Below are 288,358 nucleotides of genomic sequence, written 5' to 3' on the forward strand. Positions count from 1 at the left end.
CATCTGGACAAGAGGAATACCTATGTGAGAATGCTGTTCATCGACTACAGCTCAGCATTTAACACCATAGTACCCTCCAAACTCGTCATCAAGCTCGAGACCAAGCATTTCGCTACACTCGCATTAACATCTGCTAACCATGTGTATGTGACAAATAAGATTTTATTTTATTTGATTTGAGTGTGGTGGGACTGTCTGAAAACATTACTAGCTGTAAAATCCTTGCTTCATCCCTCAATTCCTTGCCTCCCTCTCAAAGCTCATTGGAGGAGGTCTGAGGGAGGAACCTTGGCTGCCCTCGGATAAGATTTGAGGAATTTATTTACTGAACAACTGTATGTTTTTAGATACAGCCAGGATCTGGTAAAATGACATTTGACCCGTGAGATGAGCCACTAATGGAGGAGAGACACCCAGGCTCTTAATGACTGACCCTGAACTGACCCCTGGGATGGGAACACTGATAGGTTAGACTGCTGAAACAATGTTAACTGCCAGATAATTAATACAGGTCACTTTAGGTTGAAAAAGGATGACAAGGGTTTCTTCAAGACACTTTACTGTTATATGTCTCCTCAGTATGGGGTGGAATCTGTCACATTTACAGTGACTTTATAGCACTGATTAGATCCTGATCTAGTCGCTGTATTATTGAGATTGTAGTCTATAACTTTGGTGATAACTTATTACTTGGATTTCCTAGTAGGACATATTAGGCTTAGGACACATTGAAATGAAAAGAGTTCTAAACAGCAGATTGCCTATCATTGTTCTGGGTGTATACATTTTACGACAGTGGGTGTTAGTAACCTCCACTTGCTGTGCTCAGAGTTGAATACTTTGTGCACAATGCACATTTTATGAAACACACTACATTAAGCAGCAACGGTTCACTTCAGGCACAGACACATTTTCTGCTCTTATGAGTCCACCACTTCCATGACTGCACAGAACCCTCTTGAGTGACAGTAGTATTCTTCTTCACTTACAATATTCTTTCGGAATCTCCACAGGGCCTCTTGGCAAAGTCAAATCAAAATCAAATCAAATCAAATGTATTTATATAGCCCTTCGTACATCAGCTGACATCTCAAAGTGCTGTACAGAAACACAGCCTAAAACCCCAAACAGCAAGCAATGCGTGTAGAAGCACGGTGGCTAGGAAAAACTCCCTAGAAAGGCCTAAACCTAGGAAGAAACCTAGAGAGGAACCAGGTTATGTGGGGTGGCCAGTCCTCTTCTGGCTGTGCCGGGTGGAGATTGTAACAGAACATGGCGAAGATGTTCAAATGTTCATAAATGACCAGCATGGTCAAATAATAATAATCACAGGCAGAACAGTTGAAACTGGAGCAGCAGCACAGCCAGGTGGACTGGGGACAGCAAGGAGTCATTATGCCAGGTAGTCCTGAGGCATGGTCCTAGGGCTCAGGTCCTCCGAGGGAGAGAAAGAAAGAGGGAATTAGAGAGAGCATACTTAAATTCACACAGGACACCGGATAGGTAGTGCCGTGGTGGAGATCTTTGTGGGCTATACTCGGCCTTGTCTCCGGATGGTAAGTTGGTGGTTGAAGATATCCCTCTAGTGGTGTGGGGGCTGTGCTTTGGCAAAGTGGGTGGGGTTATATGCTTCCTGTTTGGCCCTGTCCAGGGGTATCATCGGATGGGGCCACAGTGTCTCCTGACCCCTCCTGTCTCAGCCTCCAGTATTTATGCTGCAGTAGTTTATGTGTCTGGGGGCTAGGGTCAGTTTGTTATATCTGGAGTACTTCTCCTGTCCTATTCGGTGTCCGGTGTGAATTTAAGTATGCTCTCTCTAATTCTCTCTTTCTCTCTTTCTTTCTCTCCCTCGGAGGACCTGAGCCCTAGGACCATGCCTCAGGACTACCTGACATGATGACTCCTTGCTGTCCCCAGTACACCTGGCCGTGCTGCTGCTCCAGTTTCAACTGTTCTGCCTATTTTGGTCCCTTTCTAGGGAGTTTTTCCTAGTCACTTTACTTCTACACCTGCATTGCTTGCTGTTTGGGGTTTTAGGCTGGGTTTCTGTACAGCACTTTGAGATATCAGCTGATGTACGAAGGGCTATATAAATACATTTGATTTGATTTGAAGATCCACAACATTTATTCCATGGGACAAAACTAGGTCCAGAGTATGACTGTGACAGTGAGTAGGTCCAGAGACATGTTGGACAAAACCCATTGAGTCGATGATGGCTCCGAAAGCCTTTTGGAGTGGGTCTGTGGACTTTTCCATGTGAATATTAAAGTCACCAACGATTAGAATATTATCTGCTATGACTACAAGGTCCGATAGGAATTCAGGGAACTCAATGAGGAACGCTGTATATGGCCCAGGAGGCCTGTAAACAGTAGCTGTAAAAAGTGATTGAGTAGGCTACATAGATTTCATGACTAGAAGCTCAAAAGACGAAAACGTCATTTTTTTTTTTGTAAATTGAAATTTGCTATTGTAAATGTTAGCAACACCTCCGCCTTTGCGGGATGCACGGGGGATATGGTCACTAGTGTAGCCAGGAGGTGAGGCCTCCTTTAACACAGTAAATTCATCAGGCTTTAAGCCATGTTTCAGTCAGGCCAATCACATCAATATTATGACCATTGATTAGTTCATTGACTATAATTGCCTTTGAAGTAAGGGATCTAACATTAAGTAGCCCTATTTTGAGATGTGAGGTATCATGATCTCTTTCAATAATGACAGGAATGGAGGAGGTCTTTATCCTAGTGAGATTGCTAAGGCGAACACCGCCATGTTTAGTTTTGCCCAACCTAGGTCGAGGCACAGACACAGTCTCAATGGGGATAGCTGAGCTGACTACACTGACTGTGCTAGTGGCAGACTCCACTAAGCTGGCAGGCTGGCTAACAGCATTCCTACAGCATTTCCCTCCAGAAGCCATGAGAAAGTTGTCCGGCTGCGGGGACCGTGCGATGGGATTTATACTAACGTTACTATCTGTACTTACTGGTGGCACAGACGCTATTTCATTCTTTCCTACACTGAAATTTTGCCCTTGCCTAACGATTGTGTCTGAAGCTGGGCTTGTAGCACAGCTATCCTCGCCGTAAGGCGATTGTTCTCCTGTGTATTATGAGTACAGCGACTCCAATTAGAAGGCATCATGTTAATGTTACTTCTTAGCGTCGGCTGTTGGAGGTCCTGACGAACCATGTCCAGATAAAGCGTCCGGAGTGAAAAAATTGAATGAAAAAAAAGTTGAGGGAAAAACCTCAAATATAAACGGTAATTAAAAAGTAAAACCGTAAAGTTGTCAGGTAGCAAAGTAAACATAATAATAATAATAATATGCCTCAGTAGTTTTGGGATAAAATACTTAAATCAACTGGATTACATTTTAAACTCCCTTCTGTATTAGTGTTTCATGACTCGACTGTTTGAAGATGGTCCATAATAAGTTAGACAAATATTACATTTGATAATACTAGTGGATTTTGTGTAATGTCAGCATTCGCTGTCATTGCTCCAAAGCACAACGGAATGTGGTGTTGTCTTGTGGGAATGGCTATTTTATCATCTATTATCACATTATAAGCTCCTGGCATCCTATAGGTTTAGGCTATGTATGAGTCCCCTACTTCTCTGGACACAGTCTTTATCATACACGTGTTTTTATCAGTGTATGTAGTTGATTTCCTGATATTTATTTTGTCAGGTTATTGAAGTGGTTACAAAGCATGGCATTTCACTGTGCTGCTTCTACATGGTCAACTAGCATCAAGCTGCCCTCTGCTGGGAAAAGCATACACTGACAGAATATGCTTAAAGTGGAAACTTTTACCATGACAAATACACACAGCATACTGAGCAGTACCAGTACACATGATAGTCCACACCACAGAACACTCAGCAGTAAACAGAGCCAAGGAGACAGTGATCTAAATAGGATTTCACATAATCTATATAAATAATGTGGGTTTTCACATATTCCAGCCCCTTTATAGTCCCAATCAGTGTTAGATAGAATGTTACGGTCCTACCCGCCTGTGGGGAAAACAAGCTTTGGTTACCTAGGTTACCACATTGGCTCATAGAAAAAAAAACAATTCACAATTCTCTTGTTGTCTGCTTGTTTTAGTCAATTCAAAATAACATTAAAGAAAAGCTCAACATGTCTAAAGAGTCATTGTCAACATCGCCTGCTCCTGAGTGTTCACACTAAGCAACATTAAATGTGCTACAAGTAGGATATTTATTTTATTTTCGAACTGTAATTTCAGAAAATGTCCATAATACTTTTTAAAAAATGTGTACATTTTTTATTTTACTAGGCAAGTCAGTTAAGAACCAATTCTTATTTACAATGACGGCCTACCCCGGCCAAACCCGTACGACGCTGGGCTGTGATACAGCCTGTATCAGGAATCAAGGTAAGACCCAGATGCAGACTCTAGAGTGTGCGGCTCTCCTTTATTTTCAAGCAGACTGTCGAAGTAACAATGTTTATTGTAGCAACAGGGACAGGCAAGACAGGTCACAGCAGGCAGGGGTCGAAGATCCAGGGTAAGGTAAAGGTACAGGGTGGCAGGCGGACTCAGGGTTAGGCAGAGTTCAGTTATCCAGAGGTGGAGCAAAGGTACAGGACGGCAGGCAGGCTCAGCCAGAAAGGTCAGACAGGCGGGTACAGGGTCAGGACATGCAAAGGTCAAGAACCAGGAGGACTATGAAAGAGAGGCTGGGAAACGATGGGCGCTGACAGGAAAAATGCTAGTAAGCTTGAACGAACAAGACGAACTGGCAACAAACAGACAGAGAACACAGGTATAAATACACAGGGGATGATAGGGAAAATGGGCGACACCTGGCGGGGGGTGGAGACAAGCACAAAGACAGGTGAAACAGATTAGGGCATGACAGCCTGGACATATCAAATCCAAATCAAATTGTATTTGTCACATGCACCGAATACAACAGGTGTTGACCTTACAGTGAAATGTTTACTTACAAGCCCTTAACCAACAACGCAATTTTAAGAAAATACCTAAAAAAAGTTAGAGATAAGAATAACATATAATTAAAGAGCAGCAGTCTTCATGACTGTTACTTTGATGTGGATGTGGAGGACAAGGAACTTGAAGCTCTCAACCTGCTCAGCTACAGCCCTGTCGATGAGAATGGGGGCGTGCTCGGTCCTCCTTTTCCTGTAGTCCACAATCATCTCCTTTGTCTTGATCATGTTGAGAGAGAGGTTGTTGTCCTTGCACCACATGGTCATGTCTCTGACCTCCTCCCTATAGCCTGCCTCATCATTGTCGGTGATCACTTTTGTGTCAATGATGGTGTTGGAGTCGTGCCTGGCCGCGCAGTTATGAGTGAACAGGGAGAACAGGAGGGGACTGAGCATGCACCCCTGAGGGGCCTCCGTGTTTAAAATGAGCGTGGCTTATGTGTTGTTACCTACCCTTACCACCTGAAGTCAGGAAGTCCAGGATCCAGTTACAGAGGGAGGTGTTTAGTCCCAGGGTCCTTAGCTTAGTGATGAGCTTTGAGGGCACTATGGTGTTGAACGTGGGCTGTAGTCAATGAATAGCATTCTCACATAGGTGTTCCTTTTGTCCATGTGTGAATGGGCACTGTGGAGTGCAATAGAGATTGAATCATATGTGGATCTGTTTGGGCTGTATGCAAATTGGAGTGGATAATAACATATCTGTCGCTAATAGTGGAACAATAGTTTTTCACAGTATTACTTCCCTGCCTGTGTTGTGATTGGCTGTGATTTTCACCTATTGATTTCTCCCGCTGGAGCAACATCTGTTGTCAAAATGGGAAAGCTGTTTTGACATTTTGGCTGTGTTATCTAGTGGAAATCCCTCTGTCATTTCCTGGTTGATAAAATTCAACACTGTTCGCTCAATTTCAGTTTATGTGAGAAAACAAGAATAGTGAATAGTGTAGGGATTCATTGTACCATCTAAAAAATATATTGTTTTTATAGCTGTTTGAAGCTGGTGGACCAAAACCCGAAAGTAAAAGACTAAATTAGCACTTGAGCCTTTCACTTTCCGTTTTGGTCCAATCAATAGGCGAATATTACAGTCAATCACAACACTGGCAGTTAAGTAATACTGTGAAAAACTATAATTCCACTATTACTGCAGGTATATACTGAGTATACCAAAAATGAGGAACACTAGCCTAATGTTGAGTTGAACCCCTCCATTTTGCCCTCAGAACAGCCTAAATTCATCTGGGCATGGCCTCTACAAGGTGACAAAAGTGTTCCACAGGGACTCTGGCCCATGTTGACTCCCCATGCTTCCCACAGTTGTGTCAAGTTGAATGGATGTCCTTTGGGTGGTGGACCATTCTTGATACACAGGAAACTGCTGAGCGTGAAAAACCCAGCAGCGTAGCAGTTCATTACACAAACTTGTACGCCTGGCACCTACTACCATACCCTGTTCAACAACCTGGCACCAGAGCATTTTATATTATTCTGTGATGTAAATCCAAGACACTCCATTTAGTATGATATGTTACGTTTCGTATTGGTATATTAATTTGTGAATATCCATCACCCATTTCATATGATATGTTAAGAATTACAATTTGTATTATATGTTCCGAATTTGCAAAATGTACTATATGTTATGAATTAGCAAATCGTGTTATATATTGCAAGTTTGCAAATGTCCAATATGTTACGAATTTGCAAAACATACTATACGTTACAAATTTTCAAAGGTATGATATGTTACGAATTCTAGCTAGGTGCTAACGTTAGCTAGCTTGCTAACTTTAGCTATGGTAGGGGTTAGGGTTAGGGTTAAGTTTAGGAGTTAGGTTAGGGTTAAGGTTAAGGTTAGGGGTAGGGTTAGAGGAAGGGTTAGCTAACATGCTAAGTAGTTGCAAAATAGATAAAAAGTAGTAAGTTGTTGAAAAGTTGCAAACACAATCATCCATCCGACCAACCACCCTACTTTTGATTTTGCCTTATGTAACCATACCAAACGTAACATATGATACGAAATGGAATGTCTTAGATTCACATACAGAATAATACGAAATGTTATGAGACAAGGTAGTGATGGGGAGCGTTGCTGCAAAGCTATTTTCAGGTCTCTCCAGAGATGTTCGATCGGGTTCAAGTCTGGGCTCTGGCTGGGCCAGACTCATCCCGAAGCCACTCCTGTGTTGTCTTGGCTGTGCTTAGGGTTGTTGTCCTGTTGGAAGGTGAACCTTCACCCCAGTCTGAGGTACTGAGTGCTCTGGAGCAGGTTTTAATCAAGGATCTCTGTTCTTTGCTCCGCTCATCTTTGTCTCCCAGTCCCTGCAGCTGAAAAACATCACCACAGCATGATGCTGCCATCACTATGCTTCACGGTAGGGATGGTGCCAGGTTTCCTCCAGGTGTGACTCTTGGCATTCAGAACAATCTTGGTTTCATCAGACCAGAGCATCTTGTTTCTCATGGTCTGAGAGTCTTTAGGTGTCTTTTGGCAAACTCCAAGCTGGCTGTCATGTGCCTTTTACTGAGGAGTGTCTCTTTTTTGTATCTTTTGTCCACAGAGGAACAACAGCAGCTTTTCCTTGTGTTTTTTTCTTTCTGTATAACAAAACATCTACAATGAAGTTGTTTTCCCCCAATTTGTGGACGTGGTCAAAGGGAAATCCTTCATGTGATGTATCGACTCGGAGTATACATACGTAGGATCTTAGTTAGAGACAGTTTGCTACAAACGGATATTCAACATTAACATTAATATTCAACATTAAAATGAGTAACACATCCATAGCCACATGTTGAGGTAACAATAACTTTATATGTCTTCTTATGCAATCATATAAAGCATGCATGTTCAAGATAGCATGCATAGGACAACGTAGGTCTGTTGACATCTTCACAAATGCTGTGATAATCTGCACATAATCTCAAATGTTTTGGAACACTTGCACCATGTACTTTTAATGTATTCTCATCTGCAATCAAGTTCATTTGGTTCTGCTATTAGGAAGCACAGGGATAACACTTCAATCTGTTGAATAAATAAGCAAAATATCTGATATTGGATTCCCATTTGAACTTTCACCCATTTTTAAATGAACATTCAGTGGTGAGATTCCTGTGTTTCTCCTCATTATTGCATACTCAAAACAGCACAAGTTCTGCTTTGTGTGGGTTCAATGTCAGCTTAATCATCAAGCATGTGTGGAAAAATAAACTGCCATTTGCCAAACTGTCACACAATATTCACAACCATTCTCAAGGCAGTGTGAATCCTTGCTGCAAAGATGTGTTGCTGAACATGATGTTTGTGAAAAAGTAGACAGCAGATTAGAGAGAGGCATGTCTTTACAAGAGCTCTAGAAGTAGAAGAGGAGGAGTCCCTTTATATAGGTTCTCTCATTGTAATGGAATGTTCTTACTCTGATGGTTGAGAGAGACAGGATAAGTCAACAGAGGAGAGATGATTCAGATTAGGTACTTTTCTGTTCAGGAGCAACTGCCAAGTACCAATAATAATTATAGGACTAAATGGGATTTTAGAACAAAGTATGACCTTTTTTTCACACACAACAGTAAGGAGATGTTTAAGACAATTCACTTTTCTGTTAGGAACATCTGCAGAGAATGACCAAAGCCCTCTTATATATATGTTTGAATCATTCTTGAGCAATACTTATGGAGGATTTTCATTTCAGTTCCCTTGTTGTCATGCAGACAACATGTTGGTAGAGCTCCACTGACAGAGATAAACTAAGATGACACACACCTGTCACCAACCCCGCCCACCTCCACCCCACGCCTCTGTTCTACTGTAGGGCTGCCACTTGACTATAAAGCCCACATCTCCAGAGGAACACATAACACTGTCAATCTCTTTTTTAACAGGGAAAATGTTATGGACTATACTTTTAATGGTCAGTGGTCTGCTCGCTCTCATCATGCTTTACTCTTCCCGCACAAGGTAATTGTTCTTCATATTTCTTGAACATTTGGATTGCAAAACAAAACATTGTAAATAATTTAGGTGTAATTTGTCAGTGTAACATGATACAGTTGAAGTCGGACGTTTACATACACCTTAGCCAAATACATTTAAACTCAGTTTTTCACTATTCCTGACATCTAATCCTAGTAAAAATTCCCTGTCTTAGGACAGTTAGGATCACCACTTTATTTTAAGAATGTGAAATGTCAGAATAATAGTAAAGAGAATGGTTTATTTCAGCTTTTATTTCTTTCATCACATTCCCAGTGGGTCAGAAGTTTACATACACTCAATTAGTATTTGGTAGCATTGCCTATAAATTGGGGCAAACGTTTTGGGTAGCCTTCCACAAGCTTCTTACAATAAGTTGGATGAATTGTGGCCCATTCCTCCTGACAGAGCTGGTGTAACTGAGTCAGGTTTGTAGGCCTCGTTGCTCGCACACGCTTTTTCAGTTTCAGAGGTCAGGGCTTTGTGATGGCCACTCCAATACCTTGACTTTGTTGTCCTTAAGCCATTTTGCCACAACTTTGGAAGTATGCTTGGGGACATTGTACATTTGGAAGACTCATTTGCGACCAAGCTTTAACTTCCTGACTGATGTCTTGAGATGTTGCTTCAATATATCCACATAATTTCAATCCCTCATGATGCCATCTATTTTGTGAAGTGCACCAGTCCCTCCTGCATCAAAACACCACCACAACATGATGCTGCCAACCCTGTGCTTCACATTTGGGATGGTGTTCTTCGGCTTGCAAGCCTCCCCCTTCTTCCTCCAAACATAACGATGGTCATTATGGCCAAACAGTTTTATTTTTGTTTCATCAGACCAGAGGACATTTCTCCAAACAGTGCAATCTTCGTCCCCATGTGCAGTTGCAAACAGTAGTCTGGCTTTTTTACGGTGGTTTTGGAGCAGGGGCTTCTTCCTTGCTGAGTGGTCTTTCAGTTTATGTCGATATTGGACTCGTTTTACTGTGGACATAGATAATTTTGTACCTGTTTCCTCCAGCATCTTCATAAGGTCCTTTGCTGTTGTTATGGGATTGATTTGCACTATTCGCACCAAAGTACGTTCATGTCTAGGAGACAGAACGTGTCTCCTTCCTGAGAGGTATGACAGCTGCGTACTGTTGTTTGTACAGATGAACGTGATATATTCAGGCGTTTGGAAATTGCTCCCAAGGATGAATCAGACTTGTGGAGGTCTACAATTCTTTTTCTGAGGTCTTGGCTGATTTATTTTGATTTTCCCATGATGTCAAGCAAAGAGACACTGAGTTTGAAGGTAGTCCTTGAAATACATCAACAGGTACACCTCAAATTAACTCGAATGATGTCAATTATTCTATCAGAAGCTTCTAAAACCATGACATAATTTTCTGGAATTTCCCAAGCTGTTTAAAGGCACAGTCAACTTAGTGTATGTAAACTTCTGACCCACTGGAATTGTGATACAGTGAATTATAAGTGAAATAATCTGTCTGATAACAATTGTTGGAAAAGTGACTTGTGTCATGCACAAAGTAGATGTCCTAGCCGACTTGTGAAAACGATAGTTTGTTATCAAGAAATTTGTGGAGTAGTTGAAAAACGAGTTTTAATGACTCCAACCTAAGTGTATGTCAACTTCCGACTTCAACTGTATATTTAAGTTATATTGTAAACGTGTTCTCTTCCTAATATTGAACATTGCTGTGAAAACCATTACAAATGTCTTGCTTCCTCAGTTACAGTTCCCCAGTTAGGGGGCGGTAGGGTAGCCTAGTGGTTAGAGCGTTGGACTAGTAACCGGCAGGTTGCAAGTTCAAATCCCCGAGCTGACAAGGTACAACTCTGTTGTTCTGCCCCTGAACAGGTAGTCAACCCACTGTTCCTAGGCCATCATTGAAAATAAGAATTTGTTCTTAACTGACTTGCCTGGTTAAATAAAAATAAATAAACAAAGAGATTGACTTTCTACACAGAAATCAATTAATGAAAAGAATGTCAGGGTTATAAATGTCTCACTGATGATACACCATTCTTGAACATGAAGCTTAGACCATGATTATATGGTTAGTCAAAACCCATTGTTAACCATATGTCTACACTGCAGTACTATTGTTTGGTATTTATTAGGATCTCTATAATGCAGTAGCTCTTCCTGGAGACCACACAAAACATAAAACATGACATGATACAGGATATTAATAGACAAGAACAGCTCAAGGAGAGCCCACACACTCAACTACTTTAGGGCATCTCCCTAACTGTAGCTCTGAAACCAGTTGGTTTTGTGTGGGAGGTGAAGTGTTAATCTTGGTTGGCAACTGTATGTCTGTTTCTCCCAGAAAGAAAAATGAGCCACCATTAGTCAAAGGCTTTATTCCATGGCTGGGTCATGCCCTGGAGTTTGGAAAAGATGCTGCAAAGTTCCTAACACGGATGAAACAAAAACATGGTGACATTTTTACGGTAAGATTCTCTATACATTTTTGTGACCAGGTACCTGTGTACCTTGTCAATCTTTAACACTTTCTTTATGTCTTTGTTAGTGACATAGAAAGTGTTGCTGTGAACCTGTAGAAGTTATTTTACTTTCAAACGCTTCTTTCATCTTTATGGCATCTAGTGCTATGTGCATCTCCAATTCACATTGCTTTTGCTTTCACAAACAATACTATTGTAATGTGTAATGTGACTCTGACAGTCGTGCATAGACAATGCCATGACTTTAACGTTTGAAATAATGTCTTCCAGGTGCGTGTTTGTGGTCATTACATCACCGTACTGCTGGACCCTAACTCCTATGACGCAGTCCTCGATGACACAGCCTCTCTGGACTTCAGTCGCTATGCCCAGGTCCTGAAGCAGAGGATCTTCAACCTGAGACTACCCAATCACAACCCAGACACAGAGAGGGCCTGGATGGAACAGTAGGTGTTCTAGACCTGTATGCACATGACCTCACACCTGAACTCACACCTATCCACACACACATGACCTCACACCTGAACTCACACCTATCCACACACACATGACCTCACACTTGACCTCACACCTATCCACACACACATGACCTCACACATGACCTCACACCTATCCACACATACATGACCTCACACTTGACCTCACACCTGAACTCACACCTATCCACACACACACATGACCTCACACCTGACCTCACACCTATCCACACACACATGACCTCACACCTGACCTTACACCTATCCACACATACATGACCTCACACTTGACCTCACACCTATCCACAAACATCCATGACCTCACACCTGACCTATCCACACACACATGATCTCACACTTGACCTCACACCTGACCTCACACCTATCAAATCAAATCAAATCAAATCAAATCAAATTTTATTTGTCACATACACATGGTTAGCAGATGTTAATGCGAGTGTAGCGAAATGCTTGTGCTTCTAGTTCCAACAATGCAGTAATAACGAGCAAGTAATCTAACTAACAATTCCAAAAAAAACTACTGTCATACACAGTGTAAGGGGATAAAGAATATGTACATAAGGATATATGAATGAGTGATGGTACAGAGCAGCATAGGCAAGATACAGTAGATGATATCGAGTACAGTATATACATATGAGATAAGTATGTAAACCAAGTGGCATAGTTAAAGTGGCTAGTGATACATGTATTACATAAGGATGCAGTCGATGATATAGAGTACAGTATCAACGTATGCATATGAGATGAACAATGTAGGGTAAGTAACATTATATAAGGTAGCATTGTTTAAAGTGGCTAGTGATATATTTACATCATTTCCCATCAATTCCCATGATTAAAGTGGCTGGAGTAGAGTCAGTGTCATTGACAGTGTGTTGGCAGTAGCCACTCAATGTTAGTGGTGGCTGTTTAACAGTCTGATGGCCTTGAGATAGAAGCTGTTTTTCAGTCTCTCGGTCCCAGCTTTGATGCACCTGTACTGACCTCGCCTTCTGGATGGCAGCGGGGTGAACAGGCAGTGGCTCGGGTGGTTGATGTCCTTGATGATCTTTATGGCCTTCCTGTAGCATCGGGTGGTGTAGGTGTCCTGGAGGGCAGGTAGTTTGCCCCCGGTGATGCGTTGTGCAGACCTCACTACCCTCTGGAGAGCCTTACGGTTGAGGGCGGTGCAGTTGCCATACCAGGCGGTGATACAGCCCGCCAGGATGCTCTCGATTGTGCATCTGTAGAAGTTTGTGAGTGCTTTTGGTGACAAGCCGAATTTCTTCAGCCTCCTGAGGTTGAAGAGGCGCTGCTGCGCCTTCCTCACGATGCTGTCTGTGTGAGTGGACCAATTCAGTTTGTCTGTGATGTGTATGCCGAGGAACTTAAAACTTGCTACCCTCTCCACTACTGTTCCATCGATGTGGATGGGGGTGTTCCCTCTGCTGTTTCCTGAAGTCCACAATCATCTCCTTAGTTTTGTTGACGTTGAGTGTGAGGTTATTTTCCTGACACCACACTCCGAGGGCCCTCACCTCCTCCCTGTAGGCCGTCTCGTCGTTGTTGGTAATCAAGCCTACCACTGTTGTGTCGTCCGCAAACTTGATGATTGAGTTGGAGGCGTGCATGGCCACGCAGTCGTGGGTGAACAGGGAGTACAGGAGAGGGCTCAGAACGCACCCTTGTGGGGCCCCAGTGTTGAGGATCAGCGGGGAGGAGATGTTGTTGCCTACCCTCACCACCTGGGGGCGGCCCGTCAGGAAGTCCAGTACCCAGTTGCACAGGGCGGGGTCGAGACCCAGGGTCTCGAGCTTGATGACGAGCTTGGAGGGTACTATGGTGTTGAATGCCGAGCTGTAGTCGATGAACAGCATTCTCACATAGGTATTCCTCTTGTCCAGATGGGTTAGGGCAGTGTGCAGTGTGGTTGAGATTGCATCGTCTGTGGACCTATTTGGGCGGTAAGCAAATTGGAGTGGGTCAAGGGTGTCAGGTAGGGTGGAGGTGATATGGTCCTTGACTAGTCTCTCAAAGCACTTCATGATGACGGATGTGAGTGCTACGGGGTGGTAGTCGTTTAGCTCAGTTACCTTAGCTTTCTTGGGAACAGGAACAATGGTGGCCCTCTTGAAGCATGTGGGAACAGCAGACTGGTATAGGGATTGATTGAATATGTCCGTAAACACACCGGCCAGCTGGTCTGCGCATGCTCTGAGGGCGCGGCTGGGGATGCCGTCTGGGCCTGCAGCCTTGCGAGGGTTAACACGTTTAAATGTCTTACTCACTTCGGCTGCAGTGAAGGAGAGACCGCATGTTTCCGTTGCAGGCCGTGTCAGTGGCACTGTATTGTCCTCAAAGCGGGCAAAAAGTTATTTAGTCTGCCTGGGAGCAAGACATCCTGGTCCGTGACTGGGCTGGGTTTCTTCCTGTAGTCCGTGATTGACTGTAGACCCTGCCACATACCTCTTGTGTCTGAGCCGTTGAATTGAGATTCTACTTTGTCTCTGTACTGGCGCTTAGCTTGTTTGATAGCCTTGCGGAGGGAATAGCTGCACTGTTTGTATTCAGTCATGTTACCAGACACCTTGCCCTGATTAAAAGCAGTGGTTCGTGCCTTCAGTTTCACACGAATGCTGCCATCAATCCACGGTTTCTGGTTAGGGAATGTTTTAATCGTTGCTATGGGAACGACATCTTCAACGCACGTTCTAATGAACTCGCACACCGTATCAGCGTATTCGTCAATGTTGTTGTCTGATGCAATACGAAACATCTCCCAGTCCACGTGATGGAAGCAGTCTTGGAGTGTGGAGTCAGCTTGGTCGGACCAGCGTTGGACAGACCTCAGCGTGGGAGCTTCTTGTTTTAGTTTCTGTCTGTAGGCAGGGATCAACAAAATGGAGTCGTGGTCAGCTTTTCCGAAAGGGGGCGGGGCAGGGCCTTATATGCGTCGCGGAAGTTAGAGTAACAATGATCCAGGGTCTTTCCACCCCTGGTTGCGCAATCGATATGCTGATAAAATTTAGGGAGTCTTGTTTTCAGATTAGCCTTGTTAAAATCCCCAGCTACAATGAATGCAGCCTCCGGATAAATCGTTTCCAGTTTGCAGAGAGTTAAATAAAGTTCGTTCAGAGCCATCGATGTGTCTGCTTGGGGGGGATATATACGGCTGTGATTATAATCGAAGAGAATTCTCTTGGTAGATAATGCGGTCTACATTTGATTGTGAGGAATTCTAAATCAGGTGAACAGAAGGATTTGAGTTCCTGTATGTTTCTTTCATCACACCATGTCACGTTGGCCATAAGACATACGCCCCCGCCCGTCTTCTTACCAGAAAGATGTTTGTTTCTGTCGGCGCGATGCGTGGAGAAACCCGCTGGCTGCACCGCTTCGGATTGCGTCTCTCCAGTTAGCCATGTTTCCGTGAAGCAAAGAACGTTACAGTCTCTGATGTCCCTCTGGAATGCTACCCTTGCTCGGATTTCATCAACCTTGTTGTCAAGAGACTGGACATTGGCAAGAAGAATGCTAGGGAGTGGTGCACGATGTGCCCGTCTCCGGAGTCTGACCAGAAGACCGCTTCGTTTCCCTCTTTTTCTGAGTCGTTTTTTTTTTTGGTCGCTGCATGTGATCCACTCGGTTACACTGGTTGTAAGGCAGAACACAGGATCCGCATCGCGAAAAACATATTCTTGGTCGTACTGATGGTGAGTTGACGCTGATCTTATATTCAGTAGTTCTTCTCGGCTGTATGTAAAGAAACCTAAGATGACCTGGGGTACTAGTGTAAGAAATAACACGTAAAAAAACAAAAAACTGCATAGTATCCTAGGAACGCGAAGCGAGGCGGCCATCTCTGTCGGCGCCGGAAGTACGCCCACCTATCCACACCCACCTGACCTCACACCTGATCTCACACCTATCCAAACACACCTGACCTCACACCTGACCTCACACCGTAATGTACAGTTCCCTGTCAAGGACAATAGTTTATTTTCTATTTTCTTATATTCTAACTAATAAGAAATTCATCTCCACCAGAAGACTGCATGCACATTCATCTAATTCCATCTGTGTTAACATGTTGTAGCAATAATCTGTCCTCTCCATCATATCCCTGTCCAGGCACTTCCAGGGCCCCAGCCTGGCCAGACTGAGCAGCAGCATGCACCTCCACCTCCAGACCCTGCTAAGGGAAGAGGAGAGGAGCTGTAGCCCAGCAGAGTGGAGGCAGGATGGACTTTTCAGCCTCTGTTACAGCCTGCTCTTCAGGTAAAAACCAGAACTAAATGATGTCTGTGCTGGCCAGCTACTGTACATGTGTTAATAGTCATCCTGCTCTTCAGGTAACATCAGAAATGTTTCAGGGTCACTGGCCTGGGGGTTAATTTAGGGTCAAATTAGAGTATCATGCCTGGACCAAATTGCATAACTCTAACACACAAGAGTTAATACCTACTCTTACACAAGAGTTATACTTATTTCTGTCCTTATAGGGCTGGGTATCTCACACTCTTTGGTACAGAGAAAAGCAACAACGTCACTGAACTCGCTGCTGTCTACAAAGAGTTCCGCAAGTTCGATGGTCTTCTCACAAAACTGGCCCGTTCAACCCTTAAGCAAGGTACATAATATAGAGCTTAATCTAATGTACAATATGTAGTCATACATTACTCATATGTATACCGTATTTATCTATTCATAAACACCAGTTGTTTCTCTGTACCTGTCTCTCTGTCTGCCTGTCTTTCTATGTAGCTGTCTCTGTTTTCCTGTCTCTCTGTCTGCCTGTCATCTCTGTGTACCTGTCTCTGTTTGCCTGTCTCTCTGCCTGTCTGTCTTTTTGTGTACCTGTCTGTTTACCTTTTTCTCTGTGCACCTGTCTCTGTTTACCTGTCTTTCTGTCTGCCTGTCTCTCTGTGTACCTGTCTCTGTTTACATCTCTCTGCCTGCCTGTCTCTCTGTATACATATCTCTGTTTATCTTTCTCTGTCTGCCTGTTTATCTGTCTGCCTGTCTCTCTGTGTGTGATCTGGCCTCTCTAACCTGTGTCTCTCTCTCTCTATGTCGATAGAGGAGAAGAGGACAGCAAGCCTGTCCCAGGAGCGACTGTGGGAGCTGCTGTCCCCAGCCTGGCTGAGCAGAGGAAAGGGGTCAGAGAGCATAGATCATGGGTCAGACAGCAGCTCCTGGCAGCAGAGTTACCTCAGGCATCTACAGAGGGAAGGAGTGGACACAGAGATGCAGAGACGAGCCATGCTGCTTCAACTCTGGGCCACCCAGGTGACAGAAGACAGAACAGACTAATCCTTTCACACAATGTTCTGCCACACCCCGATGACCAAATACACCTTCTCTTCCTGTGCCTTCTTTGCTACTAGTGGCCCTGGCATGAATGAGTTCACAGGATTCTTCTCTCCCAATGACTCATAACGTCCATGTCAGCACAGTTGACTCATGATGCCATTATGTGAGAAGTAATGAATGTGAAAAAGGTTTCCGTTAAAGTGTTTCCATGGCACCTGTTTGGAGTTATGTGTTGTCTTAGACAATGGGTCCACACATTCCAGAACAGCACAGATCACAGCCCTCTGTGGAAAAAAGAAGAGTTGGCAGGACACCCAAACCAACCTGTCTAATTTCAAACAGAAATGGACAAATGTGTCAGAATACATCTGAGGCATCAGAATATGTTCTCAAAATGAGATCAAGAAATTAGTCCTAGTGTGCAAATTTAAGGACAATTTAGAAGTATCATCTGTAAATGTTGATGTCAAAAGCCAATATAGATCACAGCAATGAAGTTGTCTCCAACTCTATATTCATGAGCTCCAGAGGTGGTTTAATAACAGGTTCCTTGTGGCTTCCTTCCTCAAACCAGTCCCAACAAGTTGTGATGAATGAGCTGTTGTTGCACTGTGTGGCCAGATGGGAGAGCTAGTGTGCTGTCTGTCTGTCTGTCTGGCACTTGTCTCACCATAAGTTTCAGAGCAACAAAGACGCACAGGTGCCATTTGTACCCGGCCCTCTCTGCTCCCTTTGGCACTTTTGATGCTCTGTTCCCTCTCTGCCTGGAGCACTGGAGCCCTAGTCGGCCTACTCAGACCAGGGGAGTGCTAGAGAGTCCTTAGCCAAGATGGTACCTCTGTCTCTGGGGACCTTGAATCCCTTGCCAGGCTGGGATAGGAGAGGGCAGCTTGTCTCTTAGCATCAGTGTATCCTGCTTATTGATGTTTGTTGTGCTGGGAATCTGGCCCAGTCACAGTTAGACAGTGCCAGGAAGAGGAGAACCACTGAAAAATATTAGAACTGAGGGTGAGGAGAAGGTAGTGTGTTGTAGTTTCTGTCATGACCAGTCACACAGAGAAGAGGTAGGCTTCCTCAGTGTAAAATACAATACTGACTGAATTTCAGTCTCTTCCATCGCAGATGCTTCGTCACATGCTTTACACCCAACATGCTCTCATGTTGATACAAAATATAAAAATGTATTGCAACATAGTTATGAGAGCTTTATGTTTATGGCTCTGTATGTGTTGTTGGGGATTGGGGTGGAGGCAGTTCCACAGCCCAGTGAATCTCTGAGCTAGTGTCATATTCAGTCCATCACACACTCGGCTGCTCCCCTGCTGTCAACACAACTACACCAGTACACAAATACACACTCAGAAGAGTTGAGGAGGAAACAAAGTGTCTTACTGTGTACACCAGTGAATTTTCAATTGGAATTCCAAGTTTTTGAATCTTAATTTATTCTTGATTTGCAGGAAAACACTAAAATGCCAGTAAAAACATGCAGCATATTCATTGACTATTTATACTGTAAGACTCCTACTGTTCCCCCTAAAGTAAACTGAGATGAAGCCTTCCAGTTTGTGGAGCCTAGTGTTCATCATATGGGATCTGTGATGGGACTCAGAGAGCCACTGGACCTCGTCTTTGCCTTGCATTAGCCCTGGCTGTTATTGGATCAGTGAAGACCTGACCTGTGAGAGGAAATGGTGAAGAGAGAGGCTCCCTGAACCGACAGCAATTATCATCTGACTGTTCAGACAGACTTCTCAGCCCTCTGTAGACTTTGACCACCCAGTCTACACAGACCTGACAGCTCTAAAGGCCGCAGTACCATGATGTAAGGAAGGACTAAAAGAGAGAATAAAAGACAGAGAAAAGGGGGGGAAAGAGAACATCCATGTGTAGATTTCTCCAAACACACTTCCATTTTCTCCTTGAGGCTTCTGTCAGTGTGTTCAAAGAGTACAGCATATGTACTCTGATTTGTCTGCTTTGTCTAACCTTGCAGTATAACTGCAACATCATGCTTGGTAATGGGTTCACTGTCTTTGATGGGCTCAGAGTAAGTGCTGTGTTGCATTTGTCTAACCTTAAAGTTCTGCTCTGTAATACACCTCCTGTTTCTGAACTGACTGAGTCTGTGTTGTGTTTTATTCCAGGGTAACGCTGGGCCTGCTGCCTTCTGGCTGCTGGGCTTCCTGCTCACCAACCCTGAGGCCATGAGAGCAGTGAAGGAGGAGCTCGGAGGCCTGGCTCTGCAGGAGGACGGCTCCCTACAGCACCACCTTCTGGACACACTGGAGCACCACAGCACACCTGTTTTTGGTAAGAGCCCCAGGCAACCTCTATTATTCACTCGCTGTCTCTTCCACCTCAGAGCTCTCAGGGCTCTCTGCCTAGCTCTGCCAGCCAGCCAAAGACATGCTGTAAAATATTGAACTGAAGCTCTGAACTGGGGGGGAAAACCAGTGAAAAAATGAAAGAGATTCAGAGAGCTGAATAAGTAAAGATGGATAAATATAATGTTTTTAACAGTGGTTTAATGAAGTTATGATGTGATATTATCCTCTTCTTATGTATCCACAGCTTTCAAGAAGGAAATACCTCTAGTGTTATGATTATGTAGCCTGGTGCCAGGTCTGTTTGTGCTATAGCTAACTCCTATGGTCATTGTCTACCACTGGAGTTGACTTTACATTATAAACCAATCTGGGCCAAAGGTAATGATTATGAGCTCCTTCACTCCCACACACTCCCAACCCTCTCTCATCATGTGTATGATACCTTTCCCCAATCAAAGACAGTGTTCTGAGCGAGACCCTGCGTCTGACTGCTGCTGCCCTCATCAACAGAGAGGTGATCCAGAACACGACCCTTCGTCTGGCCAGTGGACAGGAGTACCACCTCAGACAGGGGGACAGGGTGTGTCTGTTCCCCTTCCTCAGCCCGCAGATGGACCCTCAGATACACCACGACCCACAGGTAATACAGCACAATACGGTTACCTGACAAACACCCAGTTGGTGTTGAAATAATGTCATAATAATCTAAGCACTGGAAGCATACCAGTATACAGATGTATTTGACATTACTATTCAGTCTAATCCACCACCTGTTAATACAATGAATCTAAATGTTGTGTCTTTACTATCATTAACTGAAGACTGATAGTTTTAATCAAAGATTCTCTGTAATTAGTTACTACGCGATCATCTGATTAATCACGTAACTAATTAACTAGGAAGTCGGGGCAAAAAGGAAAAATATTCAGATTACAAAGTTATCATTTCCTAAAATAACTTTTCAGATATTTTATCTGATCAATTAGTCTTCGAATGAATTAATCATTTACTTTACCTCAATTTAGTCTCATTCCAAAAGTTGTAAATAGTTGGTTATCTGCACGAACCCAGTCTTCACTATGAGTCATCCATACATCAATTGTCTTAAATTATTTATTTATTACTAACTAAGTATTTCACAGAAATACATTAACAAACAAACAAACAAGGTAAATGTAATGATAGGAGAATTTGCCCTAGTGGGCTAAACCAGCATGGCGGCTTGTTAGACAAAAGGGGAAGCGGGGGTCGACTAAGAAGTCACTACAGAGTGATAATTATAACAATTTAAATGCTAATCCTTTACACATGAACGCTCACTCATTCGGGAACAATTGCAATCAATATATATATTTACGCTCAGTGTGTCGTCTTGATCGCTGGTGAAAAGTTTGTGTCTTTCGTAGAATTGTCCGTCTCCCCTCCTTCTCTCTCTCTGTCTTGGTTAGAGGGGATAGTTCAAAGTGACATTCGTTATAGAATGGGTGTTTCAGCGGTTGTCGTTCTTTGCATTCAATGATACCGAATTCCTAGCTGCAGACTAGTAATTAGTATCAAAGTCTTGTTCTTATTCCGTCGGTATCGATAGTCTAAGAGTTTAACCACGTGGTATGGTTAAAAGATTCAGCAATGGTTTACAACCTTTGTCCTCCTAATAGAGAAAAACATGGTCTGCAACCTTTAGCCATCTCGTAATTGAGGTAAGCTTGGTCTGCTGATAATTTCTCAAAGTTGGGTTTTTTTCGGAATGGCAGAAAAGGGGCTGTCCCAGGAGGCCTGACCCTAACTGGGCTCAGGGGCGGTCCTCTGATTTAGTTCAAATCAAAAGGGAATTGTATTTTTCTTCATTAAACAGTCTAAAATCATATTACACAATTATACAAACAGTATCATACTCACTCATTCATCGTATACAACAATTAGATGTAAACCTCATATCTGAGGCTATTATATAAACAGCGTTATGGTAATGTAGCCACACCATCTCCCATGAGCTTTCCCAAGTTGTGACAAACGGACCAGTTCGCAGCTGGATTCTTCACCGATCTTTTATACTTTCTCCGGAACATGAAATTTGTTCGTACCTCAAGTTCTGTGAGGTGGAAGGATTTCCTTTGTCCTCTATGAAAGTTTACTCTCTCTCTACTATGTGTCCATGAGGAGATCCTCTCAGGAATTTACGACCTCTGACCACAGCCTAGTTGAAGGAGGCAAGGGGGAGGCAGGGAGAGGGGGATGGGGTTGCTATACCCAAAGAGGCCAACGTCATGACATAATACAATGACTGCGTGACAGTGTCTTTAACCTTAACCTCCACATTACTTAGTTATTCTGGTCTATTGACTACTAGGTGGATCCGAGATTCCTTCATTTCAAAATACCTTTGAATTATTCCCTAGTATGATGGCAGTAGACAGCTGAGCGTGTCTATACAGTGTGTGTGTGTGTGTGTGCGTACGTGCGCATGTGAGTGCGTGTGTATATGAGTGTGTGTGTGTGTGTGTGTGCGTGCGTACTTGTGGGGTGAGGATGATGCAGCATCACTCTACCACTCACTGTTCTGTAGCACCTCTGTGTCATCACAGCACTGTCCTGTAGCACATCTGTGTCATCACATCACTGTTCTGTCGCACCTCTGTGTCATCACAGCACTGTTCTGTAGCACCTCTGTGTCATCACATCACTGTTATGTAGCACCTCTGTGTCATCACAGCACTGTTCTGTAGCACCTCTGTGTCATCACAGCACTGTTCTGTAGCACCTCTGTGTCATCACAGCACTGTCCTGTAGCACCTCTGTGTCATCACAGCACTGTTCTGTAGCACCTCTGTGTCCTCATCAAATTAACTTGTCTTTTCTTCTTCTCTGCTTTACAGACATTTCAATATGACCGCTTCCTAAATGCAGACGGGACAGAGAAGAAGAAGTTCTATAAGGATGGGGAGAGACTGAAATATTACACCATGCCATGGGGTGCAGACAAGAACATGTGTGTTGGGAGACACTTTGCAGTCAGTGGCATCAAACAGTGAGTTTAATATGACATTCTCCACCTGTTGTTATTGACAATGACCATAGGAGTTGGCAAGACAGCACAATCAGATCCGGAGGCAGGTTACCTCACACTAAGCTTAGTACATCCAAACCACTCCATGTTTGTTATGTTATTGCATAACATTTTTTTGGATGGATGTTTCCCTTATGAATGAGTTCATTAGTAAGGTATTAATGATTAATGAGGCATTTACAACCACATCAAGATCGCTACCTTAGGCTATGTATCTGTAGTGTGTAGTGCTGTATAAAACAACTAAGCAAATCCACTTCTCAGGATCAGTTCTTTATTTATATTAATCATTCTGTCTGCTTAGCTGTCAAATGTTTGGTACAGTGTCACGCCTTGACCATAGAGAGCCCTTGGGGTTCTCTATAGTGCAATAGGTCAGAGCGTGACTGGGGCTGTTCTAGTCTAGAATTTCTATGTTGGTGTGAGTATGGTTCCCAATTGGAGACAGCTGATGATCGTTGCCTCTAATTGGGGATCATACTTAGTGTGGTCCTTTCCCCACCTGCGTTTGTGGGATATTGTTTTGGTTTAGTGTTATGTGCGCTATGAATTTAATGTTCGTTTAGTGTTTTGCTTTTTGAGGGTTCACTTTAATAAATATGTGGAACTCTACTCACGCGGCACCTTGGTCAGCTCATTATGTATACGACGAACGTGACATACAGATGTAGGATCTTAATTTGATCACTCTGTTGCAGGAAATTTTTCCAGCAATGCAGGATTTTTTTACTTGTAGTGTTTTTGAGGTTTAAAAAGGATTCTGAAGTTTGTCATTTCCACTTTGCAATTTCAGACTTGTTTCTCCCTTGAGAAACAAATGATCAATCCATACAAATATGTGCATTAATTATAATCAACATAATAATTGTTGTCCTGTTGCTGTAGGATTATTTTCCTGTAGCAAACTGACTCAAATTAAGTTCCTACACCTGTATCTCTATAGAGTTTAAATTTGTCGTAATTTATTGAAATGCAGTATACAGTATGGGGTCGCAATCTCTAGGCTTTACCATATGTGAGATATGCAAATATTGTATTACATGGCAGACTGCATTCAGATTACATTCTATCTACAACTGTGTACTCAAAAATACATTCTGATTTTTTTTCTCAACTCATGCTCCTCTCCCCTCTCTGTGACTGTCAGGTTTGCGTTCATGGTCCTCTCCCGGCTGGACCTGAAGTTGTGTGACCCGACTGCCACCGTTCCTCCGGTCAACCCAAGTCGATATGGTTTCGGGATGCTCCAGCCTGACGGAGACCTGGAGGTCCACTACAGACTCAAGACTCTGCACTAGGTCATGACCCCTGACCCCATGCACCATCCTGATTTTAGATTTAAAAGACTCCAAAAAACGGTCAATCATTTCAGGTCCAGGGCCGCGGGTGTAAAAGATTCAGCAGACTGCTGGCATTACACATCTGGATAAAAGACTACTGTAGCTCTGCTGGAGTCACTTATATTGATAACTTTGACACCTTCTGGAAACAGAAGATACTCTACATGAATGACGGAAACCATCCAAATCATCTTGGCTCATGGACTCTGTCCACGCATTTCAAGGCTGTGTTGAAACAATGACTTTTCCTACCGTTGTGACAATGAGTCGTCATAATGCAGCATCAAATGGACATGATCCTAGGGGCATTGGCAAACACAATGTAAGTAATTTAATTGATGTACCCCTAATTGCACCGAATACTTCTGTTTATCCTATAGCTGTTGCATGCAGTAATCATGTGCCTACGAACCAGTTACACTGTTATCACTGAGGTGGTGTCCCCTAGAAGGAAGACCACTTTGTGCAGCTCACCCTGCACCATCAGCTACAATGTAAATAACATGAGTAAGTCTACTTCTGATAAGCTTCTCAATAAAGCATTACAAACAATCAAGCGACCCAGAAAATTGCTAAAAATAGCCCATATTAACATATGTAGCCTAAGAAACAAGGTCCATGAAGTGATCTTGCTTGTAACAGATGACATTCATATTCTGACTATCTCTGAAACTCACTTAGACCTTTGATGATACAGTGGTAGCAATACATGGTTATAACATCTACCAAAAAGACAGAAATGCCAACGGAGGCAGTGTTGCAGTGTCTATATTCAGAACCACATTCCTGTAAAGCTTAGACATGATCTAATGTTAAATACTGTTGAAGTAATATGGCTACAGGTTCATCTCCCTCACCTAAATCCCATTCTTGTGGGAAGCTGCTATAGACCACCAAGTGCTAACTGTCAGTATCTGGTTAATATGTGTGAAATGCTTGATAATGTATGTGATATGAATAGGGAGGTATATTTTCTGGGTGATTTAAATATTGAATGGCTATCATCAAGCTGCTCACTCAAGAAAAAACTTCAAACTGTAACCAATGCCTGCAACCTGGTTCAGATTGTCAGTCAACCTACCAGGGTAGTTACAAACAGCACAGGAATTAAATCATCAACATGTATTGATCACATCTTTACTAATGCTACAGAAATGTGCTTGAAAGCAGTATCCAAATCCATAGGATGTAGTGATCACAATATAATAGCCATATCTAGGAAAACCAAAGTTCCAAAAGCTGGGCCTAATATTGTGTATGAGAGGTCATGCAATATGTGTTGTAGTGATTCATATGTTGATGATGTAAATAATATTTTCTGGTCTGTGGTGTGTAATGATGAGCAACCAGAAGCTGCACTTGAAACATTTATGAAATTGCTTATTCCAGTTACTAATAAGCCCGCAGCCATTTAAGAAAATGACTGTAAATACTGTTAAATCCACTTGGATTGATGAGTAATTGAAAAATTGTATGGTTGAGAGGGATGAGGCAAAAGGTATGGCAAATAAGTCAGGCAGCCCAACTGATTGGCAAATGTACTGCAAATTAAGAAATTGTCACACCGTGATCTGTTTCACCTGTCTTTGTGATTGTCTCCAGGTGTCGCCCATCTTCCCCATAATCCCCTGTGTATTTATACCTGTGTTCTCTGTTTGTCAGTTAGTTTTGTTCGTAGAACCTACCAGCATTTGTTTCCCTGCTCCTGCCTGTTTCCTGTTTTCTATTCCTTCCCAGTTTTGACCAGTCTGCCCACCCTGTGACTGCCTGTCGTTTTGTACCTTACCCCACCGTTCTGGATTACTGACCCCTGCCTGCCTTGACCTGTCTTTCGCCTGTGCCTGTGATTGTAATAAACTCGTCACTTCTACACTGTCTGCATCTGGGTCTTACCTAAACGTGATAGAAGTCATGACTAAACTAAATAAAAATAAAGATACATTATACTATGAAACAAAGATCAATTATTTAAAGATGTATAGTATTACGCTTTGGAGCACCTTAAATTACATTTTGGGGAAAAAGGCCAACTCGGCTCCATCATTCATTGAATCAGATGGCTCATTCATCACAAAGCCCACTGATATTACCAACTGATTTATAAATTTTTCATTGGCAAGATAAGCAAACTTAGGGTTGACATGCCAGCAACAAATGCTGACACCACACATCCAAGTATATCGGACCAAATTATGAAAGACAAGAATTGAACTTTTGAATTCCGTATAGTAACTGCGGAAGAGGTGAAACTATTATTGTTGTCTATCAACATCCACCGGGGTCTGTCAATCTGGATGGAAAATTACTGAGGATAATAGCAGATGATATTGCCACTCCTATTTGCCACACCTTCAATTCAAGCCTACTAGAAAATGTGTGTGCCCTCAGGCATGGAGGGAAGCTAAAGTCATTCCGCTACCCAAGAATAGTAAAGCCAGATGTGTTTGACCAGATACAATGCTATTTCACAGTAAACAAATTGATAACAGACTTTCAGCACACTTACAGGGAAGGACACTCAACAAGTACAGCACTTACACAAATGACTGATGGTTGGCTGAGAGAAATTGATGATAAAATGATTATGGGGGCTGTCTTGTTAGACTTCAGTGCACCTTTGACATTATCGATCATAGTCTGCTCCTGGATAAACTTGTAATGGCTTTACACCCCCTGCTATAATGTGGAGAAAGAGTTACTTGTCTAACAGAACACAGAGGGTGTTCTTTAATTGAAGCCTCTCAAAGAAGAATCAGGAATTCCACAGCTACCCCTTTCTTTAAAAAAATGTTCATAACGACATGCCACTGACTTTGAGTAAAGCCAGAGTGTCTATGTATGGGGATGACTCAACACTATACACGTCAGCTACTACAGCGATGGCCACGGAAAAGGATAATACAGTGACACAAATGCGGCCTGCTAACAAGGACTGCAGGCCTCCCCCCCTCTTTTTCTGTGGCCGATGTGAGTAAGACATTTAAACTTGTTAATCCTTGCAAGGCTGCTGGCCCAGATAGCATCCCTAGCCATGTCCTCAGAGCATGCACAAACCAGCTGGCTGGTGTGTTTACGGACATATTCAATCGTCCCCCGTCCCAGTCTGCTGTCCCCACATACTTCAAGATGGCCACCATTGTTTCTGTACCCAAGAAGGCAAAGGTAACTGAACTAAATTACTATTGCCCCATAGCACTCACTTCTGTCATCATGAAGTGCTTTGAGAGACTAGTCAAGGATCATATCACCCCACCTTACCTGCCACCCTAGACCCACTTCAATTTGCATACCGCCCCAACAGGTCCACAGACGATGCAATTGTCACCACACTGCACAGTGCCCTATCCCATCTGGACAAGAGGAATACCTACGTAAGAATGCTGTTTTACAACTACAGCTCAGCATGCAACACCATAGTACCCTCCAAGCTCATCATTAAGTTGGAGGCCTTGGGATTCAACCCCGCCCTGTGCAATTGGGTCTTGGATTTTCTGACAGGCCGCCCCCAGGTGGCGAAGGTAGGAAACAACATCTCCACTTCGCTGACCCTCAACACTGAGGCCTCATATGGGTATGTTCTCAGCCCCCTCCTGTTCTCCCTGTTCACCCATGACTGCGTGACCATGCACGCCTCCAACTCAATCATCAAGTTTGCAGACGACACAACAGTAGTAGGCTTGATTACCAACAACGCCCTCGGAGTATGGTGTCAGGAAAATAACCTCTCACTCAACGTCAACAAAACAAAGGAGATGATTGTGGACTTCAGGAAACAGCAGAGGCCAAAAATATAATCAAGGACAACAACCAACTGAGCCACTGCCTGTTCACCCCGCTACCATCCAGAAGGTGAGGTCAGTACAGGTGCATCAAAGCTGGGACCGAGAGACTGAAAAACAGCTTCAATCTCAAGGCTGCTGAACAGCAATCACTAACGCAGAGAGACTGCTGCCTACATAGAGACTCACTAGTCCCTTTAAACAATGCCACTTTAATAATGTTTACATATCTTACATTACTCATCTCAAATGTATATACTGCATCTTATAAAATCTATTGCATCTTGCCAATTACGCTCAGCCATCACTCATCCATATATCTATATATACATATACATATTCTTATTCCATCCGTTTAGATTTGTGTGTATTAGGTAGAAGTTGGGGAATTGTTAAATTACTTGTTAGATATTAATCTACTGTCGGAACTAGAAGCACAAGCATTTCGCTACACTGCCATTAACATCTGCCAACCATGGGAATGTGACCAATAAAATTGTATTTGATTTGACTGAAATGACTGCAACACTTAATAAAGAGCTGCAGTCAGTTTCAGAATGGGTGGCAAGGAATAAGTTAGCCCTAAATATTTCTAAAACTAAAAGCGTTGTATTTGGGTCAAAACATTCATTAAACACTAAACCTCAACGAAATCTTGTAATAAATAATGTGGAAATTGAGCAGAGAGCCATGACTACATGGAACTCTATTCCACATCAAGTAACTGACACAAGCAGTAAGATTTGATTTAAAAAACAGATGAAAAAAAAACACCTTTTGGAACAGCAGGGACTGTGAAGCAACACAAACATACTGTAGGCACACACACACACACACACACACACACACACACACACTGATTTAGTACTGTAGATATGTGGTAGTGGTGGATTTAGTACTGTAGATATGTGGTAGTGGTGGAGTAGGGGCATGAGGGCAAACGTTGTGTGAGGGCACACAACGTGTGCCCTCACACGTTGTGTGGTCTGTCATCTAATATAATAGAGACAGTAGATCTAGCTTGTCTGTCATAATATAATAGAGACAGTAGATCTAGCTGGTCTATCATATTACAATAGAAAGGGTAGAACTAGCTGGTCTTTCATAATATAACAGAGACAGTAGATCTAGCTGGTCTGTCATAATATAATTTAGACAGTTGATCTAGCTGGTCTGTCATAATATAATAGTAGATCTAGCTTGTCTGTGCTACGGTTTTCTTCCGTCGAAGTAGAGTCGGACCAAAATGCAGCGTGGTAAGTTAGATACATGTTTAATAACGTAGAAAAAATGAACAATACAAAACAACAAACGGAACGTGAAAACCTATACAGCCTATCTGGTGACAACTAACACAAAGACAGGAACAATCACCCACGAAACACTCAAAGAATATGGCTGCCTAAATATGGTTCCCAATCAGAGACAACGAGAATCACCTGCCTCTGATTGAGAACCGCCTCAGGCAACCATAGACTTTGCTAGAACACCCCACTAAGCCACAATCCCAAAACCTACGAAAAAACCCCATACATAAACACAACACAAAATAAACCCATGTCACACCCTGGCCTGACCAAATAAATATAGAAAACACAAAATACTAAGACCAGGGCGTGACAGAACCCCCCAAGGTGCGGACTCCCGGCCACACACCAAAACCCTTAGGGGAGGGTCCGGGTGGGCGTCTGTCCACGGTGGTGGCTCCGGCTCGGGACGTGGACCCCACTCCAACCAAGTCTTAGTCCCCCTGTAACGCGTCCTTTGATTGGCGACCCTCGCCGCCGACCTAGGCCTAATAACCCTCACCAAGGACCCCACTGGACTGAGGGGCAGCTCGGGACTGAGGTAGAAGCTCGGGACTGAGGGGAAGCTCGGGACTGAGGGGAAGCTCGGGACTGAGGGGAAGCTCGGGACTGAGGGGAAGCTCGGGACTGAGGGGAAGCTCAGCACTGAGAGGATGCCTAGTACCGAGAGGAAGCCCAGTACTGAGAGGAAGCCCAGTACTGAGAGGAAGCTCAGGCAGGTAGTTGGCTCTGGCAGATCCTGGCTAGCTGGTGGTTCTGGCAGCTCCATGCAGACTGGCAGCTCTGGCTGCTCCATGCAGACTGGCAGCTCTGGCTGCTCCATGCAGACTGGCAACTCCGGCTGCTCCATGCAGACTGGCAGCTCCGGATGCTCCATGCAGACTGGCAGCTCCGGCTGCTCCATGCAGACTGGCATCTCCGGCTGCTCCATGCAGACTGACAGCTCCGGCTGATCCATGCAGACTGACAGCTCCGGCTGCTCCATGCAGACTGTCAGCTCCGGCTGCTCCATGCAGACTGTCAGCTCCGGGTGCTCCATGCAGACTGGCAGCTCCGGGTGCTCCATGCAGACTGGCAGCTCCGGGTGCTCCATGCAGACTGGTATCTCCGGCTGCTCCATGCAGACTGACTTCTCTGGCTGCTCCATGCATACTGGCAGCTCGGGCTGCTCCATGCAGACTGGCAGCTCTGGCTGCTCCATGCAGACTGGCAGCTCTGGCTGCTCCATGCAGACTGGCAGCTCCATGCAGACTGGCAGCTCTGGCTGCTCCATGCAGACTGGCAGCTCTGGCTGCTCCATGCAGACTGGCAGCTCTGGCTGCTCCATGCAGACTGGCAGCTCTGGCTGCTCCATGCAGACTGGCAGCTCTGGCTTCTCCATGCAGATTGGCAGCTCTGGCTGCGTTGAACAGGCAGGAGACTCCGGCAGCGCTGGAGAGGAGGAAGGCTCTGGCAGCGCTAAACAAGCGGGAGACTCCGGCAGCGCTGGAGAGGAGGAAGGCTCTGATAGTGCTAGACAGGCGGGAGACTCCGGCAGCGCTGGAGAGGAGGAAGGCTCTGGCAGCGCTGAACAGGCGAGACGCACTGAAGGCCTGGTGCGTGGTGCTGGCACTGGTGGTACTGGGCCGAGGACACGCACAGGAAGCCTGGTGCGGGGAGCTGCCACCGGAGGAATGGTGTGTGAAGTTGGCACAGGATGGACCGGACCGTGAAGGCGTACTGGAGAGCCTGAGAGCAGGACTGGCACAGGACGTGCAAGGCTAGGGAGGTGCACAGGAGGCCTGGTGCGTGAGGCTGGCACAATCTTCACCAGCCGACTAACACGCACCTCAGGACGAGTATGGAGCGCTGACCCAGGTGCCATCAAATCCCCGACACGCTCCGTCGGACGAATATCTTGCATACTACGCCAAATCAACTGCTCTCTCTCTTCACTCTCCTCCAATTCTATTAACACCTCCTCGAGTGTCTCCTCATCTCCCATCCGTGCACTCTCCTCCATTCTGTCCAATAATTCCTCGACCCTCTCAGACTCAGCCCTCAGCTTCGCCGATAGCTCCGATAACATCCATGGCTCCTTACGGTAAACAGGGGAGTTGGCTCAGGTCTGAACCCTGACTCTGCCACACTCTGCCTGAGCCCCCCAAGGCATTTTTGGGGCTGACTCTCGGGCTTCCTTCTGCGCCGCCGTGCTTTTCTCTTCAACTCCATTCTCCTATAGCCCTCATCGCACTGCTCCAGCGAATCCCAGGCGGGCTCCGGCACTCTCTCTGGATCGACCGCCCACCTGTCTATTTCCTCCCAAGTAGTATAGTCCATACTCCTGCTGTCCATAACGTCCGTCGAAGGAGAGTCGGACCAAAATGCAGCGTGGTAAGTTAGATACATGTTTAATAACGAAGAAAAAATGAACAATACAAAACAACAAACGGAACGTGAAAACCTATACAGCCTATCTGGTGACAACTAACACAAAGACAGGAACAATCACCCACGAAACACTCAAAGAATATGGCTGCCTAAATATGGTTCCCAATCAGAGACAACGAGAATCATCTGCCTCTGATTGAGAACCGCCTCAGGCAACCATAGACTTTGCTAGAACACCCCACTAAGCCACAATCCCAAAACCTATGAAAAACCCCCATACATAAACACAACACAAAATAAACCCATGTCACACCCTGGCCTGACCAAATAAATATAGAAAACACAAAATACTAAGACCAGGGCGTGACAGTCTGTCATAATATAATAGAGACAGTAGATCTAGCTGGTCTGTCATAATGTAATGGAGACAGCAGATCTAGCTGGTCTGTCATAATATGATAGAGACAGTAGATCTAGCTGGTATGTCATAATATAATAGAGACAGTAGAACTAGCCGGTCTGTCATAATATAATAGAGGCAGTAGATCTAGCTGGTCTGTCATAATATAATAGAGAAATTAGATCTAGCTGGTCTGTCATAATATAATAGAGAAATTAGATCTAGCTGGTCTTTCATATTATATTAGAGACTGTAGATCTAGCTTGTCTGTCATAATATAATACAGACAGTAGATCTAGCTGGTCTGTCATAATATAATTGAGACAGTTGATCTAGCTGGTCTGTCATAATATAATAGAGACATAAGATCTAGCTGGTCTGTCATAATATAATTTAGACTGTAGATCTAGCTTGTCTGTCATAATATAATACAGACAGTAGATCTAGCTGGTCTGTCATAATATAATTGAGACAGTTGATCTAGCTGGTCTGTCATAATATAATAGAGACATAAGATCTAGCTGGTCTGTCATAATATAATTTAGACAGTAGATCTAGCTGGTCTGTCATAATATAATAGAGACATTAGATCTAGCTGGTCTGTCATAATATATTAGAGACTGTAGATCTAGCTTGTCTGTCATAATATAATACAGACAGTAGATCTAGCTGGTCTGTCATAATATAATTGAGACAGTTGATCTAGCTGGTCTGTCATAATATAATAGAGACATAAGATCTAGCTGGTCTGTCATAATATAATTTAGACAGTAGATCTAGCTGGTCTGTCATAATATAATAGAGACATTAGATCTAGCTGGTCTGTCATAATATATTAGAGACTGTAGATCTAGCTGGTCTGTCATAATATAATTGAGAGAGTAGATCTAGCTGGTCTGTCATAATATAATTGAGACAGTAGATATTGATGGTCTGTCATAATATAATAAAGACAATAGATCTAGCTGGTCTGTCATAATATAATAGAGACAGTAGATCTACCTGGTCTGTCATAATATAATTGAGAGAGTAGATCTAGCTGGTCTGTCATAATATAATTGAGATAGTTGATCTAGCTGGTCTGTCATAATATAATTGAGATAGTTGATCTAGCTGGTCTATCATAATATAATAGAGAGGGTAGATCTAGCTGGTCTATCATTTTACAATAGAGAGGGTAGATCTAGCTGGTCTGTCATAATATAATAGAGACAGTAGATCTAGCTCGTCTGTCATAATATAATTGAGACAGTAGATCAAGCTTGTCTATCACATTACAATAGAGACAGTAGATCTAGCTGGTCTGTCATAATATAATAGAGACAGTAGATCTAGCTGGTCTATCATAATATAATTTAGACAGTAGATCTAGCTGGTCTGTCATAATATAGTAGAGACAGTAGATCTAGCTCATATGTCTTAATATAATAGAGACAGTAGATCTAGCTGGTCTGTCATAAATAATAGAGACAGTAGATCTAGCTGGTCTGTCAAATTACAATAGAGTGGGTAGATCTAGCTGGTCTGCCATAATATAGACAATAGATCTAGCTTGTCTGTCATAAGTAATAGACACAGTAGATCTAGCTGGTCTGTCATAATATGATAGAGACAGTAGATCTAGCTGGTATGTCATAATATAATAGAGACAGTAGAACTAGCTGGTCTGTCATAATATAATAGAGGCAGTAGATCTAGCTGGTCTGTCATAATATAATAGAGACAGTAGATCTAGCTGGTCTGTCATAATATAATAGAGACAGTAGATCTAGCTGGTCTGTCATAATATAATAGAGACAGTAGATCTAGCTGGTCTGTCATAATATAATAGAGGCAGTAGATCTAGCTGGTCTGTCATAATATAATAGAGAGGGTAGATCTAGCTGGTCTGTCATAATATAATAGAGAGGGTAGATCTAGCTGGTCTGTCATAATATAATAGAGACAGTAGATCTAGCTGGTCTGTCATAATATAATAGAGGCAGTAGATCTAGCTGGTCTGTCATAATATAATAGAGAGGGTAGATCTAGCTGGTCTGTCATAATATAATAGAGAGGGTAGATCTAGCTGGTCTGTCATAATATAATAGAGACAGTAGATCTAGCTGGTCTGTCATAATATAATAGAGACAGTAGAACTAGCTGGTCTGTCATAATATAATAGAGACAGTAGATCTAGCTGGTCTGTCATAATATAATAGAGAGGGTAGATCTAGCTGGTCTGTCATAATATAATAGAGACAGTAGATCTAGCTGGTCTGTCATAATATAATAGAGAGGGTAGATCTAGCTGGTCTGTCATAATATAATAGAGACAGTAGATCTAGCTGGTCTGTCATAATATAATAGAGACGGTAGATCTAGCTGGTCTGTCATAATATAATAGAGACAGTAGATCTAGCTGGTCTGTCATAATATAATAGAGACAGTAGATCTAGCTGGTCTGTCATAATATAATAGAGGCAGTAGATCTAGCTGGTCTGTCATAATATAATTGAGGCAGTAGATCTAGCTGGTCTGTCATAATATAATAGAGACAGTAGATCTAGCTGGTCTGTCATAATATAATTGAGGCAGTAGATCTAGCTGGTCTATCATAATATAATTGAGGCAGTAGATCTAGCTGGTCTGTCATAATATAATAGAGACAGTAGATCTAGCTGGTCTATCATAATATAATAGAGACAGTAGATCTAGCTGGTCTATCATAATATAATTGAGACAGTAGATCTAGCTGGTCTGTCATAATATAATAGAGACAGTAGATCTAGCTGGTCTGTCATAATATAATAGAGACAGTAGATCTAGCTGGTCTATCATAATATAATAGAGACAGTAGATCTAGCTGGTCTGTCATAATATAATAGAGACAGTAGATCTAGCTGGTCTGTCATAATATAATAGAGACAGTAGATCTAGCTGGTCTGTCATAATATAATAGAGAGGGTAGATCTAGCTTGTCTATCATAATATAATTGAGACAGTAGATCTAGCTGGTCTGTCATAATATAATAGAGAGGGTAGATCTAGCTTGTCTATCATAATATAATTGAGACAGTAGATCTAGCTGGTCTATCATAATATAATTGAGACAGTAGATCTAGCTGGTCTGTCATAATATAATAGAGACAGTAGATCTAGCTGGTCTGTCATAATATAATAGAGACAGTAGAACTAGCTGGTCTATCATAATATAATAGAGACAGTAGATCTAGCTGGTCTGTCATAATATAATTGAGACAGTAGATCTAGCTTGTCTATCATAATATAATTGAGACAGTAGATCTAGCTGGTCTGTCATAATATAATAGAGAGGGTAGATCTAGCTTGTCTATCATAATATAATTGAGACAGTAGATCTAGCTGGTCTATCATAATATAATTGAGGCAGTAGAACTAGCTGGTCTGTCATATTATAATAGAGACAGTAGATCTAGCTGGTCTGTCATAATATAATAGAGACAGTAGATCTAGCTGGTCTATCATAATATAATAGAGACAGTAGATCTAGCTGGTCTGTCATAATATAATTGAGACAGTAGATCTAGCTGGTCTGTCATAATATAATTGAGACAGTAGATCTAGCTGGTCTGTCATAATATAATAGAGACAGTAGATCTAGCTGGTCTGTCATAATATAATTGAGACAGTAGATCTAGCTGGTCTGTCATAATATAATTGAGACAGTAGATCTAGCTGGTCTGTCATAATATAATTGAGACAGTAGATCTAGCTGGTCTGTCATAATATAATAGAGACAGTAGATCTAGCTGGTCTGTCATAATATAATAGAGACAGTAGAATGTACTGCATTGTGAAATATGTGAATGTACTGTAAAGTGATTGAAATTGTATTAGCTGCCTTAATTTTACTGGACCCCAGAAAGAGTAGCTGCTGCCTTGGCACCAGCTAATGGGGATCCATAATAAATATAAATACAAATTGCTGCAATAGAACTAGGACATGGCTAGCCTGGTCCCAGATCTCTTTGTGCTGTATTCCCATGTTTGGCATTTTTATTGATTTATTTTATTTAACCTTTACTTGATTTGTATTTATTTATTTATTTCACCTTGCGACCAGGCTATGACATGACTTCATCATGTATCCTCTTCCTGAAACTGACTGCACTCTATACAAATCAGTTTCATGTTTTTTATTTATATTGTAAATATTGTTTTTACATTAGATCTATATCCCATGTATATCTCTGAATAATAAATGGGTTGCATATGTAGGGCCAATATATCTGAATTAATTGTTTGTGTTGCTTGTGTCTCTCAAGACTAAATGCCTTGAATGAAGTGCACATCATAATAGTCATAGTCATGGCAAATTAATTAAACACATTGCATCTAATAGGCTTTGAAGCACGACGACATTCAGGGGGGTTTAGGTGACAGAATTCATTGCAATATTTCAACAAATGGTAGGCCTACATCTGTCTGGATGTATAGGAGGGCATTAATACTCCCTCTCTAGGGTTGGTTGTGTTCGTATGGATTGGAAAGCGATTCTTGAATATAGTGCACCACATAATCTCTTGCCTTGGAATCATTGATTGGTCGTTTTCCACCAGCCTGTGGTGGCGTTTTGTACCAAACAACATGCTATATTGTGAATAATACGATTGCAGCTCCTTGGTTCTGTATGTAAGGGTTAAACGCATCAACGTGAAGTTGGGCAGTGAAGCTGCATGCCGCGCTGCGTTTCGACCTTTTGCGCTAGAGTAGCATACCAGTCGCGCCGCCCTACTCCAAGACAGGAGATGGGGAAGACCCTGGTGTGGAAAACCGTGTCGATTCACAACATACTTGTTGATCTTCTCTATTAAAATAGAAGGGCGTCATCCTAATCGGACTAAATCAGTGTATAGGAGGATTCTTATCTAACCAAAAGACGGAGGAGATCCAGAGTGCTACGGAGGCAACACCGTTTGAAACGGAATGGATCACAAACCGTGCCGAGAGTATGCTAATTAACCTAAAGCCGTTTCCTCATTTTTCCTCGGATATTTAATGTTTTCAACTCTGCCTCTCCATACGGTCTGATGAGCAAACCTAAAGTTAAGGTACGCGGCACTGAGGCTTCTTCCATATATTCAAATAACAGGTTGTATTTGTTGTTCTCCTTTATAAACAAGTATTGATAAATGGTTATTTGCTATTGTTATCAACGTAATATCATTATTTTTCATACGGAAATATTGTCCTGCTATATATGAATAGCATGTTAGGCTACACCAAGAATGACATTAATGGGCAACAAACACCTATTGAATGGGCAAAACGCAAAATGCAAATCAACATTGAGGAATTGTCCTTCAGAGCAGGGGAAATCGCAGGGGAATTGGTACAGCATTAAAATCCTGTATTTTTGAAGATGCATATTAGGACGTTGTGTAGCCTATACAACTCTCACATAGTCAGATCAATAGACAATTACAGATACATTTGGTTATTTCGGGTTTCCAACCATGGTTGATGAATCCACAATATTGACATCCTGGGAAAAACAGGCCAGGTAGAAGACGATATTTTATGTATTTTATTTGATTTCTATTTAACCTTTATTTAACTAGGTAAGTCAGTTAAGAACAAATTCTTATTTACAATGATGGCCTTCCAATAGGCAAAAGTCCCCATGGGGGCCTGGGATTAAAAATACAATATAAATATGGGACAAAACACACATCACAACAAGAGACAACACAACACTACATAAACAGAGACCTAAGGCAGCTACACTATGTGTATTAAAGTAGTCAAAAGTTTGGGATTTGGTCCCATATTCCTAGCATGCAATGATTACATCACAGCCAAGTCACCCGTGACACAAGTCAGTATTAGACTGAGGACTTTGGGAGATGACATGGAAACCTGCCACTAGGGGACCCCTGATTCCAATGGTTGCAAGTTCAAATCCAGCCTCTGATTCCAAAGGTAGCAAGTTTGAATCCTTGATAGAAAGTAATTATTTGTATTTTTGTTTTATGCCTATCCAAAAATGTAACCCTTACCTTAGCCATTCAGAGTTAATGCCTAACCTTAACAATTTGGAGTTAATGCCTGTACTTAACCATAAACATTTTGAGTTCATGCCTAAAGTTAACCTTAAATACTTCAACATTTGTCGCTTGGAACAACTTTGAAATTTTACATTTGAGAAACGTGAATGAACGTCTAATTCCGACGTGAGAATGTCTAATTCCGTCGTGGTAGTACATCAACCTTGTGACTCTACAAACTTGTTGGATGCATTTGCTGTTTGTTTTGGTTGTGTTTCAGATTATCTTGTGTTCAATTGAAATTATTGGTAAATATTGTATTGTGTCATTTTGGAGTCACTTTTATTGTAAATAAGAATCTAATATGTTTCTAAACACTTCTAAATGAATGCGAAGCTACCATGATTACAGATAGTCCTGAATGAATCGCGAATAATGATGAGTGAGAAAGTTACAGAAGCACAAATATCATACCCCCAAGACATGCCAACCTCTCACCATTTAAAAAACAGGGAAGTTAGCATTTCTTTTGGGGCGGGGGGGGGGTTGATATTTATACCTCTGTAACTTTCTCACTCATCATTATTCACAATTATTTCAGAATTATCCGTAATCATTGTATCAGGATTATCCGTAATCATGGTAGCAGTATTATCTCAAAACCGAAGTGCTGGACTACAGAGTCAAAACAACTATAAATGTGTCACTGTCCTAATACTTTTGGAGCTCACTGTACATATTGCAGAGAGCAAATAAATTGTGTAACTTATTTGACACAACAGTATTGATGTAGGACTTGATTGTCTGGAACGGAAAATACAGTAGTCCAGCACATTTTTTGTATCTTCAAGACAGAAAGGATAGGCCTACATCCTATCCATGCAGGTACTGTGCATGTTAATGTTTTCTGTTCAGTTGTTGAACATTGCTGCTTTGATTTTGAACCATAATTTGAATACAAATGCATGCAAATGGTTGATTAGTGAGGGAGGGACAGAGCATGCCGAAACATCCATATTCAACCGACATTGTGGATCCTTCCCCTGGTACTGTATGGCTCTGTGATCATCCAAAGCATTCCATATACAACAGAGCAGGCTACTGAAAGACAGGGTGGGAAGTGATGGTTTGTTTTGATTTGGGAAGTCGTTATAAACGGTTAGAGAAAACGTCTTGTCTGAGTTGTAGAGGGACACCATTAAAACACCAGATTTAGGAAAGTCCTGCCATAGTAGCTTTCAATTCTGTCATAAGCCTACCTTATACAGTAGTTTTGGGTATTATGGCTCTATCACTTATGAACTGCTTTTGTAGGTGTTATAGACAGGTTGGTTGTTCAGCAACAGAACCAACGGGTGTCCAACTATGGGGAAAAACAGACGGGTTGGCTTAGAATGCTGACAACATGTAAACTATATTTAGTCTCCAATGTTACATTTGCACAATGAGCACTTGTTGTCTCTCAAATACATCATTACAGTTGATGGTTAGATAGCTAGCGAATTTTATCCATATTAGCATAAACATAACATCAGTCAAAACAAGACATGGTATCAAGAACAAGATAAATCTAGCTGAAAGAGCCACCTACAATTTCCTATATGGCAGCTCTTTGTCATTGTTGCTAGCTATCTGGCCATCCAGAATGCATCATTTTGCGTGCATAATTTTCGTGACATTGTCAACTAACCCGTCTGTACAGCCAGGGGTGTAAAGTACTTAAGTAAAAATACTTTAAAGTACTACTTATGTCGTTTTTTTGTGGTATCTGTCTTGTCTTAATTTATTTAATTCACTATTTATATTTTTTCCAACTGATGTCTTAGTGTTGGAGTGTACCCCTGACTATCTGTAGATAAAAAAAACAAGAACATTGTGTCATTTGGTTTGCTTAATATAAGCAATTTGAAGTGATTTATACTTTTACTTTTGAAACTTAAGTATATTTAAAACCAAATACTTTTAGACTTTTACACAAGTAGTATCTTACCGGGTGAATTTCACTTTTATAGTCATTTTCTATTAAGGTATCTTTACTTTTACTCTAGTATGACAATTGGGTATTTTTTCCACAACTCTACAGCAACATGAACAGTGTACCATTAAATATTTAGAAGCATGCTTATTTTCCCCAAGTGAACTCGCCCTGGTTCCTCTCACGCAGTCGAGTGAACAGCGCACGCTGTCGTTTCAGCACCAGTGCAGAGTGGACATCGCTCACTTGAGCCGCTGCCACGTCCCCACTCACTATTCAGAAAAAGCGTGTGGACAGGACAGCACTCTCAGTCTGAGTGTATTACCATCATCTTTCTATTCACTCTTTTAGCATGGAGAACTGTTCTGACTATAGGTCACTGTGACTGCCTGGGCTAACGGCTCTATTTTAAAATCTTGTCATTGACATTTTTCATATTCTTATTCTCCTCTCTTTTTTTCCCTCCTTCTTCCCCCAGATTCAAGGATGAAAGAAAACAAGCACAAATGTAGACTGTAACTTTTCCCCATCCGGATCTTGCCTGTTGGACAAATTGGAACTCGGTGGAACTCTCGTTAGTTCAAAATGGAGAAATCCTCAACGGGATTGAATAAGAATGGCTCGCGATCGACCGCATCACTACCCCCGGAACCGGCATACATAATCCACAGCAAGTCATGCTACCGCCGGGTAAGGCTCAACGTTGGGGGTCTTCCACATGAGGTCCTCTGGCGAACGTTGGATAGGTTACCACGCACCCGGTTAGGGAAACTACGAGACTGCAACACCCACGACTCACTCATGGAGGTATGTGACGACTACAACTTGGATGAGAACGAGTACTTTTTCGACCGGCACCCAGGGGCGTTCACGTCCATTTTGAACTTCTACCGGACCGGTAAGCTCCACATGATGGAGGAGATGTGCGCCCTGTCGTTCAGTCAGGAGCTGGACTACTGGGGCATAGATGAGATCTACCTGGAGTCCTGTTGCCAGGCCAGGTACCACCAGAAGAAAGAACAGATGAACGAGGAGCTCAAAAGAGAGCAAGACACCTTGAACGACAGAGAGGGAGAAGAGTTCGACAACACATGTTGTGCTGAGAAACGAAAGAAACTCTGGGACCTTCTGGAAAAGCCCAGTTCATCTGTCGCAGCTAAGGTAACCTTTTATTCTACATATCATATGTGGACAGTATGCATTTAACTTGTTTATCATGACTTATTTTTATTGATAAAAATGCTCCACGTTATAGCAGTGGTAGAGAGAGAGAGAGAGATACAGAGGGAGAGAGAGAGACAGAGAGAGAACTGATTAATTAAACATGTGTGACTATTGACTAAATTAATCAGAATTAGGAAAGTCAATCAGAAAACAGTCATAGCTTCTGTGCGGACATGATGGGTTTATTTATATTAGGGCCTTATCGGGCCTGCTGAAATACAATCACTATTCCTTTGCTGTGTTACATCAACATAATACCAACCATGAGCCCCAGTAGTGACGTGATCAGGTGTAAACTGGAATGGATGAGCTCAGCCAGCATTGCTCATTACTTCTTCCTCTAAGGCCATGTCAGGAGGGCTCAGCTAGAGCTAGCTTTCTTCACGCTGCTCAGAGAGTGAGAGAGCGAGAGAGAGAGTTTTAAATAATCTTTATTGGGTCTGGGGGCCCACCACACAATAAATACTCATACAAAACCACAGTTACACATCAATTAAAAACACAACTCCAATTCCTCCTCCACAGTAACTAAACACAATAGCCTCTGAATACCCCATATACTCAAAAACAGATCAATGTTGTTGACAAGTTTATAATAGGCAAACTCAACCCTTAGTCTTGCTGCCAACATTCCCACCACATCCACAGACCCCTGTCCCTGAATACTGTTCTTTCGGGTCTTCCACATCGCTAATTTTGCTGCCCCTAACACAAAATTAAGCAACACAACTACACCCTTTTGACTGAACCTGTACATTGGCCCAAATATATACAGTTGGGAAGAGAAAACCTCTCCCAACGTTGAGAACCAATCAGTGATCAATGTGTTCAATCATCCCGACCAACCTGGGACACAGTAAAAACAGATGTGCCAGAGATTCAGACTCAGCACAGAATGGACACCCCTCCCCAACAGTAGGGTCCAGGTGTACCAGATGCATGTTGGTGGCTATAGCTCCATGTATTATCCTCCATTGGAGGTCAGCTGTCCTCTTATCAATAGGCAGTTTGTATAATGATCGCCAACAGCCTTTTGGAGAGGCACCTGGACCAAGCACACCCGCCCACCTCATCGATTTTACCCCTTCCAGGGAAGAGGCATGGGACACCTTTACACATATTCTGTACCTGGCCTTCTTTCCCACCTCCTTGAACTCCCCCAGCTCCAGGGTATCGAAGGAAAGCAGCATCCCCACATCCTCCTCGAATGCCCCCATCGCAGCACTAACAATCAGTGCAGGGAACACATAATTCAGACCCTCCTTCCACCGATCAGAATTGGAAGTGTCAGTCACATACTGCAGATGAAGCACTGGCAAGGAGTCGCAGACCTCAGTGACGACCTTCCTCAGTAGGCGAGATGATCGGATCCCCGCTCTTTCTCCCAGCTCCTCCAACGATCTGCTCCTGCTCCGCATCAGATGACCCAGCTTGGTACACCCCACGCCTAACAGGCATGAACGTAGGCTAGCTGAACCCAAAACACGGGACTGGATGGCAGTATTGTGAAAAAGAGGCTCTTCAAAAAGCCACATCCCTGGTGGCGTGCCAGCCTTACGGGACTTGACAAGGACTCTCCAAGTCTGCATAACAGACTCATAAAATGGAGTCAGGCCAGACAAATCACCCCCCTCCAGCTTTAAGAGGAAAAGGTGCTTGTCTAAGCCCAAACAGCCCACTCTCCTCATCAATACGTAGGCTGTTTCGACCCAGCTAGAACCGTCTCTGTACAACAATCTCTGGGCTGCTTGAAGCCGGAAAGCCATGATTCTAGAGGAAATGTCCACCAGGCCTTGCCCACCCTCGTGCAGTGGCAGGTGCAAGGCTGCAGCTTTAATCCAGTGTTGTCTAGACCAGAAGAAATTGACAAGGGTCCTCTGAAGGCTGCAAAATCATTAGTCTGTGCCACAGGGTAGAGGCAGCAAGATTATTAGCTACCAGGACCCTTCCCCTATAAGACAGATGGGGCAGCACCCATTTGCATCTTGACAGTCTGGCACACACTTTCTCAAATACACCCTCCCAGTTCTTTTTCTGAAAGACATCGGAGCCTAGAAAACCCCCCAAAGTCTTCATCCCATCTCTGCCCCACTGAAGCCCCCCTGGTAATTGTGGAGCGGACCCCGTTTGAAGCTAACCTGCCCACAGCACTTCACTCTTTCCCCAATTGACTCTAGCTGAGGAGGCCCCCTCATACACCTTTAAAGCGTTTGAGAGAACCTTAACATCCTCACCCCCTGTAATAAAAACAATCACATCATCTGCATACGCAGACAGTGCTATCGTGGATCCTTCATTACACCTGGCACAGAGAAGCAGTAAGCTTCGCTCTTAAAAAACAAAGCATTGGTTCAATTGCCAGACTATATAACTGCCCTGAAATTGGGCATCCCTGCCTGATGCCTCTTTGGACAGGGATAGGGCAACTCAAACCACCCCCCAACTTCACCATACACGAGGCCCCAGCATACAGTAAATTCATCCAAGACAAAAAAACATCCCCAAACCCAAAGGCTTTCATCGTTTTAAACAAGTACTGGTGGTCCACACGATCAAAAGCCTTCTCCTGATCCAAAGAAAGTAAACCCACATTTACATCAGACAGTTTACAAATGTCTAAAACATCTCTTATCAGAAACAAGTTGTCAACAATAGAGCGTTCAGGTACACAGTAGGACTGGTCCTTGTGGATCAATAATCCCAGATACTCTTTCAACCTGTTTGAGAGACATTTAGAAACAATTTTGTATTCAGCGCACAGCAAAGCAACAGGTCTCCAATTTTTTATGAGAGCCAAATCCCCCCTTTTTGGCAAAAGTGAAAGCACCGCACGTTGACAGGATACAGGAAGAGAACCCTCATGAAAAGATAAAAATCCCCCCCAATAGACCCCCAAAAGTGCTTATAAAACTCAGATGGTAAACCATCGATGCCAGGGGCTCAGCCTGTTGAGAGCTGCATAACTGCTGTGGACAGCTCTTGCAGTGTAATTTCAGAGTCCAATGCGACTCTCTGCTCAGGTCCCAATTGAGGAAGACCGTGCAACAACTGTTCAGTACACAGAGAGTCACAAGCCTTATAGAGGGCCGAGTAGAAATCCAAGGCATGTTGACGCATTTCAATGTCATCCGTGGTCACCTTCCCATCAGGGAGACGAAGGCAGACCATCTGTTTACGTTGAAATGTCAACTGTCCTAGGTTTTTTTTTAAGCGCTAGGAGCATCCATATCCTTGAGGGAAGCGAAACGAGATCTAAACAAGGCACCCTTCACTCTTTCATGCAGAAACGACCTCAGTTCATGTCTCTTGTCCTGTAAATTCATGACTAGTCCAGGGTCATTCTGAGTGAGCAGCTTCAATTCAATAGACTTGATGTCCTGTTCAAGGGCCTTGATAGTCTCTTTAAATTCAGTTTGAGACAGAGCAGTATAATGTTGACAAAATACTTGTATTTGGGCCTTCCCAACCTCCCACCATTGTCTCAAGGACTCAAAATTCCCTTTTGTAACCCTCCATTTTTAACAAAACAGCAAAAACCTGTCACAAAACATGACATCATGTAACAATTTAACATTAAAATACCAGTAAGGTATTACTGGTAAGGTTACTGAATATCAACAGTAACAATATGATGATCAGAGAAACCCATAGGAGTAATGGCACACTTTCCAACCCTACTACAGTATTGCTCAGATACATACAACCTGTCTAACCTTAATGCACTGACACGACCTCTTGACTTTTGCATTCCTTACTCTCCACACATCAGAAAGCTCAAACTCAGTTAATAGGCCAGACATGCAAGTGGCTGACCGCAGGTGAGGTTCTTCAGCGGTGCGATCAACAGTAAAATCCACTGTACAGTTCCAGTCACCCCCTAAAACCATACACCCCTCTTGATCACACTGTCTTGAGGTTTCCTTTATTTGATCAAATATAGCAATTTGCTCTCTACCCTCATTAGGAGCGTAAACATAAAAAAATAACTATAAAAAAACATAACATCCACCTTGACCAATAAAACCCGACCCTTGACAATCTCTGTTGTAGATACCACAGTCCCCCCTAAACCTGAGGAAAACAAGATTGCCACCCCAGCACTGAAATTAGTACCATGACTGAGTACATGCTGCCCCTCCCACCACATACCCCAGTCAACCTCATTTTCCTCATCACTATGTGTCTCCTGTAGGAAAACTACCTTAAGCCTTTTCTGTTTTATTACTTCTAATACCCAAGACCTCTTATTCCTGTCCCTTCCCCCATTAATATTGAGAGAACCTACCGTTAGTACCTCCATATAGAAAAGAGAAAAGAAAAGCAGAAGAAACCACAGAGAAACCAAGGAGAAAAAAGACACCCTATGAAGCATGATCCTCATCATTGTTTTAATCTTCTCTTATTAACCTGACCACGTCTCCCACCACCTTTTGCTGCTGCAACAGCAGTAATACATTTCCTCAAGCGAAACCGCTTCTTCTCACTCAATTGGTCTAACCCCACCGTCTTCTGTAACATCACAGATGACCTCACAAACTTATCAACATCAGAATAATCTGCCAATTTGACAGATTTCCCAAAAGTCTGATCCTCATTACTCGTAGTGGGCATCTCCTTCACTACCTGGGAGCCTAGCTCCACATGAACCCCAGCACTCGTAGTGGGCATCTCCTCCACTACCTGGGAGCCTAGCTCCACATGAAAACCCTCCTGTACCTCATTACTCGTAGTGGGCATCTCCTCCACTCCCTGGGAGCCTAGCTCCACATGAACCCCCTCCTTTACCCCAGCACTCGTACTGGGCACCTCCTCCACTACATGGGAGCCTAGCTCCACATGAACCCCCTCCTTTACCCCAGCACTCGTACTGGGCACCTGCTCACCAGTCTGAGGAACTGGCTCTTAAGATACATCCTTACTTTCTACAACAATACTTTTCTGCTGCATAACATTTCCCTCTAATGCAAGTTGCAACTCCGTGCCCTCAACACGGATAACTTGTTCCTCAACAACAGGTGCTTGTGGCTGCTCTACCGCTGTCGGTCCACCTCTCCCTACATCAGTGGGCCCAGTCGTTACGATGACCACCTGCGCCCCTCCCTCTGCCTTCTCCCTTTTCGGGCAAGCATGTCGCTTATGACCAACATCCCCACACTCAAAACAGTTGACTACCCGTACTAGCATAAGCCATATACATTCTATTGTCATACTTGATTTTAAACGATAACTCTAAAGTCTGCTCTGGTGAGTCCAAAAACATAAACACCTGTCGCCGAAATGACAACCTGTTTCAACGCCGGGTGTTTACAACCCAACGGGACAACCTTAATTGAACTGGCGAACTTCCCAAAGCGCAATAACTCGCGCTCCAATGGCTCATTTGGAATAAACAGAGGTACATTTGAAATCGTTACCCTTGTTGACGGAGAAAAAATGCGGCGTAACTTGAATAAACATTCCTTTAAGAAGTACGCCATGCTCAACCATCCGATCAACAAGACACTCTTCTTTAAGAAGTACACCATGCTCAACCATCCGATCAACAAGACACTCTTCTTTAAGAAGTACACCATGCTCAACCATCCGATCAACCAGACACTCTTCTTTAAGAAGTACACCATGCTCAACCATCCGATCAACAAGACACTCTTCTTTAAGAAATACACCATGCTCAACCATCTGATCAACAAGACACTCTTCTTTAAGAAATACCACCACCGCTTTATTCATCCGGGATGCATAAGCAACATTCTCATAGCCTACCTTCTCTCCTACGGCGACCAGAAACTCCTGCACCGTGACAGTAGCTTCAGTAACACACCTAAAGTCATGCCGAAGTGACAGGGACGGTATCCCCATTCGGGCTGCCTTCCCCGCCAAAATCAGGGTAATTTTGATACGAAAAACAAATACTTAATTCTACCACAACAAAAATAATAACCTTAATCATGCACAGAAGAAAACCAAAAAAAGACACCAAGAAATAGAAAACCGAAAGAAAGTTGTGAATATCTAACTCTCCACAACACACGCACTCCTTCGCTCATACAATTCGCAGCATGCACCAAACACTCCCAGCATGCAGAGAGAGAGAGAGAGAGAGAGAGAGAGAGAGAGAGAGAGAGAGAGAGAGAGAGAGAGAGAGAGAGAGAAGCGGAGAGGTACAGAGATGGAGAGACAGAGACAAACAGTAGGTATAGGTATTGAGTACACACAGCAGAACACTGAATATTTCCTGGAGAAGCGACCTGGGGGAACAGAGCAAAGAAGTGTGTCTCTCACTCCCACCTGGTTCTTAGCTGGACTGGAGGGATCAAACATAATCCTCCCTCCTGCTAATGACATTTAAAGGGTTAGTAGTATGCACTGCCTTGTTTGCAGACTTGGGTTCAAATTATATTTGAAATCTTTCAAGTACTTAAGCTGTGCTTGATTAAATGTGCCTGGCACAATGGAATAGGCCCGAAAGTGCAAACCCCGTCCCATTTGGCAGGTTCAAGCTAATTAAAAGTATTTGAAAGATTCTCCCTCCACCACCCCTTATCATGATGTGAAAAGGAGCACACACTTGTAAAGGGGTTACCATGAATTTGACAGTAGCTTACAGGCAGCTCGGTGGGAAGTAAAATTCTGTATTTCATATTAGAGTACTTCTAATGTACAGTAATATAAATGCAGTATCAAAGCAAGTACTGTGTAATGGCACACAGTACAAAACCATACAATTGGCTGTATTATACTGTAAAAAATGTAATAAAAATTTAAATACTATCATAATTGGAATGAATGAATGAATGAAATCCATTGGGGGGGAGGGGTTAGGATTTCACAGTATTTTCCTGTATTTACAAGAGGTTGTTGCAAGCAGGTTGGCTGTTAGGTAAAGTGTTTACACATTACACTATGTTACAGTACATACAGTACCAGTCAAAAGTTTGGACACACCTACTCATTCCAAGGTTTTCCTTTATTTAGACTATTTTCTGCATTGTAGAATAATAGTGAAGACATCAAAACTATGAAATAACGCATGAGGAATAATGTAGTAACCAAAATATAACCAAAATATATTATATATTTGAGATTCTTCAAAGTAGCCACCCTTTGCCTTGATGACAGCTTTGCACACTCTTGGCATTCTCTCAACCAGATTCACCTGGAATGCTTTTCCAACAGTCTTGAAGGAGTTCCCAAATATGCTGAGCACTTGTTGGCTGCTTTTCCTTCACTCTGCGGTCCAACTCGATGCAACATATATAGCCTCGTACAAGGCATGCCTCAAAATATGTTATTGAGCCAGAAACAACAATACCATACACCCACTAGTGGTCAAAAGTTTTTTTACGCGCCAAAGTTATGGTACGGTACTGTATTATGTGCGGTGGAATTACAGTACCATTCGAAATACAGCAATGTTTTGCTCCGTCCACATCATTTTCCCACAATGCTTTAGAATTTACAGTTTGCTGCAGTAAAACGTTTCAGAGTATTTTACTGTTGATAATACCCTAAATTAGCACACACTGCTTTATTGTGCGGCCTGTAGCTGTTCTTGCCTTGTTTCGGAAATAGAATTAGAGCAGGAGTCGATGTCAGCTGCTGAAGCTTTATAGGAGGTAGCTACGCTACTGTATATGTGAGGGCTGTCAGTACTTTACAAACAGACCGTGGAGTAGATGAGATCAGTGAGTATAGTGTATCAGCGTAATGACTCGTTCACATAGGCATCAAGGAGATGCAAAATCAATGTTTATCAGGTTAACTTGAGGTTATGTTGTAGTGCTACTATAAGATTGTGAGTAGGTTGATCTTATACCGTTCTGTCTTAGTTATTCTGACATTGGCAATTGACCTCTCTTCAATCACCTCTTCAATTAATAAGTCAATGGAGAAACTTCAGGCTGGTCAAATTCCCTACCTAATTAGACATTATTGATATCTTGTAAGCTATTGATATTAGAAGTATTGAAATCTCTATCATGAGGACTAGATTTTTTTACACCAGTACTTCCTTCGAGGGCAGGCTGACTGTGTAGTTAACAACCCATTGACGTAATTTCTTGATGTAATGCCTGGCTGCAGCGCTTTCAGTCAGATAGCCGTTTGGCCATACTGTAAATGTATGTCTCTCCTCGGAGTCTCTGGAGATTGTAATGTGTGTGCCAGGAAAAATGGCAGCCTCTACACAATATGTGGGAGTGTTTATCGATTCCTAATTAGTTTAAAAGGACAAATTAAAACCACAAACCGACACTACTAAAAGCATTAATACAGCTGATGCATTTCTCCTACCAACCTTGTTTCAGTTGGCAAACTGTGTACACTGTGGGCATGTTGAGTTGAGTCTCACCAGCACCTTAAGCCCCAAGCCCTTCTGCTTGACTTCACCTGTGTCCCTGTGAACGTACCACTCTCCTTGGCTAATGGTGTGATCATCGAACACACACACACACATTCGCACACACACACAGTCTTGTACAGCTAACCTTGTGGGGACACACAATTCAGTCCCATTTAAAATCCTATTTTCCCTAACCCCTAAACCTAACCCTATCCCATACTCTTACCCTAACCTTAACCCTAACCTTAACTGAAAAACCTAACCCTAAACCTAACCCTAGTTCCTAATCCTAACCTTAAAACTAACCTTAGCTCCTAACCCTAACCCCTTAATGTAATTCTAACCCTAACACTAATTAGAACATTAACCCTAAACACCCTAGAAATAGCATTTGACCTTGTGGGTACTAACAAAATGTTCCCAGTTGGTCAAATTTTTGTTTGTTTACAATTCTTGTGGGGGCTTACAAGAATAGTTAAACACGTCCACACACACACAATAACCCATCAACAGATGGTCACCTGGCAACAATAATATTATTTTATTATCTTTATAAAAGGGTTAGTCACAGAACGACAGTTTGTGTGTGTGCGTTTGTGTGCATGTGTGCGGGTGTACTGTATCTATGTGTGTGTGTGTGTGTGTGTGTGTGTGTGTGTGTGTGTGTGTGTGTGTGTGAGAGACAGAGAGACAGAGAGAGATTGAGAGAGAGCGTCACACTTCATTCTGACTCTTGCATAACTTAGTTAGCCAATGCCAGTGGCTGCATGCCAAGCACTAAGATGTGTAATTACATTTTTAATCGAGTTTTAAACATTAATGCAGAAGAGGTGCAGTGACCTTCAGTACTCTTCACTTACTGTAAGCACGTGTCCCCAGTCAGTACACAAGAGAGACATTTAAAACATTGATGCTATTTATGTCTGTGCCTGACTTACCTTGTCTCTCCTTTAGCATCTCTCCCTTCTTATTTTCTCTTCCTATCACTCTCTCGCTCTTTCTTTCTCTTTGACTCTCTCTCTCTCTCTCTCTCTCTCTCTGAGTCAATGACTTTGGCATGAAGTGAACATTTATTCGGTATGAAAAACCATAGAGTGAATATGTACTCTCTCTCTCTCTCTCTCTCTTTCAATCTCTCTCCTGGCCACAAGCAAGTCTGCCTCAGTCTCAAATCAGATTTGGGTCTATGGCCATACTACACAATGAGATTGTGCTTGACCGCAGGCGTATCATTGTGTCTGCTCCCAGCCTAGACCTGGCTTTTTTTCACATTCACTTCTATTAACCTAACAAACCTTACCATGGCCCGGCAATGTCAATAAACCATATAATTTAGTGGGATAGAGTAATGCATTCAGTGGAACAGAGCAATACATGTGATGGTTTGGTTAAAATTGCTGTAAGCCTTAGAGCCTTAGAGAGTTATGTTCCATGCTGTGACTACACAGATCTCTGGAGGACTGATATGTAGTCTGACTCATAGCTGTTATCTGATAATGACATGTAGTTGTGGTTGGCTGTGTGTGCTGCTGAGATGTGACTTGTCTGATTGGTCACAAGATCATTTGTGCCTCCATCCTAGGAGGGGGACGTAGAGCCCCTGACTGTTTCTGTCACTGACTCTCTCAATCCAATACAGTACTGCCCTATCCCCAACTTGATTGTGTAAGTTTAAGGTATCATAATAGTCATTAACTTTCTCAATACTCATTAACCTTATTGTTTGCTTTTGGCTTTTTTTTAGCTAACTGTAGGGCAATGATGAAATGAACTGTCTCTGAAAGCTACCCTCTGACACACTAAACTGATGTTAAGTTGAGAAATGGAATGAAATACCTAGATGAGTTTGGCTCCAGGGAAGTGTTCAGAGCAAACATAACAAACAAACATAGAAGGAATAAAAGTGCCACATTTGCTTGGTTTTGTCCCTGTCCAACTGAGCAGTGGGGAATTACAGCACTGTCAACTGTCATTGTGCAGCAGACGTCCAGGCAACAAATTCCAATTATGCCTTTCTCATGTCATACTTTAGATGGCAAATTAAAGCTGTTTGTCTTCATTCCCACTCATAAATCCGACGGACATCTGGCCTGACACCAAGCTGTGCGTCGGCTGTGTGTGTTTCACTGTGTGTGTGTGTGTTTCACTGTGTGTGTGTGTGTTTCGCTGTGTGTTTCGCTGTGTGCGTGTGCGTTTCGCTGTGTGTATCACTATGTGTATCGCTGTGTGTGTGTGTGTGTGTGTGTGTGTGTGTGTGTGTGTGTGTGTGTGTGTGTGTGTGTGTGTGTGTGTGTGTGTGTGTGTGAATATATGGCTGCTGGACAGTGGCTGGAAAGGGAAGTATGAATAATCACTTATCACGGTGCTCCCAGCCTGATCTCCTGCCTCTCTGCCTTCCAAGGGGTTAGTGCAGTCCACAGATACAGGCCCCTAACATTTGTGCAGGGAGAAGATTGAGTGCCCAAGCGATTGCTGCTGCTTTCGTGGCAGACGCGCGATCTTGGCGGTCTCTCCTCTCATGGCGTTTTTCCATCAACAGCAGAGCAAGTGGTCTGTAAGGGCGATGTCCCCTTGAATCAGAGTTAGAATCATAGGCTTCATCCCAAATGGCAGCCTATTCCTTATTTATCAAGATATAGTGAATAAGGTGCCATGTGGGAGGAAGCCAGAGGCAGAGCGAGTGCATCCCAACTCCTGAAAGTCAATAGGGACTGGTCAGATCCAAAGACTTGAACCGTTCCTAGACCTTATTTTAAAAGCCATATCACCCTTTTCCTTTAAGTAACTCTTAGGGTATCATGTGCAGACCTTTTACCAAGTCTTATAGGGTATCATGTACAGACCTTTTACCAAGTCTTATAGGGTATCATGTACAGACCTTTTACCGTCTTATAGAGTATCATGCATAGACCTTTTACCGTCTTATAGGGTATCATGCATAGACCTTTTACCGTCTTATAGGGTATCATGCATAGACCTTTTACCGTCTTATAGGGTATCATGCACAGACCTTTTACCAAGTCTTATAGGGTATCATGCACAGACCTTTTACCAAGTCTTATAGGGAATCATGCACAGACCTTTTACCAAGTCTTATTTTAGGGAATCATGTACAGACCTTTTACCAAGTCTTATATTAGGGAATCATGTACAGACCTTTTACCAAGTCTTATATTAGGGAATCATGTACAGACCTTTTACCAAGTCTTATATTAGGGAATCATGTACAGACCTTTTACCAAGTCTTATATTAGGGTATCATGTAATGAGTACATAGTATAGAGTTTATATTACATCATAGATTCCTGTAAGCTATTGATTGCTTGGTGCTGAATCAAACCTGAATAACGAGTTGTACATTTTGTACACAGTACATTTTGCCTCGCCAACGTTCTTCTCATCTTTGTCCACTATAATATTAAAACTTGTCCCTGAGGACAGTCCCCTTGTCAGCTTAACTTTAGTCTTTCTTCTTTAACTTTTGTTTTAAACACATTTCAAGGTAAGACCCAGATGCAGACAATGTCGAATTAGCAACAGTTTATTTATCCAACAGGGGCAAGCAAAAGACAGGTCAAGGGCAGGCAGGGGTCAGTAATCCAGATAGGTGGGACAAAGGTACATGACAGCAGGCAGGCTCAGGGTCAGGGCAGGCAGAAGATATCAAAACAGGATTAACTATAAAACAGGAACAATCGAGAGACAGGAACAGAGGTCAAAACGCTGGTAGGCTTGACTACATAAAACAAACTGGCAGACAAACAGAGAGCGCAGGTATAAATACACAGGGGATAATGGGGAAGATGGGAGACACCTGGAGGAGGGTGGAGACCATCACAAAGCCAGGTGAAACAGATCAGGGTGTGACAGTTCTACTTAAATGAAAAATAACTACATCTTCGCAATCAACGTTAGCCTAGGCCAAGGCTCCTTTTACTCTCTCTCTTCAGCAGCAGATGCAAATGAGGTGAGCAGCTAGAACCAGTTTCAGCTGGACATAAGCTATACGGTTTTATGGAGTTGCAATTGGCTGACATGGATAAAAAGCTGGAGCAGTTCTCATCACACAAACAGTAAATTAACAGAGGACAGGACCAATCGGGTCCAGTCAGTAAATCAACTTGAATTGCACATACCCGATACCTGTGGCAATTATATCAGACCCGATCTTGATCCAGGACAAAAGTCAGAATTTAGGACCCCGACCCAGAATTTTGGATCTGTTGGACCCATGAAGACCTCTAAGAGAGAGTAGAGAGTAAAGGGAGTAGATAGTAGAGGGAATAGAGAGTAGATAGTAGAGGGAATAGAGAGTAGAGGGAGTAGGGATAAGAGAGTAGAGGGAGTAGAGAGTAGAGGAAGTAGGGATACGCGAGTAGAGGGAGTAGAGAGAAGAGAGAAGAGAGGGAGTTGATGGAGTAGGGAGAGTAGAGAGAGTAAAGGGAATAGAGAGTAGGGAGAGTAGAGGGAGTAGGGAGAGTAGAGAGAGTAAAGGGAATAGAGAGTAGGGAGAGTAGAGGGAGTAGAGGAAGTAGAGGGAGTAGGGATAAGCGAGTAGAGGGAGTAGGGAGTAGAGAGAGTAGTAGAGAGTCCCTCTAGTAGAGAGTCCCTCTACCCCCTCTACTCTCTACTTACCTCTACTAGGTAGAGTAGAGTGAGTAGAGAAGGTGGAGAGGGTAGAGGGAGTAGAGAGGGAGTAGAGAGACTAGAGAGTAGAGGGAGTAGTGCGAGTAGAGGGTAGAGGAAGTAGAGGGAGGAGAGAGTAGAGGAAGTAGAGGTAGTAGAGGAAGTAGAGGTAGTAGAGGGAGTAAAGGGAGTAGAGGGAGTAAAGGGAGTAGAGGAAGTAGAGAGAGTAGAGGGAGTAGAGAGTAGAGGGAGTAGAGAGTGTAGAGAAGGTGGAGAGGGTAGAGGGAGTAGAGAGGGAGTAGCGAGTAGAGGGAATAGAGTAGAGAGTAGAGGGTAGAGGGTGTAGAGGAAGTAGAGGGAGTAAAGAGAGTAGAGTAGTGCGAGTAGATGAGGTAGAGGGAGTAAAGAGAGTAGAGGGTAGAGGGAGTTGAAGGAGTAGAGAGTGTAGAGGGTGTAGAGAGGGTAGAAAGTAGAGGGAGTAGAGGGGGTAAAGGGAGTAGAGAGAGTAGAGGGGTAAAGGGAGTAGAGAGAGTAGAGAGAGTAGAGGGAGTAGTGAGAATAGAGGGAGTAGAGAGAGTTGTGGGAGTAGAGGGAGTAGAGGGTAGACGGAGTTGAGAGAGTAGAGAGAGTAGTGGGAGTAGAGAGAGTAGAGGGAATAGAGAGTATTGAGTAGAGAGTAGAGAGAGTAGAGAGACCAGAGTGTAGAAGGTGTAGAGAGAGTATTGAGTATAGAGAGTAGAGGGAATAGAGAGTGGGGTAAGGAGAGGGTGGTGACTATGGACTTATTAGCCACATCCTGTCCATTATTCAGAGTGGATCTGTCGTGTTGTGCAGTGAGAGATGAGCAACCAGGCATCACCAATAGCACAACTGCCTGAGAGAGAACAGGGAGCCCAGCCTGGATAAGCGAGAGAGAGAGAGAGACTGAGAAAGACTGAGCTGCACTTCCTGCCAAATGTACAGGAAGACCACATTACAAATACATATTTCCCACAGACTCACAACAAATTTGAAAACAAAGCAAACATTGATAAACTCTCATATCTGTTAGGCGAAATACCTCAATGTGACATCACAGCAGCAATATTTGTGGCCCATAGCCATGAGAAGAGGGCAACCAGTGGAGCACAAACAACATTGTAAATACCACCAATATGTATATTTTTTATTTATCTTCCCCTACTTTTCTTACCATAACTATTTGTACTAAATCACTGTACATGGCTGATAATATAGTATAACACTTTAAATGTCTATCATTTTGAAATGTGAGATGTTTACTGTTCATTTCTAATAGTGTTTTTGTTGATGTTGTTTTGTGTCTTGCCACTTTAGTTTATAGTTTATTTCACTTGCTTTGGCAATATAAAAACATCAAATCAAATGTTATTTGTCACATGCGCCAAATATGACAGCTGTAGACCTCATAGTGAAATGCTTACTTACCAGTAGAGATGCACCGATATGGCATTTTTGGCCGATACCAATATCCAATATTTTCCTTGCCAAAAATAAAACAATACCGATAACGATATTTTTTTAATTTGCGGCCTTTTAAGCATTCTGGTACAGTTAAATAGTTTAAACACACGCGCACACACACTGACCAAAAGGTTATTTAGTTGACATTTACGTATGTATATTTTACCAGTAAAACATCATCAAAACCTATTTCTTTCACTTACTTGCTGTGCTGTTTCGTTGTTCATTTGTTCAGTCTCAACCAGGTCTTCATCATACATGTCAAGCAGTGACGTTTCAGCTCGGTCTGTCCGTGGCCTCTCTTCCTCGGTGCGCACTGTCACTGTGTCCGTTTCTATCTTGTACAGCTGTGTCTGTCACATTTCACGTAAACCGTGTTTCTTGTCTGCATCGAAGTAGCGGTTCTTGTACCTAGCGTTGAGCATGGTGGCGACACAGTAGAGGCTCAGAGAGAACTCTAGTAGAGTACCTTTCCAAGTTAACCCGACGGTCTGTGTCAGCAGTTTTGTTGAGCAGGCATCTCAATGTCACGTTTGCTGCAGACGCAGTTGAGCTTATTTCTCGAGTCAGCTGCTTGAATGGAGCTAGGAGTGTTCATGTTTCCAAGATTCAAACATGTTCTCTAATGCCATTGAAATGGCAGCAGCGGTATGAGAGCCAGTACATTCTTGAGCATGCAATACGCCTTTCCTCAGTACAAAATCCTCGTCGACCCACTGTGTTGTCAGACTCATAATGCTCATGGGGTTGACATCGCTGGTCCAAATGTCAGTCATGAAGCTAATAGCAGTGACGCTCATGGATTTGAGTTTCAAGAATGCTGTGTAACTTCGGTAGGGCAACATCCGAAAAATAACGCCTACTGGGTAGTGTGTACCGGTGCTCGACAAGTCAACATCATCCACAACAGAACGGTTGATTGTCAAGGGCAATGAATTCCATTATCTTAGAGTTAATGGATTTCGCCTTTGAGTTGTCTCGCTAAAATGTTTACTCTTTCAAATGGCTGCTCGACTTGTTGATTGCTAGCTCCACACAGCAGACATTGTGGGCTAGGTTTGGAATGCTGTGTTGCACGTGTATCGCTATATTTTTCGTGGCATCATTATGTCATCTACCTATGTTATATAGGTATGCTTTGACATGGGTTTTGCACAACGCCGTTAAACTAGACATCGGGCCAATGCCGATGTTGAATTTTTAGCACATTTTGGCCGATTCCGATATGCTTACTGATATATTGTGTATCCCTACTTATAAGCCCTTAACCAACAATGCAGTTCAAGAAATAGAGTCAATGTAGATAGCCCGGGTGGCCATTTGATTAGTTGTTCATCAGGCTTATGTCTTGGGGGTAGAAGCTCTTAAGGAGCCTTTTGGTCCTAGACTTGGCGTGTGGTAGCAGAGAGAACAGTCTATAACTTGGGTGACTTATATTTTTGGGCGCCTTCCTCTGACACCGCCTAGTATATAAGTCCTGGATGTCAGGAACCAAGTGATGTAATGGGCTACTCACTACCCTCTACAGCGCCTTGCGATCAGATGCCGAGCAGTTGCAATACCAGGCGGTGACGCAACCGGTCAGGATGCTCTCGATGGTGCAGTTGTAGAACTTTTTGAGGATCATGCCAAATCTTTTCAGTCTCCTGAGGGGAAAAGGGTGTTGTTGTGCCCTCTTCACAACTGTTTTGGTGTATTTGGACCATGATAGTTTGTTGGTGATGTGGACTCCAAGGAACTTGAAACTCTCGACTCGCTCCACTTCAGTCCAGTAGATGTTAATAGGAGCCTGTTCGGCCCCGGGCCACTAGGAGTGCCGCTTCTGGATGAGCATTTTCTTGTTTGCTTATGGCCTTATACAGCTCATTGAGTGTGGTCTTAGTGCCAGCCTCAGTTTGTGGTGGTATATAGACAGCTACAAACAATATAGATGAGAAGTCTCTTCACAGAGACATGGCTAGCTGGGGACATCCTGTCTGAGTCCAGACAGCCAATGGGATTTTCAGTGCATCGCACCGACATGAACAAACATCTCGGGTAAGAAGAAGGGCAGGGGTGTATTTTTCATAATTAACCACTCATTGTGTAATGGTAGCAACATACAAGAACTCAAGTCCTTTTGTTCACCTGACCTTAGAATTCCTCACAATCAAATGCAGACCTTATTTTCTCCCAAGAGAACTCTCCTTGGTTATCGTCACAGCCGTGTATATCCCCCTGGGATATGTTCCGGGTAGACTCAGACAGTAACATTGACGTATACGCTGACTCGGTGAGCGAGTTTATACGGATGTGTATTGGAGATGTTGTACCCACTGTGACTATTAAAACCTTCCCTAACCAGAAACTGTGGACTGATGGCAGCATTTGCGCAACAATGAAAGCACGTACCACCACATTTAATCATGGCAATGCGACTGGAAACATGACAGAATACAAACAGTGTAGTTATTCCATCCATAAGGCAATCAAACAAGCAAGTGTCAGTATAAAGACAGAGGAGTTGCAGTTTAACGGCTCAAACACGAGACGTATGTGGCAGGGTCTACAGACAATCACGGATTACAAAAAGGAAACCGGTCATCAACGTCTTGCTCCCAGACAAATTAAACAACTTCTTTGCGCGCTTTGAGGACAATATAGTGCCACCGACACGACCCGCTACCAAAGACTGTGGGCTCTCCTTCTCCGTGGCCAACGTGAGTAAAACATTTAAACTTGCTAACCCTCGCAAGGCTGACAGCCCAGATGGCATCCCTAGCTGCGTCCTCAGAGCCTGCGCAGACCAGCTGGCTGGTGTGTTTACGAACATATTCAATAAATCCCTATCCCAATCTGATGTCCCCACATGCTTCAAGATGGCCACCATTGTTCCTGTTCCTAAGAAACCTATTGTAACTGAACTAAATGACTATCTCCCCTTAGCACTCACTTCTGTCATCATGAAGTGCTTTGAGAGACAAGTCAAGGATCATATCACCTCCACCCTACGTGTTACCCTAGACACAGTCCAATTTGCTTACCGCGCCAATAGGTCCAAAGACGATGCAATCACCATCACCCTGCACACTGCCCTATCCCATCTGGTCAAGAGGAATATCTATGTTAGAATGCTGTTCAGTGACTACAGCTCAGCATTCAACACCATGGTACCATCCAAACTCATCATCAAGCTTGAGACCCTGGGTCTTGACCCCACCCTGTGCAACTGGGTCCTGGACTTCCTGACAGGCCACCCCCAGGTGTTGAGAGTAGGAAACAACATCTCCACTTCGCTGACCCCAAACACTGGGGCCCCACAAGGGGGCGTGCTCAGCCCCCTCCTGTACTCCCTGTCCACCCACGACTGCATGGACATGCATGCCTCCAACTCAGTCATCAAGTTTGCAGACAACACTACAGTGGTAGGCTTGATTACCAGCAATGATGAGACAGCCTACAGGGAGGTTGTGAGGGCCCTCGGAGTGTGGTGTCAGGAAAACAACCTCTCACTCAATGTTAGAAAAACAAAGGAGATGATCGTGGACTTCAGGAAACAGCAAAAGGACAATCCCCCGATCCCCATGATGGGACAGCAGTGGAGAAGGTGAAACGTTTGAAATTCCTCGGTGTACAAATCACAGACAAACTGAAATGGTCCACCCACACAGACAGTGTGGTAAAGAAGACGCAACAGCGCCTCTTCAACCCTCACTAACTTTTACAGATGCACAATTGAGTTTATCCTGTCGGCCCGTATTGCCTTGTACAGCAACTGCACTGCCCATAACTGCAGGGCTCTCCAGAGGGTGGAGCAGTACACCTACAACACCCAATGTCACAGAAAGCCAAAAAAGATCATCAAGGACAATAACCACCCAAGCCACTGCCTGTTCACCCCGCTTCCATACAGATGGCGATGTCAGTACAGGTGCATCAAAGCTGGGACAGAGCGATTGAAGCGGTTTTTCAATCGCAAGGCCATCAGATTGTTCAACAGCCACCACTAAAACATAGAGGTGGCTGCCTACCAACAGACTTGATTTTATTGGCCACTTTAATAAATTGGACACTAGTCACTTTAATAATGTTTACATACAGTGCCTTGCGAAAGTATTCGGCCCCCTTGAACTTTGCGACCTTTTGCCACATTTCAGGCTTCAAACAGAGATATAAAACTGTATTTTTTTGTGAAGAATCAACAACAAGTGGGACACAATCATGAAGTGGAACGACATTTATTGGATATTTCAAACTTTTTTAACAAATCAAAAACTGAAAAATTGGGCGTGCAAAATTATTCAGCCCCCTTAAGTTAATACTTTGTAGCGCCACCTTTTGCTGCGATTACAGCTGTAAGTCGCTTGGGGTATGTCTCTATCAGTTTTGCACATCGAGACTGAAATTTTTTCCCATTCCTCCTTGCAATACAGCTCGAGCTCATGATTGTGTCCCACTTGTTGTTGATTGTTCTAATGTTCTAATTACGTTGGTAACCAGTTTATAATTGAGATAAGGCACCTCTGGGTTTTGTAGTATATGGCCAATATACCACAGCTAAAGGCTGTTTTTAAACACGATGCAACGCGAAATACCTGGATTATAATTGGACTTTAGTTTTAGGTTGTTGTTTTGATGAAAGGTGCGTTTGTCTCCATGGGTCTATTTGAAAGCAGAACTGAACCAGGTTTTCCTCTAGGATTTTGCCTGTGCTTAGATCTATTCTGTTTTTTTTTATCCTAAAAAACTCCATGGTCCTTGCCGATGACGAGCATACCCATAACACGATGCAGCCACCACCATGCTTGAAAATACGTTCTACTCTGATGTGTTGTGTTGGATTTTCCCCAAACATAATGCTTTTTTTTTTCAGGACAAAAAGTTAATTTATTTAACAATTTTGCAGAATGTGTGTTGCAAACAGGATGCATGTTTTGGAATATTTGTATTCTGTTCAGACTAATTTAGGGTAGTATTGAAGAATAACTACAATATTGTTGATCCATCCTCTGTTTTCTTCTCTGACAGTTACAGAGTTTAATAATGACTGTTTTCAAATCACCATTGGCCTCATGGTGAAATCCCTGAGTGGTTTACTTCCTCTCCGGCAACTGAGTTGAGATTCAATGTTGGATTTTTAAAGGTTTACCCATCTACCAATACGTGCCCTTATTTGCGAGTCATTATAAAACCTCCCTGGTCTTTGTGGTTGAATCTGTGCTTGAAATTCACTTAAACTGAGGGACCTTACAGATTATTGTATGTGTGCGGTACAGAGATGGGGTATTCATTCATAGTTCATGTTTACCACTATTATTGCACATAGAGTCCATGCAACTTATTATGTGACTTGTTAAGATACTTATTACTTCTGAACGTATTTAGGCTTGCCATAACAAAGGGGTTGAATACTTACTTATTGACTCAAGACATTTCAGCTTTACATTTTATATTCAATTTTAAAAAATTATACAAACATTTTAAAAATCCACTTTAACATTGTGGGGTATTTTGTGTAGATCAGTGGCACAAAATCAACATTTAATAAATGTTATATTCAGGCTGTAACAACAAAATGTGGAAAACTTCAGGGTGTGTGAATAGTTTCTGAAGGCACTGTATGTGGTCATGTGTGGCTCAGTTGGTAAGAGCGTTCGCTAGCAATGCCAAGGTTGATGTCACATACACTTACTAAAAATATATTGTAAGTCAAGTTGAATAAAAGTATCTACAAGGGCCATATGATGATCCATGCAGTATGGTCTGCAGAGTGAGTAGAGCTGGTAGGATGTACTGTCAGTGTGAAATTTGTTTAAATGACCCTGGTCTGAATTAACATGCTCTCTAAGTATGTGAGATCTGAAAAAACATGACTTAATTCTCCCTATGCTGAGATAAGTGAGATGCCTAATCTGAAGGTCAGTGTGGTTTGTGGTTTTGTGGTTGTGCCGCTTGTGGTTTCACAGAGGAACAATGTCTCGTTTATGATTGAAGTCCCCTTCCAAGCCTTGAATATGGATTTCTCTGTTTTCTGATAACTAGCGATAGTTAGTGTGTGTGGGGGGGCACTAATGTGTGTGTGTGTGCGGTCATGTCTAACAAACTATTCCCTTTGCAATGTATTGTTGATTGAATGTGTTTGATTGGTGAAGGTTGGTTGCCTTTACAATGAAGGCTTCTTGGTTACTTTGAACCTTGAAAGTGCTGATACAAAAATACCACACAGCTTCAACTGAATTATAGCATGAAAAACAATACAACAGGGGGAATACGCTTTAGAGCAATCCCTATACATAACAAACCAATCTTTTCACTATAGCAACTAGACCTGACATGTATAGTACCACACATTCATTCAATACTTCAATTCAATCTGTATTGTCCAGAATGGAAATAAATTCTGCAGCCATGCTCTAATATGCATAATTAATTCAGCAATCTATAAGCAGCTAATTTTTATTGCTTGAAGAAAGTGGTATAAATGATCAAGTGTATCTGACATCGTCTGCACACCTTGTCCTTTCAGCCCCTGTGTATATTTGTGTGTGTGTTTGTGTGTTTGTGTGTGTGCGCGTACATGTGCGTATTCATCGCTGGCTGGCAGGGTGGCCCTGAGTCGGCCTATTAGAGCCAAGGCCGAGGGACATGTCACCATTACAAATCAATCAATTTCAATCAAATGTATTTATAAAGCCCTTACATCAGCTGATGTCACAAAGTGCTGTACAGAAACCCAGCCTAAAACCCCAAACAACAAGCAATGCAGGTGTAGAGGCACGGTGATGAGGGGCCTCTAACATGGATAGAGTGGTCAACACATTCAACAGACAAACAATACAGAGCCCGACATAAACAATAAACCAAACCAGAGACCTGTATAAACCAAACCAGAGATCAGTATAAACCAATCCAGAGACCTGTATAAACCAAACCAGAGACCTGTATAAACCAAACCAGAGACCTGTATAAACCAAACCAGAGACCTGTATAAACCAAACCAGAGACCTGTATAAACCAAACCAGAGACCTGTATAAACCAAACCAGAGACCTGTATAAACCAAACCAGAGACCTGTATAAACCAAACCAGAGACCTGTATAAACCAAACCAGAGACCTGTATAAACCAAACCAGAGACCTGTATAAACCAAACCAGAGACCTGTATAAACCAAACCAGAGACCTGTATAAACCAAACCAGAGACCTGTATAAACCAAACCAGTGACCTGTATAAACCAAACCAGTGACCTGTATAAACCAAACCAGTATAAACCAAACCAGAGACCTGTATAAACCAGACCAGGGGCCAGTATAAACCAGACCAGAATAAACCAGACCAGAGACCAGTATAAACCAGACGCCTTACACTCCACGAGATGACCTGGGATGCGTCCCAAATGTCAACCTATTCCTTATATAGGCCAGGGCCCAATGGTCAGAAATAGTGCATTGTATAGGGAATAGGATGGCATTTTTTATTTTTTTAAATATATATATATTATGTTATTTAATTAACGAGTCAAGTCAGTTAAGAACAAATTATTTGCAATGATGGCCTAACAAATGGCAAAAATCCTCCTGCAGGGACGAGGGCAGTGATAAAAATAAAAAATAAAGAAACTTTTTTTTCCAGGACCCTGTCTTTCAAAGATAATTCGTAAAAATCCAAATAAGTTCATAGATCTTCATTGTAAAGGGTTTAAACACTGTTTCCCACGCTTGTTCAATGAACCATAAACAATTAATGAACATGCACCTGTGGGACACTAACAGCTGACAGTAGGCAATTAAGGTCACAGTTATGAAAACTTAGGACACCAAAGAGGCCTTTCTACTGACTCTGAGCACCAAAAGAAAGATGCCCAGGGTCCCTGCTAGTCTGTGTGAACGTACCTTAGGCCTGCTGCAAGGAGGCATGTGTCACGGCTTTCTTCCTGGGAAGGAGAGGCGGACCAAAATGCAGCGTGGTTTTAGTTCATGGTTCTTTTAATAAGAAAATCTCAACATGAACACAACTACAAAACAAGAACAGTGAAAACCCGAAACAGTCCCGTGTGGCACAAACATTGACACAGGAAACAATCACCCACAAAATACCCAAAGAATATGGCTGCCTAAATATGGTTCCCAATCAGAGACAACGATAAACACCTGCCTCTGATTGAGAACCACACTAGGCAACCATAGACTTACCGAGACAACTAAACTGAACACAACCCCATTAATATAATAAACCCCTAGACAAGACGAAACACAATAAATCACCCATGTCACACCCTGGCCTAACCAAAATAATAAAGAAAACAAAAATAACTAAGGCCAGGGCATGACAGCATGAGGACTGCAGATGTGGCCAGGGCAATAAATTGCAATGTCCGTACTGTGAGACGCCTAAGACAGTGCTACAGGGAGACAGGATGGACAACTGATCGTCCTGGCAGTGGCAGACCACATGTAAGATCACCTGCCGGACAGGTACAGGATGGCAACAACAACTGCCAGAGTAACATCAGGAACGCACAATCCCTCCATCAGTGCTCACACTGTCTGCAATAGGCTGAGAGAGGCTGAACTGAGGGCTTGTAGGCCTGTTGTAGTAAGGCAGGACCTCACAAGACATCACCGGCAACAACGTCGCCTATGGGCACAAACCCACTGTTGCTGGACCAGACAGGACTGGCAAAAAGTGCTCTTCACTGACGAGTCGCGGTTTTGTCTCACCAGGGGTGATGGTCGGATTCGCGTTTATCGTCGAAGGAATGAGCGTTACACTGAGACAATATTCCTCCGCTATGTTGGAGTCAACAGAAATACAAAATTACAACATAAATATTCCCTTACCTTTGATGGTCTTCGATCAGAATGTAGTGCAAGGAGTCCTAGTTCAACAATAAATCGTTTTGTTTCATAATGTTCAATTCTAGTGTCCATGTAGCAGCATTTGCTACCACTTTCAGCTCAAATGCCTGAAAAAATGACTTCTGGTCAAGGATAATTTTGCATCAAAACTTCCAAATTACATATTACAGGTTGACAGATCATACAGATCGAATAGCATTCCAACCGGGCCATCCTAGTTAATCTGGGGCTGATTGGAACAGACAAATCACTCCAACGCATACGCGCCTTCAAGCACATAAATCTTTTGCGACACTCTAGCACTTTTCTTCCCATTAGGTCAAAGTTCACAGCAAATGCTCCATTACACTTTCTACTGAATGAGGACATCTATTGGAAGACATAGGAAGTGTTTCCAGATCCATAACTTGTTGGGAAGGGAGGGGGCGATGACGTCAAAGTTGCCCCAACTTTCAGGATTTCAAAACTAGTTTGCAAGATTGCCTGCCCTGTGAGTTCTGTTATACTCACAGACATAATTCAAACGGTTTTAGAAACTTCAGAGTGTTTCAATTATAATATGCATATATTAGCAATTATATTAGCAATTTAGGACAGATTTTGATGCAGTTCACTATGGGCACGCAATTCATCCAAAGGGGAAATACTGCCCCGTATCCTTATTAAGTTTGCTGAAAATAAACTCTGTTGACAGTGAGAGGACGTTTATTTTTTTTGCATCACGACAAGAGCGACACCATAACACTACATAAAGAGAGACCTAAGACAACAACATAGCATGGCAGCAACACATGAAAACACAGCATGGTAGCAACACCACATGGCAGCAACACAACATGGTAGCAGCACAAAACATGGTACAAACATTATTGGGCACAGACAACAGCACAAATGGAAGAAAGGTAGAGACAATAATACATCACGCTAAGCAGCCACAACTGTCAGTAAGTGTCCATGATTGAGTCTTTGAATGAAGAGATGGAGATATGACCGTCCAGTTTGAGTGTTTGTTGCAGATCGTTCCAGTCGCTAGCTGCAGCGAACTGAAAAGAGGAGCGACCCAGGGATGTGTGTGACTGGCAGAACCGGTGTTGTATGTGGAGGATGAGGGCTGCAGTAGGTATCTCAGATAGGGTGGAGTGAGGCCTAAGAGGGTTATATAAATAAGCATCAACCAGTTGGTATTGCGACGGGTATACAGAGATGGCCAATTTACAGAGTAGTATAGAGTGCAGTGATGTGTCCTATAAGGAGCATTGGTGGCAAATCTGATGGTTGAATGGTAAAGCACATTTAGCCGCTCGATAGCACCCTTACCTGTGAACTATAAATTACGTCTCCGTAATCTAGCATGGGTAGGATGGACATTAGGAATTGAATCTTCAAATATACAGAATAATACCCAATATACATTTGTAGGCTATTCTTCTAGTAATGGACAGTTTTTGGCCTACAGTAATTTGGCTCTACCACGGTGTCCACATGGACCTGGAATAGGCTACTGTGGGTATGTTCAGAACATTTGGGAACACAACCCAGCTTTTCTTGATTTCATGGCCACCCTCATTGGTGGAATTTTCTCGGTAGCAGCTGTTCTAAAGACGTGATTGGAGATAACATTCATCAAGACAGCCAACGGACGTCTGATTGGAGAGAAACTGAGATGCACTGCATTATACCGTTTCGCCACTCAGGAGCCAAAACCGTTAGAGCTCTTTCACTTTGTCAAAACGCTACTCAGACTGGCTGGCACACAGGCATGCAGGCACACAGACACACACACACACACACACACACACACACACACACACACACACACACACACACACACACACAGTGACTAGTAAAGTCAGCGTTGATACACTAGTAACGCCAGTGTTGATACTAGTAAAGTCAGTGTTGATACACTAGTAAAGTCAGTATTAACACACTAGTAAAGCCAGTGTTAATACACTAGTAAAGCCAGTGTTAATATACTAGTAAAGCCAGTGTTAATACACTAGTAAAGCCAGTGTTAATACACTAGTAAAGCCAGTGTTAATACACTAGTAAAGCCAGTGTTAATACACTAGTAAAGCCAGTGTTAATACACTAGTAAAGAATGTATGGGGGCGAAGTTGCAATCTTCTGCAGAGATAGCCTGCAGAGTTCTGTCATACTATCCAGGTCTGTGCCCAAACAATTCGAGCTTCTACTTTTAAAAATCCACCTTTCCAGAAACAAGTCTCTCACCGTTGCAGCTTGTTATAGACCCCACTCAGCCCCCAGCTGTACCCTGGACACTATATGTGAATTGATTGCCCCCCATCTATCTTCAGAGTTTGTACTGTTAGGTGACCTAAACTGGGATATGCTTAATACCCCTGCAGTCCTAAAATCTAAGATAGATTCCCTCAATCTCACACAAATTATCAAGGAACCTACCAGGTTCAACCCTAAATCTGTAACCATGGGCACCCTCTTAGATCTCATCCTGACCAACTTGCCCTCCAACTTACACCTCTGCTTTCTTCAACCAGGACCTCAGCGATCACTGCCTCATTGCCTGCGTCTGTAATGGTTCCGCGGTCAAACGACCACCCCTCATCACTGTCAAACGCTCCCTAAAACACTTCAGCGCGCAGGCCTTTCTAATCGACCTGGCTCGGGTATCCTGGAATGATATTGACCTCATCCCATCAGTAAAGGATGCCTGGTTATTCTTTGAAAGTGCCTTCCTCACCATTTTAAATAAGCATGCCCTATTAAAAAAATGTAGAACCAGGAACAGATATAGCCCTTGGTTCACTCTAGACCTGACTGCCCTTGACCAGAACAAAAACATCCTGTGGCATACTGCATTAGCATCAAATTGCCCCTGTGATATGCAACATTTCAGGGAAGGTAGGAACCAATATACACACGCAGTTAGGAAAGCTTTTCAAACAGAAATAAGCTTCCTGTAGTACAAACTCAAAAAAAGCGAACAGGCCTTTCAAATCAACCTGGCCCGGGTATCCTGGAAGAATATTGACCTCATCCCGTCAGTAGAGGATGCCTGGGTGCTCTTTAAAAATGCTTTCTTAAGCATCTTAAATAAGCATGCCCCATTCAAAAAATGTAGAACTAAGAACATATATAGCCCTTGGTTCACCCCAGACTTGACTGCCCTTGACTAGCACAAAAACATCCTGTGGCGTACTGCATTAGCATCTTATCGCCCCCGCGATATGCAACTTTTCAGGGAGGTCAGGAACCAATATACACAGTCAGCTAAGGCTAGCTTTCTCAAACTGAAATTTGCATCCTGTAGCACTAATTCCCCAAAGTTCTGGGACACTGTAAAGTCCATGGAGAATAAGAGCACCTCCTCCCAGCTGCTCACTGCACTGAGGCTAGGAAACACTGTCACCACCGACAAATCTACAATAATCTATCATTTCAATAAGCATTTTTCTATGGCTGGCCATGCTTGCCACCTGGGTGGCAAACAGCTCTACACCTCCAGCAGTAACTTTCCCAAGCCGCCCCCCCTTTCACCCAAATCCAGACAGCTGATGTTCTGAAAGAGCTGCAAAATCTGGACAACTACAAATCAGCTGGGCTAGACAAACTGGACCCTCTCTTTCTAAAATTATCCACCGGAATTGGTATCGTCTGAGATCCCCAAAGATTGGAAAGCTGCCGCGGTCATCCCACTCTTCAAAGGGGGAGACACTAGACCCAGACTGTTATAGACCTATATCCATCCTGCCCTGCCTTTCTAAAATCTTCGAAAGCTAAGTTAACAAACAGATCATCGACCAATCCCAACGTACCTTCTCCGCTATGCAATCTGGATTCCAAGCTGGTCATGGGTGCACCTCAGCCACGCTCAAGGACCTAAACGATAGCATAACTGCCATCGATAAGAGACAATACTGTGCAGCTGTATTCATCGACCTAGCCACGGCTTTCGACTGTCAATCACCGCATTCTTATCGGCAGACTCAATAGCCTTAGTTTCTCAAATGACTGCCTCACCTGGTTCACCAACAACTTCTCAGATAGAGTTCAGTGTGTCAAATCGGAGGGCCTGTTGTGCGGACCTCTGGCAGTCTCTATGGGGGTGCCACAGGGTTAATTTCTTGGGCCGACTCTTTTCTCTGTATGTCAATGATGTCGCTCTTGCTGCTGGTGATTCTCTGATCCACCTCTACGCATGTATACATCTGGCCCTTCTTTGGACACTGTGTTAACAAACCTCCAAACGAGCTTCAATGCCATACAACTCTCCTTCCGTGGCCTCCAACTGCTTTTAAATGCTAGTAAAACGAAATTGCATGCTTTTCAACTGATTTCTGCCTGCACCCGCCCGCCCGACCTACTCTGGACGGTTCTGACTTAGAATATGTGGAAATCTACAAATAATTAGGTGTCTGGTTAGACTGTAAACTCTCATTCCAGACTCACATTAAGCATCTCCAATCCAAAATTAAATCTAGAATCGGCTTTCTATTTCACAACATAGCCTCCTTCACTCATGCTGCCAAACAAACCCTCGTAAAACTGACTATCCTACCGATCCTTGACTTTGGCGATGTCATTTACAAATTAGCCTCCAACACTCTAATCAGCAAACTGGATGTAGTCTATCACAGTGCCATCCGTTTTGTCACCAAAGCCCCATATACCACCCACCACTGCGACCTGTATACTCTCGTTGGCTGGCCCTCGCTACATATTCGTCGCCAAACCCACTGCTCCAGTTCATCTATAAGTCTTTGCTACGTAAAAGCCCCGCCTTATCTCAGCTCACTGGTCACCATAGCAACACCCACCTGTAGCATGCGCTCCAGCAGGTATATTTCACTGGTCATTCCCAAAGCCAACACTTCCTTTGGCTGTCTTTCCTTCCAGTTTTCTGCTGCCAATGACTGGAACGAATTGCAAAAATCACTGAAGCTGGAGACTCATCTCCCTCTCTAACTTTAAGCATCAGCTGTCAGAGCAGCTTACGGATCACTGTAGCTGTACACAGCCAATCTGTAATTAGCACACCCATCTACCTCATCCCCATATTGTTATTTATCTTTTTGCTCCTTTGCACCCCAGTATGTCTACTTGCACATAATAATCTGCACATCTATCACTCCAGTGTTAATGCTACATTGTAATTATTTTGCCTCTATGGCCTATTTATTGCCTTACCTCCCTAATCTTCTACCTTTGCACACACTGTACATAGATTTTTCTATTGTGTTATTGACTGTGCATTTGTTTATGTGTAACTCTGTGTTGTTGTTTTTGTCGCACTGCTTTGTTTTATCTTGGCAAGGTCGCAAATGAGAGCCCTGTTCTCAACTGGCCTACCTGGTTAAATAAAGGTGAAATAAAGGTGAAATAAAAGTAAAATAAATAGAAATATGTTAATACACAAGCAAAGTCTGTGTTAATACACTAGTAAAGCCAGTGTTAATACACTAGTAAAGCCAGTGTTAATACAACAGTAAAGACAGTGTTAATACAATAGTAAAGCCAGTGTTAATACACTAGTAAAGCCAGTGTTAATTCACTCGTAAAGACAGTGTTAATAACACAGTCAGTCAGTGCCGTCCGTATCTAGGACTCAGGGTGAGGATTCAATGACAAAACACTAAAAGCCAGGCAGCAGTTTGAGTCATGACCATTTTAACACAGACATAGAAGCTCCTCACTGAACATCCCCTGCTTAACGTCTATCCAACATTACAACATCATGGAGGATTTGCCAGCTAATCTGAACAGTTTTAGTGTTCCTTACAGTCTCAATGTGATTAGGAAAATCTGCCAGGGAATCAGGGAACACCCTGTGATATAGGGCTTCCCCTTACTACAGACCCGGGTTCGATCCCAGGCTGTGCTGCTGCCGTCTGCTACTGGGAGACCCATGAGGCGTTGCACAATTGGCCCAGCGATGTCCGGATAAGTGGAGGTTTTGGTCGGCAGGGATTTCATTTTCCCATCGTGCTCTAGCGACTCCTTGTGGCGGACCGGGGACAGATACACGCTGGCAGTTAAAACACATACACAAACGTCAGTCTCCTCCGGCTTGGCTGGGTCATGTTTTGCAGGACGCATAGCTCTCGACCTTCGCCTCTCCCGAGTTCGTACAGAAGTTTGCAGTGATGGGACAAGACTGACTCAACTCCAGCCACTTTAATAATGGGAATTGATGGGAAATGATGTAAAATATATCACTAGCCACTTTAAACAATGCTACCTAATATAATGTTTACATACCCTACATTATTCATCTCATATGTATATGTATATACTGTACTCTATATCATCTACTGCATCTTTATGTAATACATGTATCACTAGCCACTTTAACTATGCCACTTTGTTTACATACTCATCTCATCTCATATGTATATACTGCACTCAATACCATCTACTGTATCTTACCTATGCCGCTCTGTACCATCACTCACTCATATATCTTTATGTACATATTCTTTATCCCCTTACACTTGTGTCTATAAGGTAGTAGTTTTGGAATTGTTAGCTAGATTACTTGTTGGTTATTACTGCATTGTCGGAACTAGAAGCACAAGCATTTCGCTACACTCGCATTAACATCTGCTAACCATGTGTATGTGACCAATAAAATTTGATTTGATTTGAGACTGTAACTACCAATTGGATATCACGAAAAAGGGGTGAAAAGCACTCTCAGCTCCATCTTTATTTTGTGAAGGCATATTCAGCATTGTTCAAATGAGATCAACATAAGTGCACTTGTGTGTGCTTAAGCATATACATTATGCTGTGTTTGTTCCCTGTCAGTGAATCAAGATAATAACCATCTCTGTTTTATCAGCCATAGTGGTGGTTGTCTCCTCTTTTGTTTTTGTGGTTTTGTGAATGTGAATGTCTCCATCTTTTCTGTGTCATCTCTGCATTGCTAAAAAGCCTACCACCACTGTCACCATAGCAACTGTCTGTCACTCTGCCATGCTTGAAAACACAGCTGTCTACTCTGAGGAACGTGTGCGTGTGTGCGTGCGTGTGTGTGTGTGCGTGTGCGTCTGTCTGTCTGAAGGTCTAGGTATGTGTCTGTCTATGTGTCTGTCAGTCCTCTCTTTTTGTCTATATCATTGAAGAGGAGTATGGGTGGCTCTGGTTATCTTTGTTCCAGTTTAGATTCTGCCAGGAACATGTCTTAGATGTCTATCTCTAGCAGTCACATTGATTCTGTAAAACTCATGATCTGTTTCTCAAAATCTGTTTTGAGGTGACAGACATGTGCCAACATCACACTCACACACTCCTTGCAGGTGATGATCAGACCTTCACAGAGAACTGACTGACTGATGAGATAGGAGGATGATAACATGGACCCAGATCTGTTTCTGCTGCCTTGCCAAATCCAATACAAATAGATATCAGGCTAGAGAGATTTTCCATTTTAGCCTGTTAGGAGCCAGTGCTGTTTTGGCCGTGGAGTCTGGCAGGTGTAAACCTTAGCTGGCCAAACACGAGGACCATCACGTTTGTTCATCCATTTTCGGTCTCTAAGTACCCAAGCTGAACTGTATGATTCTGTAGGAGGATCAAATCAAATCAATGGTAGATTTGGTAGATTTGGAGTGTTTGTAGCCAGTGTGGGTTTGGCTGTGATGGACAGAGTTAGACAGAGCAGAAGAGCTCAGTAGGTGGCCTGGCAGTTAAAACCATCACTGTTGGTCACCCATTTTTGGTCTAAAAGCAAATGTTGGCACATCTGCTCAGCATCAACACTCATCCATTTCCCAGTGTTTCAGCCCTGGACAGCTCCACTGTATATGTCATGCATGGTGAGTGAATTCACAGACATTTTTGGCCCATGCCAAGAAGGAGATGATATCACTCCTGATATCAGTTGTGCATCACATAAAAACTAGTTTTAGCTCATACTTCAGATCAGCCTTGGAGCAGAAGCATGGCTGCCTGTCACTCTTCCTGTTCCCTCCGGGCTTTCATCCATCCTGTCTCTGGCCACTGGAGGAGGAGCTGGATGTACACACACACACAAGGTTCTAACTATGTCCTCCTCATGTCAGTCTCCTCCAGATCCTCTGTGGAGGGAGTGACGACCAGAGGACTAGACCCTCAATAGAGGGAGTGACCAACAGAGGACCAGACCCTCAGTGGAGGGAGTGACGACCAGAGGACCAGACCCTCAGCGGAGGGAGTGACGACCAGAGGACCAGACCCTCAGCGGAGGGGGTGATGACCAGAGGACCAGACCCTCAATGGAGGGAGTGACCACCAGAGGGCCAGACCCTCAGTTGAGGGAGTGACCAACAGAGGACCAGACCCTCAGTGGAGGGAGTGACCACCAGAGGACCAGACCCTCAGTGGAGGGAGTGACCACCAGAGGACAGGACCAGACAGGCCGGCAGTTTGTGAATTATATAAATATAGACCTCTGGAATCTCCTCATCTCGCCAGGCATGAATAATTGAAGAGAAAGGAGATGAGGTGGGATGGGATTGGTTCAGGAGATGGAGGTGAATGGTTCATGCAGTGTCTTTCTGTCCAGTTGAACGCACTGATTAGTGACATACTGACTGACTGATACTGTGGTGGGGTTTATCAGAGACGGAGAAGGAGAGGGAGGGGGAGAGAGATTGAGGGAAGGAGAGAAGAGAGAGATTTTTTTATTTGATTTATTAGGATCCCCATTAGCCGACGCCAGTGGTGACAGCTAGTCTTACTGGGATCCGACACATAACGAAAAAGACATTACAGACAAAACACTTCACAATTAACATACATTTAAAAACATTAACATGTAGTGTGTGTGTGCATCTATCAGTTACACATACATGTCAGTACATACACACAAGTAGGTCACATGGTGAATAGGCGTTGTGCCGTGAGGTGTTGCTTTATTTGTTTTTTGAAACCAGGTTTGCTGTTCACTTGAGCTATATAAGATGGAAGAGAGTTCCATGCACTCGTGGCTCTGTATAATACTGTACGTTTCCGTGAATTTGTTCTGGACCTGGGTACTGTGAAAAGACCCCAGGAGAGAGAAGAGAAAGGGAGGTAGTGGGAGAGTGAGAACGAGAGACTGGAGGGTGTATGTGTGTGAGAGAGTCCTACACAGATTATTTGATGATCACAGCTGTGTTCTATCTCTGTAGGCTTCGGGGCGATTTGGCCACAGCTGTATCAACAATGCCCCAGTCTTGGCTCGTATTTGGTCTTCGTGGCTGGTTTGTGTGTTTGTGCGTTCATGCCTGTGTTTATGAACTTGTGTGTGTTTGTGTGTGCGTGCATGTGTGTGTGTGTGTGCGTGCCTGTGTTTATGCATTTGTGTGTGTTTGTGTGTGCATGTGTGTGCGTGTGTGTATATTCATGTGTGTGTTTAGAAGTGTATTTGTATTTATTATGGATCCCCATTAATTCCTGCCAAGGCAGCAGCTACTCTTCCTGAGGTCCAGCAAAATTAAGGCAGTTTATACAATTTTACAACCATTACAATACATTCACAGACTGTGTGCCCTCAGGCCCCTACTCCACAACTACCACATATATACAGTACAAACAAAATCCATGTGTACGTGTGTGTATATTACGTATGCTATCGTGTGTGTGTGTGTGTCTGTGAGTGTGTGTGTGTCTGTGCCTATGTTTTTGTCGCTTTGTGTGTTGTTTCAGCCATCACACTGTGGGAAATGTGGAAGACAAGTTCTCCTCCCATCTCCATGGTAACCCCATCTCTTTCAGAAAGGCAGGGAGGGAGGGAGGGGGAGAGAGAGAGGGAGAGAGGGAGGAGAGAGATATGTCGGAAATGCTACATTCACAATCAGCAGGCTGTATTACATCACATTATCTTCCACTCAACAGTGTTACACAGTATCACTCTGATGTCACCAATCGCATGCCTTCTAGCAAACCTGGATGACAAATCAAAATGTTATGCCATTTGCAATGAATCATTATATCCCCATGCATATGCTAGGATTTTACAATGAGACGTTCAAACACAGAGGAGTTTGCAAAAATGTTGAGTCGTGCTGCTGGCAGTTTTCTGTACAGTGAGCTCTCAGAAGGGTTGTTGTCTGGTGAAGAACATAGATGTATAGTTCCTCTAGCTAAAGCCAGTGCTACATATCACTATCACGGTCAATTCAGCTGTTTGGGTTGGACATGCAGCCATAGACCAGCACAGCTTGACTGCCTTCAGAACCTTCTAAGGTTTCTAAACAATACAACTAACAATAAAATATCTCTAGTTTATGTCAGCTGATAAAAGAAAAGAAAGGGAAGAGAAGAGAAGAGAGAGGACATAATGAGAGGTGGAAAGAGACAGTTCAAAGAAGCACAGCGAGAGAAAGAGAGAGAGAATGCTTGCACGTGCACATTCATGTGTGTGTGTGAGAGAGAGAGACTGTCAAACTTACTTTTCACAAATAGCTCCACATAGCTACCTCCTGTCGAGCATCAAGGTGGTTGTCATGGTATCCCAGCGTTTGAGAGCGTGGCATGAGGTACCTGTGGCAGACATAACTGTCCCTGCCTCAGGGAAGGAGTAAAAGTGGAGGTCAGGGGAAAAATACCTTTAGATGTCAAACTTTGTATCTTGTATTTTATTCTACCCTTTAGTCGGCCTCATTTACTCTTTTTTTGTAGGCTCCATTTTGAGAGAGAGAGAGAGACCCTCTGCCTGATGCTTCTATTTATAGGACTGCCCTGGGCATGGGCCTGCCGTGTGTGTGTGTGTGTGTGTGTGTGTGTGTGTGTGTGTGTGTGTGTGTGTGTGTGTGTGTGTGTGTGTGTGTGTGTGTGTGTGTGTGTGTGACAGGCATGCAGTCAGTGAATGATATGAATATAGACCTCTGCTGAGTCTGGAATCTCCTCATCTCGCCAGGCATGAATTATTGAGGAGAAAGGAGATGAGGTGGGATGGGATTGGTTCAGGCAGTGTCTTTCTGTCCAGTTGAGCACACTTATTAGTGACATACTGACTGACTGACTGACTGACTGACTGACTGACTGACTGACTGACTGACTGATACTGTGCTGGGTCTGTCAGAGAGGGAGAAGGAAAGGGTGGCGGAGATAGATGGAGGAAAAGAGAAGGAGGGAGAAAGACTGAGGGAAAGAGAGAAGAGAGAGATGTTTGATTGTGTTTGATTTATTAGGACCCCCATTAGCCGACGCCAGTGGTGACAGCTAGTCTCACTGGGATCCGACACATAACGAAAAAGGCATTACAGACAAAATACTTTAGTAATACTTTAGTGTGTGTGCATTTAACAGTTATACATGCATGTCATATAGTGAGTAAGTGAGATAGTGAAAGTGAGGGAGAGAGTGAGTAAGTGAGATAGTGAAAGTGAGGGAGAGAGTGAGTAAGTGAGATAGTGAAAGTGAGGGAGAGAGTGAGTAAGTGAGATAGTGAAAGTGAGGGAGAGAGTGAGTAAGTGAGATAGTGAAAGTGAGGGAGAGAGTGAGTAAGTGAGATAGTGAAAGTGAGGGAGAGAGTGAGTAAGTGAGATAGTGAAAGTGAGGGAGAGAGTGAGTAAATGAGATAGTGAAAGTGAGGGAGAGAGAGTCAGTAAATGAGATAGTGAAAGTGAGGGAGAGAGAGTCAGTAAATGAGATAGTGAAAGTGAGGGAGAGAGTGAGTAAGTGAGATAGTGAGAGTGAGGGAGAGAGTGAGTAAGTGAGATAGTGAAAGTGAGGGAGAGAGTGAGTAAGTGAGATAGTGAAAGTGAGGGAGAGGAGAGTGAGTAAATGAGATAGTGAAAGTGAGGGAGAGAGAGTCAGTAAATGAGATAGTGAAAGTGAGGGAGAGAGAGTGAGTAAGTGAGATAGTGAAAGTGAGGGAGAGAGAGTGAGTAAATGAGATAGTGAAAGTGAGGGAGAGAGAGTGAGTAAATGAGATAGTGAAAGTGAGGGAGAGAGAGTGAGTAAATGAGATAGTGAAAGTGAGGGAGAGAGTGAGTAAGTGAGATAGTGAAAGTGAGGGAGAGAGAGTGAGTAAGTGAGATAGTGAAAGTGAGGGAGAGAGAGTCAGTAAATGAGATAGTGAAAGTGAGGGAGAGAGAGTCAGTAAATGAGATAGTGAAAGTGAGGGAGAGAGAGTGAGTAAATTAGATAGTGAAAGTGAGGAGAGAGAGTCAGTAAATGAGATAGTGAAAGTGAGGGTAAAGAGAGAGTGAGTAAATGAGATAGTGAAAGTGAGAGGGTGAGAGAGTGAGTAAGTGAGATAGTGAAAGTGAGGGAGAGAGAGTGAGTAAATGAGATAGTGAAAGTGAGGGGGAGAGAGAGTCAGTAAATGAGATAGTGAAAGTGAGGGAGAGAGTGAGTAAATGAGATAGTGAAAGTGAGGGAGAGAGAGTGAGTAAATGAGATAGTGAAAGTGAGGGAGAGAGAGTGAGTAAATGAGATAGTGAAAGTGAGGGAGAGAGAGTAAATGAGAGTGAAAGTGAGATAGTGAGATAGTGAAAGGGAGAGAGAGTGAGTAAATGAGATAGTGAAAGTGAGGGGAGAGAGAGTGAGTAAATGAGATAGTGAAAGTGAGGGAGAGAGAGTGAGTAAATGAGATAGTGAAAGTGAGGGAGAGAGTGAGTAAGTGAGATAGTGAAAGTGAGGGAGAGAGAGTGAGTAAATGAGATAGTGAAAGTGAGGGAGAGTAAAGAGTCAGTAAATGAGATAGTGAAAGTGAGGGAGAGAGAGTCAGTAAATGAGATAGTGAAAGTGAGGGAGAGAGAGTGAGTAAATTAGATAGTGAAAGTGAGGGAGAGAGAGTCAGTAAATGAGATAGTGAAAGTGAGGGAGAGAGAGTGAGTAAATGAGATAGTGAAAGTGAGGGTGAGAGAGTGAGTAAGTGAGATAGTGAAAGTGAGGGAGAGAGAGTGAGTAAATGAGATAGTGAAAGTGAGGGAGAGAGAGTCAGTAAATGAGATAGTGAAAGTGAGGGAGAGAGTGAGTAAGTGAGATAGTGAAAGTGAGGGAGAGAGAGTGAGTAAATGAGATAGTGAAAGTGAGGGAGAGAGAGTGAGTAAATGAGATAGTGAAAGTGAGGGAGAGAGAGGAGTAAGAGAGTGAGTAAGTGAGATGAGATAGTGAAAGTGAGGGAGAGAGAGTGAGTAAATGAGATAGTGAAAGTGAGGGAGAGAGAGTGAGTAAATGAGATAGTGAAAGTGAGGGAGAGAGAGTCAGTAAATGAGATAGTGAAAGTGAGGGAGAGAGTGAGTAAATGAGATAGTGAAAGTGAGGGGAGAGAGTAAATGAGAGTAAATGAGATAGTGAAAGTGAGGGAGAGAGTGAGTAAGTGAGATAGTGAAAGTGAGGGAGAGAGTGAGTAAATGAGATAGTGAGAGAGAGTGAGTAAATGAGATAGTGAAAGTGAGGGAGAGAGAGTCAGTAAATGAGATAGTGAAAGTGAGGGAGAGAGAGTGAGTAAATGAGATAGTGAAAGTGAGGGAGAGAGAGTGAGTAAATGAGATAGTGAAAGTGAGGGACAGAGAGTGAGTAAATGAGATAGTGAAAGTGAGGGAGAGAGAGTCAGTAAATGAGATAGTGAAAGTGAGGGAGAGAGAGTGAGTAAATGAGATAGTGAAAGTGAGGGAGAGAGAGTGAGTAAATGAGATAGTGAAAGTGAGGGACAGAGAGTGAGTAAATGAGATAGTGAAAGTGAGGGAGAGAGAGTGAGTAAGTGAGATAGTGAAAGTGAGGGCAAGGCGGTGAGTAAGTGAGATAGTTAAAGTGAGGGAGATAGAATGAGGAAGAGAGATGGACACAATATGAGCTATATCCCTGTGGAGTGTCATGGCTTCCTGAGGGCCTACCAGGTACTGAGTTCAATAACAATGGTGGAGGAGGAATTCTCTGGAACAGTCTGGTTCGGGCACAGCACACACACACACGCACACACGCACACACACACACAGCACTCAGTTGGGCCTGGTAATGAGATGGATGCCAGCTTCGAGGTCTTCAAGTTCCTTCTTGTTGCCCTGCCCTCTGGGATGACAAAGCACTTTCCAGGATGTGCACTCCGCTGCGTAAGACCCCTGCCCTGATCAGAGCTGTAGCTTACTAACACACAGTGGAGCGAAGGATTCATAGTTACTGGGACTCAGCTCTATGTAGGGTATCTCCTTAGAGGATAGTATACAGTCTGTAGGACATAAACAGAGAGGATGGTATACAGTCTGTAGGAGATACCCAGAAGGATGGTATACAGTCTGTAGGAGATACCCAGAAGGATGGTATACAGTCTGTAGGAGATAAACCGAGAGGATAGTATACAGTCTGTATGATATAAACAGAGAGGAGAGTAAACAGTCTTTAGGTGATAAACAGAGAGGATAGTACTATATAGTCTGTAGGAGATAAACAGAGAGGATAGTATACAGTGTATGATATAAACAGAGAGGAGAGTAAACAGTCTTTAGGTGATAAACAGAGAGGATAGTACTATACAGTCTGTATGATATAAACAGAGAGGAGAGTAAACAGTCTGTAGGTGATAAACAGAGAGGACAGTATACAGTCTGTAGGTGATAAACAGAGAGGACAGTATACAGTCTGTAGGACATAAACAGAGAGGATGGTATACAGTCTGTATGATATAAACAGAGAGGAGAGTAAACAGTCTGTAGGTGATAAACAGAGAGGACAGTATACAGTCTGTATGATATAAACAGAGAGGATGGTATACAGTCTGTAGGACATAAACAGAGAGGATGGTATACAGTCTGTAGCAGATAAACAGAGAGGATAGTATACTGTCTGTATGATATAAACAGAGAGGAGAGTAAACAGTCTGTAGGTGATAAACAGAGAGGACAGTATACAGTCTGTAGGAGAGAAACAGAGAGGATAGTATACAGTCTGTAGGACATAAACAGAGAGGATGGTATACAGTCTGTAGCAGATAAACAGAGAGGATAGTATACAGTCTGTAGGACATAAACAGAGAGGATGGTATACAGTCTGTAGCAGATAAACAGAGAGGATAGTATACAGTCTGTAGGTGATAAACAGAGAGGACAGTATACAGTCTGTAGCAGATAAACAGAGAGGATAGTATACAGTCTGTATGATATAAACAGAGAGGAGAGTAAACAGTCTGTAGGTGATAAACAGAGAGGACAGTATACAGTCTGTAGGAGAGAAACAGAGAGGATAGTATACAGTCTGTAGGACATAAACAGAGAGGATGGTATACAGTCTGTAGGAGAGAAACAGAGAGGATAGTATACAGTCTGTAGGACATAAACAGAGAGGATGGTATACAGTCTGTAGGAGAGAAACAGAGAGGATAGTATACAGTCTGTAGGACATAAACAGAGAGGATGGTATACAGTCTGTAGGAGAGAAACAGAGAGGATAGTATACAGTCTGTAGGACATAAACAGAGAGGATGGTATACAGTCTGTAGGAGAGAAACAGAGAGGATAGTATACAGTCTGTAGGACATAAACAGAGAGGATGGTATACAGTCTGTAGGAGAGAAACAGAGAGGATAGTATACAGTCTGTAGGAGAGAAACAGAGAGGATAGTATACAGTCTGTAGGACATAAACAGAGAGGATGGTATACAGTCTGTAGGAGAGAAACAGAGAGGATAGTATACAGTCTGTAGGACATAAACAGAGAGGATGGTATACAGTCTGTATGATATAAACAGAGAGGATAGTATACAGTCTGTAGGAGAGAAACAGAGAGGATAGTATACAGTCTGTAGGACATAAACAGAGAGGATGGTATACAGTCTGTAGGAGAGAAACAGAGAGGATAGTATACAGTCTGTAGGAGAGAAACAGAGAGGATAGTATACAGTCTGTAGGACATAAACAGAGAGGATAGTATACAGTCTGTAGGAGAGAAACAGAGAGGATAGTATACAGTCTGTAGGACATAAACAGAGAGGATGGTATACAGTCTGTAGGAGAGAAACAGAGAGGATAGTATACAGTCTGTAGCAGATAAACAGAGAGGATAGTATACAGTCTGTAGGACATAAACAGAGAGGATAGTATACAGTCTGTAGGACATAAACAGAGAGGATAGTATACAGTCTGTAGGAGAGAAACAGAGAGGATGGTATACAGTCTGTAGGACATAAACAGAGAGGATGGTATACAGTCTGTAGCAGATAAACAGAGAGGATAGTATACAGTCTGTAGGACATAAACAGAGAGGATGGTATACAGTCTGTAGGAGAGAAACAGAGAGGATAGTATACAGTCTGTATGACATAAACAGAGAGGATAGTATACAGTCTGTAGGAGAGAAACAGAGAGGATAGTATACAGTCTGTAGGACATAAACAGAGAGGATGGTATACAGTCTGTAGCAGATAAACAGAGAGGATAGTATACAGTCTGTAGGACATAAACAGAGAGGATGGTATACAGTCTGTAGGAGAGAAACAGAGAGGATAGTATACAGTCTGTAGGACATAAACAGAGAGGATGGTATACAGTCTGTAGCAGATAAACAGAGAGGATAGTATACAGTCTGTAGGAGAGAAACAGAGAGGATAGTATACCGTCTGTAGGAGATAAACAGGGAAGATAGTATACAGTCTGTAGGAGAGAAACAGAGAGGATAGTATACAGTCTGTAGGAGAGAAACAGAGAGGATAGTATACAGTCTGTAGGAGAGAAACAGAGAGGATAGTATACAGTCTGTAGGAGAGAAACAGAGAGGATAGTATACAGTCTGTAGGTGATAAACAGAGAGGATAGTATACAGTCTGTAGGTGATAAACAGAGAGGATAGTATACAGTCTGTAGGTGATAAACAGAGAGGATAGTGTACAGTCTGTAGGAGATAAACAGAGAAGCAACTGAATACCAAACTGTTTTTGCCAACTCAAGCAGTGAACTAACAGGAATAAATGAGCTCATTTTGAAAAGGTTTGGGTGCTAATTAGGCTATACGTTTCCTTGTAATGCAGAAGCTTATTGAAGTAGTTGTATTAAATTGATGCTCCAAAGGTTTTGTATAATTTGAGCCAGGGATTTTGAAAGTAGTGCTCATGAGCCAAAACGGGTACCTGGAAATTGTGCACAATTGTGTACTACGTCAGCCATTTTGTATGATACAGTATGTTACGAATTGAAAAAGTAATAAACTAATAATATGTATTTTTTGTCCAATTCGTACAATATGTTACACATTTTTAAGTGCTTAAGATTCAAGATTGCAACATTAAGTGGCACACCTCCTGTAATAATACACTGTACAACCATTATACTGTGAAACCTTTCATAGAGGATCCTTTACATGAAAACTCTGCCTTCCTAATGGCACCCTGTTTCCTATGTAGTGCACTACTTTTGACTAGGCCTCATAGAGCTCTGGTCAAAAGCAGTGCACTATGTCGGGAATAGGGTGCCATTATGGACGTGGCCCTGTGAATTGTATCATCATATAAGATCGTCATAATTTCATGAATAATGCCTTTGTCTGGAATTAACATGATCTTCAATGTTATGACATTTCCTTTGATTTAGGTCATCATTGTTTCAAGGAAACATCACTCCAGTGCACATCTTGTCAATGACACAATAAAACATAGTATATTACATTACTTCAGTACACCAGTACCTTATTACAGTGGCTATCAGTGGCTATGTTGGCAGACTGCCTATTCCTTTAGAGCTGTTTAGTGTTGTGTTGTCTGCTTATCTGGACGCCCACCAACAATGTCTGGGGAATCTTCGGAAATAGCTTGGTGGAGGTTGGGACGACCTGGTCTAACACAATGTCTAGGCGCTATCTGCAGTACTGTGAGAGAGCTGTGGCATGCCCGGTGCGGTGGAAACGTGCCAGTAGATGAAAGAAGGCTCCGGGAGTGTGTCGTTTCTGAGTGGCAGGTGCTGTTAATCTGGTGTGGCCCAACCAGCCACATCAGCCCCTCTGGCACTTTCTCTCTCTCTCTCTGTCTCTCGTTCTCTGTCTGTGACTCTCTCTCTGTCTCTCTCTCTCTCTCTCTCTTTCTCTCTCTCTCTCTCTCTCTCCGTCTCTGTCTGTGTCTAACTCTGTCTGTGACTCGCTCTCTGTCTGTCTCTCTGTGTCTGGCTCTCTCTTTCTCTCTCTCTGTCTGTGTCTCTCTCTTTCTCTTTCTCTTTCTCTCTCTCTCTCTCTCTCTCCGTCTCTGTCTGTGTGTCTCTGTCTCTCTCTATCTCTGTTTGTCTCTCTCTCTCTCGCTCTCTATCTCTGTCTGTCTCTCTGTCTGTCTCTCTCTGTCTCTCTCTCTGTCTCTCTCTCTCTCTCTGTCTGTCTGTCTCTCTCTCTCTGTCTGTGTCTCTCTCCCTCTGTCTGTCTGTCTGTCTCTCTCTCTCTGTCTGTGTCTCTCTCCCTCTGTCTGTCTGTCTGTCTGTCTGTCTCTCTCTCTCTCTCCTCCTGGAGATGTTTCTACAACTTGATTGCAGTCCACCTGTGGTAAATTCAATTGATTGGACATTATTTGGAGAGGCACACACCTGTCTATATCAGTGCATGTCAGAGCAAAAACCAAGTCTCGAGCTCAGACACAGGATTGTGTCGAGGCACAGATCTGGGGAAGGGTACCAAAAAATGTCTACAGTATTGAAGGTCCCCAAGAACACAGTGTTTTCCATCATTCTTAAATGGAAGAAGTTTGGAAGCACCAAGATTCTTTCTAGAGCTGGAAGCTCGGCCAAACTGAGCAATCCAGGTTGCATCACATCCAGCCGGGATTGCGAGTCCCGTAGGGCGGTGCACAATTGGACCAGCATCGTCTGGGTTTGGCCGGGGTAGGCCGTCATTGTAAATAATAATTTGTTCTTAACTGACTTGCCGAGTTAAATAAAGGTTAAATAAATAAAAAAGGGGAAGGGCCTTCTTAGTCAGGGAGGTGACCAAGAACCCAATGGTCACCCTGACAGAGCTTTAGGGTTCCTCTGTGGAGATGGGAGAATCTTCCAAAAGGACAACCATCTCTGCAGCACTCCACCAATCTGGCCTTTATGGTACAGTGGCCAGACGGAAGCCACTCCTCAGTTAAAGGCACATGACAGCCCACTTTGAGTTTGCCAAAAGGCACCTAAAGACTCTCAGACCATGAGAAACAAGATTCTCTGGTCTGATGAAACCAAGATTGAAGTATTTGGCCTGAATGCCAAACATCACGTCTGGAGGAAAAGTGGCACCATCCCTTTGGTGAAGCATGGTGGTGGCAACATCATGCTGTGGGGATGTTTTTCAGCGGCAGGGACTGGGAGACTAGTCAGGATCGAGGCAAAGATGAACTGAGCAATGTACAGAGAGATCCTTGATGAAAACCTGCTCCAGAGCACTAAATATCTCAGACTAGGACAACATCCCTAAGCACACAGCCAAGACAACACAGAAGTGGCTTCGGGACATGTCTCTAAATGTCCTTGAGTGGCACAGCCAGAGCCCAGACTTGAACCTGATTGAACATCTCTGGGGATACCTTAAAATTGTTGTGCAGCAACACTCCCCATCCAACCTGACAGAGCTTGAGAGGATCTGTGGAGAAGAATGGGAGAAACTCCCCAAAACAGGTGTGCCAAGCTTGTAGCTTCATACCAAAGTAGACTCAAGGCTGCCAAAGGTGCTTCAACAAAATACTGAGTAAAGGTCTGAATACTTATGTAAATGGCATATTTCAGGTTTTTATTTGTAATAAATTAGCAACAAATTGTTAAAACTTGTTTTTGCTGTGTCATTATGGGGTATTGTGTGTAGATTGATGAGGGGAAAAAGCTATTTAAGGCTGTAAAGTAACGAAATGTGGAAAAACTTCAGAATGCACTGTAGATAATAAACAAAAGTGAAATAATAAATATATATTAAAGAAATACCAGTAAACATTACATTACACACATTTCAAATGTCATATTATGTGCAAATAGTTAAAGTACAAAAGGGAAAATACAAATATGGGTTGTGTGAGGATCGATGCTGGAACAGTGTTTGGAGAGGGGAAATATAACTACATCAATGCTGGCACAGGGAACAAAGTGAGGAGCAGACAGAAATAGTAGGGAAGTCAATCAACAAAGTGAAGGAGTCCAGGTAAGGCCAGTGAGCGCTGATACGCGTAATGATGGTGACAGGTGTAATAAAGGGCAGCCTGGTGCCCTCGAGCCCACTAGTGGTGGTGTCCCACCTGGGCGAGCCTGACGGGCCGGCCGAGGCATGGTCACTGGACAAGCCAGCTGGGGGCGTAGAAGCCCAATGAGACAGACAAGCCCAATGAGCCGGAAGCGGCGTGGGAGGCTGCCGTTCCCGGTGAGGCATGGGAGCTTGGTGAGCTGGCTGAGGCGTGGGAGCCCCGTGAACTGGCTGAGACATGACGTGGGATGGGCGCCTGATGAGCCGGCTGAGGCGTAGTAGCCGACAAGCCGGCTGAGGCATGACATTGGATGGGAGCCTGCCGACCCAACCGGGGCAAGCAAACCTCTCAAGCCAGCTAAGGCGTGAAAGCCCGACGAGCCAGCTGGGGCGTGAAAGCCCGACAAGCCAGCCGAGGCACCCCCATCGGCATCAGCTGGACCCGACGTCACCAAAAAAAAAAAAATCCCTGATGCTTAGTACAGTGGTGTCAGAATTCTGTGAGAATTGACGCTGGTAGACGAGAAGCAGGTACAGAGAGAACATTTAATGAACAACGGACATGAAACAGAACACATAGCCTGTCTTCTCTCTTCTCTAGCCAGGTCTGCCTATGGCGGCCTTTCTCAATAGCAAGGCTATGCTCACCGAGTCTATACATAGTCAAAGCTTTCCTTAAGTTTGGGTCAGTCACAGTGGTCAGGTATTCTGCACTCTGAGGTTAGGGCCAAATTATATTTTTGGTTTCTCATGTTTTGGTTGGTTCTAATTGTGTTGCTGTCCTGCAGCTCTGTGGGGTCTGTTTGTGTTTGTGAACAGAGCCCCAGGACCAGCTTGCTTAGGGGACTCTTCTCCAGGTTCATCTCTCTGTAGGTGATGGCTTTGTTTATGGAAGGTTTGGGAATCGCTTCCTTTTAGGTGGTTGTAGAATTTAATGTCTCTTTTCTGGATTTTGATAATTAGTGGGTATCGGTCTAATTCTGCTCTGCAGGCATTATTTGGTGTTTTACATTGTACAATGAGGATAGTTTTGCAGAATTCAGCATGCAGTCACAATTTGGTGTTTGTCCCATTTTGTGAATTATTGGTTGATGAGAGTACTCTCTCTCACATAGCCCATTGACACACAGACAGCAAAATATATATAAAACAACAACAGCCTACATTGGTGTGCTCGGCTCACGCTTACTCATATTAGACAGATTACCTGGGGCTACATGATCACTATTTTTAGACAGACAGACAGTTTCATCATTCATGTTGCCACAGGGTCCAGAGTCAGTGTATATCACCAGACTGCCCTGGTATTTACTGTCTGCTGTCACAAACAGTAGTACCACCAACAACTCTCTGTGGAAATATGTGTGCATGTGTGTGTGCATGTGTGCATGTGTGTATGTGTGCATGCGTGTGTGTTTGTGTCGCCCCTTAAAGCAGTTGTTTACTTCCCGATCTCTCTATTACAGTGGGATGGATTACTAACAACCTACTGCCCTCACTTAGAGAGAGAGAGAGAGAGAGAGAGAGAGAGAGAGAGAGAGAGAAGGGGGGGGAACCTGGGCCCTGGCAGTAAACCCCAAAAAGACTCAAATTATGATCTTACAGAGAAGATGCAGATCTCAGGGAATTAGACCAACATTCTTAATTGGTGCAAAATATAGAGAGTACTGCACACACTACAATTACTTGGGTTTAAAAATAAGCTCAACTGGACACCTTAATGAGGCAGTGAATGAACTGAGAGCGAAAGCACGCAGGGCATTCTACGCCATTAAAAAACACATTCAAATCGAAATACCTATTAAAAGTTGGCTAAAACTAATTGAATGTGTCATTGAACCAATTGCACTTTATGGCAGCGAGGTGCGGGGTCCACTTGCAAAACAAGATTTCATGAAATGGGACAAACACCCCATTGAAACCATGCATGCAGAGTTCTGTAAGATTCTCCTACATGTCCAGAGGAAAACTACAAACAATGCATGCAGGGCACAATTAGGCCAATATCCACTAATAATAACAACTCAAAAAAGAGCATTTAAGTTTTGGAAACATCTAAAATACAGTGACCCCATCTCATATCATTACCAAGCCCTGCAGTGCCAAGAGCTGAGCAAAGAAAATTGTCCCCTCATCCAGCGGGTCCTGGGGCTGAGTTCACAAACCTGTTCTACCAACACACTGAAGCCTCAGGACCAGAACATCCAATCAATCAGAATAAACCAAATTACAACACAGTCAAAACTAAACTTCATTGCTTATTGGGAAATACAAGCACAAAGCAAAATGCAGTGCTATCAGGCCCTAAATCAACAGTACACCATTGAAAACTATTTGACCATCGTTTCTGATCAAAACCTTAGAAAAACCTTGACAAAGTACAGGCTCAGTGAGCACAGCCTTGCCATTGAGAAGGGTAGACACAGGAAAACCTGGCTCCCTGTAGAGGAAAGGCTGTGCAACCACTGCACAAGAGCAGAACCTGAGACAGAGCTGCATTTCCTGACAAAATGTAAAAAATATAAAACAATTAGAGACTGTCATTTCCCCAAATTTGACAGACAGAGATCAGAGAGATGACAGACAGACAGACAGACGGACGGACGGACGGACGGACGGACGGACGGACGGACAGACAGAGAATAGAGAGAAGACAGACAGACAGACAGACAGACAGACAGACAGACAGACAGACAGACAGACAGACAGACAGACAGACAGACAGACAGACAGACAGACAGACAGACAGACAGACAGACAGACAGACAGACAGACAGACAGACAGACAGACAGACAGACAGAGAATAGAGAGAAGACAGAAGAGGGACAGAGAGACGAAGAGAGAAGACTGAGAAAAGGGACAGAGAGAGATGGGGAGAAGACTGAGAAAAGGGACAGAGGGAGACGATCAGAAGATGAGAGAAGATGCCAGAAGATGAGGAACACTGTCTGACAGAACAACCAACCTGCACATGTCCTCTTGGCCATTGTTATTGTTATTGCTCAATGTATGGTTATTGTTGTTACTGTTGTCCTGTTGACAATATTGATTATTATTATAATCAACCACTGGGCATTCACAACTGGACTACCGACGTTATCTGCCCGAGGGAGTTATCCAGCTGGCTCCTCCGTCGCGACGTTACCTGAACGCCCATCTGCGGTCCGCTAATCGTTAGCTGTCTTATCGGCTGCTATCTGAATAGACCTATCCAACAATTTTTTCTATTTTTCTTGGCCTCTATAACTATATCTATTTATTTTTTTTGCGAATTGGATTGAGCCCCTCTACCACACGGAACCCCACTAATCCTACCGACGGAAACGCACGAGGTGGCTAAAAACAGACCTCCATCCTATGCTAGCTGGCTACCGATGGCCCGGCTAGCTGTCTGAATAGCCGTGACCCCAAGCAACCTCACTACTCACTGGACCCTTTTGATCACTCGACTAAGCATGCCTCTCCTTAATGTCAATATGCCTTGTCCATTGCTGTTCTGGTTAGTTTTCATTGGCTTATTTCACTGTAGAGCCTCTAGTCCTGCTCACTATACCTTATCCAACCTATTAGTTCCACCACCCACACATGCGATGACATCTCCTGGTTTCAATGATGTTTCTAGAGACAATATCTATCTCATCATCACTCAATACCTAGGTTTACCTCCACTGTATTCACATCCTACCATACCTTTGTCTGTACATTATACCTTGAAGCTATTTTATCGCCCCCAGAAACCTCCTTTTACTCTCTGTTCCAGACGTTCTAGAAGACCAATTCTCATTGCTTTTAGCCGTACCCTTATCCTACTCCTCCTCTTTTCCTCTAGTGATGTAGAGGTGAATCCAGGCCCTGCAGTGCCTAGCTCCACTGCTATTCCCCAGGTGCTCTCTTTTGATGACTTCTGTAACCGTAATAGCCTTGGTTTCATGCATGTTAACATTAGAAGCCTCCTCCCTAAGTTTGTTTTATTTACTGCTTTAGCACACTCTGCCAACCCAGATGTTCTAGCGGTATCTGAATCCTGGCTTAGGGAGACCACCAAAAATTCTGAAATTTTCATACCAAACTACAACATTTTCAGACAAGATAGAACTGCTAAAGGGGACGGTGTTGCAATCTACTGCAAAGATAGCCTGCAGAGTTCTGTACTATTATCCAGATCTGTACCCAAACAATTTGAACTTCTACTTTTAAAATCCACCTCTCTAAAAACAAGTCTCTCACAGTTGCCGCCTGCTATAGACCACCCTCTGCCCCCAGCTGTGCTCTGGACACCCACCATATGTGAACTGATTGCCCCCCATCTATCTTCAGAGCTCGTGCTGCTAGGCGACATAAACTGGAACATGCTTAACACCCCAGCCATCCTACAATCTCAGCTTGATGCCCTCAATCTCACACAAATTATCAATGAACCTACCAGGTACCTCCCCAAAGCCGTAAACACGGGCACCCTCATAGATATCATCCTAACCAACCTGCCCTCTAAATACACCTTTGCTGTCTTCAACCAAGATCTCAGTGTTCACTGCCTCATTGCCTGCATCCGTAATGGGTCAGCGGTCAAACGACCTCCACTCATCACTGTCAAATGCTCCCTGAAACACTTCAGCGAGCAGGCCTTTCTAATCGACCTGGCCGGGGTATCCTGGAAGGATATTGATCTCATCTCGTCAGTAGGGGATGCCTGGTTATTTTTTTTAAATGCCTTCCTCACCATCTTAAATAAGCATGCCCATTCAAGAAATTTAGATCCAGGAACAGATATAGCCCTTGGTTCTCCCCAGTCCTGACTGCCCTTAACCAACACAAAAACAGCCTATGGTGTTGTGCATTAGCATCGAACAGCCCCCGTGATATGCAGCTTTTCAGGGAAGCTAGAAACCATTACACACAGGCAGTTAGAAAAGCCAAGGCTAGCTTTTTCAAGCAGAAATTTGCTTCCTGCAACACCAACTCAAAAAAGTTATGGGACACTGTAAAGTCCATGGAGAATAAGAACACCTCCTCCCAGCTGCCCACTGCACTGAAGATAGGAAACACTGTCACCACTGATAAATCCACTATAATTGAGAATTTCAATAAGCATTTTTCTACGGCTGGCCATGCTTTCCACCTGGCTACCCCTACCCCGGTCAACAGCACTGCACCTCCCACAGCAACTCGCCCAAGCCTTCCCCATTTCTCCTTCTCCCAAATCCAGAGAGCTGATGTTCTGAAAGAGCTGCAAAATCTGGACCCCTACAAATCAGCCGGGCTAGACAATCTCAGCTCGCTGGTCACCATAGCATCACCCACCTGTAGCACGCGTACCAGCAGGTATTTCTCTCTGGTCACCCCCAAAAGCAATTCTTTCTTTGGCCGCCTCTCCTTCCAGTTCTCTGCTGCCAATGACTAGAACGAACTACAAAAATCTCTGAAACTGGAAACACTTATCTCCCTCACTAGCTTTAAGCACCAGCTGTCAGAGCAGCTCACAGATTACTGCACCTGTACATAGCCCACCTATAATTTAGCCCAAACAACTACCTCTTTCCCTACTGAATTTATTTAATTTAATTAATTAATTTATTTATTTTGCTCCTTTGCACCCCATTATTTTTATTTCTACTTTGCACATTATTCCACTGCAAATCTACCATTCCAGTGTTTTACTTGCTATATTGTATTTACTTTGCCACCATGGCCTTTTTTTGCCTTTACCTCCCTTATCTCACCTCATTTGCTCACATCGTATATAGACTTGTTTATACTGTATTATTGACTGTATGTTTGTTTTACTCCATGTGTAACTCTGTGTCGTTGTATGTGTCGAACTGCTTTGCTTTATCTTGGCCAGGTCGCAATTGTAAATGAGAACTTGTTCTCAACTTGCCTACCTGGTTCAATAAAGGTGAAATAAAATAAATAAATACAATTTGAATTATGTTAATATTGTAAATCTCCAAAGTAAATTTGGCCACATGTACACTGTTGCATCATGCCAATAAAGCAAATAGACAAAAAGAGAGAGTGTCATGTGTAGAGGGAATTCCCATTAGATGGCAACAAGGACAGAAGGTACCAGAAGGAACACAACACACTACAGGCTTTCCTCCTGTAGTGGAACATAGTGCAGCAGCAGCAGAGGCAGTAATGTGCCATTATTAAACTCCCTGTCTTAGCAACCTTTTTATAGTAGCCTTCCAATCCTATCATCTCTATCGTTTCCTGTCCTACATAGGCACCTCTTCCCCACGGGCCCCACTCTTGGGGACCCTCTCATACACACTTACACACAGAAAACACACACACACACACACAGGCACGCTCCCGGGGACCCACACACACAGCAGGGTTTAAAAGCAGGAACCAGGTTACCAAGATGTACCACCCACACCCACACCTGTGTTCTGAGATAAATAACTGCGAGAAACCAGTAAATTATAATGAATCATTTATATTAACACCGTGAAGTGAAATGGAACTGTTATAGGATATGCAAGGTCTGATTTTGCCTTCTCTACTGTATTCTGTGCTCCGCTATATGTATGATTACTCATGAACGCTCAGTATGTCCCAAGGATGGTGCCGCTTCTAGTCCTTAGCATACTGTGCAGTATTAGTTTTTTTAATGTATTATTTCTTACATTGTTAGCCCAGAAAACCTTAAGTGTTATTACATACAGCCGGGAAGAACTATTGGATATCAGAGAGACTTCAACTTCAACCAGCATTACGACCGGGAATATGACTTTCCCAAATTGGATCCTTTGTCTGTGCCTCCCAGGGCATTTGAACTGATTCCAGAGCCCGACCCAAAACAACGGCACCGGAGGAGAGGGTGCTGGAGCGGTCTTCTAGTGAGGCTTTGGATGCGCACACACCACCCACCGCTTCCGAGTATATTACTCGCTGATGTCTAGTCCCTAGTTAACAAATTCGATGAAATCAGGGCTAGAGTTGCTTTCCAAAGAGACATCCGGGATTGTAACATACTCTGTTTCACAAAAACATGGATAGCTTGGGACATGATGTCGGAGTCAATAACGGGATTTTCAGTGCGTCGCGCCGACAGGAATAAACATCTCTACAGTACGAAGAAGGGCAGGGGTGTACAGTGGAAGTCGGAAGAATACACCTAAGCCAAATACATTTAAACTCAGTTTTTCACTATTCCTGACATTTAATGCTTACTTATGAGCCCCTAACCAACAGTGCATTTAAAAATAATATGGATAAGAATAAGAGATAAAAGTAACAAGTAATTAAAGAGCAGCAGTAAAAAAATAACAATATATACAGGGGGGTGTCGGTACAGAGTCAATGTCCAGGGGCACCGATTAGCTGAGGTAGTATGTACATGTAGGTTGAGTTATTAAAGTGACTATGCATAGATGACAACAGAGAGTGACAGTGGTGTGGCGAGGGGGGAGGGGCAATGCAAATAGTCTGGGTAGCCATCTGACTAGATGTTCAGTAGTCTATTTGGCTTGGGGGTTGAAGCTGTTTAGAAGACTCTTGGACCTAGACTTGGCGCTCCTGTAGCGCTTTGCTGTGCGGTAGCAGAGAGAACAGTCTATGACTATGGTGGCTAGAATCTTTGACAATTTTTAGGGCTTTCCTCTGACATCGCCTGGTACAGAGGTCTTGGATGGCAGGAAGCTTGGCCCCAGTGATGTACTGGGCCATTCGTACTACCCTCTGTAGTGCCTTGCGGTCAGAGGCCAAGCAGTTGCCATACCAAGCAGTGATGCAACCAGCTCTCGATGGGTGCAGCTGTAGAACCTTTTGAGGATCTGAGGACCCATGCCAAATATTTTCGGTCTCCTGAGGGGGAATAGGTTTTGTCGTGCCCGCTTCACGACTGTCATGGTGTGCTTGGACCATGTTAGTTTGTTGGTGATGTGAACACCAAGGAACTTGAAGCTCTCAACCTGCTCCACTGCAGCCCCGTTGATGAGAATGGGGGCGTGCTCGGTCCTCTTTTTCCTGTAGTCCACAATCATCTCCTTTGTCTTAATCACGTTGAGGGAGAGGTTGTTGGCCTGGCAACACATGGCCAGGTCTCTGACCTCCTCCCTATAGGCTGTCTCATTGTTGTCGGTGATCAGGCCTACCACTGTTGTGTCAACGGCAAATTTAATGATGGTGTTGGGCTCCTTTCTGGTCGTGCAGTCATGAGTGAACAGGGAGTACAGGAGGGAGTTGAGTCATTCCGCTACCCAAGAATAGTAAGCCCCCTTTACTGGCTCAAATAGCCGACCAATCAGCCTGTTACCAACCCTTAGTAAACTTCTGGAGAAAATTGTGTTTGACCAGATACAATGATATTTCACAGTAAACAAATTGACAACAGAATTTCAGCATGCTTATAGGGAAGGACACTCAACAAGCACAGCACTTACACAAATGACTGATGATTGGCTGAGAGAAATTGATGATAAAATTATTGTGGGGGCTGTCTTGTTAGACTTCAGTGCAGCTTTTGACATTATCGATCATACTCTGCTGCTGGAAAAACGTATGTGTTATGGCTTTACACCCCTTGCTATAATATGGATAAAGAGTTATTTGTCTAACAGAACACAGAGGGTGTTCTTTAATGGAAGCCTCTCAAATATAATCCAGTTAGAATCAGGAATTCCCCAGGGTAGCTGTTTAGGCCCCTTGACTAACGACATGCCACTGACTTTGGGTAAAGCCAGAGTGTCTATGTATGCGGATGACTCAACACTATACACGTCAGCTACTACAGCGACTGAAATGACTGCAACACTCAACAAAAAGCTGCAGTTAGTTTCAGAGTGGGTGGCAAGGAATAAGTTAGCCCTAAATATTTCTAAAACTAAAAACATTGTATTTGGAACAAAACTCTCACTAAACCCTAAACATCAGCTAAATATTGTAATAAATAATGTGGAAATAGAGCAAGTCGAGGTGACTAAACTGCTTGGAGTAACCCTAGATTGTAAACTGTCATGGTCAAAACATATTGATGCAGTAGTAGCTAAGATGGGGAGAAGTCTGGCTATAATAAAGCGATGCTTTGCCTTTTTAACAACACTATCAACAAGGCAGGTCCTACAGACCCTAGTTTTGTTGCACCGTGACTTGTGTTCAGTCGTGTGGTCAGGTGCCACAAAAAACGACTTAGGAAAATTGCAATTGGCTCAGAACAGGGCAGCACGGCTGGCCCTTCGATGTACACAGAGAGCTAATATTAATAATATGCATGTCAATCTCTCCTGGGTCAAAGTGGAGGAGAGATTGACTTCATCGCTACTTGTATTTATGAGAGGTACTGACATGTTGAATGCACCGAGCTGTCTGTTAAAACTACTGTCACACAGCTCGGACACGCATGCATACCCCACAATACATGCCACAAGAGGTCTCTTCACAGTCCCCAAGTCCAGAAGAGACTATGGGAGGCACACAGTACTACATAGAGCCATGGCTACATGGAACTCTATTCCACATCAAGTAACTGACACAAGCAGTAAAATTTGATTTTAAAAAACAGATGAAAAAAAAACACCTCATGGAACAGCAGGGACTGTGAAGCAACACAGATATTGGCAGAGACACATGCACACACACACACACACACACCCATGCACGCACGCACGCATGCACACACACACACACACACACACACACACACACACACACACACACACACACATGCATGCACGCACGCACGCACACACACACACGCACGATACATATACACGGCTTTAGTACTGTAGATTAGATATGTGGTAGTGGTGGAGTAGGGGCCTGAGGGCACACAGTGGGTTGTGAAATCTGTGAATGTATTGTAATGGTTTTAAAATTGTATAAACTGCCTTAATTTTGCTGGACCCCAGGAAGAGTAATAAATACTAATCCAAAATACAATTTCATCTTGAGCTCTTTCCCGAACACTTCCTTTATGTACCCTACCGCTGTAGCTTGTCATCATTGACCCCTGACTTACTCGCGAAAGATATTGTCACCATAGTTATTTGTAAAGACGGAGAAATCAGTTCAGAGTCGTACAGTCTGCGACTCACTGCCTGTTTTATTAGGATTGTACATTTCCATTCCCTGCGGCCCTTCCATCACCCCTTCTGGTCCTTCCTGCCCAGCATATACACACACACACACACACACACACACACACACACACACACACACACACACAAACAGATGTAGAGCTTGATGTTAAAAAACTTCTCTGCTCCGGGAGCATTTAATCCAAACACCAGATTTCAAGCTGAAAGAAGTAGAGAATGGAGAGAAGGAGGAGAAGATAAACAGATGAAGATAAACAGATAGGGTCATTATTCACATCTGCCGTGACACTATGGCAACAGTGTGCTCTGTCTCTTATTGGTCATAGATAAGGCGGCCTGGCTGGCCATCATTTCTCCTCCTGGGAGACTGAGCCGGGCAAAATGATTATGAGACCGTTGTCAAGGCCTTCACTGTCAATCACTTCCTAACAACCACTCCTATTGCGATGTTTTGGCTCTTATCTCCTCGCTAGTTTTTTAACATCAAGCTCTACATCTGTTTGTGTGTGTGTGTGTGTGTGTGTGTGTGTGTGTGTGTGTGTGTGTGTGTGTGTGTGTGTGTGTGAGAGAGAGAGAGAGAGACAGAGAGAGAGAAAGAGAGAGAGAGAGGAAGAGATGGCTGGGTTGCCCATTTGTTAACTAGTCCTTTTGTAAGACTGCATGTGATACAGGTGGGTAATATTACAGATAAATTGGCAAATTGTGAGGGTGAGTTAAGTTGTTGTTTAGTAGCCTAATATACTGATGAGTTGTAGGCCATAGAGTAGCACTGTATCCTAATATACTGATGATTTGTAGGCAGGGCCGGCCCTGGACCCTCTGCCACCCTAGGCGAGATGAACCCCCCCCCCACCCCCCCAAAAAAGATCGAATTTTCAGGGAATAATGGACAGGAAAATAGGCATTCTTACCATATTTCCTAGTGTCCTACCAGAGTTTCTTGTTTGCAACACTGTTTGCAAATAATTACATCTTAGACATCCTTATGAATCTAAGCATGGCACTTTCAAAAGTTACCTTTTCACCCAGACAGAGCAGAAAAATGTAAGCTTCAACTGCTGGCTACTCGTCCATTGCATAACCCAACAACAGAAGTGTTTCCCTAAAGGCTGCCTGGGTTTAAACAAACATCTTCTCTTTTCAGAAATTGAAATGCTCAATTGATAGGGACAGAATAGCAAAGTATTTTTTTTTCTCCTCGAATATTATAGGCTGCAGCTCAGCTTCAGAATGTCATAGAGAGGAATCAATCTATCAAACCAATCTATCCCCATATGCATCGGAGTCATGTCTTTCTCGGGCACTTTAGAGCTTGTTTTTACCATTAGGCATCAACGAGTTAAGCATTGTTATAGAATGCTTGATATAATCTGGATGCGTTTCATGTATTTATTTCAAAATATAAAGCAAACAATAGATATCCTTTATGCCCTTTTCTTTAACAAAGGGTATGTGATACCATCACTAAATTCAATCCCTGGTTTTAACCAAACACACCAATCCCTTCCCAGATACAGAGGTATTTAATCAGTGCATGCAACAGTATTGTATTTGGCTATACCGAAATCTATGAATAGCATAATTGTGTCTGTCAAACAGGTAAGCTTTCCACTTATTTTTTGAGTAGGAAGAAATAGGCTCCAATTATATATGTAATTCTATGATTATGCCCATAGAAAATGTTGGTGCACATGTGGACATATAGGAGGTCCCTTACCAGGCAGAAGGGAATATTAGACTTTAACTCCTGCATTGGAGAGTTACAATGTTGCTATCACTATGCAGCAAAACTGCCTATAGTAGGAAACCGAGTGTCTTATTCATAATATGCCTCCTGTTATCACACATGGCACGATCCCATAATTGTTACAATAAAGATAACAATTTTATATAACATTTTTAACACATATTTTTGTATTCCCGTAGAACTGTAAAAAATAGTAAGATAATTTGAGCTTCAGGAAGAAGTGCTTTCATAAATGCGTGGCAGGCCTCGTTTGTCTGGAGCAGTGTAAAAGAAGCTTTATTTCAATGACCCACCCTTAACACATTTTGTTTATTTACATATTGAATTTGATTGTCCAACATCAGTTTCAGCATTTATTTATTTAGTCTCTGCCTAAAGCCGCTTTCCTCTTCTGTGGTGCTGCATTGCAGTCAGTGATGTTTTCTCTCGGTAGCTGCCCATGGTCCTGAAATCAAATCATCTGATAGAGACAAAGAGAGATAGAGGGGAGAGAGAGATTGGGATGTAGTCTATTTAAATTTAAAAAATACAATGTAAACAGGTGATAGATAATTGAATAATCTCTCATTATTGAGTACTCGTTCATGATTCCATCAAAGATTCCCAAGATTTCCACAAACTTCAGAAAGTTCCCATTATTTGGCTCATTCAGCCTGTCGGTGGTCCCACATAACGCAATGTTCTGGGTGGCCATTACGCGTATCAGGGCTATGAGCCTCTGCAGCACCTGCTGCCAGTTGAGAGTCTCTCCGTCAATAGCCCGTTAGGCTTGGGACAAGAGAGTTTGCTTGGACACAAGCCTGATCTCCAGCACCTCTGGAAACTAACTTGGTGGTCATGCGAATTCTCATGTGAGCTGAGGAGGTGGCACAGATTCTTCCAGTCCCTGCTTCCATCCCTGACCAGCGCAGATTTGCAATACTGTTAAAAAAGTTTGCAGCAAAAACAGAAGACTGCATTGATAGGAAAGACAAGCAATGGTCTCTCCACTGTCTCCCTGTTCGCCATCCTCCTATTGTAACTTTCGATGCCCCTCATCTCTTGGGAAATTCCCGTCTTTATCCTGATGTGGCCCAGCATGCACTAACATATCCTGTAAAGATCCATTCATATATTGTGGCCACTCACCGGGATCTCTTTTTTTTGTTGTTGTCTGGAAGTCGGATTTAGCAGCAGCACCACCACTGTCAACGGGAACGAGGGGTGACGAATCTGAGCCCGGGTCCAAGATAGTAGGGTCTTTGCCGGCATTGTTTGGAAGTGTGGCTAGGCCTACTAGTGCAACCACTTGTCCTTTTCCAGCCAGAGAGGTGTCATCATCGGTGGAAGTGCATGGCTCGGACTCCTCCGGTTTGCCCTCTTTGCTGCTAGAATCAGCGAACGGGGAGGTCATTGTTCTCGCACGAATTAATGGCCTGTCCTCGGAGGCTTGTCATTCTCCACACCGGCTGATGGACATTGCTGCACGCTGATACATTTCAGCAGCGAATTTCTTTGATTTAGAGATTGTGTCTCTTTTCTCATTCGTTTTAAAAAAATATTTGTTTCCTGATAGTTTTTGTCTTTTAGATATGGTAGCAAATTGTTTCAAATCTCTATTGCTTACTTTTAGCAAAGATTATATCCATTATCAGTAACTAGCTAACGTTAACAGGCTAGGTTAAGCTACTGCCTTAATCACTAATCGTCTTTGTCACTGTCACTCCTGCTCCCGCTCTTCCCCCCTGGTGCTTGAGGGTGCCAGGCTCCCCAGCATTACACACTCCTGCCACCATCATTACGCACGCCTGCCTTCCCCCCGTCACGCGCATCAGCGATTATTGGACTCACCTGGACTCAATCACCTCTGTCATTATCTCCCCTATATATGTCTGGTTCCTTGCTCTGTTCCATGCTTTAGCGTGAATTGTCACACAGGAAGTATGGCGAAGCCAGGTAGGAGACCTGAGCCAACTTCCTGTGCTTACCGTAGGGCAAGAGAGACCGGGCAGGCACCGTGTTATGCTGTGGAGCGCACGGTGTCCCCAGTGCGGGTGCATAGCCCGGTGGGGTACATACCAGCTCCTCGTATCGGCCGGGCTAGAGTGGGCATCGAGCCAAGTGCCATGAAGCTGGCTCTACGCATCTGGTCTCCAGTGCGTCTCCTTGGGCCGGCGTACATGGCACCAGCCTTGCGCATGGTGTCCCCGGTTCGCCTGCACAGCCCAGTGCGGGCTATTCCACCTCGCCGCACTGGCAGGGCGACCAGGAGCATTCAACCAGGTAAGGTTGGGCAGGCTCGGTGCTCAAGAGCACGCAAAAGCACTCACAAACTTCTACAGATGCACAATCGAGAGCGTCCTGGCGGGCTGTATCACCGCCTGGTACGGCAACTGCTCCGCCCACAACCGTAAGGCTCTCCAGAGGGTAGTGAGGTCTGCACAACGCATCACCAGGGGCAAACTACCTGCCCTCCAGGACACCTACACCACCCGATGTTACAGGAAGGCCATAAAGATCATCAAGGACAACAACCACCCGAGCCACTGCCTGTTCACCCCGCTATCATCCAGAAGGCGAGGTCAGTACAGGTACATCAAAGCTGGGACCGAGAGACTGAAAAACAGCTTCTATCTCAAGGCCATCCGACTGTTAAACAGCCACCACTAACATTGAGTGGCTGCTGCCAACACACTGACTCAACTCCAGCCACTTTAATAATGGTAATTGATGGGAAATGATGTAAAATATATCACTAGCCACTTTAAACAATGCTACCTAATATAATGTTTACATACCCTACATTATTCATCTCATATGTATACGTATATACTGTACTCTATATCATCTAGTGCATCTTTATGTAATACATGTATCACTAGCCACTTTAACTATGCCACTTTGTTTACATACTTATCTCATATGTATATACTGTACTCGATACCATCTACTGTATCTTGCCTATGCCGCTCTGTACCATCACTCATTCATATATCTTGATGTACATATTCTTTATCCCCCTACACTTGTGTGTATAAGACAGTAGTTTTGGAATTGTTAGTTAGATTACTTGTTGGTTATTATTGCATTATCGGAACTAGAAGCACAAGCATTTCGCTACTCTCGCATTAACATCTGCTAACCATGTGTATGTAACAAATAACATTTGATTTGATTTGATTTGAGAGCTCCAGTGCGCCTGCACGATCCGGTCTATCCAGTACCACCTCCACACATCAGCCCTCTGGTGGCAGCTCCCCGCACTCACCCTGAGGTGCGTGTCCTCGGCCCAGTACCACCGGTGCCGGAACCACGCACCAGGCCTACAGTGCGCCTCGTCTGTCCAGCGCTGCCAGAGCCTTCCTCCTCTCCAGCGCTGTCGGAGTCTCCCGCCTGTCCAGCGCTGCCGGAGTCTCCCGCCTGTCCGGCGCTGCCAGAGCTTCTGCCCTTCAGTCCAGAGGCGCCAGAGCTCCTCCGTCCAGCGCTGCCAGAGCTTTCCTCCTCTCCAGCGCTGCCGGAGTCTCCAGCCAGTCAGCCGGGATCCGTCAGAGCCGCCAGTCAGCCAGGATCTGCCAGAGCCGCCAGTCAGCCAGGATCTGCCAGAGCCGCCAGTTAGCCAGGATCTGCCAGAGTCGTCAGCCAGTACGGAGCTACCCCTCTGTCCCGAGCTGCGTCCTCTGTCCCGAGCTGCCCCTCAGTCCAGTGGGGTCATATATAGTGCCTTGCAAAAGTATTCGGCCCCCTTGAACTTTGCGACCTTTTGCCACAATTCAGGCTTCAAACATAAAGATATAAAACTGTATTTTTTTGTTAAGAATCAACAACAAGTGGGACACAATCATGAAGTGGAACGACATTTATTGGATATTTCAAACTTTTTTAACAAATCAAAAACTGAAAAATTGGGCGTGCAAAATTATTCAGCCCCTTTACTTTCAGTGCAGCAAACTCTCTCCAGAAGTTCAGTGAGGATCTCTGAATGATCCAATGTTGACCTAAATGACTAATGATGATAAATACAATCCACCTGTGTGTAATCAAGTCTCCGTATAAATGCACCTGCACTGTGACAGTCTCAGAGGTCCGGTAAAAGCGCACAGAGCATCATGAAGAACAAGGAACACACCAGGTAGGTCCGATATAATGTTGTGAAGAAGTTTAAAGCCGGATTTGGATACAAAAAGATTTCCCAAGCTTTAAACATCCCAAGGAGCACTGTGCAAGCGATAATATTGAAATGGAAGGAGTATCAGACCACTGCAAATCTACCAAGACCTGGCCGTCCCTCTAAACTTTCAGCTCATACAAGGAGAAGACTGATCAGAGATGCAGCCAAGAGGCGCATGATCACTCTGGATGAACTGCAGAGATCTACAGCTGAGGTGGGAGACTCTGTCCATAGGACAACAATTTAATTTTTTATTTTAACCTTTATTTAACTTGGCAAGTCAATTAAGAACAAATTCTTATTTACAGTGACGGCCTACACAGGCCAAACCCGGACGACTCTGGACCAGTTGGGACTCCCAATCACAGCCGGTTGTGATGCAGCCTGGATTCGAACCAGCGTGTCTGTAGTGATGCTTAAAGTATTGAGATGCTGTGCCTTAGACTGCTGCGCCACTCGGGAGCCAATTGAATTTGGAAATAGGATTTTCCTGCGACTTTTCAGGCTCTCAAAGATATTTCCATCCATTGTTTGACTTTTTTATATTTTGGTTGAAATGTCAGAATGCTTAGCCAGCAGAATGGCAACAACAATATCTCTCACTCTAACGCTCATTCATAGCGAGGAGGCAATTGTAGTCAGATAAGTGGGTCATGAATTAATAACTGTTCCAAGTCAGTCCCTCTTCATTATGGCTAAACTCCTACCCAAACACAAAACAACTTGTGTAAGCTTTTTTATTGTGGGGTGGTTGATTGGAACCAGGAACCTTGTCTTCAAGACTACGCATTTTTATAATGCATTCAGAGTTTTTCTTTAATACTACTTTTCTCAATTTGTCCTCAATAAATTTGAATCTAGGTATGTGTCAGATGTGCAGATCTGTTCAGAATATCACACGACAGCAAAAAACGAATGTGCAAATCACACTAGACAAAGTTGTATGTTTGTTTTCCCATTCCTCTTCTCCTCTTCTCCTCTTCTTGTATTTTAATGTTTAAGGACTCTTGGAAGATTAGTCCAAATGGGGACTAAAAGAAATCCAAATCAAATCTCCTGACATCTCCACTGATACTTGCTCACATATTGTACTTTACAGTCACTTTGTATGAAGGTGTCTGCTAAATAGCGTATATCATTGACACTGATAATGTCTTTGATAATGACCCTGAGTCTCAAATGGCACCCTATGATCCCTTGTAAAAAGTAGTGCACTATATAGGGTTTCATTTGGGACGCATTCATTCTCTTTGTCGCAAATCGTCCACAATGATAACCTCTCTTTCTCTCTCTCTCTCTCTCTCTCTCTCTCCTCCAGATCCTAGCCATCATCTCCATCCTTTTCATTGTCCTCTCCACCATCGCCCTGTCCCTCAACACCCTGCCTGAGCTGCAGGACACAGATGAGTTTGGCCATGCCTCAGACAACCCCCAGCTGGCCCACGTAGAGGCCATCTGTATAGCCTGGTTCACTATGGAGTACCTCCTCCGCTTCCTCTCATCCCCCACCAAATGGAAGTTCATCAAAGGTGAACACTTCTGTTTTTAATGTACATTTAAGATGTGCTACCTTTAGTGTCTGTCTGTGTGTTCACTGTTGTGTATTTATTGGTGTTTTATATTTTAGCTGGTGCAAACAAATTTCCCTGAGGATGAATAAAGTACTATCTTATCTTTAAGGTCCCCTGAACGTGATTGACCTGCTGGCCATCCTTCCTTATTACATCACAATCTTTCTGACAGAGTCCAACAAAAGTGTTCTACAGTTCCAGAACGTCCGGAGGGTGGTTCAGATCTTCCGGATAATGCGCATCCTGAGAATTCTGAAGCTGGCACGTCACTCCACGGGGCTACAGTCTCTAGGTTTCACCCTGAAGAGGAGTTACAACGAGCTGGGTCTACTCATCCTCTTCCTGGCCATGGGCATCATGATCTTCTCCAGCCTAGTCTTCTTTGCCGAGAAGGACGAGGATGACACCAAGTTCAAAAGTATCCCTGCCTCCTTCTGGTGGGCCACCATTACTATGACCACGGTGGGCTACGGGGACATTTACCCTAAGACTTTGCTTGGGAAGATTGTGGGGGGTCTCTGTTGCATTGCAGGGGTGCTGGTGATAGCCTTGCCCATCCCCATCATCGTCAACAACTTCTCTGAGTTCTACAAGGAGCAGAAACGTCAAGAGAAAGCTGTGAAGCGTCGGGAGGCACTGGAGAGGGCGAAACGCAATGGGAGCATTGTCTCCATGAACATGAAGGAGGCATTTGCCCGCAGCGCCGAGCTGATGAACGTGGTGGTGGAGAAGAGCGAGAGGCTGCTGACGCAAGACAACCACCTCTCACCCAGCCACTGGAAGTGGACTCCAAAGCGGGCTGCCAACGCCTCAGAGACCAGCTCGGCCCACTCCTTCAACCCTGTGGAGTCCCAGATGGGTTCCCCCAGCAAGGCCAGGGCCTCCAGTCCTCAGGGGCTCAACGCTCAGAAGCTGGAGGAGATGTATTACCAGATGGCCAAGACCCAGTCACAGCCCAACCTCAACGCCAAAGACAACAGCTCCAGGGCTGGCAGACAGAGGGATGAGATTGAGCTGGGGGCCATCCCTGGAGGTCCAGGGGACCCTATGCTAGGGGGTCAAGAGGGCGTGGGGGACATGAAGAGCCTGTCTAGTATTGACAGCTACATCAGCTGTGCTGCAGACTTCCAGGAGAATCCACGTGGTGTCTACCCCCTAAGTCCAGCCTCCGGCCTGGCCCTCCTTGCCCAGGAGACCAGCCGCTTCTCCCGTATCAGCCCAGCTACGGCCCTCTCTGGGTGGGTCAGCACCAACCCTGGCCTCCAGACCACCCTGGAGCATGAGTTTTTTTCTGCTGCAAAAAACATAGTCTCGGACAACACTCACAACTTCAACAAACCTTTGAAAGGTGGCAGCCACTCCTACAAGGTGAAGTACCAGAGCAGTGGAGGGGAGTCGGGGCCAGGACCAGGTCGGTTGCCCAGCAACGGTGATCCTCTCTCAGGCATCTCCATCCTGTCTGACCGCTCCCTGCTCAGCCCAGAGACGTCCATCTACACCACGGCCAGTAGCAGGACCCCACCCAAGTCTCCGGACAGCTCCACCCTGACCACGGCCCCGACCTCCACCCCGGCTGTCTTCACCTTCCATGACTCCTCCATCAGTAAGTACATTGACGCCGATACAGATGACGACGAGCACCTGAGGGACATGTCGGATGCCACAAGCCCCTCAGAGTGCCTGCTGGCCGGCTCCAGTGCCCCCAAATGCAGCCGGAACATCAACAGTGGCTACAACCATAGAGGCATCAACCACCTGGCATCAAGCACCACCCAGCGAATGCTGGGTCAGAACTGCCTGTTCCCCAGCCTGGATGGGGGGACGCGGGGGAGCGGGGGCCACATGGAGAACAATGTGGTGCCGGAGCTGCCCCGCAGGCCCAAAGGGGACAGAGGAAAGTCTAGTACCATTGACCAGAGCCTCTGAGCTGCAGAGGGACATCCAGGGACATCCAGAGAGACACGGACTAGCCGTGTGAGGAAGGCGGAGAAAGAGAAAGTGATAGAGAGATAGAAAGAGAGAGAAAGAAAGAAAGGGAAGGAAAGAGAGACACACTGTGCCAAGTCCCTTTACAAACTTACAGAAAGGGTCAGGAAATGAGAGAGATTCAGGGCAGAGTTTGGGCTGTGGTGTGGTGTTGAATACTCTGGGAAAAGACTTGTAGAATAGATCGAGAACACCACTCTCCCTCCCTATTAGCCACAGTACACTAGCTACCACAAAACTGGGCAGAGCACTCCCAGGGACCCATCTGAGCAGGGGCCCCACAGGGAGATGTAGGAGTAGGTCAAAGGTCAAAGCAGAGCATGCTGGGATGGGAAATGGTCTGTTGGTTGGGGCTGTGGTGGTTCAGGTCAATTCATTGGCTCTGGGGTAGGGGGAAAGAGGTGAGGCAGAATGGATGAAGGGGGGAACTGGGAGGCGGGGAAGAGCAAGGAGAGATTCATGTTGTGAGCATAGGGATAGAAAGACAATCATCCCCTATATTCTCCTACAGTTCTACCTATCTCAGGTGACCACTGTCCCATTCATGCCTGAGCCCCAGCCCAGCTCACACTGTAGTAGGGATTCCAGAAGAGGAGTTACGGTAGACTACAATAAGCTACTTACTAGTGCCCCCCCAGCCCCAAACCTGGCCTTAGTCATATGTGTGTGTGTGTGTGTGTGTGTGTGTGTGTGCGTGTGTGTGCATGCGTGTATGTTTAAAGGATAATTTATGTATCCACATTTTGAGATTGTCTTACCTGATTAATTTATTTTTATATAGATAAAGGAGGTTACCTATATGAGTCTTGGATTTACTAGTCTGTTGTGTCATGACCATATCTGTTTGAGTATTTCTGTATGGGATATTTCTTCTTGTCAGACAGTTATTGGAGATACAATCCAGACTTGTTTTAGGGGAAACCAGTCTGTGAGTCTTGTTCTTCTTGGTACAGTTTGTTTATCTCGTGGTGAGAGTAGAGTACCACATCTGATCTTCCATTTCTGTCTGTGAATATGTCTTGATTGTCTGTTGTTTTGTGTTACACTGAGTTTGAGTCAGAGGGGAATGGTTAAAAGAATCTGTACATTTTGGTATGAAAGTGAGGAATCATAATCATCCCTGAAGATTTGTGCACCAAGCACACATTTAGGAGAGCTCTGCTCCAAGGCATTCATGTACCGAACAGCCTGCCGCTTCCTCCTAGTCATACCACCAAGACACAAGGGTTCAAAAGAATCGCTTCAGATGAAATGCTGAGATGTGCAAAATAAAAATAACCTGTTTATTTTTGTGGTATTTTATAAAGAATGTGGTGAATGGATTTATGAATTTATATTTCCAAATCCAAGCAAACATTTAGGATATATGCTCATATTAAAACAGTGTGAAACATTGATATACAGCTGCCAGAACATGCAGCATCATCAATTTCCTTTATGAACAACATAAAAAGACTGAGTGTTGAGAGAGAGGGTGGAGGGGACTGAGTGTTGAGAGAGAGGGTGGAGGGGACTGAGTGTTGAGAGAGAGGGTAGAGGTGACTGAGTGTTGAGAGAGAGGGTGGAAGGGACTGAGTGTTGAGAGAAAGGGTGGAGGGGACTGAGTGTTGAGAGAGAGGGTGGAGGGGACTGAGTGTTGAGAGAAAGGGTGGAGAGGACTGAGTGTTGAGAGAGAGGGTGGAGGGGACTGAGTGTTGAGAGAGAGGGTGGAGGGGACTGAGTGTTGAGAGAGAGGGTGGAGGGGACTGAGTGTTGAGAGAAAGGGTGGAGGGGACTGAGTGTTGAGAGAGAGGGTGGAGGGGACTGAGTGTTGAGAGAAAGGGTGGAGGGGACTGAGTGTTGAGAGAGAGGGTGGAGGGGACTGAGTGTTGAGAGAGAGGGTGGAGGGGACTGAGTGTTGAGAGAGGGTGGAGGGGACTGAGTGTTGAGAGAGAGGGTGGGGGGACTGAGTGTTGAGAGAGAGGGTGGAGGGGACTGAGTGTTGAGAGAAAGGGTGGAGGGGACTGAGTGTTGAGAGAGAGGGTGGAGGGGACTGAGTGTTGAGAGAGAGGGTGGAGGGGACTGAGTGTTGAGAGAGGGTGGAGGGGACTGGGTGTTGAGAGAAAGGGTGGAGGGGACTGAGTGTTGAGAGAGAGGGTGGAGGGGACTGAGTGTTGAGAGAAAGGGTGGAGGGGACTGAGTGTTGAGAGAGGGTGGAGGGGACTGAGTGTTGAGAGAAAGGGTGGAGGGGACTGAGTGTTGAGAAAGAGGGTGGAGGGGACTGAGTGTTGAGAGAAAAGGTGGAGGGGACTGAGTGTTGAGAGAGAGGGTGGAGGGGACTGAGTGTTGAGAGAGAGGGTGGAGGGGACTGAGTGTTGAGAGAAAGGGTGGAGGGGACTGAGTGTTGAGAGAGGGTGGAGGGGACTGAGTGTTGAGAGAAAGGGTGGAGGGGACTGAGTGTTGAGAGAGAGGGTGGAGGGGACTGAGTGTTGAGAGAAAAGGTGGAGGGGACTGAGTGTTGAGAGAGAGGGTGGAGGGGACTGAGTGTTGAGAGAGAGGGTGGAGGGGACTGAGTGTTGAGAGAAAGGGTGGAGGGGACTGAGTGTTGAGAGAGAGGGTGGAGGGGACTGAGTGTTGAGAGAGAGGGTGGAGGGGACTGAGTGTTGAGAGAGAGGGTGGAGGGGACTGAGTGTTGAGAGAAAGGGTGGAGGGGACTGAGTGTTGAGAGAGAGGGTGGAGGGGACTGAGTGTTGAGAGAGAGGGTGGAGGGGACTGAGTGTTGAGAGAGAGGGTAGAGGTGACTGAGTGTTGAGAGAGAGGGTGGAAGGGACTGAGTGTTGAGAGAAAGGGTGGAGGGGACTGAGTGTTGAGAGAGAGGGTGGAGGGGACTGAGTGTTGAGAGAAAGGGTGGAGGGGACTGAGTGTTGAGAGAGGGTGGAGGGGACTGAGTGTTGAGAGAGAGGGTGGGGGGGACTGAGTGTTGAGAGAGAGGGTGGGAGGACTGAGTGTTGAGAGGGGCGGAGACTGAGAGCGAGATCCTACATGCGGTACTCCTTGGGTACAAGCCATAAATTCATCCAGAATCCTATCTGAACAGCATATTAATTCATAAAGGGAAGAGCTTACGTAACCAAACCTGGTTATAGGTTTGGATTGAATAGCAAGTCTAGAGTTATTTGAGTGCGTCTGCATTCATTCACACAGACATTCATACATTGAAGGCCAGCTGATACACAGGTCTTATATGGCAGACATCTTCACGATAGCTCCAGCCCAGTTTCCATAGTAACAGGCTCTCTCCTGGCAAGGCTGATACCAGGGCTGCGTAGCTCTGCTAATTTGGGTGGGTAGTCTGATTGTATCAAAATGCATGCATTCTCATCCGTTTATACAGTTTGAAAACTCTCAAACATACTGTAGTTAGTACACAGGTATGTACATAGATAAATATCCCTCATGAAGCCACAGCTCCCCTGCATTGTTCTGTAATTCAGATACAGGCATAATGCAATCCTAGTTTTGAATATATCCATGATAATCATATCTGAATAATAGACATCACAGTGCATACTGTAGATATCGTATAAAATCATAGACAGATCCACAACACTGTCCACTTACACGTCCATGTGCTTGTCCTTTGCTCTCTTTTGCTCTGAGAAAAGGCGAGAATTCTGCATCCCCAGAGTCACATGTATCACTCCTGTCCCTGTCTGAGCTGGATCCGAGCAAGTGGAGCTGAGGTGTGAAAGGAATAGCAATGACTGCGGAAGGGGCAGAACCTCTGAAAAAGTGTGTGTGTTGATCATTTCTAAAGGGAATGCTGCTCAGCCAAGCAGAGAGCTAGTGATTAGAGCTGTGGTTACTGCTTAGTGGAGGAAGTTGAGCTGCTTCCAGTGTGTGTGTGTGTGCATATGTTCGTATTGGACGAGATAGTTATGATCTAGAGGGTGTATGTCGTTTTCAGCCCTACAGACTGCACCTGTTATCATCAACAGTGATTAGTGTTACAGTAATATCTGGGGAACACCATTTGCCTATATACTGAGCACTGCTTTTTCACTGGCTACAGTTTTTCTCTCTGCCTGTAGAGCTCTTCAAGGCAATCTCTACCTTCACATAACACTCTAGTTCATAGTCTATTTAATGACAGTAGTTCACGGACTATTTAATGTTTAGGCCTGAACAGTCACAGTGGTGTGCATGCGTGTGTATGTATATGTTAGTGAGAGAGAGAGAGAGAGAGAGAGAGAGAGAGAGAGAGAGAGAGAGAGAGAGAGAGAGAGAGGAGATATATAACTAGACTTCAACTTTGTTTGACAATGTTAACATGAATGACTTTAGCTGTAGGGTGGACATACAGTACAATGTCACAGGTTTATTTTCATTGTGTTCATAATGCATTTCAAATCCTCCTTCAAATCCTTCCTTTGACTGCCCCGGTGGTCGAATTAGCTGTCATCTGTAGAGCGCTGGTTTCTCGTGCTCGGTTCTGGTTTTGAGCATTGAGATATGTGTTCCTGTCCCCTATGTTTTACATTACCATACATCAATTTATGCTTTCACTGTAAGAATATATTGTGAGGGTCAGGGACCGCTTTTTCATGGAAACTCTCTCTTTAAAGAATGATGACAATCAAATCCTCATGAATAGACATTAAATAAATTGTAGCATTGTGAAGAGAAGATCCAAAGGAGAGTCATAGGATGGACAGAATGACTGGATCCTGTCATGGACAGACATTCAGACACATACAGGTCAAGCATCTACTTATAGCCTTTATATATTTCTGTTTTGTTAGGAGGGATGACTGGAAAATATTCTGACAAGGTCAAATTTCTTTACTAGTATACTGTGACCGCTGACTGGTATGTTTTAAAAAACGATTTTCTACATCAGTCCTCTCTTCCATCTCCAAGTCACCCAACATCCAAATGTCCTGTAGTACAGTGTTTCCCAACCCTGGCACTCCTTTAGCTTCTACTGTGTTCCTGTACAAGAAGATTTCTGGTGTCAACGGATTTGTAAATGTTATGGTAAAATGAGAAAGCATCATCAAGTGGCTTCTTTTATTTCTCTCTTTTTTTTTTAGAAGCTATGAAAAATGTACAATTAGGAATTAGCCAAATGCAATTGAAATGTGTTAGATTTCAGGGTTGGGGTCCATTTGAAATGCTTTGGTAAATTAGAATTAAATTAAATAATTTAATTTGAAATTTGCAGAGAATATGATGGAATAAGATGGAATTGATTCCAACCTTGCCGAATCCACCAGTCATTGTAACATACACAAATTCCAGGGAAATTGTGTATGTTACACCTCTTCTTCTACTGTTTGTAGGTCTCTAGGTTACTGTTTGTAGGTCTCTAGGCTACTGTTTGTAGGTCTCTAGGTTACTGTTTGTAGGTCTCTAGGCTACTGTTTGTAGGTCTCTAGGCTACTGTTTGTAGGTCTCTAGGCTACTGTTTGTAGGTCTCTAGGCTACTGTTTGTAGGTCTCTAGGCTACTGTTTGTAGGTCTCTAGGCTACTGTTTGTAGGTCTCTAGGTTACTGTTTGTAGGTCTCTAGGCTACTGTTTGTAGGTCTCTAGGCTACTGTTTGTAGGTCTCTAGGCTACTGTTTGTAGGTCTCTAGGCTACTGTTTGTAGGTCTCTAGGCTACTGTTTGTAGGTCTCTAGGCTACTGTTTGTAGGTCTCTAGGCTACTGTTTGTAGGTCTCTAGGCTACTGTTTGTAGGTCTCTAGGCTACTGTTTGTAGGTCTCTAGGCTACTGTTTGTAGGTCTCTAGGCTACTGTTTGTAGGTCTCTAGGCTACTGTTTGTAGGTCTCTAGGCTACTGTTTGTAGGTCTCTAGGCTACTGTTTGTAGGTCTCTAGGTTACTGTTTGTAGGTCTCTAGGCTACTGTTTGTAGGTCTCTAGGCTACTGTTAGTTTTGTAATGTTTCTACCTGTTGTCTTTCCTATGCTGTAAGTTGTTTCTGTATAAATGTTCTGTTGTTCTATCAATGCATGTTGTAACTTTGTAGCCGTGACTGGCTGTGAAACACACACACAACTCCGGTTTACCTGTCCTGTAAAAAGTGTCTCAATGTCCCAAGATCTTTCTTTACATTCCGCTTAGATGACTTACAGTTAAATAAAATCAAATTCATTAATGGTTTTGTATTCCAGACATGTATTCCAGGCATTATTGAAGGCTTTCAGTGATACAAAGAAAAATTGAACTGACAGTTACATACTCTTAGGAAAGAAGCAGATCTACAATAGCATGTTTCAGAAGGAAGATTCTGTCCAACCAGAGAACAAAATTACCCAAAACACCCATATAAACAAGACTTATATGTTGGCAGAGGTTTCATACCAATTTTTAATGGGAGATACTGGTACAGTCTGGTCCATATGCATGTACACACTGTCTGAGCGGCATTCTGATTATGCCTGATCCCTGTGCTGTCCTGTGTCTGTATGTCCATGAAGAGGAGGTAGACAGTAACCCAGGGTTATATAAAGAGGAATCTGTCCAGGGTTATATAAAAAGGAATCTACCCAGGGCTAAATAAATAGGAAGCTGTCCAGGATTATCTGAAGAGGAGGTTGTCCAGGATTTTCTGAAGAGGAAGCTGTCCGGGATTATATGAAGAGGAAACTGTCCAGGATTATATGAAGAGGAAGCTGTCCAGGATGGTCATCCTGTCTGGGTTGGCACCCCCCTTGGGTTGTGCCGTGGCGGAGATCTTTGTGGGCTATACTCAGCCTTGTCTCAGGATGGTAAGTTGATGGTTGAAGATATCCCTCTAGTGGTGTGGGGGCTGTGCTTTGGCAAAGTGGGTGGGGTTATATCCTTCCTGTTTGGCCCTGTCCGGGGGTGTCCTCGGATGGGGCCACAGTGTCTCCTGACCCCTCCTGTCTCAGCCTCCAGTATTTATGCTGCAGTAGTTTATGTGTCTGGGGGCTAGGGTTAGTTTGTTATATCTGGAGTACCTCTCCTGTCCTATTCGGTGTCCTGTGTGAATCTAAGTGTGCGTTCTCTAATTCTCTCTTTCTCTCTCTCTCGGAGGAGGACCTGAGCCCTAGGACCATGCCCCAGGACTACCTGACATGATGACTCCTTGCTGTCCCCAGTCCACCTGGCCGTGCTGCTGCTCCAGTTTCAACTGACCTGAGCCCTAGGACCATGCCCCAGGACTACCTGACAAGGTGACTCGTTGCTGTCCCCAGTCCACCTGACCATGCTGCTGCTCCAGTTTCAACTGACCTGGGCCCTGGGACCATGCCCCGGGACTGCCTGACATGATGACTCCTTGCTGTCCCCAGTCCACCTGACCGTGCTGCTGCTCCAGTTTCAACTGTTCTGCCTTATTATTATATGACCATGCTGGTCATTTATGAACATTTGAACATCTTGGCCATGTTCTGTTATAATCTCCACCCGGCACAGCCAGAAGAGGACTGGCCACCCCACATAGCCTGGTTCCTCTCTAGGTTTCTTCCTAGGTTTTGGCCTTTCTAGGGAGTTTTTCCTAGCCACCGTGCTTCTACACCTGCATTGCTTGCTGTTTGGGGTTTTAGGCTGGGTTTCTGTACAGCACTTTGAGATATCAGCTGATGTACAAAGGGCTATATAAATACATTTGATTTGATTTGATGATTATATGAAGAGGAAGCTGTCCAGGATTATCTGAAGAGGGAGCTGTCCAGGATTATCTGAATAGGAGGTTGTCCAGGATTATCTGAAGAGGAAGCTGTCCAGGATTATATGAAGAGGAAGCTGTCCAGGATTATCTGAAGAGGAAGCTGTCCAGGATTATATGAAGAGGAAGCTGTCCAGGATTATATGAAGAGGAAGCTCTCCAGGGTTATATGAAGAGGAAGCTGTCCAGGGTTAAATAAATAGGAAGCTGTCCAGGGTTAAATAAATAGGAAGCTGTCCAGGGTTAAATAAATAGGAAGCTGTCCAGGGTTATATGAAGAGGAGGTTGTCCAAGGTTATATGAAGAGGAAGTCCAGGATTATCTGAAGAGGAAGGTGTCCATGATTATCTGAAGAGGAAACTGTCCAGGGTTATATGAAGAGGAAGCTGTCCAGGGTTATATGAAGAGGAAGCTGTCCAGGATTATATGAAGATGAAGCTGTCCAGGGTTATATGAAGAGGAAGCTGTCCAGGGTTATATGAAGAGGAAGCTGTCCAGGGTTATATGAAGAGGAAGCTGTCCAGGGTTATATGAAGAGGAAGCTGTCCAGGGTTATATGAAGAGGAAGCTGTCCAGGGTTATATGAAGAGGAAGCTGTGGACGGTGGGACAGGAGCAGGAGTCTAGTCTCCCAACACGTCTCCACACAACACGACACCTGGGGTTCCCCACTGCCTGCCACTGCAGAGACTGCCTGCCACTGAGAGAGGGGGGAGGGAGAGAGAGATCAAATCTGAGAGAGAGAGAAGGGGGGTGGGGGGTTGGAGAGAGAGCGAGAGAAACAACTGCTGTTTACTAGACAGTTTTTATCAGGCACTCGTCTAGACTAAGCCTGCCACCTAGTGGCTGAAATCTAACTCTCCAAACAAGAAACACAATATTGGGTTAGTATGTAAACATTATTTAAATATTTACTACATATCTATAGACTCTCCTCTCCTTGTGTGCCCAGCCTGTCTTACCTCTCCTCCTCCTCACCGTCTCCAGTGCAGTGTCTCTGCCCGGCAGCGAGGGCAGGAGGCTGGCATTCCACACACACCTGGTGGCCCTCCTTCAGGTACTGCATCCAGCGGGTGTGTGGCCCCACACTACGCTGGCACCAAGGGGTCAGGGAGGTCAGCTGGAACTGCACACAGTGCCTGGATATGCATACACACACACAAACACACAGGCATGCACAAACAAAAGCATATATAGACGTCACATTCACATTTTTAATTGAACCTTTATTTAGCTAGGCAAGTCAGTTAAGAACACATTCTTATTTACAATGACGGCCTAGGAACAGTGGGTTATTAACTGCCTTGTTCAGGGGCAGAACGACAGGTTTTTAACTTGTCAGCTCAGGGATTTGATCTGGCAACCTTTCGGCTACTGGCCCAATGCTCTAACCACTAGGCTGGCTGCCCACACATAAACAAAATCAAATCAAATCAAATTTTATTTGTCACATACACATGGTTAGCAGATGTTAATGCGAGTGTAGCGAAATGCTTGTGCTTCTAGTTCTAGACAATGCAGTAATAACGAACAAGTAATCTAACTAACAATTCCAAAAAAACTACTGTCTTATACACAGTGTAAGGGGATAAGGAATATGTACATAAGGATATATGAATGAGTGATGGTACAGAGCAGCATAGGCAAGATACAGTAGATGATATCGAGTACAGTATATACATATGAGATGAGTATGTAAACCAAGTGGCATAGTTAAAGTGGCTAGTGATACATGTATTACATAAGGATGCAGTCGATGATATAGAGTACAGTATCTACGTATGCATATGAGATGAATAATGTAGGGTAAGTAACATTATATAAGGTAGCATTGTTTAAAGTGGCTAGTGATATATTTACATCATTTCCCATCAATTCCCATTATTAAAGTAGCTGGAGTAGAGTCAGTGTCATTGACAGTGTGTGGCAGTAGCCACTCAATGTTAGTGGTGGCTGTTTAACAGTCTGATGGCCTTGAGATAGAAGCTGTTTTTCAGTCTCTCGGTCCCAGCTTTGATGCACCTGTACTGACCTCGCCTTCTGGATGACAGCGGGGTGAACAGGCAGTGGCTCGGGTGGTTGATGTCCTTGATGATCTTTATGGCCTTCCTGTAGCATCGGGTGGTGTAGGTGTCCTGGAGGGCAGGTAGTTTGCCCCCGGTGATGCGTTGTGCAGACCTCACTACCCTCTGGAGAGCCTTACGGTTGTGGGCGGAGCAGTTGCCGTACCAGGCGGTGATGCAGCCCGCCAGGATGCTCTCGATTGTGCATCTGTAGAAGTTTGTGAGTGCTTTTGGTGACAAGCCGAATTTCTTCAGCCTCCTGAGGTTGAAGAGGCGCTGCTGCGCCTTCTTCACGATGCTGTCTGTGTGTGGACCAATTAATTTTGTCTGTGATGTGTATGCCGAGGAACTTAAAACTTGCTACCCTCTCCACTACTGTTCCATCGATGTGGATAGGGGGGTGTTCCCTCTGCTGTTTCCTGAAGTCCACAATCATCTCCTTAGTTTTGTTGAGGTTGAGTGTGCAGCAGCACAGGGCTTCCACTCGGATACACATTTCCCAGCTACTTACTGACTGACTGAGTGTGTATGTGTGTGGGGGGGCATATTCCCAAGCATTGACCTGACTGCAGTACCTCTCTCTCCACACACATACCTACAGTGTGAGGGGCCCTGTCCTGGTGTACAATGGGAATTCTGAAGAACCTATTCATTTACCACTCTAATAAACCCCTAGTCAGCTCCAACTGTCGCAGACAGTCCAAAGACACAGACCATATTCACAGTGCAATCAAATGTTACTTTGGTAGTTTCCCCAGGTCATCAGATAAGCGTCACATATGGTAAACTCATTCAATGATTCAGAATTATCAGTTCATAATTGTAGTCTATCTGTTGAAATATTTGTGTTATATATTAACTTCTCTCTGAGTGGCATATTATACATAGCAGCAATAACCCTGCCTCGTTCTCTCTCAAACTCCTTCTGTTCCTCTCTTTTTGTCTCTGTATCAAGCAGGGCGAGGACAAACTCAATACACTTCAAAATGACTAAAACCAGATCGAAACTGTGTAGGAATGTTAATGGACCTTCTTCATTCATACATGTGTCCCGCTTGCTAATAAAAAATAGAAGCTAGACAGTCAGGGAGCACAACAAATTACAGAAACGTTGGATAGGGGATCATTTATTGCAAATTGACAGCGAAGAAATATTTCCAAAAATTGGTGCGGCCCTCCGTATCTCGTTGAAGACCAAATGCGTCTCTAGGGGTAAAATGAGTTTGACACCCCTGGTCTACATCATAAATAAAACAATACATCACACAAGACATTCTGCACTTTACAAATGGCTACTGCTTCACTATTACAAATTGTAAATATAAAATGTACAAAATTTCAACAATACAATATTACAATGTGTGGGTGTGTGTGGAGTTTGTATGTTAGAGTGTGTGTGTCTCTCTTCACAGTCCACGTTGTGCTGTGAGGTGTAATTTCCATGTAATTTTAACCTGATTTTACAGCTAGCTTGAGTTACCTGATGTGGAAGAGAGTTTTATGTAGTCGTGGCTCCATGTAGTACTGTACATTCCCAGAGTCTGTTCTGAACTTAGGGACTGTGAAGAGACCCCTGGTGGTATGTGTTGTGGGGTATGTATGGGTGACTGGGCTGTGTGTTAGCTGTTTGAACAGACAGTTTGGTGCTTTGAACACATCAATACTTTTCACAAATACAAGTAGTGATGCAGTCAAGCTCTCCTCTACATTGAGCCAGGAGAGATTGATGTGTACATTTAAGGGCCAGCCATGCTGCTCTATTCTGGGCCAACAGTAATTTGCCTATGTCGTTCTTTGCAGAGCTTGAGCATATAACTGGGCAGTAGTCCAGGTGTGATAAAACTAAGGCATGTAGGACATGTTTGGGTGATCGTGATGTCAAGAAAGCAGAGCATTTCCCCATTTTAGCAACCATTGCATCAATACATTTTGACCATGTCAGTTTACAATCTAGGTTTAGACCAAGCAATTTAGTCTCCTCGACTTGTCAAAAGTTTAATTGACAATGGTGCTGGCTCCACCAAGTCTTCATGCATTGGGCAACTGAGAAATATTGTTATGCTTCTATTATTGATCTCTGGTAATGTGCAACCAAACACTGGGCCGGTAGATACCATGCAATCTCTACCGACTCCCTATGATTTTAAAAACAGAGCAGGCTTGCTAGCTAATTTGTCCTATTTAGCTAGCTTGCTGTTGCTAGCTAATTTGTCCTGGGATATAAACATTGAGTTGTTATTTTACCTGAAATGCACAAGGTCCTCTACTCCGACAATTAATCCACACATAAAACGGCCAACCGAATCGTTTCTAGTCATCTCTCCTCCTTCAAGGCTTTTTCATCTTTGAACTTATATGGTGATTGTAATCTACACTTCCATAGTATTACCACGACAACCGGCAAAACATTTCATCTTTCAATCACCCACGTGGGTATAACCAATGAGGAGATGGCACATGGGTACCTGCTTCTATAAACCAATGAGGAGATGGGAGAGGCAGGACTTGCAGCGCGATCTGCGTCAGAAATAGAGCAGGAGCAGTGTGTGTGCACGAGCAGTGTGTGTGCAATAATTTAATAACATGGATTTGTAAAATGTATTTTGCAACGCTCGCGCACGCGACGTGTCCAGTCTGGTCAACATGTAAGAAACAAATGTACAGGATTGATCAGGAAGTCCAAATCAGATGACTATTTAAATGCAGTCACAGAGAACCTAAACAACCCTACCAAGTTCTGGAAGCTAATCAAATCAGTTTCAGGTTCTAATGTATCCTCTGGCCTAACTGACCATTTAATGATGGATTCTAATGAAGTGAAGGATAAAGCCAATATTGTAGGGTTTTTTAACAAGCACTTCATATCTGCTGGTTCAGTTTAGATAATGGTGGGGCCAAGGCCTCTAATGTAAACTCTGTTACAGATAACTATGACACAGGCCCTTGTTAACCATTTTAACATTAAGCCTGTTTCTTATACTGAGGTCTATACTGTAGCCAACGTCGTCTATACTGTAGCCAACGTGAGTAAAACATTTAAACGTGTTAACCCTCGCAAGGCTGCATCCCCAGCCGCATAATCAGAGCATGTGCAGACCAGCTGGCTGGTGTGTTTACAGACATATTCAATCAATCCTTATCCCAGTCTGCTGTTCCCACATGCTTCAAGAGGGCCACCATTGTTCCTGTTCCCAAGAAAGCTAAGGTATCTGAGCTAAATGACTGCCGCCCTGTAGCACTCACTTCTGTCATCATGAAGTGCTTTGAGAGACTAGTCAAGGACCATATCACCTCCACCCTACCTGACACCCTAGACCCACTCCAATTTGCTTACCGCCCCAATAGGTCCACAGACGACGCAATTGCCATCACACTGCACACTGCCCTAACCCATCTGGACAAGAGGAATACCTATGTAAGAATGCTGGTCATCGATTACAGCTCAGCATTTAACACCATAGTACCCTCCAAACTCGTCATCAAGCTCGAGACCCTGGGTCTCGACCCTGCCCTGTGCAACTGGGTCCTGGACTTCCTGACACAGTTGGCGGTGAGGGTAGGTAACAACATCTCCATCACGCTGATCCTCAACACTGGGTCCCCAAAAGGGTGCGTTCTCAGCCCTCTCCTGTACTCCCTGTTCACCCACGACTGCGTGGCCATGCACGTCTCCAACTCAATCATCAAGTTTGCAGACGACACCACAGTGGTAGGCTTGATTACCAACAACGACGAGACGGCCTACAGGAGGAGGTGAGGGCCCTCGGAGTGTCGTGTCAGGATAATAACCTCACACTCAATGTCAACAAAACAAAAGAGATGATCGTGGACTTCAGGAAACAGCAGATGGAGCAGCCCCCTATCTACACTGATGGGACAAGTTTGGTTGGATGACAAGTTGTCCTTTAAAGTTCATGTGGATAATCTTGTGACAAAGCTTAAATTGAAATTGAAATGTTATTTTCGTAATAAGGTTTGCTTCCCGCTTATGGCTAGAAAGAAGCTTGTTCAGGCCACTTTTCTCTCTGATTATTCTCTCTGATTATGGTGACTTGTTGTATATGCATGCAACCTCTTCCGTCTTACAGGAACTGGACTCTGTTTATCATGCATCCTTCCGCTTCATTACAAATGCCAAGTCACTCACCACCATTGCACATTGTACCAAATGGACCTCACTTTATATGCACAGAAAGATACATTTGTTTGCGTTCATCTACAAAGCCCTTTTGGGTAAACTCCCTCTTTACCTCTGTAGTCTGGTCTCCTTCACCACTAGCAGTTACCATACCTGGTCTGCTAGGTGGTTTCTACTTAAAGTCCCCAAGACATTCACAGTATTAGGCAAGGCTGCCTTCTCTTCTTGTGCACCAGACACATTGAATAATCTACCATCCATGCTTTACTAGATATGTTAGTGCCACTGAATTAATTTCAAATATTGATGTTAGACTCTGTTACAGAGGAGTGTAAATGCTTTTTTTTAGGCTGGATTGCGCTGTTGTATGTTTTAATTATGTAATGTATTTATTGTTGCTGCCTTCTTTACCAGGTCTCCCTTGAAAAATTGACTCTGGGTCTCAGTGGGCTTTTCCTGGTTAAATAAAAGGTTAAATAAATACAATTTGTTGCAAGATTTAAATGAGGTTAAGGGTTTAGAGAGTGATTTGTACCAAATTCAAAGCTTTTAGTGTTTATATATTTAGGATTATCATATTGCTAGACACCCATTCTGAAACTGACTGCAGCTCTTTGTTAAGGGTTGCAGTGATTTCACTTGCTGTGGTAGATGATGTGTATAATGTTGAGTCATCAGCATACATAGACACACAGGCTTTACTCAAAGCTAATGGTAGGTCATCAGTAAAAATAGGAAACAGTAAAGGACCAAGATAGCTACCTTGAGTTATACCACACTCGACCTGAGAGACTTCCATTAAAACCAGTTATGCATTAGGGGGCGCTATTAACATTTTTGGATGAAAAACGTTCCCGTTTTAAACAAGATATTTTGTCACGAAAAGATGCTTGACTATGCATATAATTGACAGCTTTGGAAAGAAAACACTCTGACGTTTCCAAAACTGCAAAGATATTGTCTGTGAGTGCCACAGAACTGATGTTACAGGCGAAACCCAGATAAAAATCCAACCAGGAAGTCCTGCATATTTTAAAACCGCCTCATGCCAATGACTCCTTATATGGCTGTGAATGAGCTACGAATGAGCTTACGTTTTCCACGTATTCCCCAAGGTGTCTACAGCATTGTGACGTCTTTTTACGCATTTCCATTGAAGAATAGCCGTAACGGACCATATATAGCAAGTTGTCACATGGTGTCTCCCCCAGAAAATCTTGAGTAAAATACTGAGGTAGCCATTTTTCCCAATCGCTTCTTATGAGAAACCAATTGCCTCGACGGATATATTAATCGAATATATATGTTAAAAACACCTTGAGGATGGATCCTAAACAACATTTGCCGTGTTTGTCGATATTATGGAGCAAATTTTGAAAAAAGTTTGCCGTTATAGTGGTAGCATTTTCTGGTCGATTTCTCAGCCAAGCATGATGAACAAACGGGAGCTATTTCGCCTACAAAAATAATATTTTTGGAAAAAAGGAACATTTGCTATCTAACTGGGAGTCTCCTGAGTGAAAGCATCTGAAGTTCTTCAAAGGTAAATGATTTAATTTGGTTGCTTTTCTTATTTTCATGAAAATGTTGCCTGCTGCCAGCAGAGCCTAGCATAGCATTATGCCATGATAAACTTACACAAATGCTTGTCTAGCGTTGGCTGTAACGCATATTTTGAAAATCTGAGATGACAGTGTTGTTAACAAAAGGCTAAGCTTGTGTTTGAATATATTTATTTCATGTCATTTGCGATTTTCATGAATAGGAAAAGTTTAGAGGGGTATTTAGGTCCGCTGTGTTATGCTAATTCGTTTGAGGCTATGATTACGATCCCGGATCCGGGATTGCTCGTCGCAAGAGGTTTTAGCAGGGTTAATGTTCTGTTGGAGAGGTAGCTCTCAATCCGCGATATGCCAGAGGATGTAAAGCCATGACACATATGTTTTTTCAAAAGCAGACTACTGAAGCACTAAAGTCTAACAAAACAGCTCCCACAATCTAATCAATTTCTTTCAGCCAATCATCAATCATGTGTGTGTCAGTGCCGTACATGTTGGGTGCCCTTCGTTATAAGCATGCTGAAAGTCTGTTGTTAATCTGTTTACTGTGAAATAGCATTGTATCTGTTAAAAAAATGTTTTACCTAACTTTTACTAAATGGTCAGTAGTAACCAGATTGGCTGGCTGTTTGAACCAGAATATAGTGCTTTGCTATTCTTGGTTAATGGAATGACTTGTGCTTCCCTCCAGGCCTGAGAGCACACACTTTCATGTAGGCTTAGATTAAAGAGATGGCAAATAGGAGTGGCAATATAGTCCGCTACCATCCTCAGTCATTTTCTATCCAAGTTGTCAGTATCAGGTGGTTTGTCATTATTGATAGACAGCAATAATCAGAGTAGGACTTCTGATCCAGCTTTGCCTGTGGGCCAGATGTATACTGTAAGTTTGTCAGCAGTCCTTTAAGGGCACATCTCACCTCATTTAAAGACGGACAAGTACTGTACATGTATATTGACTAGCCTTTTTGGTAATATACTAAACACACACTCTCATATTTACATTTTGCGTTATAGTGTGATCATAGGTTTTAATGTTGTGAGTCAGGATAAGAACTATCAACATCAAACCAAAATCAAGAAAACTGTTATAAGGGAAACATAGGACTGCTAGCTAACGGTGTGATTGGATTATCCCCACAGGCAGCAATACTGTAATGATCAAACGCTAACTCAGGCTTTTGTTCAGTATAGTTCAGTTACCTTCACTTTCTTGGGTCCAGGAACGATTTTATACATCTTGAAGCCAGTTGGGCCAACAGACTTGTAATGGGTAGTGAGAGTTTGAATATGTCCGTAAACACTCCAGCCTGCTGGTCTGCGCATCCTTTTATCAACCAACAGAGATTTTTTATGTAAAATGAAACAATATTTTAAACAAATGTTATTTTGTCAAGTTCCTCCAACCTCATTTGACAATAAGTTTTGTGATATCATTTTTAAAAAACTATCCTCGACACAAAAAAAAAAATCTTGTGAAGGCCTAATTTCATGACAAACTATGGTTGGCAATTGATTATTTTCAGATGGGGAAAACCCCTGGTCTCAATGAAATTCCACGAGATACAGTGCATTCGGAATGTATTCAGACCCGTTGACTTTTTCCACATTCTGTTATGCTACAGCCTTAATCTAAAAGGGATAGAAAAGTTTTTTCCCACTCATGAATCTACACACAATACCCCATAATGACAAAGCAAAATTTGGCAAATTTATCAAATTAAATTAAAACTCAAATATCACCTTTACATAAGTATTCAGACCCTTTAATCAGTACTTTGTTGAAACACCTTTGGCAGCGATTACAGCCTAGAGACTTCTTGGGTATGACGCTAAAAGCTTGACACACCTGCATTTGGGGAGTTTCTCCCATTCTTCTCCACAGATCCTCTCAAGCTTTGTCAGATTGGATGGGGAGTGTCGTTGCACAGCTATTTTCAGCTCTCCAGAGATGTTCAGAGACTTGTCCAGAAGCCACTCCTGTGTTGTCTTGGCTGTGTCCTTAGGGTTGTTTTCCTGTTGGAACCTTCACCCCAGTATGAGGTCCTGAGCGCTCTGGAGCAGGTTTTCATCAAGGATCTCTCTGTACTTTGCTCCTTTCATCTTTCCCTCGATACTGACTAGTCTCCCAGTTCCTGCCGCTGACAAACATCACCACAGCATGATGCTGCCACCACCACGCTTCACCGAAGGGATGGTGCCAGGTTCACTCCAGACGTAACACTTGGAATTCAGGTCAAATAATTACATTTTGTTTTCATCAGACCAGAGAATCTTGTTGCTCCTGGTCAGAATCCCTAGGTGTCTTTTGGCAAACTCCAAGCAGGCTGCCATGTGACTTTTACTGAGGAGCACCTTCCGTCTGGCCACTACCATAAAGGCCTGATTGGTGGAGTGGTGCAGAGATGGTTATCTTTCTAGAAGGTTCTCCCATTTCCACAGAGGAACTCTGGAGCTCTGTCAGAGTGACCATCGGGTTCTTGGTCACCTCCCTGACCAACGCCCTTCTCCCCCGATTCCTCAGTTTGGCCGGGCTATGAAGAGTCTTGGTGGTGCCAAACTTCTTCCATTTAAGACTGATGGAAGGTGTATCATTGGAAGCAGTGTATACTCTGCGCATCAATGTTTTTCTTGCTGAGACGGCCGCAGTGCTTGCGGAAGTGTCCGAAGGGCAAGATAAGTTCATCTCAACTACCGTATTGCACAACTGCAAGGAGGAGGGAAGTTGCTCATTCACAGAGACAGCTGGCTCGAAATCATAACAAGAATGGTCAATCAGATTGGCTGATGGAATGTGTCGAGATATCGTAATATCTCCTTGGATCGGATTCTGCCCCAAGAGGTTTCTAAACGTCTTTTTCCCAAGGGGTGATTTTTACAGATACCCCTCGTGAATGACTGCGTTGCAGCTAGCGTTAGGTGACGACAGTGTGGTCGGTGGAGAAGGCACTGTAGCTTGTGTCCATACCTGGTTGGTTTTCTAATCCATCAATGGGAGTAACCGATCCATCAAATCTGCTCCAAGTAGCAGGGGTACAGTTTCGAGGCTGGTAACATACACAGAGTGGACGAGCGATACGTCCTTGAAGTGTAGTTTCAGCATGACTCTCAATGTGGGAGGCGAGGTAGTCTGAGTGACCCCTCGAAGTGTAGTGTTGCATCGTTCCACTTTTAACCAACGCTTAGTTGGCTTGAAAGCGCTTTTTAGATCATCAAACAATGTTTGAGATATGAGTGATATTGTCGCACCAGAATCAATTAGCGCATGACAAGTTAAGCAGTCCTCCAGGACTGTTTCTAGGTATGGTCGTTTTGATGTATGTTTAATGGACATATTCCCCACAAAGTGGAGTGGTCGTTCGCAACAACGTGATGTGTCAATTCTGTTCAAGGTGGAAGCAGATCGACTTTTCTGATTTTGAGTGGGCTTGGCTTTAATGAAGCCTTTGACCTTTTTCTTCGCAACCTTTGTATCAGAGTCTATAGGCAAAGCCCGTGGGCTTGTTTCTTGACCAAGTGGGCCCTGGATAGGGTCTCGAGTGAGAGCGGGAGATAATTGAATTTTAATGTCCTTGTTATGGGTGTTAATTCCTGCGGACCTGGTGTCCGGTAATTCCCTGTCTAGTCCTTGTGACTTATCTTTTACCATTTTATCAAATGTTTCTTTGTTTAGTTCTTCACGTAGCGGAACTTCTGGAGAACATTGGTCTACGTTTTGATCATCCTTCAACCCTTTGTTACCCTTGTGCTCTGACACTTTGTGTGGGTTGGGTGCAGGAACGTAGTGAACAGGTCGATTGTAGCGGTAGTCGTTTTGATGGCGACGTACTTTACAGTTATTTAGACAGCGGAGGTTATTAGAATCATGGTTTCGCGGTAGAAACTGTTGCTGTGCGTCATGTCTTAACGCTCCAATACCTGATAATGCACGCTCCAACTGGAGTGCTCCTGGTCAAACTTCAAAACCGAGTGGTCAGGGCTCTTAGTGTTGCGAGCTTTTGATGCCTCAAAAGCTGTGCTTGCATGCTCTCTGAGTTGTAAGATAGGCAAGCCAAGGTGGGCGGCAGGGCCCAAGTAGGTAATGAAGGTAGGATACATGTTCGACAGGAACATTTGTTTAAATGATAACAGGTCTTCCATGGCTGTTTCCGTGAGTAGGCCAAAGTGAGCTGAACGAAGCTTATGATAGTAAGCTTGTGGGTGTTCGTTCCGAGCTTGTTTGACCGTGTTAGCCAGTGAGCTATCGTGTTTGCGAGTCGCAGAACCACTGATTTCTAATTTCAAAGCTGTGGCAAGTTTAGCGTAGTCATTTAGCACGTGTTGCTGTTGTAGACGAATGAACCTTGTCACGGGTCTGTTCGACATTCGCTTCAACAGGTAAACCCTGTCAGAACCCGTAGCGTTCGGGTAGCCATCCAACGCGTCCTCTATGTCAGCTAGGAACGTCTCAGTATCATTTGGCTGACCTGGAACAGGGTCAAAGGTGGGGAAATTCTTGACAGGTTTGTCAAGGTATTCCGCGTCAAGCGGGCGGAGAGGGTTGGCTTCATCCTGTGGGGAAAATGGATCTGAAAGGCCAAGAGGAGAAGCCAAGCTTTGGCTATGTTGGCCAAGAGGCGCCATATTACTCAGTGCCGAATGGCCAAGAGGAGAAGACTGAGGGACACTTAATGGAGGCAATGTCTGAAACCTATCATCTTCACTCCTTTGAGTGCAGGGCTCGGGTTGCTTGGATAGGTAGTCACGCTGTGGAGCGTGACCATTCTGGATTTCCTCCAGATGGTACCTAAGGGTGGTATTCTGCTGCATTGCAGAGTCCACTTGAGCGCTTAGAGTACTGATTTTGGACACGTGAGTGTCGCTCTTGCTCCTTTCGGTCTCAAACTTATCTGTCATGGTGTGCAGATAGAGGTCTTGAGTACGGAGGGAGAAATTCAGTGATGAGATTTCTTCCGCTTGCTTAGAAATCAAGATTTCCATCTTCATCACCCGAGTTCTCTCATCATTCATTTGGTCAGCGACTTCAATGAGTTCTGCTGATTTGTCATCCAACTTTGTCATTGTGTTCACTAATTGATTTTCTTTGGTCTGCAGAATTTTGAGTAGAACCGTGTTACTCTGAGTAACGTTCAACAAAATTGCCTGCATGTTATCAAATTGCGTGCTCCTGTTTGTAGATATCTCAACATATTTATCTAGTTTGGAGTGGACTACCTCGTATTTAGTTTTGGCTAAATCGAGTTGTTCCTGGAGACAACGATTTTGTTGGAGAGTTTGTGCTCGTTCATCGTCATAAGTATTTGCAATTATTTTAATTGTTCAGATTTCAAACGCAGTTCCTCGACTAGCAGAATGTTTTCATTTCCTGCTTTTGTCAATAGTTGCTCAGTTCTCTCCACCTGTCCCCTCATGTTAGCCATGTCTGGCACGTGCTTCAGCTGTGCACTGTGGTATTGGACTGATGCCACATTTTTATGGCGATACATCAGTGCAAAAGTGGGGAGAACCGTCACAAAGCCTGTGATTGATGGTTGATTTTGGAGAGCGTTCGCAATTTCGGCTGTTTTTTTGCTAATGGCATAATTAGGGTTGATATCGCTGCTGAGGTCAGAGATCAATTATTTTATGGGTGGAGGTTCACTAATTAGCGGAGGAGTGGTGACCACTTCCTTTGATAGCTTGCACATTAGAACAATTTTGAGGAAAAATGTTCCTATTTTTTTCAAAGTTTGGGTTTGGAATTCATTGGAAGCTGCAAAGACAAGTTTAATCTATTTATAGATGTTGACGAACCATCAGTACCATACCAGTAATGTGGAAGTTGGACGTGAATGAATTTGCAAAAGCAAATTGAATTAATTAATAATTTCCAATGATTAATCCTACCTGGGTAGGCTATCTAGGTATTAAACTTTAATTAACCTGAGAAGTTGCTTCATCTAGGTTAATATGAGAAGTTTAAAAGTGTCTCATTTGATTGGAAGAACATTAAGTTATGTTCAACAATTTAACTTATTAAATTGAATAAGATGATAATCCATACAATCTCCATTGATTAGATATCATAAGTGTAAACAGTAGATCTAATGTTGGGAACATTCAACACTGTGGTACACTTCTCCTTATAAGGCCGAAGCCACATGGGATTCCCGCTGGGGCGGGGCTTCTGTCAGTACTGGATTACTGAATGGTTTTGCAAAAAACAAATTTTACTGATTGATCAATTTAATGATAAATCAGGCCTGTATAGGCTATTTGGGAATTAAACTTTAATTAACCTGAGAAGTTGCTTCATCTAGGTTAGTTTGGAAAAAGTTTACAATGTCTTATTTAGAAAACTCATCAATTTGGATATTATTTAAAATATCTATTTCAGAATGTAAATTGCCAGATTTACACTTATTAGTTCAATTGGATAAGACATTGATATCTGTCTGGATATCACAAGTAATGACTTGAATGTGACCTGAATAATTCTTCATGATCGTATATAGTAGGGCACACGTCAGCGGTCAATGATTTCACACGGTGAAATCAAACGTAACTACCCGGGGCGGGACTTCCGTTCCGCAAGGCGGAGGAATTTCAATGTGGCACAAGGAAAGGAAAATGGCTATTTTCCCTGGTTAGCTTTAGCATCTCATACAAGCTAAACCCTCCTTTGTGCCTGAAAATGCAGCACATAGGATTCCCTTGGCAAGGGAAAGGTTTTACTTATAACGTATTATGTTCAAACACTTTTCGGCGTTTTTTGACGATGTTTTAACTGGAACACGCGACAAACAACGAAATGCACCGTGGTCTACTCGTGAGGAAGCGCGAGAGAGAGAGATATATATATCACTGGTCAAGCTTATATCTCCTGAATTTCAATTGGCTGGCTCTTTGTCCTCGCTCGAGAAATGAATAATGACCGAGCCTACCCGCGTCTGAAATGCGGCAGGCAGAAATAGCCCTGCGTTTGGCCAAACACTCTACTTCTGAGATTTCTATGATTAGCTTTATCAGCCCTCATACAGAAATGTATTTGCTTACGTTACCCACTGACTATGTCAGAGAACAACATGGAGGCGGGGAATCCTCAGCACACACACACCCAATAATGCTTGTCTCTATCACTCCAAAAATGTGTACAATAAACTTGGTATATTATGTAATCTGCTATTCAATTTTATACAGGCTGAATCAAAATTAAAGCCTCATTCTATTTTAGATTCCTCACAGGGGGCACCAATAACGTTGTGTCTTTGGCTATGCCGGATTAAGTGATATGACATGCTATTCTATTAAATAATTTCTCCGTAATTAATATTACCTGATTGAGCTAATCATGTAAATGTAATTAACGAGAGTCGAGGCTCCACAAAATAATATTTATAGAGCTGTTATCTTCTGAATAAACTCTTAAAGACATAGTAATATTTTACATCAATAGCAGTCAATATTAATCGTCACCTTAATTCAGTCTCATCGGAAAGTTGTACATTCTTGGTTATATTCATGAACCCTGGCTAACAAGTTGAATCAGCAATACAAAATTGGGTTTAATTATTTATTTACTAAATACCTAACTAATCACACAGAATTACACATACACATAATTAATCATAACTTGATTACAAATTATGTCATAAAGGAAAACGTCCCTAGGCGAGAGGAACAGATATGACAGCTGGTTACACAAAAGAAAAGGGGCTGGGTTTGAATGAAAGAGCGGGAAGACTGAGTAACAAAGGAAGAAGCTGTGCTATCGTAAATACAGTATCTCATGCATTCTAAATTACCCCCCATTTGAAAAAGGAAAATGCAATAAATATTTACTCTGAGCTGCGCATCAGTAGATTGGTGGTAGATGGAAGGCCGTGTTGCCAAACCGAGTTCTTTGAAGAATGTCTCTGGTGGTCAATTGAATACGTTGTAGTAACGCCGTTGTGTGATAGACGGGATACTCTGTCTGTTCCTTCCTAACCCTCGTTTGCAGCGGCTGTTGCTAACTCAACAGCTAGGAGGTATCACTTCTGTAGTGAATAAGAGTTCAAAGTTCATACAATTCGCAACCAAAACTCACGCTGATGTTGGCTTCGTTCTGTAGTTATTATCGGAACCATTCTGACATCGGACCGTCGTCCTCACATCCTCGGAACAGGAGGTTATATTGTCGTCAAGGCTTTATATAGGAAGGGAGAGGAGGGCGTGTTTGAAAAGTTTTATAACCCATATCCCTTCACAGGGGCGGGCCACTGATTGAGCAGAGCCCTAACCTTATGAAAACCCAAATCTCACATTTTAGAAGCTAAAATCACATTTCATCCCATCACGAATAATTTAATATTCAAACATTTAAATTGAACAACAATTCCATGTGAATCCGATAACTCTGATGTGTAGACTTTCCACTGTAGAGTTTATGTCATCTTATCATTGATGAGAATGTCTCAGATGACAACCGAACTGACATCATATTCATTAAGTACCACCGCATATGTTCAATTGGTCAGATTACCAGAATATAGTTCATTTCCCCCCACCTTCTGATGTTGCCAGAATCTCTATGTTAACCAAGGGGTTTGCAAATGTAACATCAGTAGGGTAGAGAGAGGAAAAGGGGGGGGAAGAGGTATTTATGAGTGTCATAAACCTACCCCCAGGCCAACGTCATGACACATGTTCGACAGGTGCAAGATCAGATGAGAGAGACTACAGCTGCGGAGTGGGGACACTAAAGAGGGACTAAGGGAAACTTTGTTGTAGGTCAATCACAGACTGATATTGCAGCTGTAAGCCTACTTCAAACAATCATACACTGTGGTTTATAATATGGCAGAACATAGGCTTACTACAGTATGTATCAGAATGTCCCTTGTAGTTGTGCAGTTAAAAACAGTGGGATGTTGTGAAACTTTTCAATCTGCTGCACCCCTCAGGAATGAGGTAGAACTGTCCCTTGCATCACTGGAGCCTGAGTACAGTTTGGAGAAGGCCATGAACGCCATCCCAATGAGACCAGCCCCGGTCTGCATTCCACGCCTCACCTACGTGCCCATCATCTCGAGCGCAAGTACACACATTGATTGAAAAAAAAAATGTAAATGATCACCCACTCACTCGCCTTCGGCTTTCATTGGAAAGGTGCGGAGCACCTCGACATCGGTCTCTCCACGCTGTCCTGTTCTCCCAGGCTGATGTAGTGTTGAGACCCAGGTTGTGTAGGTGGTCCATCAGTTGGTCGGACCATTTGTCAACTGCCGCATATGACCTATACAGAGGCAATACAGACACAGGCATTCATCAGAACACATAGGCCTGAGGCATGATGGCTGGTGAAACCTCAGAACTAGAATAAATGTATACAGTGCCTTGCAAAAGTATTCACCACAACTGGCGTTTATCCTATTTTGTTGCATTACAATCTGTCATTTAAATGGATCTTTATTTGGATTTCATGTAGTGGACATACACAAAAAAGTCCAAATTGGTGAAGGGAAACTAAAAAAAAACAGAAAAGTGGTGTGTGCACCTTTGCTATAAAGCCCCTAAATAAGATCTGTTGCAACCAATTAGCTTCAGAAGTCACATAATTAGTTAAATAAAGTCCACCTGTGTGCAATCTAAGTGTCACATGATCTCTGTATAAATACACCTATTCTAAAAGGCCCCAGAGTCTGCAACACCACCAAGCTGCCGCTCCTGTTTGGAGGAGATCGCCAAACAGGTCAGGGACAAAGTTGTGGAGAAGTACAGATCAGGGTTGGGTTATATAATTTGGGCGGCAGGGTAGCCTAGTGGTTAGAGCGCTGGACTAGTAACCGGAAGGTTGCAAGTCCAAATCCTCGACCTGACAAGGTACAAGTCTGTCATTCTGCCCCTGAACGGGCAGTTAACCCAGTTTCCACTTTCATAATTGAAAGTAAGAATTTGTTCTTAACTGACTTGCCTAGTTAAATAAAGGTTTAAAAAAAATCTGAAACTTTGAACATCCCATGGAGCACCATTAAAACAGTGAATAGTTATGCACGCTCATGTTAGATTTTCTTGTATGTTTCACAATAGAAAATATTTTGCATCTGCAAAGTGGTAGGCATGTTTTGTAAATCAAATGATACAAACCCCCCAAACCACAACCCTTTGGGGTGAATACTTTCGCAAGCCACTGTGTGTGTGTGTGTGTATATATATATATATATATGGGTGAAACAAGATAGTGTGTTTGTACGATACAGCCAGGTTTAACCTGTGTAACTGCACCCTTCTTCCTCATCCTGCAGGCTGTTGCCGTGGGAGTCCTCCGTGGTGACATATCAGTTCATTGGGTCAGACAAGTGCACATAGCCTTTCATTGAGAGCAAGTGGAGCTGACCAATGGAGAACCTACCCTGATCGCAGCTAACTAACTCTCCCTGTAGACTTAGTCTCTACAGATACAATCTACGGGTGGATTTTCCAGACACATAAGCCTAGTCTTGGACTATAATGATACGTTGACCATGTTTTTTTATTCCAGTAGGTTTAATCTGTCAGGGAAACCAGGTCTGAATGGATTAAAAAAACTATATGGGGAAATAAAATGACCAATGACTAATCCCAACTGTACTACTCTTACGGCTTAATGTTTTCCAGTCTAAGGTCAGCCTGCCTTTGTTACACTTATTACCAAGCTGATTTGAGAAGGCCATGGCCAACCAACCATGCCCCTCGACTGGTTTAAAGTCAGGCTGGCACCCTAGGTCCTGTTCAGCTCGCTTTAAGAAACCCAAGTTGTGCTGGAACTACGATGGAGAGGACAATGTAAAACAAAACAAAAAACCTGAGCTAGCACAGTAAGGTTCAGTTTGGCAAGACAGTGTGAAATGGTTGTGTGACACTGAGCACCAGAAGTGGTCCTGATTGAATGTGACGGAATGCCAGTAATAGTCATTGGCCAGAAATTAAGTCTTGCAGGACAGGGTGGTTGTACCATGTGTTTCTGACAGGTCAATAATGTGTCAGCCATTTGTTTGACTTACAATACTAACCTGTGTTGATATGTGGTAAAAACATCCACTGTGTAACTGGTTGGTTGTTCACTCATTAATATTACATCTGTGTAGGGCTAGACTCGCTTTGGCAGAAACACGCCTGTTGAGAGAGACTAGTTCAGGCTTGCACTACACGTCCAGTCCAAAACGTACCCCCAAATGTACCTACCTTTATCATCTACCATTTTGTCTTGGAACATGAGGGCACATAGAGTAAGAACAAATATACAACTCTGATGGTTTTGTTTTGTGCGTGATAGCATAAGTTTTACTTACATTTCATGGGGAGCAGAGAGGTGGTTTGACAACAAGGGGAGAGAGGGGGGATATCGTGCTAGGACCGTACGCAACACAGACTTATACTGCCCCGACACCTCTGACAGTGGGGACAGACAAAATCACAGGACATCACACACGCTATACTTAGTCACAAAACCTTCGCAGCCCTACATGGTAATGTAGATAAACACTGTTCACTTGCGGTGGTTGTTGTTATAAAGCACTCTAGGAAAATCAACAGTGGTTCGCTAGCTGCATCCTATCCTTCTATGGGGTCCCATACTTCACAAGTAAACGCTATTGTAACAACCAGACCTGGGTTAAAAAGCTATTTTAAATCATTTCAAATACTTTAGCTGGGTTTGATTATTCCATTTCTCCAGGCAAGCTCAGAGGCAAAACAGCAAACTCCGCCCATCTGGCACTCATAAAGCAAAGTCTCCACGTATTTGAAAGATTTCATTTGTTTTTTTAACCCAGGTCTGTTAACAACCCTCCAATAATTCCAGGGTCAATGAAGACTTAAACAACATTTAAAAATATGAGAAAGATCTCATTAACAGAAAAAAAGGGAAAAATAGACAAAACGCTTCTTCTCAAAAGCTGATTTTCACAGTTATCATATTAACATTATTCCATCTTATCTCAACATATATATATTGGCTATGATGCAGCAAATTTGTTTCTATAAAGCAACAAAAAAATTATGAATAATGTGCACAATTAAACAAAATCAAGGAGGAGGAAATAAATGTCATTTTTCTTCTATCAATCTTGTTTAACTGAACATTTCATACAATATGAACACTAGTGATGGTTGCCCTCAGCTTCCTGTAGAAATCTAAAACAGCCTATCAGAACAGTGTTAGTTTTCTTTTAGTGCTTCTTTCAAACAACCAATGGTGTGCGTCTGTCTAGACAGTGCCATCCAGAGTCTGTTGTCCCAAGGTGCTTGAGTTAGCCTGTTTGATGAGGAGAGAGTCACTGCCCTCCATGTCCTGTTTACCACACCTACAGAAACCCAACACAAGACAGACAAGTGTTACCAAGTCATACGGACCTAGTTCTCAGGTTGAAGAGAAACTAGGATTTCTGAATAGCTTTTGGAATGTTTTCGGAGTTTTGCAACCCTAGAAAATAAGACAAATATATTAAACTATTATTATTATTCAACCTCAATAATAGTGTTCTCTTATTGGTCCTCATCTGACCTATTAGATGCATGGTCTTACCCAGGGAGTGGTGCGTTCCCTGCCCTGTCATTGGTCTGCTGCTGGTGCTGGTCCAGCTCTGACAGAATCTTCAGGATATTCAAGGCAGCCTGTAGACAGAGGGAGGATGTGGAATATTTGATGTAGCCTAGATCATCATTTCCCTATTGCTTGTTGCCTGTATATGTCTGATTTAGAGCATCAGGGTCGTGTTCAGGGGGGACATGTGTAACATGGAGGAACTTTGTGAACATGTCCAATATACTTGTTTTCTTAGCAATGCAGTGCCTTAGACCGCTACGCCTCTTGGGAGACAAGCTTTTTTTTGCTGCGGTGTGCCCTAATGAACAAGATCCTGGTCTAAACACTAAAGCTACTTCAGTGTGGTTGTGTGCGAGTCTAACCATGTCGTGACAGGACTCCACGTCCTTGCCAATGCCGTGGCTGATGAGGGGGGGCTGGGAGGAGCAGTTGATCAGCGATACAAATTCATTCTTGTTGTTTTTGGGGAAGTCTTTGTATTCCACCTGCAAGAAAAGCAACAGAGGATATTAATACTAACATTAACACTCCACAAAACATTAATATAGTTGTTTCAAACTTGGGGTCGCGACTCCAGGAACTGCAGTGGGGTCGCCCAACAACAACAAAAAGGTAGAGATTGTATGGGACAACATGCAAACATTTTTGAGAAAGATAATTTATTACAATGTAATAATATTGAGTAAATATATTTATCAGTTTCTTATCATTTGGATAAGAGATGAAAATGTAATGAATTGAAGGTTATTTGTTGATGTAAAAATGGATGAATTTACTGATTTTATAGCTGGGGTGGGGTGGATATAATATGTTATATTAAGTTCCCACTGAAAAAGTTTGAATACCACTGCATTAATAAAAAGTTTAATTGAGTGTGTGTGTGTATTTGTTCGTGTGCACACACATGCACACACACCATTGTGTCTATGACTACCTGTAGTCCCTGTACATTAGGCCAGGTAGCTGAGCAGTTCGGAGGGTCTGGTCAGGAACCCATGGGGTAGGTGTTTGTATGTGTGTACCTGCAGTCCCTGTACATTGGCCAGGTAGCTGAGCAGTTCAGAGGGTCTGGTCAGGGGTCCATGGGGTACTAGATGACCCACACTGTTCTGGCTCTTCAGAATGGTCTCGGCGGTCAGGGAGGCACCAGCGTACAGCAGCTCATTGGCGATGATGGCCGTCAAGGTGGCCTTAATATAATAATAACAATACCGTTTATTTGCATAGTGCTCATCTTGCTAATCAAAGACACCTTTACAACAAAATATTGAAGTAGTAAAAGAGAACATCACAGAACTAAAATAAACATACAAACTGTGAGGTTAAAGATAGCAGAGCTAAAATAATACCATGGCTAATTCCACTAAAACAAAGGGACACACCTTGGCAGGGTTGGCCCGGGGACCGTAGTCCTTGTTCTGGTGCCCCTGGCTGGGGCTGGCCCCTACAGCCTGGGCCACCTCGGGCACCATGAGCAGAATGCCTGCTGGGAGCTGCTGGTGGCTGAGGAAGGGCAGGCGGTAGTCCTCCTCCTTGGAACCTGAGAGATGATGGGGGGAGTCACCAGAGACATAATCATGTAAAACAGGAAGGAAGGAGAACACGGAATGAAACACCCATGTAACGTAAAAGTATCCCACTTTCCAAAATACTAAATCAGTCATCCCGCATAACACTCTGGGGGAAGTTTGTGGATTACCTCTGCTCCCCAAAAGAGACAAAAGGGTTTAAGTCGAGTAAGTAAAATGTCTCATACCAAATCCAAACAATGTGTACTGCATAAAACAGTACATATCAAAATATGTGTAGTTTCAACCCTGCGCCTGAACCACTCACCCAGCGACTGGCTCTCTTCCACAGAGCCTGGCTCAAAGAAGGTCACTTTCCTCCCATCTCCATTTTTCTTCAGTGGAACCTTGGGTCACATGATCAACAGAAAGAAAACACGGCTCAATGATCATTCAAGTCAATACAAACTATCTTTGCTATGTACTACCTGTTAGATAAGCACATGAGTGGAGTCTTAACTAAACCAGTGGTCTGGATGGGATGCCTCTGGTGGCTCTTGGGGACCTACTGTACCTTTTCGTCCGTTTTGAGCGCAGGTTTGTGGGGCTGCGGCTGAGGCACTTTGAAACCTAGAAGCTCCAGCATCTTCTCTGCTGCGTTCTTCTTCGCTACCTTCTTACTGGGGCCCAAGCCCTCCGCACACTGACCACACACCGTCACCTGGTGACCACAACCACGGGTCAGAATGAGAGAACCATAGACACTAGTGAGATGAGAGAACTAGTCTAGATAGGCGCAAGCTCCACATTGCCCTCTGATAGGCTAGGTGTTATATTGCTCACACCTGTCCAATCCCCTCAGACCTACACAAGTGCCCTAGGCCAAGAGCAGGTAGTGGTAGGCTATGTTCCAGGGCCTCCTGTCTCACCTGCATAACAAACTCCCTGCGTCTGGGCAGCCCCCTCTCTGTCAGCATGTTGTACTCTGGTTCCTTCTCTTTCTTAGCCTGCTGGATCTGAGCCAGTCTGCTGATGGGGTTCATGCCCTGGCCATATTCTGGACTGGTCTGCAGCTGGAGGGGGACAGAGAGAACAAGCACAAGATCAAACATTCCTATTAAAAAAAATCCAACCATGCAAAAGCTTTCCCCATCACCCTTCCTCTCCCTTCTGTTGCCCTTTAAGAATTAACAGTGGCTTTCTTAGAAGCCCTTGTTCTTTTTTATGATGTACAGTACTTGTATTCACTGCCAGCTAGGAAGCAAATTTCCCATCTGCCCTCTATTCTCCCTGACCTCATCCCCCTGGTCCTCTCACCTTAATGATGGACTTGGTCTTCTTCTTGATGCGTGCTGGCTGCATCTTCTCCACGCAGGGGATCAGCTGGGGCAGTCTCCTCAGTTCCTCCAGCACGGCTGTAGCTGCCAGCTTCTTAGCGATCTTCTTACTCTTGCCCTCGCCCTCACCACAGAACTCCCCCACCGCCACACGCACCATGAAGCTCTTCATGTGGGGAGGACCTGCCTCCTTCAGAACCTGTGGGAAGAGGTAAGGGAAAGACAATTAGAAAAAGACTTGGAAAGGTATATCCTCAGGGGAGAGAACATAATTAGTTCCACTATATAACTGGACTATTAGTTGAGCAAATGCAGGACCAAAGCCTACCTCAAAGTTGACAGGCATGTTCCTCTTCAGTGCGATCTCAAACACCTGGCTGATTTCTGATTTGTTGAGGTTCTCTTCAGTGTCTTCTCCATTCATCTGAAATGAAATAGTTTGTGTCAAAACATTCTATCTGACAGCTGTGTATGTTGCAGCAGAGTAGCTATAAGATGCAGCGGAATTGCTCTGTGTGGCAGAATTGAGTCAAATATGTGCCCTTCACGTTGTGAAGTAGACCGGTGTAGTGATCCATGTAGCTGGTGTTGCCCTTTGGGCAAAATACCAGAAATGTTCCCAAACTTTCATCCAACTTTTTCCAGGAATTCCAGTTGGAGTATTCCCAGAAACAGAAAGGAATAAGCAGGGACTGTTCCAACCCTAGTGTTTTCTCCCCAGTTCTGACCCCAGGCAGTTCTGACCTCAGGCAGCTGCTGCAGCAGTATGGGCTCCTTCTGCAGAGTCTTCAGGGCCTTGGAGGCGGCGTCGTGTTTGGCGAGCTGCCGCGTACGCCCCTTCCCGTGGAACTGCTGGCCCCCGATGTTCAGCTCCATGTGGTACAGCACCGGCCCCACTGGGGGAAACGGATAGTAGTACCTGACCACACACCGAGAAGACAGGAGACGCTCAGGTATAGCTTTTACTGACTGACTTACCTAATCATGCTGGCCTCCAATAAACGCCTGGGGTATTAATTGATGTTTTACAATGAATACCCCCCCCCAGAAAAACAAATGGACGTACTGTTGCATGGAGCGTTGGTAAGGCCCCGGTGCCCTGATGTTGTAGTTAAAGCTGGGTGGTCTCATCCCGGGGTAAGGGTCTATGGGCTTGTACATAGGCTTCATCCCTAACTTCATACAGAGGGAATTCAGCTCCACCGTTTGCGTCATGCAGTCTACTGTGGTAGTACACACACAGATGAAACCGAAAACAGAACACATTAAAGAACAATAGGCACCAAAACTTTAATACACCTAGTGATCAAACTCAAAACCTATATAATGTAGACTACTTAATGCCACTGACTATCAATGTTTCCCTATCATGATACTGAGCAACGTGATGACCTGTGTTGTTGCGGGTATTGTTCCTCATGCTAGGTTTGGGCATTGTGGTCTGGGCCAAGGCTGTGGCAGCTGCAGAGTGCTGGGCCTTCTTTATGCTGGTCCCCTCTGCCTCCCAGTGCTGATCCCCTAGCGATAACCTCACTGAGAAGATCTGGGAGAGTAAGGAAACAGAAGAGAGAAGTAGATAGGGATAAATCTCTGTTATAAGTATTAAAGAGCAGGAAGGTAGACATAAAAAGCACACTGATGACTGATATTTCCAGGCTTGTGTTCAGTTGTCACAAAAGGCCAGAAATGGTATGGCACTATCTGAACTTGTTCAACAAGAAACATTTTTATTTTCAGTTGCAAAACCTTTTGCTACAGTGAGTGTATCCTTATAAACACAACCTAAGTTTGCTAGTGAGTACCAGTGGCTGGGTTGTTGAGTTACCTTGGAGTGAGCTGGTCCTTGCTCACAGAGCAGCTTATACTCAGGCTGGATCTTATTGAAACGGGCTAACTCATTCACCAGACACATGGGGGTCTTCTCTTTAGGGTTTGCCATGTTAGATACTAAAAACAAACAAACAAAAACAGATAAGCCCATTGAGAGAGACACACAGACAGCTTTGACACACACTCACACACCTGTGGAGGTGGGGCTGAAGGGAGTGGCTGAGCCCAAGGGCAGGGCTGAGCTCCGGAGAGGGTGACTGGCGCTCTCAGAGGGCAGGGGACTCGAGGCACAGGGGATGCTGTACCCTGGCTGGGGCTGAGACAGCTGCTGCATGGGGCTGGCAGCAGCGCTGGACATAGGGTTACCCGGACACTGGAACATACTGGCTGGTTGGGCTCAGGTTGAGTTGAGGTGGGTGCTTTTCAGTGCAGCAGCGATAGACGTTTAGGGTTTATTGGATTTTGAGAGGAGTGACTGCAAAGCTCTCCCTGAAAAGAGGGTAACAAAGAGAATGGTATAGTGTTTGTTTTGGGGTAGCTTGTTAACTGCATTTTGAGATGCCACATTCGCATCACTACAACAAAGCCCACTGTCAGTGCCTTGCACAACTGGCTTTCAGGGGCCTTTGTTGATCCAGGCCAGCAGTGACAAGACAGAGCAATTAATACGTTGCAACACCTGACAACACCCATGCATGAAATGGTTATAAGGGTGCTGTGATTTTGCATTAGACATAAAACATGAATGGATTGCAATACATCCAATACAGAGAACATTCAAACGACAATTATTTCCCTGCAATGTGGCTAACATAGTAGAACTTAATACCAAACTTGGTGAGAGAACACCAAGTTTGGAATTCCAGTTGGAAACTGTCGTTTGAAGGTTCTTTGTAAGGCGTGTTCCGCTAGCTACAACTTAGCCAACTAACGTTAGCTGTCTAGCAAGCTGGCTAACTTCGTTTCATATCACATAACTTACCTACTAACGTTAGTACCCAACTACTATAATGTATTTTTTACAAAACGGTCATTGATTAATTCTGGTTGTCTAGACAAATGCAGGTGGTTGCACGCTTATAAGTACCGGTAGATAGCTATCGAACCTAGCCTAATATTAAGCTAGATATGTAAGTTAGCTAAGTTATCTAATACATTTCACACTCATGGCGTTTGTATTTTAATTTTAAATGTGCTTTGAAAACATAACTACAGTATAGTTATAATTTGCAATGACACGTTTGCATCCAGCATAGCAACATCTGAAGCACTGAGCTTAAAAATGAACCATCCGACGCTGCAAGCTTAGCCATCTAACGTTAGGTAACTTCTGCAGCAAATCATGTCTGGCTAGCATTTAGCTAGCGTCTAAGAGTCGTCTAATAAACCTCACCTCGTTATCTTTCTGTTCAGTTCTTAGTTATTCCATTTGGATACGTTGCTTAAGTGTTGTATTGGTTTGTTTTTGCGCCAGTTGTGTAGGGTTTCCGTGTGATTATGGATCAAAATGTTTCTAGTGAAGAGGTGGGGGAAAGGCAGACAAGGCAAACACTAAAGAGAATGGCCCAATCTTGGCTGTCTCTTCCGGGAAATGACATCGTTCAGCTAGGAGGATGTCTGCCTGGAAAGTGGATTATTTTGTAGCTAATGAATGAACATTAGACATTTCATAGTATAGACATGTCTGTTAGCCACAGACAAGCACATCCATAGCTCCAATAAAGGCTCAGAAACCCTTTGTGAAGACTACATATGGGTGGCCACACCTAGGCCTGAATTTTATGCGGGATATCTCCCGTTATAAACCATGTGGTGCATGGGTGACTCAAAACAGACAACACAAATGAAACAACCATAAATGTTCTCTGCAAATTTATTTTGTCAGTGACTGACCATAAGCAGCTAAGAACATGCACTTACATTGAGAAATCTTCACAAACATGATACAAAATAAAGAAATGACAAACCTAAGCTTATTCTGCTCTAAAAAAATATAAAAATCCATGATTGATTCACTATAAAATATTGCTTCTCTATCACCTAATTCTTCTTCCTGTGTCCATTCTACGATGAGGACAGTGAGCGTGTGACAGTGGTCGTGTACCAGGTCAACTACATTGCAGACATTTGCATTGAATCAACCAATGGTTGTGTGCCATATTATGTGGTTAGCTAATATGTTAAACACCTATCCAAGTATGTTGGAGATCTGACAGGGGTCTGCAATGTAGTCAGCTAGGAACACATACAGTTGTTAGAGGTTTCTACAAGTTGTACGCCTGACGTATGTTCAGTGAGTCTCGAAGCATCAGGTCCCGCAGGCGCCACAGTGCGTCTGCCATCGTCGTGTGGGCTCCCTTGCTCTTCAACCAATGGGAAGGGAGTCTGCTCTCCTGCTCTTTGGACATGTGGACATCTCTCCTACGTGCTATGGAAATGTGACACTTTACCCATCACAAGTCATACCACAAACCCAAAAACTGAACAGTCCAAAAAAATGCAACAATAAATGACACCTAAGAGGACAGCTATTCAAGAGAAAGTTAGAAAACATTTTTTTTTTTTACCTTTATTTTACTAGGCAAGTCAGTTAAGAACAAATTCTTATTTTCAATGACGGCCTAGGAACAGTGGGTTAACTGCCTGTTCAGGGGCAGAACGACAGATTTGTACCTTGTCAGCTCGGGGGTTTGAACTTGCAACCTTCCGGTTACTAGTCCAACGCTCTAACCACTAGGCTACCCTGCCGCCCTACACGGTAGTACAGTGAGAAGGAAATTGTTGTAGTTCATTCAGTATGCTGTAGGACAGGTGCATGGAAAGAAAGAAGGCAAACGCAGTACAGAAGAACAGCAAATTTGTGAGTAGAAATATACCTTTGAGAGATTGGTCCCACTTGCTGACAGTGTTGTTCTCTGCGTTCAGGCCCTCAATGTACTTGAGGTAGGCCTCAGAGTGGAGCACCCTCTGGGTCTTGGGTGGTGGAGCCACAAACATGGGGGTCGTGGGCTGGAGGAGGGAGGGTTGCCCTAGCTGGCCCATGCCTGGGTATGGTGGAGGGGCCTGCATCCCAGGCTGAGGGAGATACAGGAAAACAATAACTTTCCCAATGCATTTGGATAAAATATAACATATGGAACTAATGGAAATCCAATCAGGAATCATACACAACATGCAAATAGTTCCAGATGATAGAAAGTATCAGTGCAGTAGCTCATTGGTCATTGTAAGTTTGACTTTTACCTGTTGCATGTAGTGGTGGCCTCCGGGACTTCCTTGCATGCCATTCATACCAGGACCCATCATACCTATCACAACGAGTTCCCACAAAATCGTGACAAGACGGCAAGCACTGTTGTATGAGGGTAATAGTTGTTGCATGATACATTCATAGTGTAGGCTATATAACATGGTGGATGTGCATAGAATGCATGCTGGAAAATAAACGTGTGTGATCTTTACAGAAACTGGTGAGATAAAGGGTTAGCTGTAGTCATTGCTCCACAGGCATTACATGTTTGTTCATGTGTTAATTGAGGAGAGCATGGATTCTGATGTTTGAGAGAAATTAGATATGAGAGTAGATGTGTAGAGAAGTATGTGTGTAGAGAAGTAAATGACGGTGGACCCCTGTAGTGCTTGACGGACAGACAGACTGAAAAGGTAGTCAGTTGCACACGATATAGCTACGATGCAGAGCATCTTCATTTCAAACTGTCTGTCTACCAGGCAGTCAAGCAAGTACCTCTACTCTACACACTACCTTCTTTACTTTCAATGTGTTTTGTTCTGCTGCCTGCAGCTCACCAACTCTGGAGTGCACTTTATCTCCCAGCAGGCAGAGATGTTTGGCAGCCTGAGTGGTCAGTGGGCCACCACAGCACAGCCTGCCTGTAGACCAGGTAAGCCCCTCCAGCAGGAGAGACAGACACGACTGACTGGGAGCTACTGACTGACCAGGACAGGTGTGGCCTTGGCCTGGAGTGGACGGTGGCTGGTTGGGGGTCCTTACCTGGGTGGGGCATACCAGGGTGGTACCCAGGCATACCTGGCTGGAAGTGTTGGGGGGGCATCGAGCCCATATGGTGAGGTGGCATTGGGCCCATACCCAGCAAGCCCTCATAGGGGCCCTGCATGGGCATACCGTAGGGGGGGCCATAAGCTCCCATCATGCCTTAGGAGGAGGCAGGGAACAGACAACAACATATCCATGCATAAGTGGCATGCAACTGACATGCACTACACATTAATGATAAGGAAAAAAAAAATAAAAATCAACCAGTTAGTAGGCAAAACAAGCATGGTGTTACTGTATATATCTACATGCTGATGGAATGAAATAAAAGGTTAAATAAAACAAATACTCTTGTTCATGCAGTTGATTTGGATCGTGCATTTGATGCAAAACAAATAAACTGATGGAATACTATACATTTAAATTAGTAGCAACAAACAAAAACCGCAGCCTATAATGAGGATGCAGTTGAAAAGGCACTGGACAATTTTCAGATAGGAGAAAAAGTTGAAGGTTGAATCGTTTTAGCAGTCCAGCTAAGTCCCAAGCGATCGTGCTGTCTCCCTGAATCACAAATCAACCCCTAGCCCCTATTCTATAGAAATGTATGCACATCTGTGTGCTTAGGGGTTAGTGGTGTATTTGTGTTTCACTGCTTGTCTCTGCGAGTTAGGGGTTACCTGGACCAGGCGTCATTCCCATCATGGCCCCTACTGGGGTACCTGCTCTAGGGGAAGCTTGTTGCTGGGCTGCCCTCTCCCTCTCCTGCTGCTCCACCACCCTGGCTGCCCGCTCTGGAACAAACAGTAACATGCATGCTTCGATAGATTCATAACGCTAACATTGAAGGGACATTACAGTCCAAAATCAAAGTTTGTCAGATATTTGGCATGGGATTTGGACTACTTTCGTGACCTGAAAACAGATTATGGAGTGTAATAATGTCCCTTTAAATAATGACATTGTCACCTTGCTGGTACATACTGATTGCAGATCTCAACCAGTGCATGAATCTAATGGTGTAACTAAAAGACTCTGTATAGACACCTCAGTACTAGCATGCTTCCCTGGCCTTCCTACCTTCATACTCTACTTTCTTGGGAGCCTCCAGGTTCCTCCACTCGGTTCCCACCAGACGGCTGAGCTCCCCAAAGGAGAAATCAGGGTGGCGGGTCTTGATGACTGAACGCATCTCACTGCTGAACAGGATGTAGCCGCTCATGTTCATTTTCCTCTTGGCCCCATCCTTCTTAGACACACCCTTTACCTTGGGCGTGGACTGTGAAGGGAAACAGGGGGTAGACGGGTCAATCAACAGTAACACGTACAGTTTTTAATGAATTCAAGCTCAATTCCATAAAGAGATAGATTGAGAGGCCCTAGGTAGTGATGTACACATTGGTTTTGTAGGAGTGTGTGAAGAGCTTTAAGATCTAGGGGGAATGATGGTAATGGGTGTAAAATCATGGGTAGGGCTGTGTGTGATGCATGAGCGGCTGAATGGAGGGGTTATGTGGGGTTGGGTGTGTTTGATTAGAGGTAAGAGACTTGTTGGGACAAAGGTGGGTGTATGCATGAAGGTGGAAGGGTAAATCTGTTGAGGTGGGTTGTGTGTGGGCAGAAGGGTACAGCATTTGGGCAAAGGGTGTGGGTGCGTGGATATAAGACCTGAGGAGGGGTGTAAGGCATGATGTCCAAATCGCTTGCCAGAGGGGTCTGCATGATGGGCATGGAGGGAGTCTCTGGAGCCTCGTCCTCATCCTCCAGGTCATCCAGATCCTCATCCCCCTCATCCATGTCTGCCAGCTTCATCTCCAACTCTTCAATCTTCTTATTCAGCAGAGGAGACGGCTCCTTCTGGGGCACTATCAACTTCCTGGATATGAACCAATCAGAGAAGAGGGTTGATACCAGCCAGACAAGAAACTCACATATGCTATCAAGCGAATAAAATCTTTGGCTGCAGTTCGATTCTCTTCCCTTGTTCTCCCTGAAGAGAGCAAAGCAGCTTTCTTAGCCTGGGTGTACACCGGTCCAATCCACGAGGGGGAGTGAATTAGTTCAGTGCACACTTAAGGGGGAAATTGGAATAAACGGAATAGGGCTTTTACCTGTTCTATGTTAAAGGCCCAATCAGCAGAAACTATAACAAAGCGTTCTCCCGACCACTGTTTCTGTAAAAATCTGAGAGATGCGGCTGGAGAAAGTCACTCAAATTTATAGACAAAGCTATGGATGCAAGGACGGACCATCCATGTTATTAAAATGATAGTTTAACCATGTTGAGGCTATACATGGTTTGTTTACAAACATTGGAGTAAAAAAATGCTTATTTTGGTTTCTGATGGGGTACGACATTTTAAATACGCTCATAAGTTATAATCTTCAAGAATCAATGGGTACATATGATTCATGCATATTTCCTAACTGGATGTAGCAACTGCTGATTGCCCCTTTAAAATGTTCAGTATGTGTGTGGCTCCCACCTGAAGTAGTAGATCTCGTCGTCCACCACCTTAGCGTGGAGGGAGAAGCGCTTCAGGCCTTTAAACTTCTTCATTTGCTTCTCACTCTCGATGTAGCGGCTCTCACACAGCAACACGTCCTCCTCAGACACCTCAGTGGGCCGACACGACAGGTAGTCCTTAAAGGACGACACCACACATTTACCTGCAGGAGGGAAGGAAAGCGTGATGGTTAATTACAGGACCACTCCAGGGGGTGCTATATGTCAGAAACGGTTTTCAGAGACTAGTCTGGCAAAGGTTTGATAATGTAAACAGCAATAATGTGTAGATTGAGTATTTGCATGTTGAGTGTAGTGCCTTGTAAAGTGGTACGGTACCGATGACGCAGGTCATGGGACATGTCTCCTCCAGGTTGCTGAGAAACACCTCTCTCTTGTAAAACATCCTGGTGGGCTCGTGTTCAGTCTCCTCTGGGTGGATGAAGATGGGCCCGAAGAAGAACGCTGCTCCGTCACTCACCCACAGCTTCTCTATCCTGTTACAGCCCAATCAATTAAAACTGTTAGCTTCCTAATTGTCACATTCACAGACCTAAACCACATTTCCATATTGAAAACACAAAGCTGACTATATATTTCTGGGACTTCTCACATCCCATCTCCCTTGCCTTCTTCTCAACTGTATGGGAGAAGTGGGTCCAAGGTGCCTCCCCTCGTACCTTGTTCTTCAATACATTTTGAGGAGGCGGCGAGAGGATGCAAGGATTCGACTAAAGAGCCTCTCACACACAATACATATGAAGAGAAATACTAGGTTTGATTGACATACCTGCCGATGCGTGGTTTAATGAGCTCATGTGACCGGATGTAGACACAGTCTCCCACCTTCAGCCACATGTTGTTGTAGTGAAGCTGGTCATAGTACGGACAGCCTGGCTCCCCTCCAGTCATCTCCACTGGCACATCCTCACGCTCCTACACATCACACAGTAGGAGAGCACACACACTCTAACACCGATACAGTGTTGGCGCCGCAACAACAATATTCAGCTTTACCCCTCTAACACCTTTTACACTAAGTGTACTGTGCCGACTGATATTTTCCTTTCCCATTGTCCTTTACAGCACAGCTCCAGCAACTATGGTGGAAGCTTAACCAGTACAGCTAGTCTCAGTTTAGTTTGGCTCAGCAATATTTAATACATTCTAATGTTTAGTGTTATTTAATATTACATCGGAGATATTTGCCCAATGAAGTGTTGCCTTACAAGTACAGTAATTGTGGTGGTCTTATTTGTGATGGACATGTCCTATAAGCAGGACAACGGCAATTCACTCTAAAATAAAGAGACCCCCTTGTGCTCAGACCTCTCACCTTGTCGACGATGCTGCGGCTGCCGTTATCAGCCACGGCCAACAGTTTCTCCTGATCACGTTTGGCATACATGGAGGCCACCCGGACAACGGGCAAAGGCACGTCCCGAGGGACAAACCTCACGGCGGCTGGCACGGCCCACAGCTTGATCTTTTTAAAGGCCTTGTTCCTGGCAGAATAACGGGACTCACAGACGTACACGTCCTCTGGTCTGACTCCCTCAGGCTGCAGCTTGAAGTAATCCTGTAGAGGAAGCACACGGATGATCAGTGTGTTGAGGGGATCAATTTAAAGCAAGGCAATGGCTAATCTTCATCACATAATGAGAAGTTCTTTGGAATACAAGGTGATTTGTAGATCAGTGATTCTGCGCAGTAGGACTGCAATGTGGGTTGGGGGGGGGGGTAAATCGATATATAATATCCCAATATGTAACTTTGACGATATAGCGTATCTTATTGACAATATTGCGCTAGTTGGCTGTACCTGCATTAAAATTAGGGAGTTTTAGGCACTTGTTTCAATGACTGATCAAAACTTGTTTTCCATTGGCTCTCTCGTCACTCTACAGCAGACATATGGCGAGCAATATGTTTGGAACCTTGAATCGCAATAAAAAAAAAATCAGTATCAAATCGCAACCGCATTGTATTGGCACCAAAGTATCATGATAACATTGTATCGTGAGGTCCCTGGCAATTTCCTGCCCCAGTAGTCAGTGCATGTTATATTACAAATGACATTACAATTCAGCTCAAAATGTTATCTAATCCAATAGATGAGCATAACATTTCAATTGAATTACATACATCTATGTCGCAGGTGTGTGTATTATCAGAACCGTTCAGATAGATACATGACCGTACCTTGACAAACATGACCATGCATTTGCCCAGTATCTTGCTGACTAGTACTTTGTTGAAGTAGTCACTCTTGAAGACCTCTTGCTGGAGGAACTTGCGTGTTGCCAGATGGAAGGTCTCACCGGGCCTGTAGAACCAACAGCCATACAGCCACTTCTCACCTACACACATGGAAAAACAGAATAACACATTACTGACAGTAAAGCAGTGTGTGTGCGCATCTCAAAGTGTGTGTCGTGTTGGTTACCTGCTTCGTCCTCCCACAGGCGCTCGATGCAGACGATGTGAGGCTTGCGGTTGGCCTCGGCCAGCTGCACGTAGACACAGTCTCCCACGTGGTAGGTGCTGTTCTCAAAGCTGCAGTCCTGACTGTACATCCTCTCTGGCCCCGCACCTCCCCCAGCTGGGTCCTCAGCCTTCTCTCCCTCCTCTGGAAGCCACATAGAATATGATAATACATCAACCTCACATTATATAGGCCTCAGACTCAGTCACAATCACCTGCACTGACACACACCCGGCCCCATGCCATCACACACCTTTATTCTCCTCCTCCCTCTTCAGTTTGTCCTCCTCCATCTCCTTGGGTAGTTTCTCTCTCTTCTCCTGCTCTACGTCACTGTGCATGTGTTTAGAGGTGTAGCTGAGAGCCGGGGAGAGGAGGATCTCACCGTTCTTACACAGCTCATCTCTGATCTTTATAAAGAACTGCTGCAGCTCCACCGCATCCTCAAAGATCTCAGAGTCTGTCCTGTGAAGGGACAGAGCAAGGCATGCAGGGTCAAAGGTTGAGGGTTCACAGAGAGATCAGTTAGATTTAACTTGGTTCCTGGTTTGTTTCAGCTTTCTATCAATGCTGCAATCTAGAATCAGATGCATAAACTCAAACACAAAACAAAGACTCAGAAAGGTTGGAGAGCAATTGAAAGCGACAAAGGCCTTTCTAATGATGTGCAGACTACGTACCTGTGCAGGCGCCTGGCCTTCTCCAGCACCTCAAACATGTGCTCCTGGAACACGTCCAGCCTGCGGTAGCGTCCTCGCTCCACGTTGGCCCGGATCACGTCAAAGTTGAGCAAAGGCTTCTCTGGGCTGGCCGGGTCCTGTTGAGGTTAGTTCACTTAGTTTAGTGGTCGTTCAGAACTTTTTATTAAAAACTCAATGACTGCTATTACAATAAACATAAGAATTTCTAAATGCTACACATCTTTGTTTAAATCTAAAAAAAAAAAAAAAATTTTTAAGTCTGACCGGAGGCCATTTGAGTGCAGATTTAGTTTTGCCTGTTAGATCACACTGAATAAGATTATAGACAGGGGGCACCTGATCCTAGATCAGCACTCCTACCCCGATAAACTGTGAATACGGCCCCAGGTAGGGTACGGACGATCTCCTATCGCTTACCTGGGCAGGGATCTCAGCCAGTGAGTCGCTGTAACACCTCCCCTCCTCGTCTTGGTGTCCAAGCACAGACATAAACAGGTTCCTGATCAGCTCCCTGACTAGAGGCCCCACAGCAGGGGGCGAGCCACCCTCCTCCACTCCCTCCTGCAGCCTGCGGGTCTCCAGGAGCACGCGGTGGAGAAGCAGAGCGTCGCGGTAGATCAGGCTCTCTGGCTCGTTGTAGGTACAGGCGTTGTTGAACATCAGGGCAAAGTCTTCCACCAGTGCATCCACGTCCTGATAACGGCCGCCCGCCATGTGGCTAGAGAAGAGGAAGAACATAAATAAAGTCCTATCTTCTTTCGAAAAAGATTTGTCTTTGCTTTATTGGCTCCCATCCCCAGACACACACAGAGGTTGGAGCACAGGGCGCACTTTAGGGGATAAGTGCTGTGCTCAAGGGCACAACACCAGAAGATGGTACATCTAGGATACTGATACCAGAAACCCTTCAGTTGCTGGCTCACTCTGCACCAGATTCAAACAGGGCTAACTTACAGTTCCTGGCCCAGCTCTCTAACCTCTCAGCACCTCCTCACCTCTTGCTAGCCACACACAGGTTAGCCTGTAGCTTACCTGCGCAGGCGCTCCATGTCGATGGGCCTCTTGATGGTGGAGTAGTAGTCAGGCAGCTCAGCGCGGGACGGAAGGCGCAAGAAGATGGTGGAGATACGTCGCCCCCTGCCATCTGTGTAGTTCCTCACAGCATCATACAGCTCATTGAGGCGCTGCTGCAGCGGGGTCAGGTATTTATTGGACTTCTTAGGAGACGCGCCACTCTTTCCTACAGAGAGAGATGATGGCGAAAAACATGCATGTGAAAGGGACAAGTACAAAAATATTTGAGAATTTTCATGTAAATGTTATCAGAACAACAATATACATTTAGCCTTTACTCTCGTTTTTAAAAATGTTTATACATATTTCAGAAGTGCTGTTAAACACCTATAGAAAAGAGTCAAACATACTTAGTTTGAGCTTAGGAGATCCCATGTTGTCAGTGCCCTCCTCAGGAGAAGCTCCTAGCTCCTTCCGCTTGTCCTTCACGATCTTCTCCAGGATGTCAGCATCATCATAAACCTCCACAGCAAAACAGGTCATTCAATCCTCCCTCCCATGTTGTAAATTTAGCCCAGGGTGGTGTGCATTAGGGCATAGCATAGCAAAACAAAATTCTGTTTCTTATTGGCCAAGTTCAGGTAATAACTCCCTGTTTTACTTTATCTTATGCCTACGGAACACTTTGTGACATGGCCCTGTGAGTGATTGGCAGTGGTCCTACCTGAGATCCCTCCTCGTTATAGTGGCGTGCGTTGCGGAACATCAGCCTCATGTCGTCCATAAGGGCCTCTTCGGTGGCGTAGCGCTCTGAGCGGATGTTATGCTCCATGGTCTTAAGATCCATGGGCTCCAGGATCACCTGGTAGAAGGGAGGAGTTAGGTTCATAGATTAGCCGATCTACAGCATCCGTATTAGGGAATCAAATGTAAAAGTAATATTTTCCATTGCTGGACCAAGATCTGTGTTTCAAATAACCAAGATTCTGCTTTGATTTAAAATGTGTGGCTTTTCTCCAATGCAATAGGATGTCCAGTACTCACTATATTCTGTTAGGGGGGAAAGAGAGAGAAAGAAAAAAAACTTTTCATCTTTGTCTTAGCAGCCCTAGCAAACTAGTGGATTGTGAAAACCTGGTGTTGACTTCATGCCTACCTTGTAGTAGTCTGCGTAATCCTTCTTGGAGGGCTTCACCATGAACAGATCACAGAGCCTCCGGTTGGTCCCTGCTTCTCTGGCTTCAGTCACTGCAGCATACAGTGCCTTCATACGGTTCTTCTTCACATTCTTCTTATGGCTAAATGGCAAGAGGTGGTTATATTCAATAAATGTTTTTATAAAAAGTATGAATTTCAGCACCCCGCAGAAGGGCCACAGTTATACAGGACAAAAATAGGTACAGATAAAAATGTACATTGAAAAAAACTCTTGAAGTACTAACTGATGGTGACTCAATGTTGTTGCTAGCAAATCGCACGACCAGTTATCAAAACTCAACTCCACCTCAATATAAGAGAACGGAGTTGGGCTGCCTGCAGGCAACTTGAATTGAGTCTAATTACCTTGGCAAAGGGTAAACTTAAAAGCAGGAGGGCAGCAGATGTAGATAAACACAACAAAAAATAGTGAGAATGAAAGATATAGTTGGTTGACTTGGTGTGAGATGTCAATGATTGCATCTATCTAGATGTGGTAATGAAAGAATGAGAGAGAGAGAGCGAGAAAGGGAGGAGTGGGGGGGTCCTACCTTTTCTTCTTGGTAGCACTGCCAGTTCCTGTGTCAGAGGACAGAATGCTGTCCTGATCCTCTTCATCACCTCTCCTCAACAGCTCCCTCTTCTTCATCTGCAAAACATTCATTACATATCACGGTCAACAATAGCGTACTCACCATTCAGTCTTTTATACACAGAAACACTACCAGAATTTACATTTCAATGTCTTGTATTCCTAGTTGCATTTCCAACTCACCAACAGAAAGAAATCCTACCAGTGTACTCTGAATGACTGTTTATTATATTCAGCCCTTTCCTAAACAATCAACAGTATAAAAGGCAGATAAGGTCCAATACCCTACTGACCAGCAGGATCTGCTGCAGCCGCAGGGCCCGTTTGAAGATGGCCGAGTTGGGCACGTTGTAGCGCTTAGCGTTCTCAAACATCAGAGTGAGGTCAGAGTCCATCTGCTCCACGCTCTGGTACTCCCCGTTCTTCATCTTCTCCCTGGGACAGAGGACAAGGTCGGTCATCATTCACTGATGGGTTTTATGTATATCCAAAGTAGCAACAGGAGCTGGGCAAAAAGAAGGTCCAAAGAGTTTTGCTGATCACAAAAGAATATCACATTTGGGAGAAACAAAACAGCGAGTGGGGACATGATCTTTTCCTCCAGTTCATCATTCAATGACGTTAGTTAGACGGCGAAAAACTCTCCATGTACAGTACCTATAGGACGATGTACTGTAGTAGCCTATTCCTACCTGATCTGCTGGAGGGCGATGGGCTGTTTGACCTGCTGGTAGTAGTCAGGGTATTCTTTCCTGGAGGGCACCTGGAGGAAGGGTTCAGAGAGGAGCTGTCCCTGGCTGTTCCTGCCCCCCCTCACAGCCTCATATAGCTGGAACACTGGGTTACCCATGTCCATACTGAAGCTCAGGCACTCCGCCTCAGACTCACCCTCGTCATAATGCACAGAGCCTGGAACACGATAGACAGAGGAGTGCACACAATTAGTCACATATACTTATCCCTACTGAAACAAAGCTATGAAGAGGGTTTGGTCTCAAAGATTAAACAATTCAACTCTAGTTAGTGTGTGTATGTGTTGAGACAAACTCGCCAGAGAGCAGGGCGTCCTCGTCACTCTCTGAGCCGTACTGCAGAGCCAGAGTGATGGCAGAGAGACGGTCTCCTTGGGCTGACCTCCGGTTCCTGATGCGGACACTGGTCTTAGTGGGCTCAGCATGGTCGATCTCAGTCTTTCTCTGGATAAAGACCTTCTTGATGGTGTTAGCATCCTTAACATCAAATTAGGGAAAGCATTGTGATTAGTGTGCTTTGTGCATCTACAGTACATTTGGAAAGTTGTAGACATGCAGTAAAATCTAGAGTATAACATAGCTCTACTGAAACTAGACTTTCAGCTCAATTGTACACCAGAACATATGAGAATACGGAAATGCAGCATAATATATATTATATTCAGCATAAGATAAATATACCTTAAAAACCTGAGATCCTGGTTCATTGTATGTTTTTGCATTTTTCGCCAGAAGGTCAACATCCTTGGCCATGGCGGTGACACTTTTGTAGTACCCAATCTGAAAAAGACAAATAATCAGTAGTAGTCAAAAGAAATCATGGTTAGGTTACACAGTTATCTTATATAATTACACAACGCATGAAATTATGTCAAGTAGGCCTACATTAACTTGTTTATGTATCAATATGCTTAAATCAATTAGATGTCAATCAATTCTACACAAATCACAATGCTTCAGGAGGTGAATAGGATACTTGTATTCTCTGAGCGATGGCTCTAAGATCAATGGGCTCCTTGATAACGGCATAGTAGTCTGGGTAGTGCATTTTGGAAGGCAGCTTCTGAAAGAGCTCACTGATGACCCGTCCTGATGTGTCCGTGTATGACACCACAGCATCCAACAGCTGCTCCAAAACCTCTTTCAGGCAGCTCGGTGGAGTCTGCAGATCAGAGCATACAGGAACAATAAGCTATGATCCCAAGCACATCCACTGACTATGCAAATTGGGTTGCAAGTGTTACAGAGCTTATAAAGAATGGTTCAACTTAGCTTGACAGTAGCAGTTGTAGACACATTAAAAGTGATAATGAACAGTATTAGGTGGTTGACCTGAAACGAGATATGAGCTATCGAGATTTATTTTATATTCTATGATAGATGCACAGCAGCAAGGAAATCGAAGATCATGACAGAGGGAAAACTGATTTGTCCAGATGATCTTTGAGCTTTACCTCATCTTCAGTGGAGAGAGCAGGATTATCCAGCATGTCTTCACCATCGTCATCATCTTCTTCATCACCATCCTTTGGCTGCACAAACTCATTCCTGATGTGAACGTAGAGTTCCCACAGCCTGCAGGCTGCCTTGTACTCTTCACTCTCAGCCTGATAAGTCAGAGATAAAACCATGACTAACCTGCAGTGTTTGAAGGATGTTTTTCCTACTAGTCAAAGAGTAACAATTTTTGTTAATAGTCAAAGTGTAATGGCACAACATACAGCATAATCAAGCCTTCAATAGATTTTCATCTCAGAGTTTCCACTGAACATAGTGTGTGTGTCACCTTATAGTAGTTCTTGGCATTGTTTAACATAAGCTGGAAATCAGCAGTGAGCTGCTCCACATCTTGGTAATCCTCTGACTTGAGCTTCTGCTGGATCTTGGTCATGTCTATGGGCTGGGACACCACCTCATAGTAGTCTGGCAGGTTCCTGGAGGAGGGAGAGGCAGATAGAGAAAAAGCCTCCAGGTTACTTCTACATTAAGTCTATGGTCATTTGGCATCAAATGTTAGAAAGTAGGTTGAAATGGGGAGGGATTACTTGGACATGTCAAAAAAATAAACAGGTTAAGTTTTCTGTTGAGAATGTTTTGTTACCGTGTGCCCTGATGAAATGACCCACCCATCTCTAATGTCAAATGGTACATTACCTTCTCTTTGGTACCCTGATGAACAGCTCACAAAGCTGCCTCCCCTGGTCATCCTTGTGGTCCCTGACAGTGTTGTACAACTCATGGCACACAGCAATCTGTTTTACACAAAATATGGTCAAACAATGTGTGTCAAAGCAGGTTACAGTACACGAATCAAAGTTTGGGATACTTGGATTCACTGCATCACACGAATAAAACATGACAAAGCTGCCCAAATGTCAAACAACAAGGATGTTAAGAATAACAAGCTTTAATTAAGGGGATAGTTAGTTTGGTCTGATCTCAATAATTTCATACATCAGCGCTAGAACTAAAAAAATCAACTCACAGGGTCTACTGTAGGAACATTAAAGGCTCTTCGTCTTTTTCGTCCGCTTCCAGGAGTGGAGGATGCATCGTCAAAGTCCCCTCCGCTCACACTACTGGAGGGAGAGGTGGCCCTTCTTCTTTTCGAACTCATTTGCATAACTGATGGTACCTTAAAAAAAATATATATATATAAAATAAAAATCACCTTTATTTAAAAAAAATAACACACCGCGTTAGCTTGGTGGCTAGGTAACGTTAACTCTGCAACTTACTGTATAATATATTATACACACTGACTAGCCCTGTAACGTTAAATAATTGTTTGTTGAGACTAACTGACATCAACGCAAATATGACCATGTTCCCTTTAAAGTTGTTAGCTAACTAACTACTTAGCTTGCTATGTAGCCCATAGTTATAAGTTTATGCTCACGTTAGTTTGTTAGCTAGGTATTTCAAACGCGGGACACGGAGATCTTCGTATACTATTGGTTTATTTCGCTATCTAGCGATACTTCATTTAACTTAACCATAACAAATATAGACCGGTAGCGCGTAGCTAGCTAATGTAGCTAACTAGCTACTGTAGCTGCTAACATTCCAGCTACAAACAAAGGCGAGCGCCTAAAATGTTCGCTACACGCTCAAACAGAAATTCGATCAAATAACTAGCAAGCTAGTTGTAATGTTAGCTACTTCGTTAAACTAATTTAAGGCAAAGTGCAAAGCAGGCTTACCTTAATTGTTATATATTTCCCTGAGCAAAATAATGTGTTGTACTGTATATCTAGCTAAAGTCAATTCATATGGAACGTTAGCTCGTCAAGCGCCTCCCCATGATTGCCGGAAGTGACAATATACAGCTGCGTTCGATTTGGAAAAAGTGGGAAATAGCAAAGATTAATTTCCTAGAGCTGGGGCTAATTCCAAACCTACAACATTATCCTAACCCTAACCACCCGAATGGTTTATATCTGATGTAATGTAATAGATAAATACCCAGTCTGAACAACCTCAATACAGATTCGATTGAATTGACATGCAATATTAGTCTACAATTCTCCGAATCAACATTATTTTGTTTTACAATTCTCCAATTAAATCTCACACGAAATTTCTATTGTATATCTATTGTATGTCATGAAATTGCACCCCCTCTTGAATAGCCAGCCCAAATAGCTTATAATAACATCATCATGAAGTCTAATGCGGTATGTTAGCTTTAGGCAATAAAATCCATGTCAGGTGATATAGTTAATTTAAGGTAGGTCCAGATAGTGGGCTACTTTTTATTCAACGATTTAGGACTGTTTCATTTCCTGAGCTCTGAAGCGAGTACCCTTCTTGGCGTTAGGCGAGTAGCCTGAACTGGTCTAGCGATGCGCACAGAGAGCCAAACCTGAAACCGCCCTTTGAGAGGGAGAAGGGATTCTTGAGCTCCGTGCATTCAGGTAAGATTTTAATTGTATTTGGATGCATAAGAAAATGTAACCACCTTTCAGTTTTTTGGCCTCGGGTATATTATCGCCGTAGACTATTCTATAGCCTTCCTAATCCTATCCAACCGGAGCATCTTCGATTTTGCATAAACTGTCTTCTTATACCGTAGCCGACAATTCATATCCAAGATGCTCTTACATGCTTGTTAGACTATACCCTTGAACGTTGAGAACATGCTTAGGCCTATGCACAGCGCACCCACACACTCCTTTCATTTTCATTTCAACAATCGCCTATTGATGTGCTTTGTACTTGTACTTGGATATATTAAAATATGTATGTATGATAATAGTGTAGATTACATTTTTTGTCAGTTCTGATTCATAATTTCACTGGTCAACCCGTCTGCTATAGTACCGTTTTCGTTGACGGCCTAATCGTGCCAAGAAAGACCAGAATGTTTCTCACTAAATTAAAAGTATACATATTGCAATCCAATCCATTCCATATGATAACGATTTTTTTTCTGAATCTTTCTATGTTATATTTCAAGTGTTGTCATAGCCTGTTGGAATTTGAATAAAGCTAGAAGAACTACGAGGGCTATGGAACAAGATGTTGCATCTTTCCCAAGCAATTGGTGATATTCTGCTATAGCCCATTCGGACTCTGGCTGTCCTTACTACTTACTAATTTTACATAGAGCAATAATGTCCAGGACTTCCACACATTTCCTTGTGACTATGGGTGCACTGTGCAATACACTGGGACTTGGCCAACAGGGTACTAATTGTTCATGATCAGTTCTTGACAGGTTGGTTTTAAATACACTTGTTGGAGAGGTTGCGGTTGTACAACATATGTCAGGGTCCAGCTAAATCTCCCTTTCTCTGTTCGTAAACAAGTACACTAGAAATACAAAAGTATGTGGACACATTCAAATTAGTGAATTTGGCTATTTCAGCCACACCAATTGCTGACAGGTGTATAAAATCAAGCACACAGCCATACAATCTCAATAGAATCTCCAATCTCCATCTCCAACATTGGCAGCAGAATGGCCTTACTGAAGAGCTCAGTGACTTTCGCTGTGGCACCGTCATAGGATGCCATCTTTCCAAAAAGTCAGTTTGTCAAAGTTCTACCCTGCTAGAGCTGCCCCGGTCAACTGTAAGTGCTGTTATTGTGAACTGTAAATGTCTAGGAGCAACCACGGCTCAGCCGTGAAGTGGTAGGCCACACAAGCTCATAGGTTCTAGAAGTCTGAGGGCATCCAAAGTTACATGTCCTTATGGTGCTACAAGAGGTACAAGATCTACAGGGGAAGCATCATTTTATGAAGGCCTCTTTTCTCTCTCTGATCTGATTTAACCAAAATGTTTGATTGATTTCTTGATTGTTTATAGGTTAATAAAGGTGGACTCTGGAAAGCAGAATTTAAAGAGGAGTCTGATGATGTGCCAATATTTATGATAATAGACTTGATGCCATAACAGCTATCATTGAAAGTAAGTATATAGTTTACAGAACTGTTTATTCTGTTTTTGTTAGGATTTATTAAGTAACTGGCTCCTGTTCAAGCTTTTAATTTGTTTTTGAGCTTTATCATGCCAGGTATCGGGGTATCCTCTCAAGTGAAAACGCTCAAGGAGATTATCATATTCTTCTTCTGTATTACAGATGCGACGCAGTCTATGAAGTTGTCTTACTGGTAAACCTCTTTTTAGGGGGAGAGGGGGATAAATATCAGCTATCAATATAGGATTTTTATCTGTATGTTTTCTGTAAACTGTAGTACTTAGAAATGGTCTCTTCTTTGTAACAAGTACATCTAAGAAATGTATAGAGTTAATGGTATTTTCCATAGTGAAGGAAATTAATTGTATTCTAGAGTTAATGTAGTTAAGAAATTCATTTAATTTCGGAACCTGTCCAGCTCTGGCTGTAGAGCCGAAACGTCTGTGTACACTACCCCTGATGTAGTAAAACATTTAGAAGGTTTAATAATGAAGCAAGCTTTATGCAACTTATTTTTGAGTGTGAACCCATTACACCTCTGTCTGCCTGCCTGCCTGCCTTCTCTTAGCCTTGTGGTAAATACAACCTTGAGTGGTGATCACTCTTTTCTCTGGTTATTTATCGATTGAAATGACCTCTGTGAGTTGTAATTCATTAAAATACTAAAGAGAGATGGCATTGGAAATTGCTTTAAATCTCCCATGTTGATCCATACATCTGATTTTGCATTAGGCACACCATGGGGCCAATGGGGCTCTGGTCAAAACTAGTCCACTATATAGGGAATAGAAAGCCATTTGGGATGCAGCCCATGCTCAGTTAAGACCCTCAATGTCTCATCCATGTAAATACCACATCTTTCAAAGCCTATCATAATTTGGTATTGAATGACTAGATGATAGATTGTCTGTGTCATCATTAGCATGCTTGGCTGCTCTTCTCTTCTTCTCTTCTCGATTTAAAGTATGAAGTGTGTGTGTGTGTTTTCCAGTGAGCAGGGTCTGCCTGCTAATAAATGTGGATGCTAAACTTTCTGCCTGACTGTCCACCACTTCATCCCTCCACAGTTCTCCCGTGGCCGATTGGATTGACAGAATAGGTTAGGATGCCCCTTGGAGATCTAGAGGACGGGAATGGATGGAAAAAGAAGACGTCGGACATCAAAGAAAACTATGACTTCAAAGAAGTTCTGGGAACGTAAGTGTTCTGACACCACTGTTACAGTAATAGCTAAATACAGTAAGTCTCAATGTATTGCTGGGAGAGAGATGTGCAAGAAGAAGTATATCACGTTTAGCGTAACAGAGAGATTAGTGCTCTTGGACATTATTGTATTTATTTCTATTGTCTCAGTGAGAGCAGAGCATAGAGCAGCCAGGCCAAATGGCAAAGTAACAGCAGCGTGTGAGAGGAACAAAGAGGGGAAATAAAATAAGACAAAGAAAAACAGGATGAGAAGACATTTTATTTAACCAGGAAACACCCTTGAGGATAGAATTTTCTTTTGCGAGGGTGACCGTGACCTGGATATCATTGAGGAAATAACACACATTTGGATATGATAATTGGTCCAAAATGTAACATCTTTGGCCTTTTTCTGTTGCAAGACATCAAGCCGTGTCACGCCCTGACCTTAGAGAGCTGTTTTATTTCTCTATTTGGTTAGGTCAGGGTTAGGTTAGGTCAGGGTTAGGTCTATGTTTTGGCCGGGTATGGCTCAATCATTGTCTCTGATTGGGAATCTTAGGCAGCCTTTTTTCCTTTTATCTTTGTTAGTGGCACTATAGCCCTAGTAAGCTTCACGGTCGTTTTGTTGTTTCTTGTTTTGTTGGTGACATTTGAATTAAATAAAGAGAAAATGTACGCTCATCACGCTGCACCTTGGTCCGGTCATTTCCAAGACGACGTTCGTGACAAGATGCCATGGATACATTATGCTTTTACTTGGATGTTCTGAGGAGCAGAACCATAGAGATCATATCATTCATTACGAATGATATGATCTCTATGAGAACTCCATTATGTCTTTGAGTAGTTAAATTTAGAATGTGTACTTAAAAATGTATCCTTGTTTGCTCTCCCAAAGTGTGTGGGTGTGTAGCTTAGCATGCCTCTGCTTGGGGTAGAATGCAATGCACATAGTGGGTAATATGAGGCTATGTTGGCAGATCCCCCTTGGAAATAGTCATTATAAGGATGCCTGACTCGTCTCTCCTGCTAAAGGCAAGAGGTCTGACTGCTGCATTACTTTCACTGGTCTTGTCCAAATACCCATACTAGTGTACTACATACTTAAACTGTGTGCTGTGTACTCATCAATACTATTTAGCACGTACAGTTTAGTAAAAAGTGTGCAGTATGACACGGCCGCAACACAGTAGCAGCTCCAGTCTGGCTGAGTAGGTGGGGCGGGGTCGAGTGCGAGTAGATTTTTCCAAATTCAACAGACATGCATTGCATTAACCAGTCTGATAATAGCCCATTTAGAAAATAATTCATTTCTCTAAACTCTGAATAGAATAGGAATGGAGTTATTGGCTGGTTATAGGCAGTCTATCACAATCAACCTATACCCTTGTAGACCACATAGCCCATCTATCCTATTTATAAATGACTGAAAACAGAAATAGATCATTTGAGTGTGGAAAACTGTCATCAAGGCAACTTTGAAGAATAATAAATCTAATGTTTGTTTAACACTTTTTGGTTACCACATGATTCCATATTTGTTAAATCATAGTTTTGATGTCTTCGCTATTTTTCTACAATGTAGAAAATAGTAAAAAAAATGGTGTGTCCAAACTTTTGACTGATACTGTATATAAATGAAATCAAATAGCCTAGTACACACACTTTTTAAATGTTCAAATCGAAAGTCTATTGCACAGAAAAATGTGGCCAGTCGGGTGCATCACAAATTCAGAACCGCTGGACGCAGCCACATCCCAATGTAACACGTGTTGAATTTCATGTTGTATAAATACACAAAATCGGAATAGTTTCCATGCCTGATATTAGTGTACATTCCTTTTGTTGTTGTAAGTGCCCTTTTTAATGTTGCACGTTCTCCTTCTGCATTCCCCCTCATAAACATCCTCTGCCCCTCTCACCTCTTCCCTGTCTACTGTACCTATGTGGAAGAGAGGAGTTGGTGCATAAGGGCAGCACAACATTCCATTTGTGGATGTTGTTTGTTTCTTTATCAGAGAATAAAAGATCAACACCAACCCTGAATCTTTGGTCATATGTAAGCCGATCAAAACACAACGCAGGGACAGTCTTCACCGGTGACACTGAGTCCCTTTAAAGCTGTAGCCAACGAAGCAATACTTGTGATCATTTTAAGGAGAACAAAAACTACTTGGCCTACATTTGAACACCACCACAGAAGCTTTGCTATTATGTAGCCTTTTTTATGTAGCCTTTAAAAATAAAATAAAAATCACATACTATAAAACATTCTATTTTCCCATAATTAGAACGTGACATGATTACCACTATTTGTAGATTTTTTGGTAGTGCATCACGTGTCTAGTTGATCAGCTGTTGTCAAAGCCCAAATGAGTATGACATCCAGGCATTTAAAGTATACAACATTTTCAAAATGTTGCATACTATTAAAGGTCATTTTTTCGCACACTCAAACGGCCTACTATTTAGGACGCAGTATGGGTATTCGGAAACGGCCACTGTCTGATGCAGCCTCATTCAGACCATTTCCCTTTCTGTCCATGTGTTTGTGATCAGACTACAGAGCAACACTCGTATTTCATTTTTCAACTGCATTGTTTTGTTCGTAAGTTAGCACATATTTTTCAGTTGACATTTTAATGGTCCAAACCTTGAAGCACACATGAAGCCTACGATCATCACATTATGTTTTGGTCAGTTCACACAAGCCTATGCACCCCAATGGACCAGAAAATCAATTTCCAAGCAGAAAGCTGAACACAGCCCTTGGCATTATGACTGATGGTTTGTATCTGGAGGGGGCAGACTAGATCGAGTCTGATGGCATGACACTAAGCAACAGGAGGACAGCATTGACTCCAGATGGTCAGGGATTGAGTCTCCACCTTTCCGCTCCCCCCCACTAAAGCACCATGCAATGACCTAACATACATGCGCTGGTGTTAACAGAGATATGGTGCTGTGTGTGGATGCTCACCTCTGTCAGGAATCGCATGTTAATAACAGGTGTTTCCCTGGGACAGGAATGGTTGGAGCTGGAGATAAATGGCTCTACTGCATGCAGCTCAAACAGTGTGACATGATAGTGGCTTTGTCCTCTGGTCAAAAGTAGTACACTGTATAGGGAATAGGGTGCCATTTGGGATGCAACCACTGTTGGTTGGATAATGAGGTGGTCCCTTACAGAATATCAGACCTGGTGTAGCCTGGACTCCAGCAATTCGCTGTGATGTCCTGTACTGTGAGACTAGAACTGGCGTAGCCAAGAGGAGTAAACTGAAGTAGTGAGTCAGAGTAAAGTCTGTGATATACAGTTACAGTATCACACCATATTTACCCCAATGTCACATCAATGTGAGAGAAGTAGAACATCACACTGCATCAATGCTAAACAGTGACAAAATAACATGAGCAATGATCTTCGTCCGCATATTTCAACCTTCCAGAGTTGTTCATTGTTATCTATTTCTTTCAGTAACATTGGATACAGAACTCAATACAGTGGTGTGGCGTCTGACAGAATATTAAGATATTATAAAAGTCTTATATAAGCAGGAGCCAGGAGGATAGCATCGCATTCTTCCTATGAAAACCTCATAGCAATCTTCCCTCCCTGTTGTCATGGTTCACAGTGAGACATGGCAGAGAGCAGAATATAATCCCACTGTATGTGTTGACGGAAAACTGCTTACACTCCCAGATAGATTACTGAATACAGATTTATCTAGGAATGCAGGGTAGGGGGTTAATAGATTTATTTGGAAATGTTGTATTAAGTTCTTCTGGTTAAATCTTGACATTCCTCATGTGTTTACTCAGTGGCGGCTTTAGGATGAACTGTTCTGTCGGTTCTTGTCCTGTCCTGTGTCCGGTCCAGTCCCGTTCTATCCTTGTGGGGTTGACGGAACAATGACCTCCAAATATCATTTGTTTTATGGATCCAGATGTTATCATTTACAGTGAGCTCCAAAAGTATCTGGAACGGTGGAAAAGTGACAATTTTGCTGTTTTCGTTCTGTACTCCAGCACTTTAGATTTAAATAATACAATGACTTGTTGTACGTAGTCCCGCCATGTTAATGATGAGAGGCATGTCTTGGGGCTATGATATTTGTGCGTCTGTAACTTTCTCACTGTCATTATTCACAATTCATTCAGGGCTATTCGTAATGAAGCGAGCCAACTTCGTTCAGCAATTAGCTTCAGCAAGCAGGTGTGCGACAGTGGCAAAGTTGGTTTCACTTTGGATTGCCTGTCTGAGGGGCTAGTTAGGAACCGTCAATAAATTACACTATGTAAATGGACAATATACATTTCATATTAATTTATACAAGCTTTTTAAGTCATTGAAATTTGGAGCTATTGAAATGTTTAAATATTGTCCCTGTACATTTGTCTCTCCTCCGTGGCCCGGTAACCGATAAGTGGTCGAGGAGAGTGTCAATTAATTAAGGAGTCGATTACCTACTTTGGCAAGAATATTGTGCTTAGTGTGTAGCTGCGCACTGAATTGATGATTACTTGGGTGCTGTCAGCTGTGGGCATATGGGCAGGATTTTTAAAACAATTAAAAAAAAAAAAAAAAGGAAATCTGGCCTACCCTTTATTCCGTGACAAACAATTTTTTTCTAGTCATCTTGCTAATCTCAGTTTTGAACTAAACTGATTTTATGACCAACATTATCCTTATATTATTATCATTTTATTATTTTTATACTAGGATAAATGTTTCTAACTCATATCGATGCCACATAGGCCCATTTTAACCAGAGAAGTTTGTTTTTCGGTTCAGTTGCGCTTTAAATCTACACTGTCTGCTAAAAAAAGGAGGTTTCATTTACCCCGATGATAATACCCACCAGAATGTCTTCAAAGATGTTGACAGTGACCAGGAACACTTAGTGAGCTTTAGAGAGCAGCAATTCAGTGCCCGACGATGGTTGCAATTGAAATCAGCTGTGCCGGTGATATTATGTTGTATTGATGGTTTAACGAGAGTTTACCTCATTTTAATACACTGGCCAGTGCTGGTTGCAATTGACCCTGTGTGTTTATAGCCAGGTCTAGTACTAAGCATTAGGAAGAATAGGGTCAGTATGTTCCATAGTAGACTACTGTTTCTCTTCAAACCAAACACTGTTCTGTAGGCTAGGCGTGGAAGTAGATGGCGCCAAAGAACATGGCCGATGTTTTACATTCTCCCAACCAAATGTGCTATTTTGTTAGTTTTTTTTGCGTTTTGTGTAACTTATTTTTTAACTTATTGTATAAATAATGTTGCTGCTACCATCTCTTATGACCGAAAATATCTTCTGGACATGAGAACAGCTGGAAGACTGGAAGAACTCACCGCGGACTGGAAGAAACCTTTTTCTTTAATGAGTCCGTCGAGAAGGATATCATGCTTTTAATGGAACAGGCCCAGATCCATGCCTTTTGCATGAAGAAAAGACGCAGGAAAAGGGGCCGCAGATCAGGCAGCCTTCTGAGAATTTGTAGGTAGTGAAGTGAGTAAACTCCCACTGTCATCCGTTCTTCTTGCTAACGTGCAATCATTGGAAAATAACATTGATGATGCACGATTAAGATTATCCTACCAACGGGACATCAAATACTGTAACATCTTATGGTTCACTGAGACGTTGCTGAACAACAATACGGACAATATAGAGCTAGCGGGATTCTCTATGCACCGGCAGAACAGAGATGCTACCTCTGGTAAGGCGAGGGGTGTGTGTGTCTATTTGTCAATAACAGCTGGTGCGCAATGTCTAATATTAAATAAGTCTTGAGGTATGCTCGCCTGAGGTAGAGTACCTTATGATAAGCTGTATACCACACTATCTACCAAGAGAGTTCTCATCTATATTATTCATAGCCGTCTATTTACCACCACAGAACGAAGCTAGCACTAAGACCGCTCTCAATCAACTCTATAAGGCCATAAGCAAAGAAGAAAATGCTCACCCAGAAGCGGCGCTCCTAGTGGCCAGGGACTTTAATGGAGGCAAACTTAAATCAGAAAATCCTAGACCACCATCCTCCACACACAGAGATGTATACAAAGCTCCCCCGCCCTCCATTTGGCAAATCTGACCATAATTCTATCCTCCTGATTCCTGCTTACAAGCAAAAACAAAAGCGGGAAGTACCAGTGACTCGCTCAATACGGAAGTGGTCAGATGACACGGATTCTACATTCTACGTCGTCCCCACAGTGACTGTACGTACATATCCCAACCAGAAGCCATGGATTACAGGCAACATCCTGTAACATCAGATTCCAAACTCTCCACCGTGGCCAAGACCAAAGAGCTCTCCAAGGGAGAGACCTACACTTGTAGACCATGTCAGGGACAAGATTGTAGACCTACACAAGGCTGGAATGGGCTACAAGACCATCGCCAAGCAGCTTGGTGAGAAGGTGACAACAGTTGGAAGAAACACAAAAGAACGGTCAATCTCCCTCGGCTTGGGACTCCATGCAAGATCTCACCTCGTGGAGCTGCAATGATCATGAAAACGGTGAGGAATCAGCCCAGAGCTACACGGGAGGATCTTGTCAATGTTCTCATGGCAGCTGGGACCATAGTCCCCAAGAAAACAATTGGTAACACACTACGCCGTGAAGGACTGAAATCCTGCAGCGCCCGCAGCGCCTGCTCAAGAAAGCACATATACAGGCCCGTCTGAAGTTTGTCAATGAACATCTGAATGATTCAGAGGACAACTGGGTGAAGGTGTTGTGGTCAGTTGAGACCAAAATGGAGCCCCACCGTCAAACATGAAGGTGGAAACATTATGCTTTGGGGGTGTTTTTCTGCTAAGGGTACAGGACAACTTCACCGCATCAAAGGGACAATGGACGGGGCCATGTACTGTCAAATCTTGGGTGAGAATCTCCTTCCGTCAGCCAGGGCATTGAAAATGGGTCGTGGATGGGTATTCCAGCATGACAATGACCCAAAACACACAGCCAAGGCAACAAAGGAGTGGCTCAAGAAGAAGCACATTAAGGTCCTGGAGTGGCCTAGCCAGTCTCCAGACCTTAATCCCATAGAAAATCTGTGGAGGGAGCTGAAGGTTGAAGTTGCCAAACGTCAGCCTCAAAACCTTAATGACTTGGAGAAGATCTGCAAAGAGGAGTGGGACAAAATCCCTCCTGAGATGTGTACAAACCTGGTGGCCAACTACAAGAAACGTCTGACCTCTGTGATTGCCAACAAGGGTTTTGCCACCAAGTACTAAGTCATGTTTTGCAGAGGAGTCAAATACTTATTTCCCTCATTAAAATGCAAATCAATTTATAACATTTCTGACATGTGTTTTTCTGGATTTTTTTGTTGCTATTCTGTTTCTCACTGTTCAAATAAACCTACAATTAAAATTATAGACTGATCATTTCTTTGTCAGTGGGCAAACGTACAAAATCAGCAGGGGATCAAATACTTTTTTCCCTCACTGTACAAATTACCTCAACTAACCTGTACCCCCGCACACTGGTACCGGTGCCCCCTGTATATAGCCTCGTTATTCTTATTGTGTTACGTTTTATGATAACATTTTATTTGAGTCTACTTGTTAAATACTTTCTTAACTCTTCTTGAACTGCACTGTTTGTTAAGGGCTTGTAAGTAAGCATTTCACTGTAAAGTCTACACTTGTTGTATTCGGCGCATGTGACATAACATTTTATTTTATTTACAGTGTTTAACGTTTTACTGCAGTGGGCTACATCAGGGTAACACAGAGTGATTATTGTTAGTCTTAAATCTACTTTGAAACAAAAGTATACACCTCACACATGGTTATGGGTGACAACAAAAAAAGAAGACACCTGTACCATGTCAGATATAGAATTTAAAGTATTCAATTTTGAGTTTGCATCCCAATATTACACTTTATATAGTGCTTTCAAAAAGTATTCATCCTCCTTGGCGTTTTTCCTATTTTGTTGCATTACAACCTAATTTAAATTGATTTTTATTTGGATTGCATGTAATGGACATACACAGAATAGTCCAAATTGGTGAAGGGAAATAAAAAATAAAAAACGTTTTTTCAAAAAATGTTTTCAATAATGTCAACGGAAAAGTGGTACGTGCATATGTTTTCACCCCATTTGCTATAAAGCCCCAAATAAGAGCTGGTGTAACCAATTAGCTTCAGAAGTCACATAATTAGTTAAGTAAAGTCCACCTGTGTGCAATCTAATTGCAACATGATCTGTCACATGATCTCTGTATATATAGACCTGTTTTGAAAGGCCCCAGAGTCTGCAACACCACTAAGCAAGGGTCACCACCAAGCAAGCGGCACCATGAAGACCAAGGAGCTCTCCAAACAGGTCAGGGACAAAGTTGTGAAGAAGTTTGATCAGGGTTTGGTTCTAAAAAACATCCCACAGAGCACCATTTTTAAATCCATTATTTAAAAAATGGAAAGAATATGGCACCACAACAAACCTGCCAAGAGAGGGCCGCCCACCAAAATTCACAGACCATGCAAGGAGGGCATGAACCAGAGAGGCAACAAAGAGACTAAAGCTGCAAAGCCCCACAGCGGAGATTGGAGTATCTGTCCATAGGACAACTTTAAGCTGTACACTCCACAGAGCTGGGCGTTACGGAAGAGTGACCAGAAAAAAGCCATTGCTTAAAAATAAAATAAGCAAACACGGTTGGTGTTCGCCAAAAGGCATGTCGAAACAGAGTACCTTCTTCCAAACATATGGAAGAAGGTACTCTGGTCAGATGAGACTAAAATTTAGCCTTTTGGCAATCAATAAAAACACGATATCTGGCGCAAACCCAACACCTCTCATCACCCCGAGAATAACATCCCCACAGTGAAGCATGGTGGTGGCAGCATCATGCTGTGGAGATATTTTTCATCTGCAGGGACTGGGAAACTGGTCAGAATTGAAAGAATGATGGATGGCACTAAATACAGGGAAATTCTTGAGGGAAACCTGTTTCAGTCTTCCAGAGATTTGAGACTGGGACGGACGTTCACCTTCCAGCAGGACAATGACCCTAAGTATACTGCTAAAGCAACACTCGAGTGGTTTAAGGGGAAACATTTAAATGTCTTGGAATGGCCTAGTCAAAGCCCAGACCTCAATCCAATTGAGAGTCTTGATTTAAAGATTGCTGTACTCCAGCAGAACCCATACAACTTGAAGGAGCTGGAGCAGTTTTGCCTTGAAGAATGGGCAAAATCCAAGTGACTAGATGTACCAAGCTTATAGATACATACCCCAAGAGACTTGCAGCTGTAATTGCTGCAAAGGGTGGCTCTAGAAAGTATTGACTTAAGGGGGGTGAATAGTTATGCATGCTCAAGTTTTCTGTTTTTTTTTTGTCTTATTTCTTCTTTGTTTCACAATAAAACATATTTAGCATCTTCAAAGTCGTTGTGTAAATCAAATTATACAAACCCCCCCAAAATATATTTTAATTCCAGGTTGTAAGGAAACAAAATTGGGAAAATGCCAACTGGGTGAATAGTTTCACAAGCCACTGTACATCACAGAGGGGTAGGGACTTTCCAAGGATCCCAGATAGCACTAACGACAGTGTTTTTTATTTTTCAGACTCACTGGGCTACTTTAAAACTCTTGCCAGCTTATGGTGTTTTTTGGACAAATTTTTCTCCGTTTGTTTTACTTTTAGCCAATCAGTTGTCAATGCCTAATGGAAACAAAGATCCATGCATGTCTTAACTGTTTGCACTGCTCTGAGATCATAACCATCTGGTTGTCTTGACAACAGCAAGAGAAAGTTTCCATATGGATTTTCTCCAGTCAGCCAGTCACTATGGATGCAGAAGTACATTTTTTTGGCAGGCAGATACATGTGTAGTAAGGCACAGTGAGATCCCCTCTCCTGTTGACTCAAGCTCTCCTAATTGGGATTGTCTAAAGGATGGGACTGGTTGTCAGCCGGAGTGTTTATCTTCTTTCTGAAGGCTGTAAATGAAGGGAGGAGAGGAGAGGAAGGGGGAGGGGGGAGGCAAGTGGGAGGAGGTAAGATAGGTGGAAGGAGGGGGGTGAGAGAGATGCAAGCTGTCAGACTACTCTGTTTAGCTCCATCCCCCCTTGAAAATTACTCCTGCATTAAAGTAATAAAGAAATGACAGTAGAAGATAATGACATTCCACAGCAGCACGGTAAGTCATAAGGGATACTGACGTATGTTTGGGAGATGGGACAAAATCGCTCTAATATGCATGATGAACTAATCATCGCTCTCTGAAAACACCCATTGCTATGCTAGCTGGTGAGTTAACATGAGAAACGTCAGGTCCACAGGAGCAGTGATACAGCTTGTCTGTTCTTGGAACAGTAGCTGTAGGAAACACAATAGCATTGTTAGAATGGTCTGGTGCTAGTGGGTGGTGATGTTTGTGTTCAAAACAGTCCAGGTGGGAGAAATGGATTTGAGGAGTTAGGTTGAAACGGTTTGGAGGGCAGGGATCATGTGCCCACACGTGAACACTAATACAAATGTATGAACACACACACGAACACACACACACACACATAGCCAAAAAAGAAAGTATATCATGTTTCTCTATGGAAGACGAAAAGAGAGAGAGATGACTGGGAGAGCATCAGGGAGATATGTAGAGGAGATGTTGGATTGAGGATGGGTGAGGCAGGGATGCGAGGTGGTCTGGGCTCTGGAGGGAAGCACCTGAATCATGTGGAATCGATTAACTGATGGATGGCTGTGGCCAAGGGAGGGATCCCCCCTTCCTCTAAATCCTTTCCCTCCCAGGCTTTAACCCTCCCAGGCTCTACTCCTGATAGACAGCTCAGAACCTCAGCATATTTGCCAACCTCAGCAAACATCCATTTTTATTTTATTTATTTATTTAACCTTTATTTAGCTAGGCAAGTCAGTTAAGAACAAATTCTTATTTACAATTACAACCTACCAGAAGGCAAAAGGCCTCCTGCGGGGACGGGGGCTGGGATTAAAAATATAGGACAAAACACACATTATGACAAGAGACACCATAACACTACATAAAAAGAGACCTAAGACAACAACATTGCATAGCAGCAACACATGAAAACACAGCATGGTAGCGACACAACATGACAACAACATGGTAGGAGCACAACACGGCAGCAGCACAGAACATGGTACACACATTATTGGGCACAGACAACAGCACAAAGGGCAAGAAGGTAGAGACAACAATACATCATGCGAAGCAGCCACAACTGTCAGTAAGAGTGTCCATGATTGACTCTTTGAAGAGATGGAGATAAAACGGTCCAGTTTGAGTGTTTGTTGCAGCTCGTTCCAGTCGCTAGCTGCAGCGACCCAGGGAAAAGAGGAGCGACCCAGGGATGTTTGTGCTTTGGGGACCTTTAACAGAATGTGACTGGCAGAACAGGTGTTGTATGTGGAGGATGAGGGCTGCAGTAGGTATCTCAGATAGGGGCGAGTGAGGCCTAAGAGGGTTATATAAATAAGCATCAACCAGTGGGTCTTGCGACAGGTATACAGAGATGACCAATTTACAGAGGAGTATAGAGTGCATTGATGAGTCCTATAAGGAGCATTGGTGGCAAATCTGATGGCCGAATGTTAAAGAACATCTAGCCGCTCAAGAGCACCCTTACCTGCCGATCTATAAATTACATTTTTGTAATCTAGCATGGGTAGGATGGTCATCTGAATCAGGGTTAGTTTGGCAGCTGTGGTGAAAGAGGAGCAATTACAATAGAGGAAACCAAGTCTAGATGTAACCTTAGTCTGCAGCTTTGATATGTGCTGAGAGAAGGACAGTGTACCATCTAGCCATACTCCCAAGTACTTATATGAGGTGACTACCTCAAGCTCTAAACCCTCGGAGGTAGTAATCACAACGGTGCGGAGATGGGCATTCTTCTCACCAAACCACATGACCTTTGTTTTGGAGGTGTTCAGAACAAGGTTAAGGGCAGAGAAAGCTTGTTGGAGAGCCTTTAACACAAAATCCGGGGCGGGGGGGATATAAATGCATATAAATGGATGAGAGAGCTTCCTACTGCTTGAGCTATGTTGTTTATGTAAATTGACAAGAGAGTGGGGCCTAGGATCAAGCCTTGGGGTACTTCCTTGGTGACAGGCAGTGGCTGAGACATCAATAGGAGAGAGATGGATTGGAGCCGGCTTTTTGCTGGGGAGGCTGCAGCTAGCTACATTATTACCTTACTGGTATAATAAATGGAACACTCTTTAAATCAAATCAAATTTATTTATATAGCCCGTCGTACATCAGCTGATATCTCAAAGTGCTGTACAGAAACCTAGGCTAAAACCCCAAACAGCAAGCAATGCAGGTGTAGAAGCACGGTGGCTAGGAAAAACTCCCTAGAAAGGCCAAAACCTAGGAAGAAACCTAGAGAGGAACCAGGCTATGTGGGGTGGCAAGTCCTCTTCTGACTGTGCCGGGTGGAGATTATAACAGAACATGGCCAAGATGTTCAAATGTTCATAAATGACCAGCATGGTCAAATAATAATAATCACAGGCAGAACAGTTGAAACCGGAGCAGCAGCACGGCCAGGTGGACTGGGGACAGCAAGGAGTCATGTCAGGTAGTCCTGAGGCATGGTCCTAGGGCTCAGGTCCTCCGAGAGAGAGAAAGAAAGAGAGAGAGAGAGAATAAGAGAGAGCATACATAAATTCACACAGGACACCGGATAGGACAGGAGAAGTACTCCCGATATAACAAACTGACCCTAGCCCCCCGACACATAAACTACTGCAGCATAAATACTGGAGGCTGAGACAGGAGGGGTCAGGAGACACTGTGCCCCCATCCGATGACACCCCCGGAGAGGGCCAAACAGGAAGGATATAACCCCAACCACTTTGCCAAAGCACAGCTCCCACACCACTAGAGGGATATCTTCAACCACCAACTTACCATCCTGAGACAAGACCGAGTATAGCCCACAAAGATCTCCGCCACGGCACAAGCCAAGGGGGGGCGCCAACCCAGACAGGAAGATTACATCAGTGACTCAACCCACTCAAGTGACGCACCCCTCCTAGGGACGGTATGAAAGAACCCTAGTAAGCCAGTGACTCAGCCCCTGTAATAGGGTTAGAGGCCGAGAATCCCAGTGGAAAGAGGGGAACCGGGCAGGCAGAGACAGCAAGGGCGGTTCGTTGCTCCAGAGTCTTTCCGTTCACCTTCACACTCCTGGGCCAGACTACACTCAATCATATGACCCACTGAAGAGATGAGTCTTCAGTAAAGACTTAAAGGTTGAGACCGAGTTTGCGTCTCTCACATGGGTAGGCAGACCATTCCATAAAAATGGAGCTCTATAGGAGAAAGCCCTGCCTCCAGCTGTTTGCTTAAAAATTCTAGCGACAATTAGGAGGCCTGCGTCTTGTGACCGTAGCGTACGTGTAGTGATGTCCAGCAGGACCAAATCAGAGAGATAGGTAGGAGCAAGCCCATGTAATGCTTTGTAGGTTAGCAGTAAAACCTTAATCAGCCCTTGCCTTGACAGGAGGCTAGTGTAGGGAGGCTAGCACTGGAGTAATACAGTGCACTCTTTACAATGTTGTGAACAGAGTGCCCCATTGTGGCGTTGAGGTTATAGTATGGGCAGGCATTATCTACGGATCACGAACACAATTGCATTTATCGATTTTAATTTGAATGCATATAGATACCGTGATGAGATCCTGACGCCCATTGTCGTGCCATTCATCCGCCACCATCACCTCATGTTTCAGTATGATAACGCACGGCCCAATGTTGCAAGGATCTGTGCACAATTCCTGCAAGCTGAAAATGTCCCAGTTCTTCCATGGCCTGCATCCTCACCAGACATGTCACCCATTGACCATGTTCAGGATGCTCTGGATTATGTGTACGATAGCGTGTAGCGTGTTCCAGTTCTCGACAATATTTAGCAACTTCGCACAGCCATTGAATAGTGGAACAACATTCCGCAGGCCATAATCAACAGCCTGATCAACTCTATGTGAAGGAGATGTGTCACCCTGCATGAGGCACGTGGTGGTCACACCAGATACTGACTGGTGTTCTGATTCACGCCCTACCTTTTTTTTAAGGTATCTGTGACCAACAGATGCGTGTCTGAATTCCCAGTCATGTGAAATCTATAGATTAGGGCCTAATAAATTCATTTAATTTGACAGATTTTCTTATATGAACTGAACTCTTTGTACTTTCAATCTTTGAAATTGTTGCATGTTGCATTTTATTTTTCTGTTCATTATGTAGTTTTGACTGGTATATCAATTTGCATTTAGCTCGCAGCACTTGTTGGATTTGATTAGTTAATGAAGCTTTTATAGAGTAGTGAAGACATCACCACACCTACATTAGTTTTTCATGTGGATCCTAAATACAAATTGGTATAGTTACACATATTGGCACTGGCCACTACAATATTTTGGTAATAGGAGAGTCCAATAGGAGAGTACTCAGCTTCCAGCGCCGAGAGAGATGGCCGCCTCGCTTCGCGTTCCTAGGAAACTATGCAGTTTAAAAAAAAATGTTTACGTGTTATTTCTTGCATTGGTACCCCAAGTCATCTTAGGTTTCATTACATACAGTCGGGAAGAACTACTGAATATAAGAGCAACGTCAACTCACCATCAGTATGACCAGGAATATGACTTTCCCGGAATGGATCCTGTGTTCTGCCTTTCACCCAGGACAACGGATTGGATCCCAGCCTGCGACCCAAAACAAAGATGTCGTGAAAGAGGGAAACGAAGCGGTCTTCTGGTCAGGCTCCGGAGACGGGCACATCGCGCACCACTCCCTAGCATACTACTCGCCAATGTCCAGTCTCTTGACAACAAGGTTGATGAAATCCGAGCAAGGGTAGCATTCCAGAGGGACATCAGAGACTGTAACGTTCTTTGCTTCACGGAAACATGGCTCACTCGAGAGACGCTAACGGATTCGGTGCAGCCAGCTGGTTTCTCCACGCTTCGCGCCGACAGAAACAAACATCTTTCTGGTAAGAAGAGGGGCGGGGGCGTATGCCTTATGGTTAACGAGACGTGGTGTGGTCACAACAACATACAGGAACTCAAGTCCTTCTGTTCACCTGATTTAGAATTCCTCACAATCAAATGTCGACCGCATTATCTACCAAGGGAATTCTCTTCGATTATAATCACAGCCGTATATATTCCCCCCCAAGCAGACACATCGATGGCTCTGAACAAACTTTATTTGACTCTTTGCAAACTGGAAACCACATATCCTGAGGCTGCATTCATTGTAGCTGGGGATTTTAACAAGGCTAATCTGAAAACAAGACTCCCTAAATTGTATCAGCATATCGATTGCGCAACCAGGGCTGCTAAAACCTTGGATCATTGCTATTCTAACTTCCGCGACGCATATAAGGCCCTCCCCCGCCCTCCTTTCGGAAAAGCTGACCACGACTCCATTTTGTTGCTCCCTGCCTACAGACAGAAGCTAAAACAAGAAGCTCCTGCGCTGAGGTCTGTTCAACGCTGGTCCGACCAATCTGATTCCACGCTCCAAGACTGCTTCCATCACATGGACTGGGATATGTTCCGCATCGCGGCGAACAACATTGACGAATACGCTGATTCGGTGTGCGAGTTCATTAGAACGTGCATTGAAGATGTCGTTCCCATAGCAATGATTAAAACATTCCCAAACCAGAAACCGTGGATTGATGGCAGCATTCACGTGAACCTGAAAGCGCGAATCACTGCTTTTAATCAGGGCAAGGTGACCGGAAACATGCCCGAATACAAACAGTGTAACTATTCCCTCCGCAAGGCAATCAAACAAGCTAAGCGTCAGTATAGAGACAAAGTAGAGTTGCAATTCAACGGCTCAGAAACATGAGGTATGTGGCAGGGTCTACAGTCAATCACGGATTACAAAAAGAAAACCAGCCCCATCACGGACCAGGATGTCTTGCTCCCAGGCAGACTAAATAACTTTTTTGCCCGCTTTGAAGACAATACAGTGCCACTGACACGGCCCGCTACCAAAACATGCAGACTCTCCTTCACTGCAGCCGACGTGATTAAAACATTTAACGTGTTAACCCTCGCAAGGCTGCAGGCCCAGACAGCATCCCCAGCCGCGCCCTCAGAGCATGCTTAGACCAGCTGGCTGGTGTGTTTACGGACATATTCAATCAATCCCTATACCAGTCTGCTGTTCCCACATGCTTCAAGAGGGCCACCATTGTTCCTGTTCCCAAGAAAGCTAAGGTAACTGAGCTAAATGACTACCGCCCTGTAGCACTCACTTCCATCATCATGAAGTGCTTTGAGAGACTAGTCAAGGACCATATCACCTCCACCCTACCTGACACCCTAGACCCACTCCAATTTGCTTACCGCCCAAATAGGTCCACAGACGATGCAATCTCAACCACACTGCACACTGCCCTAACCCATCTGGACAAGAGGAATACCTATGTGAGAATGCTGTTCATCGACTACAGCTCAGCATTTAACACCATAGTACCCTCCAAACTCGTCATCAAGCTTGAGACCCTAGGCCTCGACCCCGCCCTGTGCAACTGGGTACTGGACTTCCTGACGGGCCACCACCAGGTGGTGAGGGTAGGTAACAACATCTCCACCCCACTGATCCTCAACACTGGGGCCCCACAAGGGTGCGTTCCGAGCCCTCTCCTGTACTCCCTGTTCACCACGACTGCGTGGCCATGCACGTCTCCAACTCAATCATCAAGTTTGCAGACGACACCACAGTGGTAGGCTTGATTACCAACAGTGACGAGACGGCCTACAGGGAGGAGGTGAGGGCCCTCAGAGTGTCGTGTCAGGAAAATAACCTCACACTCAATGTCAACAAAACAAATGAGATGATCGTGGACTTCAGGAAACAGCAGAGGGAGCAGCCCCCATATCTACCTTGATGGGACAGTAGTGGCGAGGGTGGGAATGTTTTATTTCCTCGGCGTACACATCAGGGACAAACTGAAATGGTCCACCCACACAGACAGTGTGGTTAAGAAGGTGCAGCAGCGCCTCTTCAACCTCAGGAGGCTGAAGAAATATACACTCACAAAAATGTACAGATGCACAATCGAGAGCATCCTGTCGGGCTGTATCACCGCCTGGTACGGCAACTGCTCCACCCATAACCGTAAGGCTCATTAGAGGGTAGTGAGGTCTGCACAACGCATCACCGGGTGCAAACTACCTGCCCTCCAGGACACCTACACCACCCGATGTCACAGGAAACACCATTGCCAACAAAGGGTATATAACAAAGTATTGAGATAAACTTTTGTTATTGACCAAATACTTATTTTCCACCATAATTTGCAAATGAATTCATAAAAAATCCTACAATGTGATTTTCTGGATTTTTTTTCTAATTTTGTCTGTCATAGTTGAAGTGTTCCTATGATGACAATTACAGGCCTCTCTTATCTTTTTAAGTGGGAGAACTTGCACAATTGGTGGCTGACTAAATACTTTTTTGCCCCACTGTGTGTGTGTATATATATATATATATATATATATCACACACAGGGAGAGGGGGAGGGAGTCACCAGCTAAGTAATTATTCACATCGGGTTCTGAAACTGGTGTGTGCGTGTGTGTGCGTGTGCATGTGTGAGACAGTTATACTACAGTTGAAGTCGAACGTTTACATACACTTAGGTTGGAGTCATTAAAACTCTTTTTTTCAACCACTCCACAAATTTCTTGTTAACAAACTATAGTTTTGGAAGTCGGTTAGGACATCTACTTTGTGCATGACACAAGTCATTTTTCCAACAATTGTTTACAGACAGATTATTTAACTTATAATTCACTGTATCACAATTCTAGTGGGTCAGAAGTTTACATACACAAAGTTGACTGTGCCTTTAAACAGCTTGGGAAATTCCAGAAAATGATGTCATGGCTTTAGAAGCTTCTGATTGGCTAATTGACATAATTTGATTCAATTGGAGTGTACCTGTGGATGTATTTCATGGCCTACCTTCAAACTCAGTGCCTCTCTTCTTGACATCATGGGAAGATCATAATAAATCAGCCAAGACCTCAGAAAAAAAAGTATCCATATACACAGTTGAACGAGTCCTATATCGACATAACCTGAAAGGCCACTCAGCAAGGAAGAAGCCACTGCTCCAAATCTGCCATAAAAAAGCCAGACTACGGTTTGCATCTGCACATAGGGACAAAGATTGTACTTTTTGGAGAAATGTCCTCTGGTCTGATGAAACAAAAATAGAACTGTTTGGCCATAATGATTATCGTTATGTTTGGAGGAATAAGGGGGAAGCTTGCAAGCCGAAGGACACACACCGTGAACACAGTGAAGCACGGGGGTGGCAGCATCATGTTGTGGGGGTGCTTTACTGCAGGAGGGACTGGTGCACTTCACATAATAGATGGCATCATGAGGATGAAAATTATGTGGATATATTGAGGCATCATCTCAAGACATTAGTCAGGAAGTTAAAGCTGGGTTGCAAATGGGTCTTCCAAATGGACAATGACCCCAACCATACTTCCAAAGTTGTGGCAAAATGGCTTAAGGACAACAAAGTCAAGGTATTGGAGTGGCCATCACAAATCCCTGACCTCAATTCTATAGAATATTTGTGGGCTGAACTGAAAAAGCGTGTGCGAGCAAGGAGGCCTACAAACCTCACTCAGTTACACCAGCTCTGTCATGAGCCAAAATTGACCCAACTTATTGTGGGAAGCTTGTGGAAGGCTACCCAAAATGTTACACAATTTAAAGACAATGCTACCAAATACTAATTGAGTGTTTGTAAACTTCTGACCCACTGGGAATGTGATGAAAGAAATTAAAGCTGAAATAAATCATTCACTCTAATTTTTACTCTGATTAAATGTCAGGAATTGTGAAAAACTGAGTTTAAATGTAAGGTGTATGTAAACTTCCGACATCAACTGTATGTTTAACACTCTGTAGTAAGGGAGCCAATTACTCTTCTCTGATTGTCCCTCTCACTCGTCCCCAGGCCCTCAGCCCAGTGCTTTTTAGGGGTTGCCAGGTACAGGTCATTGGGATTTTACTGACAGACTAAGACAGGGCTTTTTATACTAGCGATAAAATATCAGTCAATATTTACTGTAAAACAGGCCAGGGCAGACTTTATAGCTACAGCCCGAATATAGAGAGGGTCGAACAGACCAAATAAAGCTGTGTTCTTTTCCGAGTCGATGACAAGTGCAACTTTATTTGATTTAAAAACAGTTCTGTAGAATGGGAAATGCAGTGAGTGTGTGAGATTTGATCCCCCCTTTTGGAATCAGCCTAACCATGCAACCATTTCTGCACCACTGGCTCATTGAGCACAAGACTGAAGGCCATTTGTGGCAGGACTTCTCATCATGGGGAGACTTACAGCGACTTTAAAAATGAATGCAAGGGGAACAAACAATATATGGGAATTCAATGGAATGCATAGGATTAGAATAAATACAATATGATTTAAAGTTATGTAAGATATTTAGTGTGCATTAGGGCTGTGCAGAGAGCTTTGGGAGGGCAGGTGCTCAAAATAAAATATGGCGAATTCATAACTTGAAATTCATACTATGTACCAACTGTCTTTGTAGCCAACATGTAAACATTTGTAGGCCTATTTGTTTTCTGCAACAACACAATCACTCATCACACATGCCACTGACTCCTAGGCCTACTAACTAGACGACAAATTTATTGACATTGGGAAAAGAGTGGCTGCCAGCTGATCATAGCAAATAATGATGTAAATCTGCCAGCTAGCTAGTTAGCTATGCTGTCAAAACAAACATGTTTTTACTTGACTTCAGTTTCTTCTGCTGCTGTGTCAACATCTGCCTTTACAAACACGCAGTCGAATTGCCCCCTTCTTGGCCCCCAACAGTGAGAGATATACACATGACAGATCCAACATAAAGTAGCCTACCAGTATTCAAACGCCCAGTGTCAGTAGCAAGTGGCTGTTGCATGCAGAAGTTAGACAGGTGCATTTGGGGCTGGAGGGCCGGGGAGGGGGAATTTTCTGAGATTCAAGAGTTTATGAAATGAACTAGTTTGATGTGCAATTAGTTACATTTAAAATATGTTTTTTAAAGAGACAGGGAAAAGGAGGGCAAAAGGGCAGGTTCTCGGGCACTGGTTGAGCCCTATCTGTACACGTGCCTGGTGTGCATGCATGTGTGTGTGTGCATGTGCGTGCACGTGTGTGTGTGTGTGTGGTTGGTGTTATGCTCAGCTCAGTGATAGACAGTAAGTTAAAGCTATGCACCATGCTACCCTATAGCAGGACAGGGTTGCTAATAGTAACAGAGTCTGAGAACCGGAAAGTTTGCATCCTTTCACTTAAGAGATGCGCTGTTAGCCAAATCAGGTTGTAAGTGAATGGGAATTATACTGTCTTCAGAAAAATGTTCACACCCTTTGACTTTTTCCACATTTTGTTGTCTTACAGCCTGAATTTAAAATGTATTACATTTAGATTTTTTTGTCGCTGGCCTACCCACAATTCCTCATAATGTCAAAGTGGAATTATGTTTTTCAACATTTTTACAAATTAATTAAAAATGACAAGGTGAAATGTCTTCAGCCAATAAATCTTGAACCACTTTGTTATTGCAAGCCTAAATAAGTTCAGGAATAAAAATGTGCTTCACAAGTTGCATGGACTCACTCTGTGTGCATTAATAGTGTTTAACATAATTTTTTAATAACTAGCTCATCTCTGTACCCCGCACATATAATTATATGTAAGGTCCCTCAGTTGAGCAGTGAATTTCAAACACAGATTACACCACAAAGACCAGGGAAGTTTTCCATGCCTCGCTAAGAAGGGCACCTATTGGTAGATGGGTAAAAATGAAAAAAAGCAGACATTGAATATCCATTTGAGCATGGTGAAGTTATTAATTAGACTTTGGTGTATCAATGCACCCAGTCACTACAAAGATACAGGCGTCCTTCCTAACTCCGTTGCCGGAGAGGAAGGAAACCGGCAACCATGCCAATGGTGACTTCAAAACAGTTAGAGTTTAATGGCTGTGATAGGAGAGAACTGAGTATGGATCAACAAACATTGTAGTTACTTCACAATACTAACCTAATTGAGGGAAAATAAGAAAAATAAGAAATATTCCAAAATATGCTTCCTGTTTGCAAGAAGATCAGGCCAGGCCCCTTGATTTATGGCTGTTTTGAAACACATTTTCTGCCATTACTTTCCTGTAAGTAAGTTTATGTTCACCTCTTGGTCAATTGATTTGATAGCATGTTTAATCTATGCAAAAAGTGTTTACCCCTTTTTTTAAATTCAGTAATAGGATATATTGTAAACATGTATTCAAGCTAATCAAAGTTTATTTAAGCTACACAACACAATGTAATACCTACTCACAATAAATCTCTTCTCATAAACACTGTAACATATTAAGCTATGTATATTTTTGTATTTACATTAGACTATAGCCTACAGCTAGTTATACCACGTAGTCGTAGGCCTATTAGGCTAGGCCTACTGCAAACTATTGTTGTTTGTTCCTGAACTGGCCGACTGGCAGAACTATCCTTCATCTACCCTTCAGCACCACAAGTTGGTTCAATTTCTGCAACATCATTGTGAGATCCTGGAGCTGTCCTTTCAGTCTTGCAAGATCACATAATGATTAATTTGCATTTTACATAAGAGAACAGAATATAATACCATAGCATAGTAAGCCCGTAACGTTACTGTTACACCAAAAATACCTCCTCAATTCCAATGACATTTTAGGATTTTTAGCTGAAGCTGAATAGTAAAAAAAAAAAAAAAATATCATGCGTCTTAACTCAACTGAGCGCCACTAGGCAGGATACACACAGAGTGTACAAAACATTAGGAACACATTCTTAATATTGAGTGGCACCCCTTTTGCCCACAGAACAGCCTCAATTTGTCAGGCATGGACTCTACAAGGTGTCAAAAGCGTTCCACAGGGATGCTGGCCCATGTTGACTCCAATGCTTCCCACAGTTGTGTAAAGTAGGCTTGATATCCTTTGGGTGGTGATTCTTGATACACACCGTGAACTGTTGAGCGTGAAAAACCCAGCTGCGTTGCAGTTCTTGACACACTCAGACCGATGCGCCTGGCACCTACTACCATACCCTGTTCAAAGGCACTTACATGTTTTGTCTTGCTCATTCACCCTCTGAATGGCAGATATACACAATCCATATCTGAATTGTCTCGAGGCTTAAAAATCCTTCTTTAACCTGTCTCCTCCCCTTCATCTACACTGATTGACATAGATTAAACAAGTGACATCAATAAGGGATCATATATTTCACCTGGATTCACCTGGTTAGTCTATGTCATGGAAATAGCAGGTGTTCCTAATGTTTGTACACTCATTGTATGCTTTGATTGATCAAAATACAAGAAAAGCTAATAGTTAACACCATTGGCTATCATTCTCTCAGGGAACAGTAATTCAAGATGCTCTAAATGCATATTCCCATACGATTGGCATGGAGATGCAGTTTGACTTTTCACTGGTAAAACGTGAAAAAAATTATAATTCACGATTCACAATGATGATGGCCTATTTTGAAATTAAGTAGCCTGTGCCTAACTTGGTGTTTGAGTGTAGTCAATATGTAAAATGTTCTTTAGACAATATGTGTGGGCATAGGCAGACGTTGTAATTGGAGGATGCATTTTATGCATATTCAAAAATGATAGGTTATTCAATTGGCTACATCTATCGATACAAACTTTGATTGAGAAAATTATTATTTACAATTTTTTCGCTCTCCCTCACCTAAAAATAGCACTACACCACTGGTGTGTACATGCTTGCAACTATGCGTGCGTCCATCCGTGCGTGTGTGTGCTCATTTGTGCGTGCGTGTGCTTTTTGCTAGATACCAACCACACTGTTATATGGGTTCACTGGGTTGTTCTTTTTTTGTTCCATGCCTTCTATAAAATCTAATAATAGCATCAAACTCTTTCTGCACCTGTGCGTGTGTGAGTGCGTGCGGACGTGCGTGTGGAACAAGGGGAATGAGTCAATCCAGAGAGCATAAACAGAAACCAAACAGCCCAATACATCCAAACTGTCATGGGGCGATGCAGGAGGAGAAGGAAACAACGGTAGGTAGGTAGGTAGGTAGGTAGGTAGGTAGGTAGGTAGGTAGGTACAGTTAGATTGATAGATACAGTTAGATTGATAGGTACAGTTAGATTGATAGATACAGATAGATTGATAGATATAGATAGATACAGATAGATTGATAGATATAGATAGATACAGATAGATTGATAGATACAGATAGATAGATTGATAGATACAGATAGATTGATAGATACAGATAGATATAGATAGATACAGATAGATTGATAGATATAGACAGTTAAATTGATAGATTTAGATAGTTAAATTGATAGATACAGATAGATACAGATAGATATAGATAGATACAGTTAGATATGTACAGTAAGATAGATAGATACAGTTAGGGAGGTAGGTAGGTACTGTACGATAGATAGGGCAGAGAGGGCCTTCTATGCCATCAAAAGGAACATAAATTTCAACATACCAATTAGGATCTAGCTAAAAATACTTGAATCAGTCATAGAGCCCATTGCCCTTTATGGTTGTGAGGTCTGGGGTCCGCTGATCAACCAGGACTTCACAAAATGGGACAAACACCAAATTGAGACTCTGCATGCAGAATTCTGCCAAAATATCCTACGTGTACAACGTAGAACACCAAATAATGCATGCAGAGCAGAATTAGGCCGATACCCACTAATGATTAAAATCCAGAAAAGAGCCGTTAAATTCTACAACCACCTAAAAGGAAGCGATTCCCAAACCTTCCATAACAAAGCCATCACCTACAGAGAGATGACCCTGGAGAAGAGTCCCCTAAGCAAGCTGGCACTGGGGCTCTGTCCACAAACACAAACAAACCCCACAGAGCCCCAGGACAGCAGCAAAATTAGACCCAACCAAATCATGAGAAAACCGAAAATCAAATCAAATCAAATTTATTTATATAGCCCTTCGTACATCAGCTGATATCTCAAAGTGCTGTACAGAAACCCAGCCTAAAACCCCAAACAACAAGTAATGCAGGTGTAGAAGCACGGTGGCTAGGAAAAACTCCCTAGAAAGGCCAAAACCTAGGAAGAAACCTAGAGAGGAACCAGGCTATGTGGGGTGGCCAGTCCTCTTCTGGCTGTGCCGGGTGGAGATTATAACAGAACATGGCCAAGATGTTCAAATGTTCATAAATGACCAGCATGGTCGAATAATAATAAGGCAGAAGAGTTGAAACTGGAGCAGCAGCACGGCCAGGTGGACTGGGGACAGCAAGGAGTCATCATGTCAGGTAGTCCTGGGGCATGGTCCTAGGGCTCAGGTCCTCCGAGAGAGAGAGAGAAAGTGAGAATTAGAGAACGCACACTTAGATTCACACAGGACACCGAATAGGACAGGAGAGGTACTCCAGATATAACAAACTGACCCTAGCCCCCGACACATTAACTACTGCAGCATAAATACTGGAGGCTGAGACAGGAGGGGTCAGGAGACACTGTGGCCCCATCTGAGGACACCCCAGACAGGGCCAAACAGGAAGGATATAACCCCACCCACTTTGCCAAAGCACAGCCCCCACACCACTAGAGGGATTTCTTCAACCACCAACTAACCATCCTGAGACAAGGCTGAGTATAGCCCACAAAGATCTCCGCCATGGCACAACCCAAGGGGGGCGCCAACTCAGACAGGATGACCACATCAGTGAATCAACCCACTCAGGTGACGCACCCCTTCCAGGGACGGCATGAGAGAGCCCCAGTAAGCCAGTGACTCAGCCCCTGTAATAGGGTTAGAGGCAGAGAATCCCGGTGGGAATAGGGGAACCGGCCAGGCAGAGACAGCAAGGGCGGTTCGTTGCTCCAGAGCCTTTCCGTTCACCTTCCCACTCCTGGGCCAGACTACACTCAATCATATGACCCACTGAAGAGATAAGTCTTCAGTAAGGACTTAAAGGTTGAGACCGAGTTTGCGTCTCTGACATGGGTAGGCAGACCGTTCCATAAAAATTGAGCTCTATAGGAGAAAGCCCTGCCTCCAGCTGTTTGCTTAGAAATTCTAGGGACAATTAGGAGGCCTGCGTCTTGTGACCGTAGCGTACGTGTAGGTATGTACGGCAGGACCAAATAAGAGAGATAGGTAGGAGCAAGCCCATGTAATGCTTTGTAGGTTAGCAGTAAAACCTTGAAATCAGCCCTTGCTTTGACAGGAAGCCAGTGTAGAGAGGCTAGCACTGGAGTAATATGATCAAAAAAAATGTGGGGTTCTAGTCAGGATTCTAGCAGCCGTATTTAGCACCAACTGAAGTTTATTTAGTGCTTTATCCGGGTAGCCGGAAAGTAGAGCATTGCAGTAGTCTAACCTAGAAGTGACAAAAGCATGGATTAATTTTTCTGCATCATTTTTGGACAGAAAGTTTCTGATTTTTGCAATGTTACGTAGATGGAAAAAAGCTGTCCTTGAAATGGTCTTGATATGTTCTTCAAAAGAGAGATCAGGGTCCAGAGTAACGCCAAGGTCCTTCACAGTTTTATTTGAGACGACTGTACAACCATTAAGATTAATTGTCAGATTCAACAGAAGATCTCTTTGTTTCTTGGGACCTAGAACAAGCATCTCTGTTTTGTCCGAATTTAAAAGTAGAAAGTTTGCAGCCATCCACTTCCTTATGTCTGAAACACATGCTTCTAGCAAGGGCAATTTTGGGGCTTCACCATGTTTCATTGAAATGTACAGCTGTGTGTCATCCGCATAGCAGTGAAAGTTAACATTATGTTTTTGAATAACATCCCCAAGAGGTAAAATATATAGTGAAAACAATAGTGGTCCCAAAACGGAACCTTGAGGAACACCGAAATTTACAGTTGATTTGTCAGAGGACAAACCATTCACAGAGACAAACTGATATCTTTCCGACAGATAAGATCTAAACCAGGCCAGAACTTGTCCGTGTAGACCAATTTGGGTTTCCAATCTCTCCAAAAGAATGTGGTGATTGATGGTATCAAAAGCAGCACTAAGGTCTAGGAGCACGAGGACAGATGCAGAGCCTCGGTCCGATGCCATTAAAATGTCATTTACCACCTTCACAAGTGCCGTCTCAGTGCTATGATGGGGTCTAAAACCAGACTGAAGCATTTCGTATACATGGTTTGTCTTCAGGAAGGCAGTAAGGCTGCGCATCAGCCTTTTCTAAAATTTTTGAGAGGAATGGAAGATTCGATATAGGCCGATAGTTTTTTATATTTTCTGGGTCAAGGTTTGGCTTTTTCAAGAGAGGCTTTATTACTGCCACTTTTAGTGAGTTGGGTACACATCCGGTGGATAGAGAGCCGTTTATTATGTTCAACATAGGAGGGCCAAGCACAGGAAGCAGCTCTTTCAGTAGTTTAGTTGGAATAGGGTCCAGTATGCAGCTTGAAGGTTTAGAGGCCATGATTATTTTCATCATTGTGTCAAGAGATATAGTACTAAAACACTTGAGCGTCTCTCTTGATCCTAGGTCCTGGGAGAGTTGTGCAGACTCAGGACAACTGAGCTTTGAAGGAATACGCAGATTTAAAGAGGAGTCCGTAATTTGCTTTCTAATAATCATGATCTTTTCCTCAAAGAAGTTCATGAATTTATTACTGCTGAAGTGAAAGCCATCCTCTCTTGGGGAATGCTGCTTTTTAGTTAGCTTTGCGACAGTATCAAAAAGGAATTTCGGATTGTTCTTATTTTGCTCAATTTGTCAGGGTTTACCAGAATTGGACCCAGAAGCAGACCAGGACAAGGTGAGTAAGATGTGTTCGGTGTTCCTCAAGGTTCCGTTTTGGGACCACTATTGTTTTAACTATATATTTTACCTCTTGGGGATGTTATTCGAAAACATAATGTTAACTTTCACTGCTATGCGGATGACACACAGCTGTACATTTCAATGAAACATGGTGAAGCCCCAAAATTGCCCTTGCTAGAAGCATGTGTTTCAGACATAAGGAAGTGGATGGCTGCAAACGTTCTACTTTTAAACTCGGACAAAACAGAGATGCTTGTTCTAGGTCCCAAGAAACAAAGAGATCTTCTGTTGAATCTGACAATGAATCTTAATGGTTGTACAGTCGTCTCAAATAAAACTGTGAAGGACCTCGGCGTTACTCTGGACCCTGATCTCTCTTTTGAAGAACATATCAAGACCATTTCAAGGACAGCTTTTTTCCATCTACGTAACATTGCAAAAATCAGAAACTTTCTGTCCAAAAATGATGCAGAAAAATTAATCCATGCTTTTGTCACTTCTAGGTTAGACTACTGCAATGCTCTACTTTCCGGCTACCCGGATAAAGCACTAAATAAACTTCAGTTGGTGCTAAATACGGCTGCTAGAATCCTGACTAGAACCCCCAAATTTTTTGGATCATATTACTCCAGTGCTAGCCTCTCTACACTGGCTTCCTGTCAAAGCAAGGGCTGATTTCAAGGTTTTACTGCTAACCTACAAAGCATTACATGGGCTTGCTCCTACCTATCTCTCTTATTTGGTCCTGCCGTACATACCTACACGTACGCTACGGTCACAAGACGCAGGCCTCCTAATTGTCCCTAGAATTTCTAAGCAAACAGCTGGAGGCAGGGCTTTCTCCTATAGAGCTCAATTTTTATGGAACGGTCTGCCTACCCATGTCAGAGACGCAAACTCGGTCTCAACCTTTAAGTCCTTACTGAAGACTTATCTCTTCAGTGGGTCATATGATTGAGTGTAGTCTGGCCCAGGAGTGGGAAGGTGAACGGAAAGGCTCTGGAGCAACGAACCGCCCTTGCTGTCTCTGCCTGGCCGGTTCCCCTCTTCCCACTGGGATTCTCTGCCTCTAACCCTATTACAGGGGCTGAGTCACTGGCTTACTGGGGCTCTCTCATGCCGTCCCTGGAAGGGGTGCGTCACCTGAGTGGGTTGATTCACTGATGTGGTCATCCTGTCTAGGTTGGCGCCCCCTGGGTTGTGCCATGGCGGAGATCTTTGTGGGCTATACTCAGCCTTGTCTCAGGATGGTAAGTTGGTGGTTGAAGATATCCCTCTAGTGGTGTGGGGGCTGTGCTTTGGCAAAGTGGGTGGGGTTATATCCTTCCTGTCTGGGGGTGTCCTCGGATGGGGCCACAGTGTCTCCTGACCACTCCTGAAGAGGACTGGCCACCCCACATAGCCTGGTTCCTCTCTAGGTTTCTTCCTAGGTTTTGGTCTTTCTAGGGAGTTTTTCCTAGCCACCGTGCTTCTACACCTGCATTGCTTGCTGTTTGGGGTTTTAGGCTGGGTTTCTGTACAGCACTTTGAGATATCAGCTGATGTATGAAGGGCTATATAAATAAATTTGATTTGATTTTGATTTGACACATTTCCTGGATAGAGAGGTGCTGTCTGCTGGGCTACTGGGATCGCTTAGAGACAGACACAATGTGCCTGGTTATAGCTGGCATGGGGATCCATGGGGATCCACTCTCTCGGTGGAGAGACCCTACGGTGCTGGGAGGTATCATGGGAAGGATAGGATGAGAGACCGGCAGGATGTGCTTGGTTACACACACCATGGGGATCCCCTCCCTAGGTGGAGAGACACTGTGGTCCTGGGAGGGAAGGGAATTGTGGACACTGGACAGAATGTGCTTGCTAATAGTGACTGGCCATGGGGAATGGGTTAGGGTTGGACAGGTTGTGCCTGGTTAGGCCAGGGGTATCCAGGGGGATACCCTACCTTGGTGTATGTTCTCAAGGGGGAAGGCTCTGTCTGTACCCACACTCACCCCACCATGAGTCATGCAGCTCACGTGCAAACACTGTCTGAGCAAAGTGAGCCACACAAACACACACACCACACACACAGGGTGGACACTTGCCTTATTTCCCAGGAACCCCACCTATTCATTTGATCCCGAATCTTTCCTTTTATTTAAATGTCACTGTCGTTTTAGTGACCCACCTCAGAGACAGGCCTCACTTTTTCATTGGTGGCATACGTTCAGCAACCACCCTTTAATACAGTTTACTGCATATGATTTGTTAATGTACAGCATTTGAATTGGTCTTTGCAGTTAGTAAGTGTAACTGTACGTGTGTGTGTGTGTGTGTGTCATGTTTTTGAAAATGTGTGTTTCCTGTGCTGCAGGGGGCGTTCTCGGAGGTGGTGCTAGCGGAGGAAAAGGGGACACAGAGGCTGGTAGCCATCAAGTGTATCCCAAAGAAGGCTCTGGAGGGCAAGGAGAACAACATTGAGAATGAGATCGCTGTGCTGCACAGGTCAGTAACATAGAGAATGAGCTCATCGTGCTGCACAGGTCAGTAACATACAGAATGAGATCGCTGTGCTGCACAGGTCACTAACATAGAGAATGAGCTTGCGTGCTGCCCAGGTCAGTAATATAGAGAATGAGATCACTGTGCTGTACAGGTCAGTAACATAGAGAATGAGCTTGCCGTGCTGCCCAGGTCAGTAATATAGAGAATGAGATCGCTGTGCTGCACAGGTCAGTAATATAGAGAATAAGATCGCTGAGCTGCCCAGGTCAGTAACATAGAGAATGAGATTGCTGTGCTGCACAGGTCAGTAACATAGAGAATGAGATCACTGTGCTGCCCAGGTCAGTAACATAGAGAATGAGATCGCTGTGCTGTACAGGTCAGTAACATAGAGAATGAGATTGCTGTGCTGCACAGGTCAGTAACATAGAGAATGAGATCGCTGTGCTGTACAGGTCAGTAACATAGAGAATAAGGTCACAGTATTGCACAGGTCAGTAACATAGAGAATGAAATTGCTGTGCTGCACACATCAAGACAACACACTGCACCACACCACCACATAACACAATATCCTTAATAATACCAGGTTGTTCCCCCATCATCAGTCATTGAAATTACTTAATAGTCCTTATGGTCAGGAACGAGGCTGAGGGATCATAACACACAGGGTCTATCAATGTAAAGGACTGACTGCATGGTATTGATTGGCTCATCATGGTAATGTACAGCAGAGCCAGCTTGTTGTAAAGCAGTAGTATGTGGTTATAGTATATGTGATTTTAGTATATGGAGGTCAATGGAGAAAGGGGACTGGCTGGATTCATGTTATGGTATATTGTGGTATGGTATAGCATGGTATGGTGTAGTATGGTATAGCATGGTATGGTGTATTATGGTATAGCATGGTTTGGTGTAGTATGGTATAGCATGGTATGGTGTAGTATGGTATAGCATGGTATGGTGTAGTATGGTATAGCATGGTATGGTGTAGTATGGTATAGCATGGTATGGTATGGTATCTATGTGTCAGTTGAAACAATGGGTTGTTCACCAGAAATGTCAGGAGTAAAGAAGATAGCCCTATTTTTAGTGTCCTTGTTGCCAGGGTAACATCACACAGAGGCAGAGGGAGATTGTGTGTGTGGAGTTCCTTTCTGCAGTGTAATGAAGAAAGAGAAGGAGAGAGAGCAAGAGAGAAGGCAAATGAGAGAGAGATGGGTTTGTGATGAGGGAGAAGTAAACAGAGCGTGATACAAAGAAATACTCATAGACAGACACTGACTTGGATCCCAACACACTTATACTTTCTCCTTCCTCCTCTCCTTTACAGCAAGAACACACAGTGTCACATATCACCTACATAACTGCTTATAACAACAGAGCAGAACAACGTTGTATTACCAGTGCTGTTTTTGCTCCCCTAACTGGCTAGTTTCTCTCTCATCAGTGGTGCTGAATGAAGACCTGGACACTGGTGTTCAACCAATGTCAGTGGCTGGCCCCATATTCTGGCTAGAGATTATGAAACACTCATCTATGTCAGACCACTGTTTGATGTGGTGAGAAAACAACTGGCCCTACGATATGACTAGTTCTATATTGATTGGATCCCGTATAGGGATCTTTCATTGAGCATTAGCCTAATGTTTTTGTTTGTGTCACTCCTACACACTCTTACACACAGCAATGGTGCCACCTGGCGATCATATGACCGTATTGTACTCATAACAATATCCCTGTATTTCTGTCTTACTCACTCTATCTTTTTGTCTTTTCAGAATCAAGCACACCAACATTGTTTCACTGAAGGACATCTTTGAGAGCACATCCCACCTGTATCTGGTCATGCAGCTGTGAGTCTCCTCCTTTCTTTCTTTCTTTCTTTCTTTCTTTCTTTCTTTCTTTCTTTCTTTCTTTCTTTCTTTCTTTCTTTCTTTCTTTCTTTCTTTCTCTCTTTCTTTCTCTCTTTCTTTTTCTCTCTCTCTCTCTCTGGTAATGTTGCATTAAACATGTTTCTTATTCAGTGTTCTGTTAGGAATACTGTAGGTCAAAAATCGGGGACAGATTGGGGGATTGGTTTGGAGTATGAGTTCAATACATGTGGGTGTGTGTAAAGCCTCTCCCTTTAATATTTCTCCTCTGTCTCGATCAGGGTGTCTGGAGGGGAGCTGTTTGACCGCATCGTAGAGAAGGGTTTCTACACAGAGAGAGATGCCAGCCAACTCATCCACCAGATCCTGGATGCTGTCAAATACCTCCATGACATGGGCATCGTACACAGGGACCTGAAGGTACTCCAACTCTTCACATACAAACATGCATGCACACACACACACACACACACACACACACACACACACACACACACACACACACACACACACACACACACACACACACACACACACACACACACACACACACACACACACACACACTCAACACACATTTACACATGCACGCATGTTCACAAATACGTACACACATCTCCATGACATGAGCATCCTACACAGGGGACCTGAGGGCTCAGAAGAGGGGAGAGGGCTGATCTGTTTGCTTACTCCTTGGAGAGTCAGTATGTTAGAACTTGTACACTACTCTTGTGCAATGGTAATGGATCCTGTAGAAATAGATACAGAGATGCATTAGATGCTGTCCATTAGATTAGTACTCAAACAAAATAACCACTCCCGTTACGCATTGTCTTGCATTGCCACACATCCATGTCTCGTGTTCACCAACGTGAGAAATCTGGAAATCGAGGTTAATTTACATCCCAGGCTGTATGGAGGTACCAATGTGCTGCCTCAACAGCTTGTCTTGCCAATTCTTTCTTACCAGAATCGTTAAGGTTTCTGTGAGAAAAGCTTCAAGTAAACCAAGTTGTATTAATGTTTACCGTCCTCTCTTTCTCCCATCCTTTCTCTTTCTCCCCTACTCTTTTTCTGCCTCCCTCCTTCTTTTTTGCTCTCACTTTTCCCCTTCTCTCTCTTTCCCTCTATCTTTTTTCTTTCACTTTTTTTCTCTCTTTTCATCTCTCTCTCTCTCTCCCTGCCTCTCGGTAGCCAGAGAATCTGTTGTATTACAGTATGGACGAGGACTCTAAGATAATGATCAGTGACTTTGGCCTGTCTAAGATCGAGGACACTGGCAGTATCATGTCTACAGCCTGTGGGACCCCAGGATATGTGGGTAAGGTGTGTGTGTGTCCATGGGTGTGTGTGGGGATCTCTCTCACTACCCCCTCACTCTCTCCCTGATCCACTTACTACCTCCTCTGAAGCATGCTATTATATTGGAGTGCTACTGTGTCATCTGTTAGTGCTTGAAAAGCACACACTCTCTCAATTCAATTCAAAGGGGAAACATATGTTAACATTGCCAGAGCAGGTGAAATCTCTTTTCTCTCTTTCTCCCTCTCTCTCTCTTTCTCTATCTCCCTTTCTTTCTCGCTCTCTCTCTCTTTCTCTCTCCCTCTCTCTGTTTGATGTTGCCCACTAGATCTCTGATTGAGAGGGTAAAACAAGAACTTCAATGGGCTCTGTCTCAGTCACTCTCTCTCCCTCTGTCTCAGTCACTCTCTCCCTCTCTGTCGCCATCTCTGTCTTTCGCCCGCTCCCACTCTGTCTCTTTCAGTGTCCCTCCCTCCCCCTTTGTCTTTCTCAGTGATCCAGTCCCTCTTTCCAACTCTGTCTTTCTCATTCGCCCTCTTTCACTCTCTCCTTCTTCTGACTTCGCTGTTTCATGTTATTGGCAGCTCCTGAGGTGTTGGCTCAGAAACCGTACAGCAAAGCAGTAGACTGCTGGTCCATCGGTGTCATCTCCTATATTCTGTAAGTCATCTGTTTAGTACTCTAACACAAATACAGTCCCTCATACTCTGTATACTGGTGCCTGTGCATTTAAAAATCTGTTATATTCATGGGTTGCACCTCAGTCACTCGGTCGCGTCGTTGCCATTGTTATGAACGTTCTACATAGCGCTGTAACCATAATGATGACCGACTGATGATTGATGCCCAGTCATTCTGAGCGGTACAATGGCTTATAAATACGAAGGCAGTGCTAAAGAAGGCAAATCATTTGTAGGAAACAACTTTGCCTTCAATATGATATGATGCCATCAAATTTACTTAAAGAAAGGGCAATGTTGCCATTATCTAGTAAAGTTTGTCAAAAATAGCTAGGAATGCTAATGTTAGCTAGCTTATATTCGGTGCTAGCTAAAATTCGGTGCTGTCCCCTCAAACTAGCTAGCTAAATACTGCATCTAAAGTCAATCTGGTGACTTCACAATGATGACAAAAGATTGTCCAACTAATTATTTGCCTCCTTTTAAAATTACATTGTGTTTTCCAAACCACTGTAATGCACTTTTAATGAAATATTAATTAGCGTCAATTGACATTGCGTTGAGCGGCTCATTCCAAATGTTCGAAAATTATAAAATGGTTCTGTGCATGACCTTCACACCTCCACATTTATGTCTGAGAAAGTACGGTCCACCTGTGGCTGGGACTCTTGGCACTTAATAGCACTAAAGGGATATTATATCCTAACCAAATTTATATTGGACATTTTATTATCTGGGTTCAATGTAGAGAGCAATAACTGTTACCTCATGTCATATGAACTCTTTCAGGTTATGCGGATACCCTCCGTTTTACGACGAGAACGATGCTAAGCTTTTTGAGCAGATACTGAAGGCAGAGTATGAGTTTGACTCTCCGTACTGGGATGACATCTCCGATTCAGGTAGCTTATACCCCTTTTTCCTTCGTTTAAACAAAATAAAATAATGATAAGGACAAACAGAAACAAGACAAAGAGGATCACATACACAAAACAAATGGAATCAAATTCAAATAGCATGAATCGTTTTCAATTATCTGTAATTGTTTCAAAGACATAGATTACATTTGACTGTGAATTAATACCATGTCTACTTTGTGTGGAATTGTAAATCATTAGTTATGATGTATTATGTCTGTTCTGTAATGATTTGAAACTGTTTTTATTCATTCCAGCTAAGGACTTTATCTGTCACCTGATGGAAAAAGACTTTATGAAGAGATATACCACTGAAAAAGCACTCCAACACCCCTGGTAATACAAGATTTCCTTACCCCTAACTCTAGCTACATGTCCACATCCTGGTTCAACCCTAACCATAGCCTCAACCCTAACCCTAAACCTAGCCTTAACCACAAACCTAAGCCTAGGTTCATCTCCACATCCCGATACAACCTTAGCACCTTTTTTCTAAGAGTGTAGGGTTATCTAGAACCTAAAAGGATTCTTCGGTTGTCACGATGGGAGAGACCTTTAAAGAACCCTTTTGGTTCCAGGTAGAACCCTTTCCACAGAGGGTTTTTCATGGAACCCCAAAGATTTCTACTTGGAACCCAAAAGGGGTCTACCTAGAACCTAAAATGATTATCCTATGGGGACAGCCAAATAACTATTTTGTAACCCTCAACCACAACTCTTACCCTAACCATTGCTTCATGTCCACATGCTGGTTCCCACGCCCTTCAATGCATTCTTGCATAACATTCAGGCTGGTTAAACCAGGCTAGAATGCCTACGTCCCATAACTCAAACTTTAAACTTCTGACAGCTTGCCCCCTCCTTGCTCTCTTTCTCTCTCTAAACTCTCTCTTTTCTTGTTTGCAGGATCTGTGGAGACACAGCTCTTGATAAGAACATCCATGAATCTGTCAGTGCTCAGATCAAGAAGAACTTTGCTAAAAGTAAATGGAAGGTCAGTGGCTCAATATTACTGCTTTGATAACTCAAATTGTATTTCTACTTTTGTTCTTCTTGTATCTGTCTATCTGTCTCATGTACACTACATGACCAAAAGTATGTGGACACCTGCTTGTCAAACATCTCATTCAAAAATCATGGGCATTAATATCAGTCAGTCCCCCTTTTCTGCGCTAACAGCCTCCACTCGTTTGGGGTGGCTTTCTACTAGATGTTGGAACATTTCTGTGGGGACTTGCTTCTATTCAGCCACAACAGCATTAGTGAGGTGGAGCACCGATGTTGAGTGATTAGGCCTGGCTTGCAGTTGGCGTTACAATTCATCCCAAAGGTGTTCAATGGGGTTGAGGTAAGGCCTCTGTGCAGGCCATTCCAGTTCTTCCACACCAATCTCGACAAACCTGTATGGTTCTGTATGGACCTCGCTTTGTGCACGGGGGCATTGTCATACTGAAACAGGAAAGGGCCTTCCCAAAACTTGACACAAAGTTGGAAGAATGTCATTGTATGCTGTACCATTAAGATTTCCCTTCACTAGAACTACAGGGCCTAGCCCAAAACATGAAAAGCAGCCCCAGACCATTATTCCTCCTCCACCAAACCTTACAGATAACACTATGCATTTTTATCACCTTAATTTAACCAGGTAGGCCAGTTGAGAACAAGTTGTCATTTACAACTGCGACCTGGCCAAGATAAAGCAAAGCAGTGCGACAAAAAACACCAACACAGAGTTACACATGGAATAAACAAACGTACAGTCAATAACACAATAGAACATCTGTATACTGTGTTTGCAAATCAAGTAAGGAGGTAAGGCAATAAATAGGCCGTAGTGGCGAAGTAAATACAATTAAGCAAATAGTACTGGAGTGATAGATCTGCAGATGAGGATGTGCAAGTAGAAATACTGGAGTGCAAAAGAGCAGAAGAAAAACAAATATGGGGATGAGGTAGGTAGTTGGTTGGATGGGCTATTTACAGATGCGCTGTGTACAGCTGCAGCGATCAGTAAGCTGCTCTGACAGCCGATGATTGAAGTTAGTGAGGGAGATATAAGTCTCCAACTTCAGTAATTTTTGCAATTCATTCCAGTCATTGGCAGCAGAGAGCTGGAAGGAAAGGCGGCCAGAGGAGGAGTTGGCTTTGGGGATGACCAGTGAAATATTCCTGGTGGATCGCGTGATACCGATGGGTGTTAAGGCGGAGCTTTACCTAGCAAAGACTTATAGATGACCTGGGGCCAGTGGGTTTGGCAACGAATATGTAGCGAGGACCAGCCAACGAGAGCATACAGGTCGCAATGGTGGGTAGTATATGGGGCGTTGGTGACAAAACGGATGGCACTGTGATAGACTGCATCCATCCAGGGTATGTTTGGCAGCATGAGTGAAGGATGCTTTGTTGAGAAATAGGAAGCCGATTCAAGATTTCATTTTCGATTGGAGATGCTTAATATGAGTCTGGAAGGAGAGTTTACAGTCTAGCCAGACAACTAGGTATTTATAGTTGTCTACATATTCTAAGTCAGAACTGTAAAGAGTAGTGATGTGATGCTAGACCGGTGCGGGCAGCGATCAGTTGAAGAGCATGCATTTTGTCTTACTAGCGTTTAAGAGCAGTTGGAGGCCACGGAACGAGTGTTGTATGGCATTGAAGCTCGAGAGATGGATCAAATAATCACCCGCAGCAAGAGCGACATCATTGATATATACAGAGAAAAGAGTCGGCCTGATAATTGAATCCTGTGACACCCCATAAAGACTGCCAGAGGTCCGGACAACGGGCCCTCCGATTTGACACACTGAACTCTATCAGAGAAGTAGTTTGTGAACCAGGCGAGGCAGTCATTAGAGTAACCAAGGCTGTTGAGTCTGCCGATAAGAATACGGTGATTGACATAGTCGAAAGCCTTGGCCAGGTCGATGAAGATGGCTGCACAGTACTGTTTTTTTTATCGTTGGTGGTTATGGTATCGTTTAGGACCTTGAGTGTGGCTGAGGTGCACCCGTGACCAGCTCGGAAACCGGATTGCATAGCAGAGAATGTACGGTGGGATTTGAGATGGTCGGTGATCTGTTTGTTCACTTGGCTCTCGAAGACTTTAGAAAGGCAGGGCAGGATGGATATAGGTCTGTAACAGTTTGGGTCTAGAGTGTCTCCCCGTTTGAAGAGGGGGATGACCATGGCCACTTTCCAATCTTTAGGAATCTCAGACGATACGAAAGATAGGTTGAACAGACTAGCAATAGGGGTTGCGACGATGACGGCAGGTAATTTTAGGAAGAGAGGTTCCAGATTGCTGGATTTGGGTGAAGGAGAAGCGGGGGGCTTGGGCTTGTTGCTGTGGGGAATGCAGAGCTGTTGGCCAGGGTTGGGGTAGCCAGGTGGAAAGCGTGGCCAGCCGTATAGAAATGCTTATTGAGATTCTCGATTGTCATGGATTTATCTGTGGTGCCAGTGTTTCCTAGCCTCAGTGCAGTGGGCAGCTGAGAGGATGTGCTCTTATTCTCCATGGACTTAACAGTGTCCCAAAACGTTTTGGAATTAGTTGAATTTGAATTGCTTTCTTAACTGACTGTGCATATTGGTTCTTGACTTCCCTGAAAAGTTGCATATCGCGGGGACTATTCAAAGCTAGTGCAGATAGCGTTCTCCTGGCATTCGCCAAACCCAGATTCGTCTGTCGGACTGCCAGATGGTGAAGCGGGATCCCTCACTCCAGAGAATTCATTTCTACTGCTCCAGAGTCTCATGGCAGTGAGCTTTACATCACTCCAGCTGACGCTTGGCATTGCGCATGGTGATCTTAGGCTTGTGTGCAGCTGCTCGGCCATGGAAACCCATTTCATGAAGCTCCCGATGAACAGTTATTGTCCTGAACTCTGTAGTGAGTGTTGCAACGGAGGACAGACAATTTTTACGCACTTCAGTACTCGGCGGTCCCGTTCTGTGAGCTTCTGTGGCCTACCACTTCGCGGCTGAGCCGTTGTTGCTTCTAGACGTTTCCACTTCACAGTTAACAGTTTACTGGGTCAGCTCTAGCAGGGCAGAAATTTTACGAACTGACTTGTTGGAAAGGTTGTATCCTATGACTGTGCCACGTTGAAAGTCATGTTTGTTTATGGAGATTGCTTAGCTGTGTGCATCAACTTGATACACCTGTCAGCAACGGGTTTGGCTAAAATAGCCAAATCCACTAATTTGAAGTGGTGTTCACATACTTTTGTATATATAGTGTATATGGTAAATCACTGTGCTTTTATCACCTTCCCCTCTCTCTCTCTTTCCATCACCCCCTTTCTCCTCCCCCTGTCTCTCGCTTCCCCGTCATTCTCTCCCTCTCCCCATCCCCCTCTATCTCTCTGTCCCTCCTATCACTATCCCTACACAGCAAGCATTCAATGCCACAGCAGTGGTGAGACACATGCGGAGGCTGCAGCTGGGTACCAGTCTAGAGAGCCCCAGCCAGATCACCCCCACAAGCCCCTGTCATGCCCACGCACTCCTGCTGCGGGAGGAGGACAAGGAGGAGGAGGGACCGGGGATAGAGGAGGAGGAGAGCTGTAAGTGAGACAAACACTGAGCTTGTCCCCCACTCAGCCAGCCATCTCTCTCTCTCTTTCTCTCTCTCTCTCGCTTTCTGAGCACGTAGCCTACAATACTGTTGAGCCTCTGAGCACGTACAGTGGTGTGTACAGTACTCTAGTGATACTCTAGTAGTACAACACTCTAGTACAGCACTGTGGAGTACCGTCCCTGTCATCTCCTCTCCCCTACTCTCCAGTGCCATACTGTGAGGATGAGCAGCAGCGCGGTAGTGCAGAGGGCAAGTCCTACCGGGACAGTCTGACGAGTTGCACCTACTGCTGTAGGCCAGCCAGTCACGTCTGAGTGGCCACAGACCCCTCCCCTTTGTCGACATGGGGATACGTATGTTTCCATGGAGCCACCCAGAACCCGCCCTGTCCGCCTAGTCTGGCCATGAATGCAGAGTGATGTTATGAAAGGGTGTGTCCAGTAGAGTAGGGTGGTGATGAGTCAGTCAGCAGCCATGTCCAGAGCCACCTTCTAGCTCCAGATGCTTGCCCAGAATAAACCATCTACAGTTCCTTTTAGAGGGGAGTTTTGGATGCAGGTATTACTTTGTTAAATTCAATGTCCACAAACACTGATGTTTGTGTAGAGTATGCTGTAACACTTTACTTGACACCCAGCATCATAACACATTATGACACAGTCATAACCATGTCATAATATGTCATACCAGTTGACATAACTTGTCATAACCTGTCATAATATGGTCATAACACTGTCATAACACATATATTTAAACCTGTTGTGACATACATGGCATTATTTTATGGCTCTACATAAGAGTGTCAAAACCCACATTTATTCAAATGTGTTTTTCACTGCCAAGAAGTTTCCTTTCATTTTAAAGTCCTTTGTTGTTGTTATGAATTCTTTACAGACATTTTTTTCATCATATTTTAAATAACTTGCAGACACTGTCATGAAGCATTATGACTATCCGGTGTCACTTTACTTGGACTAAGAAAATTCACTTTATGACACTGTCAAGAAGCATTATGACCATCATAGTCATATAAGCCAGATAGGCCTATCACGTACATTCCCTTATGTCAGTAATCAGTCACAAAGAGGGTGCCTTGCCCTGCTCCTGAAATCTGCTCCTGCACTTATCCCAGACATCAGCAACCTAGCATTGACGTAGGTACATGTCTGACATCAATTTGTGCTCAATTACTGTAAAATGATAATTTAATATGGTCAGTTTCATAAAATGGTATATAACAAACATATTATTGAGAAGTAGGTTATGGTGTAACGGAATGTTTTGCCTTGTGTGGTAGGTTTTGTGGGTTTTGTCATTTTTATGTAGGTGTCATAACCAGTAAAAATGATACAATATTTGTCACAACAGGTCTAAATATGTGTCATGACAATGTTATGACCATGTTATGACAAGTTATGTCAGCTGTTATGACATACTACCCACCAGCATCACTACTCTGGATGGTTCTGACCTAGAATATGTGGACAACTACAAATACCTAGGTGTCTAGCTAGACTGTAAACAATCCTCTCACATTAAACATCTCCAATTCAAAATTAAATCTAGAATCGACTTCCTATTTCGCAACAAAGCCTCCTTCACTCATTCTGCCAAACATACCCCGTAAAACTGACTATCCTACCGATCCTCGACCTGTATGCGATCATTGTCTGGCCCTCGCTTCATATCTGTCGCCAAACCCACTGGCTTCCAGCCAAGTCGTTGCTAGGTAAAGCCCTGCCTTATTTCAGGTCACTGGTCACCATAGCAGCACCCATCCGCAGCATGTGCTCCAGCAGGTATATTTCACTGGTCAACCCCAAAGCCAATTCCTCCTTCGGCCGCCTTTCCTTCCAGTTCTCTGCTGCCAATGACTGGAACGAACTGCAAAAATCACTGAAGCTGGAGACTCATATCTCCCTCACTGGCTTTAAGCACCAGCTGTCAGAGCAGCTCACAGATCACTGCACCTGTACATAGCCAATCTGTAAATAGTCCATCCAACTACCTCATCACCATATTGTTATTTATTTTATTTATTTTGCTCCTTTGCACCCTAGTATCTCTACTACACTCATCTTCTGCACATCTATCACCCCAGTGTTTAATTTGCCATACTGTAATAATTTCACCACTATGGTCTATTTATTGCCTTATCCTACCTCATTTGCACACACTGTATATAGACTTTCTCTATTGTATTATTGACTGTATGTTTGTTTATTCCATGTGTAACTCTGTGTTGTTGTTTGTGTCGCACTGCTTTGCTTTATCTTGGCCAGGTCGCAGTTGTAAATGAGAACTTGTTCTCAACTGGCCTACCTGGTTAAATAAAGGTGACATAAAAATGTTTTTAAAAAAATGTATGACATGGTTATGACAAAATCAACAGATCAGTGCTGACTTGACCAAAATGACTATTAGGTCAACTAATTCTGATCCTATACTAGTTTACTAATTAGGTTACACGTCCTTAATTAAAATAACAGAGATGTATGGGGTTAAAATGCCCCTATGCAAATGGGAAGTAGAAGTCATAGGAGGTGGGTCTGGACACACATGAAGGTGATGTATTATTGGAGATGTTGTGACATACAGACAAGGGTTTCCTTTCCCAACATTGTTCTCATTTTATGGCATATCATTTTGCACCTCCCTATATTCATGGTGTCATATCCCACTGTTAGTCCATACTTCATATTATCAGAGCTGTTTCAGACCAGACCAAACAGTGCATATGGTCTGAGGAGAGGGCAAACATTTGGTGCAGCCCCTATCATGACCCCAATTTGACCCCATCACCTACCATTGTAATGTTTTTTTTTTCTCCCATTTGGCTCATGAGTCATCCTTCTCTTACCTGTTTTGGTTTTGAAGTTTACAGACTCCATCAGAAACATTCAGGGTTTACAAGTGAGTTGACTTTCTGGGCTCTGTGTTGACTGTATTCTGGCTCAGACTAGGCTCATAAAAGCGTTTCTGGTTCGAGGCACATGCATGTCTCGATTGAATGATAAAAGGTGAAATGCATGGCTATAAAAGGCATACCTTTTATTTTATGGCTGTTCTGTTACCAGAGGTTCACACTGAGATCCCTATGACAACACACAGTCCATATAGCCTATCAGATTATTCCTATACAATCTCTCAGCCAATGAGCATTTCCATAGTAGCCACACCACTTAACATGAGAGTTGAGGTACCATAGGGTTTGATGTTGAGACCATTTCAGTTAGAAATAGTTTGCAATTTTCTTCCACGTACTAGGGAATCAAATCAGTTGTATGCATGACATTTCTATCTGCAAAGGTCCTCAATGTTATGCCCATTTAAACAATATTTCACTCTTGTCCTCTGGGGTGGTGGGAGGAATCTCAGTGTGTGTTCTCTGGCTTCTCTGTACTTTGCACCTGTCTCTCTTGGAAGAAGTATCGGTCTACCGATCTGCGTGACCTGGTTATATGTTTACACAGTTGATGATCAACATAGAAATATACAAAAACATGCATGTGATTATTATTACTACTCTGTTGTCCTGATGAACATTTATTTCTGTAATTCTGAAAACGATATAATGTGACGTGAGAAGAACATACATACGTGTAGCACGGTCTGAACTGTAACATTACCTTAACCTCTGCATTGACCATATGATGGTCATATATCTCTACCCAGTGACACACTGACACCATTTCCCTGGTAACCATGTTGATTTAGTTTAGATTACAACTCTAGCATGTACAATAAGTTGTTGTGGGAGTCTGTTTATTTGTCATTTTGTAGTCTTTCTCAACCTACCAAGTATAAATAGTCCCTGACCCCTCCCTTGTCCCAGTTCTGTTTGTAACATACAACATGTTGAGTGACCAAGACAAACCTGAGTTCAAATACGATTTGAAATATTTCAGTTGTCTTAGGAGTGGAAAGATCAAGCCAATTCTCTAACTGTGATGAAAAGACAGAATGCAGTCTGATAAAAATCTCAAGGTACAGTGTTACCTGCTATGATTACAGTTTAAACACATAAATAAGGATGACAATGGGTAGGCCTATATTTATTTTATAAGATTTAGGGCTCTATTCAATCTGTATCACTGAAGTTCAGCATTACAGCTTGCTTGAAATGTAAAGGCAATGTTCCCGTGTTAGCAGAGACTGCATTCATGGTAAACACTGCATATGTCACCTCAATCGGAAATTACCTTTATATTTATATTTCGCAATCTGTACCTCTTCAGCGATATGGATGGAATAGAGCCCTTACTCTGTTTGGTTCACGCTGCGCTGCATTTTCTCTGCTGTTCGGATTAGATTATCCTTATTGTTAAGTTGAATCGGAGGTACTAGCTAAAGCCTTCTAGTTGAACTCTACCTTGTTTAGGCCAATGACCTGTGTTTGGTCCTTAGCAGCTTATAATTGCTCAAGAGCAATCATTCTAGCTTCACAAGACAGTGACTGACTGACTGCAGAATGGAAAATATGCAAACTCTGTGTGAATGGCTTCATGTTATATGTTAAGTATAATTGCTGTTCATGACTTTGTTGATAACCTGATAACCTGTGTTCATTTGTTTGGTAAATACATTCTTCTGTTGAACCTTTCCTTGGTTTCTATTTGTTTTTAACAAACAGATTTATTTGACTCATGACCAACACTTAAATGCACAAAGGAACGTGTATGAAAAAATAATACAAAAAAGTGTCTTTATTATAAATGTATATATATATATATATATATAGTATATCCTTTTTTGTAAAAGTTGTTTTGAGCCAATAATGTATGGATGCAATGCATCATGGCTTATTGATCAACATGTAAGGAAGGAGACAATGATTTGTACCTTCGATATATGATGGCAGGAAATTAAATACAACTTCCTTGTCTATGCATTGTGTGTTCTGTCATTTCTTTTATTTGGTCAGGGCCATGTTCATTAGGCACCAAACAGAAGAAAACAAACTCAAACAGGGAGGGACTTTAAGAAAAACTATTTAAAATGTTCTGTTTCGAAACATCTCAAAATGTTTTGCTACAGCGTGCCCTACTGAATACGACTCAGTAGATGTCATTACAGCGAGTGTCATGGTATGTTAAAATAATACTATTGCTTATACATGTAGCTTGTGATCTATTCTGCCATTTTGTGGGGGCAGTATATACCTGAGCGTGGCTGATAGAAGATGTTATGGTACAACAGACATATGATGCTGTCTGTTACGTAAAAATATCTAAAATATAGATGCACAGTAATAATATTTTCAATGTCCGTTTTATTTATGACAAAGTAAAAATGTGTCCAAGGACACTAATGTGTCACCAAACAATGATTCACTAGTATCACAATATTTGTTTGGTAAAGACATTCTTCTGTTGAACCTCTCCTTGGTTTTGTTCCCACTCGTGGGAATTGGTCTATATAGATAGGGCTAGGTATAAGCACAGGCATAACCATGGTAGTAATTCAAGATATTAGTTAAAAGTTGAAGACACAACTGTTCACCTGACACAAGACTGAATCCAAACATTACGCTGTTGATTTATGTGCATTTTAAATGTACTGTATCTGAAAATACTCTGTATACATTCAGTAATCTCGTCTCATTGATTGGACTCCAATTAGCTTTTGGAGAAGTCATTAGCCTAGGGGTGCATATACTTTTTCCAACCTACACTGTGAATGTTTAAATGATGTATTCAATATATACAATATTTTGTGTGTAATTAGTTTATTAATCACACTATGTTTGTCTATTGTTGTGACTTAGATGAAGATCAGATCAAATGTCCAGGTAATTCCAAAGAGTTCACATACTTTTTCTTGCCACTGTATGTGAGAAATGGCAGTGGAAACGCCACTATAAGCAAGTATTTATATAATAACCATCATATAAAAGTAAACTTGAAGTCACATGATGATATTGTGTGGTCTTCCCATTATGAAAGCATGCAGTTTATTAGGCTACAGATGGAATAAGTTAAGAACTTTGCAGTGTGGAAAAGGTGCAAGGTGATGAGGTTGATGCTCCTTTCCAATAAATATTCAAATCAAATCAAATCAAATTTTATTTGTCACATACACATGGTTAGCAGATGTTAATGCGAGTGTAGCGAAATGCTTGTGCTTCTAGTTCCGACAATGCAGTAATAACGAACAAGTAATCTAACTAACAATTCAAAAAAACTACTGTCTTATACACAGTGTAAGGGGATAAAGAATATGTACATAAGGATATATGAATGAGTGATGGTACAGAGCAGCATAGGCAAGATACAGTAGATGATATCGAGTACAGTATATACATATGAGATGAGTATGTAAACCAAGTGGCATAGTTAAAGTGGCTAGTGATACATGTATTACATAAGGATGCAGTCGATGATATAGAGTACAGTATGTACGTATGCATATGAGATGAATAATGTAGGGTAAGTAACATTATATAAGGTAGCATTGTTTAAAGTGGCTAGTGATATATTTACATCATTTCCCATCAATTCCCATTATTAAAGTGGCTGGAGTAGAGTCAGTGTCATTGACAGTGTGTTGGCAGTAGCCACTCAATGTTAGTGGTGGCTGTTTAACAGTCTGATGGCCTTGAGATAGAAGCTGTTTTTCAGTCTCTCGGTCCCAGCTTTGATGCACCTGTACTGACCTCGCCTTCTGGATGACAGCGGGGTGAACAGGCAGTGGCTCGGGTGGTTGATGTCCTTGATGATCTTTATGGCCTTCCTGTAGCATCGGGTGGTGTAGGTGTCCTGGAGGGCAGGTAGTTTGCCCCCGGTGATGCGTTGTGCAGACCTCACTACCCTCTGGAGAGCCTTACGGTTGAGGGCGGTGCAGTTGCCATACCAGGCGGTGATACAGCCCACCAGGATGCTCTCGATTGTGCATCTGTAGAAGTTTGTGAGTGCTTTTGGTGACAAGCCGAATTTCTTCAGCCTCCTGAGGTTGAAGAGGCGCTGCTGCGCCTTCCTCACGATGCTGTCTGTGTGAGTGGACCAATTCAGTTTGTCTGTGATGTGTATGCCGAGGAACTTAAAACTTGCTACCCTCTCCACTACTGTTCCATCGATGTGGATGGGGGTGTTCCCTCTGCTGTTTCCTGAAGTCCACAATCATCTCCTTAGTTTTGTTGACGTTGAGTGTGAGGTTATTTTCCTGACACCACACTCCGAGGGCCCTCACCTCCTCCCTGTAGGCCGTCTCGTCGTTGTTGGTAATCAAGCCTACCACTGTTGTGTCGTCCGCAAACTTGATGATTGAGTTGGAGGCGTGCATGGCCACGCAGTCGTGGGTGAACAGGGAGTACAGGAGAGGGCTCAGAACGCACCCTTGTGGGGCCCCAGTGTTGAGGATCAGCGGGGAGGAGATGTTGTTGCCTACCCTCACCACCTGGGGGCGGCCCGTCAGGAAGTCCAGAACCCAGTTGCACAGGGCGGGGTCGAGACCCAGGGTCTCGAGCTTGATGACGAGCTTGGAGGGTACTATGGTGTTGAATGCCGAACTGTAGTCGATGAACAGCATTCTCACATAGGTATTCCTCTTGTCCAGATGGGTTAGGGCAGTGTGCAGTGTGGTTGAGATTGCATCGTCTGTGGACCTATTTGGGCGGTAAGCAAATTGGAGTGGGTCTAGGGTGTCAGGTAGGGTGGAGGTGATATGGTCCTTGACTAGTCTCTCAAAGCACTTCATGATGACGGATGTGAGTGCTACGGGCGGTAGTCGTTTAGCTCAGTTACCTTAGCTTTCTTGGGAACAGGAACAATGGTGGCCCTCTTGAAGCATGTGGGAACAGCAGACTGGTATAGGGACTGATTGAATATGTCCGTAAACACACCGGCCAGCTGGTCTGCGCATGCTCTGAGGGCGCGGCTGGGGATGCCGTCTGGGCCTGCAGCCTTGCGAGGGTTAACACGTTTAAATGTCTTACTCACTTCGGCTGCAGTGAAGGAGAGACCGCATGTTTTCGTTGCAGGCCGTGTCAGTGGCACTGTATTGTCCTCAAAGCGGGCAAAAAGTTATTTAGTCTGCCTGGGAGCAAGACATCCTGGTCCGTGACTGGGCTGGGTTTCTTCCTGTAGTCTGTGATTGACTGTAGACCCTGCCACATGCCTCTTGTGTCTGAGCCGTTGAATTGAGATTCTACTTTGTCTCTGTACTGGCGCTTAGCTTGTTTGATAGCCTTGCGGAGGGAATAGCTGCACTGTTTGTATTCAGTCATGTTACCAGACACCTTGCCTTGATTAAAAGCAGTGGTTCGTGCCTTCAGTTTCACACGAATGCTGCCATCAATCCAAGGTTTCTGGTTAGGGAATGTTTTAATCGTTGCTATGGGAACGACATCTTCAACGCACGTTCTAATGAACTCGCACACCGAATCAGCGTATTCGTCAATGTTGTTGTCTGACGCAATACGAAACATCTCCCAGTCCACGTGATGGAAGCAGTCTTGGAGTGTGGAGTCAGCTTGGTCGGACCAGCGTTGGACAGACCTCAGCGTGGGAGCCTCTTGTTTTAGTTTCTGTCTGTAGGCAGGGATCAACAAAATGGAGTCGTGGTCAGCTTTTCCGAAAGGGGGCGGGGCAGGGCCTTATATGCGTTGCGGAAGTTAGAGTAACAATGATCCAGGGTCTTTCCACCCCTGGTTGCGCAATCGATATGCTGATAAAATTTAGGGAGTCTTGTTTTCAGATTAGCCTTGTTAAAATCCCCAGCTACAATGAATGCAGCCTCCGGATAAATCGTTTCCAGTTTGCAGAGAGTTAAATAAAGTTCGTTCAGAGCCATCGATGTGTCTGCTTGGGGGATATATACGGCTGTGATTATAATCGAAGAGAATTCTCTTGGTAGATAATGCGGTCTACATTTTATTGTGAGGAATTCTAAATCAGGTGAACAGAAGGATTTGAGTTCCTGTATGTTTCTGTCATCACACCATGTCACGTTAGTCATAAGGCATACGCCCCCGCCCCTCTTCTTACCAGAAAGATGTTTGTTTCTGTCGGCGCGATGCGTGGAGAAACCCGCTGGCTGCACCGCTCGGATAGCGTCTCTCCGGTTAGCCATGTTTCCGTGAAGCAGAGAACGTTGCAGTCTCTGATGTCCTCTGGAATGCTACCCTTGCTCGGATTTCATCAACCTTGTTGTCAAGAGACTGGACATTGGCGAGAAGAATGCTAGGGAGTGGTGCACGATGTGCCCGTCTCCGGAGTCTGACCAGAAGACCGCTTCGTTTCCCTCTTTTTTTGAGTCGTTTTTTTGGGTCGCTGCATGTAATCCACTCCGTTACACTGGTTGTAAGGCAGAACACAGGATCCGCATCGCGAAAAACATATTCTTGGTCGTACTGATGGTGAGTTGACGCTGATCTTATATTCAGTAGTTCTTCTCGGCTGTATGTAATGAAACCTAAGATGACCTGGGGTACTAGTGTAAGAAATAACACGTAAAAAAAAAAAAAAAACTGCATAGTTTCCTAGGAACGCGAAGCGAGGCGGCCATCTCTGTCGGCGCCGGAAGTATTGAGGGTTGATGCTTGGCTGCCACTTGACAAATAAAACATAATCAGGCTCTTTTTGTCCATAATAATGTCATCATCTAGCATATTCCCACACTGTGTCTGGGAGCTGTTAGCTAGAGTGCAAATGCCATGACCAGAGTGGGCACATTCGCTATTAAACAGCAACATGTTTAGTGACAAAACCATCAGTAGAGTTGAAAATGAGATGGGGAGTTGAATTTTTTAGAGATACTTTTGTAACCCTTTCAAGCTTTATGCAAGTCATCAAGTTCCAGATCTGTTTGTGATGATTAGCCAGATCCGACTGTTGTTGTCATGCAAAACATGTTCATATGAGGTTGGCAAAACAACAGAAGGAGATCTGGGACCAGGCTAGGAGGGACTCAAACCCTAATAGGAACAAGTAAAGATGTTCTTCAATGGCCAAATTAACACGTCGAGGACATGTTCAGGTACCAATCTGCACCATGCACGCATCCGTCTTTCACCACCTCCTCCCTCCACTGATCTCACCTTCAGTCTCTTGACCATCGATCTACTCATGATGATTAATGAATTGCTTGTTTTTTGTTGTTGCTCTACAGCGCTTTGAGATTTCTTTATGTAATGAATAGAGCGATAAAGGTTGAATAAATGATACCTTATTATTATTATCTGTACTCCCATGCAGCTGAACCATTCCAAGCATACTATCCCTCCAACATAATCTGTCAACAAGATCCAATAGCTCAATGTCAACCAGTCAGGGGGAAAATCTCAATTGCATACTCCTTGCGTCCACTCCCCTCTCCCCTTCTCAAAAGCCATTGGAGGAGAAGGTCAGAGGGGAGGGACCTCCGGCTTTCTTCTTTTCTCCTAAAAACCTACAGACACTTGGTCCTCCGTGGAATGAGTTTGACACATGTGATATACAGTATGTAGTATGTACAGGTTGCAGGAGCTGAATAAGTCATGTCTGCTCTGCTTTGAGCATTGTGTATAAATGAGCTAGTAAGGCATGAGTGAAACTGTGTGCAATGCAAATCATGTCATGGAGAGCAAGGTGTGCTTGGCTTAAGCAAATGGCAGTCATGTGACCATGATGTTGACATGGAGCATACCAACCTCCTTCAGCCACTGATGCCTCTTGAGCAGTCCAAATACCCATACGAGCTAGGTTTACACCTGTGGTTATGTCCCAATACTCTGATAAAGCAGGTCTACACCTGCTGTGACTATTCCGAAAAACTCACATAAACCAGGTCTACCACTGTGCATGAGACACTAAGCAAACCTATTGATATCAAATATTTAAGTTATTAGACTAATTCAGGTGGGTATATACATGGCCAATTCCCCATGAAATATCAAAATAAGACATTTTACAGTCACAATCACTGATTTAAACATGTACAGGCTAATTGATAATGGTAAAATCCATAATCCAACTCAACTTCAATCTATTGATGAAATAAATAATCTGATATGATTAAATATACACTGCTCAAAAAAATCAAGGGAACACTTAAACCACACAATGTAACTCCAAGTCAATCACACTTCTGTGAAATCAAACTGTCCACTTAGGAAGCAACACTGATTGACAATACATTTCACATGCTGTTGTGCAAATGGAATAGACAACAGGTGGAAATTATAGGCAATTAGCAAGACGCCCCCATTAAAGGAGTGGTTCTGCAGGTGGTGACCAAAGACCACTTCTCAGTTCCTATGCTTCCTGGCTGATGTTTTGGTTACTTTTGAGTGCTGGCGGTGCTTTCACTCTAGTGGTAGCATGAGACGGAGTCTACAACCCACACAAGTGGCTCAGGTAGTGCAGCTCATCCAGGACACATCAATGCGAGCTGTGGCAAGAAGGTTTGCTGTGTCTGTCAGCGTAGTATCCAGAGCATTGAGGCGCTACCAGGAGACAGGCCAGTACATCAGGAGACGTGGAGGAGGCTGTAGGAGGGAAACAACCCAGCAGCAGGACTGCTACCTCCACCTTTGTGCAAGGAGGAGCAGGAGGAGCACTGCCAGAGCCCTGCAAAATGACCTCCAGCAGGCCACAAATGTGCATGTGTCTGCTCAAACGGTCAGAAACAGACTCCATGAAGGTGGTATGAGGGCCCGACGTCCACAGGTGGGGTTTGTGCTTACAGCCCAACACCGTGCAGGACGTTTGGCATTTGCCAGAGAACACCAAGATTGGCAAATTCGCCACTGGCGCCCTGTGCTCTTCACAGATGAAAGCAGGTTCACACTGAGCACACTTGACAGACGTGACAGTCTGGAGACGCCGTGGAGAACGTTCTGCTGCCTGCAACATCCTCCAGCATGACCGGTTTGGCGGTGGGTCAGTCATGGTGTGGTGTGGCATTTCTTTGAGGGGCCGCACAGCCCTCAATGTGCTCGCCAGAGGTAGCCTGACTGCCATTAGGTACCGAGATGAGATCCTCAGACACCTTGTGAGACCATATGCTGGTGTGGTTGGCCCTGGGTTCCTCCTAATGCAAGACAATGCTAGACCTCATGTGGCTGGAGTGTGTCAGCAGTTCCTGCAAGAGGAAGGCATTGATGCTATGGACTGGCCCGCCCGTTCCCCAGACCTGAATCCAATTGAGCACATCTTGGACATCATGTCTCGCTTTAGTCCAGGTCTGGGAGGAGATCCCTCAGGAGACCATCCGCCACCTCATCAGGAGCATGCCCAGGCGTTGTCGGGAGGTCATACAGGCACGTGGAGGCCACACACACTACTGAGCCTCATTTTGACTTGTTTTAAGGACATTACATCAAAGTTGGATCAGCCTGTAGTGTGGTTTTCCACTTTAATTTTGAGTGTGACTCCAAATCCAGACCTCCATGGGTTGATAAATTTGATTTCCATTGATCATTTTTGTGTGATTTTGTTGTCAGCACATTCAACTATGTAAAGAAAAAAGTATTTAATAAGAATATTTAATTCATTCAGATCTAGGATGTGTTATTTTAGTGGTCCCTTTATTTTTTGGAGCAGTGTATATATATTGCATATATATATATAAAGTTAAAGCCACTGTATTTTGCCTTTGGTCACAAATGTGACCGCTAAGATATTTCCATATAACATGAGCATCATGGATACAATGTATTGAAATTGAAGGCACCTACTGTACGTATGTTAACTAGACCATTTAAACATTACATTTACAAAGAAAATATTTTAAATGTCATTTATTTATTTTTTTAAGCTGTTGAATATAGATTTCTGGTGCCAAATTCGACAGTAAAAGTACACCTTGGAAATTTATACATGTGGTCTTGTGACCATTTTGAGAAATCATATGAAACTTCTCTGAATCATACTAAACACCTTAAAGCAACAATCAGCAGTTGAAACAGTAGTACTCCCCGCTCCTGTTTCAGTAAAAAGGGAAAAAGGGATGTGGTTAGAGAAATGCAACCACTCTCAAATTCATAGACAGAGCTATGGATGCAAGGGCTGGCCATAAATTATTTCAAATGTGAACTTTTAACCATGTTTTGAGGCTTTATAGTGTTCGTTTACAATAATGACTAAGCTCTAAGCCACATTTATAAGTTATATTCTTCAAGAATCAATGGGCACATTCATTTATAGGTTAACAAAATATGTATCAACTGCAGATTGCACCTTTTAAACATGCAGAAATCGTTATGCCATTTCCTTGTTGCTAAAAATTCAAATAGTTCGCCTAATTTTAGTTTATGTGACAAAACAAGCATGTATAGTGAGGAGAATCTTTGTACCATGTAAACCCGCTGTGAAATATATTTTCCATAAACAAAAATGTTTTACACTGCATGAACAGAGTGATTGGCTTAAACATATTAACAAATTAACTTTTAACATGATTGCTACTTGATTCCATATGTGTTAATTCATAGTTTGGATGTCTTCACCACTATTCTACAATGTAGAAAAATCAACAAAAACCTTTGAATGAGTTGTTGTGTCCAAACTTTTGACGGGTACTTTATATATTCTGTATGACGTGGAACCCACAAACTGCAGTTCAACAAATAGCCCATAGAGAGAGCCCAAGCTGCATCATTTACATTTAAACAATTTCCTCTACTCTCATTCCACAATGACACAATGAATTTGTGCAAATTCTGTGAACTAGATTAATTTGACTTGAAAACCCCCACAATTCCCAGCCTGTACAAAGAAGTGTTCCATGTTGTTGAGTGATACTGACAGTGGTTTCTTTAATACCTCAATCATCAGTCAAAAGCCAGTCTGGATCCAGTCTAGATCCCCCTTCATAGGATGTCTCTCAAGGCCCTTACTTATAAAACATCTCATACTACGAGTGCTGATCTAGGATCCGTTTATCCTTCATAATGAATAAGAATAAATGGACAGGATGGACATGATCCTAGATCAGAAGGCCTACTCTGGGATCTATTTATGGGATGTTTAGTCTATCGGAACTTCCTGGGGAAGCAGCCAACTGTGTGCACCATCTCTTGGCAGGTTACGTACATTTTGGTCTTCTGATTATTTGCAACCAGCTGAACAGTAGAAGATAGGAATTAATCAGACACGGTGGTTCCATTAAAGAACCTGTCACACTATACCATCTGTTTCATTACAATTAAAAAGGGAGCTTATAGGTATTAAGTTATACAGTACTATAGATTATACTACAGTTTAAACTACTACAGTATAGACAAGAGTACTAGTGCATCGTACTGATGTACTGCTTTTCTCTTTTGTCCCGGAGCCTCCAGCAACCAGCAAACACCCAGACATCCTTGATCATGCTGCTTCCCAGTCCCACAAATATGTCCCTGACTTCATCCGTCATCCTGAGGAGAGATTGAGGGTCAGAGTGGATGTTTGACTGTTGTAATTAGAACACAGGATGTAAAATGTATGTTGAATTATGAATGAGGAATGGGCACCGATATGGAAAATCTATATCAATATCAGTAGCATTTTCCCCCAATATGAGCACAGAGAGAAAGGTGTGTTGAAATGATATATTTACAAACCAACAGAGAAAACAACATACTCATCAAGATGTAACACATTCTTATAATATGTCTCATGTACAACTAGTCAAGCGATCTATGAAGACTAAACTCTCTTCTGATGAGATCTAAATTGATCCAAAGTATACATTAATACAAGGCAAATGACGATAAGACACATTTTAAGAACTTTTAACAAAATCATATAATGAGAGACAGACTTAAGAGACAGAGTTAATTAACATGTAGGACCCCCCTCCTATGTCTATCTCCTTTACAACGAGCGCTATCACGCTCCTAATTCTGATGAAACAGAGTACTGGGTTACTTTCAAGAAGTGAGGGAGGAGGTTATGAATAAATAAAGATGACTGACTGATAGATGACAGAGTTCTGATACATGGATCAGGAACAAAGAGAACTTCAGACATCATAAGAGTCTTCTGAACTGTCTGTATCACTTTGACATTCAATTATTTACTTCATAATCAATTATTCCTTTGGAATATTTGGTTGAGGAGATAGGGTCAAATTCTAATTGCTGTGTTCAGCTATGAAGAATGATTGAGAGTATTGAATAAGATAGGGAAATAAATGAAATGGAAATGTTTAGTGATCACTGTTGCTGAAAAATGAAAACACAACACAATGAGATTATTAGGAGGCAAAACTAATAAAGAGAGGGCAAAAGAGATACACTGTCACGACTTCCGCCGAAGTTGGTTCCTCTCCTTGTTCTGGCTGCGTTCGGCAGTCAGCGTCGCCGGTCTTCTAGCCATCATCGATCCACTTTTAATTTTCCATTTGTTTCGTCTTGTCTTCTCACACACCTGGTTTCAATTCCATCATTACATGTTGTGTATTTAACCCTCTGTTCCTCCCATGTCCTTGTCCGGAATTGTTTATTGTAACTGCTTGTGCACGTTATTCCGGTGTGCGTCGGGTTTATTAAACTGTATTATTAAACTGTGCCGTTGTAACACAGCTTTTGCTCTCCTGCGCCTGACTTCTCTGCCGCCAGTACGCACCCCTTACATACCCAGAAATACAAATGGAGAAAGAGTAACTTTACCTAAGATAACTTGTTGTATGTTTCTGGCTCTTTCATGAATGTAGGGTGGATTAGTAGAGATGATGAGGAGAGTAACAGCACACAAAACATCTAGCAACCACAACCACAACAACACATAAGTGAGATAATGCAAATTCCACACTCAATCGCATTAAACTTCTAAAAAATATTCCCATACCATGCACAGACAGAGATCTCATCTCAACAGTCAATAAAAAGGCAATTCCTGGGTATTTATGGCAGTTCTAACCACTGAAAGAAGAGATTCCTGAAGTATTTCCTGTCAGCCTGGAGTACTCTCCACCGACAGCCTGATGAAATCTACAGCATGCTGACTGTTAAAATCTACAGCACTGTGTTCAAACTCAATAGAGAACTAACAGTGATTGTACTGTCGAGAGAAAATGCCAACACTCTTGTGTTAGGTTCTTATTTTTCAGAGTAAATAACTCAGACTAGAGAAGCTTTACCAAGTTTAATTCCGCCCAAATGTTCTGTACAGCTGTAATTCAGACCACCCAACATTTCTCCCATATAAGTGGAAAGGTGGAATAAATGAGTCAGGAGTAGGTTTTCTTGATTGAATACAGTTCTCTATTGAGGGCATTCGGTCAACACAAACACTCCAACATAATCAATGAAAATCTCCCAAGGAAAAAACATACATCTTCTTCTCCAGATGAAACAGGAACACAATACGATTATCTTTAAACTACAACAAAAGTCACGGGATTGTCACCATCTTAGTGGTTCTCCATGGATAGCTCCTCTGTCTCGATGGCCATCTTCCAGAGATAGCTTTTCCCCCCTTCTCTGCTGGTTCCATACTCTCTCTTATAGGGGAAGGAGAATATGTCATTAGTACCGTCAGCTGTGATTAATTGATTAATTGCCTCTGGTTACCTTGTCTCCCATGCCTTGTTGGGCTACTATCCGTGAGCCCAGCCTGCCCTCTGGTGGTCCTTCCACATACCTTCCCCCTCAGGACCCTCTGGTTCGGGCGCCAGACGCACCATCTTGGTCGCGTCGGGACAGCGCATCTGCATTCCCGTTCCTCGATCCGGCCCTGTGGATGACATGGAAAGAGAACGGTTGTAAAGACAAAAACCATCTGGCTATTCTGTTGTTATTGTTTCTCTTACCAGCCATCCACGTGAGGGGTGCATGGTCAGTAATTAATGCAAACCTCCGACCCAGTAGGTAGTAACCGGAGATAATCGAGGGCCCACTTAATGGCTAAGGCCTCTTTCTCCACGGTAGCATATCTCTGTTCCCGATCACTGAGCTTCCTACTTATGAAGAGAATCGGCTTCTCTGCTTCGCCTTTACCCTGAGCTAGTTCGGCCCCGAGCCCCGTATCCGAGGCGTCGACCTGCACAATGAACTCTTGTGAGAAGTCCAGAGCCTGTAGGACGGGATCAGAACACAGGCCATCTTTTAGCAATTGAAAGGCCTCTTCCGTCTCATCTTTCCACTTTACCTGGTTTGGCAAGTTTTTCTTAATGAGGTTTGTGAGGGGGTTGGCAATGGTTGCATATCCCGGGATAAAACGGCGGTAATATCCCGTTATCCCTAAGAAGGCCCGAACGTCCCGCTTGGTCCGGGGTCGAGGCCAGTCCCAAATTGCCCTGTTCTTCTCTGCCTGTGGGCATATTTTCCCATTCCCCACTGTGTACCCCAGGTATTCCGCTTCGGACAGGCCCAAGCAGCATTTATTTGGATTGACTGTCAACCCTGTGGCTTCCAAACTCATGAGCACCGCCCGTAATCGCAGGAGGGGACTATCCCAGTCCTTGCTGTGGATGACCACATCGTCTATGTACGCCGCTGCATACTCTTGATGGGGCCGTAGAATGGCATCCATGAGGCGTTGGAAAGTTGCAGCCGCACCATGCAGTCCGAAGGGCATCCTCACATACTGGAAAAGCCCCTCTGGTGTGGCGAAGGCAGTCTTTGGGCGATCCTCCAGAGCCACCGGCACTTGCCAATATCCCTTTGTCAAATCCAGGGTGGTGATGAACTTGGCCTTTCCTAAGCGCTCCAAGAGTTCATCCACGCGGGGCATGGGATACGCATCGAATGTAGAGATGGCATTCACGCCCCTAAAGTCGTTGCAGAGTCTCATACTACCATCAGATTTGGGGACCAGGACTATGGGACAGGACCACTCACTTGTCGATGGCTGATCACACCCATCCTCAACATCTCCCTTACCTCGTTCTTAGCGATGACTCTGCAAGCCTCAGGAATCCTGTAAGGGCGGAGATGCATCAATGTGGATATGGTGGAACAGGACATCTGTTTGTCCTGGGAATGGAGAGAATATTCTACCGAAGTTCATAATTAGCTTGTCTAGCTGTCTTGACTGCTCCGGCAGGAGTTTGAGGAGTTTGGCCACGGCGCACCTGTGGTAGAGCCTGCTCTTTTCCTTTGCCCTCCAGGACCATCAAAGCCACCTCCTCCTCTCTTCCATGGTACGTCTTCAACAGGTTGATGTGATAGCGTTGGACGTTCTTCCTCCTGTCAGGTTGCTTGATGAGGTAATTGACCGGTGAGACCGTTTTCATTACCTCGTAGGGCCCCCTCCACTGCGCCAACAAGAAATGTTCGGCCGTGGGCACAAGCACCATCACTTTCTCTCCCACGGTGAACTCACGAGGGGTCGCGGACTTATCATAGTCCCGGCCTTGGGTCCTTTGTGCCTTCTCCATATGCTCCTTGACTATGGGCCACACTGCTGACAGGCAGTCTCTCATCAGGGTAATATGTTCTATTGTGGATGGAAAGGGGCATGGTTGGGTCTCCCAGGTCTCCTTGGCTAAGTCGAGGATCCCTCGACAGGGTCTGCCAAAGAGCAATTCAAACGGAGAAAATCCAGTGGATGCCTGGGTACTTCTCGCAGGGCAAACATTAAGTGTGGGAGAAGCATGTCCCAGTTTTTCCCATCTCGGGACACCACTCTTCTCACAATGCTTTTAATCGTTTTTTTCAAGCGTTCACACAACCCGTCTGTTTGAGGATGGAATATGCTTGTACGTATCTTTTGAACCTGATATAACTGACAAAAGTCCATCAACCGGGACATGAACGGGGTTCCCTGATCGGTTAAGATCGCCTTGGGGAGGCCCACATGAGAGAACATCATGAATAACTCCCTGGCAATTCCCTTTGATGACATGTTACGCAGGGGTATGGCCTCCTGGAACTTGTTAGCGTAATCTATGACCACTAGGATGTACTTGTGTCCTCTGGCGGATTTTGGGAGGGGTTCTACGAGGTCCATAGCTATACGTTCGAATGGAGTCTCTATGGTGGTGAGAGGAATCAAAGGGTTACGTAGGTGTGGCCGTGGAGCTGTACCTTGACATTGATCACACGTCCTACAATACCTGGCCACATCCCGGGTGACCTGCGGCCAATAGAATCTCTGCATGATTCTGTCAATAGTCTTGTCTCGTGCCATGTGTCCTCCTAGGATGTGGGAATGGGCTAACTGTAGAACTGTATCCCTGTATGGTCTAGGCACCATTAGTAATTCCTGGTTTTCCCCCCTTCGTCGTACGACCCAGTATAAGAGACCCCGCCTGATTGCACAGTAAGGAAGAGGGGTCTCACCTGATCTGTCGACGCTCCTCCCATCGATCACCTTCACCTTCCTCATGGCCTCCCTTAGGTCTGTGTCTCTATGCAGCGAGGTGCCGAACTGTCCCATTAATTTATGTGGCAGGTCGACCTCAGTAGAGAGATGTGGAGGTTGTTCCCCATCCCCATCAGGGGTGACCGAGGAGAATCCCTTCCAGGTTCCATCCTCGGATGGAGCTTCAAATATATCCCTTAGCGCCTGGTTGCTCCTTCCTTCCTGCGTTGTGTATAACCCTTCGCAGGTGTCTTCATCAGTGGTGTCCTGGAATATCTGTCGTAAACATTGGGTCACTATTTCTTCCTCTGCTGCAGAGGACGAGGACGCGGCTATCTCAATGTTCAAAATGTCGAATCCAACAGTCCCTCTTGAACAATAGCATCTAATGTAACCATTGCAACCACAGTAATAATGCACAGAAGAAGTATTTTGTTGACACAGCTTCCATACAGAGGACAAAGTGTCGCCTTCATGACCGCAGCGGAACACCAGTATGCCATACTCCTTGTAGGACTACTACATCGGGCTTGGGTTCTCTTTTCTTTCCTGTCCCCCTTCTTCCCGTGCATAACGTCATCTGCCGAAGCTCCTTATATAGGGGACAGTCTCTCCCGATCAATAATGGCACCTTTAGCTGGGGCACTTTCCCTGTACACCTTCCTTTTGGAGTGAGAATAGGCAGATTCACAGTGGGGTAATAGTGGTTGTCTCCATGGATACAGGATACGGCTACTTTGTCTGGTAGCAGTGTTGCGGAGGTCACCATCTGCTCCTCTACTAACGAGTCGAGATTGGCTACCACAGCTTGTCCTTCGACTCAAACCGGAATCTCTGGGGCTGGGGCTATTTCTGCTAACCAACAGTGTTGATCCTGCCCCCTCAAAACGGGATGTGTGGGGGTGGGCAGTGATGACTCCGTGACCACCTTTTTCTATGGCTTCCCCAATGTGTCTAGTGTCACAATACATAGTTTCAGGCTTTTATTTAGAAAAATGAGCCTGAACGTCAACATTGCGTCAGTGGTCAGCTGGAGTCTCTCAAAGTGTTTTGTGCGTAAAAGACAAATGCGGCCATTGTTTCTCTCTTTCCTACTAAGAAGCCACCTGTCCTGGTTGATATATTATCAAAAAGATATTTGAGAAACACCTTGAGGATTGATTATAAACAACGTTTGCCATGTTTCTGTCGATATTATGGAGCTAATTTGGAATATTTTTCGCCATTGTCGTGACCGCAATTTCCGGTCGAATCCTCAGCCAAACCTGAAGAACTAAAGGAGTTATTTCAGCTACAAAAATAATATTTTTGGAAAAAAAGAACATTTGCTATCTAACTGGGAGTCTTGTGAATGAAAACATCTGAAGCTCATCAAAGGTAAACGATTTAATTTGATTGCTTTTTTGATTTTCGTGACCAAGCTGCCTGCTGCTAGCTAGGCATAATGCTATGCTAGGCTATCGATAAACTTACACAAATGCTTGTCTTGCTTTGGCTGTAAAGCATATTTTCAAAATCTGAGATGACAGGGTGATTAACAAAAGGCTAAGCTGTGTTTCAATATATTTCACTTGTGATTTCATGAATATGAATATTTTCTAGTAATATTTATGTCTGTTGCGTTATGCTAATTAGTGTCAGTTGATGACAACGCTCCCGGATCCGGGATGGGTAGAGTTAACAAGAGTTAACTAAATCCCCATTTTTGTACAGTTAGCTGTCCTCCCTCTTCTATGAGCTATCTCCTGCAACAACATACAGTCTCTGGGAATGCTACTCCTCTATCATTACATATAACCCATAACATACTATACTCCCAATGCATTTTCTACAGTTCTAAACATACTAACACATTCTCAAATCAGTTAGTCAATATACATCATTCCCTCCTCTGGAACAATGAACACCCTCATTTTCCATGAAACCTAAAAACACTTGGAAAGAAAGGGAAAGAGAAACAAAGTACATGTTTAATAACTTAGCACCACTCATTAATGCGATGCAGCATAAACATTCTGAATACAGGGTAAAACAAAAGAGAACAGAAAACGTTCATGGTTGTCCCACGCTTTCATCCAGTGATTCCCCTAACAAACCACCTCCCCTCAGGATGATACTTAGAGATAAGGTTCTGGAGACTCTCTCGGCCAAATAAATGTTATCAGTGCCCCAAACCCCTCATCGCTCTTTAGCAATTCTTTCTCGCTTTATATCAATCACAACTAAAACATTTTATAAATTATCCAACCCAACTTTAGAGTGACTGACCTCAGTGCTTACTCTAATTCCCGGTTATCAACTTAGCACACATCATCCCTGTATATCATCATCTGTATATCTAGACTTAGATTTAACTTTCCCTGACTTAGTCGCCATACTGATTGATATATAAACAGCTGAATATGCGCTTTACCAAAACAATGATGTGCGCAACATGTGTGGCTCCTTCCGGTATGAATCGTCAATGGCGAATTAACCTCTTTACGCAGGAGTTTACTACATGGGTTGGTCTTCCAACACATAAACATTACATATTGCCATTTACCTCAGCACATTGTCTATCTACCCAGGTAGATTGGGTTAAAATACAGTCAATCAACGAAACAGCGGTCATATCATTGGTGCACAATGATGTCATTACTTGTTGTCTTCAAATCGGTTTCTTTCAGTCAATACGTCCCGCGAAATGACCCATCTGGTTTGGTTGTGTTACAAACACTCTGATGATCTTCATTGGAATGGTTGTGTTACAAACAAACCAGTTGATTACAATGAAACCAAACATGACCGGAAAAGTCACGTTTTGTGTGTGTATTTACCTCGAATGTGTCCTCGAAAATGGAATGAGACGGAATTCACGACACAAGCGGTTCACAAAATGTTTCGTGTTAGGCTATAAAAATGGTTTTTATCAAACAATAGACCATTCATTGTGTAACAATGACCATTGGGATTGCAAACAGAGGAAGATCGTCAAAGGTAAACGATTTATTTTATTGCAGTTTGTGATTTTGTTATGCCTGTGCTGGTTGAAATAGTTGTTTTTATGGGGCTCTATCGTCAGATAATCGCATCGTATTCTTTCGCAGTAAATCCTTTTTTAAATCTGACAACGCAGTTGTCGATTATAGATAAACTACTCTTTAATGCAACCGCTGTGTCAGATTTTTAAAAAAAATTACGGTAAAAGCACACCATGCAATTATGTTAGGGCAGGGCCAAGCCACAGAAAAACATACAGCCATTTTCCAACAGAGGAGAGGTGTCACAAAACTCAGAAATAGCGTTATAAACATTCACTTACCTCTGATGATCTTCATTGGAATGTTTTGATTGATAAAGTCCATCATTCATGTCCAAATACCTCCTTTTTGTTCGCGTGTTTAGTCCAGTAATCCAAATTCAAGTCCAGACGAAAAGTAAAAAAAGTTACATTACAGTTCGTAGAAACATGTCAAACAATGTATAGAATTAATCTTTAGGATGTTTTTATCATAAATCTTCAATAATGTTCCAACTGGACAATTACTTTGTCTTTAGAAATTAAAGGGAACCCAGCTCGCTCTCACGGCCAAGCGCGTGACTTAGCTCATGGCATTCTGCCAGACACCTGGTTCAAACAGCTCTTATTCTCTCCCCCTTCATAATAGAAGCCTGAAACCAGGTTCTAATGACTGTTGACATCTAGTGGAAGCCTTAGGAATATGACCCCGTAGACACTGTATATTGAATAGGCAAAGACTTGAAAACCTACAAAGCTCAGATTTCCCAGTTCCTGGTTCGATTTTATCTCAGGTTTTTGCCTGCCATATGAATTTTGTTATACTCACAGACATCATTCAAACAGTTTTAGAAACTTCAGAGTGTTTTCCATCCAAATCTACTAATTATATGCATATTCTAGCTTCTGGACCTGAGTAGCAGGCAGTTTACTCTGGGCACCTTATTCATCCAAGCTCCTCAATACAGTCAGTCCCCCCCCAGTACCAAAGACTGGGGGGCAGTGGGTGTGTAGTGTTGGGGAATAATCAGAATTAGAACATAGTTTAGGAGACAAAGCTGAACGATAAATTATGCCTATGCTGTCTGGCTATGTGTGTCTTTGGTATTAAAGCATCTAAGTTGCAATGTGTAAGGGACTCTCAGAGAATTCATTGACAGACACTGAATTGATATGACAGTCACAGGGTTGTGATAGACCTCATATAATTAAAGATGGACTTGTGATAACTCTGACTTGTGTGTGGTTTGCTCTCATGATTTGGTAAATAGAGGACATTTCCACGACAGTAGAATAAGGCATGCATGTCATGATGACAATTCCCTGAGTTATAACCAACTTCAACATCAGTGGATAATAGCCCTGTTAGAACTAATCAAGACAAATCAGCCCAGCCATTTCTGGCGCATGTAGACTGGAAGGGGTACAGGGAGAAGAAGAGGTAACAGCTTAACAAATGCACACATACACTTCACAGTCCACCTCAGCTAACATAAGAGCAGTGTCTTCCAACTAATGAATCACTCCAACATATCCTGTTGAAGGGAGAAGAAAGACAAAATTAGATATCTTACCACAGCAAAAATACCCACAAGCCCTGGAAAATTATAGTAGGCTAGGCCTATAGAATAAATAATCTGTCATGTTCCAATGTAAAGGAGCCAAGTACTGCACATGCAGGTAAAATTACTGAATTAAATGGTATACAGTGGGGCAAAAAAGTATTTAGTCAGCCACCAATTGTGCAAGTTCTCCCACTTAAAAAAGATGAGAGGCCTGTAATTTTCATCATAGGTACACTTCAACTATAACAGACAAAATGAGAAAAAAAATCCAGAAAAATCACATTGTACATTTTTGAATGAATTTATTTGCAAATTATGATAGAAAATAAGTATTTGGTCAATAACGAAAGTTTATCTCAATACTTTTATACCTTTTGTTGGCAATGACAGAGGTCAAACATTTTCTGTAAGTCTTCACAAGGTTTTCACACACTGTTGCAGGTATTTAGGCCCATTCCTCCATGCATATCTCCTCTAGAGCAGTGATGTTTTGGGGCTGTTGCTGGGAAACACGGACTTTCAACTCCCTCCAAAGATTTTCTATGGGGTTGAGATCTGGAGACTGGCTAGGCCACTCCAGGACCTTGAAATGCTTCTTACGAAGCCACTCCTTCATTGCCCGGGCAGTGTGTTTGGGATCATTGTCATGCTGAAAGACCCAGCCACGTTTCATCTTCAATGCCCTTGCTGATGGGAGGAGGTTTTCACTCAAAATCTCATGATATATGGCCCCATTCATTCTTTCCTTTACACGGATCAGTCGTCCTGGTCCCTTTGCAGAAAAACAGCCCCAAAGCATGATGTTTCCACCCCCATGCTTCACAGTAGGTATGGTGTTGTTTGAATGCAACTCAGCATTCTTTGTCCTCCAAACACGACGAGTTGAGTTTTTACCAAAAATATATATTTTGGTTTCATCTGACCATATGACATTCTCCCAATCTTCTTCTGGATCATCCAAATGCTCTCTAGCAAACTTCAGACGGGCCTGGACATGTACTGGCTTAAGCAGGGGGACATGACTGGCACTGCAGGATTTGAGTCCCTGGCGACATAGTGTGTTACTGATGGTAGGCTTTGTTACTTTGGTCCCAGTTCTCTGCAGGTCATTCACTAGGTCCCCCCGTGTGGTTCTGGGATTTTTGCTCACCGTTCTTGTGATCATTTTGACCCCACGGGGTGAGATCTTGCGTGGAGCCCCAGATCGAGGGAGATTATCAGTGGTCTTGTATGTCTTCCATTTCCTAATAATTGCTCCCACAGTTGATTTCTTCAAACCAAGCTGCTTACCTATTGCAGATTCAGTCTTCCCAGCCTGGTGCAGGTCTACAATTTTGTTTCTGGTGTCCTTTGACAGCTCTTTGGTCTTGGCCATAGTGGAGTTTGGAGTGTGACTGTTTGAGGTTGTGGACAGGTGTCTTTTATACTGATAACAAGTTCAAACAGGTGCCATTAATACAGGTAACGAGTGGAGGACAGAGGAGCCTCTTAAAGGAGAAGTTACAGGTCTGTGAGAGCCAGAAATCTTGCTTGTTTGTAGGTGACCAAATACGTATTTTCCACCATCATTTGCAAATAAATTCATAAAAATCCTACAATGTGATTTTCTAGATTTTTTTTCTCATTTTGTCTGTCATAATGGAAGTGTAACTGATGAAAATTACAGGCCTCTCTCATATTTTTAAGTGGGAGAACTTGCATAATTGGTGGCTGACTAAATACTTTTTTGCCCCACTGTAACTTAAGTGTTGCTCAAGTTTTCCTGTCTCTAAAAAGTTAATATCACCCCTAATTGAGACAGCTGTTCTGGAGTAGACTGTAGTTCCCCTCGGTATAAATCCAGGATCAGCTTCCCTTCCCCCAATCATAACCTTAACAATTGTTAGGGAAAACTTCACCCTACACCACTATAGTTACAAGGAGGATGACAGAGATACATGACCAGGACCACCAACCTAATCAGATTCCTCCCCAGGTGAGTAGGGCCCAGACCCCTTCCCATCCTCCTCCTCCTCAGTCCCTCATACCACCTTAGAACTGAGTATCCATATGTGGCCTCATTGAAAAGAAAAAACACATTTTAACATTTACATTAAGTTACTCCAGGACAGACATGCATTTATTAATCAGACTATGACTAAGCTGTTCATTATTATAGCACCATGGGTTCTACATCAGCAAAATACATTGATTAAATAACATGAACATAGCATAATGGACAACCCAGGGAAAACAATCATAAATCCATAAGAGGCTCCATTCATATTGACACAAATGCAGACAAGATACAGATTACTGGATCTCCAGGCTGGCAAAATGTTTGGTTTTTCATGATAGATCCATAATGATCAGAAATACATAGGCCCAACACAGCTCTATGATGAGCTATATCAATCTCACACTTACTTGAGGAGAAGACAATATTTTCTGTTGATAAAAACTGCAGCAAGAATCACAGCAAAAACACTATATAAACAAAAGTATGAGGACACCCATTCAAATTAGTGGATTTGGCTGTTTCAGAAAAAATCGAGCACACAGCATATGCAATCTCCATAGACAAACATTGGCAGTAGAATGGCCTTACTGAAGGGCTTCCTCGGTCAACTGTAAGTGCTGTTATTGTGAAGTGGAAACTTCTAGGAGCAACAACATCACAGCCACGAAGTGGTAGGCCACAGAAGCTCACAGAACAGGACCTTCAAGTGCTGAAGTGCGTAAGATGTAAAAAATTGTCTGTCCTCGGTTACAACACTCACTACAGAGTTCCAAATTGCATCTGGAAGCAATTTCAGCACAGTAACTGTTCGTCGGGAGCTTTATGAAATCGGTTTCCATGGCCGAGCAGCTGCACACAAGCCTAAGATCACCATGCGCAATGCCAAGTGTTGGCTGGAGTGGTGTAAAGCTCACCTCCATTTGACTTTGGAGCAGTGGAAATGTGTTCTCTGGAGTGATGAATCACGCTTCACCATCTGGCAGTCCGATGGACGAATCTGAGTTTGACAGATGCCAGGAGAACGCTACCTGCCCCAATGCATAGTGTCAACTGTATAGTTTGGTGCAGGAGGAATATTGGTCTGGGGCTGTTTTTCATGGTTCAGGCAATGCCCTTTAGTTCTAGTGAAGGGACATCTTAAGGCTACAGCATAAAATGAAATCCTAGAGGATTCTGTGCTTCCAAATTTGTGGCAACATTTTGGGGAAGGCCCTTTTCTGTTTCAGCATGACATCGCCCCCTTGCACAAAGTGAGGTCCATACAGAAATGGTTTGTCTAGATTCGTGTGGAAGAACTTGACTGGCCTGCATAGAGCCCTGACCTGAACTCCATCGAACACCTTTGGGATGAACTGGAACGCCGACTGTGAACATGAACTAATCACTAATGCCTCACTAATGCTCTTGTGGCTGAATGGAAGCAAATCCCTGTAGCAATGTTCCAACTTCTAGTGGAAAGCCTTCCCAGAAGAGTGGATGCTGTTACAACAGCAAAAGGGGGACCAACTCCATATTTATTCCCATGACTTTGGAATGAGATGTTCAACGAGCAGGTGTCCACATACTTTTGGTCATGTAGTGTATAACGAATATAACAGCTGCAATGAGCCCAGGGTGCAGTCTTGCCTATTGAACGACAGACAGAGATGTAGAAATCAATCTGAGAAATGAGATTGCCTGTCACAAATATGATTGCCATAAACCGAATGCCTAGGTGAACGCATATTTACAATATGTCAACAATGATAAAGTGACAGATATCAGATATGCTACTTCACCTGTTGAGTTGACGCCTTGGTGTGGGTGGCACCTCTCATATGGATTCCATTCCCATCCTCTAATAACTTCTGGGATAAAGATAAACTAGTATCATGTGTCTCACATAGTGTGAATTAAATAAACAAAATAATAAATCATTTTCAAACATGATTAACAATTTTTCTTGAACTCGTCGCCATCATTCTTTACTTCCTGGTTGGGTTTCACACCTGTTTATGTGTAAAAGAACAGCTTTTATGATTGTAGGTGTATTTTTTAAATTTTATTTAGGAGTGTTATAGTATCTTTGGACAAGAGAGGGCAAGAGCCTCAATAAGGTACATTATGTACAGGTAGGTGATATTGCATGATAGAGTTGTGCGTGTTTCTTGAATGGGAAAAAGTACAAATTCCTTGAAACAGCTGTATAAACTATAGGCCTTTTAGGCTCTTTTACTTTCTGTCTTGTACACTAGCTTCAAACAGCTGAAAATACAATATTTTTGGTTATGTAAAATATATTTCACAACTATTTAGATGGAAAAATGATTCTCTACACTATACTTAATTTGTTTTGTAACATAAACTGAAATTAAGCAAACTATTGGAATTTAGCAACCAGGAATGGTGGAGCGATTTATGCATAGTGCATCTTTAACTGCAGTCCTGATTTTTCTTGTAGGCCTATACTCGAGGATAAAACTAACTCATCACAAATATTTGTAGAGGACACACATGATACAACTACACACAAACATACACTATACAGTACAGAACACTTCAAAAAGCCACAGTATGAAAAATGTATTACAAGAGTATCCTCACCATTCCATATCAAATACAACCGAGGATGACAGAATGCTATACAGTACATATTTTCTAATTCTCATCAAAAGTTAACTGTATATTTAGTGAGTGGGCAAGCTAAGGATGTTGATATATTTCAGGATATCATGAAAAGTGTTTATTTCCAGGGAGTGTATTTGATGGGTTACATTTCTGTAGCTAGCTTGGCTGGCTAGCCACTTTGGTAACTACTGGCGGGCTAGCTAACTAAGACCGAAGAAATGAAATAATGTTTTTCTAACTGAAGCATAGTGACACAGTGCCTCTGTGGACCGAAGATGAACTTTACTACAACATTATATTTAACCCTGTTTAAATTCAGTGGAGGTCGGTGACGTTTAAGATGAGGGAGGATGTTTTTTTTTATAACCATGGCCTTATTTCTATTAGAGCATATTGGATGACTGTCATTCATATTCCATTCACCCAGCTCAGTGTAACAGCAATAGGTTTAGGCTACTACATGATACTTGAATTTTCCCTGTACCCATCATGAGGTTACTACAACCTAACCTATGAACGAAAGTTTACAACGTAGGTGCTCATATGAAGAGACTATTGAGTAATCAAGGTAACAGTGACACATTCAATACCACCTTGCAAACTCTTGCCTGCATCAGGCTGATCTAGGGTGTATAATTATTAGTCCAAAAGTTGCAAATTAGTTTCTATTGGACAAATTCAGGTGTTACAGATACAGGTGTACTGTGTGTGTGTTTGTGTGTGTGTATCCTGTGTTCTTTTCTCTCCTCCCTTTTCTCATCTGAGGAGCCTCCACTGTTTAAATTAGCAGTGTTGATGTGCTAGAACTGACTAAATGAAATTAATTATATAAGTCTTGTAACCTATACAATTCTACAGGTTAATTGGCTCATATCTGTTCATTTCCATATAGGCTATGTAAATATTTGTAAGAAACTGCCCATTAAATTGGTGAAATTATTTTATTGAGCTTTGTTTTTTATTACTTTTTCTCATATCCTCGCCGTTCCTCTATTCTCCGGTATTTCTCCTCGTAGTATCGCCGTTCCGCTTTCGCTGCCTCTATCTCCTCCTTAGGATGGCGATACTCCCCCGGCTGCGTCCAGGGTCCTGCTCCATCTAATATCTCCTCCCAGGCCCATCTCCCCATTAAGCGCCGTTCCTCCTTTTCACACGGCTTGGTCCTAGTTTGGTGGGTTATTCTGTCACGTTCGTCATAACACGAAGAACACTAAACAAAACAAACGTGAAGCTATAAGACACGCGTGCTGACAGGCAACTACACATAGACAATAACCCACAAAACCAAAATGGAAAATGGCAACCTAAATAGGATCCCCAATCAGAGACAACAATAAACAGCTGCCTCTGATTGGGAACCAATTCAGGCCACCATAGACCTACATTTATCTAGACATACCAAAACCCTGTCATGACGTTGGCCTGGGGGTAGGTTTATGACAGACATAAATACCTCTTCCCCCCTTTTTCCTCTCTCTACGCTACTGATGTCACATTTTCAAACACCTTGGTTAACATAGAGATTCTGGGAACATCGGAATGTGGGGGGAAATGAACTATATTCTGGTAATCCGACCAATTAAACATATGCGGTGGTACTTAATGAATATGATGTCAGTTCGGTTGTCATTTGAGACATTCTCATCAATGATAAGATGACAAACTACAGTGGAAAGTCTACACATCAAAGTTATCGGATTCACATGGAATTGTTGTTCAATTTAAATGTTTGAAAATGAAATTATTTGTGATGGGATGAAATGTGATTTTAGCTTCTAAAATGTGAGAATTGGGTTTTTATAAGGTTAGGGCTCTGCTCAATCAGTGGCCCGCCCCTGTGAAGGGACATGGGCTATAAAACGTTTCAAACACGCCCTCCTCTCCCTTCCTATATAAAGCCTTGATGACAATATAACCTCCTGTTCCGAGGATGTGAGGATGACGGTCCGATGTCAGAATGGTTCCGATAATAACTACAGAATAAAGCCAACATCAGCGTGAGCTTTGGTTGCAAATGGTATGAACTTTGAATTCTTATTCACTACAGAAGTGATACCTCCTAGCTGTTGAGTTAGCAACAGCCGCTGCAAACGAGCGTTAGGAAGGAACAGACAGAGTATCCCGTCTATCACACAACGACGTTACTACAACGTAACCAATTGACCACCAGAGACATTCTTCAAAGGACAAAGGACTCGGTTTGGCAACACGGCCTTCCATCTACCACCAACCTAATGAAGCGTAGCTCAGAGTAAATATTTATTGCATTTTCCTTTTCCAAATGGGCGGTAATTTAGAATGCATGAGATACTGTATTTACAATCGCACAGCTTCGCCCTATGTTAGTCAGTCTTCCCACTCTTTCACTCAAATCCAGCCCTTTTCTTTTGTGTAACAAGCTGTCATATCTGTTTTCCGCCCGCTAGGAACAATTTCCTTTATGATGTCATTTGTAATCAAGTTATGATTAATTATGTGTATGTGGTATTCTGTGTGATTAGTTACGTATTTAGTAAATAAATAATTAAACCCAATTTTGTATTGCTGTTTCAACTTGTTAGCCAGGGTTCGTGAAGATAACCAAGAATGTACAACTTTCAGATGAGACTGAATTAAGGTGACGATTAATATTGACTGCTATTGATGTAAAATATGACTAGGTCTTTAAGAGTTTATTCAGAAGATAACAGCTCTATAAATATTATTTTGTGGTGCCCCGACTCTCTAGTTAATTACATTTACATGATTAGCTCAATCAGGTAATATTAATTACGGAGAAATTATTTTATAGAATAGCATGTCATATCACTTAATCAGGCATTGCCAAAGACACGACAACCCCATAGATATACAAAACACACATACCCACCCTCGTCACACCCTTACCTGACCAAAATAATACAGAAAGCATAGATAACTAAGGTCAGGGCGTGACAGCATCACAACTTAAATGATGGTCGGGTTTGTTTCAGTCCTGTTCACATGCCCACAGCTGGCAGTACACAAGTAATCATCAATTCGGAGCGCAGCTGCACGCGACCCAATCGTAATGCCTGTGGTAAATTTGGGTTAACTTTGGATATCCCCATTGGGCTAGTTAGAGACCATCGGTAAATAACACAATGTACATGGGACAATATGTTAAAATTCTAATAGCTCCAAATTTCATGACTTAAAACCCTCAAACCAACTCTAAATTCTAGAAATCCATGTACACATTTTGAAAGAATTTAATGAGAAAACTGTGCAGAAAACTGTGCAGCATGAAAATATTGTCATATTTACATTTTGTAAAAAAAAATGTACGGCCCCTAACTAGCCTCGGAGGTAGGCTATGAAAAATCTAAGTCAAGTCTCACAAAATCCGGCTGAAGATAATTGCAAAATAATTTGGCTAAGTCTTCCCACCTGCAAACACACCCACGAGACCTTCAATCAAACCACACCCCGAAAACACCTCACGAGTTAATTCAGTCATGGCTTCTGCCATTGTGAACGAATTCTAAAACAAGGCCAAATCAGGAAGTGCAGTAGCCCTCTAAAACTATCTCATGACATGTTGTACCTCTACCTTGCTACCTTTCAGATGATCCAAGGAGGAGGACAGATGAGAACAGCATGCCAGTGGAGCACTTAGATCAGCAACAGCCAGGGGCAAATGATAGGGAATAGGATGATTTATGTGACCCAGAATAAGGCCCAAAACAAGTTAAACTACCCCAGTATCCCCTTTACCGTTTTGGATTGTAAAACTAAAGAGACACACCAGACAAGACATACAGACAGCAACAAAATAATAGGTGATGGAGAGACACACCAGACAAGACACAGAGACAGCAACAGAAGAATAGGATATGACAGAGAGAGACACCAGAATAACAGAACAGGCCATAAGAAGAACCTAAGACAGTAACAGGCAAGACACAGAGAAAGAAGAGAGAGGGCAGATGGAGACAGAACAGAGATGAGTCGAGGACACAGTAGACTGTATCACTTCAAGCTGCTCTATAGATTATAATTTGTTGTATTTATTTGCATAAATTATAACAGGTGAAATAGAAACAGTGAATAAGTAAAACATGGTTTACCAAGAATTTGCAGGTGAGGTGAAGAAGCCTGTGAAATTACAATTAAAACAATTGTTTATTTTTACACTTTTTAGAACCAGGAAAGGACTAGAGAGGCTAGACAAGAGAGAGCACCGTAGCATAATCAGAGACAGCAAAAGAAGAGGGCAGACAAGAGAGACAGCAACGATGACACAGAGAAAGCAATGGAGAGAGGCAGAGGAGGGGTGAGCATACAATAGACTGTATCACTTAAAGCTGGTGTATGGATTCTAATTAGCGTGCATGTTCGTGTGTGTGTGTGTGTGTGTGTGTGTGTGTGTGTGTGTGTGTGTGTGTGTGTGTGTGTGTGTGTGTGTGAGTGAGCGAGAGAGAGAGCGAGCGAGAGAGTGTTTTGGTACTGTGGGATTCTTTAATCCGTTTTGCTCATTGGACAGATCAGAGTCTATGTTTAAAGTTTTTGAGTGGTTACTGGCAATACACTGTAGAAGTATGTTTTCCAGAGTAAAAAGTAGAGCGTGTTCCAGAGTAGAGAGTAACCACAGTAGCAAATGCAATTGAGTACTTGCATTGTCTGCTGAGGCAAGTGGGAAGGTGCAAGTTACCTCAAAAAGATATAAACTGTCAATGTTCTAATCTCTCAATATTCATCTCAAAGTGCACCAAATTCATGTATTTAGCTGTTGAAATTCAATATTTTTTGCCAAGGGAAAATGCCCCCAGACTCCCCTACTGGCTTTGGGCTAAGCCCCTAATGTCTTCAACTCCACGAAAACCCCTGGTTCTGTTCCTTTTCATGCATTTCTAGCAGATTCAGAAACTCCTCCTCGTAGTCATCTGCTCCATTCACTGATCCATCAGCCCCTAAAACACACACAGGAGGAACATACATTCACATAAACTATTATTATTATCTATCTATCACTTTACTCTGCCTTCATGTAAATATTTACCTCAAAAACCTCATACCTCTGCACATTGATCTGGTACTGGTACTCCCTGTATATATCTCCATTCTTGTGTATTTTCCTCCACTTGTTACAATTTTAAAAAAAAGGTTTTACTCTGCATCTTTAAGAAGGGCTCGTAACCAAGCATTTCACTGTAAAGTCTACATGCGTATGTGACAAATAAAATGTGATTTGATTTGATTAAACATGCACATGCATGGGGGGTGAATTTGCCTCTCCAATCCAATTTCCAACGCCATAACCGAGGTCCAAACCGCTTAATGAGATTGCTAAGTGTTGTTTAGCTCGCTACAATATATACTACACACCATACATAAATATATAGTAGAAGTATATGACTGAATAAACTGTCTGATTTCCTGTTAGGTGGGATCTCTCTTTGGTGAGAACTGAACACGACCCTGTATGAACTATAAGTGCAAGACCGAGGAAACTGCCAATAATAGACCAAGCAGTGTAAGCCATGAATCTGTCCCCCTACTAACCTGTGAACAGAACTATTTGTGGAATGAAATGGTTCCTGGGAGGCTGTAAAGGTCTGCGGACCATCGGACCGAGGTGGATCTAAACTTCTCCTTCTCCAGACACTCTCTTCACATCAATAAGCACATCCACATTTAAGATCCTCTCACCCCAGAGTACCGAACAGACACATTATAAAAGCTTGTAATAAAAAGGTGATGCAATTTCCAGCCCATGGCTTCAAGCGCCATGATTTTAGCTGTTAAATTGACGGGCAGTTAACTACTTAAAAAGGTTATGGAATGCTCCGGGAACATTCTATCTAATCGGAAACTCCAATAGATGATAATGAAAACGTATTATAAGACACAATGTGTCAGAGTTTTAAAAATAATGTAAAATGAAAAGGTTTCGCCAATTAACCCCGGCAGGCATGTCTCTGGAAGCACAGTCTTGTAAGGAGATGGTCTCTGCTGACCTATGGAGTCATGGGGAGGACAGAAAGCTGCAGCCTTCTGGGTTTTTTACTCCTAATTGGACCTAGTTTTACAGGTCTCCTCTCTCTGCCTCGTCTCCATGCTGTGCCTTATTTACAAGAGCCTTAACATTTCAGCCTGCCTAACCTCTGACACCTGTAAAACATTTCCATTAGCAAGATGTGACGGTGGTGTCATTTCAAAGGTTTCTGGGAATAATGATAACAATATGGATTCTATAGGCTTACACACAGAAGAGACATGTATTGCCTGCCTACACATAGGGGTGGGATCAGAAAGACCAGTCCTGGAATACTTTGTATTTAGGTTTTTATTAGTAAAAAAAACATCTCAGAGCAGGCTCAACTTGCCTGACTGCCGTACTGTCACGTTCTGACCTTAGTTCTTTTGTTATGTTTTTGTTTTAGTATGGTCAGGGCGTGAGTTGGGTGGTTGTCTATGTTCGTTTTCTATGTTGTGTTTTGCGTTTGGCCTGGTATGGTTCTCAATCAGAGGCAGGTGTCGTTAGTTGTCTCTGATTGAGAATCATACTTAGGTAGCCTTTTTCCACCTGTGTTTCGTGGGTGTTTGTTTTCTGTTCTGTGTTTGTATTTCACCGTTCAGGACTGTTTTCGTTTCGTTCTCGTGTTATGTTGTTTTTGTTCGAGTCTTCGTTTTCATTGAAAGAGAATATGAATACTTACCACGCTGCACCTTGGTCCTCCTCTCTCTCTATCAACGATGAGTGTTACACGTACATTATCTGTCTTTCACTTAAACAATGGGGATGAACCAGAAAGATCCGATTTAGGTTCGGAATTCTTAGCAGTTTTTTGTATTTTTTTTACCTGCCCAATGGGAAACCTCAGAGTAGGCTAAACTTGCACAACTGCTCAGTTCACTTGCCCCAGGCAATAGGGCAACCCTTAAGGTCAATCCTTGATTGTGTGTGTGTGTGTGTGTGTGTGTGTGTGTGTGTGTGTGTGTGTGTGTGTGTGTGTGTGTGTGTGTGTGTGTGTGTGTGTGTGTTTGTGTGTGTGTGTGTGTGCGTGTGCGTGTGTGTGTACATGCGAGAAGGAGTTTGGTGGTAGGGGTGTTGAGCCAAAGTGGGGTTCCACTCCGATGTACTCCTGTGCCATCTGAATCCTTCCCTTTCTTCTGGCTAGGAGGGATAATGAGATGGCTGAGGACATCCATCTATTCCCAAGAGGCAATAGGCATCAGAACAGTCATTAACTACTGGGATGCTATCAGGACAATAAAGAAAATGAAGAAATATATCATATTGATTTGAGTGTATCATATAAAATGAAGACATGTTTTATTTATCAGGAAAATCCCATCCCTGTTACCAGGAACTAAAGTATTACCACCACCCATCAAAGAGATTTGGTAGATAAGAATACTGTAGGGATTGCGTGTGATGATCTCTTCATGAAGCCCATCTCTTCTGTTCTTTAGACGAGCCCACCATGAGCCACAACTAACCTCCCCGTCCACTGCCCTTGAGCCTTCTGTTCTAACTGGCTCAACAACAGAAAGCTTGGCTGGAGGACCATTCATCAGACACAGACACAAGCTGTGAGAAGTGTCTGTCCCGCACAGTACTCCAGTCCCATTGACGAGGGCAGGGGCCTCAACCTTGCCTTTGGCTGGGAGGGATAGAGAGTGGTGCATTACAGGCAGGGCTCTGTCTGTGATACTATATAATGATTGTCTTTCCTCCATAGGAGCACCTCTCTCAGCAAATTAGATTCCCCTCTCCTGTCTAGAGGCTCTATATATATGACTGCCACCCCTGTGCTCCATTCTCCCCTTCCAGCATTGCAGTTTGAGTCAGAAATGAAACAATTCAATATAAGTATATAGTGATGGAAGGTGGAAAGAAACTGGAGAAAAAGAGGCATCATCATTGTATGGTAAATTACTGGAGCACCATCCAGAGAGGTATTCATTTTCTACAATTTGTCCCCACTTTTTTCTCACTTCTATCAAGTCTTTATCTCTAAGATCATTTTAAATCTATTTGTACTTTCTTTGCCTTAAGGTATAAAAGTTGCTTCAGAGAACATCATGGGAGGTTTATGAAGTTTCGAATTCAAATTCTTCTTTTCTTCTAGAGGTTTATTATATTTTTTACTATTAATTTGAGTGTCACTGGTCTTTGTGGTCGTCAGAGGACCATTATTACACATTATGCTGCTGGGGTACATAGTGGATCGATAGTCTTTCTCCTACATATGACAGAGAGGGTGGAAGAGCACCGCAGACTGTTGATTCTTATATGATGTGACTTGACTTCAGTATTATGTGACTTGACTTCGGCACTTCATCTCAGTGCAAGGGGTGTCACTACAGTCCCCAGTCCCTGAGCTTCCGTCCTCCTCTGGGCCCATTGACTTCAATACAAAACCTAGGATGCTCATGACTCTCACCCCCTTCCATAGACTTAACAGTAATTATGACAACTTCTGAAGGACATCCTCCAGCCTATCAGAGCTCTTGCAGCAAGAACTGACAAGTTGTCCACCCAATCAAAGGATCAGATAATTAATATAGTACTGAAAACATGCTACAGCTAGCTAGTAATGCAGTGTATAAAATGTGGTGAGTAGTTGACTCAAAGAGAGAAAAAGACAACAGTTAAACTGTTTTGAACAAATGTATTTCTTCCAAAATGAAGGAGAAGCAATAGAGAAATAGAGAGATTGTCATTTTTTTTTCAGTTTCACTTACTTAGCCAGCAAATGCAGCTAGCTAGTTTAGTCTACTGAAACACCCTGCTCAAACAGAGGGATACTATGTTAGCTAGCTGGCTATGACTATCCAACACAACACTGGAACTCTTCCAATTCAAGATAAGCTTTTGGTATCACAAATTTTTTGCCACCTGGGCCCTCCAGTGAAACTGCTTACTGACTGTACACTAACGTTACTGCATGATTGTAGCGGGTTTACTAACCTGTTAAGTTATATTAGCTATGCTGACTATGACATTACTTTAGCTAATATGGTAACAATGATGTAGGCTGTGTGTAGCGGTTTGGTTTGGAAAGGTTTTTTGGCCTGGTCACATACAGCTGAAGTCCACAAGCGAAGGGAATAGATGAGAGGAAGAGAGCCCATAGAAGGAATACAATGTGGCTGCTATGAAAGTGAACTGTGTTTACGAGTGATCAGGGATGTATTCATTCCGCCGATTCTGTTGAAAAATGTTTCTTCAACGGATGCAAATGGAACCAAACAGGGATAAACATAACTGAATTTGCCCAATAGAAACTCTTGCTTGCAACTCTTGGACTAATGATTACACCCTATATCAGCTAGATGCAGGCAAGAGTGTGCAAGGTGGTATTAAATGTCACTGTCAGTCCATGTTTCGCTGTCTGTCGCCTCAAATTTGTTTCTTGACCTGTGTGCAACTATGTTGTAAACTTTCATTCATAGGCTAGGTTGTACAACCTCATGATGTATATAGGGAAAAATTGAGTATCATGTAGTAGCCTAAATCTATCGCTATTACATTGAACTGGGTGAAGGGAATATGAATGAGAGATATCCAATATGCAGTAATAGAAATAAGGCCATGCTCATTAAATAAAAAATAACCTCCCTCATCTTAAATGGCACTGACCGCCACTGGTGTTAGTGATGCTCAGGTCAGCTATTTGTTCACTCGCACCCACCTACAATTGCTAATAACCCATCCACAACCGCCAGACTAAATGTGATAAAGTGAAAATATGAGGCCCACACCTGAGAATGCGCATGTACAGTTCTCTTTTTCTCTTTAACATTTATTGAAAAATATACTTTTCTGAAACATGTATTCATTTATTTATTGGATATTTAGGCCAATTGAACAGTATGTGACAATGTGAGCTCTCTACTGCTCTCTCATCATGTTGAACCACTGGTCTCCATTCCTCATGTAAAGTGATTAGCCTACAAACATTTCCATTTCTGTAAACTGTATTAGGCATACTGCCATTGCATTAAACTTATGAGTGCACCATTTGTTTGTGCTATTAGCGTTAACACAAACTCAAGCACTCTTTCATTAGTTTATAAAATAATGCGCGTTAGAGTTCTGTCAGGATAGGGCGTGCAGTGTTGCTAGCAGGTGCAGATGCCACACTTCAGTATTTCAGGCAATCTGTCATTGCATTGGTTACTCCCGTTTGGGATTCATACTATTCTGAAGTTCCATTGTATTTCTTAACCAGTAGGGTAACTGTATTATTTATGGTGTACGTTTATTGTGCTGACGTCTGAATATTTGATTTCCTTTTAGTGTCTATAACGATTATCAGGGCCGTAACTAGGGTCTGAGTTTTAGTGAGGTCTGGAAAAATTCTCAAATGCTATTTGGAGAATTGCAAAGATAAGAAAAAATGACCCCAGTAATTATCACGTTGGTTTCTGTAACTTCATTCACCTCAGTCGATCTACAAACACTTAGCCACTACACATTAACTCACATCAACTCAGCACCGGGATTAAAAACTATAATTTAATACGTACAGAGGGATCTGTAAGTAGAAAAATTATTTTATTAACAAAAAGTAAACAACATAATTAATTACAACACCACCCTCCTGACACCACACTCCTAGAGCCCTCACCTCCTCCCTGTAGGCCATCTCGTCGTTGTTGGTAATCAAGCCTCCCACTGTAGTGTCGTCTGCAAACTTGATGATTGAGTTGGAGGCGTGCATGGCCACGCAGTCATGGGTGAATAGGGAGTACAGGAGAGGGCTGAGAACGCACCCTTGTGGGTGCGTTCAATTTATGACATTTATGACATTTTTGACATGCGTTGGTATGGATTTTTTTGTTGTTATTCCGTCTCTCACTGTTCAAATAAACCTACCATTAAAATTATAGACTGATCATTTCTTTGTCCGTGGGCAAACTTACAAAATCAGCAGTGGATCAAATACTTTCTTCCCTCACTGTATGTACACATTAATAAATACAGCAGTTCTATACTTTGTCAGATATAGACCCGACTTGCTTTTAAATTTCAACTTCATGGACTTGAAAGTAACACACATTATCACTTCTCCAAAGCAAAGCAAAGTGCTAATATATTCCAAATCATTTTTCCTACCCCTACTGGAGCCACTTAAAAAATAAATATGTTGGCTTTTCTATTTGTGTTGAAAATAGTCTATTTGTAAAAAGAGAATTCTGAGTTCAGTGAAAATGCCACTCTGTATCTCTATGACAAGGTGTTTAAGAGATCCAAAGCTTGTTTATCAGCTAGAGGCAGGAGGCATAGACATCACACACAGAGGAACATGGAAAAATGTGTCGGAAAAGCACTGAAAATCACAGCAGAGAGAGAGAGCTACAGCACCAGCATCTCAGCTGTCTGAGGGAAGATTTCACCACTCCAAATAACAGACGTTCGAGTCTCCCCAGTGCGTACACACTGGTTAATTAAATCTACATTGTTTCAACAGAACTTGTCAATGTATTGTGATGTGGATTCTACATGGAAAATACATTTGAAAAAAGTTATCAACTGTTGTTTTGAGGGTGAAATTTGAACCACAGGATTATGTCGTCATTGATTATGTCATCACTCTTAAAAACAGCAGCTTCTTGCTATATTCGTTGACAGTGTCTCTCTAGTCATAGTTTTGAAAGTTTAGAAATATCATAGTAGAGTGGCTATCAACTTCTCTAGGCTCCTGGAAGCTGCAGTCACGATGACCTGAGCAATCTGATTGACAAGCCGTAGGCCTATAGGTGCACTTGATTTACTCTCCAGGCCCACCGGGTAGGCAAAGTTTGTACCTTCAGACACATGACATGGTTCAAAATGGGAGCACTTCGACTACCCAATCGACTAGGAAAGCCTTGGAGATTGTGATCGACCGGTTGGTGAGCACTGCTGTACACAGATAACAAAATGTATCAGAAGTTCAAATCAAATCCAATTGTATTTGTCACCTTACCGTGCAATGCTAACTTACAAGCCCTTGACCAACAATTAGAGTTAATAATGTCATGACTGTCCTGATCAGGTCAGGTTACAGGAGACCACAATCGTACAGATTATCTCTCACCCCAACAGAGGAGGAGAGATCTAGGGGTATGAAGATGTGAGGGATTTTATGACCCCTCACGCCCATTGTAAATCTTAGGCAACAGACAAAATTCCTTTGTCCTCTCACTATGGAGAACCGGACTCAGAACATTAAACATGCAATAAATGGACTTTGGAACAATGGTCTCGTTAGCCACAATGGTGGTAATGATGATAGATGGAATATGAAAATGAATGTAATTTTTGTTATGTCATTAAAAGTCAAAGGACAAGGTTATAACAAAAACTTTAAGAGTTTTCCTAATATCTGCTTGATGTTTATACATTGAATGTTGTGTGGAAAATGTCCAAATCAAAGAGAATGTTTTTGTAAAAATGAAATGTGAAGTTAGTTGTCTAAATTGGATTGGGGGAAAATCTAGACCTTGCCTCATAACTTGGTGCGTCCATAGAATTGCCCTAAAGGCGGTTACACCCACTTCTGACCCGAGGGTATAAGACATGTGAGGTAAGAATTAAAATATCAGACTAAGCAAGGAATCAGACTATGAAGCCAAAAGGACACTGACATCTTGAGGACAACCAGAGAGTTGCACCAGAGAAGTGTGTCATTTCTTGAAGCCTAAACGGCCCACGCGACCTTTACATAATTATATTCTGACCCATAAGAGGTAGTAGACTTATATTCTAGGCAGTGTCAGAGAAAAGACCAAAAAATGTCAAGACTCCTGTTACGGTTTTCTAGGTGTGAAGGAGAGTCGGACCAAACTGCAGCGTGTAGATTGCGATCCATGTTTAATGAACAACGTAAACACGAATTAACACAAAACACTACAAAACAATAAACGTAACGAAAACCGAAACAGCCTATACTTGTGTCAACTAACACAGCGACAGGAACAAAGACACTAAGGACAATCACCCACGACAAACTCAAAGAATATGGCTGCCTAAATATGGTTCCCAATCAGAGACAACGATAAACACCTGCCTCTGATTGAGAACCACTCCAGACAGCCATAGACTTTGCTAGATAACCCCACTAGCTACAATCCCAATACACACACACCAAAACCCCAAGACAAAACACACCACAATACAAAAACCCCATGCCACACCCTGGCCTGACCCAATACATGAAGAAAAACACAAAATACTTAGACCAGGGCGTGACAACTCCAGTCACCCAATAGACTGTTCTCTCTGCTACCGCATGGCAAGCGGTACTGGAACGCCAAGTCTAGGGCCAAATGGCTTCTTAATAGCTTCAACCCCTAAGCCAGAAGACTGCAGAACAACTAAACTAATCAAATGGCCACCCGGACTATTTACATGTAACCCTCCAGCTTTTTGTTTTTATATTGCTGCTACTTGCTGTTTATTATCATATCATTATTCATAGTCAATTTACAAATGACCTCGATTAACCTGTATCCACGCACATTGACTCGGTACTGGTACATATCCTCATTGTTGTTATGTACATTTCTTGTGTTACCTTGTGATTGATTCGAATTTTAGTTTATTTAGTAAATATTTTATTAACTATTTCTTGAACTGCATTGTTGTAAGTAAGCATTTCACGGTTGTATTCGCTGCATGTGACACATTTTTTAATTTGATTTGATCTGACATCAGTGTGTATCTCCACAGGACCTGAGGATTTAGGGAGAAGACTCTACAGGATGGGTGCTGTGAGTTCTACAAGTTACTCTCAACACCTCCCTGAGAATATCAGACTTTCACAATAAGGTCTTGACTAACTTGTACCCTCGCACATTGACTCAGTACAGGTACACCCTGTATATAGCCTCGTTATTGTTATGAACATTTCTTGTGCTACCTTTCGATTGATTAAAAAAAAAAAGTTTGTTTATTTAGTAAATATTTTATTGTCGTGACGTTGTATTAGTTCATGTGATGACTGCTGCTCATCGAATGATTAACGGTTTATAATTGCGTGATTAAATGAATCAGGCAATTATCAACTCATTAACCTGGGGCACCATGGGAACCCCCTCTTTTACACTACTGCTACTCTCTGTTCATCATATATGCATAGTCACTTTAACCATATCTACATGTACATACTACCTCAATCAGCCTGACTAACCGGTGTCTGTATGTAGCCTCGCTACTTTTATAGCCTCGCTACTGTAAATAGCTTGTCTTTTTACTGTTGTTTTATTTCTTTACCTACCTATTGTTCACCTAATACCTTTTTTGCACTATTTGTTATAGCCTGTAAGTAAGCATTTCACTGTAAGGTTGTATTAGGCGCACGTGACAAATAAACTTTGATTTGATTTGATACGCACTATGTACTACCCTCTGTAGCGCCTCCCGGTCAGAGGCTGAGCAGTTGCCATACCAGGGGGTAATGCCACCGGTCAGGATGCTCTCAATGGTGCAGCTGTAGATTTTTTGAGTATCTGGGGACCCATGCCAAATCTTTTCAGTCTCCTGTGTGGGAAAAGGTGTTGTCGTACCCTCTTCACAACTGTCTTGGTGATAGTTTGTTGGTGATGTGGACACCAAGGACCTTGAAACTCTTGACCCGCTTCACTTCAGTCCTGTCGATGTTAACTTTTTATGGCTGCAGGGGCAGTATTGAGTAGCTTGGATGAAAAGGTGCCCATTGTAAACAGCCAGCTCCTCAGTCTCAGTTGCTAATATATGCATATTATTATTACAACAGATCTGCCACGCTGATCTTCAACACTGGGGCACCTCAGGGGTGAAGTTTCTAAAAGTGTTTGAATTATATCTGTGAGTATAACAGAATTCATATTGCAGGCAAAACCCTGAGAAATTCCACTTCCTATTTGGATTTTTTCTGGGGGTGGCAGATTTTCAACCAAGCTCTCATTGAAATTACAGCGAGATATGGATGAGTTTTCACTTCCTACGCCTTCCACTAGATGTCAACAGTCAATAGAACTTTGTCTGATGACTCTAATGTGAAGGGGGGTCGAATGAGACAGGAAATAATCACCACTGCCACGAGGTGACCATGCTTTCACTATGCGCGTTCACAGGGGAAGGACCTGCGTTCCACCGGTCATCTGAAGTCATTCTAATTCTCCGGTTGGAATGTTATTCAAGATATATATAAAAAACATTCTAAAGATTGATTCAGTACATCATTTGACATGTTTCTACTGACTGTTACGGAACGTTTGGACATTTCGTCACGTTATAGTGGACGCGCTTTGTGACTTTGGAATTGTTTACCAAACGCGCTAAACAAAGTAGCTAATTGGACATAAATAACGGACATTTTCGAACAAATCAAGCATTTATTGTGGACCAGGGATTCCTAGGACTGCATTCTGATGAAGTTCATCAAAGGTAAGGAAACATTTATCATGTATTTTCTGGTTTCTGTTGACTCCAACATGGCGGCTAATTTGGCTAATGTTCTGAGCTCCGTCTCAGATTATTGCATGGGTTGCTTTTTCCGTAAACTTTTTTTGAAATCTGACACAGCGGTTGCATTAAGGAGAGGTATATCTATAATTCCATGTGTATTATCATCTACATTTGAGTATTTCTGTTGAAACGATGTGGCTATGCAAAATCACTTGATGTTTTTGGAACTAGTGAATCTAATACGTCAATATAAACTCTGATTTTTTTATATAAATATGAATTTTATCAAACAAAACATGCATGTATTGTGCAACATGAAGTCCTATGAGTGTCATCTGATGAAGATAATTCAAGGTTAGTGCTGAATTTTATCTCTATTTTTGCTTTTTGTGAATGCTATATTTAGCTGGAAAATGGCTGTGCTTATTGTGGTTTGGTGGAGACCTAACATAATCGTTTGTAGTGCTTTTGCTGAAAAGCATATTTGAAATCGGACACTTTGGTGGGATTAACAACGGAATTACCTTTAAAATGATATAAGACACATGTATGTTTTAGGCATTGTAATTATGAATTTGGCGCCCTCTATTTTCACTTGTAGTTGTCATATCGATCCCATTAGCGGGATTGCAGCCATAACAAGTTTTAAAGGGGGCCTGTTCAGCCCTCCTTTTCCTGTAGTTCATGATCAGCTCCGTTGTCTTGCTCAAATTGAGAGAGAGGTTGTTGTCCTGGCACCACACTGCCAGGTCTCTGACCTCTTCCCGATAGGCTGTCTCATCGTTGTCGGTGATCAGACCTACCACTGTTGTGTCATCAGCAAACTTAATGATGTTGTTGGAGTCGTGCATGGCCACGCAGTCGTAGGTGAACAGGGAGTACAGGAGGGAACTAAGCACGCACCCCTGAGGTGCCCCAGTGTTGAAGATCAGCGTGGCAGATGTGTTGTTGCCTACCCTTACCACCTGGGGGTGGCCCGTCAGAAAGTTCAGGATCCAGATGCAGTGGGAGGTGTTGAGTCCCAGGGTACTTAACTTATTAAGGTATAGGGGGCAGCATTTTCACTTTTGGATAAATAGCGTGCCCAATTTCAACTTCCTGCTACTCATGCCAAGAATATAAGATATGCATATTATTAGTAGATTTGGATAGAAACACTCTGAAGTTTCTAAAACTGTTTGAACCATGCCTGTGAGTATAACAGAACTTATGTAGCAGGCAAACCCCGAGGACTAACCATTCAGATAATTATTTTTAGGTATCTGTCTGTTCAGTGAATTCTCATTGGGAGATGATATTTCTTAGGCACTTGTTTTCAGTTCCTACCACTTCCACTGGATGTCACCAGTCTTTGGAATTTGGTTGAGGTTATTCCTTTGTGGAATGAAGAAGTATGGCCATCTAGGAACTGGGTAACACTGTTGAGAGTTGCGCAAGACTTGAAAAGTAGCGTTGGTTTGTTGTCTTCCTGTATTGAACACAGATAGACCCGTCTTCAATTTGATCGATTATTAACATTTAAAAATACCTAAAGTTGTATTACAAAAGTAGTTTGAAATGTTTTGACAAAGTTTACTGGCAACTTTTGAGATATTTTGTAGTTTTTTCTGGATCAAACGCGCCAAATAAATGGACATTTTGGATATATATGGACGGAATTAATCGAACAAAAGGACCAATTGTGATGTTTTTGGGACATATTGGAGTGCCAACAAAAGAAGTTCGTCAAAGTTAAGGGAAGTTTTGGTATCATCAGATAATAGCTTCTTATGCTTTCGCCGAAAAACCTTTTTAAAATCTGACATGTTGGATGGATTCACAACGAGAGTAGCTTTAATTTAGTATCTTACATGTGTGATTTAATGAAAGTTAGATTTTTATATAATTTTATTAGAATTTGCTGCGCTGCATTTTCCCTGGCTTTTGGCCAAGAGGGACGCAAGCGCCCCCTATACCTTAAGAAGTTAACTTAGTGATGAGCTTTGTGAGCACTATGATGATGAATGCTGAGCTGTAGTCAATGAACAGCATTCTCATGTAGGTCAATCAATCAGATTAATTCATAAAGCCCTTCTTACATCCGCTTGATGTCACAAAGTGCTGTACAGAAACCCAGCCTAAAATCCCAAACAGCAAGCAATGCAGGTGTTTGTGAGACATATCCATTTGGTCTTCTCTTCTTATAATACCTTTATAGCAGTGTTTTGCACCTCTGCTATAGCCTGGTATGTGGTTGCGGATGTAGCCTAGCTTGCCTAGGCACTTCTGCATTTCATTTACTGTCTGCAGTTTTATCATATCCTGTACTGTCTCTAGGTAACTCTTGCTTGCAGTAATACCATCGCTTATTGTAAACCTGAGAAAGCTCACTTCCTTTTACCCTATTTGACTTTTGGTTTGGTTGAGCTTCATGCCTGCAGTATTCAACTTGGTTAAGGCCTCTTTTGTGTCTGGCTATTTTGCATTGCTTCCCTGGCTTATGTACTCCTCCAATTATTTTGTGTGCGAACTCTGGTCCCAGGGTTCCACAATCCTTTTTAAACTGCTGTATTTTTCTCTCACCTAGCTTTTCTATTATTTGATTAATATTTTTCTCTGGTAAGGCCGTTTCTGTTCTGACTCTCTCTATTTGGTCTGGAACATTTACAGATTAAAAATGGTTCATATTTATGACTCCCCTTACTTGTAATTGTTTAACGTCCGATAAGCTGAGGAGATTTTCTTCTCCTTGTAGCAGATTTATCCCTAAGTGGTTTATTATTTTCATATCTTTTTAAAGTCTATCCTGAAATTTTACCCTGAGGTGTCCACACTTTGCACTGCGGCTGTTTTTTAAAAGTTTTTTTTTACTCCTGTGTCAGTGTCTAACTGACCTAATACATTTGCACATGGGTCACTATCTGTTTCAGCGCTTTCATTGTAGTTATGTCTATGTTTACCTTCCTCTTAACTGCTGCTTTAATGGCTATGGTTTTAAACCGGCCTTTTTCGCTTCCGCTTCTGCTTCCTGCTGCTTCAACTTAATTAACCCGATACTCTTAATGACCCTGTGTGTAATGGTCCTGGTGTTGTGGGTGTGGAGTCAAACGCAGGAGACAGAGAGTGCAATGCTGTGCGTCTTTAATAGCACCAACGCACCACAGGGTGCTCACAATAGTAACGGCCCCAAACACAGGGAATGAAAATGTACAATGGAAAAATCACGACCAGGCACTAACACGTACCTCTACAACAGAGCCGAAGGTTACACTGAAATAATCCCGCACAACAACCAGGCGGGCCAGCTGTCTAATAAAGACAAACTAATCATACATAAACAGGTGCTACCAATAAACATACAAGGAGGGGGAGGAAAGACAATCAGTGGCAGCTAAGGTGACGACGACCTCCGAGCGCCACCCGCCCGGGAAGGGAAACCACCCTCGGTCGGACTCGTGACACTGTGTTGAAGGAATTCTAAATTCCTCTGTTTTAATTCCCAATCAAAATGAAACACTCTGTCAATGCATTAAGGGTTTGTAAGACCCTTATTTTATAAGAATGGACAGAGCCCCAGTCTTAAAAGTCAGGTAACAGCCTTTAATTCAAGAGAGTACTAAGTTCATACACATTTTACCACAGGTTATAAACTGAAAATGATGTCAGCGTTTTCTAAATGTTCCATCTCTTCTTGACACTGGTAGAGAGGCCCTATAGTTCACAAGCCTTCCCTCCTCGCCTAGAGCCAAGGTCAGTCAGTGTAGATAAGCATTCTAGACAGTCTGGAGATAGTCCGTCCCTGCCATCTGGAGATAGTTCATTCATTTGTACAAAGGAACAGACCGTCATTGTACTAAACTCCCGACTACATTCACTACATTATATTCAATAATGGGAGCAAGAGAGAAAATTCATACATGTACAGTAACATAATAGCCCTTTAATTCATCCTGATTGAAATGTATACATAATTAGTCATTATAGATAAAAAATTCCCTTAACACCCTGGGTCACAACAGATGCCATTTATTCTTTTCATCTTTCTACTATTTGAAGACAAACCTTCAAATTATTAAATAAGGACAAAACACTGCTAAACATAGCATATGTTTTCTGTACTAATGAAATCTCTCTTTCGGTAGTCCACTGTATTTTATCTAACAATAACCTGGGTTAATCTTAACTCAGTCTCATCAATCATTTTATATATGTTGCGTAGTATGGAATCCATTATCTACAGTACTTTATTATCCCTAAGAACTGCAACATATTTATTTTCATAATTAAATTCAATGCTTATAAAATTACTATTTTTCTACCTTCATCTTTTTTCTGCCCTGTTGGCTTAAAATATATCCTAAATACTTAACATGAGTCTTCCTTCATGGCTCTCAACATTACACTAGTGTCTCCTAGATTCATTGGAGTCCCATCTTATAGCAGGGCCATTGTCGTGGGGTACCAGGGCTGTGCATAGAAGGCCACTTTGCCACAATACACACTTACAAATATTGTGGTTTAATTCAAATATACTAATTGACAAAAAAAACTATTTTTCAAAACTATTTTTTAAAAAGGTATAATTTTTGTGAATGATATCATAAATAGGACTGGTGGAGTTGTCACACATGCAGCTAACACAGACATATGGAAATGCCTGCTCTCTATGTCTGCTCTAAATTACAACCAATTAATTGCAGCATTACCACAAAAAATGGAAGAGGCAAGTAGAAGGGGAAAAAAGTAAGGAACTTATTAAAGAACAAGGCCCTGTATTAAAGAACATAAATGGTTAAAGAAAAGTGTGATAAATAAAAACATATACCAATTTAATTTAAGGACCAAAAAACTGACAGCTTGTGCCATATAAATCGCAAAATAGTTGGGAAGAGATTTTTGATGTACCCATTCCATGGCACATGGTTTATGAATTGATACGCAAAACAATGCCAGATGCAAAACTTTGAATTTTTAAATTTAAATTAATATAAAAAATTATTGCAACTAATAGAATGTTATATATATGGGGGATACAATCTTCCCAGCTCTGCAGATTCTGCTGTGAGGAGGCAGTCATTCGATCATTTATTTTGGTATTGTCCATATGTAGCTCGTTTTTGGTCACAGGTCCAGGAATGGCTGAAGAATTGCAACATTTGCCTAGACCTAACACTGCAGATAGCAATACTGGGTGATTTGAAAAGCCATAGTCAATCAATCAATCATTAATATAATAATTATTTTAGCAAAACATTTTATTTTTAATTTACAATCTGTAGAAGCTATGAGATTAGAAAGGTTAAATTGGTTTGTGAAGCATCACAGCACAGTTGAAAAATATATAGCAAATAGAAATCCAAAATGAATGATGTTGAGAGATAGATGGGAGAGGTTGAATGGAGCTGAAGGGTGGGACTAATAGCAAGATAAAACATGTAATACATATGGGGTCTGTAAAATGTATACAGGTTCAGATCCTTTGTGAAATAGCACAGTTACAAATAGAAATCAAACTGGATGGACATCAGAAATAGTGGAAGGACTAAAAACAAACAAAATAACTATTGTAAAATAGACTGTGTCTGTAAAATGTGTATAAGATGTATAAATTGAAGGTAAAAGCCGAAGTGTTTATTAGTTTACTCCAATTGGGGGATCGGTGGTAGGGTTTGCGGGGAATAATAATAAAGGTATATTCTTTTAAAAAGTATGTATGTCTATATAGGTATGTGTATGTATATATGTGTATATGTATGCATGCGTGTATGGATATATATATTTACCCCAAAAATATATGGAGGATTGGAAATGATGCAGACAATTACATTGATGGAACCAATATTCTTTCCACAATATTAAGCTGATCCACCCCTTTAAGAAGAAAAAAAAGACTGCTAGTGGTAATATCTACTGTATGACTACCTTTCTAACTGATTCCTAATGTTAATATCTACTGTATGATTACCTTTCTAACTGATTCCTAATGTTTATATCTACTGTATGCTGAACTTCACACTTGTGTGTATGTGTAAGTGTGTGCCTGCCTACATGCTTGTGTACGTGCCTGCGTTCGGCATGCTGTGTGTATCTGTGTCCTCTTAGTACATTTGACATTTTACTCATTTAGCAGATGCTCTTATCCAAAGCGACATGCATTTTCATACTTTTTTTGTAGTACTTTTTTGTAGTACTTTTTTTGTAGTACTGTTCTACCCTCTGTCTGTGTTCATGTCACACTATTTTAACGAACCAATCACATTCAAGCATGAAGCTGGTACACCTGCTAGTACATTGCTCCTTTATTACTTTACTTTCTGTGCCTAAGCCTATGGAATGACACATTCCTAATAAAATCAATTAATACAAGAATTTTACAGAGTACAGTCCCACTGGGCACAGACATAAATTCAACGTCTACTCCACGTTTTTTAAATTTGATTTCATCTCCTCTCTTTTTCTCCTCACCCTCAACTCTATAAGAGGAGGCCCAAGGTCCCTCCCCTTGGATTGTATTCTCCAATGTGTTTTGAGGAGAAGAGGAGAGAGGATGTGAGGAGGAATCGAGGAAAGGTGAGTTGAGAAAGAGCCCATAGGCAAGTCTGTAATACCACTATTTCTCGTTTGTCACTATCTGGCCTAATTGCAAAGTCAGAAACCCTGCCTATTTCTAAAATGTATCTTCTTCAAATCTGATTGTAAACCTAACCCTAACCACACTGCTAATCTTATGCCTAACCCTAACCATATAGAGAGTGAGCGAAAGAGAGAGAGACCTACATGCAGAGCTACTGTACATAATAAGCTATTGTTTGTTATATCACCCTTTCACAAATCCAGTTAAATTGAGAGTTACATGCTATGTCATTCCATTTATTTACTGGGTCAGAATACCCATAATTAATCTCAACACAGTCCTCCTCTCCTATGTGTACTGCAAAAACAACACCATTATCAGGCTGGTTACGCCCCCAGTACCTGCAAGGAAAACAACACAGAGAAGCAGACAGTCAGACACTGTGGTAAACATTCTAAGTCATACCCAGATGTTGTTCTACTTAAAATGGTTAGAGTCATATGGCCAGATTATTATCTCTCACCTTGTGGCCAGTGGTGTACCATCCACCCATTTCCAGGTCCCCTCTGTCTCTCTATCAGTCAGACCGATCCAAACACTATCAATATTCCTGTTTAATCCAGTGAGGAATTTCTGTTGTTGAGAAAAATATAATGTCAATTACATGTGAGTATTAATTATTTACCTGATTCATAAGCGTGTGAATCTCTCTCTCTCTCTCTCTCTCTCTCTCTCTCTCTCTCTCTCTTTCTCTCTCTCACCTGTTCATTTCTGCTGTTTACAACCACCAGGTCTGCTCCTCTCTCCAGACAGTCTTGTCTGCTCTCCTCCCAGGTTTTCCTCTCAGTAGACAAGAAGTAACAGCTGGATCCCGACAGCCTCCATCCTTCAATACACCCTAACAGAGTCCTTGTTGGGACCCCCATGTCCCTCTGTTCCACCACTCTTCCGGTACCTACAGTAGAGACAGCACACACACAGCGTCCATCATATTTAAACTATTCAGATCTGGGTTGCGTTCCAACAATCTCTCCTTTCTCCTCAAGTGTGCACTTGTCCACTACATCCCATAAAATCTAAAAGCATTGGCTTGGTGTAGGCATGGACACAAGAGGGAATTCCCATGCACCAGTCATTTCCTTTTAAATCCATGAAGGGAAGTGTACAACTGCACACATTTGGAAAAAAGGCAAGAGTTTTAGGACAGATTTCCTTCAGGACAGGTTTCCCCCTGTTAAACTTTGTTGGAGAAATATATATTACACATATTGAACAACACATTCTAACATTGTAATTAACTGAGGGGGGTGTAGTTAACTGAGGGGGTGTAGATAACTGACGGGGGCTAAATTTAGATTCACCACCCTTATCCCGACGTGTACACTCGTACACTCCCCCTCATGGATTTAATTGAAATGGTGTGAGGAATATGGTGGAAACTCCCTCCAGCCATGCTGGTCCTCCAACTCTTCATCAGAGAACGAAATAAAAAAAGAGAAGAGAAGCTCCTGGGATGCATCCCAAATGGCCCCCTATGTATTTTACAGTGCAGTAATGCATTGTACAATGTTCAGTGACGTACACAAGGCCAAGGGCACGAGTTACAGTAGTCACTCAATTATCTATGGATGATGTCAACATTATTTTGATGTGTGTCAACATTATTGACAAACTTCTGGTTCCACAAGCTACGTAACATCAAGTCTTGTCTGAAATGTGATCCATGCTTTGTGAGTATAGAACTATAGTAATATAGTGAAATACATTTACAATGCCTTGCAAAATAATTTACCCCCTTGGTGTTTTTCCTATTTTGTTGCACTACAACCTGTACTTCAAATAGATTTTTATTTGGATTTCATGTAATGAACATACACAAAATAGTCCAAATTGGTGAAGTGAAATTTTAAAAAGTACTTGTTTCAAAATTCCCCAAAATAAAAAACTGTAAAGTGGTGAGTGCATATGTATTCACCCCCTTTGCTATGAAGCCCCTAAATAATTACCTTCAGAAGTCACATAATTAGTTAAATAAAGTGTCACATGATCTGTCACATAATCTCAATATATATACACCTGTTCTGAAAGGCACCAGAGTCTGCAACACCACTAAGTAAGGGGCACCACCAAGCAAGCGACACCATGAAGACCAAGGAGCTCTCCAAACAGGTCAAAGTTGTGGAGAACAGATCAGGGTTGGGCTATAAAAAAATATCAAACTTTGAACATCCCACGGAGCACCATTAAATCCATTATTAAAAAAAGGAAAGAATATGGCACCACAACAAACCTGCCAAGAGAGGGCTGCCCACCAAAAGTCATGGACCAGGCAAGGAGGGCATTAGTCAGAGAGGCAACTAAGAGACCAAAGATAACCCTGAAGGAGCTGCAAAGCTCCACAGCGGAGATTGGAGTACCTGTCCATAGGACCACTTTAAGCCATACACTCCACAGAGCTGGGCTTTACGGAAGAGTGGCCAGAAAAAAAGCCATTGCTTGAAGAAAAAAGGCATGTGGGAGACTCCCCAAACATATGGAAGAAGGTGCTCTGGTCAGATGAGACTAAAATTGAGCTTTTTGGCCATCAAGGAAAACACTAAGTCTGGCACAAACCCAACAACCAACATCATCACCCCGAGAACAACATCCCCACAGTGAACCATGGTGGTAGAAGCATCATGCTGTGGGGATGTTTTTCATAGCCAGGGACTGGGAAACTTGTCAGAATTGAAGGAATGATGGATGGCGCTAAACACAGGGAAATTCTTGAGGGAAACCTGTTTCAGTCTTCCAGACATTTGAGACTGGTATGGAGGTTCACCTTTCAGCAGGACAATGACCCTAAGCATACTGCTAAAGCAACACTCGAGTGATTTAAGGGGATATATTTAAATGTTTTGGAACGGCCTAGTCAAAGTCCAGACCTAAATTGAGAATCTGTGGTATGACTTAAAGATTGTTGTACACCAGCGGAACCCATCCAACTTGAAGGAGATGGAGTAGTTTTGCCTTGAAGAATGTGCAAAAATCCCAGTGGCTAGATGTGCCAAGTTATAGAGACATACCCCAAGAGACTTGCAGCTGTAATTGCTGCAAAAGGTGGCTCTCCACGAAGTATTGACTTTGGGGGGGGTGAATAGTTATGCACGCTCAAGTTTTCAATTTTTTTGTGTTATTTCTTTTCTGTTATTTCTTTCGCAAGCCACTTGTAAGGGATTTCCTCCTCTTCTTCCGAAGAGGAGAGGCGAAAAGGATCGGAGGACCAATATGCGGCGTGGTAAGTGTCCATGGTTCTTTTAATAAGAAATAGTACACATGAACAACTGAATACAAAAACAATAAACGTGGAATGAACGAAACCCAAAACAGTACCGTGTGGTGAAAAACACAGACACGGAAACAAACACCCACAAACACACAGTGAACCCAGGCTACCTAAGTATGATTCTCAATCAGAGACAACTAATGACACTTGCCTCTGATTGAGAACCATACTAGGCCGAAACATAGAAATCCCCAAATCATAGAAAAACAAACATAGACTGCCCACCCCAACTCACGCCCTGACCATACTAAATAATGACAAAACAAAGGAAATAAAGGTCAGAACATGACACCACTATATACCTGCACGATGGGTACTGGTTAAAATGAATACACTGTACATGGAATAGGGTCCAAAATGGCACCCTAGGGTCCCAAACGGAAAGGGTCCCAAATAGCATACTATACTCTATATATTGCACTACTTTTGACCAGAGTCCTCTGGGCCCTGGTCAAAAGTAAGGTACTATAAATGGAAGAGCGCTGATATTGTGTAATTTAGGACACTGACTCACTCACAGAAAGCTAGCTTTAGGGAGATGTTGAGAATGACTTGTAGAATACACATCATCCCAAAACACACAGCAGCCAGCCTGTAGAGTCTTGTTCTTCCATCTGCAGAGGAACACACACACACACCGACACACACACGCGCACACACACACACACACACACACACACACACACACACACACACACACACACACACACACACACACACACACACACACACACACACACACACACACACACACACACACACACACACGCACACACACCATCATTCTACATCACTAATTAATATCATTAAACATCACTAACATATATCATCCCACATCACGAACGATTATAATACAAATTCTGAACCAAACATTTCCATTGCGTCATTGGTTTACCCCGATTGAGAGTTAGCAGCAACAGTTTGCTCAAGAGTGCAGTCATTTCAAATGGGATAAACAGGAACCTAATGTATGAAGAAATTACCCGAAATTACACAATATAGCTGTAGCGTGATTACAGGGTCCATCTGCGATTGCTACATCAATTTTTTGGGACTTTTAAATTCATGATATTTACCTATTAATTCCCGAGGACTGTGAGTTCTCGTTTTCCATAGTTGATGCGAGTAAGACATTTACACGTGTTAACTATCACCGTGTTGACTATCACTCACTTCTGTCATCATGAAGTGCTTTGAGAGGCTAGTTAAGGATCAAATCACCTCCAACTTACCTGACATCCTAGACCCACTGGAATTTGCATACCGCCCCAATAGATCCATGGATTATGCAATCGCCATTGCACTGCACACTGCCCTATCCCTTCTGGACAAGAGGAATAACTATGTAATAATGCTGTTCATTGACTACAGCTCAGCCTTCAACACTATAGTACCCTCCAAGCTCATCATTAAGCTTGGCACCTTGGGTCTTAACCTTGCTCTGTGCAACTGGGTCCTGGACTTCCTGATAGGCCACCCCCATGTAGTGAAGCTAAGCAATAACACCTCTACTACGCTGATCCTCAACACATGGGCCCCACAAGAGTGCTTGCTCAGCCCCCTCTTGTACTCCCTGTTCACCCACGACTTTCTCAGTGTGCACATCACTGACCACCTGAAATGGTCCATCCACACAGATAGTGTGGTGAAGAAGTCACAAAAGCGACTGGTGGTAAAGAAATAAAGAATTTCACAAACTTCTACAGATGCACACCATTGAGAGAAACTGTATCACCGCCTGTACAGCAATTGCACTGTTCGCAACAGCGCAATCTGAAATGGTCCACTCACACAGACAGTGTGGTGAAGAAGGCTCAACAGAAATTCAGCTCGGCCACTAAGACCTTCACAAACTTTTACAGATGCACCATTGAGAGCATCCTGCCGGGCTGTATCACTGCACCGTCTGCAACCGCATCATGTGTTTCCAGAGGGTGGTGAGGTCTGCCCGACGCATCACAGGGGGTAACTGCCTGCCCTCCAGGACATCTGCAGCACCCGGTGTCACAGGACGTCCAAGAACTTCATCAAAGACCTCATTCACCTGAACCACCGCCTGTTAACCCTGCTATCATCCAGAAGGCGAAGTCAGTACAGGTGCTGGGAGCGAGAGACTGAAAAACAGCTTCTATCTCAAGGCCATCAGACTGTTAAATAGCCATCACTAGACGGCCTCCACCCAGTACCCTGCCCTGAACTTAGTCACTTTCACTAGCCTGCTACCACATGGTTACTCAACCATGCACCTTAGAGGCTGCTGCCCTATGTACAAAAACATGGAACACTTGTCACTTTAATAATGGAACACCGGACACTTTAATAATGTTTACATACTGTTTCACCCATTTCATATGTATATACTGTATTCTAGTCAAGGCCATCCTATTCAACTATTGTTGTACATATACTATTCTATGATACGTATTTTTCAGATATACTATATTTTCTATCCACATACTGTCCATAATGTCTATACTATACATTCCATCATATATTTATACTCCGGACTCCGACATTACTCGTTCTAATATTTCTATATTTCTTAATTCCATTATTTTACTTTTAGAATTGTACATATTGTTGTGTATTGTTAGATACAGTACTACTGCACTGTTGGAGCTTGGAACACAATCATTTCACTACACCCTCAATAACATATGCTAATGTGTATTTGTATGTGACTAATATATATATATATATATATATATATATATTTTTTTTTTTAATTTTATAACGTAAATGATTTATTCCTCATGAGCTTAGTTTAACTGTCTAACCCATCAGAACCCAAACTATAAGCTTGTTTTACGGTGGAACTGTTAACAATGGATTGTAAACTAACTGTTTATAGCCTCAAATGGTTAAAACTGTAATTTTGATCTTATGGATGTTCAGTCCTTGCATACATAGCTCTGTCTATGAATTTGAGAGTGGTTACATTTCTCCAGCCCCACCGCTCAGCTGTTTACCAAAAACAGTGGTAGGGTGTCCCCTTTGTTGTTGTTTAAAAAGGTTATTTCGTATTTAAATAGTTCCAAATAAATACATTGAATGCATACATTATAGTGTATGTGACCCCAGCAGGTTTTGAACCCCACGCTCGTACCAACTGAACCATAAATAAGCGTTGATTATGTGGTATTTGTGTGTGTGTGTGGGTGTTGTGTGTGTGTGTGTGTGTGTGTGTGAGAGAGAGAGAGAGAGAGAGAGAGAGAGAGAGAGAGAGGGAGAAATTATTTGTTCTTACCTGAGAGATGGGTCTCAGTCTTTACTCTCCTCGTTGCTCTGTTCTCGTTTCCTTCAATAACCTTGTTTAATTCAATAACCTGTTTATTGACATAGTCGACCATCTTAACTAACTGCAGTCTGTCTGTCTGACCTCTTATTGTAATATCTATGATTCTAATTTACTTTTGCTGACAGTATTAACTTACTTATGATCACCTTTCTGACTGAGTAGTAGTTGAGTAGTTGGTCTGATGTGTCTAAGCCTGGTCCTTCTCTGTTCTCTGTTTGTGGCCCACAGCAGGTGGCAGGATGTTTCAAGGCTCAAACCACCAATAAGAAGGAGACTATTGAGATGTATCACAAATGGCACTCTATTCTCTATACAGGGCACTACACAGGGAAATAGGGTGCCATTTGGGATTGAAGCTTGTAAAAGCAGACAGTTTTGTGTAACCCGCTCTTCAACCCGCTTGTTCATTCTGTTCCGTGGTTTATTTCTTCCTCTTTTTATTGTTTTTTTTCCGATGTTAAGATATATAGTTCATTATGCATACAACGATATCTCTTTCTCGCTCTCGCTTTCTCTCTCGATGTTGGTTAGAGAGAGAGATAAAATCAGTTGAGAATTTGTATTAACAATATTGTTTCCTGTCACAACAATAAGCATTTATCAATGGGTTTTAATCGGTTAATCATGTCTGGATTGGTCTGACTGACTCTGAAATTGGTGAACGGTACACCACTGACCACAGCTTAAGGAGTAGGACTGATTCTCTGTGTTGTTCATACTCTAGATTCTGAGAGAGTGGCCAGTCTACCTCTGTATTGTTTCCACTGCAGGTTTTGGCGGGATGGACTGCCTGATGGTGGTGGAAACTTGAGCTGTGTGTTTATCTCTTATCACTCATCAGGAGAATGGCATGACTATCGGTGTTCCTCTTTAGACAACTGGATATGTGAGAAATAGGCTTCTCATGGGTACTTTCTCTGCTGTTTATGGAACCCCTACTGCATATTAATGATGGTCTGAAGACTGATGTGATTTGGTAGAATGACACTTTAAACTAGACGTTCAACGTAAAAAGCAATTAGTTCTGCTAACTCCATGTTTTTATTTTATTTTAATTTAATTTTATTTCACCTTTATTTAACAAGGTAGGCCAGTTGAGAAAAAGTTCTCATTTACAACTGCGACCTGGCCAAGATAGAGCAAAGCAGTGCGACACAAACAACAACACAGGTACACATGGAATAAACACACATACAGTCAATAACGCAATAGAAAAAATCTATATACATTGCGTGAAAAAGAGGTAAGATTAGGGAGGAAAGGCAATAAATAGGCCGTAGTGGCAAAGTAATTACAATTTAGCAATTAAACACTAGAGTGATAGATGTGCAGAACATGAATGTGGAAGTAGAGATACTGGGGTGCAAAGGAGCAAAAAAACAAAAACAATATGGGGATGAGGTAGTTGGATTGGCTATTTACAGATGGGCTGTGTACAGGTGCAATGATCTGTGTGCTGCTCTGACAGCTGATACTTAAAGTTAGTGAGGGGGATATGAGTCTCCAGCTTCAGTGATTTTTGCAATTCGTTCCAGTAATTGGCAGCAGAGAACTGGAAGGAAAGGCGGCCAAATGAGGAATTGGCTTTGCGGATGACCAGTGAAATATACCTGCTGGAGCGCGTGCTACGGGTGGGTGCTGCTATAGTGACCAGTGAGCTGAGATAAGGTGGGGCTTTACGTAGTAAAGACTTATAGATGACCTGGAGCCAGTGGGTTTGGCGACAAATATGAAGTGAGGGCCAGCCAACGAGAGCATACAGGTTGCAGTGGTGGGTAGTATATGGGGCTTTGGTGACAAAACTGATGGCACTGTGATAGACTGCATTCAATTTGCTGAGTAGAGTGTTGGAGGCTATTTTGTAAATTACATTGCCAAAGTCAAAGATTGGTAGGATGGTCAGTTTTATGAGGGTATGTTTGGAAGCATGAGTGAAGGATGCTTTGTTGCGAAATAGGAAGGTGATTCTAGATTTCATTTTGGATTGGAGATGCTTAAGAACAGTTCGGAGTAGTGATGCTGGACGGGCGGGCAAGTGCAGGCGATTGGGTGAAGAGCATGCATTTAGTTTTACTTGCATTGAAGAACAGTTGGAGGCCGCGGAAGGAGAGTTGTATGGCATTGAAGCTTGTCTGGAGGTTTGTTAATACAGTGCCCAAAGAAGGGCCAGAAGTATACAGTATTGTGTCATCTGCGTCGAGGTGGATCAGAGAACCACCAGCAGCAAGAGCGACATCATTGATGTATACAGGGAAAAGAGTCGGCCCAAGAATTGAACCCTGTGGCACCCCCCCATAGAGACTTCCAGAGGTCCGGACAACAGGCTCTCTGATTTGACACACTGAACTCTGTCTGAGAAGTAGTTGGTGAGCCAGGCGAGGCAGTCATTTGACATAACAAGGCTGTTGAGTCTGCCGATAAGAATGTGGTTATTGACAGAGTCGAAAGCCTTGGCCAGGTCGATGAATACAGCTGCACAGTATTGTCTCTTATCGATGGCAGTTATGATATTGTTTAGGACCTTGAGCATGGCTGAGGTGCACCCATGTCGAGCTCGGAAACCAGATTGCATAGCGGAGAAGGTACGGTGGGATTCGAAATGGTCTGTGATCTGTTTGTTAACTTGGCTTTCGAAGACCTTAGAAAGGCAAGGTAGGATAGATATAGGTCTGTAACAGTTTTGGTCTAGAGTGTCTCCCCCTTTGAAGAGGGGGATGATCGTGGCAGCTTTCCGATCTTTGGAGATCTCAGACGATACGAAAGAGAGGTTGAACAGACAAGCAATAGGGGTTCCAATAATTGCGGCGGATAATTTTAGAAAGAGAGGGTCAGATTGTCTAGCCCAGCTGATTTGTAGGGGTCCAGATGATGCAACTCTTTCAGAACATCAGCTATCTGGATTTGGGTGAAGGAGAAATCTGGGAGCGTTGTGCAAGTTGCTGTGGAGGTTGCAGGGCTGTTGACCGGGGTAGGGGTAGCCAGGTGGAGAGCATGGCCAGCCTTAGAAAAATGCTTATTGAATTCTCAATTATCATGTATTTATCGGTGGTGACAGTGTTTCCTAGCCTCAGTGCAGTGGGCAGCTGGGAGGAGGTGAGCTAATTTTCCATGGACTTTAGTGTCCCAGAATTTTTAGGAGTTTGTGGTACAGAACTAACTGCCTGTGTATATTGGTTCCTAACTTCCCTGAAAAGTTGCATATCGCTGGGGCTATTCGGTGCTAATGCAATACGCCACAGGATGTTTTTGTGCTGGTCAAGGGCAGTCAGGTCTGGAGTTAATCAAGGGCTATACCTGTTCCTGGTTCTAAAGTTTTTGGATGGGGCATGCTTATTTAAGATGTTGAGGAAAGCACATTTAAAGAATAACCAGGCATCCTCTACTGACGGAATGAGGTCAATATCCTTCCAGGATACCCGGGACAGGTAGATTAGAAAGGCTTGCTCGCTGAAGTGTTTTAGGGAGCTTTTGACAATGATGAGGGGTGGTCATTTGACCACAGACCCATTACAAATGCAGGCAATGAGGCAGTGATCGCTGAGATCCTGGTCGAAGACAGCAGAGGTGTATTTAGAGTGCAGGTTGGTCAGGATGATATCTATGAGGGTGCCTGTGTTTACGGATTTCGGGTTGTACCTGGTAGGTTCATCGATAATTTGTGTGAGATTGAGGGCATCTATCTTAGATTGTTGGATGGACGGGGTGTTAAGCATGTCCCAGTTTAGGTCACCTAACAGTACAAGCTCTGAAGATAGATGGGGGGCAATCAATTCATATATGGTGTCCAGGGCACAGCTGGGAGCTGAAGGTGGTCTATAACAAATTACATTGGTAGACCAGTCGTGATGGATCGGTGGGGCTCCGTGTCGGCAGTAAAAGGGTATTGTAGCCCAAGGAGTGGCTGATGGACCTCTTCAGCTAGCCGGGAGATGGGCCAAGCACGAGGCTAGTTCTAGGCTAACTGGTGCTTGCTTCAGGACAGAGACGTTAGCCAGGAGTAGCCACTCGGATAGCAGCTAGCTAGCTGCGACGATCCAGGTGAAAAGGTTCAGAGCTTGCAGAATCCAGGGATTCACCACTTTACATTGTAGCAAAGTGTCATTTCTTCAGTGTTGTCACATGAAAAGATATACTAAAATATTTACAAAAATGTGAGGGGTGTACTCACTTTTGTGATATACTGTACCTGGCCAAAACATTGAAATACAAAAACATAGAAAACCGAACATAGAATACCCACCCAAATCACACCCTGACCAAACAAAATAGAGACATAAAAAGGCTCTCTACGGTCAGGGCGTGACAGTACCCACCCCACCCCGCCAAAGGTGCGGACTCCGGCCACAAAACCTGAACCTATAGGGGAGGGTCCGGGTGGGCATCTATCCGCGGTGGTGGCTCTGGTGCGGGACGTAGACTCCACTCCACCTCTAGCTCCCCCACTTTGGTGGCGTCTCCGGTGCAGGGACCCTCGTCGCTGGCCCCGGACTGGGGACCCTCGTTGCTGGAGGCTCTGGACTGGAGACCGTTGCTGGAGGCTCCGGACTGGAGACCATCGCTGGAGGCTTCGTGCCATGACTCCTCACTGGAGGCTTCGTGCCATGGATCACCACTGGAGGCTTCGTGCCATGGATCACCACTGGAGGCTTCTTGCCATGGATCATCACTGGAGGCTTCTTGCTATGGATCATCACTGGAGGCTTCTTGCCATGGATCATCACTGGAGGCTTCATGCCATGGATCAACACTGGAGGCTTCGTGCCATGTAACATCACTGGAGGCTTCGTGCCATGGATCATCACTGGGGTGAGGAGACGTATGTGCAGCCTGGTGTATGGAGCTACCACAGGGCTCACCAGGCTGGGGAGACATACAGGAGGCCTGGTTCTGGGAGCAGGCACAGGACTCACCAGGCTGGGGAGACATACAGGAGGCTTGATTCTTGGCGGAGGCACCGGATACACTGGGCCGTGGAGGCGCACTGGAGGTCTCGAGCGTAGAGCCTGCACAAGCCGTCCTGGCTGGATGGTTATCTTCGCCCTGCAAATGTGGGGCGCTGGCACAGGACGCACTGGGCTGTGCAGACACACAGGATATCCTGGGCCGAAGAGACGCACTCTAGACCAGGAGCGCTGAGCCGGCACCATGCTTCCTGGCTGGATGCTCACCCTAGCCCGGCAGATGCGGGGAGCTAGGATGTAGCGCACCGGGCTGTGAACGTGCACTGGAGACACCGTGCGCTCCACCGCATAGCACGGTGCTTGAGCAGTACCACGCTTCTCCCCACGGTAAGCACGGGGAGTTGGCTCAAGTCTCCAACCTGACTCAGCCAATCTCCTCGTGCACCCCCCCCACAATTTTTTTCGGGGGCTGCCTCTCGTGCCTGCTCCGCTGTGCCAACTCCTCGTAGCGTCGCCGCTCTGTTTCAGCTGCTTCCAGTTCCTCCTTAGGATGGCGATATTCACGAGTCTGTGCCCAGGGTCCCATGCCTTCCAGTATCTCCCCCCATGTCCATTCCTCCAGAAAGCTCTGCTCCTCCTTACCACACTGCTTAGTCCATTTGTGGTGGGAAGTTCTGTCACGGCCGTCGTTCAAGGAAGACCAAGGTGCAGCGTTGTGAGCGTACATTTTCTTTAATTTGTTCAAATGTCACCAACAAAACAAGAAATAACAAAAATGACCGTGACGCGTACAAGGGCTATAGTACCCCTGACAAAGACAACTTCCCAAAATGACAAAAGGGAAAAAGGCAGCCTAAGTATGATTCCCAATCAGAGACAACGATAGACAGCTGTCCCTGATTGAGAACCATACCCGGCAAAAACATAGAAAACCGAACATAGAATGCCCACCCAAATCACACCCTGACCAAACCAAATGGAGATATAAAAAGGTCAGGGCGTGACATCTGACATTGTATTCCTATTTGAACTTTGTTGTGCTTTTAAATGGTTGAAAGTGCAGTGATAAAACATTTAGATGATAACTAAACAAAAAATGTGACATTGTTTTTCCATTGGATTGATGGTTGTGCCTTTAGATGATTGAAAGCATAGTGATAACACATTTGGAATTAAACAAACTTCTGGCTGTCTTTTTGAGTGGATGAATAAATGTTGAAATCTCATTGATCAATGTCTCAACCAAATATTACCCAAATCTTCACATTGAAATGACGTGGTGTGCCGAGAGAGTTGCAGGCAATGGTGCCAGTCAGACACCCAACAACAAATTTTCACTTTTGGGCTTACAGAACACAAAAACAATTTCAGGGATCTGACAGAATACAGAGAGTTAAAAAAATAAATAGGAGAAAAAGAAAAGAGAGGAGAAGAGAAAAAACAGACAAAATTCCCACTGACAGAGAGCTAGTTAAGTTAAAGCTTGTTGGCATGCCACATCACACCCAGCTCTCAGATCAACTGCAGCAGAGATAGAGAGATGATGAGTGACAGAACACAGTATAACAGAGCCCTGCATCTAATTGAGAGGCGAGTAGAGAGGTTGACAAGAGCTCGAAGGAGTAATGACATCCTGTAACAAAGCAGCACACTGAGGTGAAGCACTCTGAGGTGAGCCAGACCCAGGTGATGACAGCCAGGTGACTAGTGTACTAGACCTCTGTGTGTTTGGGCTCTGCGCCACCAGAAACTCAAACCAACTTTTTGTTAATCACCCATGACAGCCATGGCCAGCCTGTTAAATGCAAATCCAGTACACTCAAATTAGTATGATATGCTATGTTTGGTATGGTTAGATAAGATAGATGGGTGGTTAGTTGGTCGGTCGGGTAGGCATTTGTGAATGTCTCCCAAACCAAAGGTTGCGAGTTTGAATCTCGTCACGGACAACTTTAGCATTTTAGCTAATTAGAAACTTTTCAACTACTTACTAATTTTGAGCTACTTTGCAACTACTTAGCATGTTAGCTAACCCTTTCCCTAACCCCAACCTTAACCCTTGCGTATAACGCAAACATCAAGCAACCCAAAGTTTTTGAGTTCCGGACCTCATAAGGACAATTTCAGCATTTTACCAATTTTGCAACTTTTCAACTACTTACTACTTTTTAGCTACTTTCCAACTACTTAGCAGGTTAGCGAACCCTTTCCCTAACCGTAACTCTTGCGCATAACGCGAACATCTAGCAAACCAAAGGTTTTGAGTTCAAATCTCATAAGAACAACTTCAGCATTGTAGCTAATTAGCAACTACTTAGCATGTTAGCTAACCCTTCCTCTAATCCTAATCCTTTAACCTAAATCATAAACTTAACCCTAACCTCTAACCCTTAGCCTAGCTAACATTAGCTAGCTAGCGTTAGCCACATAGTCACCTACATTAGCTAAAATTCGTGACATATATGTTTTTCAAATTTGTTACATATTGTACGTTTTGCAAATTTGTAACAAATGATCATTTTTGAAATTCGCAACATATAATATGAATTGTAATTCATAACATATCATAGGAAATGATTGATGGACAATCACAAATGAATGCAAACCTTCCTTTCTTATTTCTTATTTCTCATGTATATTTTTTGTTATTATTATTTGTATACACTGAACAAATATATAAACTCAACATGCAACAATTTCAAATGTTTTACAGAGTTACAGTTCGTATAAGGAAATCAGTCAATTTTCAGAAATAAATGAGATCCTAATCTATTTTTTTCACATGACTGGGTATACCGATATGCATCTGTTGGTCACAGATACCTTAAAAAAGGTAGAGGTGTGGATCAGAAAATCAGTTAGTATCTGGTGTGACCACATTTGCCTTATACATCGCGACACATCTCGTTCGCATAGAGTTGATCAGGCTGTTGATTGTGGCCTGTGGAATGTTGTCCCACTCCTCTTCAATTTCTGTGTGAAGTTGCTGAATATTAGTACGAACTGGAACACGCTGTCGTACACATCGATCCAGAGCATCCCACATATGCTCAATGGGTGACATGTCTGGTGAGTATGCAGGCCATGAAAGAACTGAAAAATGTTCAGCTTCCAGGAATTACGTACAGATCCATGCGACATAGGGCCATGCATTATCATGCTGAAACATGAGGTAATTGCGGCGGATGAATGGCACGACAATGGGTCTCAGGATCCCGTCTCGGTATCTATGTGCATGCAAATTGCATCGATAAATGCAATTGTGTTCATTTTCTGTAGCTTCTGCCAGCCCATACCATAACCCCACTGCCACCATAGGGCACTCTATTTACAATGTTGATATGCCGTACACTCTGTCTGCCATCTGCCCGGTACAGTTGAAAGCAGGATTATTCTGTGAAGAAAACAGTTCTTCAGCGTGCCAGTGGCCATAGAATGTGAGCATTTGCCCACTTTATTGTCCCCATGGGGAAATGTTGTTGCTGTGTTATGTACACATTTAAAGTGCAGTTCAAATACAAAACAAATTGACAATACAACTTTCATAAGAGTTACATAACAATAAAAAGAGACTAGCCTGCTGGTCTAACTGGGTCGATGGGAACTGTCATGATGTTGGCCTCTGGGTAAGGTTTATGACCCCCCCCCCATAAATACCTTTCTACCTTCCCTCTCTCTTGACTCTACAGAGGGACTCTTGAATAGCCTTTGTTAATTAAACAGAGATTCTGGGAACACCAGAAGGTGGGGGGAAATTAACCGTATTTTGGTAATCCAACCAGTTGGACATATGCGTTGGTACTTAATGAATATGATGTCAGTTCGGTTGTCCTGTGAGACATTCTCATCAATGATAGGATGACATAAACGGTACAGTGGAAAGTCTACACATTATAGTTATCAGATTCACATGGAATTGTTGTGCAATTTAAATGTTTGAACATGAAATTATTTGGGAGGGGATGAAATGTGATTTTAGCTTCTAAAATGAGAGAATTAGGCCCGACTCAGTGGCCCGCCGACGTCAAGAGACATTGGTTATAAACTATGAAACACGCCCTCCTCTCCCTTCCTATAGAAAGCCTTGACGACAATATAACTAGCTGTTCCGAGGACGTGAGGACGACTGTCCATATGTTAAAAAGGACTAACATGTCAACTACAGAACTAAGCCAACCTCAGCGTGAGCTTTGGTTGTGAATGGTATGAACTTCGAACTCTTATTCACTAAAGAAGTGAGACATCCTAGCCGTTGAGTTAGCAACAGCAGCTAAAAATGTGGGCTAGTAAAGGACAGACAGAGTATCCCATCTACCACCCAACGACAACACTTCAACGTTTCCCGTTCACCACCAGAGACACTCTTCAAAGGACTCCATTGGGCAACACGGCCTTCCATCTATCACCAACCTATTGAAGCGCAGCTCAGAGTAAATATTTATTGCATTTTCCTTTTCCAAATGGGCGGTAATTTAGAATGCATAAGATATTGTATTTATGATAGCAGAGCTTCTCCCTTTGTTCTTCAGTCTTCCCGCTCTTTCACTCAAACCCAACCCACATTGCTTTGTGTAACCAGCTGTCTGTCGCATCTGCTCCGTCTGCTAGGGACATTTTCCTTTATGACATAATTTGTAATCAAGGTATGATTATTTCTGTGTATGTGTAATTCTGTGTGATTAGTTTGGTATTTAGGAAATAAATAATTAAACCCAATTTTGTATCGCTGATTCAACTTGTTAGCCAGGGTTCGTGAAGATAATCAAGAATGTACAACTTTCCGATGAGACTGAAATAAGGTGAGGATTAATATTGACTGCTATTGATGTAAAATATTACTAGGTCTTTAAGAGTTTATTCAGAAGATAACAGCTCTATAAATGTTATTTTGTGGTGCCCTAACTTTCTAGTTAATTACATTTGCATGATTAGCTCAATCAGGTAATATTAATTACAGAGAAAGGATTTTATAGAATAGCATGTCATATCACTTAATCCGGCATAGCCAAAGACACAACAGAACATTAGCCCAAGCTATTTAGGAGAGATATCACAGCTGCCACAAATGATTGTCTAGTTCTGTTATTTCTGCCGAGGGGTGCCCTCTACCTGCGCCCAGAGGGGAGTAGTTGAAAGTCCAGTAACAAGGGGGGCTTGGGTCTAAAATGATTTTGTGATTCTTGCGGAGGACACTGACCTTAAAGATCTCATCCAGGCCTGTCTGACTCCAAGTGCATTGATTGCTGTGGTGATAATCATTCCCAGCATATTTCTCTGGCTGATAGTGGCATTGCCAAACCAACAAACAATACAAAAAGTTAGTGTAGTACAGTCAACATTAAAATATCCCAGCTTTTTGAGAAAGTACAGTCTCTGTTGACTTTTGTAGATCAGGTCTGTACATTTACTCCACTGAAGCTTATTGTCCAAGATGACACACAGATATTTATATTCCTCTATAATCTCTATGTTCTGACCTCTGATAGATGTTGCAGTGGTAGCTGTTGTACGCTTCCTGAAGTCTATGCACGTCTCTTTGGTCTTTTTGGTATTGAGGAACAAGTGGGATTCATCACACCACTCTACAAAGTAATTTAGGACCGGGCCATGGTGTTCCTCGTCCTCATGCAACAGGTTGACAAAACTGCACATTTTAAAGTGTGCCTTTTATTGTCCCCAGCACAAGGTACAGCTGTGTAATGATCATGCTGTTTAATCAGCTTCTTGATATGCCACACCTGTCAAGTGGATGGATTATCTTGAAAAAAGAGAAATGCTTACTAACAAATTTGTGCACAAAATTTCTGAGAAATAAGCTTTTTGTGAGTATGGAACATTTCTGAGATTTTTATTTCACAGTATTTCACTTTATATTTTTGTTCAGTACACTATTTTCACATTGCATCCATTGTTGGGAAGGGCTTGTAAGTGAAGCATTTCACTGACCTTGTGCATGTGACAAATAAAACCTAAAACTCCAACTCTCCAGTCTATATGTAACAGGTGTGTGATAAATATTCAGACTGAGTGCCACTGGAGTTTTCTTGTCATCCTACTTAGCTAGTAAAACGACTTCTCTGTTTTGTGATTCTATATGTATTGCGATTTGAAGCTCCAAACTCTTACTATACTGTATGTCTACTGCAGAGAGACAAGAGAGAGCCATGATAAAAAATAGTTTTGATCCGTCATGGAAATAAAAGTGTACAAAACTAGCCGACTAGTGCTAGCTAACTCTCCCTAGCCAATTGTAAAAAAAATAATTGGGGTCCAAAGTATCTTTAGAATATCGTTCAAAATAATATTGCGATATGTAACTGTATCGATTGTTTCTCCCATCACTAACCCCTGCCCCCTCTAAAAGACATAACATTGTTTATGTATTTTTTATTTGGGAGAGAGAGATATAAGGTATGCTTCAGGGTTGGGATCAATTCCAATTCACTCATGAAGTGGAGAATTTATATTGAATTAAATTCAACAATCTTCAAGTTCTGGAATTGGAATTGGAATTAGACTGTTTTTATTGTTTAAAAATAATTGAATTGTAATTGTAAAAACCTTATATCTTGGGAATTGAATTAAATTGGAATTTAATATTAGTACATTTTCTAGTTGGAATTAATGCAAAAATATGAAAAATGTACTGCAGGATTTGTATTGTATAAATTTGACTTGAATTTCTATATTTCCAGTATAGCTAAGCCAGTGTTCCCCAAATTCTGTCCTCGGGACCCCAAGGGATGCACGTTTTTTGCCCTAACACTGTACAGCTAAATCAGCTATATAGTGCTAGGGCAAAAACCAAAACGTGCCAATTTTGGGGTAACCCTAAGCTAGGCAATCTGAACAGTGCCATGATCAGCCTGAAAGCCTGAGAGAACTGAATTGGAATTGTTGTGGATATTATTGAATTGGGAATTAAATTATTGGAATTTACCCAACATTAGAAATGAGAGGAATTGAATTAGTGTGCTTGCTGAAGGCCTGGATTGCCTTCAGTAAAAATGTAGACACGACTCTTCTCAAACTGTTTAAGTTATCAACTCCAAAACAATGTTGACATTTGCAGACTGATTCAACTTAGATTGTTTGCATACAGCTTTAATTTATTTATATGTTTTGAACAATAACAATTTTACATTTGTAAAATTAATATGGGTTTGAATGAAAACCGTAGGAATACAAGTGGTAGAAATCAAGCGAGAAGGCTGTTTTTTTAACCGCATCAACTTCTTTTTCATTAAGCTAATTACCCACTGTTGAATTAACTGCAATGGAACTTTCAGAATTATCTAATTATAGACATTGCGTATCTCCACAAAACATGGTGCCTGACTAGTCCCACGCTCCTCACGGCGACTGTCTTGCTCCAGACACCAAAACATCCACTCTACCTCATCACTCCCCTCAACTATCTCACAATCCTCCTCGCTCAGTCTATCCCAATATTCCTCTTCGCTTTCAGACTCGCCACTCGGCTTCGCCGACCAACCCGTGTGCCCCCCCAAAAATGTTTTGGGGGACTGCCTCTCGGGCTTCCGTCGTGGTGGTGAAATTCGGAGTCGCCGTTGATCCTCCTTCGCTGCCTCTGCCTGCTTCCATGGCATGGTCTTGTCCCCTGCCATAACTTCCTCCCATGTCCATGATGTCCTCCACTCACTTTTCTCCCAGGCGTAGGATCCCTGCTCCTCCTGACCACAATGCTTGGTCCTTTGGTGATGGGATCTTCTGTCACGCTCATTGAAATGATTGGACCAAGGCGCAGCGTGCGTAGTTCCACATATTTTAATTAATAGAAACTCACCAAACACAAACGAAACGTGAAGCTACTGGTGTGCACACAGGCAACTATCTGTAGACAAGATCCCACAAAGCACAATGAGGAAATGGATGCCTAAATATGATCCCCAACCAGAGACAACGATAAACAGGCCAACATAAACCATTAATCACCTAGATGACCCACCCTAGTCACTATCACGTCCCAATCAACAGAGAATAAACAGCTCTCTCTGGTCAGGGCGTGACACTCTGGTTAATGCCCTCCTTGCCTGGTCCATTTTGGTGGGCGGCACTCTCTTGGCAGGTTTGTTGTGGTGCCATATTATTTCCATTGTATAAATAATCGATTTAATGGCGCTCAGTGGGATGTTCAAAGTTTCTGATATTTTTTTATAACCCAACCCTGATCTGGTCTTCTCCACAACTTTGTCCCTGAACTGTTTGGGGAGCTCCTTGGTCTTCATGGTGCCACTTGCTTGGTGGTGCCTCTTGTTCAGTGGTGTTGGAGGCTCTGGGGCCTTTCAGAACAGGTGTATATACAGTGCCTTGCGAAAGTATTCGGCCCCCTTGAACTTTGCGACCTTTTGCCACATTTCAGGCTTCAAACATAAAGATATAAAACTGTATTTTTTTGTGAAGAATCAACAACAAGTGGGACACAATCATGAAGTGGAACGACATTTATTGGATATTTCAAACTTTTTTAACAAATCAAAAACTGAAAAATTGGGCGTGCAAAATTATTCAGCCCCTTTACTTTCAGTGCAGCAAACTCTCTCCAGAAGTTCAGTGAGGATCTCTGAATGATCCAATGTTGACCTAAATGACTAATGATGATAAATACAATCTACCTGTGTGTAATCAAGTCTCCGTATAAATGCACCTGCACTGTGATAGTCTCAGAGGTCCGTTAAAAGCGTAGAGAGCATCATGAAGAACAAGGAACACACCAGGCAGGTCCGAGATACTGTTGTGAAGAAGTTTAAAGCCGGATTTGGATACAAAACGATTTCCCAAGCTTTAAACATCCCAAGGAGCACTGTGCAAACAATAATATTGAAATGGAAGGAGTATCAGACCACTGCAAATCTACCAAGACCTGGCCGTCCCTCTAAACTTTCAGCTCATACAAGGAGAAGACTGATCAGAGATGCAGCCAAGAGGTCCATGATCACTCTGGATGAACTGCAGAGATCTACAGCTGAGGTGGGAGACTCTGTCCATAGGACAACAATCAGTCATATATTGCACAAATCTGGCCTTTATGGAAGAGTGGCAAGAAGAAAGCCATTTCTTAAAGATATCCATAAAAAGTGTCGTTTAAAGTTTGCCACAAGCCACCTGGGAGACACACCAAACATGTGGAAGAAGGTGCTCTGGTCAGATGAAACCAAAATTGAACTTTTTGGCAACAATGCAAAACGTTATGTTTGGCGTAAAAGCAACACAGCTCATCACCCTGAACACACCATCCCCACTGTCAAACATGGTGGTGGCAGCATCATGGTTTGGGCCTGCTTTTCTTCAGCAGGGACAGGGAAGATGGTTAAAATTGATGGGAAGATGGATGGAGCCAAATACAGGACCATTCTGGAAGAAAACCTGATGGAGTCTGCAAAATACCTGAGACTGGGACAGAGATTTGTCTTCCAACAAGACAATGATCCAAAACATAAAGCAAAATCTACAATGGAATGGTTCAAAAATAAACATATCCAGGTGTTAGAATGGCCAAGTCAAAGTCCAGACCTGAATCCAATCGAGAATCTGTGGAAAGAACTGAAAACTGCTGTTCACAAATGCTCTCCATCCAACCTCACTGAGCTCGAGCTGTTTTGCAAGGAGGAATGGGAAAAAATGTCAGTCTCTCGATGTGCAAAACTGATAGAGACATACCCCAAGCGACTTACAGCTGTAATCGCAGCAAAAGGTGGCGCTACAAAGTATTAACTTAAGGGGGCTGAATAATTTTGCACGCCCAATTTTCAGTTTTTGATTTGTTAAAAAAGTTTGAAATATCTAATAAATGTCGTTCCACTTCATGATTGTGTCCCACTTGTTGTTGATTCTTCACAAAAAAATACAGTTTTATATCTTTATGTTTGAAGCCTGAAATGTGGCAAAAGGTCGCAAAGTTCAAGGGGGCCGAATACTTTCGCAAGGCACTGTATGTGTGTCCAGATGGATGTGTCATCACTGCTGGTGCTGATGCTGATGTTGCATTGGTGGACCTGAGAGACACTGAGACCTGGTGCTCCTCCTATCTCTTCTTCCTCCTGCTCCTGCCATAGACTGGCCAGCATACGTAGCTCCTCTTCTTCCATACGTAGCTTCTCCTCCTCCTGCATACGTAGGCTGTCCAACAAACACAGATCACAGCTGCTGGACAAAACAGGCTCATGCCTCCTCTCCCTCTTCTCCTCGCCCACCTTCAAGTCAACAACAACAAATAAAACCAAGACTGATTACAGACAATGCATTCCAAACATCAAGATAAAGGAATTTGATTGCTTTTGAGTGCTGGGCTTTCTGGTTTGATCGTGGTATGTATCAAGCACATGACCCAAACTCCTAGTATCTCAACCATCCTTCGTCATCACATCTACAAATAGCAAGTTATTGGATTTGTCCAATAACAAACAGGTCGAAGAACTGAGGTCATGCAGCCTACTGTATGAAGCCTAAGTGTAACCAAGAGAAGTAATCCCATGCATGCCCAGCACAGGCCTGGATTTCACCCACTGGCCCACGGCTTAACTGGCTGGACTGGTGTGTGTCTGTGTGTGTGTGTTTGTGGGTGCGTGTGTACAGTAACTTGTCTAGCTATTGATTCATGTTGGAGGCTTGGAGCTCTGTGGTAACTGGCTTTGTCCGACAGTAAGGAGGGAAGTTCAGGGCGAACCTTAAGGTTGAGAAAGGATCAATGGCTACTGGCATGAAATTATCCTCACAGGCCAGTGGGAACAGCAACAATAACCCCTGTCATCTCTCTCTCTCTCTCTCTCTCTCTCTGACAACCTTTCAATATGGCCCCTGACTGTACTGTACCATGGGCTACCTCAGTGCAAGCTGGTGATGGGAGGAAGGCTCAACAGCCTCCACTGTGCTACCTGCTAGGGACATGGAGCAGGGTGGCATCTCTCTCTCTCTCTCTCTTTCTCTCTCTCTCTCTCTCGCTCTCTCGCTCTCTGTGGCATCCTTCTCCTCAGCTCAGCATGACTGATAAACCTGCTCTCAGATCACTGATCTGCCCTGTACAACGACAGCACATCACAAACTTTAATGTAAGCAGAGGGGAAGGTGGCTGTTAAACAGCCACCACTAACATTGAGTGGCTGCTGCCAACACACTGACACTGACACTGACTCAACTCCAGCCACTTTAATAATGGGAATTGATGGGAAATGATGTAAATATATCACTAGCCACTTTAAACAATGCTACCTTATATAATGTTACTTACCCTACATTATTCATCTCATATGCATACATATATACTGTACTCTATATCATCGACTGCATCCTTATGTAATACATGTATCACTAGCCACTTTAACTATGCCACTTTGTTTACATACTCATCTCATATGTATATACTGTACTCGATACCATCTACTGTATCTTGCCTATGCTGCTCTGTACCATCACTCATTCATATATCCTTATGTACATATTCTTTATCCCCTTACACTGTGTATAAGACAGTAGTTTTGGAATTGTTAGTTAGATTACTTGTTGGTTATTACTGCATTGTCGGAACTAGAAGCACAAGCATTTCGCTACACTCGCATTAACATCTGCTAACCATGTGTATGTGACAAATAAAATTTGATTTGATTTGGGGTGAGGGAAGAGACAGACAGACAGACAGGCAGACGGGGTGACACGGCATTTCATCATGCCATCAGAAGCTGAACAACACGATTCCAACCCCTATAACAAGCTTATCTATACATTTCCTCAACCACACTTCTTCTATCTAAACTTGTCTCTCATCTCCTTCCTTAATCTCTCTCTTCTATTGAAGCACACTCTGACTGCAACCACTTGAGCATTGGAGACGATTGGAACTGACCATGTATTTGTGACTCGTTTCCAGATGCTAGGTGTATGTTGGGCTCCCAAGTGGTGCAGCAGTCTAAGGCACTGCATCTCAGTGCTATAGGCATCACTATATAGTATCTTGCAAAAGTATTCACCCCCCTTGGCATTTTACCTATTTTGTTGCATTACAACCTGCAATTTAAATAGATTTGTATTCGGATTTCATGTAATGGACATACAAAAAATTGTCAAAATTGGTGAAGTGAAATGAAAATAATAACTTGCATATGTATTCATCCCCTTTGCATTGAAGCCCCTAAATAAGATTTTATTTAATTTTTAGAACTACATTGATATTGCATTGTTGGGTTTAGAGCTTACAAGAAAGGCATTTCCCTGCACTTGTGTACATAACATTACAACTTGAAACCCCAACCTTAGAAGAAACACTGTCACATCCACTCTTTGTCAGACACAACTTTTACTCCTCCCTGGAACCTCTCTTCCTTTCTTCAGTGAGAAATCAGACTTTTCACACTCTTACATCACATCGGTGTCCCAAATGGCACCCTATTCCCTGTATAGTGCACTACATTATAGGGAATAGGGTGCCATTTGGTATGAATCCAGATCTTTAATTAAACCTAGGGTTCTGTTCTGTTGTGAGAGGTCAAGGTGAATGATCGTTCTCTCATACTGAGGGAACCTGTGATAATTCTCTATCTATCCTTCAACATGCACTCTTATCACGCTCTTTTCTTCTCACTCCTTCACACTTTGTGTATCCCTCCACTCATTCCCTGTTTTCTCTCTCTTCTTTACCAGAGCTTTGGAGATATGGCTGTGGGAGGATGAGGGTCAGCAAGGAACACAGGCACACTCACTGTATCTATCTGTTTCAAAACTGAGCTCTATTTTAAGCTGGCACACTTTTTTTCAGAGGGAAAAAGTCCAGGAAATTGCAGAGTGCTTCTCTATTGATTCAACTGCTGTAGAGTTTATGACACAGACCACTGAGTCACAATCACAGATAACACTAGGTTTAAGTAGCTAGTAGGAATTTCAGCTTGAAGAAATAAAACATAAAAAATATGAGGACATTCTATCTTTTGACTCTTGTTGGTAGCGTGTGATACATCCATCTATTAGGGCTGTGACGATACCAGAATTACAATATATTTCCCAAGGCAAAAATGAAAACACAAAGCATCCCAATCTTTTTGGTCCTTTAAAAACATGCTTTATGTAAAATATCGTGTGCTGTAGCTTAGGGAATAAATAAATGGGACTCTGGATGACAACGTAATAATATTTGTTTACAAAATTAGGGCTGTTCTCCCAAAGAAGTTAAATCCGCTTTGTGTTTTGTTGGCTTGCCACGATACTTTAGAGTATTGCGATAATGGTATCATCCCAGCCCTAGCATCTACGTATATGTGACTTCTAGGCTATTAGTTGAAGTTACTGATGAGACTTCGGTCTGTCATCTGGTGGAGGAATCACATGGTGGCTTGTCTGATGTGCTTTGATAACTGTAATGCCCTGTCTGTTGTAGCATCAGACATGGCTGGCTGCACAATTAAACTCTCAGACAGGAACTATTGCCTCTTCCTTTCTCACTCCAACCCATCCCCTTCTCCCTACCATCCCTCCCTCGCAGGACCCTACATCCCTCCCTCCCAGGACCCTCCATCCTTACCTCTCAGGGCCTCCTTCCCTTTCATCCCCTCCCTTACGCTCTATCCCTCCACAGTGACAGGAGACAGTAAGGACTGATGGTCACTTGACAGCTGCTCACTTCATTATCACACGAGAAGTAGAGGAGGAAATATAAGATGTCAGGGTTAACAGAAGAAATGTGTCTTTTCTCTCTTGGAAAATCATGTGCTTCTGTTCTGTCCCACAGGGCGGGTGAGAGGGAATACTAAATGCCTGGCTGCAGACAGACAGTACCTTACCTTGTCTAGTATGGAGTCTCCTCTCATAGAGATCTCCTGCTCAGTGATGTCTTGCTGTTGCTCCTTTCCTGGCTCCCCCCGCCCCCCTCCCAGGTCCAGACTGGCCCAATCTGCTGTGTCCTTGTCCCTGCCTGGTGACCGGCAGCGGGTTGGGACCATCCCAGCCACCTCTCCTATTCTCCTGTATGCTTGGAGGTCAGTGTGGGGAGCCTGCCTGGTTTTACCCCCTGCAAGGTCTGTGTGGGATAGGGTTTGGTCCACTGGACCTACTGGACTCAGTCCGTGCTCTGGACAGAGTGTCCCCATCTGGGCCCGGTGATCTGGGCGTACCAGGGCTGTGGGGGACACTGTTCCTCTCATGGAGGAACCTGGAGTAGGTCTCTTCCAGAGAGGAACGGTTTACAAAGAAGATTCTGATCGAGTTTGGAAAGTCAGGAAGTTAGACATTTAAACCAAAATATAGAATAATCTAGAAGGGATGAAAGACTCACTGATATCAGTTTCTATCAACTAATTCACATGTATAGGGTCCCTTAAATATACTTTCCAAGCAAACTGCCAACTGTCAACAAACTGTCAAGTTTGTCAAATATTCCCCCGAAGCTGTTAACTTCTTTTTGCAGATTTTTTTTTACCAGTTCCCTTCTTCCTCACTTTAAAATAGGGAGATCAGAACTTTTTTTTTACCTAATTAAAATATGGGTAATGGTAGCCAGGCAGACATCTCTAAAATGACAGAGGAGACACTGATGCAAGACCTTGAAACAAAAAGACATCTGCCTCAAGCTGGGAAATTATAGCACAACCTGTCACAAATAACTGCAAAATAGAGTGGGTGCAGGCCATCTAGCTAATAAACCTGCTAATGCTGTAAATCAAATACAATGTTATTGGTCACAGACACATGGCTAGCAGCTGTTATTGCGAGTATAGCGAAATGCTTGTGCTTCTAGTTCCAACAGTGCAGAAATATCTAACATGTAATCTAACAATTCCACAACAACTACCTAATACACACAAATCTAAGTAAAGGAATGGAATAAAAATATATACATATAAATATATGGATGAGCAATGACAGAGTGGCATAGGCGAGATGCAATATGGTATAAAATATTATATATACAAATGAGATGAGTAATGCAAGATATGTAAACATTATTAAAGTGGCATAATTAATGTGACTAGTGATCCATTTATTAAAGTGGCCAATGATTTCAAGTCTGTCTGTAGGCAGCAGCCTGTCTGTGTTAGTGATGGCATAACAGTCTGATGGCCTTGAGATAGAAGCTGTTTTTCAGTCTCTGTACTGTACGACATTGGCAGCTAGCCGAGGGCTGGGATCACAAGTTCCAAATGACTTGCAATTATCTATGGCAGGAGGCTATCTGAAAATATACATTAGTCTTGCTTAGTTGGCAGAGGCTAAGATGGTTCTAAAGTAGTGCTAGGCTTTCATCCCGGCAAATGGTCTCAGTAGGTTTGGCTTGAAAGCAGACAGCTCTGGTTCCTTGTTTATTAATGAGGACAACCTGGTGATAGGGCATGTTATGTTTGACTACTACCTCAAACCTCCTTGAGTCTTCTTCGCTCCTCCTCTCTGTCATATGTTTCTTCTCATGCTTTTCGTTTCATGCTCAGAATCAATGTCATTGAGTGGGGCACTGATGTCAGTGGTGTGATGGAGGCCTGACACAGTCTAGAGTCAACACCTCTGGATTGGAGGCCATTTATTAAGCATGATATAAGATCCAACTGGGATGAGGCATCGAATGTGGACAATTCAGAAGTTTGCTTTTCATATGATTTAATGATCTACTAATAATCAGGGATAAAGAAAGCAGAGTAATATTGTTTCACTCTTTAGTAATAATGTATTTTCTCTCTTTTGCAAGTTACAATTGTCAGGCAATCTGTATTTTGCTTCAGTAATAGGTTAGGGAGCAGAGGTGACTACCTATGGATATGGTAGTAAGTGGTGGTGTAGGATATTTGAACCCATCAATTACCTAAAACAATTTGTGAGTCTACTGTTTAGTATTTTGTTTATTCAAATGAACCTTTCAGAGTAAGATGATTGAGTAAGATAAAAACAAACAAAACAAGATGGGAATTGAAAGAAAAACAGAAAGCTCCAGTGGTAATAGAAAATGTTCTTCTAGACTAGCAGAGCTGCTAAGACACACCACACACAAACCCACCACACACACACACCCATCCGATGATTTCCTTCAGGAGAGGAGAGAGGGACGGACCAACACACAACTGAATTATATTTCTCTGTCTCACACACAACTGAATTGAGGATGAAGAATATTTAATCTCGGACGTAACTGAAGTTAACTGGTCTATTTTTTTTAAGTGATGTTTTTCTCACGCACCAAACCGAATCAGGCTTTTCTCATATGAGATCTTAACTGAATCATGTTAATCTAATTGAGGAACCAATATATTTTTTTCTTGCATATAGACATGGACTGAATGTATAAAATAACTGACCCTCAATGCTCTCTTGGTGGAATTCATTAAGCCAAGCCAAGAAAAGAAAAACTAGCAGCTCAAGGTCCAGTCATTTATTCTGAATATTAATGGAAGTCTTAAATCTGAATAATTAAATTCCTTCTTACATTTAGAACCAGTAAAGACAATTAGTTTTCCTTTGAATACATCTACCGGTAATAGACTTTGTAATCATGACTTTGAAAATTCTCTTCTGCAGCTCTTTATCACTGGGTTAGCATTAATGTGCAAACAGCTTTCCCATTCGTTTTGCACTAATGGTATCAGATATAATATTAAAGAGTATAAAGGAAATAAAGAATCATCCATCAGCCATTGTTAGTTATTATAGGCACTTATTTTATGCTTCTGTTAAGTTTAAAATCTGCCCTTTTATTTGCCCAGAGAGCACCTGATATATATGATTATGTTAGCCTGTAGCTTCTTTTCAGTTTAGCAAACATTTGCTTTTATATAGCTGCTGTAACTTGAGATGTTGTGTGGATGTGGAAGGACTGCTTATTCAGGGGATCTGAAGGTCAAAGCTCTAAGAGGTTTCTATTGTTTTTTAAAAATTTAGGTTTTTATTGAAACAATTTATTTAACTAGGCAAGTTAGTTCAGAACAAATGCTTATTTACAATGACAGCCTACACCAGCCAAACCCAGACAACACTGGGCCAATTGTGCACCGGCCGATGGGACTCCCAATCACGATGTGATACAGCCTGGATTTGAACCAGGGTGTCTGTAGTGACACCGCTATCACTGAGATGCAGTGCGTTAGACCACTGCGCCACTCAGGTGTACCAAGTACCAGAGCAACTAATGGTTTTGAATATTGTTGTCTGTAAAAGTTCTTGTTGACTTCATTAGCTCGCCCCTTGATCGTTAGCTACAACATGTGGTGTCTGTGATACTAAAATGAAAGAGTTCCACCTTCTTTACTTTACACAATGACAACACAATGCCTAACCTTGGGTGAATTAATGGCACAAAACACATTGAGTACTCAATAACAGAGTATGTAGTGATGTTGGGAGAAAAAATCAATACAGTTACATTTTGGACAATATTATATCTATACTTTGATTCAAAGTACCTACGCTACAACCGGTATAGCAGCCTGTTCTCCATCTTCATTTTAAGTAGTGAGCCAACGTGTTATCAGCACTTTCATTTCCATGACTGATCAAAACTCTTGGTGACAGGGGGCAGTATTTTCATGTCCTGATGAAATGCATGCCCATATTCAACTGCCTGCTACTCATCCCCAGAAGATAATATATGCATATTATTAGTGGATTTAGATAGAAAACTGTTTGAATCATGTCTGTGAGTATAACAGAACGTATGTAGCATGCGAAACCCAGAGGAAAAACCATTCAGATTTCTTTTTTTGAGGTCACTCTCTTTTCAATGGGATTTCAATGGGAATCCAGATTTATAAGGGACCTTCTTGCAGTTCCTAGCGCTTCCACTGGATGTCACCAGTCTTTAGAAATTGGTTGAGGTTTTTCCTTTGTGTAATGAAGAAGTAGCCCTGTTCAAAACGAGGGTCACTTCAAGTGTACTGTTAGATAGAGGCGCGTGATCAGAACGGTAGCGTCAGTTTGTTTTCTTCCTTTATTGAACACAGATCATCCCGTCTTCAATTTTATCGATCATTTACTTTAAAAAATGCCTAAAGTTGTATTACAAAGTAGTTTGAAATGTTTTGGCAAAGTTTACAGGTAACTTTTGAGATATTTTGTAGTCACGTTGCGCAAGTTGGAACCAGTGTTTTTCTGGATCAAACGCGCCAAATAAATTGACATTTTGGATATATATCGACGGAATGAATTGAACAATGCAGTTCAATTCCACAACAACTACCTAATACACACAAATCAGTTTTTTGCAGTTTATGCAGTTTTTTGTTTTTTTACGTGTTATTTCTTACATTAGTACCCCAGGTCATCTTAGGTCTCATTACATACAGTCGAGAAGAACTACTGAATATAAGATCAGCGTCAACTCACCATCAGTACGACCAAGAATATGTTTTTCGCGACGCGGATCCTGTGTTCTGCCTTACAAACAGGACAACGGAGTGGATTCCATGCAGCGACCCAAAAAAACGACTCCGAAAAAGAGGGAAACGAGGCGGTCTTCTGGTCAGACTCCGGAGACGGGCACAACGTGCACCACTCCCTAGCATTCTTCTTGCCAATGTCCAGTCTCTTGACAACAAGGTTGATGAAATCCGAGCAAGGGTAGCATTCCAGAGGGACATCAGAGACTGTAACGTTCTCTGCTTCACGGAAACATGGCTCACTGGAGAGACGCTATCCGAGGCGGTGCAGCCAACGGGTTTCTCCACGCAGTGCGCCGACAGAAACAAATATCTTTCTGGTAAGAAGAGGGGCGGGGGCGTATGCTTCATGGTTAATGTGACGTGGTGTGATGAAAGAAACATACAGGAACTCAAATCCTTCTGTTCACCTGATTTAGAATTCCTCACAATCAAATGTAGACCGCATTATCTACCAAGAGAATTCTCTTCGATCATAATCACAGCCGTATATATCCCCCCCAAGCAGACACATCGATGGCTCTGAACAAACTTTATTTAACTCTCTGCAAACAGGAAACGATTTATCCGGAGGCTGCATTCATTGTAGCTGGGGATTTTAACAAGGCTAATCTGAAAACAAGACTCCCTAAATTTTATCAGCATATCGATTGCGCAACCAGGGGTGGAAAGACCTTGGATCATTGTTACTCTAACTTCCGCGACGCATATAAGGCCGTGCCCCGCCCCCCTTTCGGAAAAGCTGACCACGACTCCATTTTGTTGATCCCTGCCTACAGACAGAAACTAAAACAAGAGGCTCCCACGCTGAGGTCTGTCCAACGCTGGTCCGACCAAGCTGACTCCACACTCCAAGACTGCTTCCATCACGTGGACTGGGAGATGTTTCGTATTGCGTCAGATAACAATATTGACGAATACGCTGATTCGGTGTGCGAGTTCATTAGAACGTGCGTTGAAGATGTCGTTCCCATAGCAACGATTAAAACATTCCCTAACCAGAAACCGTGGATTGATGGCAGCATTCGTGTGAAACTGAAAGCGCGAACCACTGCTTTTAATCAGGGCAAGGTGTCTGGTAACATGACTGAAGTGCAGCTAGTGCAGCTATTCCCTCCGCAAGGCTATCAAACAAGCTAAGCGTCAGTACAGAGACAAAGTAGAATCTCAATTCAACGGCTCAGACACAAGAGGCATGTGGCAGGGTCTACAGTCAATCACGGACTACAGCAAGAAATCCAGCCCAGTCACGGACCAGGATGTCTTGCTCCCAGGCAGACTAAATAACTTTTTTGACCGCTTTGAGGACAATACAGTGCCACTGACACGGCCTGCAATGAAAACATGCGGTCTCTCCTTCACTGCAGCCGAGGTGAGTAAGACATTTAAACGTGTTAACCCTCGCAAGGCTGCAGGCCCAGACGGCATCCCCAGCCGCGCCCTCAGAGCATGCACAGACCAGCTGGCCGGTGTGTTTACGGACATATTCAATCAATCCCTATACCAGTCTGCTGTTCCCACATGCTTCAAGAGGGCCACCATTGTTCCTGTTCCCAAGAAAGCTAAGGTAACTGAGCTAAACGACTACCGCCCGTAGCACTCACATCCGTCATCATGAAGTGCTTTGAGAGACTAGTCAAGGACCATATCACCTCCACCCTACCTGACACCCTAGACCCACTCCAATTTGCTTACCGCCCAAATAGGTCCAGAGACGATGCAATCTCAACCACACTGCACACTGCCCTAACCCATCTGGACAAGAGGAATACCTATGTGAGAATGCTGTTCATCGACTACAGCTCGGCATTCAACACCATAGTACCCTCCAAGCTCGTCATCAAGCTCGAGACCCTGGGTCTCGACCCCGCCCTGTGCAACTGGGTACTGGACTTCCTGACGGGCCGCCCCCAGGTGGTGAGGGTAGGCAACAACATCTCCTCCCCGCTGATCCTCAACACTGGGGCCCCACAAGGGTGCGTTCTGAGCCCTCTCTGTACTCCCTGTTCACCCACGACTGCGTGGACACGCACACCTCCAACTCAATCATCAAGTTTGAGGACGACACAACAGTGGTAGGCTTGATTACCAAAAACGACGAGACAGCCTACAGGGAGGAGGTGAGGGCCCTCGGAGTGTGGTGTCAGGAAAATAACCTCACACTCAACGTCAACAAAACTAAGGAGATGATTGTGGACTTCAGGAAACAGCAGAGGGAACACCCCCCTATCCACATCGATGGAACAGTAGAGAGGGTAGCAAGTTTTAAGTTCCTCGGCATACACATCACAGACAAACTGAATTGGTCCACTCACACAGACAGCATCATGAAGAAGGCGCAGCAGTGCCTCTTCAACCTCAGGAGGCTGAAGAAATTCGGCTTGTCACCAAAAGCACTCACAAACTTCTACAGATGCACAATCGAGAGCATCCTGGCGGGCTGTATCACCGCCTGGTACGGCAACTGCTCCGCCCTCAACCGTAAGGCTCTCCAGAGGGTAGTGAGGTCTGCACAACGCATCACCGGGGGCAAACTACCTGCCCTCCAGGACACCTACACCACCCGATGTTACAGGAAGGCCATAAAGATCATCAAGGACATCAACCACCCGAGCCACTGCCTGTTCACCCCGCTACCATCCAGAAGGCGAGGTCAGTACAGGTGCATCAAAGCTGGGACCGAGAGACTGTTAAACAGCCACCACTAACATTGAGTGGCTGCTGAAACACACTGACAATGACACTGACTCAACTCCAGCCACTTTAATAATGGGAATTGATGGGAAATGATGTAAATATATCACTAGCCACTTTAAACAATGCTACCTTATATAATGTTACTTACCCTACATTATTCATCTCATATGCATACGTATATACTGTACTCTATATCATCGACTGCATCCTTATGTAATACATGTATCACTAGCCACTTTAACTATGCCACTTTGTTTACATACTCATCTCATATGTATATACTGTACTCGATATCAGCTACTGTATCTTGCCTATGCTGCTCTGTACCATCACTCATTCATATATCCTTATGTACATATTCTTTATCCCCTTACACTGTGTATAAGACAGTAGTTTTGGAATTATTAGTTAGATTACTTGTTGGTTATTACTGCATTGTCGGAACTAGAAGCACAAGCATTTCGCTACACTCACATTAACATCTGCTAACCATGTGTATGTGACAAATACAATTTGATTTGATTTGATTTGAACAAACGGACCGTTTGTGATGTTTATGGGACATATTGGAGTGCCAACAAAAGAAGCTTGTCAAAAGTAAGGCATGATTTATATTTTTATTTCTACGTTTTGTGTCGCGCCTGCAGGGTTGAAATATGTTTTCTCTCTTTGTTTACGGAGGTGCAACCCTCAGATAATAACATTGTTTGCTTTTGCCGAAAAGTATTTTTGAAACCTGACATTTTGGCTGGATTCACAACAAGTGATGCTAGCGTCCCACATATCCCAGAGATGTTTTAAGCCATGAATCAACCTAGATGGTCTATTTTTCATGTATGATGAGGGAGAAGTGGGACTCTTGTTTTTTAACAATTTTATAAAACATTTCTAAAATGGCCAGGGACGCCCCCTATTGGATGGGCATGGATGGGGGGTGTTCCCTACCCAACCATAGACACCTTGCATCCCCCTAAAGGCATTAAAAAAAATATTTAAAAAATGTGCTCCTGGTAACCCATTCCAATCACCAGGCGCACGGCTGTCCATTTGCAATATGTTTCAATGGGCATTTAACATCACGAATTTGACATGCTCAAAAATACTGCAGAAATGCAAAATTGCTTTCGCTGTAAAGCATGATTTCAAATTCTGAGACGACAGGGTGGATTAACAAAAGGCTAAGCTGTGTTTCGCTATATTTCACTTGTGATTTCATGAATATGAATATTTTCTAGTAATATTTTTTGACTGTTGCGCTATGCTATTCAGCGTTGCTGATGACAAATATACCAGATCCGGGATGGGTAGTTCTAAGAGGGTTTAACAGTTTTGGAAACTTTATAGAGTGTTTTCTATCCAAATCTACCAATTATATGCATATCATATCTTCTGGGCCCGTGTAGCACGCAGTTTATTTTGGGCAAACTTTTCATCCAAAATTCCGAATGCTGCCCCCTACCCTAGAGAAGTTAAGAACTGACTTATTTACAGAGGGTTGAATGATTGAGTGTTATTTCAGAAAATCACAGAAAATCACAGAAATTACGTAGAATTCTGAAACCCACCTTAACGGATTCGTCTGAACATGCTGCAACTGGATCTGTAACTTTTTTGAACATCACCAATTGTACATTGTATGATTTATTTTAAATTATGATAGATAAAAGGCTGGTTCTTTTTTTCCTTACACCATAGGTTCATGTACTTTGACATGAAGTGGTCAAATTAGCTCTCTATTTTCACTCAAAAAAAGTTGAGTCCTCGACGCCATCTTGTTTCAGGGCTAACAGCCCATTAGTCCAAACCGATGCTCACCAAGTTTTGTATTCAAAGTCTTAGGAGAAATGGCCATGTCTTGATTGGTGATGTTTTGTACATTTGCAATAAGATTCCATTCGCCATCTGGTGGAATTTACCGGGACAGCGGAAAAATTTGAACATTTTATAAATGGAAACCGAATGTCCGAGAGACTTCATTCGATGACTTCCCAGAAGATCTGGCACCGGTGCACGGCCCGCCGCCGTCGGTGAATTTTACAAACATTTGCGGACGTCTAGTAAGGGGTCCGTACATTTGCAATATGGAGTTTCTCATCGATCATACAGAAAATGCCGAAAAGTGCCCTTCATGTATGTGATGCTTTTGTGTGCGGGGTGCTGTCCTCATATAATTGCATGGTGTGCTTTCGCCATAAAGCCTTTTTGAAATCTGACAAAGGGGCTGGATTAACAAGAAGTTAAGGTTTTGAAAGATGTATAACACTTGTATTTTCATGAATGTTTAATATTACGATTTTTGTCATTTGAATTTCACGTTCTGCAATTTCACCAGATGTTGGCCAGGTGGGATGGTAGCGTCCCAATGATCCGCAAGAAGTTTAACAAAATATATTCTATATTTGAGATTCTTCAAAAGTAGCCACCCTTTGCCTTGAAGACAGCTTTGCACACTCTTGGAATCTTTCAACCAGCTTTACGAGGACTGCTTTTCCAACAATTTTGACGGAGTTCCACACATACACTGAGCACTTGTTGGCTGCTTTTCCTTCACTCTGCGGTCCAACTCATCCCAAACCATCTCAATTGGGGTGAGGTTGGGTGATTGTGGAGGCCAGGTTATCTGATGCAGCACTTCAACACTCTTCTTGGTCAAATAGCCCTTAGACAGCCTGGAGGTGTGTTGGGTCATTGTCCTGTAAAAAAATATATATATTCCAACTAAGCGGATGGCGTATCACTGCAGAATGCTGTGATAGCCATGCTGGTCAAGTGTGCCTAGAATTCAAAATAAAATAAATCACTGACAGTGTCACCTGCAAAGCACCCCCACATTATCACACCTCCTCCTCTATGCTTCATGGTTGGAACCACACATGCGGAGATCATCTGTTCATCAACTCTGCGTCTCACAATTAAGCGGAGGTCTCAAAATTGGACTCATCAGACCAAAGGACAGATTTCCACCAGTCTAATGTCCATTGCTTGTGTTTCTTGTCCCAACCAGGTTTCTTCTTATTATTGGTGCCCTATAGTAGTGGTTTCTTTGCAACAATTCGACCATGAAGGCCTGATTCACGCAATCTCCTCTGAACAGTTGATGTTGAGATGTGTCTGTTACTTGTAGGGTTCCACATTTTGGGGAATATTCAGTGTCACGTGTGCTCCCTCTCTAGCCTCTAAGTCAACAGGCTGCTCGTTATGTCACGCACCTGTCACCATCGTTCAGACTCACTGGGACTTCATCACCTCTCTGATTCCTTCACTATATATATGGCACTCTCTTTGCATCCTTCCCCAGGCGTTATTGTTTCTGTTCCAGTGCCATGTCGGTGCGTTGTTTGTGTTTCTTGTTTTGTATTTAGTTGTGTTTATTTATTAATACACTCACTTCGTGAACTTGCTTCCTGACTATCAACACACTCGTTACAGAATAATGCCTCACCTAAGGGAAGCATCAGGGAGAGGTTTTTTGTTTTTGTGTCAGTGGGAATGACATTGGGTCCGGGAGCCGCTACAGACTCTCATGCTTCAGCCAGATCGCCAGGCTCCCATGCATCCACCGGCTCGTCAGGCTCTTATGCCTCAGCCGGATTGCCAGGCTCCCCTGCCTCAGCCCGGCTCATCAGGTTTTTGTGCCTTTTCCGGATCACCAGGCTCCCCTGCTTCCACTGGCTCGTCAGGCTCTCATGCCTCAGCCAGATCTCCAGGCTCCTGCGCATCGGCAGGGGTGTAGGACCGTTGTTTGTGTTTCTTGTTTTGTATTTAGTTGCGTTTATTTATTAAAACATTCACTTCCCGAACTTGCTTCCCAACTTTCAGTGCACTCGTTACACAGAGGTGGAATCTTTCCATTGGAATTAATGTGAATATATGGGAATGAATGTGAATATATGGGAATTAATTGAAATATATACAAATTAATATTAATAGCATTTAAATGTAGATGTTTTTTGCATTGGATATATTTACCAAATCATATGGAGACAAAAAAAAATAGAAACATAAACCTTTAACCTTATCGTAAGTAGACATAATTGCAGATGATTAAATCCTTCCAAAAGAAATATAAAAAACTATTTTGTCACTAATTGAACTTTAATTAAATTAGTTGACTCTTCACCAGAACATCAAAAGAAAGGAAGTATAGAATGATCCCAAGAAAGATATATCTGTAAAAGGATAGTCTAGAAACTAAAGCTTTGGTTGTCTACCTCTCAGGCTTCCATGTCTTCTCCCTAGACCTCCTCAATGTCCACCTCTTGAACATCAGACTCTGAGGCCTCATCTTCACTGTCACTTTCCAACCTTGTTGAGGATGGCTCGTTGTCAGGCTCAAAATGCCTCAAATTTCCTTGGATGGCCACCAATTTTTCAACCTTTATATTGGCCAGCCTGTTGCGTGCTTCGGTATGTGTGTTCCCAAACAAGGACCAGTTGCGCTCTGAGGCGGCTGATGTTGGTGGGACTTGGAGGATGATGGAGGCAACAGGGGAAAGAGCCTCAGATCCACAAAGTCCCTTCCATCGGGTGGCTGATGAGATATGTTGGCACGACTGCCATATTACATCTCCATCCCAAAGCCCTTGCTTGGAAGTGTACTTCGCCAGACTACCAAGAAACTTGTCCATATCCAACCAAGGTGGCGAGACACGGCAGTGATGACACCATACGCCTTGTTGATCTCTGCACCAGACAGGATGCTCTTGCCAGCATACTTGGGGTCCAACATGTACACTGCGGCGTGCATGGGCTTCAGGCAGACGTCTTCACACTTTTTAAGGTATTTCAGAACTGCAGTTTCCTCTGCTTGGAAAACAGTGAAGTGGGCAGGGTGGTCAGGATTTATTCTCTTACATCTGCAAACAGAGGCTGAACATCAGACAGGGTGGCAATGTCTCCCTCAATCTGTGCAGTTGCTACTGCTATAGGTTTCAGGAGTTTCAGGCTGCTTACCACTCTCTACCACCATATCGGCCGACTGAGATGTGGCCATTTCTTGGAGAGACTCCTTCCCCTCCAGGAGACTGTCAAACATGATGACAACACCACCCCAATGGGTGTTGCTAGGCAGCTTCAATGTGGTGCTCTTATTCTTCTCACTTTGCTTGCTGAGGTAGATTGCTGATATAACTTGATGACTCTTCACATACCTAACCATTTCCTTTGCTCTCTTGTAGAGTGTATCCATTGTTTTCAGTGCCATAATGTCCTTGAGGAGCAGATTTAATCAATGAGCAGCAATAGGTGTGATGTGAGGGTAGGACTCCTTCATTTTAAACCAAGCAGCCTTCATGTTCGCAGCAATGTCTGACACCAGTGCAAATACCTTCTGTGGTCCAGGTCATTGATGACTGCCTTCAGCTCATCTGCAATGTAGAGATCGGTGTGTGTCTGTTGTCCCTTGTGTCTGTACTCTTGTAGGATACTGGTTGAGGAGTGGAGATGATGTAGTTAATTATTCCTTGCCCACGAACATTCAACCACCCATCAGAGATGATAGCAATGCAGTCTCCTTTCTCAATGATTTGCTTGACCTTCACTTGAACTTTGTTGAACTCTGCATCCAATAAATGAGTAGATAAAGCATGTCTGGTTGGAGGGGTGTATGCTGGTCAAAGAACATTAAGAATTCTCTTCCAATGCACATTGCCTGTGAGTATCAGAGGTGAACCAGTTGCATACACAGCCAGAGCAAAACATTCAACAGCATTTCTCTGACTACATTTCCCCCCTTTGAGTAAAAAAAACTTGATTCCAGGAGGACCATGAGTTGTTGCTATTGATCAGGTGTCTGATTCATCATTTTCACCTCAAATAGAAGTATAGGGATTTTTATCAGAGGTTGCTTGATGTGAGCACTGAGGGAACTTTATGCACTTGGCCAAATGATTCTGAAACTTTGTTTCATTCTTCACATATGATTTGGCACAGTATTTGCAAATGTACACAGCTTTTCCTTCTACATTAGCTGCAGAGAAATGTCTCCACACATCAAATAGAGCCCGTGACATTTTCCTGTAAAGATGTATGGCATTAGTGTTCTGTGTTTTCTTTATTATTTTGATTAGGCCAGGGTGTGACATGGGTGATTTATTTGTTCTGTCTTATCTAGGATTTTTGTAGTCTATGGGGTTGTGTTCAGCTGAGTGTTCTAGGTAAGTCTATGGTTGCCTGGAGTGGTTCTCAATCAGAGGCAGGTGTTTATCGTTGTCTCTGATTGGGAACCATATTTAGGCAGCCACATTCTTTAGGTATCTTGTGGGTGATTTGTTCCTGTCTCTGTGTTTTGCACCAGTTAGGACTGTTTTGGTTTTTCCACGGTTTCTTATTTTGTATAGTGTTCACGTTTTCATCACGCTGCATTTTGGTCCTCCTCTCCTTCCCAGGAAGATAACCGTTGCAAAGATTAGAAAAAAATGAGTAAACAACCCCAAATACAATTCCATGATTTAAACACACTTTGCTGTAGGCTACTATTTACTAGTTAACAAAAAATCATGTATGTCGTATAAAATATATTCACCCCACCCAGTGTTGTAATCAAAACTTACTAGAAAGCATGTAGTCCATGGCTCAGACTGTGTAGTAGTGTGGGCTCAATAGCATCTCATTAGTGTGCAATATCTTGAGAATCAGCAGTACATGTGTTGGATGTGATGGAAGAATGCAATGTGCATGTAGAGGTGTCACATTTGCTCCTGCTACACCCTCTGGTGTTCATACGGTGTCTTCTTGATTTGCAGTTACTCCCCCTGTACACTCTCTCTCTCTCCCTCTCTGTGTGTTTGTGTGGTTGGAGACAGGTGTGCTGGACTCAGAACAGATCCCTTACCAGCTGCAACTCATTCCATAATCAAGACCTCTACAAATACTCAGTCACTTCCACTCAGTAATTTATGATTATTCAACATCCTGTTAATCTGCCTGACACAATTATCCTCATTGCAATTACCGCGCTCTCTCTCTGGCTCCTGTTCCACATCTCACCACCCAAATACCTTGCTCTGGATTTTACTCACCACCACTACCTTGGATTCCCCTTCAGGACCTGTTTACCAACCTCAGTCTCCAAATCTGTTTTTTCTGCAAATAATTTTGATGTACAGTGGCTTGCGAAAGTATTCACCCTCCTTTATGGAAGAGTGACCAGAAAAATGCTATTGCTTAAAGAAAAAAATAAGCAAACATGTTTGGTGTTCGCAAAAAGGCATGTGGGAGACTCCCCAAACATATGGAAGAAGCTGCTCTGGTCAGATACGACTAAAATTGAGCTTTTTGGCCATCAACAAAAAAGTTATGTCTGGCACAAACCCAACACCTCTAATCACACTGAGAACACCATCCCCACAGTGAAGCATGGTGGTGGCAGCATCATGCTGTGGGGATGTTTTTAATCGGCAAGGACTGGGAAACTGGTCAGAATTGATGGAATGATGGACGGCGCTAAATACAGGGAAATCCCTGTTTCAGTCTTCCAGAGATTTGAGACTGGGACAGAGGTCCACCTTCCAGCAGGTCATTAACCCTAAGCATACTGCTAAAGCAACACTCGAGTGGGGAAACATTTAAATGTATTGGAATTGCCAAGTCAAAGCCCAGACCTCAATCCAAATGAGAATCTGTGGTATGATCTAAAGATTGCTGTACACCAGCGGAACCCATCCAACTTGAAGGAGCTGGAGCAATTTTACCTTGAAGAATGGGCAAAAACCCAGGGACTAGATGTGCCAAGCTTATAGAGACATTCCCCAAGATACTTGCAGCTTCAATTGCTGCAAAAGGTGGCTCTACAAAGTATTGACTTTGGGGGGGTGAATAATTATGCACACAAGTTTTCAGTTTTGTTTGTTTATTATTTCTTGTTTGTTTCGAAATAAAAAAAATATTTTGCATCTTCAAAGTGGTTTACATGTTGCGTAAATCAAATGGTACAAACCCTGCAAAAATCTATTTTAATTCCAGGTTGTAAGGCAACAAAACCGGAAAACAGGTGCTCGTCTCCACCCCCTCCAGGTGTCATCCATCTTCTGCTTTATCTCCTGGGTATATTGACCTGTGTTTTCTGTCTGTCTATGTCATTTCGGCTTGTATGTTCCAAGTCAACCACCGTGTTTTTCATGTGCGTCTGCCTCTTCTATTCTCTTTTGCTAGTCCTCCCGGTATTCACCTTTGCCTGTTTTCTGGACTTTGTACCCACCTGCCTGACCATTATTCCTGCCCTGACCTCGAGCCTGCCATAGCTCCTGGACTCTGGTTTTGATTGTTTGCCTGTCCACGACCATTCTCTCTATATATATATGAATAATAGTGACCACTACCTGGTTAAAAAGATAAATACTAATGGTAATTGCAATCAATAATCAATGGACTACAGTGTAATGGAGTAATGTAAGCGTAGGTTGTGTCTGAGTGGGTAGAGACCTGTGGATAGACACAGAGTCAGTGTAGATAGTCTGAGGGAGAGCAGTAGTTGTTAGCCATTGAACAGTCTTATGGACAGACAAAATAAGCTGTTTAGGAGTCTGTTTGTCTGAGCCTTGATGCACCAATACTGACTGCTGGCTGGGAGCATTTAGAACAGTCCATGTCTCTGGTGGCTGCAGTCTTTGGCAATTTTTCAGGCCTTCTTCACGACTGTTCCCCCGCTCCCCCATTTCCGATCAGCAGCTCCTTGGTCTTGCTGACGTTGAGGTTTGTTGTCCTGGTACGACACTCTCAGTTCTCTGAACAGTTTCCTCTAGCCTGTCTCATCGCCGTTTGTGATCAAACCTACCACCAACTTGATGAGGCCTCACACCACTTCCCCATCCTTCCAAGCTGAGCGCAGTGCACCAGCTCTCTCTCCTGCGAGGAAGTCTCCATCAAATGTACAATTTGTTTTTCGACTATCTGGCTATATTCAAAAATATTGTGATAATATTTGAATAGTGAAATAATTTCACATTTCCAGGTATTGTTGCTGTTGCCTACTCTCACCACCTGGGGGTGGCCCATCAGGAAGTCCAGGATACAGTTGTGGAGAGAAGTGTTCAGTTCCAGGGTCCCGAGCTTGGTGATGACCTTGGATGGCACCATGGTGTTGAATACTGAGCTGTAGTCGATGAACAGTATTCTCACATAGGTATTCCTCTTGTCTAGTTGGGAGAGGGCAATGTAGAGTATAATTGAGATTGTATCGTCTGTTGTTCTGTTGGGGCGGTATGCAAATTGGAGTTGGGCTAGGGTGTCTGGGATGATGGAGCTTATGTGTGCCATGACCAGCCTTTCAAAGCACTTCATGATTACATATATTTGTGCTACAGGGTGGTAGTCATTGTGGGAGGTAGACCAGGGCCGGTTCTGGGCATAAGCAATATAAACAACATCAAATCAAATGTTATTAGTCACATGCGCCGAATACAACAGTGAAATGCTTACTTACAAGCCCCCAACCAACAATGCAGTTTAAAAAATACGAATAAGAAATAAAAGGAACAAGTAATTAAAGAGCAGCAGTAAAATAACAATAGCGAGACTATATACGGAGGTACCTGTACAGAGTCAGTGTCCGGGGGCACCGGTTAGTCGAGGTGATTGAGGTAATATGTACATGGAGGTAGAGTTATTAAAGTGACTATGCGTAGATAATAACAGAGAGTAGCAGTGGCGTAAAAGAGGGGGTGGGCAATGCAAATAGTCTGGTTGGCCATTTGATTAGATGTTCAGGAGTCTTGTGGCTTGTTTTGGAATTGTTAGTTAGATTACTTGCTCGTTATTACTGCACTGTCGGAACTAGAAGCACAAGCATTTCGCTACACTCGCATTAACATCTGCTAACCATGTGTATGTGACAAATAAAATTTGATTTGATTTGATTTGTGGGTTGAGTAACGTTGGTCTTTATCGCCGTAGTGGCGAAGGACACGTGTTGATAAAGGTTCGGCATCACATGTCTTGGTGACGCGGAATTAAAATCACCTGCAACAACAAAAGCATCATCCAGGTGCAAGGATTCCTGCTTGTTGATAGCCTCATACAGTTCATTAAGTGCCAGCTTATTGTTGTTGTTGTTGTTGTCCTAACGTGGAATAATGATAACAGATAAACTCTCTTGGGAGGTAGAAGGGTTGGCATTTGACCATCAGGTATTCCAAGATGGGTGAACAATAGGTTGAGACTTCCGCCGCGTTAGTCTACACATCATCTGTTGTTGACGAACAGACATATCCCTCACCCTCTGGATGTTCCTAAATCTGATATCCTGTCTGATATTCACACTGAATGGAGAATA

At 43.1% G+C, this 288,358-nt stretch overlaps 5 protein-coding genes, 1 long non-coding RNA gene and 1 pseudogene across 11 annotated transcripts; 4 read left to right on the plus strand and 3 right to left on the minus strand.

Annotated features, from left to right (window-relative positions):
- Window positions 1-8,821: 8,821 nt before the first annotated feature.
- LOC112254827 (prostacyclin synthase) lies at window positions 8,822-24,654 on the plus strand. The gene is made up of 10 exons (XM_024427717.2): window positions 8,822-8,957; window positions 11,318-11,441; window positions 11,727-11,902; window positions 16,067-16,213; window positions 16,438-16,565; window positions 17,016-17,224; window positions 19,396-19,561; window positions 20,037-20,218; window positions 22,455-22,606; window positions 23,793-24,654. The coding sequence occupies exons 1-10, from the start codon at window positions 8,887-8,889 to the stop codon at window positions 23,941-23,943; spliced, it is 1,506 nt and encodes a 501-aa protein (XP_024283485.1). The 5' UTR covers window positions 8,822-8,886; the 3' UTR covers window positions 23,944-24,654.
- An 11,933-nt stretch (window positions 24,655-36,587) lies between these two features.
- On the plus strand, window positions 36,588-105,375 carry LOC112254828 (potassium voltage-gated channel subfamily B member 1-like). The gene is made up of 4 exons (XM_024427719.2): window positions 36,588-36,913; window positions 40,303-40,985; window positions 101,658-101,868; window positions 102,020-105,375. Exons 2-4 carry the CDS (start codon window positions 40,410-40,412, stop codon window positions 103,834-103,836), a joined length of 2,604 nt encoding a protein of 867 aa, XP_024283487.1. The 5' UTR covers window positions 36,588-36,913; window positions 40,303-40,409; the 3' UTR covers window positions 103,837-105,375.
- A 23,507-nt stretch (window positions 105,376-128,882) lies between these two features.
- LOC121846809 lies at window positions 128,883-131,132 on the plus strand. Its single transcript, XR_006083791.1, has 2 exons — window positions 128,883-129,039; window positions 129,593-131,132. It is a non-coding gene; the product is annotated as an uncharacterized LOC121846809 (long non-coding RNA).
- LOC112254829 (double-stranded RNA-binding protein Staufen homolog 1) lies at window positions 130,583-138,141 on the minus strand. 2 transcript variants are annotated; one of them, XM_024427721.2, is made up of 16 exons: window positions 137,943-138,141; window positions 136,742-137,038; window positions 136,545-136,666; window positions 136,112-136,262; window positions 135,786-135,939; window positions 135,464-135,638; window positions 135,048-135,143; window positions 134,700-134,918; window positions 134,312-134,455; window positions 133,957-134,103; window positions 133,711-133,789; window positions 133,257-133,414; window positions 132,897-133,064; window positions 132,237-132,359; window positions 131,854-131,942; window positions 130,583-131,632 (listed from the first exon to the last, which is right to left on the minus strand). In XM_024427721.2, the coding sequence occupies exons 2-16, from the start codon at window positions 136,929-136,931 to the stop codon at window positions 131,536-131,538; spliced, it is 2,112 nt and encodes a 703-aa protein (XP_024283489.1). In that variant the 5' UTR covers window positions 136,932-137,038; window positions 137,943-138,141; the 3' UTR covers window positions 130,583-131,535. The 2 variants fall into 2 exon arrangements, with proteins under 2 accessions (XP_024283489.1, XP_024283488.1); XM_024427720.2 differs by having other exon boundaries at window positions 135,786-135,942.
- A 265-nt stretch (window positions 138,142-138,406) lies between these two features.
- Window positions 138,407-153,157, minus strand: LOC112254830 (protein polybromo-1). 4 transcript variants are annotated; one of them, XM_024427722.2, is made up of 31 exons: window positions 153,015-153,157; window positions 152,297-152,446; window positions 151,966-152,063; window positions 151,598-151,745; window positions 151,266-151,418; window positions 150,788-150,973; window positions 150,493-150,591; window positions 150,111-150,288; window positions 149,752-149,968; window positions 149,353-149,494; window positions 149,019-149,116; window positions 148,427-148,568; window positions 147,995-148,132; window positions 147,681-147,792; window positions 147,289-147,496; window positions 146,674-146,974; window positions 146,236-146,372; window positions 145,809-146,020; window positions 145,517-145,699; window positions 145,273-145,430; window positions 144,407-144,649; window positions 143,861-144,006; window positions 143,410-143,567; window positions 143,051-143,234; window positions 142,233-142,440; window positions 141,645-141,843; window positions 141,245-141,358; window positions 140,562-140,723; window positions 139,793-139,857; window positions 139,426-139,624; window positions 138,407-138,977 (listed from the first exon to the last, which is right to left on the minus strand). In XM_024427722.2, exons 2-31 carry the CDS (start codon window positions 152,432-152,434, stop codon window positions 138,814-138,816), a joined length of 4,890 nt encoding a protein of 1,629 aa, XP_024283490.1. In that variant the 5' UTR covers window positions 152,435-152,446; window positions 153,015-153,157; the 3' UTR covers window positions 138,407-138,813. The 4 variants fall into 4 exon arrangements, with proteins under 4 accessions (XP_024283490.1, XP_024283492.1, XP_024283491.1 ...); XM_024427724.2 differs by lacking the exon at window positions 140,562-140,723 and having other exon boundaries at window positions 141,287-141,358; XM_024427723.2 differs by lacking the exon at window positions 140,562-140,723.
- A 361-nt stretch (window positions 153,158-153,518) lies between these two features.
- LOC112255514 lies at window positions 153,519-195,812 on the plus strand (annotated as a pseudogene).
- A 48,940-nt stretch (window positions 195,813-244,752) lies between these two features.
- On the minus strand, window positions 244,753-252,495 carry LOC112254832 (CD209 antigen-like protein D). 2 transcript variants are annotated; one of them, XM_024427725.2, is made up of 5 exons: window positions 252,081-252,495; window positions 249,352-249,447; window positions 246,270-246,463; window positions 246,032-246,141; window positions 244,753-245,909 (listed from the first exon to the last, which is right to left on the minus strand). In XM_024427725.2, exons 1-5 carry the CDS (start codon window positions 252,181-252,183, stop codon window positions 245,747-245,749), a joined length of 666 nt encoding a protein of 221 aa, XP_024283493.2. In that variant the 5' UTR covers window positions 252,184-252,495; the 3' UTR covers window positions 244,753-245,746. The 2 variants fall into 2 exon arrangements, with proteins under 2 accessions (XP_024283493.2, XP_042180554.1); XM_042324620.1 differs by lacking the exon at window positions 249,352-249,447 and having other exon boundaries at window positions 252,081-252,493.
- Window positions 252,496-288,358: the final 35,863 nt, after the last annotated feature.

This window comes from Oncorhynchus tshawytscha, linkage group LG07 (assembly GCF_018296145.1).
Source record: "Oncorhynchus tshawytscha isolate Ot180627B linkage group LG07, Otsh_v2.0, whole genome shotgun sequence".
Lineage (NCBI taxonomy): Eukaryota > Metazoa > Chordata > Actinopteri > Salmoniformes > Salmonidae > Oncorhynchus > Oncorhynchus tshawytscha.

Coding starts and splice junctions, on each gene's coding strand:
- LOC112254827 (XM_024427717.2), top strand. CDS start 8,887: ATGTTATGGACTATACTTTTAATGGTCAGTGGTCTGCTCGCTCTCATC. Junction 8,958..11,317: donor CTTTACTCTTCCCGCACAAG/GTAATTGTTCTT, acceptor TGTTTCTCCCAG/AAAGAAAAATGAGCCACCAT. Junction 11,903..16,066: donor GAGAGGGCCTGGATGGAACA/GTAGGTGTTCTA, acceptor ATCCCTGTCCAG/GCACTTCCAGGGCCCCAGCC.
- LOC112254828 (XM_024427719.2), top strand. CDS start 40,410: ATGGAGAAATCCTCAACGGGATTGAATAAGAATGGCTCGCGATCGACC. Junction 40,986..101,657: donor GTTCATCTGTCGCAGCTAAG/GTAACCTTTTAT, acceptor TCTCTCCTCCAG/ATCCTAGCCATCATCTCCAT. Junction 101,869..102,019: donor CAAATGGAAGTTCATCAAAG/GTGAACACTTCT, acceptor CTTATCTTTAAG/GTCCCCTGAACGTGATTGAC.
- LOC112254829 (XM_024427720.2), bottom strand. CDS start 136,931: ATGTTCCAGTGTCCGGGTAACCCTATGTCCAGCGCTGCTGCCAGCCCC. Junction 136,667..136,741: donor CTTCAGCCCCACCTCCACAG/GTGTGTGAGTGT, acceptor GTTTGTTTTTAG/TATCTAACATGGCAAACCCT. Junction 135,639..135,785: donor TACCAACGCTCCATGCAACA/GTACGTCCATTT, acceptor GTGTGTGGTCAG/GTACTACTATCCGTTTCCCC.
- LOC112254830 (XM_024427722.2), bottom strand. CDS start 152,434: ATGCAAATGAGTTCGAAAAGAAGAAGGGCCACCTCTCCCTCCAGTAGT. Junction 145,431..145,516: donor CCTGTGGGAGGACGAAGCAG/GTAACCAACACG, acceptor CCATGTGTGTAG/GTGAGAAGTGGCTGTATGGC. Junction 143,235..143,409: donor TCCCATGACCTGCGTCATCG/GTACCGTACCAC, acceptor TCCCTCCTGCAG/GTAAATGTGTGGTGTCGTCC.
- LOC112254832 (XM_024427725.2), bottom strand. CDS start 252,183: ATGGTCGACTATGTCAATAAACAGGTTATTGAATTAAACAAGGTTATT. Junction 249,448..252,080: donor GACTGAGACCCATCTCTCAG/GTAAGAACAAAT, acceptor GTTCCTCTGCAG/ATGGAAGAACAAGACTCTAC. Junction 246,464..249,351: donor CTCCCTAAAGCTAGCTTTCT/GTGAGTGAGTCA, acceptor TCTCTACTGTAG/GTACCGGAAGAGTGGTGGAA.